At 38.8% G+C, this 261,942-nt stretch overlaps 5 protein-coding genes across 6 annotated transcripts; 4 read left to right on the top strand and 1 right to left on the bottom strand.

Annotated features, from left to right (window-relative positions):
- The first annotated feature begins 3,075 nt into the window (after nucleotides 1-3,075).
- On the top strand, nucleotides 3,076-126,947 carry LOC121949146 (E3 ubiquitin-protein ligase SH3RF3-like). 2 transcript variants are annotated; one of them, XM_042494762.1, is made up of 10 exons: nucleotides 3,076-3,975; nucleotides 80,056-80,331; nucleotides 84,142-84,237; nucleotides 94,292-94,600; nucleotides 95,701-95,816; nucleotides 100,004-100,174; nucleotides 105,830-106,107; nucleotides 110,789-111,114; nucleotides 119,586-119,959; nucleotides 120,964-126,947. In XM_042494762.1, exons 1-10 carry the CDS (start codon nucleotides 3,547-3,549, stop codon nucleotides 121,130-121,132), a joined length of 2,544 nt encoding a protein of 847 aa, XP_042350696.1. In that variant the 5' UTR covers nucleotides 3,076-3,546; the 3' UTR covers nucleotides 121,133-126,947. The 2 variants fall into 2 exon arrangements, with proteins under 2 accessions (XP_042350696.1, XP_042350697.1); XM_042494763.1 differs by having other exon boundaries at nucleotides 119,589-119,959.
- A 30,094-nt stretch (nucleotides 126,948-157,041) lies between these two features.
- sept10 (septin 10) lies at nucleotides 157,042-168,222 on the bottom strand. The gene is made up of 8 exons (XM_042494386.1): nucleotides 168,025-168,222; nucleotides 167,621-167,807; nucleotides 164,256-164,417; nucleotides 163,632-163,728; nucleotides 162,901-163,069; nucleotides 162,675-162,807; nucleotides 160,493-160,671; nucleotides 157,042-158,989 (listed from the first exon to the last, which is right to left on the bottom strand). Exons 1-8 carry the CDS (start codon nucleotides 168,189-168,191, stop codon nucleotides 158,974-158,976), a joined length of 1,110 nt encoding a protein of 369 aa, XP_042350320.1. The 5' UTR covers nucleotides 168,192-168,222; the 3' UTR covers nucleotides 157,042-158,973.
- A 3,443-nt stretch (nucleotides 168,223-171,665) lies between these two features.
- sowahca (sosondowah ankyrin repeat domain family Ca) lies at nucleotides 171,666-177,056 on the top strand. The gene is made up of 4 exons (XM_042494384.1): nucleotides 171,666-172,046; nucleotides 174,162-174,544; nucleotides 175,307-175,696; nucleotides 176,111-177,056. Exons 1-4 carry the CDS (start codon nucleotides 171,701-171,703, stop codon nucleotides 176,573-176,575), a joined length of 1,584 nt encoding a protein of 527 aa, XP_042350318.1. The 5' UTR covers nucleotides 171,666-171,700; the 3' UTR covers nucleotides 176,576-177,056.
- Nucleotides 177,057-182,040: 4,984 nt separating this feature from the next.
- Nucleotides 182,041-188,931, top strand: akap17a (A kinase (PRKA) anchor protein 17A). Its single transcript, XM_042495357.1, has 6 exons — nucleotides 182,041-182,382; nucleotides 182,500-182,718; nucleotides 183,251-183,463; nucleotides 185,004-185,152; nucleotides 185,355-185,595; nucleotides 185,904-188,931. The coding sequence occupies exons 1-6, from the start codon at nucleotides 182,056-182,058 to the stop codon at nucleotides 186,810-186,812; spliced, it is 2,058 nt and encodes a 685-aa protein (XP_042351291.1). The 5' UTR covers nucleotides 182,041-182,055; the 3' UTR covers nucleotides 186,813-188,931.
- A 785-nt stretch (nucleotides 188,932-189,716) lies between these two features.
- On the top strand, nucleotides 189,717-209,490 carry asmt (acetylserotonin O-methyltransferase). The gene is made up of 8 exons (XM_042495270.1): nucleotides 189,717-189,818; nucleotides 191,520-191,694; nucleotides 192,087-192,216; nucleotides 193,741-193,809; nucleotides 197,140-197,258; nucleotides 205,484-205,624; nucleotides 207,039-207,161; nucleotides 209,230-209,490. The coding sequence occupies exons 1-8, from the start codon at nucleotides 189,717-189,719 to the stop codon at nucleotides 209,445-209,447; spliced, it is 1,077 nt and encodes a 358-aa protein (XP_042351204.1). The 3' UTR covers nucleotides 209,448-209,490.
- The last annotated feature ends 52,452 nt before the right edge of the window (nucleotides 209,491-261,942 follow it).

A 261,942-nucleotide genomic window follows, 5' to 3' on the forward strand; every position in this document is an offset into this window, starting at 1 on the left:
ATTTTGTGCAGCCCTCACAAGGACTGCTAAGCATGCCGTTTTAAAGCTGACAATTCCAATACTTAAATGTAAGTGAATAAAATGCATGAAAAAAAATATATATATATATATATATATATATATATATATATATATATAATACTGTGTACAAATCTACAGCATTTCAACACTGAGTCATAACAGCCTTTACATAACAGCAAGTGTGCATGTGTCATTATTGGAAAAATGTCAATTTCAGTGACATTCGATAGAGCTGTTAACCCTCGTATCTCCAAAATGCTAGTTACCATCCCTAATTGACACATTTGCTACTTAAACAGCATCCACCTTTTGTATGTTATTGACAGCACTGCGTCCTACAGGGAGCCCTGGCTATGCCATTTAAACGGATTGAGGGGATTTTCATCCAATAATCATTTTTGTTCGCCTCTCCCTGTAGTTCTCCTCTAATTCTGAATCATTGGCTGTGGAGAATTGTATTAGGCAGATGAAACACACTCGGCATGAGACATGAGTGGCTATGATAAAGAGAGGGAGAGACACCATGAATTTGGGCTTGTTGCCAGCACTTGTGGGCCGCTGCGCTACTGAGGCATTCAAAATCAGGCCTCGACAACAACAACGCACACACACGTTTTTTGGTGGCGTCGTTGCTGTAACATTGCGATGTTCTGTGGCCATGGGGATACAGTCGGACCTATAAGAAATGGCAGGTCTCTGTAGATGAAATGCAAGGGGAGCTTCGTCACACAGCTGAGCTGAAAAGGCACAAAAAGTTCTCAAGTCATTACTGCTGCAAAAGACTTGACCTTGACTTGATTTAAAAAGTTTTTTTTCTTCCAGTTATGAGTAGAAGCTCCTTTGACATCTTGTTTTGCTTTGGATTTTAGGGCCTAGTATGACCTGTCACTTAGCATTTCTAGCCAGTGGAAAAAATTCAGTTTTTGCTGCTTTGATTTGTGTAGCTGTATACCACATATACCATAAACAAGAGCCCCTCTCACACAGAGATCGCACCATAGGGCCACTGCGAAATCCCTTCTTTATGCCTAATTTGCATTTTTTACACAGAACCAAACAAAGACAGCATTATGACGCTCCAGTGTGTGATTACAGAGAACATGCTGGCATCGCAAAATCAAAAGAAGTATGACCAGCATGACTTTTAACACAACAGCATCGGCCTCTAGCGTGACATAAAACATACGCATCAGCAGCACTTTCTAAACAATAACGATGACCTATTGTCATAACAATCATTTACTGTCTATGTTACATGGCGTCTGATCTAATATAAAATATTTGATCAAATATTTATATACAGAATGAGTATTTGTGTCTAAATATAAAACTATTGTCATTTATGAATAAAATAACAAGACCTCTGCAATACGTGTACTCAGGGACTTTGTCATGAAATGAATTTCAGCCTACAACATTTTCAGGATCTGAGTAATCAATGTACATGCTGTAGGCTGCAGACACACACCCGCCCTCTTTCTCATCGTATGCCTAAACAGTCAACCCACTGCTTTTCATCGTGGGTGGTAAATAGTGGGCCCACCCCTCACCCAGGAAGGCGTCACTGTGTGACACACACACACACACACACACACACACACACACACACACACACACACACACACACACACACAAACCCACACAAACATTTGGCTCAATCACTCCCTACGCCTTTAGGGCTGAATGTGAGAGCAGAGCAGGTCTGAACAGGTGGACAGGCAAAGCAAGCCTGCAGTCACGGCTGAGAAACAAAAAAACACACACACACACACACACACACACACACCCTTATCCTTTAAGTGTGTGCATGGTCGTATTTATGCAGAGGTCTTTACCTTTATCTTAGAATAACTAACAGCCCCTTTGGTTAAATTGAAAATTGTCCTGCCTGTCATCTATATATATATTATCTACGCCTACTAATATTGTATGTGTAAACAGGATGTACAGTTTTTTGCAACCCACCACTGAAAGTAATTATCCAATAAAATCCCGAACCCATGTTACACTGTGCCTGATGATACTTTATAATGATACATTTTGTTTAATATGGTCTCACTTGACTCCAGTGATCCTATATAGTAGGGGTGTCCAACATATAGTATGTCCCACGGGAATGTCTTTATTCTTTGATTTTTTGGGGCTGCTGAAAAACAACAAAATCAAAGATAATTCCTGACATAAACTGGTACATTTCAGTTGATGATATCTCTGACTACAAACAGATACAAAAAAAACAAAAAACATTTTTTTGTAAAAATTAAAAAAATATATCCCAAAGTAAAATCCTCACATTTATATCCTGAAATGACCTCATATCTAAAAATTCGAGGCACCATGAAAAAACATTTCTCCATAATTGCTGACAATAACTGAAATATTTGCATTTAGGACATTTCATACTATTTTCAGAATGAAAATCAAGTATTTTACTATATCAAACTATGTTAAACTATAAAATATCTGATGTTTTACTGGTTGGCCCACCTGAATCAAATTGGGCTGTATGTGGCCCCTAAACTACAAGTTTGACATACCTGCGATATAGGAATACTAATTTTGTGCCTTTATGGTTTATATAATAGAAAGAGATAACTTTAATTAAAAATGCAAGACATATTTTTGGAGATTTAAATAGTTCCAAACCAGAAAAACAAAAGGAACAGTTGATGTCCACCAGGCGTCGCCAGAAATCATTTATCCCCCCCCCCCCCCAAGCCTTGTTTTTCAGTTGGATGTAGTTCTTGCGGTAGTGAAAGGGATGCGTAAGCCTGTCAAGTGGGTATCACACGTTAAGACACCACATAAATTCAGTTTAAGACAGTTTTAAGTTTGATATATGTCAATTAAAATCAAGCTACACAACCTTAAACATTTTTGGAAATTATGTCTAAAAATATTAAGCACAATTGTTTCATTTTGTTAAAACTTGGATTACACTGTCAAAAACGGTGTCTTCATATCGTCATATCGTCATTGAAAATACAGCACGCCTTAGCTAAGGATTTCATTAAGTTTATGACTGCAGCTTGTCTTTATGTGCAGGTGAGATGACAGAAAACCCTTCAGTGGCCTCTCAGGATTGTTACAAATGTGCGTTTCTTTTTTAACCAGTTTGTGTAACCTGGCTGGTAACAACCGAGCGGGTGCCTGTCTCTCTCTCCCTCTCGTCCTCTCTCTCTTTCTCCAAGTCTATAGTGCGTGAGCGCGCGCCGCAATTCTGATCGGCGCGCGGATGATGATGATGAGAGCGTGACCTCACCGCTTTCTGCACAGCTGCTGAAGAGAGGGGGAGACACAGGGAGAGGAAGCGAGAAACAGAAACACGTTGAGGGAGACAGAGAGAGGAGGTACGGTGAACAGTCACAACACAGAGGTAACTGTTCGGCACGCGGGGGACTCTGTCGCGGGGCGTCCGTTGGCTGCTTCCCGCCGGTCCGCCTCCCAGAATGTTCTGCGCCCCCGGTTCATTTCTACGGTACACGAACCAGTCGCCGCGGCGTCCCCACGGACACTGAAGCCCAGATGCTCACCCTCTCCGCCGACATGGACGAGTCTTCGTCTCTGCTGGATCTGCTGGAGTGCTCGGTGTGCCTGGAGCGCCTGGACACCACGGCCAAGGTGCTGCCGTGCCAGCACACCTTCTGCCGCCGCTGCCTGGAAAACATTGTCAGCTCCCGGAACGAGCTCCGCTGCCCGGAGTGCCGCATCCTGGTGGACTGCGGGGTGGACGACCTGCCGGCTAACATCCTTCTGGTTCGCCTCCTGGACGGCATTAAGCAGCGGCCCCAGCGAGGGAGCGGAGGTGGAGGAGGAGGAGGAGGAGGAGGAGCAGGCGGCAGGCAGTCCCTACCCGGGGGCTCGCTGCAGGGGTACGCAGCCGGGATATCCGCTTCTCCCCCGGGCAGTGCGATCAGAGAGCTGCCAGTAGCCATCAGGAGCTCCCCTGTTAAGGTTGGTTACTCTCCCACCATCCATATGTGTCTGTCTTTTCAGAAACAAGCAAACAATGTGCAGATGTTTCCACGTTTTATGAATCCTTGTTTATTCACAAAGCACACTTCTTTAAAAAAACGACTTTTGCAAACAGTTAGGATCCCCTTTTTAATTCATCAAACACAACAACTTTAATATTGCTCCCCACTGCACTGCTGCCCTGCTGCCCTGCTGCCCTGCAACCTATTGGCAGCAGATTTTGGTTGAAGAAGATTTTGGGGACAATTTCCAAATTCCCAAATGTTTATCTCTGATGTTTGCTGAAAATTGGGGACAGTGTGTTCAGCATGCTGCCTGCACAGATATTCAGCTGCACAGATATTCAGCTGCTGTACGGTTATATAGATACAAATCCATACACCATATGCTCTGAATATTCACACAGTGAGATTGATTGTTGCATAGATTGTTTGATAATTGGGGAGCAAACTTGAGAGACCATGTTATGGGACATGGAAATAGAGAATGAGAAAAGCTTTTCCCTAACAGCAGTCGCTGAAGCTGATGGCACTGATATCTATTGACATATTTATATTGTTGTCTATGGATTAGGGATGATAACAATTAATCGATGCTCGATTAATTGGTCTTTAAGATTTTAATCTAACATGTGAAATTTGATTGTTTCATGAATAGTGTTTGCAATGCTGCCAAAGTATATTCAGTACGTTGCTGTGAGCTTTGATTGAGCAAAAACACGCATTTGGTATCGTTTGAAATGGAAATAATATTTTTTTCATATGATTAATTGATTAATCTGTTCTTAATTTTACCAACAATCAATTAAGGAAAGCGCTCACATTTTGTAACCCTGCTTTTGTTTGTTTTGCTGAGTTATCACCAGTTGTGCCTGTGATATTCCCTGATATGACAATACGTTGGTATCATAATGAGGGTGTCTCTCCTGTGTTGCCACTGAGGTTAAATTAAACTGAGCGGGAGAGGAAGTGAGACAGCCTGAGAGGGTCACCTGTCTATTATACTGTGGCTGCTGTAGTCCTGGTGAAGCCCAGTTGCCCACAGGCTGCAGCAGTGTGAGGTTTCATAACCAGTGTGAGGTTTCATTGGACGGAGAGCTTTGTTTACTTGCTATGCGGTGCATCCTATGCATTGTCGCGTGGCTGTGATGTGAGACATGTTGAAGAATGTGGCTGGCAATTAGAATGAAAATGTGATAGCATCAGCACTGCACTGCGAGAGATGTTGGTTGTCATCTGCCTCCAATTGGAATCTAAGATCTTGCACACAAATCTTGAGAAACGTCAGGCTGTTGTCTTGAGATGGAAATATTTTATTGCAGATTCATTTCCTAGAAGCTTTGGTATTATGATGTGCAAAATTTAGGGCTGCAGTTAACTTTTATTTTGAAATTCTCAGTAAGATTCATTTTCAAATGTGTTTTTTTCAGTGCAATAACCCTTTTTAAACATGATGTGTAATCACATTTCTTGTGCTGCTTTCAGGTGCCTTTCAGAAGTATTTAAACCTTTGAGCCCTGGGTCCATTCTTTGCGATTTCTTTCAGAAACAAAGGAAAAATGACATTGAGCAACTTGTTAAGAAATGTTCCACAAATTGCAAGAAATTAGTCAATCTACAAAATTATTATTTTTAAAAGCCAGGGAAAAACTATATTATAATTATCATTATTACATAATTAAATTATGTTACACTGCATAGGCCTAGTTTGTCTTGTTTGGTTTTAACTTTCACTTACAAACATTCAGAAAATTTTCTCATACTTTTTGCTAATATTTGGATCTCCTCTTCCGTCGCTCATTGCCTCATTCCAGTGTTTATGTAAGAAATGAAGCCAGTTTGCTCAGGCTGTAATGTTAAACAGGCGTTGCTTATTTTACATCTAGTAGACAGGTGCATAGACAGATGGTTCATAAACATAGAGGGATATTCTGTTAAATGTCAAAATGGTATCTAATAGCAGCTAAGAAATCTCCAAATAATCAATACATAATCACATGAAACAAAAATATAAGCAGCAGTATAGATAAAGAAAAACTGGATTCATATGAAATAGAAAAGAAGAAACATTAGCTATGACTTCACTTCATGGCCTGCTTTTCCTCAAAGAAAGACATTATTTCCAACGTCAGTACTTCATGTTGTAACCTGTTGAAGTGGATATACTTTATTTGTCTAATGTGAGCTTGTGTTGTGTGCCTTCTCATAAACGCAGATCTCTCAGAGTTGGAGTGCACAAGGGTGGTCATAGGCAGGTGTATTCATGCTTGCCCTCAGCAGCTTTTCTCTCTGACTTCAGCGATGTCCCCAACTAGAGGGATGCAATGAACAGTCAGGCTAACAAAGGCTTTGCCGTCAGCTTTCACACACCCCCCTGCTCTGCGCGACAAGAATTATCAGGCAAAGCAAGCCATTGATTGAAGCAGTGGAGCGCTTTGGTGTGATGAAGTGCAGCAGCAGCGAGCAGTCACTCATTCATGGCGATGAACAGGAATCCAAACCCTCAGTGACATTTCCACTAAGACTTAACACTCCATTTCAATTCACTCAATAAACTTTAGCGGTCCCTACAGGGCAGTTTTGATGTCTTGTACATGAAGAAAAGAAGCACACATATGAAAAGGACATGCTGCAATATAGGATTTGTCTTATTTTTAGACAAATGCGTATCATAAACGATAGAACAAGGTACAAAATTAGCACTGTTCACAAGCCAAATGCTCCTAAAATATGTAAGTTGCTGGTAGATTTTCTCACCTTGCATTGATGTAGCGCTTTTCTAGTCTTGCCACCACTTAAAGAGCTTGACACTCCATGCTACATTCACCCTTTCACACACACATTTTTACACTGATAATTGAGGCTGCCTTGCAACGTACCAATCTGCTCATCAGGATCTAATCTAATTCTCATTCAGACACACATTCACACGCCGATGGCACAGCCTTCAGGAACAATTTGGGGTTCAGTGTCTTGTCCAAGGACACTTTGACATGCAAACTAAAAGAGCTGAGGACGAACTATCTAGTTTCTGATTCGTAGACGACTCACTGTACCTCCCTGGCAAGCCATTTGACCAGTGGGCAAAAAAGTAAATTTTGCACCTTGCTATAGAACCTTAAACTGTTTTCCCACCTCTGAGTAGTACCCACCCTAACAACAGCCAACCTTTTGGGCGTCCCCCAAAAAGCTATGCGTTTTTGAAAGCGGCTGCTGCCGCCAGGGTCCACAGCTGCAATGACAGGCAGGTGCACAGGTGAGCAAGTGAAGTGCAAGCTAGCTTCTAGCTGTATGCTGTAGCAAGACAATTTGCTAAAGATTTCCACATAATTAGACAAGTTACCAGTTTAATAGAAACTAGAGCTTTACTGTACTCAGATTATGTCAGTCGAATCAGATTCGTCCATTAAATAGGAATACTCAGCGCTTCATTTGTTTTTTTTCTATATCAAATTTTACAGATTGAATGGAGCAGGATGTTCAGTGTGACAGTGGCATTCATGTAATACAGTTAAAAAGCTAATGGCGCTAATGACGGAATGGCAATATGCAACAATTTATTTTGCTGACACTAGATATCATACAAAAGCCAGAGAGTATATCATATTAAGTTGCTGTGAGCTGTAAATTATTCACTTCTAAGCAGAAGAGAAATGATAATGTTATCCTGGAGCCTTAAAGTGCAGAGTGTGTATTCCATATGTGCTGCTACATCGCTCTGGCTGCAGCCTCTAATAAAGAGTAGTGTGACAGTCAAGGGCACTCACTTCACAGCAAAGTCTGGGGACCAACTCGTCCCCAGAAACACACTGTACAGCACACTGACTAGCAAAAACACAGAGCAAAAATAACGACTACTTGACTTGAAGCTATCTCAGTCTACTGCTGTCTCAGACTGATGATTTGAATCTCTGACTCTCAGGGAGCAGCCCTGATAGAAATGTTATCCCAGGCCCAGTTTTTTGCCCTCATGAGTACCGTAATTGGTATTCAGACACCAACATTATCATCTCCTTCATCTTGTCTTCTTTCTGCTCTGTGGCACGCTATTTTATTGGCCAACAACCACCAGAAGTTTCACATGGTGAACTCAGTGCTGCAGAGCAAAATCTGTGCACTTGTACATTTGCAGCAACAATCTTCTGCCACTGTTGGAAACCACTTCTCCTCTGCAGCCATCCTCTCATTGAAATGACTGGAGGCAACAAGTTACCACGTGCCGGTGTGAAAGCAGTCTAAGAAATGTCTTTATTTCGACAAAGGTTCAAAATCTAAAAGGATTTACTTTACAGTGTCATCATGAAACAGAGAAAAGCAACCAGAACAGTTTTGATATTTGAATTTTATATAGCATAATAAAAAAATGAGACATTTCGGAAGTTGTGCGAACAGTGTGACCTGGGAGTTTTAACCTTACAGAGAGGAAATACGCACGTGACCACATGCGCAGTCACGCACATACACACAAAATTATACACAGTGCACACTCATGTCTTAGTGGTGGCCAGTCTGTGTTTGTTTTAGGACCCAATGGGGAGACCACTTCACTGTGGACCTAGCCTTTATTGCCAGTGAGCACACACACACTCAAACACACTCACTCACTCAGAAACACACACACCTATAACCCATTACCCTCTGCAATCCCCTGCAGTCACTTTGCCCCAAGTTTCCTTGAGGCTCCCGCGGGACCAAGGCTTGGTGATGAAAGTGTGAATTAATCTCCTCTAACAGTGGGGTATTTGAGTGTGTGTGTGTATATGTGTGTGTGTGTGTGTGTGCGCACGCGCCTGTGTGTGTGTGCATTTAGAAGTGCATTCCCCTGCACACAAAGAGAAAAGCAGGGGTCTTGCAAAGGGAGTTAAATCTGACTTTGAGTAAGACACTAATGCAGTACAGCCACACACACACACACACACACACACACACACACAAACACACACACACACACACGCACACAAACGCAGAGTTCTTGAAGGAGCCGCACGGGTCAAACAGATGCTCTTCATCTGGTATTAAGGGTTGTAGATGAGAATGAATGTGTTGCTATGGAAATGAAGGAAGGGGCAGACATGCTGAGTCAGCTTTTATCCTTGCTGTTTGCATTCTTTGAGCTTCTGTTTCCGACTTTTTGCTTCAAACAATAAGAGTTAATCAAGGCTGACGGCTCTCCTTTTTTGTCAAGCATTGTGGGAAAGCAACTTCTCAGTAACAGCCATTTTGCTGGTCAAGCAAACTATCTGTCTAGAATGAATTTAACACTGCTTAATAGCTCGCAGGAATATGTCCCTTTAATAGTAATATTTTCTGTGCTAAAACAGGCTCTAGGTCAAGTGTTCAAGTGCTTAGTGACTTGTATCATATGGCAGATTTTTTACCCCAAAGGAGAAATGTTGAGACTGTTAGCAGCTGATGACTCTGGCAACCCCTTAACTAGTCCCTCAGCTGCAGTCTCGTACGTCAGCTGTTGCAGAGATGACTCGCCACTTGTTCCCCCCTATTCACAGACAGCAGTGTGAGGACACATACAGTATGCAAACAGAAGAGGTGTTTTAACAATGTAACAGTGTCATGTAAACCGAATAATGGGACTGGAATACATTTGTGAGAACCCTAATGGTTTTCCGGAAATTAGGACAAGACGCTCATCAGAAACCAGTCTCAGTTTAGTCTCTCAATTAGTCAACCAAATGGTGCTGCTTGAACTCATGATGAGGCTCTGTCATGGCATATTTTGGTATAATTATACAGTTGTAATAGTATCTGTTATGATTGCACTGCTGCAGATCACTTCTGTTTTTTATCCAGTTCTCACTCTGATTCATTCAAAGAAAATAAAAGCAAAACACAGAGACTTACAACATTCATGCAGAAACTAAAACACTACTAGTCATTTATTGTACAGGAGAATTAATCAGTTTTTCCTAAAATTAGGTCTTTAGTAACATCACAGCTGATACTGCACACCCCCTGTAGCCATGGCTGTTGTTGTTACTGTTGTTGAAGGTTATTTTTTTCAGGTCTTTATCTATTTGTTGTTAGCTCTCCGTTTGCTGTGGTATATCGGTTTCAAGGTATACTGTTCTATGACATTTGACGGTTATCATACAGTGTACTTTTACTTAGCTACTGTATTGAAAAACAAAAAAAAAACAACCAAAAAATGCAACAGGACAGAGAATCTCCATTATTTGAGCTATTTTGAAAAGAGAGACTTTTTACACATACTTACATTTTAAAAAAATGGTTTCAGGTTTCAGTTATAGTAATAACTCATTTGTTCAGCAAAAAAAGCCCTTCTGTTTACGTTAATTTAAGGAGCGTCATAACTTATAATAATGAGCCTGTAATACTGTGATATCAGGAAACCGCCATATTTTGTGAGATGATTATTGTACCATGAAAAACTCATACTGTTGGAACCCTAGTTAACATAATATAAAACGTATTTCTCAACTTTGTATGATACATGGATTCTCTATTTTCTCATCAAGTGATGCACCAACATGAAAGACAGAAATGTGGCACATGTATGCCGTGATTGTTTTTCATTTGGTGTTTTCTTCTGCATCCATCCATCTGTTCGATTTAAAAAAAAAAAAAACATTATTGACTTCACAAATTTGGAGGATAATGCAGCCTTGGTAGAAGTAAGTAAGTGTTCTCCAGTGTGCTTATGAGAATAACAAAAGTGAGTGTTTCTGTTTTAATTGGGGCTCTGTCTTTGTGCCATATGTCATCCTGCACATTTCTTGCCAAATCATGGCCTTAGACAAATGGAGCAATACGTTTGTTTTTCTATAGGGGAGTATTGTTCTTGAGAGTGGGGAGTTGCGTATTATGTCATCTCTCTTTTACACCTCCGTGACTAACCCAGGCTCTTGCTTGGTATTCATAAAATGTGCCAATTTATCTATTCATCCATCTGTCAAGTAAAGATTTTTAGAAGTGTCTTGGAAAGGATTCTTTGCTCTGAACTGAAAGTATTAAACATCATATATTTTAAACTATTTAATGTTCAAATGGGAGCAAGAACCTGGAAAAAAATCCCCAGAATTATGTTCTTGTCAGATACAGACCACAATGATCAGACTCGGTTAGCTCTGACATTTAAATGCCACATCAGAATCCATTCTTGTTAGACACCCAATGTAGTACTAATCAATAATCATAGCAAACTGCAACATATCATATCAGAAACTTGTGCTGTACCCAACTGAGTATTTTGTCTATCAAATCAGATTTGGCTATTCAGTAAAAATATTTGAAGATTTCATTTTTTTTTTGCCAAACAGAGTTTTAAAGTTTGACTCAGATGTTCAGAGTTTAGGGTGGCATTCATGTAATGTAGCAAACAAGCTACTTGAGCTAATGATGTACCGAAAATGTGCAACAACATTTTTTTGCCAACACTAGATATCAAACAAAAGCAAGATACTTTATTGTTTTAAGGTCCCCGTGTTCACCAAAGCTATTTTTCCCAGCTGCAAATGCCAAGCACTCCGCAGGAAACGCCCAGTTGGGAACGTTTGAGAGCACTGTGGAAGTGCAGGGTTTTTGGCTGAGACGATTTGATCACGCCTGGTTGCTACGATACAGAATATCCGCGGAAGTAAACATGTCGGCCCAATGGTAGAATACCTGCTTAGCATAAGGGGAAGGCTGACGCATGCAAAGAGAGAGGACAGACTCGCCGGTCTCTGTGGGTTCATGAGAGGAAACATATATTTTAGAGTAGGCTATATTAACATATTTCTCTACCAGTGATGTTGTTCACAACACTTTTACATGTCAGATGTTATAGTTTGTCTTCAGGGTAGAATGTTTGTCCTTCCTCAACTGTGACTGAATGACTGAAGTTACAGTGACAAGTGCCGTATTTTTATCCAAAACTGAACATTTTTCAACTCTGGGTCCACCGAAAAAATAAAATGCCCAACTGTCAGTGTTTGGCGCATCTACACCCAGTGCCTCATCAGGTTGTGGCATAAATACACTTTATCAGAAGAGAAGATAACGTTATCTTGGAGTAGAGATGCATGATATTAGATATTTGATGATATATAAAAACTAATTTGGCAGATAACCAGTGCCGATATCCATATATTCCACTTTTTCCCCCACCTAATTTCCATTATCAGGCCTTTTCTGTAGTGGAATTAACATCATATTATGCATAATCTTATCGTGATGGCGCACCAGCAGATGGAAACATTAATTACAATGCTTTTCAATGTATATAATATCAATTAATTGTGCTAAATAAAACAAAAATCTTCAACTTAGGGTTGATGTTTTCTACATGTGCACTTTGTAAATAAAAGAAAAAATATGGGTTTTTCATGTCAGCAGAAAAAAGCATGTTGGCCGTTTCAATTTAAAGCCAATATTTGCTGATACAGATGATGTGCCAATATTATCGTGCATCACTATTTCGGAGCCTTATAGTGCAGAGTCTCTCCCCCTCCATGCCACTGCATTGTATTTGCAGCTGTCTCTACCAAAGAGTAGCTTGTAGCTATCTCAGTTGACTGAGGGTTCTCCCACTGATGATTTCAATCTTCGTCTTTCATTGGGCAGCCCTGTGAGAATGCTGTTATAATTTGCTGTTAGACCCCACCTGTCCAGTTCCCATCAAAGCAGTGTGTCATTATGAACACAACCAGTGATCTTCTCCTTTACCTGTATTTACCTGGGGTTGCTGTGATGACACCTGAGGTTACCACGGCAACTCACAGTAGCAATGACGCCACCTGCTTTCATCTCCAGCGTGAATCGTTGCTTTACCCTGTCATTCCCACTTGTGTGTGTAAGGATTAGGAGGAGGGTTGCAAAAAGGAAATAGTCCTGTAGCAATCCATCTCTGTCTCTGTCTATTGGCCTAAGCGTAAGCTAAACCTAATTCTAACCTCAAGCCTAACAGTGCAGTGGATAACCACAATAATTGTGCACTTTTTGAGAAAAGCTTGACATTTTCAACATCTAAAATCATCTTTTTTACAATTGGAAAGTAATCTATCATGATTTACGGTTGGGTAATGTAAAAATAAAGGTATTATCTGCTATTATCCTTATGAGCCTGCATTATATCACCTGCTCTGTGCCTTTTTACCTCCTTTTACCTGTTGAAATACCTTTGAAGAGCCAATACAACACATAAAACCTGTCAAAAAGTGATTGCAGCTCCTTTCTTGTCACTAAAAGTTTTTTTCTGCCTCAAAATGACCTGATTTCATTCATAGTGATATATCTGACAGATTATAACTCACCCAGTTCTTTTTTACCTGTGTAAATACTTCATAGGGCCAATGCAATGCATAAAATGCGATTTTTTACTTGCCAAGAAGTCATTGCAGCTCCTATCATGCCACTGAAAGGCTGTTTCTGCCTCAAAATGACTTCATTTCAGAACATGTGACTTCTGTATGTCTCCTGACCTACACTGTCAGATGGACCACACCATTCGAAAGTGCAGGGGTGGGGTTTCAGATGAAATGTTAAAGTTTAATTTAAAAATCTATATAAATTTATCATGTAAATTCGTAAATTGTATTATCAGTGACATAAATCAGTAAACAAATTGCTGTACTTTAGCCTACTTAATGGTTAACCATAGACCTTTCATGCCCCCCTCAGGCTTTCATGGGCCCCTCCTTGGCCTTGGGGCGGAGTCATCTGTATCCTTTGATCCCCCTAACCGCAAGCCTGATGGTAGCCTCGGCAACCTGTGTATGAATATGTGTGTGAATGGGTGTATATGGCATGTAGTGTAAAGGCTCTTTGAGTGGACAGATGGCTAGAAAGTCCATTAAAAATTATCATCATTATTAATATAGTATTAAAATAGACTAGCACCAGGGGTCTGTTCTGTATTATTATCCCTATAGTGTAAAAATGGAAGCAAAGTTTCACAATACTACCTTTGTCCTATCTGGTCTCCAAACTAAAATCAATGTACTAGCAAAAGAATGCCCAAAATGTGTATTTTTTTTTAACATATTTTGAACTTGAACCTTGACCTAAATGCTTTTTCTTGAATTCTGGTGATCTCAAAAGTGTCACCAAATGAATGGGATTTGACCTCTCACGGTCCTCTGAGGTCAAATCTGACCTCCCTCCACATCTGAAAATAAACATGGTACGCCCTGACTATGTGATAAATTTCATGCACAATTTTCACAATTGTAGGAGCTTATCCGCGGTACTATGAAGTCTTTTAAGAACAGTATCCCATTCTTGCTCTAAATTCATTCATAGTTGATATTGATATCTCCCATACCTTTACAGTAACACAGTGCAAGACAGCCTCGTTTTTCTGTGTTTCTCCTCACCCACAAACACACACACGCTCTCACACAGACGTGCATGCACATTCATTCACATTCATTACTGTTATAAACCGACGATCTATGGCGGTAAACAACAAGCTCTCAGTCATTACCTCCACATTACCCCCTCACTTCATAAATACTGAACGAAGGCCTGACACTGTACATGCACACACACACACATGCAAACACAATTTATCTTCAAGTCTGTGAATATCTTTCTGGACACAATTCTCTCTCTTAGCATCTGTGTGTGTGTGTGTGTGTGTGTGTGTCAATGTGTGTGTAAACACACATGTGGACAAACATCTTTTTCCTCTGTCGCTCTTTACTCATTCTTTCTCATCTTCTGCTCACTTTTTCTCTGATGATCGTGTGGAGAAAACTTAATTTCAGTGTTACCACATAATGAAGCTTCCCTCCACACACACACACACACACACACACACACACGCACGCGCTGCCATTTAAGGAGTAGTTAAAACTAGACGACTATGCTCTGCGCCTTCTGGGGCGTCTTGGGAATTGTGCTGTTTGTGCTCTTAGTGTGTGTGTGTGTGTTTGTGTGTGTGTGGATGAGATTGTGTAAACAGACTTATAGTGTGCATTCATCTATTTTCCATGCTTGTATTTTTGTTTACCAGTTACACATTTTCCCAGTAGACACAAGGCACAATTGGATTTTGAACAGTTTGCAATGAAGCTGCCCACAGCCAGTATTCAACATTTTGTAGTTTAATTCATTTCCATTCCAAAAATTTGCGGTGTTAATGTTTCCTCCAATTTTTTTACTCTTATCTGCCTGAAAAGTCTCTGAAAATGCATTTATTTTCACTCCCCATTGAAATACACGGTGGTGCTGAAAAATTTAATGAATAGGAATAATTAAATAAAATTCTCAATAGATTCACTGGCAGCCGGTGTTTTTTATATAATAAAGAGAGGTAAAAAAAAGTAAAAAAATGTTTTTTCTTTTACTGAGTTAAAAATCTGGTAATCTCTGTAGTGTAAATCTTGGACTAATTGGAATATAAAGACTAAAACAGTGCAGACACTTCCTGTTGCCTCTCTATCAGCTCTGCTAAATTTGTGCTAAATTTAGGCTCTTATGTCAGTTTTGGTGGTGCGTTTTGTGCTTGGACAGTGGTGGCGTGTTGCTGAGGGTCAGTTTCTGGGATAAGAAATCAACTCTGCAGTGTGTAAACTGTCCTCCTGCTACTTCTGCTAGCTAGCAAAGTCGAGGTTTTTAAATGTAAACATTGAGGAAAAGATGGAGAAGATGGGCATCAACTGAAAGCGCATCCATCTAACCATCACAACCATCCGTGTCTCATCAGGATATCACTGCAATATACTTTGATTTACTGAAACTTGGCTAAATCCTGGACAGCAGCATTCAGCTAGTTGACTGTTGACAGTGACTCTGGTGAGAGGAGAAGAGATGTGTGCTTCATGGTGAATAAGAACAGGTGTGATGGTGGCAATGAGAGGTGCTGTCCTGCTCCTGCTGTGGTTCAAAGCCGACTTCAGCGTGATGCTGCCTGGATTTGGGGGAGCAAGCATGCAGCCATCTTTTTGGGGTCAGGATGTGTGATGAGTTTAAATCATTCCATAACCAGAAACCGTGGATTACTAGAACAATACAGAAACATGGGCAATTATAAACCAACAGCCAACAATTTAAGAAGACACAAAAAAGGACTAAATTACACTGCACTAGTTAAAGCTGATGGGATCACATTTCACTGGAACTGCAGCTTGTAAATTTCCCTGTGATAGATAAATGACTGATTGACTGGTTGGCCAAGAAAGTTGCTTGCTAATCCTGCAGATCTTCAATCAGAATCAAAAGACAGCTTTGGCTCTCATGTTGATAATATAATGGATGCAGCAAAGCCAAAATAAGCCAAGAATAGCAGCAGATCAAACCTGTTCACTCATGTCAAAATCATACATTCATGATCGGACCAGCTAGTATGTTGCTTTTATGTACTTTTTAAAATGCTTAATTATAATGTAACAACATCACTCTAACTACTTGTGTCCATGTTGTCTTGAAACCGGGTGATGTCAACTCGCATCAGTCTCATCCTTGGCCCTGCCGTCATCCTGCTCGTACAGATATGGAGATGGAAGGAGGTGGGTCAGATGATGGATTGATGGATGGAGGCAGGGTGGCAGTCGAGGGCAGTTTATAGCTCGAGTGAGGGTGTAATGAGATAGTGTGTGTGTGTTGTTTAGTTTGGGGGGGGTTGATGTGTAATGGGTGTTAAAGCCTAAACAAGCTTTGGAGCTTGACTGCAATTCCCACGGGTGTATGGGTGGAATCCCATCAATCCCATCCCCCAGTTGCACAAATACACACATGGGCACAAACACATTAGGTTAAGGGTTAACCCCCTCAGTCCTGGTGCTATTGTTACTATGGAGATGAGGGTTATATGTCACTTGTCACTGTTAAAGCCAACACATTTCAGACAGAGGAATGGTGGCATATTTTAAGGTTGAAATTGAGATGGCACCATTCAAAACTCAGTTTTGACTTGTGAACTTATTCAGTTAAAATTATAATAACCAAAAACGAACCATATCTTTTGTTATTTTTCTGCAGTAATAGTGGCCCCTCCATTTATGTTCATTTTGTGTTATACATTTTTGTTACTAACATCGGCATCCAGTGTGGAATACAAACAGCACAATAGGTCTTCCCAAATGTCTAATTTATCCAAATGTGTGATGTTGAAAAAGGGGTAAAAACATCTTTTATCCATATCCATAATTTATACAGGGCCATGACGTGCTCCACTCGATAACACACCATGGAGACAGCACGTCTCCTAATAATCATCACACAAACTCTGTTGTAGAAACTGCTCTTCTAGAAGACTTATCTCGATTATTCAGAAAAACAGAGCTCCATGCATTACACTTCTGTACAAAATAGCTGGAGTATCATTACGTGTACATTTGCTCACACTGAAGGAGACAAGAATTTAAATTCAAACAAGGCTTCATGTTAAAGAGATTTTATGTACAGCAGTCCTCGTTTAAAGCGACTAGTTGAGGCTTAACAGAATTAGCTCCATGTTTAAGGTCACCATTGATACCGGCAAACATGAAATGTTTTTGAATTTGAATTTTTAATTTTTAAGTGCGAAGTTTCTCAGACAACAGAGGAAGCATAGTTTCACATTGTGTAAAGCAACAGCTTCATAATTAGTACCCCATCTAGAGTCCTGTCCGACGTGGGTGGGCGCTCATGTGCCACTTCCTGGTGGGAAAGTCACAGCTTCTGCACTGGCATCACATTACATGTTTTCTGGCTAATGAAACCAGCGCCATTCAGACTAAACCGGAGTTACCCCCTGCTGCCATCTGGGACTGTCAATGTGTAAAATTACCCCAAGCAGCTTTAAACAGCCTCCTACAATGCAGGGAAAGTGTTGCGATTCATAGTTTGGGACTCCAGGTAGTTTTACTTTGGTGCTGAGAGTCTGCTGACTCCTCCAGCAGCATGCAACGTAATGTGAATGTCTGTTGTAATAACAGATGAGGTTCCACTGGTGATGTGCTTGAAGAAGTGGAACGGTTCTCTTGGGGGAATAGATTCGTGGAAACACACACTGTGGTTTCTCCAGGTGTCAGCCAGTGCAGGTGTGTGTGTGTGTGTGTGTGTGTGTGTGTGTGTATATGCCTGTGTGTTAATATGTTACAGTTCCTTCCTGTCTTGTTGCAGAAATGCCTCTTCAATCCTCCACCTCCACTCCTCCTCCTCATCTTTCTCTGTAATGGAGAGATGTTGAAATGCACCCACCACCCACTTTAGACTTGGCAGGAAACAGAGTCTTGGCTAGAGTAGAGAAGAGAGATCAGTGTACATACACACACACACACACTCATAGACATATACACAGATACACACACACATCTGAAGAGAATTTGGAAACATGGCAGCAAATACAGGTCTTCCTCTTCATCGACCTGCTGTTCATTCTCACAGCTCTCAGCTTCAATTCATGACCGGCAGTGTTTATGGATCTTTGTGAAATCATTCTTTTCCTCTCTTTTTTACTTTGCCCATAGGACTAGATGAACTTTCTGAGGTAGTTCAGTCCCTCCTAAAGTTATTTTTTTTGTTTTCCCAATAAACTTAACAATAATTTGCTCTTTGATGTGTGTTAATTGCACTTTTCAGCAGTTTGAATGTCTTGGACTTTAACTACATTTATTAATGTGGAAAAGGGCATCAAAGACTCCATAAACAAAGTCCAAAAGCAAAGCTAGCTAATATTTTTTTTCACACAAAGAGGTATTGAATCATTTAAGTCCGAAGAAAAATAAAACAACTCTTTAAAGATGACAGTGTGTTGCCTATCGGTAGCCTGCAGCTTTACTTTTGAAGCAGAGGAGGTTCAGTCCTGATAGTAGTTAGCTTGCCATCCCCTGGCAGCGAGCCAAAAACTCAGTCGTTTGTAGTTTTACCCTCCAACAACTTTATCCTTCACTCTATAAATCCACTAGCAAGCCGCTCAGCTTTCAGGCTGTCCATCACTGGTAAATGACTGAAGCACACCTGCCAGATAATGAAGCTTTGCTCTGTCTATTATACCCCATTTTCCACCAAAATTAGCATGTGTTTGTGGGTTTTTTAAACGTGGGTAAACCTGCTAAATATGTCTTTTCCCATTGTCAGTAGAGCAGAGTTGTGTATATGGCTCAGTAGACTTAAAGCAAAAAGAAGTGTGTGTGTGTGTGTGTGTGTTTTCTTTTTTAGTGTGTCACACTTAACATCACAAACAAGCCGGAAAAAGGTGTTGTGTTTTCATTAATGCCGATCAGAGCCGGACATGAAATATACCTGCGGGTATAGAGTCATTTGTGTGAAGGGCGGTTATGACCTTTCCCATTACATTAAAAGGCCAGATGTTAGCAGGTATTTCCGTTGTTTGTTTGTTTGTTTGTTTTTTTTGTGCTGTGGGAAATGGGCTCAAGTCATAAGAGGCATCCCTCAGTTTTGTTTTTTGTTGGCTGAATTTTGTGTTAAGTCCAAAAATAAGTAATATTGGCCTACTCCTGTAATGGTACTATAAATTTATATACAGTCTCTTCTATAACAGCTGTTAAATACGTTCTTTAAAAAGATGTTACATTTCAGTTCCAGAGTCTAAACATTCTAAATAATTAGAAGTTCATCCCTCTATGAAAAGTATAATTGTATTATTATGCTATCATATTACCATTACATCAGTGGCATAAAATGGTCGCAAAATAACCCTGATATTGTTTATCACCATCATTTCTGATGGTGATAAACCAACAAAAGTAGTAAGCATGACAGACCTAAATGTGACACAACATAAAGATTTCAAAATTATTATATTGCTTCTGCCACAGTCGTTTGCTCAGAGCTGTGTGTATAGCAACAGTCTTTTAATTATAGTGACGTGCTATTCAAAAATAACAGATCTAAGAATGACGTAATTGACCAATCAGAATTCAGTATTCAACAAAGCCATGTAATGAGCATGTATAATATCTATAATACGGGCAGGAGCACGAATATTACAAGAAAGTTGCAGTATTAGCGGACTTCCATGTGGACACCATAAATTCAATAACGAGTATGACTCATAACAAATTGTGACCACAGGAATATTATTGTGGAGTTATAATGTGTTTTTCCTCCCACTGAGGATAAATGTGATATTCTTTTGAAATGTGTGCTGCATGCATGCACATGAATTTTCGGGGGTCAGATAAGAACATTTCAGTTTATTTCGGGACACAGTCTGATCCACAGTGTTCATGGCTGCAGTACAACTGTGAGCAGCTTTCCACTGTGACGTCTGTGTCCAAACATCCACTCCTGGCTCTCTCTCGCTCTCTCTGTGTGTGTGTGTGTGTGTGTCTGTGCGTCTGTGTGTCTGTGTGTATGTATGACTATTTTGCTTATGCATATGTGTGCATATTTTAATTGGCATATAGATGTTAGGGGTGGTTTGTATGTGTGCTTAGTAATGAATGTGCTATGTGTTTCTTATATACCATGTGCATATAAATCATTGTGTGTGTTTTTTGGCTGCTGGATGTTTTAAGCAACAATTCTCAACCTTTATAATTCTGGACTTGAGGTCTGAGAATGAGGTTGCTGTGTGTGTTTAAGGGGTGTGTAGCAGGTCATGGTTGTATGTTTGAAGGAAAGGGAGTGTGCAGAGAAAGTTAGAAGCAAAATGTAAAAGCCTAGAGGCAGTTATGTAGCACATGTTTGGCTTGAGGTCTGGTGTGTGTGTGTGTATGTATGTGTGTATAAGAGGGATCTGGCAGTTTTCTCCCTCCAGGACAGGGATTATGTAAGCAGAGCGAAGTGAGGTCAAATACCACCCTCTGTCCATCTGTGTGCTGTTTAGACTGGGAACAATGGAAACACTGGGACAGTCCTCCACTCTTAAGTGTGAAAAGCTAGACTCTGTCCAGAGACACTAAGCACACTGCTGTTTTCTCAGGTACTTGATATTGTACAACCACTAATCTCTGACCTATGACAATTTTTGTCTTGCTAATAAGAGTCACTTTAGGAAACAAAAAGAGAGAAGCAGTGAGGAAGAAAGTGAGAGAGAAGATGATGAGGCATGTCAACAGAGACCTGTTGTCATGGTAACATATACAGACCTGTCTGGAGCTCATATGTACATCATTACTACATCAATCTACTCCTTTTGTTAAAAAAAAAAAAAAAAAAGAAAAAGAAAAGGATATAGGGGTTGTTTGGCAAAATGTTTCTGTTGTAGTGAAGCCCCCCTAACACCCTGATATTTCAGGTAATACCACCATGGAATTTGTTAAAATAATGCAGAAATTTCTGAAAAAAATGGTATAAATTAGTATGGAAAGTATAGATATGCAGTATATAGTGCGAAGGCTGGTACAGGCTGCCAGTGTCCTTCGCTATGGTCTTGTTTGTTTACAGTTATTGCAGTCAGATATCTCACCTGATGTGGTGATTTGAATGTGCTGCACAACAGAAGATTACAGTAGTTAGCAGAAATAACTGTAATCTTGGAAAATTCAACCACACGAACTAGAAGTAATACAAAGAAGGAGCCAAAAGGCAAAGAGGCTAGACATTAAGGTATACTATATAAACAATTTTTGCTTGAAGAAGGAATTCACTCTTGCTATGTAAGCAGCTAGTTTAGCCTGTTTTTTCTATTAAGTCCAGGGATGTTCAGAGACAGCCTGACACATACCCCCAGGGAGCCTGTAAGTGCCTCTATATACCAGTATGTGGGAGCTTCTTAATGGCGAACTCTGAAAAGAAGCCCAGTGTGTGGAGAGAGTGTGTTTTGATGGCTGTTAGCATAAGGTGCTTATTACATCCACCTGCTAATAGCACTTCATAGTCAACTACGTTAAGTGTAGGCATTGCACGTACCTGTACAGTACAACTTTTTCCAATGGTGGGAAATGGCAGTACTTATGCAAACACAGTTGGCTGCAGGTGACTCAGTTTTCATCAGCATGAAACTCTACTTCCAATATGGACTCAGATATGCCACAGAAAGGGACAAAAATTCAATATTATTCTGTCATGAATTTTAGTGAAATTGTCATATTGCTGTGATCATACCCACTTTGCTACCAACATTATTAGACGTTGATATTTGGTTTAAAAATTCAATGTAAGGACAAAGTTAAATGCCGACAGATGTTGTGTTGTCAAATGCCAACATCACCTTGCAATACTATAACAACATTTAGTTATGATGTATGGAGACCAAACCTAAAGTATTTAAAATAGTGCCAAATTGAATTTCATTTTTACAGAATTTAACGTCTGTCCAACGTGCAAGTCCAATGTCTCTGTGTTGTCCAGTGGCAGACAGAAAATGCAAGATGCAGGATGCAGGATGTCAATACATATTAATTCACATATCAGGACCAAAAACATCAAAAGCAATACAACCACAAAATGAGAATAAATAAAATGTGTCAAATGCAAAAATACCTCATTCACAGTATAAAACAGATAACAGGCAGAGCATTTACAAGAATTTTGGACATTATAAGTGTGCTACCACATGACTAATATCAACAATTTGTTTCTCTTAGGTTGAATTGGTGAGCTGCTGTGGGTGACAAAATAGCCAAACTTTACAATACACTTAGAAAATAACATCTACAGCTTCACAGTTTGTCAGGGTGGGATAATTTGCAGACCCATTTAGTCATTCAACCTGAGGAAATGACTCTAGTAACACTGTTTACACTGCTTAATTATGTACTGTTGGTCAAGTAACTAATTTCAAGTTTGTATAAAGGGTACTGATGGAAATGAAACACAACACACAGCTTCATTAACTAATTTGGGAGCTTTAGTCTGGTAGTGTTTGTTTTTACGGGCTTTTTAGCATGGACTAAGTAGTGACTCATGTTCAGCTTGAGGCAGCTCTGACTAAAATGACCAAAACACATGAAATAACAGTCCTTTCTTATATAATGAGGAATTCTTTTGTTTGGGTTTATCTGTTTATGTGAAAATGTGTGTGTGTGTGTGTTTGGATTTGTGCGTGCAAATGACTCCATCCTGTGTGAGTCATATGCTTTGTACTAGTCTGTGTGTTTGTGCATGCCTACAGGTGTTTGTGGTGAAAGTTTCAGCCCATCATCATCCACTCCACACCTCATTTCCAGGGAGACAGATAGAGATGTCACAGTTATTATTCTATTGTAAATCCCAACTGGAATCAATCTCACATATTCTTCTCCCCTCTGTCATCTATCTTTCAACTTTTTTACTCTGTTGTCTCATAGCCTGACAACGAGAGGGACATGTCGACCAGAAGGCTGTGCTTAGCAATATCCTCAGTATAATGTATATTATATAGAGAGAGAATGTTATAGAATACTTTCCTCACAATAATGCTACAATACACCATACAGGCAAGTGATATTGTGATACACAGTATTGCAAAACAGTGATACATCATGGCAAACGTGCAAGTGGAGAGGAAAGCATGTTCATTATATATATATGTGTGTATATATCCTGATTTTAAAAAAAGCGTATCTTATGAACAGTGTGGAATGAGTGTGAATATTTGACACTGCACAAAAACTAATGTATAAAAATCAATGTTGCGAATCATTGATATATACTAGTCTGTGATAATATTTTTTTTAAAAAAATCTACATAGCATGTAGTGTATTGATAGTAATTATTTTTGTGTATGTGTGTGTGTGCTTTTTGGTTTTTTTTTCATCTAAAAACATAGTAACATCATGACAAAAGCCTTGCATTTAAAGGGTTAAAATTCCAAAAATTAATGAATATTTAGATATTTTTGATTAGGAATGCTGATTAAAAAATAAAAAAAATAAAGTTAAAAAATAATAATGTATAATATATTTTAAAGCTTGATTTTGAAAAGTGTGTTTTTCACAGAGTGTATAAGTGTGTGTAATATTAATGTGGGCCCTGAGGGTTAAGTCACTTTAGCCATTGTTGGCATTAACAGTTGATGACAATGCATTAAGCATAAGAAAACCTGCAACATGCTCACAGATAGAAGTTGGAAAGGACTGTGTCTACAGATGTTTTGTGAGATACAAGTTAGACAGAAATGTTCATGAAAAGTGCATTAAGGTAGTCAGGTAGTGACGTGAATGACTCTTATGCAGATGAGACACTAAGGGAACGATTCAGCAGAAACACCTTGGTTGCACTGTTGTTGATGCGTGGAGCAGCCATATTGGATTTTGAGGTCAGGGTTGGTGAGGTTCCTTCAGCTTTTTGAGTCAGAAATCAAACTTGAGGTTCCAGTTTAAACATCTAACTGGGAACTTGGAACTTATGACTATGACCTGTGCAAATGAAATGCACCATAAGACCTTCCCAGCGAAGTATAAACTCCGGTCTTTCAAATTCCACACCCCCAGTACATAACACAGGCCCTCTACTGCAAGAATGTGATGTCTAAAGCCAATCCAAAATAACCCTGATGTCATCACCATTTTTCAGACTTTAGAAAGATTCTTCAGAACCACATAGATTACTCAACTATTTTTACCGGCTGAATTGTTAATCAAACTGAACTTGATGCATACAGTAAAACCAGTGTAGTGCCCACAGAACAGAAACTGCAAACTAGCACAACACTTTAAAAAATAGCAAATTACAGTGTAAAATCTATAGCTGCCTGTATATTTACAATGAATCAACTTATTGAAGTGGCACAAAAAGTTAGTATTTTTCCTGAATACTAAAGCTCTCAGTGTCTTGCTCTGCTGCTGTGCATCACTGTCATCTCTTTCATGTTTCATTTTCTCCTTTCTCTGCTCCTTCTCTTTCACTACTCTCATCTCTGTCTTTGAGTGATGTTTGTCCTCTTGGAGAGAGACTTCTAGGGAATGATTGTAGCCACTTCTCCACTCTGCTCTCCATTCATTCTCTTCATCTGTGCTCAGACAGCTGGCGGTGGTCCAGACTCATCTCGAGCTTCCTTTGCCCAGTCCTGCCAGCTCTATTAAAACACCATTGGTCATCATGCTGTTGTCTGGCACAAACTGCATATCGCTGCCATCGGGAAACCTCATAGTATGCTCAATATCAGTCTTTTGTCGAAACTGGGAAAAACAGCCTTGTAGCTTGAACATTTTCTATTTCTTAGGTTATGCAGTGGGGTTTGGAAGGTTTTAATATAGGCTTTCACACAGAGACATTGTGTAGTTAGTGATATTATTTTTAGGCCTTGCCATCTGCATCTATGGCAACATTGTTTGCAAACTATTTACTGTCGTCATCATCTTTCATAATGGCAACGTAAGAAGATTTTGTCACAGCAGGATACATAAATTTCCTATTTTGTCACTATCACGATGACCACACTTACAATACATTCTAGTTCTCATTCTCTAAACATGTTCTTTTGACACTCACTCTCCTCACATTCATGTAAAAATTGTTTTTGTTTTCCAGTCTGCCTGTGCGCAGTTTGTCATGTGGTTTAAGTCTTGGAGTTTTTTCAGTGCCGCTTTTAGAGAACTTAGGAGTGCTTTGTTCGAATCTCCTTACTAAAACGAATATGGCAGAATAGTGTTCATATAAAATGTAGTTTATATACATACAGGTTGTTTTCCAGTACAGTCATGATATTATTATAAAGGAAGTTCCTGGTGTCTTTCTCTTGTATGAAACTTTATCCAAGCAGAGGGTATCTGAGACTGATAAGAAAAATCAATTAGCATCAAATCCCTGTACAGGCACAGATAACAACCAGACATAGAGGATCAGAAATAGTGTGTGTATGTGACTTGGTTGTTAAAATTTCTTTCATCTTGCAGTCAGAATTTTCATACAGCGGGAATTAAAATGCAATACTTAAACATCTGGTTTCCAGCCTCATAGCCACATTGTAGTAAGGAAACTTGGGTTGTTAACTTTAAAAAAAAACAAACTGAAATTTGGTTTTTCCAGACTTTGTATCTGTTTGATAGAGGAATGTGACTTTAACTTCACTTTTCAAGGCCATAGATAACCCCTTGAGCATTTTTACTATTGAAAGACATGTTTGAAATAATAATGCATGTGTTTCCAAATTGCAGTCTTTTTCAGAATGGATTCTATTCGAGTTAAGCTGTATATGCACTTTATAATTTTAGCCCCTTTTAGAAATGCTGTTGTTTATGTGTGCTGTTACCTTGTGATTTACATGCTCACACTGTACAGTCCTATAGTTTTTTGCTAGTGTAGGTCTATAATGCTACATCAGCACTGTTCTCAATAATGCAGTATGTTTCTTAACTTATGTTACGATAGGAGGCGGAGGAAACATCAAAAATGCTCACGTGGTTTTGTCACAGCCTGACCATGCTGGCTTCCAATTTGTCCGTCATCATGACACATTGTGTTACCGTTGTGCTTTCAGGTCTTCTGTTTTCCACATTGTGCAAGTGCATTGAAAAAAAGGGCAATGATTTTGTGAAATCGACATGTGTTTAAACTTCAATTGTACAAGCGCCTTATGTAGACCAACCAGAATTTCGGGCATGTCAGAAATTCTGTTAGAAGCCAGTTAGAAGCAGCAGATCAATCTGCCTCATCGCTCTGATACATACTGAGCTGCAACAGAGAAAACTCCCATCAAGACAAATAGAAAAACAAAAAAATTCTTTATATTTGGGAGAAAGTATTATCTGCTCTTAAGAACTAATAAAAAATATATATATTTGACAAAAAATTGATACCTTTGAAAAACATAAAACTTTCATTTTTAAAGAAACCAACATAAAGTGTAGTGACTTCAGCTTTTAAAAAAACAATTTTGTCCAACCATGAAGTGCATTGGTCACAGACCCACCTGAGCAGCAGTGGGCTGTCATGGCCTACTTCCACCATCACGCCATCATGTCCCAGAAATGTTTGTTTCCGGCAATCAAGACTAAAACTAGGCTAAACCTGATTGCAGTGTTGAACAGAAATTTTATATGGATCATCATAGTCCTTTTTTTACCCCCCTAGTCTTCAAAGAAGCTGGCGATGGTTGTGATGGCAGCATTAATCAACTGGGTGGAAATGTGCTGGAGAGCCACAGGAGATACTGGCACGGTAATAAAACTGGGACAGTGTTAGACCCTGCAGCCATGGCTTTCCCTTTTCCTCTCTGAAAACCCATTCTTTCATACATTAACCCCATTTCTCTCTTCATCAACACACTCCGCCTCTCTATCTAGCCCTCCTTCATGCGTCCTCTTTCTCTTTTGTCCCAGTACTCCCAGTACCCCAACTCTGTTCAGTTCTATTGTGCTTCTTGGTAATGCCAAAAAAGTGTGTTGTTAAAGTGTTATATAATATCCAGTAATATTTAAAGCTATCAATCAATCAATACATGACTGTGCCATAACAGGAAAAACAAAGAACTATAACAGCAGAGGGTCATTGTGAAACCAGTTTACACAGTGGAACATAATTAACTATACTAAGTGGATCCTGAAAAAACAGAGTATTTAATAAAACTAAAAGTGTCTTACAAAATACATATTTGAACAAATACTTAACAAAATGTAGGATATAATATGATATAATTGTTACAAGTGAGCTGTTATGCTATTGGGGTCTATATTAGTGCCTGAAGCATTTTTTTGATAATTGTTCTAGAGATACAGTGTACTTGTAGACTGAAAGCAAGAATTACTTAATTAAAGTCCACTATTTTTGTAGCAACTCATGATCAACACAGAGTTGTTTGCATAAGCAGTCATGCAAACATACAAAGAGACTGTTGCTTTTTGTATTTTGGAAATACTGATATAATAATGCATGTAGATGAAGTCGTCATTAATTCTGAATTAATTCAAATAAAAGCTTTTATGTTGTATGACTTATTGTTTCAAATTAAATTGCTAATCATTACTGATGGAAATCATGGCGACCTTTAGTCTGTAAATGTGAGCAAAAAGAGATATCCTTTATCACTGGCAGCACAACTGCACTGCTCTGAGTTTTGCCTTGCAACACTGCACTTCCCGGACAAGTTTCCTCTCAAGAGAAGCTGTTCTCCACTCTCCATTACCAAACTGTCAGTGCATTGTGGTCTAGGAGCACTGCTTTTACAGGGAATGAGATGAGCCAATGTGGTTGTTACCATGATTACTTAACAGCAGCACCATACACACACATTGAGAATGTGTGATAATGCCACTCTGTTCTCACCCTGCACACCTGAACCCTCAATGATACCAGAAGTAGTCATCACCACCTTGCCTTCAGCTGGCATAGTTTCTTACCAAGATGACTGCATCACACCAGCAAACTTCTCAAAGCAATCCTCTGTTTCAGCATACAATAAATTTGACAAAAATAAACCCGGACATGATGCTTGCTTAATTGGCTGTAATGCACTGTTTTGCTTTGAAACTGCAACCCGATTGATGCTGCAAGCTCCTGTAAAAGCATGAAATAGTGTTTGTGAAAACTGTCGGGCCTACACAAACTTCTGGGCAGAAATTCAGCTTTTTTCTGCCTTCTCCAGACACCCCTAATAGATATTCTCAGCAAACACTTTGAAGAGTGACGACTGGGGCAAAGAAAAATGACAGTATTTTAGGGGATTTAACAATAGTACCAGACTCGGGTTCTCGGTACTCTCACACTGTGTTTACATATCTTTGTGAAGCTGGCAAGTTTTTAGTGTCTCACACTCAAGGGAAGAGACACTGCTTTGTCTCTCCGAGGCTTGTTTTTTTTTTTTTTTTTTTTTGAGTGCAGGATGTTGTGCTGTGGTGCTCTATATTTAAGCTGTGATGCATCACTGCAGCAAAGTTTAAAGTATATGTGGAAAATATTCTTACCACCCATAGTGGCCAATAGGTTTAACAGCCTCTCTGCCACTCACAAAATATACCAGTAATAAGGTTGTCAAAAGTTTTGGTACTTCGATACATTAGATACCTCTCGGTCAAAATGATACAGTCTCTTATAACTGTACATTTGATGTTACTGAAAGTGCCAAAGCTATAAAAAAGATAAACAATCCCATTTTCAACCCAAGGCTAATGTATTACAAATGTGTTTTTATGTGTTAAGTTACATTTTCTGTACCAGCACTCTGCAAAGTAAGAATATATATATATATATAAATATATATATTGTGTGCCCAGGACTTTTTTCTTTTTTTGCCATGGTATTGAAAGGGTTATCAAGTATTGCATTTTTATCAAAGTTTTAAATTCTGGTATTGTGTCAATGTTAACCAGTAACTAGCCAGTGGTCCATGCTAATGACCCATTCTGACTTGAAAATGTAAATTCAGCCTAAGGTGTGGATCTTGGTGTCCAGATTTTCCCTCTAGAGCAGGATTTAGACATCTGCGTTGAATTGAGGCCTTACCCATGGCGAAGGCTCTGCATAGACCCGTACCCCATAGCATAGCCTGATTTGCACCAATCCAGAAATGTAACTAGACGTCACAGCAACACAGACTTACCATTTAGTTTGGTAAGCTGAAAACCATTTCCCTCAGTGAAAACTAAGCTTTTATTTATGTCTATTCCACAGATAAAACACACTGAATCGTGAAGACAATCAAGCCCCCACACAATGCCATTTTAAGAGCTTGTGTGTGATTTGTTTTGGCTTTTATGAGTAGAGAAAGACTCGCCACTGGGCTATTTTATGCAACATAATATGTCATAGGCCAAGTAATCATGGTAACAACCACATTTGCTTTTCCCATTCCCTGTAAAAACAGTGCTCTCCCACCACAATGCACAGGTTGGTAATGGAGACTGGAGAATTTCTAATAATGAAGTTCTAATAAAGAATGTTGTTATTATTAGGAACACATGTCTAGTATAAGACTGTTGTTTGGTCAGTTAACCTTGTGAGTTGCATTGAGAACATTTTTGTAGAGTTAAATGTTGCTATTGTTTATGGCTTCATAGAAGAAAACTACAATACAATTTAAAATGCCATAGTATGTGCATGACAAGAAATTGTCCTACAAATAGCACTTGCGGTTGTGTCCCAAACAGGTGTTTTGCCTTGAATAGCTGATGGACAACACCCTTACTTATTGCTTTGACATTGGTGTGCAGTCAGAGGTGCAACATGCTTGAAAGTTTCACTCATTAGAGAGCAGTCCAGCAGTGGTTTTGGTGCTTTTTATGCTTCAGCACTGTGATGCAGGAGTTGAGGCAAACTTCAAGATGACTGCTGGGAGAAAACTAAATAAAAACATACCCCATAAGTGATGAAAAAGTAAACACTCCATACAATAGCAGCTACCCTCTTCAATTGACTAATGTCCACCCTCCAGTTCTGCTGTTGCCCCGTTGTTATATTTCCTCTTTGTTCTCTGCACTCTCTTCCTCCCCTTTTTCTCTCCCTCTGGTTTTGAGTGACACTACAGTGCTTCTTTATATCTGCTGAATTCAGCTGCTGCAGCTTTAGACACACACACACACACACACACACACACACACACACATTCTCACACACTTTTTAAGACATAAAACAATGTCAGCAGGAAGGCTTTTCCTGGCGGCCCGTTCTTCTGTGCATTGTATGATCTTGGCTGTATTAAAGGAAAACCTCTGCAGTCACACCTATTCAGTCACGCTCCCGCTCTCTCTTCTATCGCCACCAGAAAATTGAATTTCTACCGCTGTTGTTCCCTGTGATGTCCCTGTCCCAGATAAGTCACTCATGTCCCTCTGCGCATGCATATAGACACACACTCATTCGCACACATACACACAGCAGTACCCAGCTGATGTGGGATTTTTAAGGCCAACACTATTGTTGTGTTGACAATTGCTAAAGCTGTAGCTGGTGTTTCTGCTCATGTTTAATGACTTCCAGATTGTCTGTTTCCATGCCAAAATGAGAAGTAGTTAGTGTTTTCCCAGATTTGCATTCTTGTCAGGGTTGAAAACCATCTGAATAAAAGAATTAGATTTAGGGCATAAGACACTGAGAGTGAAATCCAGCATAATACTACCGCTACTACAACTTCTACACTTACAGCTAAATACATTCAAATTCTGACATTTATTTGTGCCATTTATGATTTTTTTTTAATGATTGACAGTAGAAACAGAAGGGAAATGAAGGAACAGAGAGGTTTGGGGAATGATATGCAATAACAGTTACTAGCTGCTTTCCAACAGGGGACATTGCCAGTTCATGTCCAACACCTTAAACCCCTCGTTTACACATTCAATTTGACCAATAACAACATATAAAAACCAGCTGATACAAACAGATCGGAATAAACAACAATTTTGAAGATAATTAATGCAATTTTTGATTAGCACAAAGACTCCTTCAGAGCTTCATGACATTTACACCACTTTCTGTAAAAGGAAATCCTTAAACATCACTGAGGACACCAGCCATCCCACTCATGCTTTGCTCTTGCTCCTTACATTGAAAAAATGTTACCGGAGCATCAAATCAAACACTGCCCGTCTCAGTAACAGCTTCTTTCCTCAGGCAGTCAGGTTGCTGAACAGTTAATGCATCCATATGCACAGCTCATTGTTGCTTGTAGACTGTATGTAAAGAATTTTGTGGTTACTGTTTCTTGTTCTTTATTTCTCCTTTTTTTCCATCTTTGGATGTGTGCCCTCTGTGGAGGCAGAGTGCCACTGAGCACAAGCATGTCATTTTATTTTTTTTACACGACAATAAACTTCAACTTGATTTATCGAGTAAAAATCTAACTTTGAAATCATACAATCTCTCTCTATTTCTGAATATCTTTGCATTTTAGAATGTGACACAAAATAAGCAAATTGTAAACCTTGCTTTGGGCTCACAGAAATTGTGATTAATTGATGGTATTTTGAAGACCAGACTTAAGTGATTCATTTGAAAAACAGTTGATGGAGCTGAAACAATTACTCAGTTAATGAATAAGTCAATCAAGATAATCTACTTTCATAATCACTTGATTATTTCAGCCATTTTTCAGGCAAAAATGTCAAATATTCTCTGATTTGTAACTTTTAATATGCAGATTTGATCCTTTCCCAGCAGACAGTGACATTGTGTCCTTGGCTTAAAATAGGCCCAGACAAATGGCAAAAACGGCAATGTGGTTAAGAGGCAGGCTGTCAGATGGTGACGTTGTTTCCAAGTCCATAAATAGTCTATTCAGATCCTCTCTAGCAATCCAAGAAATAATGATTATATTATTACTATGAAAAAAGCAAATGCATGTAAATTATATTCCTGTCTCATTGTTTTAAGCCTGTGGCGTTTGTTAGAGCCAAAAGTCTTTATCCTAGCTGTCTCTAATTGCACAGTTAGCCTTTAGGTCTTCTTGCCAGAAAGTCAGGTGACTTAGTATCATGAATAATAAACTCCCTAAGATAAAAAGTCATGGTGGATGAACAGGTAAAGCACAGGGCTATCACACAGGAGTGTGGTGTTCAAATTCTGTGTAGATCAATGTAACTTTATCATTTCAATGTTGCCTGGACACTTGACGAGGACATCAAGCTGACGACCAAGTAATGTTGCGAATGTCAGCACAACTTTTATGTGGAACTATTTTTTAACAGTTACACAGTGTCTTGATTGGGTGTTTAAACAACGGTCATTTAAGGTCTCAATCTTTGGTGGGTTCCTTTGTCGAATGTAGTGAATCATTGATCAGGTTTAGGTTTTGGACTGCCAGTCAGATAAAATAAGGAATTTTATTGTCAACTTGGGCTCTTGGAAATAATGACAGTGTTTAAGCACTAATATCTGATATATAATGAATAATGAATAAAGTAAACAACAGTGCCACAGCCCTAATTGATAGATTCATCAATAACTTGTGTGTGTTGCAGTCCCAATTCAGTTGTATCAAACAATCTGCATCTGATCTGAATGAGTGGCTGAATGAATCACCTCATGTAACACCATGCTTAAGCCAGCTAAACTGTGAATGATGTAAACGGTAGTACAGTGTGACTTTGCAGTGCCTCTAGCCTTGAGCTCTTAACACTGAGCATAAAGTTATTACATAATCTTGACTAGATGTCATATGTGAAATGTGGCCCGGCAAAAATATGTCATTGGCCATCACATTCATCAAATAGAGAACAATACTGGATACAGTAACAGAATGGTTGAATGAGTGTGTGGGAAGGTAACACCATGAAGAGGGAGAATACAGATCCAATCGCCGCTGGGTTTTTGTGGATAGAGTTTCCATAGGTTGTGCTCTTGTTTAATGAAAAGTGTTACGACACACGTGCATTTTTTCAATTGGCCTTTTAAAACCTGAGCAGATCAGTTTGATTTCTTTCTAAATCGTGGGGTAGGTAACTACCAACTTAACAAGACATGGCTCAAAAATGAGCCAAAAAAAGTATATATAAAATATAAACAAACATAAAAAAAAGTCCTGATCCTAGAAAAAGTGCTGAAAATTGTATTTTATTTTATTTTATTTTATGAAACAACTTTAAATATAACATTGTTGTAATCATAAATACAGGTTTAAGGAGATTTTTTCTTTTTTTAGGATAATTTTCTAATAATCCGTCCCTCTTTTTTAAACTAATCTTTAGGTAATTTACATGTCACCTTTTGTCAATTTTTTTCCAAGTTGGTCACTGCCTTTTTTCCCTGTGTTTTCAAAGGAAATTAAACTTTCAAAGGGTCAAATGTCTTGTCAGAGGGTTAATGAATGACATAGAGATGTGTTGTTGGCATTTTAATACTTTGCTCCAGCTGCTTGTACTGTCAGTTCTGCGTTGCTAAATGAAATTTAGAAAAAAACACATTGATTTATGAGAAAATGACATCCATTATCACTCAGCTCCTTGCAGAGTTGAGATCTTTCCAGGAATCCTCCCATAACTGTCACAGCACATCTATTTTTTAGACAGCCTCTGGTTTAATGTTTCCCTCTTTCTACATACTTTTATATTTCCCCCCCATATGGTGGAGACAGTAATCAGCTTGATTGTGTGTGTTGGTATAGTTCTGCGTCTTCTCACTGTGATAAAGCAAAGAATTTCTGCTGACTGACATTCCTATTCGCAGACAGGCAACATTCCCAGCCACAAGCTGCACATACTCTCAGAAACCACACACTCTCTCTCTCTCTCTCTCACACACACACACACACACACACACACACACACACACACAAACATACACACATTCGGGGGACAATGGTTTATGTCTAACGGGAGGATATGTGGCATTCGCAACACACTCACACACACCGGGCTGACTGAGCAGCCTGTAACAACAGATGGCTCTGAAAGCTGCAGATGTTTGTGTGTGTCGCTGCTGTCAATGGTGAATAAAGATTTCTTGTTTCCCATAATTGAATCCTATGACTGGCGTGTGGCTCATGAGGCACACACACATGCAGATGATTGTTTTTGTTTTGATTGGTTTTCCTAGTGTCTTATTTCGCTTTGGCACACACCAACAGACAATGATTCTTTAGCCACTGATGTTCCGTAAGTGGACAGGTGGGGTAGTGTAGTGGTCAGACATCTCTGTGTGTGTGAGAGAGACATTTGGAGCCAGTCTGGTCTGTGCTCGCAGGGCTGAGGCTTCCCTGTATGTGGCATGTGAGCTGCCAGAGTTTAAGTGTGTGTTTGAGAGTGCTTGTGTCTCTTTGGCCGTGTCTGTTTGACCTGCCATCCAAATGAGGTATTTCACAGCACCATCCCAGAAAGAGCACAGTGAAATATAATGAACCAAACCAATTTAACATCAGATAATGATAAGCTCCTATACTGATCCCCGTAGGGAACTTTTTAGTCTTGTGAAGGTCAGGGACTGAGCAGGGATAAAATGCCCTGCACCAGGACACCTTGGTGTGTGTCTTTTTGAAGTTAGGGTTGGGCCATCGTCCATCACCAATGGCTGTCAGTCATCAACCACTGAGCCCAACACTGTGATTTAAAAGCCCCCGCCCCCACGTCCATACCCACACTGGGGCACAGATTAGTGGTGGAAGTAATGGCTTTGATTGCATGCATCAAAAGTAACAGTACTGATTTGTTTACCAGATGAACTGTAGGCTGCCAGATAGGCTAAGTCGTACCCCTTTGGGCGACCAAGTTTGACGTCAGCATCATGAAGATTTGCCACCGTTAATAATCAATAACAACTACTATTTTTTTTTTTTTATTATTTTTAATTCAGTGTATTGTGATATAAATATCACAAGTTCTGACAGATGGGTCAACAATTGACAGAGCAGCATTTCATATAACTTATTAATACTTACGCCTAAAGAGACATTGCATGCAATAGTTCACCTTACACCCTCTCTCTCTCTCTCTCTCTCTCTCTCTCTCTTTCTCTCTCACTCCTCAGGCCTGAGGTGCTACTGAACTGTATTTTATGGTTCAGGAGTGAGTTGTCACCTGCTAATTTGGTAGACATTGCCCAACCCTAGCAGAGACACTTCAGGGGAGGTGCCACACCTCTGCTCTAAATACAATGTGGGAAACCCAAAAGTCAATTTAAGTATATTTTCTTTCACGTCACTTCACATCTTCACTTGACCTCACTTTACTTCACTACAGTTTAGCAGACTAAATTTGGCTCGAGTAAAAGAGAACAAATTGGAACAGAAAGGACAGATGTATACTTGAGCTGATATGCCTCTCTTATACTAATTTGTTTCAACTCATTAAAATTCAATTACCAGTAGTTCCACTGAAATGCATGCCAGTGCAATAAAACTGGGCTCAATTCAGTCTTATCTCATTCAATCTACTTACATGCACTGCCATCTTTTCCCACTCGCCCCACTATAGTCTTAACATGTCTAGTATAATCCACTGATCAGTTTTAGACCCTCATGATCCACTTCAGTTTCGTGCAGTTCCATTTTAGTCCAGTATAATCTGGTTCAGACCAGATCAGTTCACATAGTGAGGATGTGAATGTGTTTTTGGTCCCAGTGGGGAGACAGATGCTCTCAGTCTCTTTCTTTCTCTGCGTGAACGAGGTTATGATTGACCCGCTAAGTAGACAGATGGAGGAAGGTGTGTGTGTCCCCATGTGTCCGTCTGTAGCAGCAGTAGCTTCCCCTGGCTTTGTGGTTTTGGCCAGGCTACTCTGACACACACACACACACACACACACACACACACACACACCGTTTTCTTAGCTACACTCTTACTAAGATGTCTGGCTACAGTCTCTCCCAGCCGCTCTGTGCACATGTGCATATAGTAAATATACAGCATGTTGTATTATGAGTGTGCGAAAGAAAAAGAGTAAAAAAAAAAGTCACCCTTGTTGGTTGAGTGCACCTCAGACTGACAACCACAATTATGACAACAATCTACTCCCCACGCTGTATTTTTGGCAGCATGTGTGTAAGGCCCAGAGGAAAAAGGCAGCCCTTAACAACTCTACAGGCTTTTTACCTAACTCCAGTTTAAATACTTATAGTATATATATATATATATATATGTAGAGAGAGAGAGAGAGAGAGAGAGAGAGAGGGAGATAGTCCCAGGGGGGGTGGGAGAGAGAGGGGGTTGATGGGTAAAACAAAACTGGACTTAAACAAAACTACACTTTCACCCAAGAAACCACACTTTATTGTCTGTGTGAAACCAGTACTTAGTTGTTTTTTTTTTAACATTTAACGTTACCTAACTTGTGTTCAGTTATCATATGCTAACGTCACTCACGTGGTGTAACAAATATAATTTTAACCCAAAACATGATCTTTTTACAAAACCTAAACCAAGTAGTTCTGTTCTCTAAACCTTATCGCAACTGTTTCGCAATGTGTATTCACTTCCTTGCATGTTTCAAAATATTTCCTTCGCTCAAGTGTATTTTTTTTATATTTAAATGAACTCCTCCTTTCTAACTATAAAAGATCAGGCTTAACTGATTTTTGTTTGAGTCACATATTCACATATTGCAAGGCCTATTTGAGAGTTTTAAAAAAAGTAATTGGAAAGAAGCACCTGTTCGCTTTAAGAATAAACACGCAACTTGTGCAATGTATGTGCAATATTTTGTATGTGTAATTAGGATTATGTGCAATTTATTGGGTGATTTGGCACAGTTTGTTCATGTGTGTGGTTTCTTTTATTGTGACTGTAAAGGCATTTATGGGCACAGAATCTGAGTCAAAGACAAAGTTCCCTACAGGGACAATAAAGTTTATCATATCATATCGCATCGCATCGCATCGCATCGCATCGCATCGCATCGTATCGTATCGTATCGTATCGTATCGTATCGTATCGTATCGGACTGTATCATACCATATCGTACCGTATTGGCCATAATTCCTACTCCAGCAGTTAAAGCACTCAAATACTAGCATATTGTGATAAAAATTATATATATATATATATTTTATATATATAATAATTGTATTTATAATATATTATTATTATAATATAATTATATATATAAAATATATATATATATAATGGGTGTGTGTATGCATGTGTGTATATATATATATATATATATATATATATATATATATATATATATATATATATATATATATATATATATATATATATATATATATATATAGATAGATGATTTTATCAAGTTATTTAAAAAATAACTGTGCTTTTCACTGATGAGTGTGGTGTAACGTATTAAACACAAAGACAGTGAGACACTTCTCTGTAGCCTTATGTTGTCTCAATGGAATTAACAACATGTTTAAGTCTTTTAAAAATAACTTGATAAAATCTAAAACAAAACGAAGAGCCACATTGATGATGTGAATAAAAAAATAATTGAACACACAAGCTAGGAATAAAAGAAAACAAGGCGGTAATTATATAGTGCTCTTAAACACAGTGTCCTAAATAAAAAACATTGCACTCAAGATTACTTTGGCTATTACTGGCTGTTTGTCAACATGATGGTTTATGGTAAGAGTAGGGTGTACTGTTACCCTTTGGCCAGCCTGTAGTGAGGGTATGTGTGTGTGTTTTGATTGTAAGGATTTCTCTGGATTTAGTGTTTGAGGACTCACCCCTATCACCAGGCTGATTGGAAATGCATCCTCCGACCATCTGCCTGCTCCATCTGACATTACTGCCTGCTCCTTCCCTTCCCTTTCCTTTTTATACACTTTATTCCTCACTTGTGTATTTCCCTCCCCACCCTCCCACTCTCTCATCATGAAATCTTTCTCCTCTTTTGCTCCTGCAGAGTTCTCTATAGGATGTCTGCACATTATCCTGCAATTGGAAATACACTATATTAGGGCACTGTGCAATTTTCACTTCATCCCAGAATGAACATATGCTTGGTTTCCCACGGAGGAAAGGAAAAACATTTTCTCATTAGCACATTTTTGACCATTACTGAGGCAATGAAGAATGAAAAAGGTCCTGAACTGCAATGCATTCCCCTGTGTGAAATGGTTCAGTAGATAAACTACATCTACATTACCCACCATTGAAGTTACTGTGGCTCTAATGTGGTTGTTTTGTCTGTTAATATTACATGTTTGTGGAGTTCATTAAGACTCTTTCATAAACCAATGGATTGACTGGTGAATTCAGCATGGAAGTTACCCTCCATAAAGCTCATTACAAAACTTCATCAAAACTGGTGACAACCTCCAAAATCTGTAGTTTGTTTTCAATGTAAAGAAGAGAAAAACTTACACAAAATCCATGTTCATTTGGCCTTAATTAAAATGTTCTTTTGCTTACCAGAAAGGGATGAAACAAAGTTAAGTAAGTGTAGCAGGCAAAATAGATGCAAAAGCTTATTTTGTGTTCACAATATTAATTATTTGAGTTGCAGTATCATAATGAAAATGTGCAAAACTTCACTGAACCCGATTGAGCCATCTCTACTATTTGGTTTAATGTAAAAATCCACAAAATGATGCTTTGTCTTTAAATAATGTCTGCTTACAAAACAAATCACACATGAGAGCCCTGTGTGGTGGGATTTTCATAACTAGCCATGTTTATTTGATATGTTATAGTTTCAGAGGTCTCACTGAACTAAATTAATTTTATGAAATAAAAAGAGGATGAATATTCACTGTTGTTAATACCATATATTTAATGTTGACTCACTATGTTTTTGATGAAAGAAACTATACCTGTATGTTTTCTTTTACCATTTCTGAGATATTTAAGTATATATATATAAGTATTGTACTGGTAAATATCTAAAATATATGTGTTGATATAATACTAGTACTTGCAATGAGACTAATTCCATGGTCACAGTTTGAAATATATTGGCATACTACTAACATATTATAAGCAGTGTAACAGTAAGTTGTTTGTAATTTGGATTATTTATTCTTTTTGACATTAAAATGAATGGCCATTTCAACCTTTATTTTCAAAAATATGGGGCCTGTTATAAAAACAAAACGAAACAAAACAAAAAAAACATAGATTTTTGGTTTTATAGCCCCAGTGGGTAAAAATGCAAAGAAAAAAAAAATCATGTTTTTGTTTTGTTTTTTATTTAGTTTGTTTTGTAGAAAGTACTTTAAAGGGTTAGGCAAACATCGAAAGAAGACAGCAATTCAGAAATGTTTTAACTCCATTCTCCGTAACGTGCACACATTTGCCATTAAACAAAGCAGTATTAAATTTCCAGATGTTTTAGTTTGCTTTGATCTTCACAGATGCCCTGTGTAGCATTCCCAAGTAACCCGTGGATCACAGCATCACCGCTTTAATCCTCTTGTTCTTTTATCATTCATGAATGCCCCTTATCTGGTTCCTTTTAAATTGTGACTCCCATCATTATTTTTTTCTTCTTTATAACTAATCATGTTCCTTTATTACAAACTCTTATCAAGTTTTTTCATTAACCGTGACTCTTATCAAGTTTCCTAGTCTAGTGGAGTGCTTCCAAGAAAATTGAAAGATACAGTACAGCTCAGATCTGCAGCCTTCAGCCCTTAAAGCTTGAGCCTTGCTATAATGTCCCTTCATGTGTGCTTCAGTCACTGTGTTGTGGCTGCCCTGTATAAAAGAGCACAGGCTGCAGTTGACCAGGAAGTATCCACTGCACCGGCAGACACTTTCACCACTGATAGCTGGACCTCCAGGGCTACTGAGAGCTTCTTAACTGTGTCAAATGTGAAAATAGAGTGAGTCTGGGCTGAGTATGGACATGTTGAACTGAATATGAAAAGCTTGAACTGCACTGCTGGGTCTAAATATCAATAGAAATTAATTACAATGTTTAGCCATGCTGGAAATGTCAGACGGTTGGTCAGTCTGCCACTTCTGTTCAGACTGAAACACTTTGACAGCTATTGGATGGATTGCCATGAATTTTGTAACTCACATCCATATTCCCCATGAGATGAATTATAAGAACCTCAGTGATCCTTCAGCTTTCCATCACCATCTAGCGCCATCATCAGGTCAGAAAGTTCAGTTTGTCTGATATTTTGTTTTATGACTGTAATAAACCACTAGATTGACTGAGCTACTGGTGCCCCAAGGGAGCATCATTGAGCATGAACATACTGATTGGCAAACACAGCCATCAATCATAATGTCAAACCCCTTCTAAAGCATCAAAAAACAAATTAAAACCAAACTTATCGGAAAAAAACAAGACCAAACATCAGGGTGATAAGAACAACCTAGAATGATAGACACCATCTTTGCAAAAAAATTACTTGATGCACTTTGAGTTTATTAGTTTGACCGATGTCCCATTCGCTAATGTGAGGGGGCGGGGTTAAGAGCTATACTGTTGGCAGCCGCCAGGGTACAATCAAAACTTTTGGGGAGTGTTATGTCGTCCATCTTTATAATTGTCCATGCATTAAACTAAGATGATGAACACATTGACATTATAGTTGTTAATCAGTTCATGCTAGCATTGTAATTGTGAGCTTGTTAACGTGCTGGCGTTAGTATTAACCTCAAACAGTTTTGTGCTGGAGCGACCTCGAGCTCACCTGGTAGAGCGTGCGCCTGTTTAGGCCGTTAGAGCTTAATTCTGCCCCATGGCCCTCTATATCATGTTCCTCTACAACTGTCCTATCAATATAAAGCCCCCCCTCCCCTGGAAAATACCCCAAAAAACAAAACAATGCTGTGTCTTAAGTATAGCCTTTACAAAGTTGACGGCATGGCTGTAAGGCCTGTTTTTTATTGACCGAATACAGTATCAATGTTTGAGCATCTTATTTTTTTAAATTATATGGGCAATGATCCATAGCTTTTTTAAATAAATGAATAGCTTAAGTTTTTCTTTTTTATTCCTTTTTTCTACCTGCTGCACCGTGAACTTATCAAACCATGAATTTTGTGCACCATTACACCCCTAATATACAGTAGGATTTCTTGTTGATGGAGGGGTTGTGTGTTGCTTAGCTGCCATAGACAGACGGAGGGAGAGCTGCTGACAGCTGCATGCCTGACTGCAAGACTCAGTGGCTCCATGAGAGAGAGAGCTTGACACATACAGACAGACAGAAAGACAGAGAGAGAGAGAGGATCACATTTCTTTCTGTCTCTGTGTCCATCAGTGAAGCCTTATCTGACCCACTGTGGCCTGTTACAACTGTCCTACTTGCTTGCCTCCCTATCTTTCTATCTATGTTCAGTGTCTCCCTTGCTTTCTCTCTCTCTCTCTCTCTCTGTCTTCTTCATTTTCCTCTCTCCTCTACCCAGTAGGCGACTTCCCTCCATCTCTCTCATCTGGCCTGCGTCCCAATCACACAACGATCAGCGCATGTGTGTTGATGCGTGTGTGTGCATGTGTGTGTATGAAAGAAGGATCATTTCTGAGTAAGATGTTTGCCAAAATAAAGGTTTAATCTCCTTTAAAAAGAATTATAACCTATGCGTGCGCGCGCGCGCACACACACACACACGCACACACGCACACACACACACACACACACACACACACACACACACACATGCATACACAGAGTTAATCTTCTTCTTATCGTCACCAAATCCATCTATTTTGGGAGGAATAAATCCGCTATTCATTGGGGCAATTTCAACAGCGGTGGACAAAAAAACATGAACGTGTTATAGAATATTGTGATTATTCACAAAGGTTGTGTGTTTTTTCGGTCTGTTGGATTGGATTGAAATATTGTGTAATACTGTAGGTTCCCATTATTTCGCCCACCCGTCATTCTTGGCTGGAAATCCAGGGAGATCAAACTGATCTTTTTGTCTGACATGAAGTGGGCTTGGATGACAAATGTGTGCATATGTGTGTCTGCGTGTATATAGCAGCTTACAACAGTATAACCCTAGTTGGTAGCTCACTCATCCGCTTTGCACCGGATTTTAATTTGCTGTCAGTCTGCTCAGTGGTTTAAAGCTGTAAAGAGTTAAATATCTCAGGCAATGAACACAAAATGTTTAGCTAAGACTGAATTCAGCGCTTGATATACACACAACCAAACCAACCAACAGTAATTAGTCTAAAAAGAAAGTCCAATGACACAGAATAAATTCATAAAGAAGGGATGTAAATGACGTGCAGGGATGTAAGTTCAAATGAATTAATGGAGAGAAGAGAAAAAAAGATCAAACTCAATCTCTGTTTTTCACCATCTTGTATTGTATCCCTGTGAAACCAAGATCCCATGTTACTTATCCTTTTTTCTTCCTCTCTGTCACATTGAGCCAATCCAGAGAAAACGTACATCTGGAGTTCTTGAAAAACGCAAATACTGTAAATATTTGATGATTGATATATATATAATTCAAATCCCTATGTGATGAATTATGCATAGTCTGGTGGGATTTGATGAATATTTGTCTTTGTTACTGATAGCTCTGTCTCCCATCTCCAGCCACGCAGTGACATCCTGTTAGTGTATATTTGGAGGGGAATGATAAAAAAAAAAACAAAAAAAACCCTCCAAATACAGACAGAATATGTGAGTTTATGTACTTGGTTCAAAAGTAATAGGATTACTTCCCTAGAGCAGAAATGTGTGCACTACATACACACCAAATATAAACAATACGTAGATACACTTCTAATTATAGCAAAGCCATCTGTTTTATCTCCTAAAATCAGGATGTCTGTTTTCTCTCTAGTGGAACATCAGGAAATCAAACAAGTCTGATGTTGTTTTGTCCTTTTACGACAGACAATATTAGCACTGAGAACAAAAGAAAATAACAATGTCAACCGTTTTGCCATTTCTCATCTGTTCTACAGGGATAACAACCTCAGTTTCAGTCGGTTATTTACTGGAGGCGCTGACAAAAGTAATGGCCTCTACAGTGTTTACATCAGATGCTTTGTGCTTTTCCCTCAGAAAAGTGACATGCGATGGGACTGGTTAATTAACAGTTAAATAAAATGCAAGTGACAAAATGCCCTGTGGAGATGTGAAGTGACAGAGGCTCAGATAGAGCTGTGAAGACACTGTAGAGAAGTCAGCGCAGTCAAGCAGCTGAACACTGGGGAGGATTGAATGAGCTGAACAGCTGAGGGTATGAGTGCGCATGCCCACACACACACACACACACACGCACACACACACACACACACACACACACACGTACAGCCTGCTAATGGGTAGGGGTTATAGCCAGGTCAAGATGAGTCAGGAGAAGGTCAGAAAGGAAACCACATTTTTATTATGCAAGATAATCTGAACAGGCAATGTGTGTGTTCATGTCTGGTTGAATGGCTTGCATGTGTGTCGTCCTTCCTCTGTCAGTTGGTATACATTACTATATATCATATATCTGTGAATATTGTCTGTGTCATTTCTGTGTGTGTGGTTGGGTGTGTGAGATCACAGCAGAATAGTGATCCACCCACCCAATGTGCCACCTGATCCAGCCCACCCCTCGGCCCCTAAAGTCATTACATGCTGCTATCCAATCCTTCCACGACTCCCAGTCAGCTCCCTGGGGTCTCAGATACATGTGAAACACCACACACACACACACACACACACATGCACGTCAGGAGTTTCTCTAGCCTAAATTAGCTGAAGTACCAGTAGTCTGTTATTAGTATAAGAGTATTAATAATGCTGTGGAGGTCGTAGTTTTTTATCGTTTTAAGAATAAAATTATTGATTATTACTATAAATATTTATGGTTGATCTATGTTCTGTATAGGGCTGTACCTGACTCAGAACTATGCCAGTCCTGTCAGATTTGGTTGTTTAATATGAATATTCAATGATTTGTTTATTGTACGTAAAAAGTTTTACAATTTGAACAGGGCTCAGCGGGACATTGACAGCAGCTTTCACGTGATATAGTAAACAAGCTAACGGGGCTAACAAGTTGCAAATGCACAACATTTTTTGCTGACATTAGATATCAAACGAAGACAGAAACTGGGTCATATTAAGTTGCTGTGAACTGTAAATTCACCACCTTTAAGCAGAAGAGAGAAGATAATGTCATTTCTGAGCCTTACAGTGCATTGTCGGCTGCAGCCTCTGCCAAAGAGTAGTGTGACAGTCAAGAGCACTCACTCCACAGCAACGTCTGGGGACCAAAGTATCCTCAGATGCACATTGAACAGCACACAAACTAGCAAGAAAAGCAAAAGGAAAAAAAAAAAAAAACGACTGCGTGACTTAAAGCTAACTCAGTCAACTGAGGGGTCTCCGACTGATGACTCGAATCTTCGACTTTCAGTAGGCAGCCCTAATGTTCTGTAGCTGCAAACTTGCTATCTTTCAGGAAAATTAGGTGTTTTAAATGAAAAAAAAAGAGTAATGTAGATCTGAAGAGTTCTGTATTTGGATGAGTCTGCTTGACCTACACTGGACTTCACTGCTGCTTGATGTGTTCTTGACAAACAAAATTCAGTGTATTTTTTTGAGATACTCATTTCGTGTGAGGTGTTTCATCTTTGTAGGTGTTAAATATAATCTGATCAGGGTTTTACTTACCAAAAGATCAAGTACAGACAGCATTTCTCACACTTCACACTTCATTAGCTGCTTGCCATTTTGTGTCTAGTTTCTGAAACAAAGCAAACAAACACAGATTAGCTGAGATGTCTCTTCTGACAGGCTGTAATTATTAGAGTCATTTTTTTGTTTTGATGGAACTATTTAATTGCGCTCATTAAAACATCCCACTTTATTTCGCTACTTCACTGTTGGTGTAACCCATTGTTCATTGCGGCACACATGCTCCTGCCATATCTTTTCAAATTTTGACTGCTACCTTGGAAGTGGTGTACACATTTTTCAAACCTCCCTCTTTGTGCACATGCAGTGTTTTCAAATGAGCTCCCAGATGTATAATGTAGCAATTCTCATTGTTTGGAGCCCACATTTAGACTCATTACTTCAGTGCTGTTGCATTGCATTTCCCAAAGATCACTTGGCAATCAAATTTCATTTTGGCATTCGCACTATTTTTTGCCCCCAAGGACACACATTCTGTAGATAAACCACCATGTTTTCCCAAGTGCTACATCTATCCTTCCTCCCTTCTTTTGCTATTCACTGTCATCTCCTGTAGAGCTCTCCCTTCATCCGGCTGCAAAGAGAGATCCCTAACACACACACATATACACACACCCACACACAGTCTTGAATAGACAAGAAACCAAAAGTATACATAAAAAGTAATCCTGAACATAGTGAAGGAAGAATAGAAGTCACAGTGAGAGACAAAAAAACAGCATACATCTACTGGTAATGGTTTAACCCTTAACAATAATTTAAACATTGAACCCAGAGAATATTGGTGGGATTTCTTCTTAAAACAGGGGCAATGGGCAACTTGGTAATAAATATATTACAAATGCAAGTTATTTTAAAAAAATCTGTCTAAGATTAAAGATTAAAATGTCTAAGGAATAAAGATAGGGAAAAACTAAATTTGTTACTATTCTAATTATATATTTGATTATTTTGCACTTTTTCCAGGTAATTTCCATGTTTTTGTTTTAACTGTGTCATTTGTGGATTGTTTTTACTTATTTTCGGGTAATTTTAAAGTTTCATATAAAATCTGAGCTAAATGCAGTTATTACACCTATCACTGCTTTATATTGCAGGTCCTAACTGGTCCCCCGCTCACTGCCCCGTTGCTTTCCAAAGGTCAATCTCCGCCCCTTGCAAAATGTGAAAGCACCAATCAGAGCAGTTTGTGTCGCATGATTAATGAACCCTACATAGGTCGTGACCTTTTCATAAGTAACTGCAGAGATAAAAGCAGTGTGGGTGTGTATGTGTGAGATGTATAGATGTAATAGCCTGGGAGGCGGCAGAGTGCATGACTTGATATATGAAGAGTAATGGCTAGTAGAGCGCTCGCCTTCCTAGGACATCAAGATAGATATGGAGCATTGCGTGACTCTGTGTTTGTACCTGTGTGTGTGTGTGTGTGTGTGTGTGTCTGTCTGTCTGTGTTAAAGAGAAAGAGAGAGAGAGGCTGTTTCCCAGAGATTATTCTGTGTGTGTGTGTGTGTGTGTGTGTGTGTGTGTGTGTGTGTGTGTGTGTGTGTGTGCATGTGTGTCTGCATGCATGTGTGCGTGTGACAAATGAGAGCAAATGGGACAGATGAGAGCTGAAGATGTCATTCAGTCAAGAGCAAAGCTATACAAACCAGTCAGACTCTACCGCACATGCTCTCTCTCTTTCTCTCTCTCTCTTACACACACACATGTACACACACACACCCAGCAAGCATGAACCACAGCCATCATTAGCATTTCAAAGTAACAAGGTGCAAGGAGGCACAAAATTATGCATTTTGTGCACTTTGAAATGGAGATTTGCTTAAAGACTGGAAAAATACTGTTTACTTTTCCACAAGAGAGAGGATTTGAAATGGCCCCAATCATTCCCACTCTATCATCAATGCTGACAAACTCATGTGCTCACTCACTCACCCTCATTCACTCACTCTCTGTCAACGTCACTGGAGAGTCATATGCTAATACACAATAGTTTTACTTCGTCATACACTAGTGTTTTGACTCTTTAGGCCCAAATTCACCAAACAAACCACTGCGATGAAGGCCAACTGTTGCGTTGTATTTGTCATTAAAAAAGGTACACCGGAAAACTGACAGGACAAATTCAAGACCATAGTCAGCCAGTTAGCAAATTAATAACATAACCTAGTGTTGAAAGAACAAAGCTAATTGACTGTGCACTCGTGAACAGTAATACAACAATTACAAACTGAGTTTCTGCTCAGTCTCGATGGCTAAAAAAATAACATCTAACCTAATGTAACAAGTTTCTTTCTGTTGTTCCTCACTTCCATTTGTTCTCTTTGTGCACTGAGCTGAACTATCAATCAGAGTGATTTCATTCACCGATGGGCTCTGATGGCTCTGATGCAGAGTCAACATGCTGAATCAGCTGACAAAAGCCGTAAAGGACTGACAAGGGCCAGAGATGCAGAGAACATAAAATCTAAGACGACAGACATCCCGACATTGACTGACAGCTGACCATCAGCCTAGTGTGTCAATGCCTTAATACCAAAACTGCCCAAGCTCAATCACCATCTTCCCAGGTTTTATATGAGTCTCGATTATCAAGTGTCTATTAAGTCAAAAAAACTGGAGAAAAAAACCCAGTTTTGGCTGTAAAATGGGGACAGATTCCATGTTGGTGGTGATCCAAGTTTTCTGTTTGATCATTTTTTATTTTTAGCCATAACTCATGTTGCATTAATTATTATTGTTGGAGGAGTACAACACCCAGGACTTCCGAGTCAGCTGGAAAACAGTCTCACACTCACATGCTACTTTGACAGAAATCAGGCCAGGAAAACAAACAAATAAATATAAACCGTTGCTGAGGCTGCAGCTGTTTGATTTGGAGAACTGCTTGTTATTGGTGGAAGTTGTCCTTCTTACAGACTGCTCTGTGAAAGAAGACACACTTCTCTCAGTTGTGTTTAGATGTTTGCAAAAGCTACACCCCCCCCCGACAAAAACTAAGACAACTGCTCACATTTGGCTTACTGGTGCTTTTGAAAGTCTGCATAATTAGCTCTAAGCAGTTCCTGTTTGCAGTGTGTCCATGGATTGACAACTATTTGCCAGATTGCCATATTCTTAACTCTGAGATACCAATAAAAGAGTGCACACACACACACACACACACACACACACACACACACACACACACACACACACAAAAGAAGATTTCAGTGTAAGTTTTGCCATTGAACTTATTTTCCCTTTCTCTGTCGCAGTCTTGTTACATTTGCCCTTCATTCTTTTGCTTTTCAGGAACTATGGGAATATTCAGAGAAAAAATGTTAGAACAGGTTTCATAATCACCTATTATAGAATGAGACTATTATGAAAGCATCACCAAAGCCTGAACAAAACCAGCCTCTTCAAAAGTTCTTTGACGCAAGTAGTGTATTGTAATCTCAGTGACAGTACTTCTCCTTTCTAATATGAAAAAAATATATATAACAAAGAACTATTCTGGTTCTTAAAAGCTAACTTTATGCCGTTCAGTTTTCCATACATGAAGAAAGGTTTTGGCTCTATGGTAAGTTCAAATGACTCATTTGAGCATGATAGCAACAGCTTGTAAGTGGCTTCTCTTCTGTATTGCACAAAAAAAGAATCCACTGTGATCGTAAGAAAGAAAGATTTGTTGAGACATTTTCTCTCAGGTATGACTTTCTGATGCACTCTCTTTCAACTATTTGCCTGGAACTAAAACTTGATTTTTTTTTTCTGTTTTGTTGTGGTTTTCTCTGTTTTTTGTTGTTTTTTTTGTGGATGGCGTCTTGGATTGCAATTTTTATTTTGATGTGGTCATTTAAAAAAATCCGTCTCCTGAATTCATGCTATTAAATGCTCCTGCATAGTATCATTATAGGTGATGTGTGTAAGACTTAGTTGGATTTAATGGCGTTTAGCTGTGAGAATTGCAGATTGCAGCCAGTTAAAATTCCCTTCAGTTAGAATTCCCTCATTGTCTGTTGTTCAGCAGGTTTTCACTGGGAGCTGATTTATCTACAGAGGCCTCTCGATTTTTTTTTTTTTGGGGGGGGGGGCATTTTTTCCTTTATTTATAGGACAGTTTGAAAGAGACAGGAAAGGTAGGAGAGAGAAGGGGGAATGACGTGCAGCAAAGGACAACAGGTCGGACTCGAACCTGGTCTGCTGCAAAAGAGCACACTGTACCCGGTGTGCTCAAGGTCGCCCCTCCCTCACCAAATTAGAATGGACCTGGAGATTTAAACTGGTAAAACCACTGAATAAAGGAGTTTCACATCACAAATTAGTCTTTTTTCCAACGCTGATCATTGAAGATGAGCTACAGTTGCCAATGCAAAAATGTAAATGGCCCTCTCTGGAGCCAGTGTTTGGTTTTCCCACTCTGGGCTGCTGTAGAAACATTGCTGTGCAATATAGGGATCTCCATAAATGAGGCCCCACCGTCTATGGCTCATTCTTTCAGTGATACTCAACTTACAGCCCACTGGTCAAATCTGGCTCCCGATAGGGTACGAGGTGGCCTCTCAACCATTTTCCATTTCACAATAAAAATTAATTGATTAACACTGGAAACTGTTTTTGTACTTTTAGTATACATTAGGTATAGTATACATAACAGCAAAATAGGGCTTGTTAATTAAAAAAAGCAGAGGATCCCCCACACCCCTGACAGAATTCCTAACTAAGCCTCTAATGTCCTCAAACCCCAGAAACATCCTAAAATCTGATAACTGTCCTAAAATTTTAGAAATGTCCTACAATCCTAAAAACCTGTATGGGTCTGCTGTGACTGCCCCCTTGCCTTTTGTCGTTTTTCAAAGGGGTCCCCCAGCAAAGCAATTTCAGTATCCCTTCTGAGTCATTGAAGGCATTACAATTCTTATATTCAAATGATTATATACCAAAGAAGACACACTTGATATATTTTATTACAGTTCTGCCAAAATATTCCCCTAAATCCTACACACTGGACCTTTAAACTCTGCCGCTATACAATAATGTGCAGTGCAATGCAACTAAACATTGTGCAAACAGTTCTATTTTAAAAAATCTCCTGGCATCAGTGCATCCACTTATATGTCAGAGAAAAAAACTTACAAGGAAGCTACAAGGAAGGACTGTATTAATATCAACAAGATGTTCACATTACAAAAGAGATTACCAACAGCACAGATCAGTAGGCCATTGCATTTCAGTGACACCAGCATGCCTAAGTACCTCAGCTAGGAGTCTGTCTCTCTGCTCCATAAATGTTTTTCCACAGACCAATATCAGGGAATCTCTATATTATGTTAAGCTTTGCTTTCTAAAACACTTTACATCTCTGTTTTCATAGAAAAAAAATGGCGATAAAGCATTCCCATTGGCTGCATTAATTACCAGATTCTCTCAGCTGAGAGTTTTTCCCTGTAGTTCTAACGAGCTGTAATGAAGTGTTAAATTAATGACTTCAGGCAACCTATAAAGTACAAGTTATCAATTAATCACATATATAGTACATGGGAGGTGTTTCTCTTTGTGAGATGGAGAGAAATAGACCTTTCATGTGGCAGACATTTTGACTTGCAGGAGCAGCACAACTGCAGTTACATTAATAATGGCTCTGTTCCATGTAGGTGCCCCATATGCCGAGCCAGCGAGCCAGCATGCACGATAACAGGACCCTGCAACAGCTCTTTTTCACAGCAGGGATTTTAACTTGTCATTGTAGGAAAAGCACAGGTTGTACTAATTACATTACCAATGTTATTCTTCTGTTTGCACACCTAAATCAAATGCATTCATTAAACTAATTTCATTAGTTAAGCACGTGTTTGACAAATCAAAATTGTTCATAGAGGGGAAGTGAGGGCCACAAAAATCATGCTTTTGTTCTGATATGTCTTTTGTATGAAAGTGTATAGCAGCAAATAATGAACATGAATAATGTTAATAATAATACTGATTTTTTGTGGAACATTTGTCTGTGCGTTAAACTAAACCTCATAGAATCAGACTCGTTAACTACTTTTAAAGTGTTATATCAGGATTTTTTTTTTTTTTTTTTTTTAACCAGTGGTGGCAACTTGTGGTCACATTCATTTTCGTAATACATATCCCAGAGTTTTCATTACAAATTAAATTTCTTGTTTGGATTTGGGGAGCAGCAATGTGTCTTGCAGCATTTGGGCTGCTGCTACTTTGTTGGAAGAACAAGCCAGCATGGTCTAATCATAGATGTGTAATAGTAACTAGATACCAGATGTCAAGATTGTGTCTATTCAGTCCTATGGAACTGCTTGTCTGGCACATATGCCAAAAAAGTTTATAGCCTCTGGGTTTATTTCCGGGGTATGCTGCCCATGGCCCACTGAACATGCGCAGTGGCATTTATCTTGTTTTTTGTTTTGGCCTGAGGAAGGTTTTACAAATATTAAACCTCCATAAATTAAAAATTCACGATAGAAAGAGTCATAATTTACCTAGTTTGCTGTTCAAGGTGTTTTATCAAGAGATTTTGAGGTGCTTATTAGGAAAATGCTTTTTGGGCTGCAGGGGATTTAGACACATTTTTAGATTTTAGACACATCAAATGTATAAAAACAACTGAAGAGAAAATGCCAAGTGTTATTTTCAAAGGTGGTATTTTTCAGATAAGTGAGATGGAGATGTTCCTGTCAGATTTGGCAGCGGATCATGAGTTGTGGGCTCTGGGAACAGTGGTTAGTTTGTGAGTGTTGCTGAGGATTCTTTCTCATTTCTAGATTTAAGAATGAGCGATGCATGAAATGCAGTTTTGATTGTCAGCTACAATTATCTGTTAGGATTGTTGGATTGGACTGTTGGATTATTCAGTTTAGAATTGTTGTGATATACCAGCACGAACAATAATAGTGATATTTAAAAATGAAATACTGACAGTAATATAGTGCAAATAATCTTGAGCCTCTTAAATCATTTTCCTTTCTTTTCTTTCTCACCTTGTGTCCCTCCCCCAATGCCATTTAGCTGCCTTTTTACTATCCTTTGAGTGTAGCTGCTCTTTCTTTCGAATTTTGTGCAGTTATGGTTACAGACACTCATCTGCAACCATATACACTCTTATCTTGAGTGTTATTTGCCTGAAAAAGAGACAAAACTGACAGTTAAAAAATAAAGTTAAAGGTGACTTTCACTGATTGTTTTTAATACAGGGTTCCTATAGTAATGAAAAATATGGAAACTCATGGAATTTCAAAAACATATTTTTTTTGAGGCCTGGAAAAGTAATGGAATTTTGTTGTATGTAATGACATTGCAACCTTCACTGGATAACCTTCTGCATATGTAACATAACAGCAAATTTATTTTCTGAAACTTCAGATGTAACTTAGCACCACTATGTGTCTTTGTTTGCCATCACATACATTTATTCAGTTTTTCCACACATTCTCTCCCTTCATGGATGTTGAAATCATGTTTGAATATAGTTTTAATCTGATTTATAAAAAAAAAAAAATCCCTGGGCAAGTAGGGCAGGAAAAAATATCATTATTTTGGGTCCTTGGAAAGTTATGGAAGTTTTGAAATTTTGTCCATGAAAATGTGTGGAAACCCTGCTATTATTATTATTATTTTAAATGTTCTATATATTAATGTTATTATTGTGAACTCTTTTGGCCATTATAATCATGTAGTAAAAACCTGACATGCCAGCCCTGATTCAATCCTATGTTGCTCATACCTTTGGGCCGTCCATGTGCGTGTCAATCTAGAGTTGTTTTCCTGAGGCATATGAGTAAGTGCATGGCGCTGAGTGAGGTTACGTTGTGGCACACATTTACATAAATGATCTCTTCCTTAGTGCATTTGACTGTATAACTGGGGTTTTCCCTAACCATAGTGTATTTAACTCACACAGTTACATAAGTTAGTGAGGTAATTACAGGTTTAAAAGTTTAAAGAGGTCTGGAAAACAAATGTGAAGAATCTGAGGTGAAATTACTGTAGAGGAAGAGTGTGTACACTGTACAGTAATGATACCAGGGGAGAAATGAAACAAATTGTTACTCAGTGTCAAGCGTGTTTTAGGTCTCTCTTTTGTGCGCTCTCTCTCTCTCTCCCTCTCTCTTGCTCGCTCGCTTGCTCTCCGTCTCTCTTGCTCTCTTTGCTGTGTTCAAGGTGATGTAAGACTCCCAAGTCTACAGTTAAATCTCAGTAAATGTCTGCCTCTGTGCTGCTGGGGTAAATTTACACCCCCCTGCATGGCCTTTCAGCACTTCACGACAACTAATCAGGCATGTTAGGGAGTTAAGTTTGAAAAAAACAAAAAGCAAAAAAAAAACTTAGTTTAGCTTCACTTTCAGTAATTGGTCATTTATTCTAACACACCTGTTCTCATATGTAATCTGCTGTTAAGAGGAAGCAGACAGCTATTTCAAAAGTAAAAATTTTAGTACTCTATGGACTTGTTTGTACTTTGATCAGAAATTGCAGCCTGAGGGCTTTTCCGTGGCCAGCCAGTGTAGCACCGATTTGTTATAGAGTAACATAAAATGCATCGTATTAAAGGTTTTAATGACAAGCAATATACTGTATCAGTCATTACTGTATGATTATTATTTGAGCCAACATTAGTAGGTGGTGATTCTGGCTATACATTTGTTGCCATCCCAGTGGCCAGAACGACTGTTAGCAATGTACATTTTTGCAAACCAGGGCGAAACAAAAGGATATAAATATTTGTTTGAAAGTATATGTTGAAACATCATGTTTCTTTACATTTCAGTTTTCAATTTTATGTTGTGACAGCACTGTGGTTAACGTGTGGTTAGGTTTTGGCAAAAGAGTTAGGAAAATGTGATGTTTTAACTTAAAATACCTCATTTTTTGTCTTTAAACACAGCTGAAAATGTCTCAAGCCCTCGTTAAAAAAACGTGTTGAATTGTGGTCAGCTGCTGTCTGCTTCTTGGCAGCCGTCTCGCCTCAGTGTCATACCATCCAATCAACTCAGCTCAAATACATGTAATCTGAACTCAGTCACTTTAAAAATGTCGACATAACACGTATGAAACACACAAATGTTACATATTCGTGGTTCTCAGAAACCTGCAATTTCAACTTTTTATTCTGGTGACTGGCAGTTGATACATTTGCTGTCTTCATACATGCCTTTGTTTTGTTTCTGATTAAACAGGATTAAAATGAAGGGAAACTGAAGAAATTGAGAAACAACCAGAGACAAATCAGAAAAAAACACCCCGGAGCAACAGGATGAGACAGAGCAGGAACGAAGGAAGATAGGCAGAGGAAGACAGAGAGAGGGACAGGAAGAGGAAGAGATGTGACTTGTGATACAGAGGGGAACATGCCAGGTGGAGTTGGAAGGAGGTGGTGGATGTAAAGATAGAGACATGCAGGGAGGAGGTGTTGGGGAGAGAAAAGAAGATAGACGAGATAGACACAGCCGTCATCACATGTCACTGTAAGCTGATTGGTCATGGTCAACAGCTTTCCTCCAATCATCTTTGTTGTCAATGTAAGTGTGTGTGTATGTGTGTGTGGGTGTGGGTGTACCACTGGGTGTACTGCAGCACTGACATCATGGTGGAGGAATCTCCTTTTCAACAAGTACTCAGTGGAGAGCCTCGGGGAAGAACCTCAGTTTGTGTTTCCTTTGATAACAGGGCTCATGCATGTGTGCGCATGCTTTTGAGTCTGTGTGTGTGTGCAGTGTGAGCCTCATGTTTAACGTCTTTCTCTCCGCAATACTGATCAGAGTAGAGTGGTGTAGAGGGTTAGAGTTTTACATTGTAGATTTCAGTATTCAGGATCAGGCCGCACTCATCTGTTCTGTCTGTCTGCGCACTTTTATTTTAAACCATCTCTGTCAGATGTCCAGACCGTTCTGCAGACAGAGAGTTCAATCCACTTTAACCTTATCTGAACGGTCGGAAATGTCACTATCACTTATGTCTCACTTTCCCTCCAGCCTAGCTCTGAGTTTTGGGGAAAGATAGTATCAGAAAGAGAGAAATTGCAGACGGGCTGCATACACACCCAATTCATGAGCAGGGTACAATATTCATAACATCCACATTCCAGCGCAGTGTATTTAGTTCACTCTGCATGAGTTAAAAGGTCAGAACATCATGGGTTTTAAGATTGCCTCAAGTCAAGTTGCAGTTACACATTACATCAATTTCTGTTCAGACTCTTATGTAGCAGTGACAGTTAACAGTGCTTCAGATATTGCTGAAAAGCTAGAAATTCTGCTTCACGCATATCTTCAAACTGGTAGCACATAAGATCTATAAACTCTGCAAAGTGGACAAGGTGGACATCCAAGATTAGTGTCACCAATTCAGTTTCTGATCAAATGTCTCCCCTTCTGTTTTGACGCTGAGTAATGGCCCAGAAAGTGTTTTTGCACAGAGAAGTTGAACTTTGACCTTTTGGATATGTTATATCATCACTTCATTTTATCCTATTACACATTTGTCTGAAATGTTGTCATAAATAGCATAGAAATTATTGAGTCATGGCAAAAAACATGTTTTGTGAGGTCATAGTGGCCTTGACCTAATTCTAATCATTTCATCCTTGAGTTCAAGTGGACATTTGTGGCAAGTTTGAAAAAATTCCCTCAAGGTGTTCTTGAAATATTATGCTCACAAGAATGGGACAGACGGGCAGACGGACAACTCGAAAACATAAAGATACCCAGTAACAACTTACATTAATAATCCACAAAAATAATTTTCTAAGCTCATTTGAAGAATTGTAACAGTATCTAATGTACATTTGATGAATACTTCTTAATTTTAACTTGATCATCAGTAAATGTGTTTACTTTCCATTCTTTGAAAACACATTTGTTTATGGTGGATGCCGTCTCTCAGAAGCAAAAGAACCAAATACAAAAAATATTTAAAAGAATATCTCATTCTGTTATTATTTCAAAATACTGAAAAAAAGCAGCAGCTCATGTTGTTGCTGTTTAACGGAGCGCTTGCCTCTCGACAGGAAGAATTAAACAAAAGTGTAATTAGTGCTCAGTTGCTAAATTATTCATTATTTATGCAGATCATGTTTAGGGTTGCAGGGTGCTGGAGCCAACCCAGCATGCACTGAGTAAGAAAGGTTGCACATGAGACAACTTCTTATGAAACGAGTTATTATATGAAACTTGCAAGGGACACAAATACCCTCTAATGAATCCCTTTTGCAGAGCATGTGATTTTTCTTTTTTTAGTTTCTCAAAAGCTGGAGAGTATTATTTAATGTATTTAGGTCCATATTCTAGCCTTAAACTCACTGTTTCTTTTGGTCATGTGTATACTGTAACCCAGGTCAAAGTCACAAATAGTCACTATGTGCCTTTACCATGGATGTATTACAGCGAAATCGGCCTTTACCTGTCTGATCTCGTGCGAAGAATATCGCGAGACTAGGGCGACCAATCAGAGCAGCCGCAGGGTTTAAACCGGCAGTAGCAAAAGCAGACTAGTGGACTTCCTTATAATACATCATGTAGTGGACGCCAGGCTGTGTCCAGATTTGTAATAGATCCATGGTGGACGCACGGACCGACTTTACTATAATACGTGGACGCGAGAGCAGCGAGAGCAGCGCAGTGCGACTGTTACCGGTAAATAGTGAACCGTTTACCGACATTACTCACACTGGGTGCTTTCAAACATGCAATGCATAGGTTGTCTCTGGTTACCGATCTGTAGATGTGTCCCTGAACGTGGTGCCAATGCACAGAGAGAGCGAGAGAAAACCGAATCCTTTAAGCTCTTTATATCTGTGACTGTGATTGACACATTTATTGCTCTTAACAACCGCCGACACGCCTCAGCAACCATCTGTCACTCAAGGCCCCCTGTCGCCACAGTAACAGGGGTCTAAGGAGGGGAGGGGACCAATGGAAAGGGCACATCCATGACAACCTGTCACCCTTAGCAACTTCACCTGCCCCCTGCATCTCTTTCGCTCTCTCTCCTTATAGCTGTTTCTTCTCTATTACTCTTTCACAAGTGCCGAATTCACCTTGTTAGAAATCTAGAGACCTTGAGTCCTGTAGTATAGGCCTTCAGAAACTCATGCCTTTAAAGTTTCTAGCTGTGAATAATTGAGTCAGTTCTCATGCACTGGCAGTATGTGGGCTGCGGTTACTTAAATCGCAGCAAGAGGTTTCAGAAAAGTGAGGCCTCATGAAAGCACAGTTGGAGCCCTCGATGGTAATGACAGAGGAGGCTAACAAGGTTTCCTGCCACACCTCTGACCCTGAGAACTGAACACTGTTGTGTTGAACTGTCAGAGTTTGGCAGCAGCAGAGAGGACAAGGCGACATGTCAGGGACAAGAGGTGGAAGAACAAATAAATGAAATGTGATTGTCTGAGTTTACCACTGCCCCAAGTGTCTTGTTTTAAAGGGACTATCAGGCATAATCAGCAGCTTATTTTTAACCTCCCATCCCCATTTTTGCCTTCACTTTCTCTGAAGCCCCGTTAGATACAATGCGATGCTCCGAGAATGAGTCCTAGAAACCAGAAATGAGTTAGCATTTTTGCACTCCTCCCTTGTCTTAGTCAGTAGTTTTTTTTTTTTTTTTTTTTGGTTAGATGCCTGAAAAAAGTCTATGGTTAACACAAGCTTAAGAGACTGTAGTGTAGTTTGTTTATAGCCTAACATTAGCTTTTTACTTAGAACAGTTGCATATCAGTTTCAGAAATCATGGATGCGTTGTTCCATATTAAGATTATCTTTTTGAACAAAAATTTGTAAGCATCATAAATGTTTTTTTGTTTGTTTGTTTGTTTGTTTGATTGTTTTGTTTTGCCACAGAGCTTATTTTCTGCAATAATAAAATCCAATTCAAAAAACCTTTATGATTCTTGACAACTTCCATGTTGGCCTACAAAAAAAAAAAAAATGTAATTCCTGCAGCACTCTATGACGGGCCACCGCTAAGTACCTTCCATCGCTGTCCAAGCAGTGCTTGATTAATGTTTATAATTTAGTTGGCACCAAGTTTGAGAGAAAGACCTAATAAGTAAATACTAAAAAAAAAAAAAGAAGCATAACAACTGCCATAACATTTTCACTGACGTCCCTCCAAAACAGACAAACAAACAAACAAAACAGATGGGCATACTTGTTGCACATGGATCTGGTCTACTGGCAATGAGAAAGAAGTCTATTGCCTAATTTTTAAGTGTTTTTCGATGCTTGTAAAAAACTGTATTTGATGAAGTGTATTCTGAGCAGTGCTTGTCACAACATGAACATTAGAACAAAGCAGCATTTGGATGTGAGAGGACATCCAAAAGGCATCAAGCTGCAGATTTAAGTTATAAACACAACATTCACACAAGTGCAAGCAAAAGTTTGTAACAGTATGATATCAGCACAAAGATGGAAAATATCAAACATTAAAACAACAAATCTATTCAGCCTCTGAGGTCCCAAAAGCAGGGCTGTAACTGAGTTGGAGACATTATTCAAATATAAACAGTTAGTGTGCTGTGAGCATATACTGTATGAACAGAATGGTTTTTTTTTTTTTGCATTTGTTTATGCTCAATAACTTCTCAAGTAACTGTCACCAAATACACTAACAGCCTGACAGTTACTGTAAATATAAACATTTTTGACGGCGCTGTTGGGGAAATATGTACAATGGAAAATAATTAGATGTTTTTCCAGGATACTATGATACTATTTTGATATATACAATTTGTATATGGTGCAAATTTGGCACTCATTGTTGCAGTAACATTTTTTGACTTATTTGTATTTGACGCTTCCTTCAGTATGTAGGTCGCAATGATGCCATAAGCAATGTGTAATTCTAACATGATTATTTCATCTGTGTCATCATTATGTCACAACTGTCACGCTATCGAATCAGGTAGTCTCTGTTCGGAAGAGACACCTGAGAGCATAAAGATTCATCCAGATTACAATTGTTGTTTCACATAAAATGCAAATGAGTTAATGTAAATCATTACGTGTAACTGCATATCAGATGAAGATAAGCCCGACGATAACCCATCAGGTGGCATGACATGTTTCATGCTGATTATTGCGTCATTTAGTCAGCTGCCGGATTTGTTTAATGATGTAATCGTGTCATTATCAGATATTGAATATTATCTCTCTGTATAATTGTCTACAAGCGTTCTCTAAGTGTGGAACTTAATATTACAAGCAGTTTTTTTTCAGTTCTTGTAATGTATGCAGTTACAGTATTATGTGTTTGATTATGCAGTTGTAAAAACCAGCTCCTTATTACAGTTAATACTTTATACGTCACATTCAATTTTAGGACTTATAAGGGATTAATTTTGTCAGTAAATAGTGATATTAATACTCCTCTTCTGTTCTTCCTCCCTGTCGTCCTTGATGCCTCCTGCTTTGACACCTTGGATACTCAATCAGGTAAGACATCCATCCTTTTCACAACTCCACTGGCACTGAACAGCTTGCATATTTAACAAGCTCTGCTGAATGTGTATTTTTATTTTTTTACATAGCCACGCATCTTCTCACAGCTCAGATGGAAATGAGTCTTATGAATATGCATGCGATCCCTGAGCTTTCTGTACTGAAGCTTGCTGTCGTTACTCCTTCCCATCTTGCACCCTGTTTCTCTCTTTCTGTCATTGTCATTTTCTCCATCGCTCACTCAGTCAAATACCCTCGATGCAGGGAGCCTGACGTGAAGTCATGAAAGTACATCATGAATGATACTCACAAAGAATATTCAATGTGAAGATGAAAGTTTATATGACATTGTACAAACGTCTAAGGGCAGATTAAAGATAGCTGTGTTTGCGTGTGTGCATGTGCATGAACAATTATAATTCAGTTTGACAGGTTGTTTCAGCTCTCTGGGGGTGCCGCAGTTATTCTGTGTTCCTTCATGGTTCTTTTGTAGTATCATATGCGCGTTTTCAAAACTCAAAACTACCCTGTTATGTAATATTTAGGCTATGTGCCAATCTGTAATTTGCTAGACTTGTGTGTATCCATGAAAAGGATTTTTGTAAATTTGAATTAGATGAACACTGCAGTGTATACACAGTATAGGAGCGATAGGCCTGCTGTACGGTATAATGTTGCAAATTACAGTGTAAAGACTGATTTATGGTCAGGCGTGCGACAAATTTAAAGAGTGTTGCTCAGCAAAATTTAAAGATCAGTGCGACATTTTCAATTTATCCTTTGGCGACAGGTTTCAGTTGTCTCCATATGTAACAAGAGGTTATCCTTCGATGGCTTGTGTAGTTACTATTTATCAACCCGATCAGTGTGTATTTTTTCTTTCTGGCAGCTGTTTGTTTTGTATCTACTTATTTGCTACTTGGTGTCCTTTCACATAATGGAGGGCTTTAATACATTTTTAAAATAAAATTATTCCTGTGGGAGCCCAGGGATACAGGAGGTATTAATAGGATTAGTATAGTAATTATTACAGTGTAGTAATGATCATAATAGACTTGCACGTTCCTATGAACGGCGTTGTGAGTGCAGATCTGATTTTGTGTCATGCATTTGAATAAGAGGACTGACCTTCAGTACCCACAAGCTTTAACCCTCTATGGTACCGTGTTGCCTCAAGGTAATACACCAATTTTTGGCTTTATATACTCACACAATACATCCTCAACTATGTTGCAATACTTAGGGCCGGGGCCCTAAAGAAACCAATAGCACAGTTTATATTGTAGCATGACTTTCTGGAGGCCATGTTGAGTCCCTTTTTCAGGGCCTTCCTCGCACAGTTCAACTCCAACTCTCCATAAAAATGGTCTGTAGACATCTTTTTCTGTCATTTCACAATCTGGGGAGGATTTGATTCACAACTGAAGTAACACTGCACATTAAAAGAAGCCGTCCTTAAATAGAAACCTACCCTACCATTTTCTACCATTTTCTATTTTATTTTGTTCTCCTATTTTATTTGGCATTTTCAAAATAAAGATCTCACCAACTAACTTATTCTATTTTAAGAGGACTTACTGGCACCATTATGTGTACCATATGTGTACCATAGAGGGTTAATACTCATTGCTGAGGTTTAGAATTTACAAGAGGAAGTATCATAATACATTTGCATGTTGTTCATGTAATCCAACACTACCGCAGTATATATAACATACACATCATCACATATGAATAAATGAAGCTGGCCCTCACTGAAACTTCCCAACTGTGAGCAAGAGCAACAACACACACATGATCTACTCTGATTTCTGTGTTCAGTGTTCACGCTGCTTCACTAAGCCAGTAATTTCAATGAAACAAACACTGGTACTAAAAAAAGTGTGTGTGTCAAACTGGGTGTGATTTTTAAAGAATAGCAGATATGCTGTTGTTGACTGTGGCTCTGAAGTAGAAAGTAATCCCTGCTTAAGTAACTAAAGTAACTAATTAATGGTGTTTTCCTAAAAACAATGTACACACTTATACAGTTGTAATCCCCATCAATCATCACTTATGACCCAGCAGAAGTGTGGCGATGTATATCTGCAGAGACTCTATCCTCTGATGGTGGGAGTCATCAGGACCTACTTTACAATAAAAAAAGTTGTGATACCATATGATCAGTTTTAAATGTTTTGCGATATGCTGCATGTTGCCATTAAATACACTGCAGTATGTTATGACTTTTTTCTTTTTTTTAAATTCCAAATTATGTTCCCAAAGGGGAACTTCATCAACATCCGTTTTGTCTAAAAAGATAAAGTTTGAAGACTTAACATCTAACTTCATTCATTTTATTGCAGCAAAATGTATCTGGTGGACTGAAAAAGCAATTCTGTTTTTTTTCTAGGAAACTACCAAAAGTATAATTTTATAGTATAACACAGAAATATTGCAATACAGTGCTGTATCGGTTTTTTTTCCCCACATTCCCATGTTTGGGATGTTTCTGGGCAAAGCACGCAGGTGAGTGTGACCTTTTAATATGGTAACAACCTGGTGCTCGACCACCAAGAAGCGCACATCCAAGAGCAATCTAGAACGAAGTGCCAAAAATATGCAAATATAGTGAGACAAAACACCAAGCAAACAAATCTGTCTTTGTCTCTTACCTTCACTGGCAATACTGTTTACAAACAGTAGCTGACAATTCCTGCATAGTATACCTTTTTTTTACAGTAGTAGCCATAACTAAAAGTGCATTTAGGCATTATGTCAAGTTGCTTAACACAGTATTTTGGTCAGACCTTTATTAAATATCTTACTTTTTTTCAGTTTCTTTCCTACTATATTATATTTGATAGTTACTGCTAGAGGAAAAGCTGAAGTTGGTTTACATCTGCCATCTGTTTGCTCCAGAGTTATCTCTGTAACTTATGGGTAAATTGCAAAAAAATTGGTTTTATCTCCAGAGGATGAGTCCGTCTTTAAATATCAACATCTAAAAGTCAGATTTATGTGATATTTTACCGTGCGCCTTCTCAGCAGATGAACCTGTTGTTATTTTGGACACTACAAGAGCTTTCCTTTAGATTAAGAAAAGGAAGGAAGGGTGGGTGGGGGGGGGGGGGGGGGGGGGGGTGGCACCCTACCTAAGTTGGAGTGATGTGCTGAGAGAGTGAAGACAGAGAGGAGACATGGTGGAGGAGGAACGAGGGAGTGATGGAGAGGTGAAGACAAGGTTGAGATGAATGAACTCCTGGTAGCTGCCGGCTAGACTTGTGTATGCGCGTACCAGTGTGTGTGTGTCTAAGTTTATACATGGTGATTGGTGTTGTGTTTCTCGTCTTCCTACTTCTCAGAAACTGTGTCAATGCGCGCACGTGTGTGTGTGCGTGCGTGCGTGCGTGTGTGCGTGCGTGCACGCGTGTCTGTGTGTGTGAGTGTGCATGTGTTTGTGTGTATGTGTCTCCACCTGAGGTGTGTGTTGTATCATGAATTATAGATGGAAAGTGAATCAATAGTGCACTGAATTACTGCCAGACAGTGTTGAGTGTGTGTGCGTGTGTGTGTGTGTGTATGTGTAGACAGGCATGTATGTGGATACGCTGATTTTGCATGAGTACGGCATAATTTGTCGTTTTATATTTTGTATGTTCAGATGAAAAACAGCTTAGTATTATTTACTGACACTACCACAGCAGCTTTGACATGTGCGTGTCTGATCTTTTTTTACATTTTTACTTAAATTATTCAGTAAAATGTCACCACATTATCACCATCCTAACATACAGGTAATACCTTTCTATCTGCATGAATGTGTGTGTGTGTGTGTGTGTGTGTGTGTGAGAGAGAGAGTGAGTGAGTGCGTGTTTGTCTTGTACTTGAGTGTCTGCTCCAATAAAACAGCACAGCAAGATCGAATGCTGCTCTCACAGCAGAGTTGAAAAAGACCTCTGCAGATTTACTATGCTATTACCACACACACATACACAAACTCTCTCACAAACACACGCTCTCCTCGAGGAAAAAAGTTGTAATGGCCCAGTGCCCCTCCAAGGACGGGTGAGCAAGAGAAGAGCAAGCAGAGTAATCACAGTTAAAGAGAGAGAGAGTGTGTGTGTGTGTCTGTGTGGAGGTGAATAGATGGACTACAGGGGACAGAAAATGGTTTGGTGCTGGAAAAATGGATGGGGATATGAGCAGAGTGGAACATCCTGTCCTATCTACCATTCTTCACACACACACACACACAAACACACACACACACACACACACACACACACACACACACACACACACACACACATGCGCGCGCTGGGTTGCCGTGGGAATGTTAGTGTTGCTGAGCAATAGAGTTGACAGATGAGTGAATCCAGGATACAGAACGTGTTCCAGTACTCCAAACAAGACCATTTAGTCTCTTTAATTCCTTCAATTTCCTTCAAACCTCACTTAACCTGAAGCTCCTCTACACCGTATGTAAATGTTGGCTTTGAAGTGAAACCTCAAAACTTGAGTCTCCGTTCTCAACAGAGAGTACACACATTACTGTAATACCCATGTAGTGTATTGGAATTAAAATTTCCCCTGCTGTTTTATGTATTTAAATAGTATTCAACTTTTTTTTAATGCTGTTATTGAAAATAATAAGAATGTCAAGACAATACTCTTCTTAACACCTCTTTACAGGTGTGTGGTGCTGCAGCACTTTCCAATCCCAAATTGTCAAATATTGATGCTTTGTCAGTGGACTTTTGAGTCTACATTTGGCGCAATACGTACTGTCCGTTGTTGACATTCTCAGGACGGCATGTCAACTTTCACTTGTCACATGCACAGTCTCTGCTTTTTCAAAAGACTTTTGACAAAAAGACAGTTTAAACTAATCTGTTCCATTGCAATAAAAGCACATGGTTAGGTTTAAAAAAACGTTCACACGGGAAGCAAACAGCAGGCTCCCAGTTGAAAGTCCGGAGTAAGTTGGGATCATCCACCTTTCATCCCGCCCTAAAGGGACTTTATAGCTCTTTTTATGACATAGTTGCTGGTGGTATTACAAACTGACAGTGCCTGGTTCGTAAAATACCGCCACAAAAGGTGCATTTTTATGTCTGTGGCTGCCGCCAACATCACTGACAATGCAGCAGTATTTGAAGATTCGGGAATGAGAATGAGAATTCTAGATTTATATTAGTTTAGTTGTTTTTTTGTTTGACTTTTGTTAAAAAAAAAAAAAAAAATCTACATACTAATGAACTGCTGTGTTAGTGTGTGATATCTGTGTAGACAGATGATGGAGCCTCGGAGACGTCAGCTCTGTGAAAGTTATATATATATATTGGGCTCCTTTTTGTGTAAAGTATAAAATGGCATTTTCCTGAGAATCACTGAGGTTCTTTGTCCATCTGCTAGTTTAACATTTGAGTAACTTGCCCTGTGCCACACTCCAAACACAAGACCACATATTTTACTCATACTTTCATTTTTATTTATGGCACTACAGTGGTAGTGAAGTTTTTAATGAGATTTTCTTGCCTCTGGTACAGAATCCGGAAGATCCGCTTTCACTTCAGCTCTCTGTAGAATTGATGCCTAAAATTATGTCAGCTTGCAAAACACAAGTGAAACTTAAGCAATTACGTGGTTTGTGTAAGCAGATGGGCTGATTCAATAGAAACCTTTATGTTGGCAAAACAGAGAGATAATCGAAACGTTCTTATAGTAAAGTATCTTCTTGGAATCACATCCAAGGCTTAAAAAAATAGTTGTGTTTTAATTTTCTTATTAGAAAAGCTGTATGGAAACGGCAAGATTGGACTGATGAAATTGCGCTATGCCCTGCTGAGTTTATTCATTTTAAACCAGCTGATGAAAATTTGCTTAATGTGCACTTCTGTTTTTGTGATTTTTCAAAAGTTGGCTTAAAATTCTCCTGACAGTTTTAAGAAAACACAGCAAATGTGTGATTAAGAAGCTATGTAGGAAACAATAAATGCTGTATGTGCAATATGGTGCACGCTTCACACCCAACGGCCATATGTGTGTGTGTGTGTGTGTATGTATGTATGTATGTATGTATGTATTGAAAAAATATTGAAAAAATTGAAAAAGATTCTTGAAGACTTATCTCTTTTTTTTTCTTTCATAGATAACTTAGTTGACTTGTTTTCTTTACATTCTTTCTTTACATAGCTTAAACCAGCTTCTGATGAAATTGCGCTATGCCCTGCTGAGTTTATTCATTTTAAACCAGCTGATGAAAATTTGCTTAATGTGCACTTCTGTTTTTGTGATTTTTCAAAAGTTGGCTTAAAATTCTCCTGACAGTTTTAAGAAAACACAGCAAATGTGTGATTAAGAAGCTATGTAGGAAACAATAAATGCTGTATGTGCAATATGGTGCACGCTTCACACCCAAAGAACAGCCCGTTTTTCTGGTTCACTGCAGCAGTGTCATCCACCATCAGTTCTGTGACTCCTTCCCTCTGAGGAGTGACACCACCGATGATGCAGTTTCCAGTTATGGAAGTGAGACGCTTGTTAAGGGCAGGAAGCTCCAGTGACTCCAGACCCCACCAGAGGAAACCACAGCACAGCCTGCCAATGTAAAGCATCACGCTTCACACTGTCCGTTTTAATTTGAAAACTGCATCATCCAGATTTCCAGAATCTCTCAACTATTCCGTTTTTTTGCAAATTGTTTTTAAGAATATCAAGAGAATATAAATAAATAAAAAATGACTCAGCAGAGATAAAGAGACTAAATACAAAGAGACAGACAAAGGACAAAAGAAAGGGTATGGTCTCTGAGTCATGAGTATTTACTGCGACTGGGATGTGCTGCCACTCAACAAATTTTCTCTTATTGGTCACACCACTGTTATGGCCACCAAGCAATAAAGCCTCAATCTCGTCCAATATAGCCTCAACTTCAACAGCAGCCACCTCCATTTCACACTCCATGAAGTTTCTCCTTTTGATTCACAGTGTTCTCCATTCTTCCACACAAATAAATAGATTTACACATATAAATAGATTTATATACTTATCTGTGTTCACAGCAGCCGTTTTATTAACCATGTATTGTTGTAATAGGTCAGTGTGCAGGCTGTTTATAAAGCAGCTTTAATATAAGCAGATTTCACTTTTTAATGCTCAAACTGCCTGTGAGAATCTGTGAATCTCTGTCTTTTATGACTGTAACCTCGGGTGCTGACACTTGCTGTTGTGACCTTTGGAGGAGTTAGAGTGACACTGCCTGAAGGCAACGGGATGTCAGGTGCTGTGTGGAAATGAGTGGAGGTCAAGGAAAATGCTTGTAGGAGATTCTAGTGGTCATTGTTCATATCTGCTGGTTGTATGTTTGATGGAACGGCTCTCTTATGCGTTACAGTGACCGTGTCAGAGTTCATAGCCTTTCTCTTAAATGACAATAAGCAGAACATGGAATTGACATCATTTAAAAAAAAAAAAACCCAAAAAACCTGCTTGTTCCGATTTCCTTGTTTGTTATTGTTTTTTACTTTCCTTTTTTGTGCTTTCTTCTGTTTTTACTTATATGTTGCAATTTATTTTGGATAAATTCTTCCTTTAAGTTGTCTTCTTTCCATTTTTGAAAGAAACTAAACCAGTTTGCTCAGGTTTCAAAGGGTTAAAATGCTATGACTTGGTCAAACTTTCAGTTATTTTTACTTATTCCATGACTTTTCCAGGCCTGGAAAACATGATTATGAAATGTTTCCAGGTTTTTCATGCCTGTGGGAACCTTGCATAAGTGTTAATTTTTCTGATATGTTTGGCTGCAGTAATACTTTGATGCTATAAAAAGAGGCTGTGACGTCATGATTGACAGCTGTGTGTCAGTTGTGAGCACGATAAATGGTGCTGTTTGCCTTTGCGTCTGGCTTCATTTTTGTGCAATGGGAGGAAGTGCAGACATGTAATCCATCTTAATATCTAAATAAGCTGTCAACCAATCTGGTCTAGAGGGTGAGTTTTAACAAAGAGACTTTTTTTGTTTTCCACTTATGATATGAGCATCATGTGTCCTCATGTCAGCCATGTACAGGTACATACAGTAGTTTTAAGGAGAAATATGTTGATCACTGTTTCCTAAAGCCCAACATGGTGTCCCCAAATGTCTTGTTTTGTCCACAACCCGATGATGTTTACTTTACTATCACAGAGAACTAAAGACACCAGAAAATGTTCACATTTAAGAGGCTGCAATCAGACAATTTTGAAGATATTTACCCAAACTGATAATGTAATTATTGTATAAATTAGTTAATACTTGAATAGTCGAATTGATTCGTCATTGTAGCTCTAGTTGTTATGTACAGTAATTATTTCTTACTGTGGAAGACACGTATTAACATATTATGGAGTATGACTTTGAAATATTGTCTCTAAAGTAATGTAAGTTAAATGCAATCTATGCATCACAGCTTTTGTCTCTAAAGTGGTGTCCACAGGGGAAATGCAGTCGCTGCAAAAAGATTGCGGCTCTCCCGGGTGACATTATTAACTCTCCCCAAAGTGCAGTGCAGCACCAGTAATTGTCTCAGCTGAGGAGGGTGTTGTCAAGTTAACTTAATATCTCTGTTAACCACAAAGCTTTATTATTAAATATACATACACTTATTGAGGTTAATTTATTCAGACGGAGACTTATTATTTGAAAGAATCCTCAAGAGAACCTAAATATGGAGATTAAGTTTTATGCTTCACTCTGCTGAAGATGACATGGCATTTAGCAACAGAAAAAAAATATTTATATATCTTCTGTGGAATTAAAAAAATTAAAATATTGACACAAGAGAGGGTCGGCCGCTGTTCACTGTAAAATGCTGTTTAAAATGTAACTGCTTCATTCAAAAGAAATGAGTCTACTTCATACCCGCTACCTTCTATTAGACAGGAAGTGGCTTATATTAAATAGTATAAAACATTGTTTTGGCTAGTTTTGGAATTTCAGTTTGTTAATTCAGTATCTTAAAGTGGCTTTCATCTGACTGTAGTGGTGATACAAAAACAAACGGACTATAAAGGGGGAGTGTGGGGAACTTTTTGCATCACATTTCACTTTTTTGCACTCATCTGTGTGAGTGTTTTTGACATTTTGACTTTTTATAAAAACAATAATCTGTTTTTCACCTCACCCTTTTCAGCACAGTGTCAATATATCACCCAAACTACTTGAAAAACTGCTTCAGTTTTGAACGGTCAGAGTCTGAACTGTGTGTATTAGAGGCTTTCCTATAAAAAAAATGTAAACCGTTTAGTCTGAAATGGTGTCAGTATTGGCCTCAAGGAACTTATTCTGCACCAGCACTCGTGACATCCGTTTGAATGTCAGCACCAGTAATACAAATGTACTCTTCTTGGTTTTCTTGTTTGCTCTGAAAATATAGAAGATGAATATACAAAGTAAGTGGTGTCACAGTAGATCGACAAGGATAAGAGTGGTGCATGTTTCAGCGTATTGTTCCAGCAGGCTCACGTACACACAGCTGAGGGTGGCTGTTAATTATTGATTTAATAAGCCCAGCGTGAGTGTGAGTGTGTGGCATACAGACTCTAATCCTATTATGAAAGTGTGTGAGTGTGTGTGTTGCATCTCTGAAAAGGGGGAATGATAATTGCGAGAGTGAAAGTGATGTTTTCTCAGCAAGAACCTTACCCTAATCCTTTCACAAAAATACAATTAAACAATTTACAAAAAAAAACAGAGAGCACACACACCCCTTTTCAGTTACAAAATGCACAGTATTTAAATCCTACTTTATCAATAAACAAAATATGCTAAGCTAAACTGCATGAGAACATATTATGCAAATAACAGTGCAAAATATACCACAATATGTGTGTATTTGAGTTCACAGTTGGCAGAAAATGGTGGTGACACTCAGTTTGGCTACGGCTACAAAGCGGGGACGCTCTCACACATGCATTACTAAATTCTACGACATCAAACTCTTATTTCCTCAAATTGTCACATTTTACTCTAACGAAAACTCTGAAAATGTTATATGTTAACTCTATTTTCCAATGACAACATACAAGGAAAATGTGGGGAAAATAGCCATGAGAGTGAAAGTGATTTTTCCGCAGCAAGAATTTTACTCTGGTATGTAGGTGAAGACAGAGACAATTGATGTCAGGATCTTAAGACCACCTTACCTTTTACATATGAAAGTAATAAATGACAAATTAAGTCAAAAATATGATATAAATAATATGAAATCTAATATAAATGGTGTATATATAATATAAACTGTATGTTTTTAACCTTATTACTATATTTAGCATTACAAATCAGTAATGTCTTTTTATAAACAGGCAATGAGGTTTTGTTTTTGTTTTTTTACATTTTCAACTATGCTTATGTGCCTGAACTGTCTTATTTTGATACTTGTTCATAAAAAAAAACATATGAGCTCAGATCTCATTTAGACCTGTATGAACAGTCATACCATAACAGTAAATCAGACTGTGATAGACAGCGACATGGTGGTAAGACACATACTGGCTGACATCCAGAGGAAGATCTTTAGATAAATGTCAGAGTCTCCTCTGGCTCATAGTGGATATTTGATAAGGACATACATGACAACTGATATCTCTACTGCACTTTATCGCACAGCACTTTATAATACTACGTAAGCACTTTATTATCTAGCACTTTGAGTATATGTGTTTGCATTTATGCACTGAAATTTCTGCATTTTAAATCATAATCTTGATAAATTCAATATCTTTGTTTTTTAAGAAGGAAATTCAGATATTGTCAGATATTAAGTCATTGTGGTGTACCGTGTCTTTAACACTTTTGTCTAAGCGTAAGAAAAACACCTGTGCTAAATGCTTCCACCTTAAATGACAGACATCTCACAGTTTGTTAATAACATCTCACACACACTCATTAATTGTACAAAGATAAGTGAGAAACCTTAAAGGTGCTGGTGTTTAAGATAAGGAGAGGATGTTTGGGAGAACAGTGTGGCAATGCAAGTGGCAGTCTTGTAGCTCAAGATATAATAAAAGGTGAGACTATACTGTTAATACTTTTTTATTTCTGCTTCAGTGCTGATACGATTGTAGACAGAGGTCCTTGATAAATGATGGTTGTGCCATCAGTGTGCAAGCATAATGTCAACTTAAAGATATAAAAATAAAGGGCTCCGTTTGTGACCTTCAGACCATTATTGCTGTGAACTATTATTTCATATGTAAACATATAGGGGAGTGATGGCATCCTGAATAGAAAATGAAATCATACCTGTGTGTGAGCTAGAGATAAGCTGGCTAACTCATTGTCGCTGCTTTGCTCTGCACTCATAACTGCTGATGCCGGGACGTCGTCGTCACTGAAGCATAGCTCCTTCTGTCTGGTTTCCCAGATTAACACAGTTCGCTCTGTCAGCATTATTGACGTTGTTAAGTGCCGTTTATGGAGTTAGCACCATTAACTACTAGCCACCAATTCAGACATCTCTGTGTCGAGAACCGTGTCACGACAATTCAAACACTCTGAATTTCATGTTGGACCCATTTAATAATGAATTAATTTAGTGTCAGAAATGAAAAATGTACTTAAGGTTGGTATTGAACGCTTGGTCAGGTGTACAGTGCTTTTTATCTTATCAAAGTTCTTCTGTGGCTTCCCGTAGTTAACATGCAGGATGAAATATATGAAAAAGACAAGATTTGGTAGAAAAACCTCTTCATATTTCTCAGGGTATTCAAAAAGTATCCTTTTTTTGGAATCAGTTCACTCAGGTGTTCACCCAGTCATTCTAAAACGTCCACAGCAACCAGTTCATCGATCCATCAGCCACACATGGTCAACGCTTGGGTGTGTGTGTGTTTGTGTTTGCGCGTGTGTGTGTGTTTGTGTGTGTCATCGGGGCTGTGTTGAATGGAGCAGTCAGTCCCATGTTGGACAAGTCACCTCCCTGTACCTTATGGCTACAGCACACACACACACAACCACACACACACACACACACACACACACACTGAGAAACTTGAACAGATGGGACTCTCAGTAGTGGTTGATGGAGGGACTCGTGTGTTTTAGTTTAGTGGATGATAATATGGTGCCTCTGTAAGGTTCAACACTTCACACATGAAGGATACAATAAGTCTGGCTTGGTTTTTGCCGCTCACACAGTTCCACTAGTTTCACACATGAAATGACTGCTTTGGTTAGATTCATTTGTCTTCTCACTGTGGTGGCAGCATAGTGGGAGGACTTTGGTGAGTTTGAAAGTAATGACACCAACAAAGAAGAGTGTTATCTCACAGCCTGCTTCAGTGATGAACTTAAAACTTGCAGGCAAATGGCTGATTATTGCCTCAGCACCTCAGCTAGATATCAAATCTGTGTCTGCACAATGCAAGGATTAATTGTCTCCTCAATTTCATCATTAATTTACCATAGAATTACGTTGCCTGTTTGACACAGCCTGACAGAGGGCACCACAGATAACATTAAGACATATACTAGATAAGGTTTGGTTTTCATTTTAATGCCGAATAAACTCGCATGCTGTTGATTTCTGTAAAGCATTTTTTCTGGATTGTCATGCAGCACAAAGTGAGATAAAAGCTGAAGACTTTGATTGTGTTGTGTGTGTAGAAGCAATTGTCAATTTCCAAGAAGATTTTGTTTACCCTGCTCTGCAATAGAAAGAAAAATATCAAGGACAAGAAAGTTTAAAAGATATTTTCTTCTACAAGATTGCAGCTGGAATTGGTTTATCAACAGTCTGTCATTTATATAATGGTCTGTTTAAAGGAAATTATTTCCCTGTGTATTAAATTCCTATTAAATATTGAATGCATTACACTGCTGTTTTAAGAAGACTAGGGATACACAATGATATCAGTATGTCACTGGTATCGACCACAGTTGGCTTTAAAATGAAATATTGGTTATTGGCCAACATGCTGATTTTTGCCGACAAGACGATATTTTTGTTGAATTATTTCAGTTGACAAAGTGACCACACACAAAACACAACTCCGTAGTATTTTTCTTATTTTGTACAATGAATTGATATAACAGTGAAAAGTATTGTATTTTTATATCTCCATCTGCTGGTGGGCCATCGTGATAAGAGTATGCATAATATGATATTAAAACCACGGCAGAAGAGACTCCATGAACACTACAATGGGGAAAAAGTGGATATGCCGGTATATCGCATATTAGTTGTTATACATCAGCAAAGGCTGCAATATTGTGCATCCCTAAAGAAGATGGCACAAAATGCATAACTATATTTATACAATATATGATTTTATAAATATATACTCAGATGTTTACATGTGTAGAACATTTCAGCCTTGCTTTTGCAAGAGTTAATATTCAGGGTTCAACTTAAATGTTTTTTTTTATTTTTTTATATTTTTCTTTCAGAAATCTTTTTGGATAAAAAGACAGTTTTTGCCCGAGGCTATACAAATAGTATTTTCTATCAGTGGTTATCAAATAACAGTAAAAACTAGGGCAAAGCCCCAGTAGAGGGGTTTTCAGCAGCCCTTAAGCTGCCATGCAAGCAAAGTGCTGTCAGCTCTTGTTATGGCTCTCCAGTGACATTTTTCGGGAATTTGCTGTGCCTTTAAAAATGACCTTTATACTTGCAGTACTTTTAAACTTGTGGCATACTGTGTAATGCATAGTTGATGTTTTATGCACGTCCTCTCACACCACCAAACTAAATCCTGTTTCCAGTGCCTGATTGGTACTGCGCATGTGTAACGCTATATGAGGATGAGAAGTAAAGATGGCTCACTCCTTAGCTCTTTTTATTATCAGCACTGGAAAAAAAAACATGTTTAATAATTTTTTGCCAATTGCTGGATCAGGCAAGTGAGCTGCTAGATTTACCAGCCCCACGTAGCATTTTACCTGCATTGGGTGATGGGACAATAACTCTTCTTTTTAGGAATAAAAGAAGAGTTACAGAAATCTTACCTGGCAAATTTTGAAAAAAAAAAAAAAAGATTGTATAGGGTTGGTGCTAGAATGGATGGCCCAGATGGCTGGAGTGTAAAATGATGCTCATCCAATTATAGTGAGCAAACATTTAAAGAGCACCGGCACAAAACCGTCGTAATAATGAAAATGTCCTCAGCTTCACATTCAGGGGTGTGTGGATGCAGAGGAAAGACAGCGGGCCCTCGGCTGTTGGTGTGACCTATCGCCCTCCCTCTGGTTGTCTGGCAGAGCAGCAGAGCACAGTCAGGGTCAGTGGGGCTTGTTGAAGGATACTCAGGGGCTACAGAAAAGAGCCAGGTGGCTAAAAGTCAAGCCAGGGCCCGCAGAGCAAGCTGGATGCTTTACCGGGACTTGAGAAGCAGTCAAAGCAGCTGAGAGGAGAGACAGGCTCCTCAAAGCATTTTGGGGAACCAGAGAGAGGGCAGTAGCTTTGCTGGGTCTGTGCCCACGGCCGAATCTGTCGGTTGTCCTCCAGTGTTCATGCACCACTGGATGTGGAGCCTCAAGCATGCTCCCCGGGCCCTGGATTAACTCTCAGCCACCTGGCTCTTTCCCACAGCCCCTAAGCAGTCTCCAGCAGGCCCCACTAACCCAGGCTGTAGTCTGCTCCTCTGCCAGAGAACCAGAGCGAGGGCGGGAGGTCAACGGGGTCCGTGCCACAGCTAAGGGTCCTCTGTCAGCTCTCTTCCAGTGTCCACATACCCCTGGATGTGGAGCTTTGGACTTGTGATAGTGGGAGAAAAGCTTCATGTCTGTGTTTAAAGGCAACACTCCTGCACTGCCTCACATGTTACGTCATCAGCTGCCTCAGCGAAAACAACCGATTACAGCAGCATAGAGCTTGGGATAGTCCCTCTGAACCATCCATTCAAGCATCAACCATTTTACAGTGACTCCGGGTCCTTTTTGAACATGATGTCAACACGTACTGTAAACTTGCCAGAATGTTTATGGAGCAAAGTGCACGTGTTAAAAAGCCTTTTAAAATGCCATAAAGACACCAAGCAAAGCACCAACAGTGCTGCAGTCACTCAAGTAGCTCAGCTGCTTGAATAAAAGAGAACAAATAGAAAAGACTGAGGGTGAAGAGAAAAGAAAGTGGAAGGGTGAATTCTTCAAATCTAACACATCTTTGAAGTCTGAAAAAAGTCTGAAAATTCAAGGTCTAATAGTGTCTTGTTATACTTTATCTAAAAAGCCGACATGCTGCTGAGGTGACAGTGTATCTGATGTAGGAATAATTCACATTTTAACCTGAAAGAAGAATGTTTCCATCTGCAGCTTGAAAGCTGAAGGCATCTAACGATTGTCATGAAGTACTTGTACGTGAATGTTTGAGTGAGGAGAAATACCAGTGGATGTGTTTTTTTCTCCTGTTGTAAAAAGAAATGAGAGTTAGATGAGAACTTGTTTGCAGTGACATTGTGGTGTATTTCAGATGCTTTGAATGACACATCTCTTTGTATCCTCAGGAATAACATCAAACAACAGAATTGCTCCATTGTTTAGATTCAGGTGGGATCCTTTCCTTTTAAAAAATACAGGCCTCGTTCATGCAGCTTGACCCTCCCGCCCCAGGCTCAGTGAGGAGAGAGACAGCAGTCTGCCCCTAGTTTTAGCTGATGCCTCTCGGCAGCGAGAGCTCAGTGACCTCCTCCCCTCGACGTTGAGCGGCAAACCCAGCAGTTACCTGATGAGGCCCTCCAGCAGCCTCGAGGAGGTCACCCCAGTCTGTTGGCTGAGGGGAAGAGCAACAAAGGGTGGGATAAAAGTGAGAGGAAAGACAAGCAGCTATCCGTCCCAAAACCCTCCCATCCACCTCTGTGTGGTACAAAAATGTAGCACTTTCTTCACTCACCAAAAATGGTGCCTGTGAACATAATCCAAGCAGCAGTTACATTTCTCACCACAATGTAACTGGAATAACATATCCAAGTATATAAACATAATTTTTATGACACAGGGATGGACCGCAAGACCATACAGTCACAAACTTACTTCTCTCCTGTCTCACTACCTCTCCTCTGCTCATATTTTCTTATTCTCTACACCACTACCTCTGTTTTTCCTTCTAATTTATTTTTTTTAATGTTGCAGGCTTTCTCTCTCTCTCTCTCTCTCTGACACACACACACACACACACACAGCGTTGCACTCAGTCTCAACTAGCTGCCAAATAAGCCTTTAATATAAATGTGTTAACATTAAAATGTTGTCTTCATGTATATAATGTATAGTTTTATGTAAGAATACAAGAATATATTTATTATACACTGTATACTATATAGCCAAAAGTATCTGGACACACCTGTTTACATATTACTGTGTATTTTTACGTGTCTTCATATTAACATGCTAAGTAGTAAGTTAAAACAGTATGTGAGATTGTTTAGTATGTCCAAAACCTCAGTATGAAAATAATGTAATATGAATTGCATACTTATTCTGTTGAAAGAACACTGTATGCAAACACTGGACACTCTGTACATCAGTAATGCTTTAACGTAAGTGTAAGTATGTAAGAATTGTAAAATTTCACACCTTCGTCATCACTAAAAACATTACTATGCTGCCATTTGCCATGGCAACATTGTAATTGCCAAAGCTGGAGTGAAATGAAGAAGGCAACAAAACTGCTACAAAATGGATTGTTTTATTGTCAATTTTATTTTGTAAGTCAGATTTAATTTTGATGAATAGGTGGAAGAGGATGAGAAGAATATTTTGTGAGCAAATTATCAAACAGATACCCATGATAGTCTGTCGTATTACTGTTTACTGAACATTGAATTAAAGCATGATGATTTCTAAGCTTTACCAATGACAAGAGCACTTTGGTCTTGACCTCATCACACAAATGTGAAGCACACCTCTCATGTAATATTGCTTAATTCTAGCCAGATGTCAAAAAGATTTAAAAAAGAAAAAGTCTCTCTATTTAAGACACATACATAAGCTTGACTTCTCTCAAGTGTGTCAGGAAGTAGTCTGAGGAAAGACCACTGATGAGAGAGCACTGATCTGCTTGTGTGAGGGAGAAGTTAGAGCCGGTAAAGACGATAAAACCTTTGTCCTGCTCATAGTCAATATTTGCGAGTCTTTAATGGGTTTGCGTTAGTTTATGGATAATTGTGAGCTTGTTAGCTTTTATTGTTAACTGTTAATTGTTGTGACATCACTGCTGAAGTGCACCACTTGGCAGCGACTAAACCACAGACTTTTGGTCATGTAGTGGTAATCTGCAGCGTACTTTCAGGTGGCAGTAGCTGTAATAATGGTAGCAGTTGATCGTAGCATTGATAGTAGTCACAGCAGCATTAGTACTGTGTTTTTTTGTTGTTTGTGTGTGTAAGTGTGTGTCTGTTTCCTTACATTGCGTCACCACTGATCTCAGCACAGTCAGGCAGAGGAGCCCGGGGCTGTTCTCTTCAGCTTAGCGTCTGGGGAGAATGTAAGTGAGTCTTTAAAAAAAAAAAAAAAAAGTGTGTGTGTGTGTGTGTGTGTGTGTATAGTGTTATTGTAAACACCTTCTCTGGGAAGAAAAGAAGTTGCTTTTCTTTCATGCATTCTTCTGTTACATGCTGTTGTTTGTTTACCTGGATCGTCTTTAAGATAAACTCCCTTTAAATACCTGTCTCCTTCAAGAACATGTTCAGTATATTAAGTGTGCGCTAAACGCCGCAGTGTTTGTCGTTGTGTGTGTGTGTGTGTGTGTGTGTGTGTGTGCGCGCGCGCACCTGTGGTGGGGAATGTGAATTTAGGTGTGATGATGAATGTCGGTGTGTCAGTTGTTGTATAAAAATGTAGCTTTTGTGTCACCTGCAGGTTTAAAACTATATTAGCTTGCAGCTTTGGACCTTTTATTAGAAAACTCAACATTGCATTACACTTAATAGGATGAACTTGATCCAGTTTAGCTCTTAATTGATGCCCCCTCAGTTACTGTTGCTACGCCTGTCAAGCTTTCATTTTTAGCATGACACACTGCTTGAGTGTAAACTTCCCTAAATCCAATGAAAACCAGGACAGAGCTGCTAACGTCTGCCTAAACTCTGATTCAGGTTTAGGGCTGCACAATGCATTGTTTTTTTATAACCGGGCAAATACAGCTATCATCCTTTTTAGATTGGTGTTTTTTGTGTTCAGTTCTTTCAATAAAAGATTGGAAATAATTTCTTCATTTAAAAAAAGATTCAACAAGCAATTTGTTATATTATTATTGTTGTTATGAAGGTGTTCTGCAACAGAAAGGCATCTGTTTTTTTCCCTTTGGTAATATACAGTGTTTTTCTACAGAATTAGACTCTATTACCCCTTTTCCACCAAAATTAGCATGTGCACACAGATTTTTTAAACACAGCTAAACCCACTTAAAATAGGCCAGAGACTGCTTTGTGTAAAGAGCTCCTGATATAATAGAAACAGGGCAGGCAGTCACATAAAGAATGCCTAGAAACCAGACAAGGGCCCTCACATGAAAAAGCAACAGAAATAAACTTCAAACCCTGAATTTGTATCCTCCTTTTATTCCACAGTCTATGTCCAAAAACTTTCACAAAAAAGCACAAAAGCATATTTGCGACAACAAGACCACAACAAAACGCCCATGGCCTGCCAGTCATATTTTAATTGGTCATCTTACCCCAAAGATGAGCCTGACCCTGACCTTTAAAACCCCTCTGGATACTGACTCTTGATATTTAGTGGGAGGATATTCCATATGTGCTCTGTATTAAAAAAGAGCTCCAGGCTTGGGCTTAATGTTAGGTAGTTTATGTTGTGCCTAGTTATAGTCCCTCAGGTTTTCAGGGAGGAGTTTGATGAAGGTTTAACTGAAAATGTAACATTACTGCACCTTTTGTTGTTAATAGAGCTTTAACATGAATTAAGTTCAGTGCAACTTCATTTTCTACACATCATGCAAAAGTGTTGTGCAGGTTAAATGGGTCAGTGTGTGTCTGTCCTCAACATGTGAGACACCGCAGACCCGATTTTGATGAAACTCCAGAGAGTGATGCATCACGCTGCTCTGGCATTTTCAAAATTACTGTGTTTGGCCCAAGGTGGGAGCAGCAATTACCTGGCAAACATTTTAATAACCAGTCATATCTCACATACTGCTGGGGGGAATAAAATGAAACTTGGAGCACATACCCAACTATCCATGCTCTACAAATTTGTCTCCAGGGCCAACAGTTTGCAACATATTGGATTTTCCGTTGTTTTGAGTTTTCTTCAAAACTGGTTTGCCCCAGGCTTTTTCTTTCTCCCTCTTCTCCAAATTAATTTACCGATCACTGCAGGAGTCACGGCCTCATTTGTACCTTCTCTCTAATCTGAGGCACCACAAACGTGAAAGAATGAAAAATAAAGAGAACAATGCAAATAAACCATTACAACATATTTTTTATTGTGACATAACAGACTTGAAACTGATTTGTTCCAGACATAGCACAAAGGGAACACTTTACAGCTCCTTAATAGGAGGAATATAATGAAACTGCAGTAAATTCAGGGAAATTGTCAACCCCAAGGTTTGCGAGGTGCAGTTATCTGGCAACATTTCAACACAGTGGCACCAATACTTGACAGCAATGCTTTTAATCCTCTGCAGAGGCTTCAAAATGCTCTTAATGCTCCTCTGTGCAAGATTTTTTATGTAGAAATACACCTGTCACCTAACCTTTTATGTTAATCACTATGTGGGGGTGCACAACAGAAGAACATCTTATTCTCACTGAGACTCTGTTTTCTGGTATAGGGTAAGATAACTGGCAGGTATTCTGCTCATCTGCTCTGCCCAGAGGAAACAAGTTGAAGCTTAGGAAAAAAAACATGAGAGTCTGAAACAGCATGGTGTGAGCGTGCTGACTGAGCGGTTCCTAACCTTTTTGGCTTGTTTTGTGACCCCTAATCAAGCTTGTTATGGTGGATTTGAGCCACAGGTTACGGTCTTACTGCAAATATGAAAATGATGTTTTTCATGTCCTTTAAAACCTGAGCAAATTGGTTTTATTTCTATCAAAAACACTGGGCAACAAGCAACTAAACAAGACATGGCCCAAAAATCTGAAAAAAATAAAAAATAAAAAAATAGACATAGTCAAAAAGTTACAAAAAAAGTAATAAAGTGGCCTAGAAAAGGTACATATGAAAATATATTTATTTGATATATTATCAAATTGTCAGAATTATAAATATAGTTTTCTGGACATTTTCCCTAATTTTTTGATAATTTTCGAATAACCCACCCTGCTTTATTATGACATATTTTATGGTAGTTTTCTTTTCACCTTTTTTCATTTCTTGCGGTTTGTATGACATTTGTTGCCCAATTAGTTGATGCCTTTTCGCCCCCATGTTTTCAAAAAAGAAATCAAACAAATTCTCTCCGGTTTCAAGGGGTCACATAGCTTGTGAAAGGCGTCTAAATGAGTACAAGACTGATATTGATTCAGGTTTCAAGGGGTTAAGAGGCCTGAAAAGAAAGACACTTACAGTACATTTTTCTTTTTATTTATTTATTTGTTCTGTAGCGGTAAATTCTGGCAAATGCCAATAGAAGCACTAGACGAGGCAGTTACTTAAAAAAAAAAAAAAACATATTTATATAAAAGTAACAAACTACAGCTTTAAAGACATTACTTCTTGTATTTTAGTTAAATCAGACTAATCTAAATTCAGCCCGAAATCTCACTGTCACTTTAGGTCAGATAAAAAAGAAGTTGCACTATATAATAGAATAGAATATGTCTTTATTTTCATTGCACAAGTACAACAAAATTGAAATGGAACAACTTGTCGCTCCCCACCATCATAAGGAACATAATCACATTTTGACTGTCTTGTTTTGGTTCCTGTTAAATACTTGCTTTGTATGATAAGTGTATGTTTGTAATTTGTTTTTTCAGAATATACCAGCGCTGCCTTGCGGTAAAGCCCTCTACTCCTACGAAGGAAAAGAACCAGGCGATCTCCAGTTTTCCAAGGGTGACATCATCATCCTGCGACGCAAGGTGGATGACAACTGGTACCACGGTGAGCTCAATGGTTGCCATGGTTTCCTGCCCGCCAGTTACATCCAGTTGCTACGTCCCCTGAGCCAAACACCACCCCAGGGCAAAGCGCTGTACGACTTTGAGGTCAAAGATAAAGACCAGGATAAAGACTGTCTGGCCTTCAGCAAGGTAAACACACACACACACATACACACAAACACATGCTGCACACACACACTCACCTGAGGAAATTGTTTTTATATCAGAGCAAATAATGTGTAATACGGACAGGCTGAATGGATGAATCAACGGAGGGAGATTAGAGGGCTGGCTCAGTTTACGACAGCATAAATAACAGAGTAGAGAAAAACACTTATCTGTGTGTTAAACCACGGTGGTTCTTTGTAGGACACAAATAATTTATCAGTGCGTACTCTACGTTTCAGACTGGCTCTCAGAATGAAAACCAAAGCAGCTTCAAACTGGATGAAAAAGTTCATGTCCTGCATGGTGCCTTCCCAAGAGATCTGCCCTTTTTACCTTCTCCTTCATATATTGCTTGTACTCCATTTATTCTACTTTGTAAATAACGCAATAATGTGATCAGCATTTATATCCAAAGCAGTCAAAGTTCCCGGCTAAACCGATCAAATCTGTGAGATGCTGCTGTTAAAAAACTACTTTTGAAGTGCTACCTTTCACTGACATGGCCATTTGTGTGGTTGTTTGACATAATGCATGTGTTATTGACTCCCATTCTCGTGAACACGATATCTCAAAAACACCTTGAGGAAAATTCCTTGAAATTTTGCACAAACATTCGCATTCAATGATGAACTGATCAGATAATGGTGGTAAAAGGTCAAATCTCAAGGTCAGTGACCTGGTCCATCTCATTCTAGTGAATGCAATATCTTAACAACACCTTGAGGGAAGTTCTTCAGATTCGGCACAGATGACTGTGACCTTGCAAAACATGTTTTTGGCTATAACTCATGTCAGTCATGACAGAATTTTACACAAATGTCTGACAGGACAAAATGTAAAATGATGACATTTTATATCCAAAATGGTTAAGGTTGGTCAGATGCTGACTCAGTGACACTTATCTTGGGTGTCCACTTTGAAAGTGTACAGATTGTATAGATCATTTGTACCACTGTGGGGAATTTTGTGAAGCATCCATGTTTCCAAATTTGTAGTGTCTTTGCAGCAACATCCATATTTGAGGCATTTTCTACAGTCATTTTTGTAAATGTGTCTGGACAGACGTTGATGTAAACTGTAAGTCAAACTTAAGTGATTTGCAGAGGCATACAACCATAAGGTGGTAAGTCTAGTTTTGTCGTGCAGTAACATTTCTTCATATGAAATTATCTGGCAATGGGAGAAACTCTAAAAATCTGTTGCATAGTGTTAGGAAGAGGAATTTTTTAATGAGTTTAGTTTTGCCTTTATTGTGATCATTTTAACAACACAGTGTGTGTTGGTAAGACGAGAGGGATTTCAGTGGCTGATATCAGTCGTCAGCTCTGTAAGTCAGTGGGTCTGATTTGAGGTATTTCAAGGGTGGAAACAACATACAGTAGCAGCTGCTTCCTGCAAAGGTTTTCCGATCACTACCAGTGTGCTCTGACCATGAAGATTTGACTGAAGACATTTTTAAAAGCCGACAGTAATATTTTGGGAATGAAGATGCTGGCAGCTAATATTTTGTGCTCGCATCCAAATTCTTTCATATTTTTTGCCAAGGAGCTGGAGGAAAATAACAAGCTTTTTATAGATGCAAAAGTCCCTAAAACGGCATTTATTAACACCACCATGAACCTCAAAAACTTTACAGATCAATGCTATTATCATTTTTAATGTGGAGTGCAGCTCCTAAACACAGGGTGAGAAACCTTTGAGAATATTGATTCCTCACACTGGATTGATACATGCATCTCTTTGCTGTCCATCTAGATGACTATGTATTGTGTCTGTCTATATTTTGTGCTGCAAATTCCACTGACTCTGGTCACCTTTCTGACCTTTCACGAGATCAATGTCAATAGGGTTCCCGCACCCTTCAGTGCTAAAACTCAGAAGTTGTTGTAATGTAATTAGATGTAATTATATTCAGTGTAATTGAGTAGGACGGGGTCTTGTAGGGTTGTGGGTCTCAGACTTGTATGTATATTTGTCAAATACTAGAGGGGATGTGATTGAAGTGTAGTTATTCATCTTCAGCTGGATAGATAGATAGATTTTTTTTGGCAGGAGATGTTAGGTGTGAACTGGGAAGTCCAAGAAAGATAAAATGTTTCTGCTCTTTATGACTGCTTGTTTATTGAAGATTCAAGCTCCAGCCAGTACTGGTGTCTCTTTATTTGGATCTGTTAAAGTCGATGGCATTTAGGATTTTAGCATTTTGGACTAATTATCCTCGAGTCTGGCTGTTGTCAGGTCCCCTCCAGACTGGGTCTCTCTCTGTTATTAAAAATTAATTTATACAAGTGGCATTTGTGAAGGATTTCAATGAGTCATTTCAGGGTGAGTCAAAGTAGAGCAAAAAAGTGATTCTCAGCTGCATTATGAATCTTTCTTGAAAGATTATGTCTTGATGCATAAATGTCAATAAACAAAAATGTATAACCCAATCCTTGAGTTACAATTGTATGTAACATTTTTTTCATTGCATTCTGTTAACGTTCCTTCCATTCCTTCCACGTGTTACTGCTATTGTATCAATGAAAGATCCAAAATCATCCAAGTCCAAAATCATCCCCATTTGTCATAGTGTCACTTAAAATGACACTATGAAAGGGACGGAGACGGAGATACAAGGCTGAGAGAAGACACTCAGACCTTGAGGTTGGATTTGGTGTAAACAGTCATTTGTATTCCGTGTGCTGCTCTGTTCCTCAAAGCTTATCATTTTCTGTTCCTGCTGTTACACAGACTCATTTGTGTGAGGACTGAACGCTCGACATATCCACTCTGTCTCTGCACTCTAATTGTGTGTCTGCGGAGAGAGAAAGATTATTAAATTACAGTGTACTGTACACTTGACTGTAGGTGTTTTCGGACTGATCCCAGCAATGCAAAGCAGAGTCATGATATGGATACCTTTTCTCAAACACAGTGTGCTCTACATCCAGATTAACAGATAATGATGAGTCACTCAGAGTTAACATTATTTAGCGTTGAAGGGCTAAAGAAATCAACAGGTTAATGACTGAAGATTATACAAAGTCACACACTAATGCAGAGGTGCGTGCCCCTGTGGTGAGCCCTATTCGTGTTGTCATGTAGAAACCAGTGTGTGTGATATTGTTCTCTCATGTGAGAGATAATTACTCCGTATGACTAACACACAGCAGTCATCTACCAGCATTATCACTGCCATCCCTAATGGTCTAAGCAAGACCTTCGTATTCATGTGAAGAGAGGAGCAAAAGAGAAGCACTTTAATGATGAAGTCTGTGGGTGTGTGTGTGGGGAACAAGCAACATAATATGTTTCAGTGTGTGTCGGATATAGTATTACTGAGAGTATTGCATAAACAAAATGAAGGCAACGGAAATTATTTGAAACCAGTAGCTGCCCATCAATCTATAAACATGGATATCTTGGAAAAGCACAGTATGCTTGATATTTGCACAAATGCCACTTTTTACTTACATTAAGCATCACTCTCTGCTCTGGCATTCCAACAGAAGCACATAAAAATGATGAGGAAAGTTTAAGCACATTTTTTTAAGGATTAAGTAAACCACTTTAGGAGAGATCTGTAGATTCAGGTACCTCAACAAAGCAGAAAAAAACGTCCTGGATCCCAGTCATCCACTTGTTAAGTGGCTAAGGTGCTTTGTTTTAGACCAAATCCTTGTGGTTTTTATGTTTTCCTTTGTTTTCAAAATCACACAATGATACAAAAATAACTAAAAAGCTATTATTTGACCACAGGAGGTGTACACACACAGTCTGTGGAGTCTCACTCATTTCCTCTCTCCCCAGGATGAGGTACTGACAGTAATCAGGCGAGTGGACGAGAACTGGGCAGAGGGCATGCTGGGAGACAAGATTGGCATCTTCCCCATCCTCTATGTGGAGGTAAACCCACAGACGTTATACACAAAACACTCACGTGTCAAGTTATTACAGAGATAGCTGTAAAAACATCAACGATATTACAGCAGAAAATCTGTACAGTATTTTACTGCTACTTTTCAGAGAAGAGACAGAAGACATTTTCTCTTTTTGACAAGAAATAACGTAAAGGTGGAAACATTCCTAGTACTTTGATGATAGAAAATATGACAAATATTTGGGATATCAGTGCTTTTTCAACGTTCAAAAGTGGGAACTCGGTAATTTTTTTTGTTTGTTTTAGAAAAAGTTGAATGAATCAAAAAAGTTTCATTTTGAATACAATACGGCCAAATAATCAATTATAAACACACTAAATCATATTTTGAACTAATTATTATTACTGCTCCTGTTATAAATCGATGACATTTCTCTTGATGGTAAAAACAGCTCTTGGCAGTGGTAACTAGGAATGTTTTATTAATGTTTGTTGGTAATAGCCTCTATGTCACCTGTGCTTTTAAGAGAAACACAGAGCCTCATTCAGAGTTCAGGATGTTACAGAGGAGGTGGTTTAATGGTCAGATCATTTTAAATCGCAGTGTGTTCAAGTCCTTCAGTGTCAGCAGAAGTATGTCAGACCAGTAAGCTATCAAAGCTGCTTCTTCTCACCTGAGTTGAGTAGAATTTGAACTGACTCTTGTATGAAAGAGTTGACACACAAATAATGTAAGACATTGTAACTGCACTCAAATTGCAGGAATACTTTGTGTCCACCATTCTTTTTCAAACATGGTGCTTGTATGTTCAGGCACATTTATTTTTCCTTTACAGACGAAAACAGATAAGTCAGTTTCAAACTTTGTTACCATCACTGCCCTCATATTTCCAAGTGTCCTCTATGATAGCGTAAATACAGCCAGGGTTCCCACAGTCATTAAACTTGGAAAAGTTAACAAATAAGAAAAACTGAAATCGACAAGTTTTAAATATATATTGTTTTGAATAGGGATGCACAGTGATATTGGTATCGGCAGATATTTGCTTTAAAATGAAATATTGGAATTGTCCAACATTCTGACACTATAAATCATCAATTTATTTAATTCATTTATTTTTCATTATTATTGACAAAGTGATCAGGGACAAAACATCAACCCTAAGTTGAAGTATTTTACCTATTTTGCAAAGTAAATTAATATTACATACATAGACAAGCTTTGCGTTACATGTCTCCATCTGCTGGTGGGCCATCACGTTAAGAATTAGGTTATTGGCCAATGACTTATTATATGTCGACATATTAGATTTCAGCAAAAAATTCAATATGGTGCATCCCTAGTTTTGGCTGTTGTTTAACGAGCGCTTATTAAAATTTCTAAACATGTCCAATAGTACATGGTGGTGGGAATGTAATAACGTAGCAATCGAGTAAGGTTCGCAAGTGCTAGCATTTGCTTATCTACAAATGCCTTGGAAGTGCATGTTAAACAATGTATGGTTTTATTGCTATAAGCCTATGCTTTTTTAAACTACAGGTACTTAACAAAAGTCATGGAAAAGGGGTAAAATATTTTGGAAAAGTTATGGAAGATGTTCTAAAATGAATTGGTAAAAATGTGTGGAAACCCTGTACAACCAATAGAAGGCACTAGAGGGCACTGTCAAACAAGGCAACGGTGGAGGAGGTTGTAATAATTAACCTTTACACGAGGTAGAGTTGTAGATAGTGGTGGTCTTTGAGGCCATTAAAGACCCAAAATGTTGACAAAGAATGTTTTTCAATTTATTACTGATTTGTTCCATTCCCCCAATTTTTAAATGTCTTTGCCATTTCCTGCGGCCGTATCTTGGCAAAATTACCATTTTGTTGGTATGCATGAGCTTTCAAGAAATGTGCACAAATACAGACAAAATGAATTTAGAATAGAGTCAGAAGGGTCAATTCGTGTCCGTAGGCGAATCTATTGCTCAGCATAAATGAGCCCTCGATCTGCAATAAGGTTCTACATGATGTTTCTATATCAGCATTATGGCCTCAATGTTTGACCACTTATCTGCAGGAATGCACAACCAAAACATTTAAATTGCCCCAGAAAAAAAAACTACATTATCAATGCTGTTTGAAACTTTGCAGAGGTGGAGTTTTCTTTAAGGGATTTCCTCTCAGTAAAAGGATAAAACTCCAAACATTTTACCGTCTTTCACAGTGCCATGCCTGTCAGGAGTGAAATATAGTTTACTTTAATCCTTGTGCAACTGAAAAAAAGCATGCACAATTTGCTCTGCATCACATTTAAGGCTTTTAAGCCATGGTGAAAAGCTGCTGCTTGAAAACTGGAAGGATGTGTGTTTCCCTCTTTTTTTTGCTGTTGTTAAGGCCTCTCTTCTCTTTCCATCACCACAAATTTGTGGACACGCTGATTCTCATGCAGCTCTGTCAAAAACAGATGATGAACGTTTCAAAATTGACAGGAGGTTCACCCAAACTGGGAAGTACTGGAAGGGGAGCCACGTATGCATGTTTGATCCAATATGCATGTGTAGTACACTGTGTATTCATGTACATAGCATATAGAAATTCATTAAAGTGGAGATTAGAGGGACTAATAGGGTGACTACTCCTTCATGCTGCTTTTAAACATCTTATGCTGCCTCTTCTCATTTATTAAGTGTTTGGATTGTCCGTCCATATGTCTGTCCTTCCATCCATCTCAGCACAAATGTTCAATTGGACTCGATGATGAGCTTATTAGATTTTGGTGGTCAAAGGTCAATTATACAACCTCACAAAACATGTTTTTGACCATAACTTAAGAGTTCATACGGACATCATGACAAAATTTCAAAACAAATGTTAAATAGGGTGCTATTAAGCTGACGAAGTGATGACATTTTATGTCCAAAAAGTCAAAGGTCAACTTCACTGCAACTTCATGATGTTCTGCAAATACATACCTCTGGCCATTATTCAACGTCATTACTCAGGAACAAACAGGGAGACATATGGTCAAATACTGTATAATATAAGTGGTGACACTAATTTTGGGTGTCCACCTTGAAACTGTGCTGACTGTCCTCTTCTGTGCTGCTGGGTATAAAATATGTGTAAAGCATCCATGTTATTACAGACATGGATGTAAACTTGACTTGTGCTTGGACGCATACAACCGTGATGCCCTCTCAAAACACACTATCTCTCTCTGGGCACAGGCTTGGACTCTGGGCTACCCAATCCTGTCCCTGAAATTAGCTGTTTGACCAAACGACTCTCTTTGGTGATGAAGATTAAGCTGTAGGCCGAGAGAAGCCGGGACATACACACACAGACTCACAGGGGTTGCTATTAGATAGAGATGCATCAATAATTTAGAGCTCTCCATCACTCTGACACAGCGGGGGTACAGGAGCATGTCGAGTGTGTGTGTAGGGTGTGTGTGTCTGCAGTGGGAGCTTAATGAGGATGGCCCAGCTGGACTTCTGCTGATCTGTGTGTGTGTGTGTGTGTGTGTGTGTGTGTGTGTGTGTGTGTGTGTGTGTGTGTGTGTTTTTCTGGAATTAAAGTACCTCAGCTGTTGTCTGTAAAGTGAAGACTGCTTGTGTTAATATTGTGCAGTGTGAATACATAGATTGGTGAGGAGGGGTTTGCAGATGATACGGATGTCACCTGCATGGGAGTTCTGCAAAGTTATTGGCAGTTGCAGTTTAGAATAGGTGCTTCTATGTTTCTCTGCTGACTGAAAAAAATGAGATTCACGAGGCTCTGTTGGTGGGTACATGTTAAAGATAGTGGTGAGAGTATGAAATACAAACCAGGGAGTCCAGTTTGAGTGATGCATCTGTGAGTTTGAAGTCTTATCAGAGCCCAAAACACTGCACAGAGGTTTCTAACACTACAAAGAAGATTTTACACCTCTGAACAGTTATTAACTAACATTACTTACTTACAGAGTCCATTTCTGGATGAGTTATCTTCCAGAAATGTGCATTGACACATATTTGATTGTCCAGCACCATGCAATACTGGGTTGTGGACGTCGGGACACCTTGCTGTCCTGTCACAGTCGTCTCACTGAAGTGAAAGGCTGTGGTGTTTCACACGATGCTGATGTCAGTCTTGTGACACCCCTCCCGCTGTCTTAGAGGCTGTCCTGGCCAACTTCAACAGGGAGTTCGCTGCAAAGAGGATGGTTGTCAGCTGATTAGGCTCACCTGGGTCCTCAGGCCATAAGGACCCTGACACAACAAGCCAATGGTCAGCCGTCAGTCAATGTCTTGCCATCAGAGTGCATCAGTTGCCCTAGTTTTAATGGTGAATCCCATAGTGTTGGCTCTGGTCGGCCTTTGTGGGCTGTTTTTTGGCCTATTCAGCATGCTGAAGCAGCATCAAACTTGGCAGAGCCTGTCGGTGAGTGAAATCACTCTGATTGGCAGTTCAGCTCAGTACACGAGAAGAGAAACAGAAGTGAGGAAAGCAAAAAAGGGCTTAAGTCAAGAGGGCCTGAGATCAAAACAAAGTTGATATATTAAGTGAGATTGTTTGCTTTCACCATTCAACTTTTTTTTTGCAGAAGTGGTTTGTAATTTTTTGTGTATTGTTCACTAGCCCAAAGTAAATCTAATTGTTCTTTCAGCATACGGTTGTGTTGTTAATGTGCTAACAGGCTAACTAGCATTGTGGATCTGTTCTGTCAGTCTTTTGGTTTACCCTTTTTTTGGGCATTTTTTCCCTTTATTGATAGGACAGTAATATAGAGTGGAAAAAAGTGAGACAGAGAGGGACGTCATGCAGCAGAGGGCCATAGATCGGACCTGAACCAAGGCCGCTGCAAAGGCCTCAGTTTATATGTGGCTCACACTCTCACCCCCATCTCTCTTTTATATGAGGAATAAACTACTAATGAGGAATAAACTAATAAGAAACTACTTTACTACTAATAAACTACCTCCGCCTGCTGATATGGAGAGGTATTACCTCGCAGAGCGGTGCAGAACATGCATGGTGGTTGGCCATTAGCTGTAGTCTCTACGGTGTTTATTTATAATAAATGCATTCTGATGGGCTTGCCAAAATAATACATTAATTAGATGAAATCCTTTAATGAATACAAAAAGACATTTCCTTTTTTTTTTGGAATTAGACAAAAAAAAAAAATCAAACACAGTATAAATATCCATACTGTACCCAAATAAATGGCAGTTATTTGGCCAACTGGAGCAAAAGATTTGCATCAGCAAGTCTCTACTTTTGGTGGTTATGTTTACTATCAAAAACATCATTGAACTGTCAGTAATAAATTACAATTGCTAATTGTAAATAGTGTGTATTGAGTGTGAGTTTAGTTCGATTTTACACTCCTGTGTAGATGTAATGGGTGTGGGCGTGCTTGGACTCAGTTTCTTTGGGTTCTGTGGATGTGAGTGTATTTGTATTTTGATGAGAAAAGGTTTGGGTGCTTTGTTGAGTTCACCTGCACCTGGAGTGGATTTATATTGTTATAAATATACTACACCAGACTTCGGGTGGGCGTGCTGAGTGGGTGGGATTGTGTTGTGTAAGAAGCGCTGGTGTGGGTTCAGGTGGATGTGATATCAGCTCAGAGTTTGAATTGAGTGTGGATGGGTTTTGGCAGATCTAAAGTTGCTTCATGCAAATTGCTGAAACAGGTGGACATGATTAAAATGAAGGGGTCAAACAATACAATCCATGTCAAGGACACTTCTGTCTCTTTCTTTCTCCTTGTTTCACTTTATGCAGTAGGAGGGAGTTGGCACACAGCACCTGCCACTGTGTGTGTGTGTTTAAGCGTGTGTGCATGAGCATGCATGTATCTTGCTGGCTTACCCTTTTCGCAGTGCAGATATCAGCTTATCAGCTTGAGTCTCAGTGTTACCTGGAAAGAGCACCCACACTCCAAAAGACACAGAGTACAGAGTGTACCGTTAGCTCGACACATAATAGATGACCTTGGAGATTTCATTCAGCCAAAAGCACGGAGTGAAGAATTGTCTCTATCAACAGCATCTTTCTCTCCCTCTCTCTCTCTCTTACACACACATGCACACTACAGATGTACACATCAGAGGTGGGAGATACACACACACGTGCACACACAATGCCTTATCCCCTTCACTGCAGTATGACTGGGCACTATAGCAGGGGTAATCAAAGAATAACTGATAAGGCAGACGCTCTTGTGCGTGTTACTGGCATCTGTATGTGTAGAGGCACAAACTTGGATGCATGGGTAAAAGTTGAGTGCACAAGTGTGTTGCCTTACTGACCTGTGTGTGTGTGTGTGTGTGTGTGTGTGTGTGTGTGTGTGGGTGTGGGTGTGTGTGTGGGTGTGTGTGTGTGTGTCCTCTAGTCTGCCTCATGAGAGCAAACTGAGTTGTATCTGCAGCATCAATCCATCATGCTTATTAGCATATGATTTAGCTTTGATTAGCATATCTATTAATATGGAAATGCGACATCGCCAACACTGAGCCCAGACGGGTCGGTCCTGTACACACTCTCTCTCCCTCTCTCACACACACACACACACACAAACAGAGAGAGAGAAATGCTCAACTTTGTCTCCAGGGATTGTTCCGGAGTTTGAGGTTACGCTAAGCAGACATGATTGCGATGTAAATTCGTTACAGGGCTGAACGCTGAATATGTTGTCTGTTAATGTTTTTTTGTGTCCCTGTTTTCACACTGGCCTCTATCCGTGCACATGCGTTTGCGTGTGTGTGTGTGCGCGCACGCACGCCTGTTCAGAGGACCTAGTTTTAGAGACCATGTCCTTAATAGGTGCAGTGTGTAGGGGGATATACATGCAGAAATGGAGTCTATGTTCTAAATAGTTTATAATCACCTGAAACTAAGCATCACTGTGTTTTTTCATTACCTGAGAATGAGCCCTTCACATAGAGCGTATCCTTTACCACAGAGCCCACCATGTTCAGTCCGTCAAGGACGTCCCGGACGTCCCGGACTGCTCTTATGATTATTGCTGCCTGAAATGCTTTATATCATTGCAGGTTTTCTAGAAAGTTGCGATGCATTTTGCAATGTTTATAGGCATTTTTTTGCAATGAAATTGTGTGGGCAAGTTGTAATTGCAAAATAGTGTGATACTGTCACGGATAATGAGCTTATTCATTTTGGAGGGCAATTTCGCCGGCTCCACTCTATCAATAAACCTGTTACAACTGGGTGACATCAGTCATGTGTTGCCAGCAGTTAGCCCTGTCACTCTGTGTGTGTATGACTCTCTCTCAGGCATATAGCTGTGGTCTCCCAGTAGCAGTCTCGTGATTAAGAGAGAGAGATTGAGAGGGGATGAGTAAAACACAACACTGCATGTAGCTCTACAACAAAATGAGATTTTACCCATTTAAACAGGAAAATTGGCTGAATTTGCAATAACTGCCATGTTTTGGACTAACTTTGCAGCAATATACTGATTTTAAGGTATACTATGATATGAAAGCTGATGATTATCATACAGTGTACATTTGCTTATCTATGATATTGGGGGAAAATGCAACTGTGTAGAATCTCACTTTTATCTTACGTATGTTTAAAAGGGAGACTTTATACATACATATATGCCAAGTTTCAAGTATAGTAATAAAATGTTTTTTCAACCCAAATTAACCCTTCCTTTTTTATTCCTTTCAGAGTCATTCTGACTGAAAGATTCTGTGATACTGCAATATTTTCTGAGACGGTTATTGTTACAAGAAAATCTAATATTGTTGCAACCCTATTTTGGACATAGCAAATGTTGTTGGCTCTAGAGAGGGCCTGTCACTTTTTAACATTACCTGAAGGCCACTGTAGGTTCACCGTAGGGAGGTTTGAGGGAGGGGGTACTGATATGGTTGCAGTTTGCAACCTCACTGCCTCATCCCACTAAATCCTACACAGTGGTCCTTTAAGTCGAAACACTCATGCCATTTCTTTTACCAGTGCCTATAAATTTGGTGGTGTCTCTCTATTCTGAATCAAATCTGAGCAAGCTTTACATGGACTATTCCTGAGCTCATAAACCCCTCAGCAGAGTCTGAGATACACAGCACAGATGAACATGAGCTCATAAAAGAAAAAAATGAAACCACACCAAATGGCACTGCTTTAAAAGGCAAGGGAGGTGAAGGGAGTTAAATTGCAAGCAGCAGGTAGTTCAGGAACATTGAGAATCAGTGTGAGTGTTGGAGTGAGCAGAATTAATGAGCGCCAGCCTGTTTCTGTGCCTTCCTAAAGTACTGGGAATCTCTATAATTGTCAAACACACCGACTGTTTTCCCATTTACAACCGAGATGTGCTCACAGCCACAGGCCAGAAAACACTTTAATGTTGTGATAGCTCATATATGAACTTTTTTGGCATTTATAAAATATTGCAACATGCTGCCTAACTAAATGCGGATTGAACACTCATCCTCACATTTCCACAACTTCTTTCATGCCTCTCTGTTAAGCCAGTGTCTGCATCAGCGAGCCAATGTGACACATGGAATAAGGCAGCTAGTAACAGTAAACTGACATGGACTACATTAAAAATACATTTTAATTTGATTAGTAAAATGATTAATCTGATGCTGGTGAGCACAAAAAGACACTGACCAAATGTCTGACTAGCGCTCTTTTGTGTGTTTTACTCCTAACTCAAAAATAAAACAAACAGATGCATTTTCTGCTCTACTACCTTTATCAAAAAACTCAAATAATTGTACACTAAAACTCTAAATGGGAAGACATACACTTATATTGCTCAGCAAAGCTTTGTTATAAGGCCTGACAAACTTTGCACTTCTTGTTAAAAACAGCCAAGAAGAAGTAGTAAACAGAGTGAGTAGTGGTACTTAAAACCGGGTGTTTATTCCTCAGCCGTCTCTGGTTAAAAAACAAAGATCCACCACATTATTAAAATCCAGAGCTATAACCAAACCATACAGCTTATTATTTACTCTGTGCTACAAGGAATCTTTGCTTCTCACATTTATTTGGTAAGACTTCAAGTAAAAACAAGACTGCGATCATCCGGTCCTGACATGCAATTAAGATTGTTGAGGATTAAAAAAACAAGGAAGCTTAAAGCGTATTTCTATTGTGGTCCTCATTAGAAAAAGGCAAGGTAGCAGATCTTCATTTCACTTTTCTGTTACTTTTGTCAGATGTGCACAAATCATCATGTTGCTCTCTTCTTAAAGCTGTAGTTTGTATTGTAACCTTTCTAAAAAAAAAAAAAAAAAAAAGATTTTGTCATATTTGATGAAATGGTGACCATCTTGACAGTAGTATGAGATAGATAATCCTCCTCGTAGTGCTCCTAATGGCATTTGCAAGAAAAAAAAACAAAAGAAAAAACAATCAGAACAGAGACGTCTCTAACACAGCTGTCAATTATGTCAGTCACAACTCATGAACTGCTATCAGACTGTCAAAATAGGCAGCGCTGATCAAATCAAAATAAAGTTTCTGTTATTGCATTGCCTATTTCTCACATCAGATGTCTTTCAAAAACATATTTTAAATTGTGGATTTTAAACCGGGGCAATTTAAAGTGTATAAATTACTTCCATCCTCAAATTCCTACGGTTAAACCCATGTATAGTACTATCAAATACTTCTCTGTGTTGATGTATGAAAAAAAAAATGACTTGAGTTATTTCATATCTTAATTAAATAACTGAATCAGAATCAGATTTTACCCAAGAATGACGGGAAAGGAAGCCAGAGTGAGGAGAGAAAGAACAATCCTGGCGAGCCAAAGGGATGCTCACGTTTGAGTTATCTTATGTGTGGGAGTGTGTGTGTATTTGACGAAGACAGAAAATGAGAGTGTGTGTTACACAAAGGCGGTCTCACTGGACCAGCTGTTGTAAGTGATGATAGTTATGCTGCTGGTTTTTGAAAAGCTGCCAACAAGAACAAGTGAAGAAAGGCCACACAAATACACTTCTTGTGTGTGCTGGAGATCTTTTTGTGGATGTGAACCACTGAAGACTGAAATCTAACACTCAAACTCTCCTCTCTCTTGTTCTGTCAAACACCTGCTCCTCCTCCTCTTTCTCCTCTCAGTTAAATGAAACAGCCAAGCAGTTGATGGAGATTGACAAGCCCACGCCAACTAACGCTCCAGGTCCGAGCTCTGAGCCAGCCCCACTGGGGCCCTGCTCTCCTGGCCCCTCCCCCAGCGCCTCACCATCCAATGGAAATGGCTCTGGCCATCGGAGAGGTGAAGGGAAGAAAAACGCCAAGAAGAGGCATTCGTTTTCAGCGCTGTCTGTCAGTCAGAGGGCCGCCCAGCTCAACAACAGACACAGTATGGAGATCTCCCACCCGGTCCTCATCAGCTCCTCTGACCCCAGAGCTGCTGCACGCATCCAGGTACACACACACACACACACATATATATACACACACCGTCATTAGAATGATATGTGGCAGTGGTGGTTTTCAGATCCTTTAGTTGAGTAAAAATAGATACATCAGAGTAAAATTACAGTAAAAGTTCTGCATTCAAACTTTACTTTTACCAAATACAGAAGTATTACGTAGGTAATATGGGTAGGTAAGTATTATGAAGGATGGCTCTTGTAATAACATTATTTGGTTAATGCTGCCAAAAACATTTTAACATTGTTCAGTGGTAATGTCTGAATCTCAGATTCAAATATTTGGTTTCAATCAGCTCATAGCAAGTCGCATATCAAAGATATGCACACATATGAGGTAAAAATATCTCATATGGAAGACATGTAATAAACACAATGTGATGTGATATGATCTGAAAATTTTAAAGTTGCACTGTTAGAGACTTAGACGAATCAGAACACATGTTGAGCCAAAATCTTATGATCCTAAATATACTGTTGTCTTTTGGCACAAGTGAAACTAGATGAGAACAAAAAGTGAATATTTATATCAAATAGAAACATTCGAAACAGGCAGCGAAAGTATTTATATTGATGGAGCTGAAAAAAAACACGATTGCCATCACCCAGAGCCACCGTTATTAGATTCTTAAAATTTACGGGCCTGGAAATGTGCTGAAGTTTCTTGTTACACACCAGCCAACATACTGCTGATACACTTAAACTAAATTCAGCCCAGCTGGTTTCTCGGCAGGGCTCTAAACATACATATATGCAGTACATATGCATGCACATTTCAGAAGCTGTAGTTCACTTCGGTCATGCCTCTCCACTTGAGATTTTATTAACTTATTCCCCAATCACCCACTCTGACACTTCCATGTGACTAACATCATACCTCTTTTTGATAGCTGGAGACTTGAGACACATTGCTTTTACATTTATTGCCTCTGGTTACATTCACACCTGGTTTAAATGTGTTTTTGAATAATACCCAGGACGCGCACTTGAAAAGCTGGAAATGCTGCTGGCACATACTGCATTGAGAGTAATGTTTTATTTTAAATGGAAACCACTCAATGTATATATGCAATTCTTTCTGTGTGTCTGCAGGATGCATCCCACCCAGGTCCCTCTCCTTCCTCGGCAGGGGTACTGGTGCCCCCAAAAGTGGCATCCATAACCTCTGAGCTGCTGGCCCACGCCAAGGTGCAGCTTCCACTCAACATGTGAGTACACATCACGGTGCTGTCAGCTCACCAGGTTTTTTAGTCCCTCCTTCTTGTGTCCGACCATTCTGTCCTCCAACAGAGAGCGGATATGTGCCTGATATTCAAGCAGGATTTCAGATCCCACCTCCTGGCAGCAGTAAAAATATTCCCTCTTTTGTGCCCAGAGTTATTGGCCATGTTCCACCACCTCTGCAACCACATTTACTCCTCCACTGGTCAAGGATCAAATCCCCCTCAGAAAGGAAAAATACAGTCACACACCATTTCCTCAGTCCCTCAGATGCTTACATCAGTGTTTCATAACAAGGCTTTCAACAGCACAGCCATCACTTACCCTATGCATTTATTGTACAGCCTCTTTATGTGCTTCTAGAAAGATGAGCACTGGGAAAACTAAGTTCATCACCTGAACAATAAGGTGCATAGTCTTAACTAACAAACACAGGTGAGATATTTGGATATTTCTTTAGTTTAGAAAATTTCGTGCAGACAGGCTTTCATGTTTCAGCTTTTTAGGGATTTGGGGGGATTTTTGCTTTATTTGATACTGGACAGAGAGTTGACAGGAAATGAGAGATGGGGATGGCATGTAAAAAACTTGTGGATGTTGTGATTACATGGTCGGCATCTTAAACCCCCCGGGCTTCCCAGGAGCTCTGGCAGGAAGCATTTTTTTAACTTATCGGTCCAAACACTACATTCAAATATTACAAGTTGTCACTCAGTATGATTACTGATAAACAAAGTAGGCTTAAGCCTTTTTTAATACATGGTTACTGGTATATAACTGGGATAACCATTCACACATAGCTAATGATTTTCACTCTTCACACATGCACCACATTCAGGAACATATATGTCTGGTACCTTTCACACATGCAGTGGTTACGCTGGAATAAACAGGCCAGCAGATGGTGGTTGTGCAACACTTTTGGATGCCAACCGCTAGTGATGCACGGGTCAGGTGGTTTTTAAAACCCGTACCAACCCAGCTTGTTATAGGGGAGCAAATCTGCTGCCCAACCCATAAACACATGCGTTAATCAATGACCTGAACCTGACCCTCAAATTCAGAAAAAGTAGCTGGAAGTTTCTGGTAGTGACCATTTCCAGTGACAACCTACTTGCTGTTGGCTATATTGTCTGTCATTTCCAGTATATATCACAATATAAAATGTGTGTTTTCTGTTTTGAAACAAACAAACATAGAAAGATATCAAGTGCCCACCCATTTTTATGTGGTTATGTCTTAAGTAAAATTTCAAGCACACAGTGGTTTGTTTACATGACATCACAAAAGTTCATATTTAACAGATTCAGTGTGGACAGAGAGGCACTTCTTTGCTGTTAGGACACTGTGCTAGGCCTACGTATTTGCAGAGGGAAATGTTTTTGCTGGTAATTATGACTGGAATTATTTAAATATGTTGAATTTTTCTTTTAGTGTCTGCAACCAAGAACTTGTATTGCTTGTTGGTTATCAGATCACCGGCAAAAGCACTGGTTTCATGCTAAACGGTGAACAAGTAATGGATTTAACCCTTGGAAACCTGAGCAAAGTGACTTGATTTCTTTTAAAAACGAGGGAAGAAGGTAATGAGCAGTGAAAGAAGAAATTAAATTAGCAAGAAATTTGTAAAAAGTACAAGAAAATAACCTGAAAATGTCTTGAATATAATGTAAACAAAAAAAAAGAATATTATAATTATTAAGAATATAATTATTTATCCTTGCTCCCATTCACACAAAACTCCAGACTCCATGGTTAAAAGGGGCGTCATATAGGCTGCAGTGGGAAGTTTTGCTATTGACTTCAATTAGTTTACAGGTTTATAATTTCATGAGTGGATGAAGAGCGCAAAAACACCTGACACACACTTGCAAACACAATTAAATTCTTGTGGAAATGTAACCTCACTAGTCACATCCAGATGGCTGGTGAGGCGCCAACGCTGAGCAAGACTCTTCTATAATTTTCCTTGTAATTAATCTACCAGGTAACTGCCAGTGAGATACGGGTACCTTCAAGGTGAGTGTGTGTTTATGCTTGTGGACTTCTATTTTTGTGAGGACCGGTTTGAGTTGTAGACCTTGAGAGTGAGGTCATTTTGGATATTTTTGGAAAGAGAGGACAGTGAGGGTCCTCACAATTATAGATGTACAAGTGTGTGTGCATGTGCACGTTCGTGTGTGTGTGTGTGTGTGTGTGTGTGTGTGTGTGTGTGTGTCTGTGTGTGTGTGCTGTTTACTATTAACTGGTGTCCTGGCTGCAGGATGTGAGTCAGATATCACCTTCCAAGTAGCGCTAGGTACACACACACGAACACACGCACACACATACTCTTAACACACACACACACGCATACGTCCGGAGTGGGTTTGCTCTACTGATGAGGTTGGACATTTCCATCTTGACCTGGCAACTAGTCCTGTTGCCATGGGGAGACAGGAGACGGTCCCCACATCTGTTACCATGGCAACGGGGAAGGCGGCGCATATAGGACTTGTTTACTCTGTGGTCTTATCGTTTTCTGTCTGAGTCTGGCACTACATACTACAAATGTCTCCCAGCGACAGGACTAGAAACTTATTTATATGTTAACGCAGATGCAATACGCATGAGTAAATGCATAAACATGGTCACACATAGTAAGAGGCTAAGTACTACATTTATCAGCGTACCTGTTAGTAGGCAGGTAAACAAGCACATATTGATTATCCATTCACAGGAGTAGCATACCATTTGGGAGGGGAAAATCATTCAGTCAGCCTCTGCTGGTCACATTACTACCTCAGAGATAAATGAATGGAATGTTCCTAAAGAATTTAATAAATCCAAAGGTTACACTGCAACATTGAAGCAGTCTTACATTTTGGATTTGATGAGTCAACTTCTTTTGATTCTGATCATCTATTTTTGTAACACTTTATTTGTTCAAGTTCACAATTTATTGCAAGATATCCCCCAAAACCGTTGATTCTGGTTACATGGTAATATGCCAATACAAGTATGTATACTTTTTTTTAAAATATGAATGAAGACTGGTCACAAGAATTGTAGTATTTTAATATCCCCAAAAGACTCATTCTAGTTTATAAATACCAGTCAGTACTGTACACAAGAATGTATTCTTAACTTGCCTGGTAAATAAGGGGGTGGGGGGGTTAAGTAGTTAAGTAGTCTTGCTGAAGAAATCTCATCTCAACTATATCTTAAAATTTACAGTTCACTGTCATCAGCAGTAAAACTCACTGCTGGAATTCAAAAATGATCAAATGCAGGTATTGGAGAAGTTTTGAACTTTGTTATTTGGGTCAATACTTTAAAGATATTAAGTAACAATACCCTGCCCAAGATAAAATAGTTGAGGGCCACTCCTGATTTACTCAAATAAGAAAGAAAAAACAAAACAAAAAAAACCCCATCAAATCAGCATTTTGTTGTTGCTTTGACTATAAGTATTTTGAGATTCTATAAATTACTGATATCTTACAAGCACTCATATTTACAGTTGCTGCCTACAGTTTCTTTGGCACTCCGGGGAAATGGCTTGTATATTGGTGGGAGCACCAACCTCAGTTCCTCTCTTTGAGCTGAAAAAGATCCTATTATAGTTTAAAATGTGGTTTGATGGTCTAATAAAGGAGTTGGTGGAGCATCAACTGTGTGCAGACCGCTATCCTTTTGTCTTCTCTGCACTATACATCTCAGTGAAACAGCTAAAAATAAGATGTGTAAAACATACACGTCTAAAGAGTCTTATTCATTTTGTTAAGAAATAAATGGTGAAAATATTCAAATCCCATAAGATAAGTTCAACTTGTTTCTGACAACTAAAAAGGGAAAGTGTCATGAATATTCTTGAGTAATTTTCTTGATACCAGAGGAGTTATTTACAAAGAGAATTGAAATTTGGTTTTCTCCCCCCCTTCTCAACACACTGACAGAATTTTCTACTTGTTTTTTAAAGGATGGATTTGCTAATGTACAGTCATTTGTTTATTCATTTATTTGTTTGCATTTGTAATAGCTTTGCTTTTACTTTGCATAATACATATTAGGAGTAATCCACATGGGAGATAATTGTTATTTGGTGAACATTTTCGCGAGATTTCCCGCTGACTTGTAATGACTTCACAATTTGACTCACTTTTACATTTTGTCTGTTGCCTTTGTTCCACAGATATCTGGCTTTATACGCCTACAAACCCCAGAAGGCTGATGAGCTGGAGCTTAGGAAAGGGGAGATGTACCGGGTGACGGAGAAGTGTCAAGACGGGTGGTTCAAAGGAACCTCGCTGAGAACTGCTGCCTCCGGTGTCTTCCCGGGAAACTACGTCACCCCCGTGTCCAGGTCAGTGAGCTCAGGCTTGAGCATGGGGAGGGTGGAGGGTGTTGTGGTGATACAGCTTTCCAAGGAACTGTGTCATCCCAGCATCCAGATAAGTTATATTGATGGTGTTCAGTTATAGCACAACATCTCTGCCAACATCTCAACATCTTTGCCAAAGATGGAAAAGGGAACTTCTTCTTTTTTTACATTGAATCCAGGGATATTTTAAGCATCATTTTCACATTACATTTAAACCTTTACTCCGTTTGTCATTCAGTTCCTCTAGTTTGGTCACGTGAACCAGGCAGTCTTCACAACACAATCAGACTAAGGCCCCTAATTTTGTCCTCAAGTAAAGGCAGTGATAGCACAGTTGTCGTAATTTGCATCATAATTTTTTGTGGTAATTTCCTGCTCCGACTGGACCCGAATACAGATAAGGTTTAGCAGTGCAGTTTTGCCACTTGTTACTGCATGTAATTGTACTTGTTGTTCCACATATATAGACTGCCTCTTGTCACAAAGGCACGCCTAAAAAATGATTTTTTTTGGCAGAGGTGCATTTACCAGATACTGTATTCCTTGTACTGGTCATGTATTCTTCCGGCTTCAGCTGCTGCTCCACACTGCACTGTCAGGATTGAGCATTTACCCCTGGCTACCAAATCTACCAAATGATTTGGTCACATCAGCGAAAACATATTCTGAGAAGTACTTACCAGGAAGGGGCTGTAAACTGCTGTGAACAGTGTACTTTTTCAGCAGGAAACAAAACAATATTGTAGAAGATGATAGTGCCTTGCAGAAGAATTCACCCCCTGGATTTTCTTATTCTGTTTTGTTTTGTTACATTACAGCCAGCAATTTAAATTGATTTTTATTGCGTTTTCTTTGTAATGGACCTACATAAATAAGTACACAAAACTGGTGAAATGAAATGATAAATGCCCAATTGCAAGGTGGTGCTACAGAATCCGAGGCTCTTCAGAACAGGTGTATGTAGACTGAGATCATGTGCTACACATGTATTAAACAAAAGTGGACTTTATTTCACAAGATATATAACTTTTTAAGGTAAATGGTTGCAACAAGTATTATTTAGGGGCTTCATAGCAAAGGCGGGGGAATGCATGGACAACTTTTTAATTTATTCAATTGTTTTCCATTTTTAAAAATATTTTTAAATTTTTATTTCACTTTAATTTGACTGTATGGTGTAGGTCCTTTACAAAAAATCCAAATAAAAATCTATTCCACTTCCAGGTTATAATGCATCAAAATAGAAAAAACACCAAGGCGGTGAATAATTTTGAAAGGCACTGTAATCTAGTGGAAAATCATTTGAAAATCTGTTTAAACTACTTGAAGATATAAAGAAAATCAAGTGTTTTTGACTATATATCTCGATACTAATATTGAGACAATATTGTTAGGTTGACTAACACATTTACACCACATTCCCTTCATTCAGCCTTTAAAACCAGGAAAAGACGACACAATATTGCAATATCCAAAATCGAAGACGATTTCAAGTCTAATGTCACGATATTGATATAATATCAATATATTGCCCAGCCCAAATTAACCAGAGCAAATTGGCTTTATTTCGTTCTAAAGCATGGGAAGAAGGCAATGAGCAACAAAAGGAAGAAATGACCATAGAATTAATAAGAAATTAGTAAAAAAAAAAAAATCCAAGAAAGTTAGTAAGGAAATTAGTTAAAAAAAAAAAAAAAATGAATAAAATAAAAAGAATAAAATCAAAACAAAACAACAAGGACATGAATTTTTTAAGTGCTTAAAATAGAAGAATTCTGTAACATCATTTTAAATGATTAATTATGAGAATTTTCACAAGAGATTTTTTAAAATATTTTTCTTAATCAACTAGTTTCTTTCAATTTGTGGAACATTCTTTACGGAGTTTCTCATTGTCTCTCCCCATGTTTTTTAGAGAAATTGCAATAATTAACTTTGAATGAACTTTGGTTTGAAGGTTTAAATAACTTCCTAAAGGCATCTGAAAGAAAACTAGTGTGTTCCTTTGTTGTTGTTGTTTTTGTTTTTTGAAAATCTGTCTTCATTGATTTGATTAGAAATTAGACTTTGGAAAAACAATTGACATTGTAGAACATTGAGATATTTCTTAGTTGATTCAGGCTCTATCTATCTAATGTTTTTCTATGTTATTACATACTCCGTCTGAAACATTTTCATCAATATGACCATCATTATTGTTGTTATTATCATTGTTACATTTGGCATCCTAAACAGTCTTACTCAGAGCTGTTAAAACCAAATAAAACTGAAAAACGAGTATGCCGAGGTCATATTTGCCAATTTAATTACCTTCATTATTCCTATATGCATGAAAACATCCACAGTGGCTGTTCATCTAATCTGTATTCTGCTCCATGATGCAGTCAAAGAAAAGGGAGAGGGGAAGAAAATGAAAGCAAAGGTGAATAAGAATAATAGAAAAAATGAAAAAAAAAAAAAATAGAAAAAAATGAAGCAGAGGAAGATAATGAGAAGATGAAAAGAATGATGTGGTACTGTAGGGTAGACAGAGAGGATGAGCGGAGGGAAGGGCTGAAACACCGAATGGGGCTGGAGACAGGAAAAGGTGAGGACGGTAGAACGAGGGAGGAAAAGAAATTGAAATAGAAGGCAGTTGAAAGCAACAGAGTGAGGAGGAGAAAGAGAAAGAAAGTGAAAATAATATAAAGAGATGAAACGGCTGCAAAAACAGCAGGTGTCCCTCTCCATTGGATATGAATGGCTGCCTCACATTCTGCAGTTATGCAATCTGAGAGAAAGAGAGAGAGAGAGTGAGAGAAAGAGGCAGGACAGGCGAGTAATCAAATGAGAGGCAATTTGTTATTTTTACGCAAGCATACTCTCTCCGTCTCCCTCTTTCCCTCCCTTCCTCCTTACCTCTCCCTGCTCCTTTGTCTGCAGTGCAGCTCAGAAATTTCTCAATATGATAATGAGAGGCTGCCAAAGATGCCCGCACACACACACACACACATATATATTGTCGAGCTAGACCATTACAGCTAACAAAGCAGCTTGTCATTCTCTCTAAAAATGCAGTTTGAATATTTACATATTTGATGCGTAATTTATTATCATGATTGATACAAACATACAGTATTTGATTCCATATAAGATTTCATGAATGTGTTTTGATTATTTTCATCCTGGATTCATTTGAGATGTTTAACGTTGCAAAACGGCATACATGCTGCTTCATTAGGGTTTTCCACTCTTGTAAGAATGCAGTTTTGGGTCTTAAGGATGATTATCTTTGTTTAACCCTTTGAAACCTGGACGGCCATCAGTTTTTCTTGCATTCAGACGGCTTTCACAAGTATTTAAACCTTTGAAACCCAAGGAAAAGGTTTAATTCTCTTTATTAATATGAGGGGAAAAAAGGCAATAAGCAAACTGCAAGAAATTGGTTAAAGATGACAAGAAAACAACCTGGAAATGAATGTTTAAAAAAGGAGGGACGGAGAGAGGCAGAGAGAGTGAGACATTTACGATCTATCTATTTATCTATCCAAAAAATAGGGATAAATGTCAAGAAACTATATTTCTGATAATTAGAATTATGTGTTCAAAATATTTTACAGAATATATAATACTTTTTTCAGGTAATTTTACTTGTTTGTTTTTTATTCTTTTCCCCCCTTTTTTAAATCAATTTACAGGTAATTTCTTGTACCTTTTTACTTTTTTGTTGCCAAATTTTGGGTTATTTCTTATGTAGTTGCCCATTGTGCTTTCCCATGTTTTTGAACAAAATAAAGCCATTTTCTCAGGTTTCAGGTGTTTAAGTCTTCATAGTTACCGATAGCAGCCTCAAAAATATCTGTATGGACCGTTAAACCTAACACACAGAATAAGCAGCGTGTGTTGTCGATGTAGGGTGTCAAAAAATTCTGTAAAATAACTTTGCTGTTTCTGTTGATACATACATGCAGTACACACAAACACATACACACACAGAAAGCCATAAATCTGGATGTGTGTGACGGGAAGTCGATGGGTGGCCGTAAGAGTGTGAATACCGCCGAGTCAATAATATTCAGCTCACTGTTCTGCCATTCAGCACTCTGCAGACAGAAACTTGAGCAATCTGCAGCTCCATATATGTTACAGTGGGACATTAAGTCATGCTGATCCACCGGTCAGATGATAGCAATGAAATCACTCACTTTTACGGAGAATAATAGTCCTGTTTGTACCTCCTGCTGTTCTATGGACACACGACTGGCTATTAACATTTTGTAATAAACAAGAGTCTGCGGGCTTGCTAGTGGCTCTGTGAGACTGTACTCAGGCACAGCTTTGATTTTGATCTTGATGCTAACTTCAGCATGCTAACACCACAAGCAGGTATAATGGATAACATGCTCAGAAACATAACTTGGCTATTAGCGTGCTAATATTTGTTAATAAGAACAAGGTATGTTCATTTGACATATGACATTTAAATGGAAGTTTAAAGTAAGACTGGTCAACTAACAGTAAGAATGCCCTTCAGAAGGCAGTCAAAATTGAGCACAGGTGAAATATTGTCCCAAAAAATATTGTAAATAAGAGCCATTTGAAATTGTTAATCACATTTTTCAGTAACCAAATCATAATATAAATGCATATAAATGAATTTGTGCATTATCCCGCAAAACATGACAACAACACAATAAGTAGTAGATAGCAAAAAAAAAAAAAAAAAAAATATATATATATATATATATACATATATATATATATATATATATATATATATATATATATATATAATCACAACAACATTCCTTAGGAAAATAAATCTTAGGGAATCACACCTGGTTACTAGAACAGCAATTATGGGGTGAATTCAATATCAGAGCAAACAGCCTGTCCTGTAGTTTAAAAAATAGTCATCAGTATGTGTATTTAAATGTAATTTATGTGTGTTCATTATAAAATAATAATATTTTTAATAAGGGCTGTCAAACCATATTTTTTCTAAATCACAAGTAATCACAGTATTTCACTAGTTAATTGTGATTAATCACAAAATACTTAAGTGTTTTGATTACGATTAAAAAAGAAAAAATGCATTATGTTCAGACCTTAATTGCACTGTGATAAATGCTGATTGCCCTCATTTTAAAAGTATGTTTGGTGTTGACTAGAGGAGGTAGCAACGTTTCATTGACTAGTCAACTAATTGCGCACATCCCTAATTAGCACTAAGCACAAAGTGAAGCTGAGGCTGATGAGAATGTCATTAGTGGTCAAAGTATTTACTTGTACACAAAAGTTTGGGAGAAATTCTAAATTTGAACTGATGATGATGCTAGATAAAATTTCAAGGGTTCAACAAAGTTAGTCCAATTTAGCCTGATGGCCACATGAGTGCACCAAATTTGATGGCAATACAGTGAACAGGTTTTGAGATATTTCACTTTGGACCAACAGTGGCACATATTGTGATTCGTAGAGCCACTCCAGTTTTCATTTATATCACAGAAACGCCCTTGTTTCTAAAACACCACACTTTTATTAATGTATGACTAACACTGACAAAAGCAAAAATACCCCCCCCCCCAAAAAAAAAAACATCACTTTAAACAGTTGAAACATACGAACCAATATCTCTCTCCCATCTCTCCTCTTTAGGGCTCCATTTGGAGCTGGTGCTTCTCGAGGCTCGTGTCTGTCCAGTCCAGTCGGTGGAGGAGGAGGAGGAAGTGGGTGTAGTAAAATCTCCGACCCTTCATCACCAGGTTCCCCGGGGCCCTCTTCATCCCGTCCCTCCACCCCACTGGTAAACTCAACCAACTCTGTTAACCCTGCCAGTCCGGCCTCCACTCCGCAAACTGCCGCCGCCCAGCTGAAGAACTGCCTGCGCTCCAGTCAGCACACGGTTAACCAGGCACGCACCTCAATGCAGCTGGGTAAGCAGAAACACACACACACACACACACACACACACAATGTTAGAAATAAACATAATGGGTTTGAATCATTAAGCACTGGATTCATCGAACATTCAGAAGCATCTGTTTTCAGTTTTGATCTCAATCACATGTTGACTGATTATCATGAATTTACATAATGGCACAGCTTCACTATACCACAGTAAATAAACAATTTATAATCTTCTTGTCCAAAGTGGCACTCAAGATAGAAATAATTAAGAACTCAGTGATTCACAACACTTGTGGAAAAACAAACAGACTGCTATTTTGCAAAAGAAGCAGCCACATTAAAGCCTCACAGCAAGACACCATCAGAAAAGAGAGGTGAATCTTGTTGGATCCCTCCAGAGAAATGTTAAGCAAGCGCAAAGAAAGTCTTTAATCACATGGAGAAGTGTCTGTCTCTTGTATTTTCCCAACGTCATGCTCTGCAGCATCACCCCATGCGGTAAGACTGCTCATCAGCCTACGGGCTTACAGGAGCAGAGTGCAGATCATTTGGGTCCTTGCCGCAATTTATCCCTTTAGTCTCTGATTACAGAATAATAGAATATTGATCAGTCATTAATTCAAGTAGCCTCTGCACCGTGTAAAAATTTGCAAGCATATGCTCACAGCAGCCTCTTTAACCTCCAGTTTCGTCAATGCTTTAAGTCATGTGGAAAAAAAAATCAGAGCTGCTGAAAGTTGGTAGAATGCCCAAATTAATGATTCGGATGAGATCCAGTTAGTGCAGCACATGGCCAAAAGTTTGTGGAGATTTGAGCATTAAAATCATACCAGATGAAAAGCATCTAAGTGAAGTCAACACATTCTCAAAACCAAACCCATCAAATACAGAGGCTGGCCCACATGTCAAACTGTGATGATCTACATACGCCTTTAGCATTAGTTTTAGACACTCAGGGAAGTCATGTCAGTTTCTTCTTGTCACGTGCATACAGGTTATTTTCAAAACAAACTTCCAACTTAGTTTTACTTAATTTTTAGTGTTTGTTATTAGGTTTATGCAGCAAAGGTACTTGGTTAAAGCCAGAAAAAAGATAAATTATTTAGGTCTAAATAAGTATGTTTGTTCATAACATACCAAACCATGTGTCGTGAAATATGGACTACATTACGTAATTAAAATGACTTAAAATTGACTTGGTTTTGCACGGGACACAAACAGCAGCCTCCTGGGTGAAAGTCCTGTGTTTTACTGACTCTTCCACCCCAATCTCCCGATGCAGACTTTTATGGCCTCATACTACATCACTTCCTCTCTATTGACAACGTGGCTCATCTGGAACAGTGTGGAGCCCATCAAGCTGCTCAGGTTCCAGTCTGTGCCCCAGCCCTTTGCTGCATGTCATCCACCTTTCTCCCTTTCCTATCTATCTGCAGCTGTCCTATCAATAAAAGCACAAAAATGCCCAAAATAAAATGTTAGAAAAATAAATAAATAATGATGTGGTCCTGTGCATCTAAAGCAGACACTAAAGGGTGTGTCAGTATCAGACCATGAGGACCACTGACTGTATTTGACGAGTCAGGAGTTACAGTTAAAATGAAAAAAAGTGGCCTTCCGTTAATACATGCCTAATAACACTGCAGCTGAATCTATTCTCGCCTGGGCTCCTCCTTGTCTCTCCCAGCACTCTGCTGCTTCTCTCCGCTAGCAGCTCCTTACGTTTCTTGAGGTTGAGCAGCAATATTGTCAGACCTGATAAATTTATTATTTTTATTTATCAGGATAATGCTTGACACCAACACTCATCGCACTGGAGGAAATATACTGGAGGTTTAATGGAGTGTAGGAAGTGCTAAAGTTTATTTTCTTCTTCTCCTTCCATTCTTTGTGAACATAGTCAAGCACTGCGACAGTGCCGGATGGACAACTACAGTCATTGCATTTTTTAAAAAATTGATAAAGATGTTGAGTGATTATATTGCATTAGTTCTTGTCGATAAGAATCTTGGAGGCCTGGAAATCAGCAGCGGTCGCCACCAAAATATGCAGCAAAAACCCTGATCGATATATTCAATACATGTATCTATACTGATGCAGAGTCATATGCACCATATCTCTTTTGATTACAGACATATCTGACTCTTAACCATTTGTCAAGTTTCTACAAATATCGCAAAATTTTACAGGAAATGTTGTGTCCACACTTTACCTAACCTTGTGATGCATTTATTTCAACAAGGCAACTTTGCCTTCATGAGACAGGAGAAACATTACAAAGGTAATATGAAATGAGGGGAAAGAGCTGAGGGGTGACATGCAACTCAAACAGGGGACATCGCAATTATATTGTCAGCATCTAAATCCTTAAAGGCCCCCAGAGTGGACCCACACTGCATGTCTTTTCATTGTTGGAATAGAAGAGAAAATAGAGACGAGCATGTAAACTCTACACAGAGAGAACCTGAGAGGGGAGGGCGGCTGTGAGGTGACAGATTCAACAACAAAAATATCTTACTGGGAACAATTTTGTATATGTGAACCCCTAAGATACTGTAAACAGAGCAAACATCATGCACCGTCCTCACTCTACCTTTCCTCTGCACTGTATGATCGCACTGAATCATCTCTGAACATGAGCCACAACACACAGCTACAAGAACATACTGTAACTCACAATAAAATTATTCAGCACAGTTGCAGTGACACGCACTCAAACTGTGCACATATTCTCTGCACACAGCACAAAGACGTCTGAGAGCTCTGATCATGCAGTGGTACTGTTTGTGCCTGCCGCACACACAAACACGCGTGCACACCTGTGTCTGTACAAGGTCTAGATCATATCAGCCTTGTTCTCCACTCAAAGTCTATTCATCTCCACAGAACCCCTCTTTCTCCTTCCCTTTGTATGTTTTTTTTCTCTCTCTGAGAAAATAATGGTGACCGTTTCTTTTGGGAGTCTGTAGAGTACACACTGTGAGAACACTTCCAAAAATAACACACACACACAGACATGTGCACTCCCACGTACATACACACACAAGTGAACAAACACGCAGACTCTGAAACACACAGCTGAATGACATCACCGTGCTTTTTGTTTTATGGAGGCGTAATGACAGAGCTCCATGCCTCTCTCCGTCCACCTCTTTTCTTTTCTCCCTCTGTTTTTCTCTCACTCTCACATACACACAAACACACTCACATCTGGTCTCCATTACAAAATAAAGTATGTGCATAGTTCTGGCATTTAGTGGCTTTATCACATGACCAGTGCGCCTCTATGGATTTCTGCCTCAGTACTGCAGTGTGGAAGAGCAGGTGGCTTGCAAACACTGTGTGTGTGTGTGTGTGTGTGTGTGTGTGTGTGTGTGTGTGTGTGTGTGTGTGTGTGTGTGTGTGTGTGTGTGTGTGTGTGTGTGTGCGCGTGTGTGTGTGCATGCATCAGTGTTTATGTGGGTGTATATTTTTTGTACTTTTATCCTCATGAGCACCAAATGACCTCATAAATTTAAGGCTGAGAAAAGTGCTCCAAAAGGTCTGTATCCCTAAAAGTTCAGAATAATGGCCTCGGGCTCACCTTAAATTATTCACAGTATGTTACATACATTCTCTTTTAACCCTTTGAAAAATGGATCGATTTCTCTTTTCTTGTTCTTCTCTCACACGCCTTTCTCAAGTATTTAAACCTGTGAACTCAGAGCATGTTGGTTTAATTTCTTTCAGAAACAAGAGAAAGAAGGAAATGAGCAACCCGGACAGAAATGTCCCTCAAATTGCACAAGATTAATGGATTTAGAAAACTATAAAAAAAAGAAGAGAAAATGTCCAACAAAACTATGCTCATAATTATCATAGTTATATCCTGAGAATTACAAAACATAATTATTTTTAAGCACTTTTTTCAAGTTATTTCTTTGTTTTGTTTTGTTTTATTTTCCTTTTCCAATTTCTTTTTCTTTTTTTGTGAAAATTTCAGGTAATCTTCTTGTGCTTTTTACTATTTTCTTGCTGAATTTGGTGTCATTTCTTCTCAAGTTGCTTCTTGCTTTCTTCCCATGTTCTTGAAAGAAATCAAGCAAAAACTGTAGGTTTCGAAGGGTTAAGCAAGGTGTTTTGTGTATTGAACCTCATGCTCTCAGTTTGGCCTTTGCTGTCTGAGTTTGTTCGACCAAAAATGAGCAGCTGAGGTGAATCAAAGACTCTTACAAGACCCCACACTTTTATATAAGTAATTCATAAATAATTGCGTCCATCTCTTGTATCTCAGGTTTCTCTGCTGTCCCAGAGCATATGAGGAAAGACCTCAGCGGCCTTTACCAACTTTTACTGATGTTCTGCTTAAGCCTTTAAGACTTAAGCAGAATAGTGTGTCAAGTAATTGCATTTTGCATTACCCTGCATACCTTACTGTAATCTAAAGTTGACACGAAATCATCCAATAGTGTGGCTGCATCTTGCAGGAAACAGGGATCACTTCTTTGAAAGTGTATTTGTTTTTATTAAATTGCTAAAATTGAACAGTCCTGGACAAACTGTGTGTTCGTGCAGCAGCAGGAGGAGCAGACAGACCTGAATATTTTGATATCATATCTCTCCTCGGATATTGAATGTTCCCAAAACATTGCCACATTTCCTCTCAGGAACTGTGATGACTGTACTTATTAAAAGTTTCCCACAATTGTGTGTTTGTGTCTGTTTTAGTCCACAGTCCTCCCGCTGGAAGCCCAGAGCGCCCCACGGTGGCTCTCTCCCCCCTGCGTCCTCAGAGTTCCTCCCCTTCACGTTGCACCGGCCAGTCGGGTCGTCCCCTCTCCATGGTGTCTCCAGGACCCAGCTTAGGACCGTCACCGCTCTCCTCCCCTGCCTCGAGGCCCCTCCTGCCCCTCTCTTCACCTCTGTCCTGCCTCACACCTCCTAACGTGTCAGCGGTACTCCTCAATGGGGATCCAGCCAGTCCCCTGCAGCCGCCATCGCCAGGCCCCTCCCACGCCTCCACCCAGGGCGTCCTCGCACCCAAAGCAGAGAAGGTGAGCCTCATCCTCACAAATAACTACGAAAGCACATTTTCAATCAGAATTTATTATCACTGGTTTGTTTTAGGAAAGCCATTTTGCACTAATATTAAACAGTTACACTGTGAAAAATCTTCTACGGGAACAGATACTGATGTTGTCTCAATTAACCCGATTTGCATGCAAAAGATTTATTGTGTTTTGAGAAATGAGAGCATTTTTTCTCTAATAGAATAATTGGATGTCTTGCTCTTACAATGCAACTTGTTTTCTCCACATGCATAATCAAGAGCTGAATGTAAGAACTTCACACTTGTTTTCCAGAGGGAATTATAAGCCCGAGTGCATTAGGACAGGACAGATTGTAAGAAAACGCCTCCGCAAGAATGAAAACAACATCATTTGATCAAAAAATAAGTCTTTGAATGATAATTGGTTCAACATATTTTAATTAATGTTAATTTCAGTGAAATGAGAGCACAGCCTCCTGACTGAGGCTGCAATTAAGACTTTTTTTTTGTCATGGGTTAGGGTTAGGGTTTTCTTGAGTTTGTCATTCAGTCTAGTCTAGAATGTAAGAAAATAATGAAAAATGCTCATTACAGTTTTCCAAAACCCAACCTGATGCTGTTATATAGCTTATTTTGTCTGATCAGCGCTTCAAAACCTCAAAAGTATTGATTTTCTACCACAAAACACAACTGAGAGGCTTAAACTATGGAAAGTTTTGTATTTTTGCTTAAAATGTCATTTAAGCAGGTAATCGATTATCACAACTGTTGCAGGCTAATTTTCTCTCAAATGACTGATTGATTAGCCAAATTATTGTTTCAGCTCTAATAAATCCTTTTGTTGAAAAATATCCGGAGTCAGGAAGCTGCTTTGTGAGAGAAGGCAAATCAATATGGCAAAACAAATACTGAGTCTGTGTGAGTTCACACCTCTTTACACAACACTAAGCTATACTGGGTCACATGTAAGTGTTAAAGAAAAACTTCCACTTCCAGTCCAGGTGTTATAGTCATTCTGTAAATAAAACTTGTCACACATATTTTATTTGACTTCAACACCACATCAGGTGATGAAAAGGTGTTTTGTCTTCCAGCTTTCAGATGACTTAATGTATGTGAAACCTGTTTAGTATGTGTGTGTGTGGGTGTGTGTGTGTGTGTGTGTTTGTGTGATATGCCAGTGGTCCTTTCCTACCTCAGTAAGTGTCATTCACGGAGGCAGCTGGCACAAACGCCATCCTATATATTTGTGAGATCTGCGGCGTTAAAGCTGTGGATGTTAAATCGGGCTGCGCTGACAGTGAGGGATGGCACCGAAAGCTCGCATCTGTCTCAGCTCCATTTGTTTCACTGTTGGCTCCACTGTCTGGGACAGCTAATCTATGGCTAGCTGACAAACAGCTCATTGACTATGGAACAGCGGGCAGCGGCCTTGTTTACATCGTCACATATAAAGAAGGCTTGAACCGGATTCAGGATAATTACTCATACACTGAATATATCTCAGAAAAGTTGGAACATGGAAGTCAAAGTGCTGTATACTGTATGCTAAAAGGGTTATTTGTAAAGTTGTCATCATTGTGATGTCAAGGAATTTTTTGAACTTATCCCAAGTTCAAAAAAATGTCTTTCTAAAAAATCCAGTTTGTTTTGGAAAGATGTTTCTCAGCTGTCCATAAATCCTAAATGACGACCGGCCTCACCCAGCCTAAATGAGTTGTTCCTTTACCCCAAACAACCTCTCACTATGCATTTGGCTGTAGCTGTAGCTTCCAATTAAAATCTAAGTGCTGTTTCTGAAGCTTTTAAGGCCTGACAAGATTAAAATGCAGGCAGAATAACAGACTACTTGCCAGTTTTGGGGGGCAGGGATGCTCAATAGATCAAATTTAAAGATATTTTCATAAAATAAACAACTGTTGTCAGCCTCAGTGCCAAAATATTATATCATCATGTATTCCTTTAAAAAATTGTTCAGTCTAACCCTTGTTCACAGCTCTTACCTTTACTGCTTTGAGCTTGGCAGAGCCGAAGCATCAGGTTTGAAATCAGGGCAGCGAAGATGCCGCACAGAGTCAGTCTTTGTTACAGAGGAAATGATGAAGCAGCCATGATAACTGTCTGGCAGACACAGTTAGGATAATCTCTGCTCGACACACTGTCACACTGTCTAGAGCGCAGCCAGCATTACAGACACATATCACGTTGGACACTGAGATGTGTCTGTAGACCGTACCAAGAAGTCTGTGCACGCAGGGCAGCTGCCAACTCAAAGGCTGTCAGAAGTGCCTGCAGGATTTCAGAGGGACCCGAAAAATCGAAAAAGATCTTGAAAAACAATGTTTACTATTTAGACAAGAGAATTTAAAGCCTTAAAATTGGATAACAGTCCTTTAATTTTTACCTTACTGTGTGCTATTTTTGCATTTATTCTTTGCAAATAAAGTCTCACATTTTACTGCTAACTGGCATGAAAGGTCCAGTGTGTAGGATTTAGCCCACATCGTACAAGCTAAACACTGACTCTCGATAGGGCCATTTGCATTTTTGAAAACTGCAGACAATTCAGCTACTGGTAAAAACCTCCTCAACATATGGATCTTAACATTTCAAAGAAAAAAGGTCAGCAAACAGCACATTAACAGGTGCTGGGCGAGCCGTCCGTCTGACATATCAAACAGCATTTAAGAAACACTATTTTGTAATGTGAAACTGCTTTATTCAGTGTTTTTACTGTTTTTTATCTCCTGGACTGTTTGTTTTGGAGAGAAAGAGACCTCTGTGGACGATCAGCTGCCAGTAGAGACATCCTTAGCAATAAACACTGAAGGAATTCTTACCTGGATATGTTTCAGCTGGTTGCATTCCTCAACACTAGATGCCACTAAATACCTCCAACACACTGGACCTTTAAAAATGTTGACACCCTGTCCTCTCAGACATGGAGTTTAATCTCATGCTTCCAACGTGAGACACTCCTTCAGTCAGACCACCAAATTGACAGCTGTGAACAGGAAAAACAAGTACATCAAGTTAAGTATGGAGTTACCATGACAATTTTATTTGTTAAGTGTGGGCGAGGAAATAACTGAATTAGCGGTGGGCAAAAACCGGCATCCAGCGGATCAGTCCTCTCAACCCTCTGAGCGATCTTTACATAGCTGCATGTATTCTGAGCTTAAATTCAACACCTGCATTTGTCCATGAACTTAGCAGCACTGGATTCCCCCTTGATGCAGTTGTTATAATTGACTGTGTGCTATTCTTATCATTGGAATAAAAGAAAGGTGCACACACAAGTATAAAAACTATATATTCATATAGCAGTATGTAAAAGAAACAGAGCGAGTAAGAAAACCCAGTTTCAGCATCCTGCCAGTGTGCTGCAGAGCAAGGCACTCCTCCTCTGCTAAATTACACCTTAAGTGTGTGACAGATTAAATTGTGAGTGTGTGCTGCCATCTGGTGTTTTGCTGTGGTACAACAGCAGCAGTTTGACTCAAGCACACACAGGCGAGCACACACACTCACAGGAGGCAGATTAAGTCTTTAAGCCTGCACATGAAAGAGGAGAGGGAGTAATTATTCACTTTATCTGTCGCTTTTCTGTCCCTCTTTCTGTCCTCCCCTCTACCTGTCCCCTCACTGAGTCCCTCCTTCCCTCTGTATCTCACCACTTTCTACCCTTCTCTTTACCTTTATTTTCCTCTCCATCTTCATCTCTTTTTCCAAAATTAAAATTCAAACAAGCTTTATTTGCATAACATGAAAGAAATCTGTGCGGGCAAAGTGGTGGAACATTACGTGTACAATCAGAGAGAGAGAGAGCGCATTATTAGATTTATGTCAAAGGTATTTATGTTTGGGGGGTGTTAAACATTCATAATCTTGTGAGAAATGATCAAGACTTGGTATTTAGGAAAATGCATATCTGTAAAGCAGAGGTATATGGAGTGCAGGAGCAAAGAATGCTGTTTGTTTTCTATTGAGGGTCTGCTGAGTCAAAGTGTTATTCGGCCTCTCTTGCTTTGTAAGCACTTTTTTTTCTGTGCTGTCCCATCTCCATAGTAAGACTGGTCAAAAGGACTATGAACTGTTATCGTTTTCCTACTAAATTATTGGATTTTGATTAGGTATAGCAGTACAGTTTTTGTCACTTATACCAAATATTTAGTAACTGTGTACTTGTCCGTGTAGATGTATGAGATTAGTTGCAATGATTGAATTTAGGTCTGATATTCAGTGTGATTTGTGGGTCATAATATCTCTACCAAATTGCTTAAAGTCCTGTGAATTCAACATACATCAAAGTTAAAAGCTCTGCTTTTTTGGCCTTATTTCATTTGTTTATTTATTTATTTATTTAAGATTATAAAGTAGGCCCTGGGTTTGCTGCCATAAAAGACATTTCGAATTCCACAGTGGTGCAATCAAGTGATTGTTTGACATTTAACACATAATTCCTTTTAAATATAGAAAAAAAAATGTTGGACCAACTTAATTTTTACTAGTCATCAACTTAAAAACAAATGTTCATAAATATGTACTTCAAATAACCATATTTATGAACACACGTTTCAAGTCAATTACTCATAAAAATAAAGTTTTTCTAGCATTTTTTTTTTTCACACTCACATTAATTTTAAAGCGTCAATAAGGTAAAATGTCATATCTTTGCTGGTTTAAGCCTCAAACATGAGGACATGCTGCTCTTCTCTCTTTTCTACCATTGTTAATGAATTACGTTTAGGCTGTTAGTCCAACAAAACAAGCAATTTTGCAATGATATAGCGTTCATATCATATTTATGATGGCCATTTTCACTAGTTTTTACAATTATTAATTGATCAAAAAATAATAAATGGATTAATACATTGTTAGTTGCAACTTTAGCCAAAGGTATACTGGGTCATTACTTTTTGATTTTTTTTCTTTTTCTTTTTTTTTTTTCTTCTTTTGTTCAGAAGTCAGGTTTGCTTTTCGTAAGCTTGTCTCAGTATGGAGCCAACTGCAAAGACTTGCAAATTTGGTGTGACAGCTGGGCGTAATAAATAACTGATTAAAAAAAACAAAAGCAACGCAGATATATCTGATATATTAACCGTTTGGATGCATCATTTGTAATGTGATTAAAAGTCATGATTATCCCAAGATAAGCTCTCAGTTGTAACAGACTGAAGAGTATTCAGGACATCAAATGCAAGATGCATCAAAAACAAGATGAAAGGAAATGCTTGAGGTGTTTGTGTGTGAAGACAAAAGAAAGAAGTCATGAATCATTAATAATCAAGGTCACAAGGGTTGCACTTACAATGTGAGCCATTGGGATTCACAGGTTCAGGTGTTGGTAGCTGAGAGCACGCATACACATAAACAAATATCAAACACCAAAACCTGACAACACCAAATCTGTGAAGATTCTATTTGCTTCTGAGGTTCCTGATGTTAAAAAGAATTAGAAATATTATGGTTTAGTAATGTGGCACCTGGCACTGATGCATGTGTTGAACTGAAACAGCTAATTATTGAGTTTTTAGATCTTGGTGCCGAGTTTATCATTTGTGTTCCAGACTCTGTAGCACAGGTACACACTAAACTATTTTCATTCTCTGCTTTTGCTTTTGCTGTTGCTGTTTCGGTGATGACGCTTTGGTTCAATGTACTATTCAGTTTCAATTACATGCAAGTTGCCTGAGCAGCTATTCGTGCAGCATATGGACACAGCTGCAGCGTCAGTATTTTGGTTTCTGTCCCACTTATGTTCTCTGAAATGTTTATTCATCAGCTACACACACAGAAAAGAGAACACTCAACACATTTTTAAGAATATTGACAAGATGTGCATTGTGGTAAAGCAATATAAAGTCTGCATATACTGTGGTTGCAGATGCTTTTCATGCTGCAGCAGATCAAATTTATTATGTTTGCTGTAGTTTGGATATCATTAAGTTACACATTTCAGCTATAAATCAGATATTTTTTTGTCCGGTCTCTTGGAAGCAGAGACTCTAATTTCTTTTTCTCTTGCTAAAGAGAAGGAGGCTTGTGTGGTCAACAGGTCACTAGCTCTCTGCATGCTCTGGTTTCTCTCTGTCACTCTTTTGCTCTGTGTTTATTAACAGCCACTTGTTTTAGAAGCATCTTCCTCTCTGCTGCTGTCCTGACTCTATTTTGTCCTGATTTAAACATGAAATCACATGTAAGTTGTTTTTTTTTATTACAAATAAGAACTGCACAGTGGGAATGTTGAGTTTTCCATTTTGTTTTTTTAGCTTTCATGCTTGCAACTCTATGCCGTTGCCATGACAACTGTCGATCATGGCATTGCAAAGACAGTGTTTGACGGAAACTGAATGTTAAAAAAAAGTAAAACGAAAAAGATGCTTGATCCAGCAGCCCATGTATAAAAGAAACAGATGGCTGAGGCAGAGACAGAGCTGATACAAAAAACATGTAATTATGCTCAGGCATGCTCAGTATTGATCCATGCCGTCATGACTGAGACTGTAAAATCAGGCCAAGCAGTAAAAGGCACAAAGCTGTTTTGTCCTCCTGATATCACACAGGGTTTGACTGAATGGACAGTGTTGTGCAGCCTTTCCATAATCAAGCATGAACGAAATACAAATGGAAAAACGTGACTTTGCCTTTGCCCTACCACAGTAGATTCACATGTATTCAACTTGGAAGATCGTTAGCTGATCACCTGTCTGTTCACAATACACATTGTGGCTGAGCAGGTGAAAATTATTACTATTATCTTAATTACAATTCTTTTCAACTCACATCAGCATTGTTACCTTCTCTCTGAGCTGCGAGGGAAGGTCAGAAGATAGAAGAAAAGGAGAATTAGGCTGTCTGATTTCGATGTGATGGTTGATGCTACCTGTTTTGTTCATGAAAAATAGCTCACATTAAATTGCTATGTGAGGAAAGATTTTTTTACATCTTAAAGATGCACCCATAGACTGTAAAAATAATGGACACAGCTACTGTAATGTCACCCATTGGTTTGTGGACATTTGACAAGTTTGTCATTTCGACCATCACCATCTTGGTTTTTAATGTCAGAAGTGAGCATATTTTGGCGAGAGGCTGGAGCTGTGGAGGAGTGAGGGGTGGATCTGACTGAGAAGCCAAGGACACTATTGGCACACAATCAGACAGCAGCCCATATTTAATAATGCTTAACTTTTGGCCTCAATGAAATGTCAGCAAATGACTTATGAAAAAAATTTATCTATGTACAGTTGTCATGAATGTTGAAATTAGCTATAGAGACCGAAACTGTTTTTTTTCGTTGTTTGTTTGTTTGGTTGGTTTTTTTTACCAGCCTGTAAATATGTAACATGGGGGTCAATAGGGACTGACTCTGTTTTGGAGCCAACCAACTCTGTCAGATGCCAAACTGCAGTTTTTGGCACTTGTTAATTTGCTTCATTTTTCTGCCCTGGAGGGCTGGGTTATATATTTAATAATATTTTACAGGATAAATACTATTATTAACCTTTTTTCAGGTTATTCCCTTGTTTGTTTGTCTATTTTCTTTCTTTTTTTCAAATATTCAGGTAATTTTTCACATTCTTCTCACTTTTTTAGGCAGTTTTTTTTGGAGGTAATTTCTTCTTAAATTGCTTATTGCCTTCTCCCCGTGCTTTTAAAAGAAATCAAGCCAATTTGCTCAGATTTCACTGGATTAATATGACGTAGGCTATCTATGCATACACAAACAGAAATATGAAAACGACAATTTGTGGTTTTACAGGAAGTCACTTGGTGTAATAATTTAATACCAAACAATAGGATCATTGATGTAAAAGAATCTTAACAAAGACATATAACATATTTTAAAGACTTAATGCTAAGGTCAGTTAATCATGTTATAGCTCCAGTTCTATGACATGAGATGGGAATAGACCGTCTAACTCTGGGAAAGAAAGTTAATGTTAATTCTTCCCAGAATTTTGAACTATACTGAGAGAGAGCAAAATAAATGAGTTGAACATGTGCAGGGGTGTGTCCCAAGTGTCCTTCTTACATAAACAGTAGTGAAACAGCACAAATAAGACATTTAATGTCATTCAGAGTTCCTGAAACTTTTTATCATATAAATATTGACAGGAGAAAAGCTCACCTCGCTTTGCTGTCTGCCCACTTATAAAACAAATGTGCTTTTATTGCCTGTTAAATTCTTTATGTCTGATGGAGTCAGCAGGAAAACATTTTTTTTATTTGTTTCATAAATGTGCTTTTTGATTAATGTGTAGAGGGTGTGTTTGTGCCCTGTGGTTTCTGGTTTCTCTATGTGGGAGGAAGAAAAAACAAATGTTCTGTAGAGGTATTGTTTACAGAAACAGCATTTCTATTACCATCTTGTCACTTTTCAAGATAGCCTTTATGGAACAAGTATACCAATATATCTCACCAGCACCTCCCTCTCTCTCTACCTTCATCCTCTCTGTCTTCACTCCTCAGAAGGAGAGGAAAGCAGGAGGTTTATTAAAGCTCTTGTCGGGGGCAGCAGCCAAGAAGAAACCTCGCTCACCTCCCTCCTCCCCGCCCACCCATGACCCCTCATTGGCCGGTCAAGGCGCCGTGGCCACCGACCCGGCCCACCATCCTCACCACCATCACCACCATGCCCGCTCAGGTTCCTGTCCCATGGCGTCACAAGGGCGAGCTGGCTCCTGTCCAATTGAAAGTGAGATGGCAGGTGCCATTGGGCTAGAGCCTCTGCACAGGAAGTCCGGATCTCTGGATACCAACTTCCCCTTGTCACCCCCGGCAACACGTGCCAGCAATGCTTTGATGGTGCTCCGGCCTGAACCCAAACCCCTGTCCAGAGAGAGGTACATATATGCACGCACACACACACACACACACACAAACACATTGTAAATGACAGTGTTCAGTGTGAAGCCTGTCGGCTCCCATTCATGTCCTTGTTGTTGCTGCATCATCTGGGATTTAATATCAACACACAATCTGTGAGCAGACATCCCTCAGTGCTGACCAGGAGCAACACCTGATGCTGCTGTGATTGATCAGTAAATCATCATTTTAATCCCAAGACCTAAGCGCTGTTCTCACACATTCACAGCACCATTCCGAGGGGCTCGTCAAGAGGCATTCTGGGAAATTCAGGAACCTACTAGAGCTGTACTAAATAGTTTGAGGCTTCAAAGCTAGTCCATTCAAAAGATTGATATTTCTTCCATGTGTGTTCATTCTTTATTAAATGTCTGCACAATTGCAGATAAAGATAAGGCTACACTAATATTATATTAGTATTATGCTCTTTGTTGAATTAGATTCCAGTTAGGCATAATGGGTTCCTTGACACATATATGCAAAAGGCTCCACCACCAATATATGAGCAGGATACACAGACTTTGTGATCGTTTCATGTCTCTTTGTACTCATGTTTTGTCCCTTTGCAGTTGTGTAGCATTTCTTTGTCATCTTTTTTTGTCTCTTTGTGGTTACTTTGTCTTTACCTTGTTGGTACATGTTATATTCAGTGAAATTTTGCATGTGAGGACCAAGGCCTCATTTGAAAACCTCAGTAGAAGTTTGGAATGTAAAAAAGGGTATATGTTACAACCCTTGAAAATAATAAATAAAGTAAGGGAGGCAGGTCGAGAAAACAGTTGACTCCGAGAATCCATTAAACACATGGATATCAAGGTCTATCTGTTGCCTTTTACCCCAAATTCCACTGCTGTGTGTACCTGGGAACATACTGATACTCTCAACTTTTACCTGTGCTGATTAATTGCTTCAGGTGGGCTATATCAGCATGTGATGTTGCCCGCCGTGTTGTGTGTGTTATAATAGTCTCTGTGTGTGGCAGGTATCGTGTGGTGGTGCCCTACCCACCCCAGAGCGAGGCAGAGATCGAGCTGCGGGAAGGAGACGTGGTGTTTGTCCACAAGAAGAGGGAGGACGGCTGGTACAAAGGCACCCTGCAGAGGACGGGACAGACCGGCCTGTTTCCCAGCAGCTTCGTCGAGAGCTTCTGAGCCAGAGAGAAGTAGGAAAAACAACAAAACACTGTTCCTGTTTCTGAGTCACAAAAATACACACAAGCTTCACAGCTATACATACACGGATGGACCGACATTGGTTTCTAAGAACACTTTTGGATAGAAAAAGCAAATTATTATTCTGGATTTCAATGGAAATGTGTAGTTTTACATAATGGTCAAAATGCAATTCTTTAACACTGAAATAATCACACAAAAAGTTATTAAATACTGGCACAAAAAACATCATCATCATTAATAGTAACTGTCGTCAGAAACCCAAATCGGTCCAGCTAATTCACACACATACACACACACACACACACACACAGAGACACATACTGGAAAGCTCGTCCCAGCTTCAACCAGCCACACAGGAAGCAGGGCAGCTTTTCCCGTCACTCTCCCGGGGACAGTGTTGGGTCAGAGGGCCTCCATCGGACTCTTTGTCCGGACCTGTGATGTTGACTACTGAAGGCACATAGACTCAAAGAGCACAGAAAGACAAACCTGCCTCCCAGTTCTCCTCCTTGGCATCATCCACCAGCAAACATTAGCACAAAAAGCATTAGCTCTGCTTTCCACTGAGACCTCAGAACTTGAATTTGGGTGCTTTCTCTGTTTGAAACATGAAGATATATGGCCAGGCGATGAGGGAAGTGTGTGAGCCTATAGGATCATTGTAAGCACATCTCCGTGTCTAGTTTGTGACAACAAGCACATGTTTCTTACCAACTCTTACCAATATATGTTAATAACAATGCATGTAGCATTATTATGTTTTTTTTATATGTTGAAATAGATGTTTGTGTTGTCCCAAACTAGTCATGCTGTGATGATCTGTCACAAAGCAAAAGGTGCAAAAAGTAAAATAGGTGATTCATTTCTTCTATTTATATATAAACATACATTTTTACAGCCATCTTCTGTCGTTACAACTGGGTTAAACTGATTTAACTGGCTTGCTGAATGTAGGAAGAAACGAGTTACGCCATAACTCTTTCAAAGGTTTAATTTGTACTGATAAAGGTGGGGTTTTTTTATCTTTTATGAGGAATTATAGTGACAAAGAATGCACTTGGTAATATTTCATACGACATGCCAATATATATATATATATATATACATATATATGCATACATATACATATACAGTATTTTACACACTCAGTCATTATTTATTTGACAAACGGGATTTCTGTTGCAACTTGTCACAAACAGTTTTCTTTAAGCAGGCACAAACCTCTTTGGTAGGACTAAAATCTTAAACAGCCTTTTTAGTTTAAAATGTAAAAATTTCTAAACAAACCAACAAAAAGATGAAGTGCGGTTGGTTCAAGGAAATTTAATGCATCATTGCTAACAGTAAAACAGTTAGCCTTTTCTTTATATACTGTTGAGAGTTTTTGGCTGTTTTATTTTGCGTACTAACATACTACGTACTCAATCTGTATGTACTGCCTACTAAATTAATGATTAGGTATGCCATTATTCACAAACCGTTCAAATTGAAGTATACTAAGACAATATGTTGTCTCTGCTTTACATGACTGTGCTGATCTTATCTTGATTTTTTCTCAAACCCTTTGCAAGTACTGTAAGAGGAATCTGCAAAGGGAGAGTAGGGAGGGTCCTGAATTCACCCTCCTAGGAGAAAAAATAAAAAGCTCCCCTCACCCCTCCCTTGTTGCAGAACCTAGAGTGGTCTTCAGGTGCCACCACCAAATACAAGCTGCCACTTCAATGTAAAAATGCTAATGGCCCTATCTAGAGCCAGTTTTTGGTTTGTTTAATCTGGACAGGCAGGCTCTGTGAAAGAGGAACAGCTCCCTATGTAAATATAAAAAACTCATTAAGAGCTCATGAAAACACTACAATTCTTATTTTCAGGTGATTATATTTAGAGGAAAAATAACACAATTATGAATATTGTATCCAATTTCTGCCAATAGATTCCCCTAAAAGAACTACAAATCATCTGAGGGCAGTTGAGTGTGTCAAGTAAGCTCAAATCATACTCAAGAATTTTTATAAATCTAACAAACATTGGGCATTTCTTGCGTACATAAAATCCACAGCTAAGCCATTGGAAAGCACTACATCCTTGTTTTTACATCATACTTAGTATGAATAGTATGTTAGTATGCAATGTCAAACACAGCCTTTTTCTGACTACAGTATTGTGAAACCAAATGTCCATGGATTTTGCTTACAGAAGAATGCGGGGGTCGAGGGTAAAACACCTGTAGGCAGAGACCAAGACTCTTATCACACAACTGCCAACCTTTTACAACAACTTTTCCTCTAGTCTTTTCAAATTGTAACAAGTTTTTTTTTTTGTTTTTTGTTTTTTGTATGGCTTCAGCGAGTGTACAGTCGGTCTGCTTTGTGAATTTCTACGTCCTAAGTGTGCAGGCTTGTCTAGTTTACATCCAGCCACAACCATCTACCTTGTTTTCCTATTTCTGGAGATAGAAGCACAGTGAAACTCAGAGCTTGTCTCGCTAAATCTGTGTGTGTGTGTGTGTGTGTGTGTGTGTGTGTGTGTGTGTGTGAGAGAGAGAGAGAGAGAGAGAGAGAGAGAGAGAGTGCGTGCGTGTGCATGTGTGAGGGTAATACTGGCTATGTATCGTCTAAGACTATAGTTCATGAATGGTTTTCTTCACCTGCAGTTTTTAAAAACTGAGCCAGAATTAAGCACAAACAACTACTGGCAATGTGCACACAGGTGAAGCTCAATCATTGGCCAAGTACATAAATGACTAATTAGGTAATAACCAGAAGAGAGTCTGTCATTTGCTAAGCACACTTGAAGCCCCTTGGTGAACTTGTCATATTGGAAAGATGACAAAATTCTAGGTGGAGAAAACAGTTGACTTGTTGCATCGCCTCAATAAAAAACTTCCCAGAGTCATCAAAATGCTGCTGCGTCAAAAAAGTTTGGAGACTTCTGTTGTTTCTCATTCCTATCCAGACGTATGACTTTGTTACAAGCTCTCGACAGACTCACAGAAAACAAGCACAATGCAGAAATGATACTGCAGACAAAAAAAATGCAGTTCAGTGCCACAGGTTTTCCCTCACCAACCTTTTCCCAGATTAAAAGGAGATTTTTTTTTTTTAAGTAGGGTTGTATGGCGTACATGTCCATGGTCAGTGTATTACAAAAAGTAGATTTGAGTCAGCACGCCCCCAGTTTAGAGAAGCAAGCTGGAGTCTGATACAGAGGCAATGTACTACTGTGAAACAGAACAAACAGAACATATTGTAGCCAATCTAAAAAAAAACCTTTCACCTACAAAATTCAATATCAGCTTAAGTGTATGATCTGCTGTGAGTACTTTCACCATTTTATCTTTCCATCAGACTGCTCCCTCTGTCAATAATGGCTCCAATTTCCCATCTATGTTCTCTTCAAAGCCACCATATTGACAAAAACTATTGACAAAAACATTTTCGCTCGCTGCACGGGACAAATGCTTGGCTACTGCTGCTTTGATCAGTTAGTTTTTTTGTGTTATTTTGTGACTTGGTGAATCCAAACTAATCCTCTTGAGCAGCAAATACATGAAATACCACAAACAAAATAACTGATTGAGGCACTGGTAGGCCAGCAGCTCCTGTGTTCAGCAATGTTAAATCACTGTTTTTCTCAATGGAGTTCGTCTTTAAAGAGAGCGATATAACAGTTTCATTTTCCATTTGGAAATCACTGTCTGACATTAAGGTAAAGCAGAGAAATATAGTTCTAAATATAGAATTAACTTAAATTGTTTTTTTTAGGTGGGCCTTTAATAGGCAGCTAAAATAGGTTGTGTTGCTAACCCAACCACAGCAGCAGATTACTTCGCCTCCATGTCAGACTCCAGCCTGCTTATCCTCACAGGGGGTATGCAAACTGTAATCTATTGTATATAATGTTCTGTCTGTGAATAAGCACCGCATACAACCCAACCTCAAAAAATCTGAACTATCCATTCAGTGGTCTAATAATGTTGTCTAATGATAGAATTGTTTACTACTAAATGAAACTGAAGAGCAGCAAGCGTCTTTGACTTTGTGTTTTTTATGTTTTCGTGTTCTCCTTGAACTTAAAGTAGAGGCAGTGTGTCATTGAGGAGACAAAGCACAAGCATTTTGTACTTGTGTCGTTTTTTTTGTTCTGTTTTTGGGCTTTTTAATCCCCACGGTTACATTTTGGAGAAAATAACTTGACCCAGATCCCTTAAACTGTGAAGGAAAGTGAACAAGACGGGAAATTTACTTTACAAAGTGATTACAGCATGCTCTGCAATCAACTTGTGGTGGCTGACAGTGCATTATGGGTAGTCCTGTGCATCTGAAACAGCAGATGAAGCCAAAAACACTCTCTCAATCTATATCAAGATTTTTCTCAGTCACATACTCACAGTACACACATGCAGTAAGAGACTAGGGTTGCTCTGACAGATATTTCAGTTAGAATCATATGAAAAAGTTTGATTCTTCATATTTAATGTTTAACTGACCAATTTTGTCCATTGATTTTTAATTGTATTTCACATAAGTGTACCAGACTATGATTTTTGTGGGGCTTTTAATTGAGTGTTTCAGTTCAGCCAAGTAAAAATGCCAGTTGATTTGCCATGAAAAGGGTCAAAACTAAATGTCAAATTTCTGCAGAAGACATAGGTTATTGGAAGCTTCAATCCAAAAAAATATCTGCACTGGCCTTCAAAAACTGTCAGTCAAATCCTAGTGCCTACAAATGCCACCACACACACATACACACACGTTAACAAAACACACAAAGCTATTTACATCAGGCAGGCCAGTCCATCTTTTGTCTCTCTCTCTCTAACTTCTTATCAGTACAATAAGCCTGCTGCTTGTTTATTCTCGCAGCTCTGCTTCTGCTTTTGACTCAGAAACCAGCAGGTCCCAGAACAGCTCTGCACAAACCCCCTGAGCAAGGTTTCCCTTATTATGTTTGTACGCCCGCTGATCAGAGGACTCTAATTTCTACTGAGTCAAACTTAAGCACAAGTCCTCATGTGTGTCAACGGACCTCAGCGGTGTTATTTTGTTTTCCCGGGGTTGATGCTGTGAGGAGGAGAAGAGTTTACAACAGTCGAAACATCAGGAATTAAAAACCACAGTGGTCACTTTACACAGACTATTTTGAACTGCTGGTTACGCAAATGTTTTCATGTCGTTTGTGTTTTATTTACGTGACGTAAGCTTGTCCTTGGCCTCAAGCTTCCTGGTTGTAATTACCACTTGGGAACTAGTGGTGATGGCTTGAAAAATTGTGGACAAGCCATCAGCAGTGGTGGTAACTTCCATTGGACATGAACACAAAACATTGCACATAGAAATTTTTATTGGACTTGATGTCAAATTTCTTCATTTTTTTGTCCTTCCAGGAAGCCTGAGCACTCACCCTGCCATCTTGAATTAGATGTCGGCCATATTTGTTCCTATGGATACTTGTGTGTTTGAGTGTATGTGTGGGTGCGTGCATTGGGAGGGGGCCTCTGTATGTAGCTCTTTACATTAAAAAGGAACTTTATGATAAAGTGTGGTGTGGTGCTCACACCTCAACAGTTGGGTTTAAAACAGCGGTACAGTGAGGAAAAAGTATATATATTATTCTATATTGTGCAGAATATTTATAGGCCTTTTGTGCCATCAAAGTCATGCTCTGCGCTGGCCACGCCCAGCGCTCTCTACCATGTGATCATTATACATCGTCTTGTACCGATGACCCGTGGTTGATTTGATTGTTTTTTCATGTCAAGTGCATTTTTCGCAATAAATGCCTTTGTTTTAAATCTGATGTTCAACGTCTTTTCTTCGCATCTGCCTACAGCTTCATAACAGAGAAAACACAGGCAGCAGGAGGAAGCAATACACACTTGTGCATAACAAACACATTACCTGTACAGCCCATTAGGATTTTACAGTTGCCCTTTGGAGGATTCATCCTGAGAATCATATTACATTCTCCTCTAATTGTAATTATCTGCACTCACAATGTGCTCATTATGAAGACGTATGAGCAGCACTCCAGGTACAGCTGTATGACGGGGAGCATTACTGTCTTTATCGTTACAGACATGCCAGTAAAGGATGTTTAGAAATACAGCTGACACTCTTTCTGTCTTTTCGTCGTCTCCCTTCCTTCTCTCCTTCTGTCTGTCTTGTGTTGTCACGCCAACACTGGCATGGACGGGGTGTGTAATTGGTAATTTCAGAGTGTCGCCGGCACACCCCTTAAATGACAACCTCATCTCTCCAGCAGCCGGGCCTGTCTCCAATGATCACCTCCATTTGCATTTAGAGTGACTAGCAAAAGGTGACAAGGGTGTGTGTGTGTGTGAGCGCAGGGGTATGACAGCTATCATGGATGAAAGTGCAAACAGGAAAACTTGACAGAGGCACATATTCAAACTGTTATATTTAAGGCTAGCAGGAGGCAGGCAGCAAATTTCGTTAGATTTCTACAAAGATAGAAGTAGGAGAAGTGGGAATAATCACTTCCCACCCAGAGGGCAGCTATTGGTGTTTGTATACACACTTTCTCCACATTTTGGTGAAATCTCCTCAGGGCATCCTATTCCCAACCTACCAGCGAGGTGCTGCAGGTTCCTGCAGGGAATCGATCAGCATTCCTCTGCTTTACGCCAGACCTGTCTCTCTACCTGTCTGTGTACCAGCGGTGAGTCACATGAAGGGCGGAAGGTAAGACACTGCAGGGAACAAGACCTCTACCAGGCAGTACAGGGCCGTCCCTTTGTGTGTGTTCAGATATAGCCAAGTTGTGGGCAGGGAAGATGTTAAGCTACTGCTGCAAAGGCAGCTTTTGATCATCCTCTATCCTCTTACCTTAAGAAAAAAGGGGAAGAAATGTAACTGTGTCTACAGTAGACTTCTTTTATGATGAATTAGAGGAGTGGAGAGGAATTAATTTAGGAGTCTGTGGGCTTTACATCTGTCTGAAAATGCCTTAAAAGATACACTTGTATTCCTTTGGTTTGCTGCAATATTGGAAATAGAAGGTTAATTTTTCAGAGCTGATTGTGCTAACACTAAAATTGTGCTCCTGTTTGCAGACAGAGCTCCAAAAAGTCTTGTGTTCACAAAACTGGGCCTGGAACTACTTCAAAATTCTCCTGGTCAGACACATGTAAGTATGACTTAGTCATGATATTTGAATTTTTCATCTCCTTAAAGAAAAACAATATCACTCTCAGTGACGAAGACAGTTTTCAGATATTTTAAAATAGAACAAAATTTCTCACACTGTCCAAAACTAATTGGACAACTGTTGTACCTTCATAGACACATGCCGTTTGCACTTCCCAAAATTGCAGCTGCTTTTACATTGTCCTTTGCTTCCATCTTTGGCTAACACCAGGTGACCAACTCCATTTTTTCCTTTTACGTGACCTCATAATGCAGAATCTGTTTTTTGCACTTATGATCTAAATTTTGTCTAACCAAGTTTTTGATATGATTTTGTGAGAGATATTTACTATGTCATGTTAAGAGAACCAGATCAAAACCCAAAAGATGAAAGCTTTGAAGGAATACTTCACAAAATTACTATTTTAATATAATTTTTCCATGCTGTGGTCCCTTGAATTTGGCAGAAATTCATTGACTGGGGACCATGTTTAACAGCAACATCTGTTCCTAAACTCTCACAGTAGTATAATCCAAGTCTCATTTATACAGTCATATACTTAGTACTTCCCTAACACATGGCATTATTGTTAAAACCTTGATATTTAAAACTATCTTGCAAGAATGCATGTGTTTTCAAAGTACTTAGCATTTGACTGGATAAGAAAGACTTGGATTAAACTGCACAAGTTGTGTGAGAGTTTGTTAATGAATGTTTTTAAATAGTTTAGCTTTTATTAAATGTGGCGACCCAACTCCGGATAAGCGGAAGAAAATGGATGGATGGACGGATAAACATAGTCCCCAATTAATCAGTAGATCAATTTGATGGCCATTCTATTGTGGAAGCATACAGGGAAAATCTGGAAAAGGAAAGCCTGTGTGGCAGAATGAGATGCCTCATCTTCTGCGGCCTTATGTGTCTCTTTGGGTTGCCGTAATTCCTGGTCGCCTTGCTTCCTTCTTCCCGCAGGTAATGAAGCAGTAGCTGCATTATTTGACTGAAGAAAATATTATCCAAGTCGCTGTTTTACTAAGACATGTTCGCTTTTTGTAGCTGCTCAGACTGCAGATCCTGTCGCCACATAATCGCTTGTGGGCCGTTCTCTGCGTCAGCGACATGACGTTCTTCCTCTCCTTCAGATGATCGTTGAGACGGCCGGATATCGGTATGTACGCCTTATGCAGTTTGCCCTAGCACTTCTAGTCTTCTAAATTCAGCTCCCGTGACTGGAGCATGGCAGCAGCATGGAGACGGGAGCCACTGCTGCTTTGCTTTGTTGGCCTCTGTTCCTGTCTTTTCGTGCTTTGGTTGTGCCACACACCCACTTAACTGTTGCAGCCTGGCCTGCTGCTTCCCAAGTGCCACTACAGCGCCCGCAGGCTCGGTTTGGTTCGGTTCAGTTCGGCTCTGAGCTTGGCTTATGCATGCTGTGTAATTTTGATTATTTCGAACAATTTGCCATTTTGTTTTCATTAGATTTGGTATTTGATGAATGAAGTATTGTGTTCAGTCCTTTGTTTAATTTCTGTCTGTCATTCTTTTTGACGTAACTTAGGCTGATTTCTCATTGATTTTGGGTAATTATGCATTTGTTCATTCTGTTCTTTTTCTTTTTCTTTTTTTTTTTTGAGCTGAGTGTACCCCACTAACTCTGTTTTACTTTACCCCCTTACAGTTGCTGAGTGCTACGGTGGTGGTCCTGGTGTCACAGGTGGTGGTTTCCCCTTCCTGTGTGCTGTGTGTCCCCCTGGTCTTGGTTTTCCTTCCTCACATGCATGTGCGAGTGTCATGAGTGGCTGGGGTGACCTTATTTTTCTTTCAGACCCCTCACATCCCTTCCCAACACATCTTCCCCACTGGTGAGCCTCAGCACTATTAAGTTCCTCCTCTTCCCTAATCCCGTGTGTGTGTTGTTGTTTTTTTTATTGTGTTTTAAAAGAAAGTTTTGTAATAAAATTTGTTAAAAATGTTTGCTTACCTGGAACCACATCTCCTACCTCTCTCTTAAGTATAACAGACCAGAGTGCATTAGTAATTTTGGTACTGTCATATTTTATATTTCCTGGGGTAAAATTCCCCACAGTGGCATTGTCAGTCATCAACCTTTTCCAAAATTTCCCACCCTCTGTTTTTTTTGCCTATCACCAAACCTGGATTGCCAAAGAACACCTCAGAAGATGTCATACTATAGTACATTGTCCAAAATCACACCAAAAAGTCATAGTGTAATACAGTGTCCAAAAAGTCATACTATAGTATGACGTCCTAAATTGCACCAAAAGGTCATAATATAGTATGTCATCCAAAATCGCACCAAAAAGTCACACTATAGTACATTGTTAAAAAACTCACCAAAAGTCATTATAAAGTACGTCGTCCAAAGTCGCACCAAAAAGTGACGTTTTCGACATTTTTAGCGGTTTTATGAACATGCTATACCATGATGTGTCTTGACAGCTATAATGCGCTTTTTTTTTTTAGCTGTTTTTTGACATTTTTTCTTTGCTATGCCATGTCTTGGCAGGCTATTCTAACCTTTGTTCAACAGTTTTCAGCAGTTTTTGAGATATGTCAAATTTTGACATTTTTGGCCTTACTATAGTCTTACATTTTTGGTCATTTTTTCACCATGCCAAATTTTTGGCCCTTTTTGCAACTTTCTTTGCTATGGCGTTTCTTGGCAGGCTATTCTGAGGTGTTTCCAGCTTTTTTCAGCAGTTTTTTTGGGATGTGTCAAATTTTGACATTTTTGGTCTTACTATAGTCTTGCATTTTTGGAAATTTTTTCGACATGCCAAATTACAATGGCTTTGGCCCTTTTTGCAACTTTCTTTGCTATGCCGTGTCTTGGCAAGCTATTCTAAGCTGTTTTCAACAGTTTTCAGCCATTTTTTTTGATGTGTCAAACTTTGACATCTTTGGACTTACTATAGTCTTGCATTTTTGGTCATTTGGTTGACATGTCAACTTATGAGGTTTTTTAGCCCTTTTTTGCAACTTTCTTTGCTGAAAAATCATTGAAACAGCTTAGAATAGCCTGCCAAGACATGCCATAGCAGTTTTTTGGACATGTCAAATTTTGACATTTTTGGCCTTCTTGCATTTTAAGTGATTTTTTCGGCAACTTTCTCTACTATGGCATGTCTTGGCAGGCTTTTCCTAGCTGTTTCTAAGTGTTTTCAGCCGTTTTTGGGATATGTCAAATTTTTTTTCAACATGCTGTTTTATGATGTTTTTGGCCATTATTTGAACATGCTATACAGTACATTAAGGTGTCAACAAGCTGTAGTAAGTCATTTTCAGCTGTTTTTTAAAATTTTATATTTTTCAACATACGATTACCATGTCATTTCTAGCCATTTTTTCGACATGCTATATAGTTTTGTTTATGGCCTTTTTTGGAACATGCTACACTGTGATGTGTCTCAAGAACCTATAATATGTCATTTTCAGGCATTTTTAGATGTAAAAATTTAACATTTTTCAACATACATATATTGTATATATTATGTTGTTTCCAGCCATCTCTTCAACAAGGCTTTTGGCCTTTTTTTCGACATAGCATAGCTGTATTATGACCTGGCTCGACATGCTATACTGTGTTGTTTGCAGCCATTTTCTAACATCTCAAAATTTTACCTTTTTCAACATACTGTACTATGATGTTTCTAGCCATTTTTCCGACATGCTATTTAATGATGTTTTTGGTCATTTTTTGAACATGTTATACCAAAATGTGTCTCAATGAGCTATGTCATTTTAAGCCGTCTTTTCCACACTACAAAATTTGTTGACAAACTATACCTGTAGTTCCCAGCCAGACATGCTATATTATTTTTTTTTTTGCCTGCAACATGCTATACTGTGATGTGTTGCGAAAAGATATAATATGTCATTTTCAGCATTTTTTTCCACATAACAAAATCTGACAATTTTTGACAAACTATACTTTGTCATTTCCAGCCATATTTTGCAACTTTCTTTGCTAAAGCATGTCTCGACAGACTATTGTTTACTACTGTTTACAAATGTTTTAAGCAGTTTTTGGGACATGTCAAATTTTGACATATTTGGCCTTACTATAGTCTTGCATTTTTGGTCATTTTTTGGACATGCCAAATTCTCATGTTTTTGGCCCTTTTTGCAACTTTCTTTGCTATGCCATGTCTTGGCAGGCTATTCTAACCTTTGTTCAACAGTTTTCAGCAGTTTTTGAGATATGTCAAATTTTGACATTTTTGGCCTTACTATAGTCTTACATTTTTGGTCATTTTTTCACCATGCCAAATTTTTGGCCCTTTTTGCAACTTTCTTTGCTATGGCGTTTCTTGGCAGGCTATTCTGAGGTGTTTCCAGCTTTTTTCAGCAGTTTTTTGGGATGTGTCAAATTTTGACATTTTTGGTCTTACTATAGTCTTGCATTTTTGGAAATTTTTTCGACATGCCAAATTACAATGGCTTTGGCCCTTTTTGCAACTTTCTTTGCTATGCCGTGTCTTGGCAAGCTATTCTAAGCTGTTTTCAACAGTTTTCAGCCATTTTTGGGATGTGTCAAACTTTGACATCTTTGGACTTACTATAGTCTTGCATTTTTGGTCATTTGGTCGACATGTCAACTTATGAGGTTTTTAGCCCTTTTTGCAACTTTCTTTGCTGAAAAATCATTGAAACAGCTTAGAATAGCCTGCCAAGACATGCCATAGCAGTTTTTTGGACATGTCAAATTTTGACATTTTTGGCCTTCTTGCATTTTAAGTGATTTTTTCGGCAACTTTCTCTACTATGGCATGTCTTGGCAGGCTTTTCCTAGCTGTTTCTAAGTGTTTTCAGCCGTTTTTGGGATATGTCAAATTTTGACATTTTTCGTCTTGCATTTTTGGTCATTTCTCCGATATGCCAAATTCTGATATTTTTGGCCCTTTTTGCAACTTTCTTTGCTATGGCGTGTCTTGGCAGGCTATTCTACGATGTTTTCAACAGTTTTAAGCCGTTTTTGGGATGTGTCAAATTTTGACTTTTTTTGGCTTACTATAGTCTTGCATTTTTGGTATTTTTTTTGACATACCAAATTATGATATTCTTGACCCTTTTTGCAACTTTCTTTGTGATGGTGTGTCTTGGCAGTCTATTCTAAGCTGTTTCCAGCTGTTTTCACTGGTTTTTGGGACATGTCAAATTTTAACATTTTGGCCTTTGGTCTTGCATTTTTGGTCATTTTTTTGACATGCCAAATTGTGGCATTTTTGTCCCTTTTTGCAACTTTCTTTGCTATGACATGTATTGGCAGGCTGTTCTCAGGTGTTTTCAACTGTTTTCAGCAGTTTTTGGGATGTGTCAAATTTTGACATTTTTGGCCTTACTATAGTCTTGCATTTTTGGTCATTCTTTTCGACATGCCAAATTCTGATGTTTTTGGCCCTTTTGGCAACTTTCTTTGCTATGGCATGTCTTGACAGGCTATTATAAGCTGTTTACAAATGTTGTAAGCTGTTTTTGGGATGTGTCAAATTTTGATGTTATTGGCCTTACTATAGTCTTGCATTTTTGGTCATTTTTTGGACATGCCAAATTCTGATGTTTTTGGCCCTTTTTGCAACTTTCTTTGCTATGGTGTGTCTTGACAGGCTATTATAAGCTCGTTACAACTGTTTTAAGCCGTTTTTGTGATGTGTCAAATTTTGATGTTATTGGCCTTACTATAGTCTTGCATTTTTGGTCATTTTTTCGACATGCCAAATTCTGATGTTTTTGGCCCTTTTTGCAACTTTCTTTGCTATGGTGTGTCATGGCAGTCTATTCTAAGCTGTTTCCAGCTGTTTTCACTGGTTTTGGGATGTGTCAAATTTTGACATTTTTGGCCTTACTATAGTCTTGCATTTTTGGTCATTTTTTGGACATGCCAAATTCTGATGTTTTTGGCCCCTTTTGCAACTTTCTTTGCTATGGCATGTCTTGACAGGACATTTATACGCTGTTTACAACTGCTTTAAGCCGTTTTTGGGATGTGTCAAATTTTGACATTTTTGGCCTTACTATAGTCTTGCATTTTTGTCATTTTTTGGACATGCCAAATTCTGATATTTTTGGCTCTTTTGGCAACTTTCTTTGCTATGGCATGTCTTGACAGGTTATTCTAATTTGTTTGCAACTGTTTTAAGCCATTTTTTTGTCATTCTCTTCTCCTCTGCTCTCAGGTGACATCAACCTGACTGGCCTGGCTGTGCATGGGTAGTGTGGGCACTCCTAGACTGGCCAGTCACACTCAGGGCTCTTGCCTGCAGTGATAGAGTCTCTGCCTGTTGGACCTGCCACGTGTGGTGTTGAATTCTGCTGCTCAATTCGAGTTTCCTTCGTGAACAAGGTTGGTGGAGTGGAGTGAGGTGTGGATATGGGGTACGTAGGTCACATTGTCTAAAAACACTAGGTTTTAGGGTTGGTGCCACCTCTGTATATTTATTTTTGGTTAAGCTTCTTTTTAGATAAGAGAGTCATTTTTTTTTTAGTTTGTTTTCAAGACCAAATTCAGTTTAGGCCCTGTTTTATTGTAGTTTTTTTTTTTATTTTTTGGCACAACCTCTCATCCCACCCTCTTCCTCCACAATTGTAAATTTTTGTTAGTAGTAGTAGCTTCCAATAAATCATGTTCTTTTAGACACACACATACTCTGACTCCATCTTTTCTTTTGATTCATGTGTTGATGTCTCCTTTCCACCCATCCAATGTAGAAGATGTAACAATAACCTGCCAAGACATGCCATAGCAAAAAAAAGCTACAAAAAGAGCCAAAAACATTATAATTTGGTATGTTGGGAAATGACCAAAAATGCAACACTGTAGTAAGGCCAAAACTATCAAAATTTGACACGTCCCTAAAACATCTTAAAACAGTTGTAAAACAGCTGAGAACAGCCTGCCAAAGAAACGCCATGAAAAGAAAGGCCAAAAATGTCATAATTTGGCATGTCAAAAATTAAACAAAAATGCAAGACTATAGTAAGGCCAAAAATTTCAAAATTTTACACATTCAAAAAAACGCTGAAAACACTCAGAATAGCCTGCCATGACACGCCATAGGAAAAAAAGTTGCAAAAGGGGCCAAAAACATCAGAATTTGGCATGTCCAAAAAATGACCAAAAATGCAAGACTATAGTAAGGCCAAAAATGTCAAAATTTGACACATCCCAAAAACAGCTTAAAACAGTTGTAAAGAGCTTATGATAGCCTGTCAAGACACGCCATAGCAAAGAAAGTTGCCAAAAGAGCCAAAAATATCAGAATTTGGCATGTCCAAAAAAAATGACCAAAAATGCAAGACTATAGTAAGGCTGAAAATGTCAAAATTTTACACATCCAAAAAAACACTGAAAATACTTGGAAACAGCTCAGAATAGCCTGCCATGACACACCATAGGAAAGAAAGTTGCAAAAAGTGCAAAAAACTTCAGAATTTGGCATGTCGAAAAAATGACCAAAAATGCAAGACTATAGTAAGGCCAAAAATGTCAAAATTTTACACATCCCAAAAACGGCTTAAAACAGTTGTACACAGCGTATAATATCCTGTCAAGACATGCCACCATAGCAAAGAAAATTGCAAAAGGGGGCCAAAAAACATCAGAATTTGGCATGTCCAAAAAATGACCAAAAATGCAAGACTATAGTAAGGCCAAAAATGTCAAAATTTGACACATCCCAAAAAAACGGCTTAAAACATTTGTAAACAGCTTATAATAGCCTGTCAAGACACGCCATAGCAAAGAAAGTTGCCAAAAGAGCCAAAAACATCAGAATTTTGGCATGTCCAAAAAATGACCAAAAATGCAAGACTATAGTAAGGCCAAAAATGTCAAAATTTGACACATCCCAAAAAAAACGGCTTACAACAGTTGTAAAGAGTGTATAATATCCTGTCAAGACACGCCATAGCAAAGAAAGTTGCAAAAAGAGCAAAAAACATCAGAATTTGGCATGTCCAAAAAATGACCAAAAATGCAAGACTATAGTAAGGCCAAAAATGTCAAAATTTTACACATCCCAAAAACAGCTTAAAACAGTTGTAAACAGCTTATAATATTCTGTCAAGACACGCCATAGCAAAGAAAGTTGCAAAAAGAGCCAAAAACATCAGAATTTGGCATGTCCAAAAAATGACCAAAAATGCAAGACTATAGTAAGGCTGAAAATGTCAAAATTTTACAAATCCCAAAAACAGCTTAAAACAGTTGTAAACAGCTTATAATAGCCTGTCAAGACATGCCATAGCAAAGAAACTTGCAAAGAGGGCCAAAAACATCAGAATTTTGGCATGTCCAAAAAATGACCAAAAATGCAAGACTATAGTAAGGCCAAAAATGTCAAAATTTTACACATCCCAAAAAACAGCTTAAAAACAGTTGTAAAGAGCGTATAATATCCTGTCAAGACACGCCATAGCAAAGAAAAGTTACAAAAGAGCATAAAAACATCAGAATTTGGCATGTCCAAAAAATGACCAAAAATGCAAGACTATAGTAAGGCCAAAAATGTCAAAATTTTACATATCCCAAAAACAGCTTAAAACATTTGTAAACAGCTTATAATAGCCTGTCAAGACATGCCATAGCAAAGAAAGTTGCAAAAGAGCCAAAAACATCAGAATTTGGCATGTCCAAAAAATGACCAAAAATGCAAGACTATAGTAAGGCCAAAATGTCAAAATTTGACACATCCCAAAAACGGCTTAAAACAGTTGTAAACAGCTTATAATAGCCTGTCAAGACACTGCCATAGCAAAGAAAGTTGCAAAAGGGCCAAAAACATCAGAATTTGGCATGTCCAAAAAATGACCAAAAATGCAAGACTATAGTAAGGCTGAAAATGTCAAAATTTTACACATCCCAAAAACAGCTTAAAACAGTTGTAAACAGCTATAATAGCCTGTCAAGACATGCCATAGCAAAGAAAGTTGCAAAAAGGGCCAAAAACATCAGAATTTGGCATGTCCAAAAAATGACCAAAAATGCAAGACTATAGTAAGGCCAAAAATGTCAAAATTTGACACATCCCAAAAACGGCTTGGCAAAAACATTTGTAAACAGCTTATAATAGCCTGTCAAGACACGCCATAGCAAAGAAAGTTGCAAAAGAGCCAAAAACATCATCGAATTTGGCATGTCAAAAAAATGACCAAAAATGCAAGACTATAGTAAGGCCAAAAATGTCAAAATTTGACACATCCCAAAAACGGCTTACAACAGTTGTAAAGAGCTTATAATATCCTGTCAAGACACGCCATAGCAAAGAAAGTTGCAAAAGAGCATAAAACATCAGAATTTGGCATGTCCAAAAAATGACCAAAAATGCAAGACTATAGTAAGGCCAAAAATGTCAAAATTTGACACATCCCAAAAACTGCTTGAAAACAGTTGTAAAACAGCTTATAATATTCTGTCAAGACACGCCATAGCAAAGAAAGTTGCAAAAAAGAGCATAAAACATCAGAATTTGGCATGTCCAAAAAATGACCAAAAATGCAAGACTATAGTAAGGCCAAAAATGTCAAAATTTTACACATCCCAAAAACAGCTTAAAACAGTGTGTAAACAGCTTATAATAGCCTGTCAAAACATGCCATAGCAAAGAAAGTTGCAAAAGGGCCAAAAACATCAGAATTTTTGGCATGTCCAAAAAATGACCAAAAATGCAAGACTATAGTAAGGCCAAAAATGTCAAAATTTTACATATCCCAAAAACAGCTTAAAACAGTTGTAAAAAGCTTAGAATAGCCTGTCAAGACACGCCATAGCAAAGAAAGTTGCAAAAAGAGCCAAAAACATCAGAATTTGGCATGTCCAAAAAATGACCAAAAATGCAAGACTATAGTAAGGCCAAAAATGTCAAAATTTTACACATCCCAAAAACGGCTTAAAAACAGTTGTAAACAGCTCATAATATCCTGTCAAGACATGCCATAGCAAAGAAAGTTGCAAAAAGAGCCAAAAACATCAGAATTTGGCATGTCCAAAAAATGACCAAAAATGCAAGACTATAGTAAGGCAAAAAATGTCAAAATTTTGACACATCCCAAAAACAGCTTAAAAAAACAGTTGTAAAAGCAGCTTATAATAGCCTGTCAAGACACCATAGCAAAGAAAAAGTGCAAAAAGGGGCCAAAAACATCAGAATTTGGCATGTCCAAAAAATGACCAAAAATGCAAGACTATAGTAAGGCCAAAAATGTCAAAATTTGACACATTCCAAAAAACTGCTGAAAACAGTTGTAAACAGCTCATAATAGCCTGTCAAGACATGCCATAGCAAAGAAAGTTGCAAAAGAGCAGCCAAAAAACATCAGAATTTGGCATGTCCAAAAAATGACCAAAAATGCAAGACTATAGTAAGGCAAAAAATGTCAAAATTTGACACATTCCCAAAAACTGCTGAAAACAGTTGTAAACAGCTTATAATAGCCTGCCAAGACACGCCATAGCAAAGAAAGTTTGCAAAAAGAGCCAAAAAACATTCAGAATTTGGCATGTCGAAAAAATGACCAAAAATGCAAGACTATAGTAAGGCAAAAAATGTCAAAATTTGACATATCCCAAAAAACGGCTTAAAACAGTTGTAAACAGCTTAATAGCCTGTCAAGACACGCCATAGCAAAGAAAGTTGCAAAAAAGGGCCAAAAACATCCATAATTTGGCATGTCCAAAAAATGACCAAAAATGCAAGACTATAGTAAGGCCAAAAATGTCAAAATTTGACACATCCCAAAAACGGCTTAAAACAGTTGTAAAGAGCTTATAATAGCCTGTCAAGACACGCCATAGCAAAGAAAGTTGCAAAAAGAGCATAAAAACATCAGAATTTGGCATGTCCAAAAAAATGACCAAAAATGCAAGACTATAGTAAGGCAAAAATGTCAAAAATTTTACACATCCCAAAAACAGCTTGAAAACAGTTGGAAACAGCTTCATAATATCCTGTCAAGACATGCCATAGCAAAGAAAAAGTGCAAAAAGAGGCCAAAAACATCAGAATTTGGCATGTCCAAAAAATGACCAAAAATGCAAGACTATAGTAAGGCCAAAAATGTCAAAATTTTTACACATCCCAAAAACAGCTTTGAAAACAGTTGTAAAACAGCTTAGAATAGCCTGTCAAGACACGCCATAGCAAAGAAAGTTGCAAAAAGAGCAAAAAACATCAGAATTTGGCATGTCCAAAAAATGACCAAAAATGCAAGACTATAGTAAGGCCAAAAATGTCAAAATTTTACATATCCCAAAAAACAGCTTAAAAAAGCTTTGTAAACAGCTTATATAGCCTGTCAAGACATGCCATAGCAAAGAAAGTTGCCAAAAGAGCCAAAAAAACATCAGAATTTGGCATGTCCAAAAATGACCAAAAATGCAAGACTATAGTAAGGCAAAAAATGTCAAAATTTGACATCCCCAAAAACGCTTTTAAAACAGTTGTAAACAGCTTAGAATAGCCTGTCAAGACATGCCACAGCAAAGAAAGTTGCAAAAAAGAGCCAAAAAACATCAGAATTTGGCATGTCCAAAAAATGACCAAAAATGCAAGACTATAGTAAGGCAAAAATGTCAAAATTTGACACATCCCAAAAAACTGCTTAAAAAACAGTTGTAAACAGCTCAGAAATAGCCTGTCAAGACATGCCATAGCAAAGAAAGTTGCAAAAAGGGCCAAAAACATCATTTTGGCATGTCCAAAAAATGACCAAAAATGCAAAGACTATAGTAAGGCAAAAATGTCAAAATTTGACACATCCCAAAAACGGCTTAAAACATTTGTAAACAGCTTATAATATCCTGTCAAGACACGCCATAGCAAAGAAAGTTGCAAAAAAAGAGGGCCAAAAACATCCGAATTTGGCATGTCCAAAAAATGACCAAAAATGCAAGACTATAGTAAGGCAAAAATGTCAAAATTTGACACATCCCAAAAACGGCTTACAACAGTTGTTGTAAAAGAGCTATAATAGCCTGTCAAGACACGCCATAGCAAAGAAAGTTGCCAAAAAGAGCCAAAAACATCAGAATTTGGCATGTCCAAAAAATGACCAAAAATGCAAGACTATAGTAAGGCCAAAAATGTCAAAATTTGACACATCCCAAAAACTGCTGAAAACAGTTGTAAAACAGCTTATAATATTCTGTCAAGACATGCCATAGCAAAGAAAGTTGCCAAAAGAGCAAAAACATCAGAATTTTGGCATGTCCAAAAAATGACCAAAAATGCAAGACTATAGTAAGGCCAAAAATGTCAAAATTTTACACATCCCAAAAACTAGCTGAAAACAGTTGTAAAACAGCTTAGAATAGCCTGTCAAGACACACCATAGCAAAAAGTTGCAAAAAGGCCAAAAACATCATTATTTGGCATGTCCAAAAAATGACCAAAAATGCAAGACTATAGTAAGGCCAAAAATGTCAAAATTTTACATATCCCAAAAAACAGGCTTAAAACATTTGTAAACAGCTTATAATAGCCTGTCAAGACACGCCATAGCAAAGAAAGTTGCAAAAAGAGCCAAAAACATCAGAATTTTGGCATGTCCAAAAAATGACCAAAAATGCAAGACTATAGTAAGGCCAAAAATGTCAAAAAATTTGACACATCCCAAAAACAGCTTAAAAACAGTTGTAAAGAGCTTATAATATCCTGTCAAGACACGCCATAGCAAAGAAAGTTGCAAAAAGGGGCCAAAAACATCAGAATTTGGCATGTCCAAAAAAAAAATGACCAAAAATGCAAGACTATAGTAAGGCCAAAAATGTCAAAATTTGACACATCCCAAAAACTGCTGAAAACAGTTGTAAACAGCTTATAATATCGTCAAGACACGCCATAGCAAAGAAAGTTGCAAAAAAAGCCAAAAACATCAGAATTTTGGCATGTCCAAAAAATGACCAAAAATGCAAGACTATAGTAAGGCAAAAATGTCAAAATTTGACACATCCAAAAAAAACTGCTGAAAACAGTTGGAAAACAGCTCAAATAGCCTGCCATGACACACCCATAGCAAAGAAAGTTGCAAAAAGTGCCAAAAAACTTCAGAATTTGGCATGTCGAAAAAATGACCAAAAATGCAAGACTATAGTAAGGCAAAAAATGTCAAAATTTTACACATCCCAAAAACGGCTTAAAACAGTTGTAAAACAGCTTAGAATAATATCCTGTCAAGACACACCATAGCAAAGAAAGTTGCAAAAAGGGGCCAAAAACATCCGAATTTGGCATGTCCAAAAAATGACCAAAAATGCAAGACTATAGTAAGGCAAAAATGTCAAAATTTGACACATCCCAAAAAGCTGAAAAACAGTTGTAAAGAGCTTAATATCCTGTCAAGACACGCCATAGCAAAGAAAGTTGCAAAAAGAGCAAAAAACATCAGAATTTGGCATGTCCAAAAAATGACCAAAAATGCAAGACTATAGTAAGGCAAAAATGTCAAAATTTGACACATCCCAAAAACAGCTGAAAAACAGTTGTAAACAGCTTATAATAGCCTGTCAAGACACGCCATAGCAAAGAAAGTTGCAAAAAGAGCCAAAAACATCAGAATTTGGCATGTCCAAAAAATGACCAAAAATGCAAGACTATAGTAAGGCAAAAATGTCAAAATTTGACACACATCCCAAAAAACAGCTGAAAACAGTTGTAAACAGCTTAGAATATATCCTGTCAAGACACGCCATAGCAAAGAAAGTTGCAAAAAGAGCAAAAACATCAGAATTTGGCATGTCCAAAAAATGACCAAAAATGCAAGACTATAGTAAGGCCAAAATGTCAAAATTTTACATATCCCAAAAACAGCTTAAAAAACAGTTTGTAAACAGCTTATAATAGCCTGTCAAGACACGCCATAGCAAAGAAAGTTGCAAAAAGAGCCAAAAACATCAGAATTTGGCATGTCCAAAAAATGACCAAAAATGCAAGACTATAGTAAGGCAAAAATGTCAAAATTTGACACATCCCAAAAACGGCTTAAAACAGTTGTAAACAGCTTATAATAGCCTGTCAAGACATGCCATAGCAAAGAAAGTTGCAAAAAGGGCCAAAAACATCAGAATTTGGCATGTCCAAAAAATGACCAAAAATGCAAGACTATAGTAAGGCAAAAATGTCAAAATTTTACACATCCCAAAAACAGCTTAAAACAGTTGTAAACAGCTTATAATAGCCTGTCAAGACACGCCATAGCAAAGAAAGTTGCAAAAGGGGCCAAAAACATCAGAATTTGGCATGTCCAAAAAATGACCAAAAATGCAAGACTATAGTAAGGCCAAAAATGTCAAAATTTGACACATCCCAAAAACGGCTTAAAACATTTGTAAACAGCTTAGAATAGCCTGTCAAGACACGCCATAGCAAAGAAAGTTGCAAAAAGAGCCAAAAACATCCGAATTTGGCATGTCGAAAAAAATGACCAAAAATGCAAGACTATAGTAAGGCAAAAATGTCAAAATTTGACACATCCCAAAAACGGCTTAAAACAGTTGTAAACAGCGTATAATATCCTGTCAAGACACGCCATAGCAAAGAAAGTTGCAAAAAGAGCATAAAAACATCAGAATTTGGCATGTCCAAAAAATGACCAAAAATGCAAGACTATAGTAAGGCAAAAATGTCAAAATTTGACACATCCCAAAAACTGCTGAAAACAGTTGTAAACAGCTTATAATATTCCTGTCAAGACATGCCATAGCAAAGAAAGTTGCAAAAAGAGCAAAAACATCATTATTTGGCATGTCCAAAAAATGACCAAAAATGCAAGACTATAGTAAGGCAAAAATGTCAAAATTTGACACATCCCAAAAACTGCTGAAAACAGTTGTAAAAACAGCTTAGAATAGCCTGTCAAGACACGCCCATAGCAAAGAAACTTGCAAAAAAGCCAAAAACATCAGAATTTGGCATGTCCAAAAAATGACCAAAAATGCAAGACTATAGTAAGGCCAAAAATGTCAAAATTTGACATATCCCAAAAACGCTTGAAAACAGTTTGTAAACAGCTTATAATAGCCTGTCAAGACACGCCATAGCAAAGAAAGTTGCAAAAAGAGCCAAAAACATCATTTTGGCATGTCCAAAAAATGACCAAAAATGCAAGACTATAGTAAGGCAAAAATGTCAAAATTTTACACATCCCAAAAACTATTGGCTTAAAACAGTTGGAAACAGCTTAGAATAGCCTGTCAAGACACATGCATAGCAAAGAAAGTTGCAAAAAGGGCCAAAAACATCAGAATTTGGCATGTCCAAAAAATGACCAAAAATGCAAGACTATAGTAAGGCCAAAAATGTCAAAATTTGACACATCCCAAAAAACAGCTTAAAACAGTTGTAAAACAGCGTATAATAGCCTGTCAAGACACACCATAGCAAAGAAAGTTGCAAAAAGGGGCCAAAAACATCAGAATTTGGCATGTCCAAAAAATGACCAAAAATGCAAGACTATAGTAAGGCAAAAATGTCAAAATTTGACACATCCCAAAAAAAAACAGCTGAAAACAGTTGTAAACAGCTTATAATATCCTGTCAAGACACTCCATAGCAAAGAAAGTTGCAAAAAGAGCCAAAAAAACACCATCAGAATTTGGCATGTCCAAAAAAATGACCAAAAATGCAAGACTATAGTAAGGCCAAAAATGTCAAAATTTGACACATTCCAAAAACTGCTGAAAACAGTTGTAAACAGCTATAATATCCTGTCAAGACACGCCATAGCAAAGAAAGTTGCAAAAAGAGCCAAAAATATCATAATTTGGCATGTCCAAAAAATGACCAAAAATGCAAGACTATATAGTAAGGCCAAAAAATGTCAAAATTTTACACATCCAAAAAAAACACTGAAAACACTTGGAAACAGCTTAGAATAGCCTGCCAAAACACACCATAGCAAAGAAAGTTGCAAAAAGTGCAAAAAACATTCATAATTTGGCATGTCGAAAAAATGACCAAAAATGCAAGACTATAGTAAGGCCAAAAATGTCAAAATTTTACATATCCCAAAAACGGCTTAAAACAGTTGGAAAACAGCTTATAATATCCTGTCAAGACACGCCATAGCAAAGAAAGTTGCAAAAAGGGGCCAAAAATCCAATTTGGCATGTCCAAAAAATGACCAAAAATGCAAGACTATAGTAAGGCCAAAAATGTCAAAATTTGACACATCCCAAAAACCTTAAAACAGTTGTAAACAGCTTAGAATAGCCTGCCAAAACACCCATAGCAAAGAAAGCAAAGCAAAAAAAAAGAGCAAAAAACATCAGAATTTGGCATGTCCAAAAAAAATGACCAAAAATGCAAGACTATAGTAAGGCCAAAAATGTCAAAATTTGACACATTCCAAAAACTGCTGAAAACAGTTGTAAACAGCTTATAATATTCTGTCAAGACATGCCATAGCAAAGAAGAAAGTTGCAAAAAGCAAAAAGAGCAAAAAACATCAGAATTTGGCATGTCCAAAAAATGACCAAAAATGCAAGACTATAGTAAGGCCAAAAATGTCAAAATTTTACACATCCCAAAAACAGCTTAAAACAGTTGTAAACAGCTCATAAATAGCCTGTCAAGACATGCCATAGCAAAGAAAGTTGCAAAAAGGGCCAAAAACATCCGAATTTTGGCATGTCCAAAAAAATGACCAAAAATGCAAGACTATAGTAAGGCCAAAATGTCAAAATTTTGACATATCCCAAAAACGGCTTAAAACATTTGTAAACAGCTTATAATAGCCTGTCAAGACACGCCATAGCAAAGAAAGTTGCCAAAAGAGCCAAAAAAAATCAGAATTTGGCATGTCCAAAAAATGACCAAAAATGCAAGACTATAGTAAGGCCAAAAATGTCAAAATTTGACACATCCCAAAAACGGCTTTAAAAACAGTTGTAAACAGCTCATAATAGCCTGTCAAGACACGCCACAGCAAAGAAAGTTGCAAAAAGGGCCAAAAACATCAGAATTTGGCATGTCATGTCCAAAAAATGACCAAAAATGCAAGACTATAGTAAGGCAAAAATGTCAAAATTTGACACATCCCAAAAAAGCTTAAAAACAGTTGTAAAACAGCTCATAATAGCCTGTCAAGACACGCCATAGCAAAGAAAGTTGCAAAAAGGGCCAAAAACATCAGAATTTTTGGCATGTCCAAAAAATGACCAAAAATGCAAGACTATAGTAAGGCAAAAATGTCAAAATTTGACACATCCCAAAAACAGCTTAAAACAGTTGTAAACAGCTTAATAATAGCCTGTCAAGACACGCCATAGCAAAGAAAGTTGCAAAAAGGGCCAAAAACATCCGAATTTTGGCATGTCCAAAAAATGACCAAAAATGCAAGACTATAGTAAGGCCAAAAATGTCAAAATTTGACACATCCCAAAAAACAGGCTTAAAACTGTTGTAAACAGCTTATAATATCCTGTCAAGACATGCCATAGCAAAGAAAGTTGCAAAAAAGGGCCAAAAACATCCGAAATTTGGCATGTCCAAAAAAATGACCAAAAATGCAAGACTATAGTAAGGCAAAAATGTCAAAATTTGACACATCCCAAAAACGGCTTACAAAAAAGCATTTGTAAACAGCTTATAATAGCCTGTCAAGACACGCCATAGCAAAGAAAGTTGCAAAAAGAGCCAAAAAAAAAAACATCCGAATTTGGCATGTCCAAAAAATGACCAAAAATGCAAGACTATAGTAAGGCCAAAAATGTCAAAATTTGACACATCCCAAAAACGGCTTACAACAGTTGTAAAAGAGCGTATAATAGCCTGTCAAGACACGCCATAGCAAAGAAAGTTGCAAAAGAGCAAAAAACATCAGAATTTGGCATGTCCAAAAAATGACCAAAAATGCAAGACTATAGTAAGGCCAAAAATGTCAAAATTTGACACATTCCCAAAAACTGCTGAAAACACAGTTGTAAACAGCTTATAATATTCTGTCAAGACACATGCCATAGCAGCAAGAAAGTTGCAAAAAAGAGCAAAAAACATCAGAATTTGGCATGTCCAAAAAAATGACCAAAAATGCAAGACTATAGTAAGGCCAAAAATGTCAAAATTTTACACATCCCCAAAAACAGCTTAAAAAAGTTGTAAACAGCTTATAATAGCCTGTCAAAGACACCACCATAGCAAAGAAAGTTGCAAAAGGGCCAAAAACATCAGAATTTGGCATGTCCAAAAAATGACCAAAAATGCAAGACTATAGTAAGGCAAAAATGTCAAAATTTTACATATCCCAAAAACGGCTTGAAAACATTTGTAAACAGCTTATAATAGCCTGTCAAGACACGCCATAGCAAAGAAAGTTGCAAAAAAGCCAAAAACATCAGAATTTGGCATGTCCAAAAAATGACCAAAAATGCAAGACTATAGTAAGGCCAAAAATGTCAAAATTTTACATATCCCAAAAACGGCTTAAAAACAGTTGTAAACAGCTTATAATATCCTGTCAAGACACGCCATAGCAAAGAAAGTTGCAAAAAGGGCCAAAAACATCATTAATTTGGCATGTCCAAAAAATGACCAAAAATGCAAGACTATAGTAAGGCCAAAAATGTCAAAATTTGACACATCCCAAAAACAGCTTAAAACAGTTGTAAAGAGCGTATAATATCCTGTCAAGACACACCATAGCAAAAAAAGTTGCAAAAAGAGGGGCAAAAAACATCAGAATTTGGCATGTCCAAAAAAATGACCAAAAATGCAAGACTATAGTAAGGCCAAAAATGTCAAAATTTGACACATTCCAAAAACTGCTGAAAACAGTTGTAAAAGCTTAAATAATATCCTGTCAAGACACACCCATAGCAAAGAAAGTTGCAAAAAGAGCCAAAAACATCAGAATTTGGCATGTCCAAAAAATGACCAAAAATGCAAGACTATAGTAAGGCAAAAATGTCAAATTTTACACATCCCAAAAAAAAACACTGAAAACACTTGGAAACAGCTTAGAATAGCCTGCCAAACACACCATAGCATAGCAGAAAGTTGCAAAAAAAAGCAAAAAACTTCAGAATTTGGCATGTCCAAAAAATGACCAAAAATGCAAGACTATAGTAAGGCCAAAAATGTCAAAATTTTACATATCCCAAAAACGGCTTAAAACAGTTGTAAACAGCTTATAATATCCTGTCAAGACACGCCATAGCAAAGAAAGTTGCAAAAAGGGGCCAAAAAACATCATTATTTGGCATGTCCAAAAAATGACCAAAAATGCAAGACTATAGTAAGGCCAAAAATGTCAAAATTTGACACATCCCAAAAACAGCTTAAAACAGTTGTAAACAGCTTAAATCCTGTCAAGACACGCCATAGCAAAGAAAGTTGCAAAAAGGCCAAAAACATCAGAATTTGGCATGTCCAAAAAATGACCAAAAATGCAAGACTATAGTAAGGCAAAAATGTCAAAATTTGACACATTCCCAAAAACTGCTGAAAACAGTTGTAAACAGCTTAAATAGCCTGTCAAGACATGCCATAGCAAAGAAAGTTTGCAAAAAGAGCCAAAAACATCAGAATTTGGCATGTCCAAAAAATGACCAAAAATGCAAGACTATAGTAAGGCAAAAAATGTCAAAATTTAGACAATCCCAAAAAAACAGCTGAAAACACTTGGAAACAGCTCAGAATAGCCTGCCAAGACACGCCATAGCAAAGAAAGTTGCAAAAAAAAGGTGCCAAAAAACACATTAATTTGGCATGTCGAAAAAATGACCAAAAATGCAAGACTATAGTAAGGCAAAAATGTCAAAATTTTACATATCCCAAAAACGGCTTAAAACAGTTGTAAACAGCTTATAATATCCTGTCAAGACACGCCATAGCAAAGAAAGTTGCAAAAAGGGCCAAAAACATCCGAATTTGGCATGTCCAAAAAATGACCAAAAATGCAAGACTATAGTAAGGCCAAAAATGTCAAAATTTGACACATCCCAAAAACGGCTTAAAACAGTTGTAAAGAGCGTATAATATCCTGTCAAGACACGCCATAGCAAGAAAGTTGCAAAAGAGCCAAAAACATCAGAATTTGGCATGTCCAAAAAATGACCAAAAATGCAAGACTATAGTAAGGCAAAAATGTCAAAATTTGACACATTCCAAAAACTGCTGAAAACAGTTGTAAACAGCTTAGAATAATATCCTGTAGCAAGAAAGTTGCAAAAAGAGCCAAGCAAAGAAAGTTGCCAAAAAATGCCAAAAATAGTTTGGCAAAAATGTCCAAAAAATGACCAAAAAAACTGCAAAAACAGCTGACTATAGTAAGCCAAAAAACTCCATAGTCAAAATTGCAAAAATCCAAAAATACCAAAATTTTGCAAAAAAAAAATGAAAAAAATGCAAAGCTTGGCAATGTCAAAATTTGACTGTCAAAAAAAAACACCAAAGCAAAGAAAGTTGCAAAAACGCCATAGCAAAGAAAGTTGCAAAAAAGTGGCAAAAACACCAAATTTTGGCATGTCAAAAAATGACCAAAAATGCAAGACTATAGTAAGGCAAAAAATGTCAAAATTTGACACATCCCAAAAACAGCTTAAAACAGTTGTAAACAGCTTAGAATAGCCTGTCAAGACACGCCATAGCAAAGAAAGTTGCAAAAAGGGCCAAAAACATCCGAATTTGGCATGTCCAAAAAATGACCAAAAATGCAAGACTATAGTAAGGCAAAAATGTCAAAATTTGACACATCCCAAAAACAGCTGGCTTAAAACAGTTGTAAACAGCTTATAATAGCCTGTCAAGACACGCCATAGCAAAGAAAGTTGCAAAAAGGGCCAAAAACATCAGAATTTGGCATGTCCAAAAAAATGACCAAAAATGCAAGACTATAGTAAGGCAAAAATGTCAAAATTTGACACATCCCAAAAACAGCTTAAAACAGTTGTAAACAGCTTAAATAGCCTGTCAAGACACGCACATAGCAAAAAAAGTTGCAAAAAGAGGGCCAAAAACATCAGAATTTGGCATGTCCAAAAAAAATGACCAAAAATGCAAGACTATAGTAAGGCAAAAATGTCAAAATTTTACACATCCCAAAAAAACAGCTTAAAACAGTTGTAAAACAGCTTATAATAGCCTGTCAAAGACATGCCATAGCAAAGAAACTTGCAAAAAAGGGGCCAAAAACTATCAATTTTGGCATGTCCAAAAAATGACCAAAAATGCAAGACTATAGTAAGGCAAAAAAATGTCAAAATTTGACACATCCCAAAAAATGCTTAAAACAGTTGTAAACAGCTTATAATATCCTGTCAAGACACGCCATAGCAAAGAAAATTGCAAAAAAAAGGCCAAAAACATCCAAAATTTGGCATGTCCAAAAAATGACCAAAAATGCAAGACTATAGTAAGGCCAAAAATGTCAAAATTTGACATCCCAAAAACGGCTTAAAAACAGTTGTAAACAGCTTATAATAGCCTGTCAAGACACGCCATAGCAAAGAAAGTTGCAAAAAGAGCCAAAAACATCCATTATTTGGCATGTCCAAAAAATGACCAAAAATGCAAGACTATAGTAAGGCCAAAAATGTCAAAATTTGACACATCCCAAAAACGGCTTAAAACAGTTGTAAAGAGCGTATAATATAGCCTGTCAAGACACGCCATAGCAAAGAAAGTTGCAAAAAGAGCATAAAACATCAGAATTTGGCATGTCCAAAAAATGACCAAAAATGCAAGACTATAGTAAGGCCAAAAATGTCAAAATTTGACACATCCCAAAAAAAAACTGCTGAAAACAGTTGTAAACAGCTTATAAATAGCCTGTCAAGACATGCCATAGCAAAGAAAGTTGCAAAAAGAGCAAAAACATCAGAATTTGGCATGTCCAAAAAATGACCAAAAATGCAAGACTATAGTAAGGCAAAAATGTCAAAATTTTACACATCCCAAAAACAGCTTAAAACAGTTGTAAACAGCTCATAAATAGCCTGTCAAGACATGCCATAGCAAAGAAAGTTGCAAAAAGGGCCAAAAACATCAGAATTTGGCATGTCCAAAAAAATGACCAAAAATGCAAGACTATAGTAAGGCCAAAAATGTCAAAATTTTACATATCCCAAAAACGCTTAAAACATTTGTAAAAACAGCTATATAATAGCCTGTCAAGACACCACGCCATAGCAAAGAAAGTTGCAAAAAGAGCCAAAAACATCAGAATTTGGCATGTCCAAAAAATGACCAAAAATGCAAGACTATAGTAAGGCCAAAAATGTCAAAATTTTACATATCCCAAAAACGGCTTAAAAACAGTTGTAAACAGCTTATAATATCCTGTCAAGACATGCCATAGCAAAGAAAGTTGCAAAAAGGGCCAAAAACATCAGAATTTGGCATGTCCAAAAAATGACCAAAAATGCAAGACTATAGTAAGGCCAAAAATGTCAAGATTTGACATATCTCAAAAAACTTCTGTAAACAGTTGCAAATGTGTAAGAAGATCCTGCAAGGACACGCCATTGCAAAGAAAGTTGCGAAAAGGGCCAAAAACATCAGAATTTGGCATGTCCAAAAAATGACCAAAAATGCAAGACTATAGTAAGGCCAAAAATGTCAAAATTTGACATGTCCAAAAAACGGCTTAAAACCATTGTAAAAGCTTAGAAGAAGCCTGCAAGGACACACCATTGCAATGTAAGTTCCAAAAAGGGCCAAAAACATCATAATTTGGCATGTCCAAAAAAAGACCAAAAATGCAAGACTATAGTAAGGCCAAAAATGTCAAAATTTGACACATCCCAAAAACAGCTTAAAACAGTTGTAAAGAGCTTATAATATCCTGTCAAGACATGCCATAGCAAAGAAAGTTGCCAAAAAGGCTAAAAAAAATTAGAATTTTGGCATGTCCAAAAAATGACCAAAAATGCAAGACTATAGTAAGGCCAAAAATGTCAAAATTTGGCACATTCCAAAAACTGCTGAAAACAGTTGTAAACAGCATATAAATCCTGTCAAGACATGCCATCGCAAAGAAAGTTGCAAAAGGGGCTAAAAATATCAGAATTTGGCATGTCCAAAAAATGACCAAAAATGCAAGACTATAGTAAGGCCAAAAATGTCAAAATTTGGCACATTCCAAAAAACTGCTGAAAAAAACAGTTGTAAACAGCATATAACATCCTGTCAAGACATGCCATCGCAAAGAAAGTTGCAAAAGGGGCTAAAAATATCAGAATTTGGCATGTCCAAAAAATGACCAAAAATGCAAGACTATAGTAAGGCCAAAAATTTCAAAATTTTACACATCCAAAAAAATGCTGAAAACACTTGGAAAACAGCTCAGAATAGCCTGCCATGACATGCCATAGAAAAGAAAGTTGCAAAAAGTGCTAAAAAAAAAACATCAGAATTTGGCATGTCCAAAAAATGACCAAAAATGCAAGACTATAATAAGGCTAAAAATGTCAAAATTTGACACATTCCAAAAACTGCTGAAAACAGTTGTAAACAGCGTATAATATCCTGTCAAGACATGCCATAGCAAAGAAAGTTGCAAAAGGGGCCAAAAAATCAGAATTTGGCATGTCCAAAAAATGACCAAAAATGCAAGACTATAGTAAGGCAAAAATGTCAAAATTTGACACATCCCAAAAACGGCTTACAACATTTGTAAACAGCTTATAATAGCCTGTCAAGACACGCCATAGCAAAGAAAGTTGTCAAAAGAGCCAAAAATATCAGAATTTGGCATGTCCAAAAAATGACCAAAAATGCAAGACTATAGTAAGGCCAAAAATGTCAAAATTTGACATATCCCAAAAACAGCTTAAAACCGTTGTAAACAGCTTATAATAGCCTGTCAAGACACGCCATAGCAAAGAAAGTTGTCAAAAGAGCCAAAAAATATCAGAATTTGGCATGTCCAAAAAATGACCAAAAATGCAAGACTATAGTAAGGCCAAAAATGTCGAAATTTGACATATCCCAAAAACAGCTTAAAACCGTTGTAAACAGCTTATAATATCCTGTCAAGACACGCCATAGCAAAGAAAGTTGCCAAAAGGGCCAAAAACATCAGAATTTGGCATGTCCAAAAAATGACCAAAAATGCAAGACTATAGTAAGGCCGAAAATGTCAAAATTTGACACATCCCAAAAACGGCTTAAAAAACAGTTGTAAACAGCTTATAATAGCCTGTCAAGACACGCCATAGCAAAGAAAGTTGCAAAAGGGCTAAAAACATTAGAATTTGGCATGTCCAAAAAATGACCAAAAATGCAAGACTATAGTAAGGCCAAAAATGTCGAAATTTGACATATCCCAAAAACAGCTTAAAACCGTTGTAAACAGCTTATAATATCCTGTCAAGACACGCCATAGCATAGAAAGTTGCCAAAAGGGCCAAAAACATCAGAATTTGGCATGTCCAAAAAATGACCAAAAATGCAAGACTATAGTAAGGCCGAAAATGTCAAAATTTGACACATCCCAAAAACGGCTTAAAAACAGTTGTAAGCAGCTTAATAATAGCCTGTCAAGACACGCCATAGCAAAGAAAGTTGCCAAAAGGGCTAAAAACATTAGAATTTGGCATGTCGAAAAAAATGACCAAAAATGCAAGACTATAATAAGGCTAAAAATGTCAAAATTTTACACATTCCAAAAACTGCTGAAAACAGTTGTAAACAGCGTATAATATCCTGTCAAGACATGCCATAGTAAAGAAAGTTGCCAAAAGGGCCAAAAACATCAGAATTTGGCATATCCAAAAAATGACCAAAAATGTAAGGCCAAAAATGTCTAAATTTGACACATCCCAAAAATGGCTGAAAACAGTTGGAAACAGCTTAGAATAGCCTACCAAGACACGCCACAGGAAGGAAAGTTGCAGAAAGGGCCAAAGACATCATAATTTGGCATTTCAAAACAATGGTAATAATTTCAATAGTATGGTACGTCAAAAAATGTCAAATTCATCAAAATCGCTAAAAATTACATATTATTGCTTGTAGAGACACGTCATAGTATACAAAGTGGAAAAAAATCCAAAAAAGGTCAAAAACAACTATTATAGGTTGTAGAGATGTAGCTGTCTGTTGAAACGATTTTTTCAACAGATAATGCATCATGAGTATCACTACGGCGTCCTCAACCAAGCATGGTAAATCTAGACTCTCCTCAGACTACACGCAACTCCATTCAAAATCACTTCCTAGTATTGGTATATCTCCATCCACATCCCCGAAACCGCCCTGCTGCACAAAGGTAAGCGATATACTTATCTCCATTTGAAATAAACTCTCCGGACTCGATGCCAGAATTGCACTTGCTTAACACCAAGAATTCTAGTCACTGCGCCATGGCCTCGAATACAACCAAGAACAGAGTCACTCTCCAAGGAAAATAAAACACTAAAACACACCGTCAAGTCCATCACCAGCCTATTTACCTCTGTCTCATCCGAACTCACCTCCATCACCGCCGGAAACAAAACTATGAAAGAGACTATTTTGTACTTAAAAGCTTGAAGTATGAGAGACAACTTAGTTTTCTCCGGCATCCCTGAATGCACCACAGACGACCCCGAAAGAGCACTTAATGATTTCATAAAAAACAACTCAAACTACCCACAGACACCGTCAACAGCATTACTTTTCAGCACGTTCACTGACCCCCTCCAATTAACGCAAAAGTCGGGTACTATAAACAGAAGGAACTGTCTCAATGTCAAGGCAAACAGCTGAAAGGAATGGACTACGGACTAAATGATCAAAACCCAAAAGAAATCATGGACAGACAGAAACAGCTCCTCGCAGTCCAAAAACAAATGATCCAAGAAGGAAAAAAAGGAATAATCTCAGTGGACAAACTTGACATTGATGGACAATTATACCAAAATAGGACATTACCCCACAAAGTCATCACCAACCCTCTTATGGGAAACAGGGAAAGCTGTTTTAAGAGGAATAATCATCTCATACACTGTTCACACAAAAAAGAAAGAAAAGAAAACCATCAAGAATCTGAACCAGAACAAAAAAAAATCAAACACCTTGAAATAATTAACATTAGTTACCCATCAGAGGACACCCAGAATAAATTGAGACAATATAAACTCTGAATAAGAAATGTCAATTTTTGATCAATAAACTCTGTCAAGAAAATTTCCACCACAACAAATCAAGCAAGCACCGGGCAAATCAAATCAAAGGAAACAAGGAAAAATCAACCATCTCCTCCATCAAAGACATAGCAAGAAAGCCAATGAACTCGCCAGATGAATAAATAAAATTTGTTTCATTTCAGTTTATTTCAAAGACTTTTATGCCAACCGATACTCCTCTGAATAGAAAAGATCATTCCATCTATAATCCACCCAGACAACACACGCATGCTGTTTAAGTTAATGCACTACTCAGCCTCACAACACCAAAAATCAACCTTAGCCACCTTAGATGCAGAAAAAGCCTTTGACAGAGTAAACTGGTTATTCCTTATAAACACACTACACAGATTTGGCTTTGGGGAGTCATTTATTAACTGCATCAAAACACTATACACCTCACCTGCAGCCACAGTTATCACCAACGGACTAAACTCACAACCTTTCACACTGCACAGGGGGATTTGGCAAGGATGCCCACTTTTTCCCGCTCTGTTCACCATTTTCACTGAACTCCTAACTGCAGCCATCTGTCAAAACCCCCACAATATAGGGATTCAAACCCCAAACATGCACCATAAAATAAGTCTTTATGCAGATATATCACTCTTTATACAACACCCTCAGTCATCACTTCAAAAAGAAATTGCACTTGATTCACTTTCCTCTATCTCTGACTACTCCCTTAATTGGAACAAATCCTCCATACTCCCACTGTACAGTAATAGCTCGGATGTGGCAGCCCTCACAACACCCATCCCTTTTTTCATAAGTCACGTCACTTATTTAGGTAACAATGTTTCCCCTAGGCTGTCAGAACTAATCATTTTCAACTTCACCCCACTACTCAAAACAATAACTGAGTATCTCCTCCGCAGGATGAACCATCCACTATCCATTTTAGGCAGAATAGCTACCGTTAAAATGACAATGCTCCCCAAGATCAATTGTCTACATGATCTTGACTCACTCATCTCTCACCTGGTTTAAAGACTGGTTTAGACTCCCAAAACGCAAGGTGGACTTGAAGCTCCAAATTTCTACCACTACTCCCTTGCAAATCAGCTACAGTACATGTACAAATGGATACATCCTTATCAGTCAGATGATAGATATAGAACAAGCTTAGTAAAGACATCCTCATCTCAGACTTAACATTTCTCAGCCAGGCAATAAAACATCACCCATTTCCAAAACTTAACAATATCAACAACTCTGACAGCCAAAAATTCCACAAAATCACTAACTCCAATCTGGCACCCTCTTATTTCACCCCAATCTGGCAAAACCCGGGCTTTCTTAGCAAAAGAAAACCACTGTATTAACACACATGGAGCAAAAAAGGCATCACCCATCTCAGACACATCTTCCACAACAACTATTATTTCCCATCCTGGTCCAGAAGTTTGGCATTGGGAGCAAACAATTCCTAGAATACCTGCAAGTTAAATCATCCGTTCAAACAAAACTTAAAATTTAACCTGTTAATCTAGACCCCCCTCCATCAACCTCAGCATTAGTAAATATTGCCTCCTCCAAAAAGCTCTTATTCAGAAGCAAAACAAAATATTATCCCACACTGACAAAACTCTATCCATTCCTTCAGATAATTGGGAAACGGAACTCTCCATTGCTCCCAAAGCCAACCGAAATTTGCAAAAACATCTATTTCCTTCACAGAACTCATCTCACTGGGCATAAAATGTTTAAAATGGGATTCTCATCAGAAATCTGTTCACACTACACACAAAACTGCACAAATAACTACGTAGGGACCTGTAAATTCCACGTTTCCACATGTTTATGCCCTCAGGATCACACGTCGCGTGCAGTCCTGATGCCACGGGGGGATGTAGGGACCTGGGAATTCCACATATGAGTCGTTCATTTGGACACTTGACATGTCACATGTCCTATGAGTTCCTTCTTCAAAATGGCTACTGTTGTCTTCTTTGCTCCTCAAACAAAGAACAGCCATTTGAACTCATCGTCCCACAGTGCCTCATGTTCTGACACCTAAGTGTTAGATTCTCCAACGGATCCATTTTCAGATAATTATTGGTCAACCACAGTGAACCCCTAGGATGTCACACTGCCAAGAAGAGACGCATCTGCTGACCTTCTGGCTCTCCCTCCCAAACCTCCTCCGAGGAAGGTTGCAGGTCTGGGAGACCTGCGCTGCCGTTCCCCCTTCCACACCGAAGCCTCGTCTCAGCTCTACTGTCCCAGCCTCAAGAGACTTTACAGACATTAGAAAGCCACAGCTAACTTCTCAAGCCAAAAGGAGAACAGAAATGAACTTTACCTGTCACTAGGCTTAAAATTTTAATTTTAAATTTTAATTTTGGTTCTTGTACCACCACAGACAACTGGTATTTGTGTGTCTGAATAATTGAGGAATACTGCATTAAAATGTAATTTTCTTGAGCAGTACGGCTGCTTAATATATCAGCTAATGTATAACTATTGTTAGAAAGTAGCATCAGAACCAAAAACCAAAATTATGATCATGGCTAAAATACAAACTGGAACATAAGCTGCTTAAAAATAAATGAAGATTTAGTAGCTAACATAAGCCACGATATTGTAGGATGAAAGCAAACAGACAGACAGAGTGTATCATGACAAAAATACAAATTTTTATTTAGGAAGGAGGAAAAAAGCTTCCAAGTAACACTGTTTATTCCTTAAATACAGGTGTAACACAAATGTGTCTTTGACAAGCTTTACTCCATTAGGCATCACTGTGTTTCCCTGGATGTACAAGTGGCTAGTGTATTTCTAAGTAAGCTTTACACAGATAAAGCACTAGCACATATTAAGCACTTATGTAAATATATAGTGGCAGTGTTTGTGAGTAGATGTTGGTTACACATTGCTGTAAAAAGATTGGAGGTGTGAAACCTTGTCTCGTCCTGATTCCAGACACAGTTGAATAAAGAAATAATTAAAACACAGTCACATTTTCCCTCTCTCCCTGTCCACCCTTCAACAAACACTGGCTTGACATTATGCATTTTTTCTATGAGTCAGCTCTTTTTAGACAGACTGCATTCATTCTGCAAACTTCAACCGTTTGTGTCAGTGAAAAAAATACGGGTGAGTCAATATATACATACATATACATACATACACACATGCACTATATATATATGTATGTATACTGTAACATGCAACCAACTCATCACCAAGGCCCAGCTTCACCCTCCTACAAAACTGAACAAGAGAAGCCCCTTTGGAACAGCAACAGAAGAGCCGATGCTGCTTCTGCAGGTTTTTGTAATGCTGGTGTGGTCATAATTAAAGTTTCTCACATCAAGGAGGTTTCGAGAAAAATCAGACATAACACAGATAAGGGAATTATAATGCCCTCTGACCCTGATTATGAAAACTCTTGATGATGACCGCATTAAATCGACCTTCAGAAAACATCACCTAAGTCTCAGACATGGATTCTGTTACATTGCTGGATCTACAAATCTGTTAAATATCAAAAGGTCTCAGTGGAGTAATTATTCTGTAATGGCTCCTATTAAACATGACAGGTCTGTTTCATAGAGAGCTGCAACGCTATCACTATATTTCCTCTCACTGCAGGGAACAGCTGTGAGCTGAAAAAATAATAAAGTGATTGTTTATCTCTTTATTAATGACATGCTGGCATTTGCTTCTCACTGTGCTACAGAACATAAAAATCTGATAAATGCCAAAATGTGATTTTACAAAAAGCTAGTGGTGCTGCTAATAGTATCCTTAGAAATGAAAATTCAAAATGCTTTTTCTACAGTTGGCATGGTAGAAAGATGAAAATGACTGAGTGTTTACATTATTTTGTGTGTAATTAAACTGATATTTTTATTTTGTAAAGTGAAGACTACCGACGCTTTTACATTAATTTTGCTTTAAGTTCCAACACAGATGGCCATCAAAACTTTTATGAAAAGGAATCTCTATCAGTTATTTAAACATTGCGACTAAAAAAAAAATCAATCTCTTCATGAGGCGAAAGTCTGATATGGGCTTTCTAATAAATAATAAGCAGGATACAGATATTTTCTGATTAGCAAAGTCTTGAAAATGCATTGTAAAAAATTTATAGTGCTCTTATGACACACTAAAGATATGGCAGACAGATAAAATGTAAGTGCAGAAGTCCCATCAGTGTAGTGTTTGTACCTATCCAATTTGTTTGATCAATGTACAGTATCAAGTGAGGGGGCCAAGTGAGGGTCAATTTTAAAAAAAGGAAGAGGGGGATTACATAGAAAATCAAGGTCTTATATAAAAATGAAAGGATAAATATAAAATATTACACAGAGGTATAAAGCCCACAGAGAGGATTAAAACATACCATTTAGAAAAGTGTACACAGGATTCATGGGTACAATCATTAAACTTTGGCAAAACTCACACTGGCACATACCGCTGGTTCGTGTCTTGTTTTCCTGGTTAGTGTTTGAGACTGACCACGAAATGGCTGGAAAGAATGCGGCCAGAATGTCACTGGTTATGCTGGTTATAATGGAGTGTACTTCAGATCCCAATGTCTTCACATGAAGCCAGAACTGGGAGAGAGAGTAAGAGGAATCAATTTCATAGCAAACTTCAAATACTGACATATCTAACAACACATTTAGTCCCTGCTCAAATTTTGAGATGTTGCAATCACAACAATTAATACAAATTTCCCTGTGAATTCTGTGTAATTTTGTCCAATCACTGCAACTTCAACCAAAAATTTGACATATTTAAAAACAGGTTTAACACATTATAGTAGAGCTGCACACAACTATGTCACAAGTGCAGCAGCAGGCTCATGATGAACAGAGTCATACACTTACTGACAGGAATAACTGTTGGTATCACACTACTAATGTTACCCGGCGTATATCTATGGACTTAACACCAGATTCTAACTGTTTCGCTTTCGGTGTTAAACTGTTGGAACTGTTAAACGACTCAGTCTCCAATGTTCGACTGCTGTTGTGCTAGCTCATGCTGGAAAGAATGAGCAGGAGAAAAGTGGCACGCAGAGACGGTCCTTCAATGCTGTTTCAGAACAGCAGTAACAGTTGATCATTGGCTTTCAGCTGTCACATGCTTCATTGCTTTGATTAGTTTTCAGCTTATCCAGTTGTGTTCAGAGGCATTTTGGTCCGTTGATAATACCTCTTGGAAATTGAAAATGAGAGGTTCCAAACTAGCTTTCATTTGCAAATTGGTCTATGGGGGTCAGGATATTCATACAGACAAATCCGAAATGCACTAGATAGTCATCAGAATTGTTGCCCCACATTAATTTTACTAGCAGATGGCAACATTTCCTGTATTATTATTTTGAAATTCTGATCTGACTGATCACCACATTGTCAGCAAGCATTACAAAGCTTCAACTTCACTCACTGCAATGACGACAGCAGCGCATGTAGATGCAGCAGCCTGTAGCTCCTCAAATCCTTGCTAGGTTTTTGCTATATTTTTTATTTTTTCGACACCATGGCCTCTTCTGCTGAAGCACGACTTTTTGACGATAGAGAAGCATTTATTAACCTCGGGGGAAAGTGACTGGAAAGTGGACAGAATGCAGCAGCCCGCGAGAGGATCCCCACCAATGGCATTTGCTGAGCAGCCAGTCAGACCAGACGGGAGTAGCGAAACCGAAAGTGGCGAATGAAGAGAGGGAGCAGAGCCAGCATCAGGGGGAGGCTGACCCGACTTGGGCCAAGAGCTGTTCCTCTACTAATGCTTTCTCTGGTAAAAGTCTGCTTGCAGAAGAATAAAGTGGATGAGATGCGATTGAGACTCACTCATCAACGGGAAATCAGAGACTGCTCTGCGCACATCTTCACAGAGACATGGTTAACCCCTAACATCCCGGATCAAGCTATTGCACTGGATGGGCGGGCCTTGTTGGCCGAAAAGATACAAGACTCTGATGCAAATTCAAAAAATGCACTGCATGAATTGGAATTGGATCTTCCACCTTCTTCTGCATACAGATGCGTGAATCTATGAATCCCGAAATTTTCCATAAAACATCAGCTAAAGCATGACGAGAGGCCACCTACTTCTTACGGTCCTTGTCCTTCTTGCCATTGGCAGTGAGGCTCTGGGCCTGCAGGAGTTGAGCAGCAGCTCGTCTCTTGCCAAACGAACTCTGGTCATCATCCAGGAGCCTCTTCTTCTCCTCCAAAGCTGCCTTCTCATCTGCATGGAGACGCTTCAGCTGCTCAAAACGACTTTGCAGCTGAAACACAGACAGAACAACAGAGGAGAGTTAAGGAGAGATGAACAAGGCAAAACATTAGATATCTGCCTAAATGTAGAAATTTTAAATCATTAAGAAACACATTATTTTCCTCACACTATAAACAAATTAGATGTGAAATTGTAAAAGGTTTGACTTTGGTGGAAGGACAAAAAAAAGCTTGTTCCTTGATTTTAAGAAGAAAGAAGAAATGAAATTAAAGTTGATCCTAAATCCTGCTGCATCTTTTAGCGTCGAAGGAGGAGTTGAGGAGTCTCACAGCCTGAAGAAAGAAGCTGCTCTGTAGTCTGGTGGTTCGGCAGCAGATACCTCTGTATCTTTTTCCAGATGGCAGCAGGGTGAACAAACTGTGGTTGGGGGGGCTGCTGTCTTTCAGTATCCTTTGTGCAGACACCTCACTTCTCTAAGGTCGCTGATGCTCTGTAGATGGGAACCAGTGATGTTCTGGGCAGTTTTAATCACCCACTACAGAGCCTTCCTGTCCTGGGCCGTGCACTGACCATGACAGTTCATGATGTTTCCAGTCAGTATGCTTTCTTTTGCTTCTCTGTAGAAGTTAACCAGGATCTTGCTCTGGAATTTAGCCTTCCTAAGTTTCCATAGGAAGTAGAGCCTTTTTGTGCTTTTTTAAACTGGGTTGTGATATGTGATAACCAAGATAGGCTCTCAGTGACAGTAATTCCAAGGAACCTATAGCTGTTCACCTGCTCCACCTCAGCCCCACTGATGTAGACAAGGGTGTGTGTCTTTGCCTCCTTCTTTCTAAAATCAACAATCAGCTCCTTGCTTTTACTAACGTTGAGCAGTAGGTTGTTCTCTGTGCACCACTCTGCAACACTTGATTTCCTCCGGGTATGAACTCTCATCGTTGTTTGTAATAAGACCGATGATGGTGGTGACGTCCACATACTTCACGAGTTCTCCTGATGTCTGGGAGTGCAGGTATGGGTGTACAGTGTGAACAGGAGGGGGCTAAGCACACAGCCCTGGGGGGCTCTGGTGTTGGGCACTAATGTAGGGGAGGTGGGACTGTGAGGGAATGTGAGGGAGTCCAGTATCCAGTTGCAAAGCGTTGTAATTACGCCCAGAGTGATTAGTTTTAAGTGTTAGTGTTAAGTCAATCAGCTTCATGGGAGAGATTGTGTTGAATGCTGAGCTGAAGTCAACAAACAGCATCCTGATATAGTTGTTCCTATTCTCCAGGTGAGTGAGTACTGAGTGGAGAGCAGTAGATACGGCACCCTCTGTGGATCTGTTGCTTCTGAAAGCATACTGGTGAGGGTCCAGGCTGGCAGGGATGTTATCTTTGATATGTTGGAGAACCAGTTTCTCAAACCACTTCATCAGGATGAAGATAACAAGAATAATCGCTTTGCAGTTGCCTCTGCAAAGCAGTCAAGTTGCAGCTTACATCCATGTAACTGGTTTTAAAAAAGTCATAGTATGGTGTATCATTGAAAAAAGGTTAAAGTCTAAATATTATGTCATAAAAATGTGATTTCAAAAGTTATAGTATAGTATTTAATCAAAATGTAATAAAAAAGTCACTGTATCGTATGTCATCAAAATGTGATTTTAAAAAGTCATATTATAGTATGTCATTGACATGCGATGAAAAAAGTCTTTAAAAAGGCATAAGAAAGTCAGTGTGTCATAACAATATAAAAAGTCATTGTGTGGTATGTCATTTAATGGCATAAAACACTGACAGTGTAGTATGTCATTCAAATGTCATAAAAAAACATAGTATTTCATAAGAAGCCAGAACTGGGAGTATTTCATAAGTCATAGAAGGGTATGTCATAAAAAAGTCACGGTATATATGTCATTAAAATGTCTTGAGAAAGTCGTAAAAAAGTCATAGTATAGTTTGTCATACAAATGTCATTAAAAAAGTCATGGTATAGGATGCCACAATAAAATAAAAATCACTGATGCAGCTATTGAAGAGTTTAGTGTGAATGGATTAGCAGTCTACATACCTCTCTCTCGGCCTCCTTCAGCTCAGACTCCTTCTCCTTCACCCTCTGCACAAACATCTGCCTCATCTCGTCTTCCCTCTTCTGCAGCTCGACCAGGAACTCCTGACGCTTGGCCTCATAAGTCTGCTGCAAGCTGCTCACATGTACATGCACACACACAGTCCGTTTGTCAGTCATGTCAGCTGTACATTTTTCTTTGTGTTCACGCAGGTGTTTATGAGCTCACCTGACAGGTTTGCACTCTGGGTCTGTGTCTTTGAATCCCATTTCCTCAAGTTTGCAGCGTCTGTACAGCTCGTAGTGGCGAGTGTGTGTCTGCTCTCTGAGGTCCTCCATGTTTACGCAGATCAGCATCTCTCTCAGTTTCACAAAGTCACAGTGACTCTCGTTCTCCACTGACACATGCATCAATAGACATGAGACCAACGAAACAGTTAGCCATGAAACCCTTCACTGACAGTATCAATAATATTTCTTTACTGTAAGCTGGCTGGAGGCTAATATTAACTCCACTGAGCAGGGATGTGCTTATTTCAAAATTACTGTAGTCAGCCAAATGTTGAAGCCAAATTTCAACATGGGAGAAGATGGACAATTCCTGTCAAACAAACAACTGCCTCATTTTCACTACATGGTACAGCACTGCCTCAACTAAACAGAAACCATTTTTTCTGGTTTTCCACCACCACGTCATGGTTCAAAGCAAGCTGAGCTGATACTTTAAGGTGGAGTTAAATTCTACAGACCACTGAGTGGTCAGAGAGAAGCGTCACTTGTGCATCACAGGACATCCTGCACAAACCCACCATTGTTAAACAGCCAAGCTACCACCAACAGCAACTGCATTTTTTCTTTGATAAGCTAAGAATCCTGCCAATATTTAGGTGGTGAAAAATCAAAATCGAGAAAAGTATTTTGAAACATAAGCGAGTTGCGTCGGCAAATGATCCATCTTACCTTGTACTACACCCCAGGGATACTGACGAGCCTTCACCATCTTATTGCCGACGCAGACCTCCTCTGTGCTGCCTACTACAGCGAACGGCAAATGACCCTAAAACAGAAACAGTTTATTTTAATATACGTTTAAAATGAACTGAAAGTAAATATATAAAATGGCTGGGATCCACAATACTGCTACTTAAACTGAACTATTTTAAGTTATATGAAATTAAGTTGGGTAAAAAAAAAAGTATATAAAAAGGAAATGTGCATACATATACTTAAGTCTCTGCAGTACACCCACACACACACACACACACACACACACACACACACACACACACAGTATCTGCAAATTTAAGTTATATTTTGAAAAACCTGCTGATGCTACAAAAAATCCATTTCAATTCTTAAAATAAAACAGCCTCAGACCTATGAGAACACACTGTAACTCTGTCAGATTGTGATGACTGACAGGAATCCAGGAATCCAAAGTCCAGGAAAACTACAAAACCTTTAAAAGAGCTTTTGACTCAAAATACCATCACCATATTTTGACCCAGTTCTTTTCTAGCTTAACCTGACTTTAAGCGAGCACTCTAGTCCATGGTGGTGTAACGTGTGTGTAGGTTTCCTTACATTCATTGTAGTGTTGACCTTAGCAACAGTCTCATCATCCAGAGGGAACTGATAGATCTGGACGCCGTTGCTGACGAGCTCGCTCATGATTTTGATCTTGAACTTGTGTAGCTCGCTTTTACTGATGGTGTCAGCTTTGGCAATCACTGGGATGATGTTTACCTGCAGCAAGCAATATAAATGTTATTATCTGCAGACTTGATCTGTAATAATAAAAAAACATACATACATTTATAATAAAGTGAGAAAATAAATAACTACTTGAACAACAAATGAGCAGTGCGAGATAAAAACAGGAAGGTAAAAGCACCCAAAGAGGGCACCAAGATAATCACATTTCAAAATCTATAGGTAGAAGCATTAGCTAGCAGTAGGTCAGTCTAAATTAAAAATATTTTGAACAGCAAGGGGCAAGACAAGGACACAACTGGGTCTCCTCCTCATAAATTAAAGGAAATTTTCAGTTAAATACAACTTAGGTTGGAAAAAAACAAAACGTTTTTGGTCTCTACAGTTCATTTCAAAATTCTTGACAACTGCTGCAAACACATGCTACACATATCTAAGGGCGGGGCTGCTTGAATGACAGGCTGCGCAAGGCGTCACTGCCATCTGAGTCACAACCACCTCTTGCTCCTCCACAACTCCAACCTCTCTACAGATGTCGTTGCTTTTAGCTCCAAAAAACCAAGATGGCGACAGGAGAAATGTAAAATTCAAGGCATCACAACAGCAGTCCACAAACTAGTGGGTGATGTCATGGTAGCTACGTCCATTATTTTATACAGCGTACGTTTAATTCACGTAATTCACGTTCATATAGTGAAGTGAGTCCAATGTGAGTAAGAGTCATAAGAGCGACTACTGTGATCACAGGTTTCACTTCCTCCATGGTTATCTCAACTGTAGTGGACAACTATAGAATTTCTTCCGAATCATATCAAACAACCAAAATCTTTTCAGATGGAGGTCCCTGAAACAAACTCTTTTTAAATGGGCCATATGCATCAATTTAAGGGTCCTTGACAAGTTAAGAGCCAGTGGTTTAGAGCATAATTTCTATTGATTATGATCATTTACATTCACTAATTCATTAACTAACACCAAAAAATAGATAATATAAAGGTTTAATCCACTTTGCCTGAAGCCAGTGTGGTGTGGTGGCAATTACAATTATCTTTCATTTTAATGTAGTCTTGAATTTAAAAAAAAAAAGTCTGTAATTGGAGCAGAGCTGCTCCCCGTGTCATAGACATATAGTAACTAAGCATAAAAAAGCTCATCTCACTGATCAGCAGAGCATGAAACTACATGCAGACACATTAAAAATGGCTCAATTAGTTTGATTCTGTCAAAGTTAAAACAACAGAACAATTTAAGAAAAACTATTCCAGCAGTTTATTTATATTACTTTATCTAAGATACTTTTGAAAACTGATTACAGATAAGCGTTATATAAAGCAGGTTTACTGATGTTATTTCTGGCCCAGCAGCCCTCTCTGCTGTCCAAGTCATCCCACATTCCTCTCCTGCCTGTCTGTCCGTCCGTCCGTCGGCTTGTCGTACCAAAGAGGGGCTTGGAATGAGTTGTTGTCACTAGACAAGCTTCTGGGCCAGACCACACACCCATACACACACACTGATCCCAGCAGAGAAAACAAAACAATGCTAGGAGATCTGTTCCAACAGCTGTCTGAGTGAGTGAGTGACTGTCTTTCTGTCAGTGCTGCAGACTCAACAAATGGCTCTTTCTGCGCGTATCTGTACAGTGGCACAAAAGGACAACTCGAGTGTGTATGTGTGAGGTGATTACAGCATTCCACTGCTTTTTCTCCTCCATTCACACGCAAATCCAGGGTTACTGACACTCCGGAACAGTGAAATCACACAAACGCACAAGAAACACAACGTCAGTACACACAGAGAGCATGGGAAAGTTTCTGACCACTTCAAGAGTAAAGGGAGGGGTTTAGTCATTTGGATAGCAAACCTCTCCCAACAGTAAGACCTAAAAGCACTTGGAGGAAAGTCTAGAAACAACTGCGAGAAGGCCTCGAATACAGTGCTCCTATCACATACACAGTTTGCATCTGATTCTTCAGTAGCTAGACATTATGTTCTTAATGATAAAAAAAATACTAAATAACATCAAGCATATTGACATCTCTTCTACAGAATATGCAAGCCAGGACGCTATGGCAGCCCAAAGAATTGACAGATCCATCTTAAAATATCAATGTCAACAGAAGTCAGTCCAAGTAATGCTAGCATAATTTAGATCAATGCACCACCATCTCTCCAGAGAGAAACACATTTCTGCATTTAACTGAAATTTTTCATGCACCACCAAAATTCTTTTTTTTTCCTTTACCAATTTGCTAAACAATTCTGGTTATGTCATTGTATGGCAAGTTAACTGAGACTTTTTAGAGCTTTGATAAAGTGCTCTTCTCCTAAAAGGGGTTAATAAAATCTGAACCACACTGAGCAAAAAAATCTTTGGAATGCCTTATGCTACACAGTGGAAACCTCTTACAGTAACCTTTTCTGTCCAGATCAAATTGATCCCTTGAAGCAGATGGTTATTTTAAACCTTTTTTTTGTTTTTCATGCAAGAAATTGACATTTTTAAATATATTACACAAATATAAAGCAAATTAACAAACAGCTTCACTAATACTGAATTTTATTCACTGTTTCAAAATACCGTACAGCTGTTTCATTATTTGACAGGGCATTATCAATCCACATGACAGGGGCAGCTTCATCCACTGCTGCTTACCCCAAGCGCATTCTTTTTCTGTCTCAATCACCATACACAGCTGCATCTCAATGGTTTATTTCGGCAGTTTGCCATAAACTTTGAGGATACTACATTTTCAATTAATGAGAAAATTACTTTTCTCTTCTCAAGATTTCAATATTCATGAAGCACTGGCCTCCGCTAGCCAGCTGGAGTTTTGTTCCATATATTGTCAAGTATGAAAAGACCCCAAATAAACACTGTAGGTGGACCACTTAATTACTAAAAATTATTTAAACAACATTTGTCTATGAATGATTCTGACCCAAGCTTTTGATGACTGACTGTGATCACAATGAGCAGTTTCCACTGTAGTTGAAGAACAAGTAAACATCACCATTTAATACAATTACTTTGTGATGCAACTTATATTATTCCAGCAAAATTAACCACTTCTTTTAACTATCTGATATTCCCCTGAAAATTCCAAATACTTCCTGTATATCAAGTACTTTCTAATATTCTATAGTATTTCAGAATTGTCATATCAAACCGAACACACTGAAAAGCCTTATAATGTAATGACACATCACACACAAATACACACTTATTTTTCTCCTACCTTGCTGTCTAGTTTCTTCATAGTGACGAGGTCCAGGGATTTGAGTGAATGACCTGAGGGGGAGATGAAGTAAAGGCAGGCGTGGACTCGTGAGTCGTGGTAGTTGTGAAGAGAGCGCTTGATTTTTAGCTCCTCCTGTAGATAACTCTCAAACTGCCTGTCTATGTAGTCCACCACTGGTTGATAGCTGCAGGAAAGACATTTTAGGTCGATCAGAAATTTGGCTTTTATGACTGGTTAGCACAGATGAGTTCACATAGGCAGTATATATGAAATAGGATACAAACTAAACATTCATTCTTTATCACATGGCTCTCTCGTCATCATAACTCAAACTGTCTTGTTGAAACTGTAACTCTTCTTCTCTGTCGATAACACACTCGCAGACACTCCTTTCCTCCCACCTTTCTTGTTTGTTCATTTGGTCTCCAAAGCCCACTGTGTTGACCACGGTAAGGCGTAGTCGGACGTTACTCTCCTGTAGGTCATAGGTTTGAGCCCGCAATTTCACCTGAGGCTCAAAGTGGGATGACTCAAAATTCTCAAAGTTGGTATTGAACAAAGTGTCCATCAGGGTAGATTTGCCGATACCCTGGTTTCACCTAGAGCCAAACAGAGATGAAATACAATTTTTAGTAACTTTAGTAACTGAACTTCATGGTCGAGACCCATTTTAGTGGTGTGAACATCAGACGCTAGCCCTTTAACACCAAAATAAATTGCTTTAAATGAAATTTTCTGTCTGTCTGTCTGTCAAGGGAGAGGGATCTCTCCTCAGTTACTCTTCCTGAGATTTCTAACATCTTTTACCAGTTTAAGGGATTTTTTTGGGAGGAGGGTATCTTATCCACTGTGAAAGTCCAAGGACTCGCTAAAAAAGAGCAATGATGGAATCAGTGCGTTGCTCAAGAACACAGAAAAGGCAGTTGTCAAGGAAGAAAATATATTGCTCATTCATTACTCATGCTTTAAGGGTGTGCGTGTTGTTTATACGTGCGTGACAACGTACCGATGCAGAGAATATTGAAGCAGAAGCCCTGGCAGATGGACTTGTTGACAAGCTGATCTGGAAGGCTGTCAAAGCCCACATGTCCTGCAAGAGACAGGGGCCGGACTCCTTTATCCTGCAGAAGACATTGCACAGACAGATCATCCTCAATATGCTGCAGCAATTTTCTCCCCAAATAAGAAAAAGGGGTGTTTGTTTCAGAAGGAAATGTAAAATGTCACCCTCTAGGTAATGTTCATACAGAAGCCACAACCCTATAGCTTTATACATTTAAGTTTTGTTGCAGGGATGTGCAATAATGAAGATTGAACATAAGTAATACCTGATGAAGGGGAACACCACCTAAACTAGGAATTCCAATGTTATCTGTATGGCCCAAGAAAGTTCAATCAATATTTGTGAACATGAGCGACTCTCTCAAAGCCAGAAACCAGAAAAGTAAGTCTCAAACTTGTAATGTCATAAAATATAAAGTCTGGAGCTGCTCAATAGAAATGAAAAGGGGAGGACTCTTTTTCTTTTTAATACCCATGTGAGCTTTATTCTATTGCAATGTTCTCATTTCTGACACAGAAAATGTACCCATATACTCAAACATTTCCCTGACTGCTTTCCTGTTGTCCTCCTCTGACCTGCCCCCGTCTGAACTCCAAAATCCAGAGTGTCACTATTTGTTAAGCAAAGGGCTATCATTGACCTAGTTATGGTCTGGAACAAATTGCTGACGTTAAAGACATTCCCCATAATAGACCTCCATTTTTTATGACTGTAAACTGTGTTGTCTGTGTGGGAAACACTACACGTCTACACAAGTTTTGACCGAGTGTTTATGTTTTGGCCAGGTGTAAGTTACTGGTTGAAATTACAACATAGACGCCAAATTTAATTCATAAATGTGGTGATTTAGTACAGCGACATAGCTAGCGTACTCTACATAACTCACCAGTAAAACATGAACTTACACCTTTACAACTTTCTTATTATTAGTACTTTTTGTACAAGGTGTTTAACCGTGCAACACTAAACTCTTTTCATAAACTTTTGATTCCTGGGTGGCTAGCACAGTGTTAGCATATAGCGCCCTCCGCGGTGTATTTTGGTGAAAGATGCCACACGGAATTCCTTTGGAAAAGTTAGAAACTTAAGTTGAAAAGCCTATCATGTTATTCTAGATATATTTCGACAAGAAAGGCCGGTGTGTTTTTACGCTCTACATTGGGTTTCATTTTCTTTGAACCGCCGTGTTTTCAAAAACTTTTACAGAAAGTAGTTATCAGGCTAACAGTAGCTAACTTAATGATAGCTTCGGACACTCCCTGCTCAACTCTCATGAACACGGTCATTTATCAACCAAAAAGAGGAAAAATACTAACCGCTGCCGAGCAAACATCCGAAGAAGCCATAGTTTTAGGCAGAAGCGAATAACACAGATAAATTCAGAAACAATACAGTAAAACTAAATAAAGACCGACTTCTTTTTACAGAGCATTGGTTAGGGACCGCCTCACTGTTTGCCGTCGACAACTAGGCAGACTAGACCACTGAAAGCAACATAGGAATTAGGTTAAATCGACAGTTGTAAATCTGTTTTAAAAACTACACTTCTATAAACTAGGACAAGCTGTCACTGAAATATAAATATCAAAGACTTTTCGGAAATAAAATGGACGATATTTGTAAAAAAAAAAATATGGCCAGACAAAGTTAATTCAGTTAATTCACAGTGAATAATACACCCACACCCCTTTTTTTGTATAATGGTACAGCGCAACTTGATTTTCCCAGTCGCTGCTATGGGTATGTTGCGGACTGTCAGAAAAATCGTAAAGTCGATCCTACCGCAACATTTAAAAGCTACTTTAGTCTGATGTTGATGCTGCCTGATTCAGATGAGCTTTGACCTTGGAGACTTTATAAAAAAACGAAGAGAATTTTGAGTTAATTGGCCTGATTAATTTGTTTTGAAGACCACACTGTCGTTCACTTAGGTTTTAGAGTAAAAGAGATGTAGGCTATTTCAAAAGGCTGATTGGTATCATAAGCAGCCATATAAAAAAAGACCACACAACAGTAAATTTTAACATGCACAAGTAACATAAAAGGAAAATTCACAAATATTTATATATATATATATATATATATATATATATATATATATATATATATATATATATATATATATATGTGTCAGCCCTGCAAAAGCCTGGCGACCTGTCCAGGGTGTATCTCGCCTCTCGCCCAATGACAGCTGGCATAGGCTCCAGTCCCCCTGCGACCCTTATGAGGTCAAGCGGTTATGGACAATGAATGAATCAATGAATGAATAAATCATACTTTTGCTTTTTGTCTCAATAAGCAAAAGTTAATTATTGAAATCTAATGTTTTTTTTAATATATTGCAATCATCCCTGCATCATGTTGCAACTGTCCCAGGGGTTTGCGGTCAGTTGCATCATCTGATGTCTTCCATTCAAATAGAATATTGTCAACAATGTCATTTTTTTTTTCAGTTGTATGGGTAATTAGCAGACAGATGTTAGTTTTACATTTAAAAATTTGGTTGGTTTAGTCGAAATAGTCTCTGAGTAACCGAGAGACATGAAGAAAGTGTTGCAAACATCCCCAGTCTCCCCTAACATGCAATCTAGTTAAAATCACCAGGTTTTAGTCGGCTATTACAGATCTGGACAGCATTAGTCATACAATACAGGCTATAATTATGTTTCCACTTCTTTCTCACACCATCACAACTCAATCAACATAAAATAAAACCGCACTGTTACAAATCCCACTGCCTTCATGGCATGGTCGATTTTTACTAATAATCGGACAAACTCCAGTTTTTCGAGGAGCTACGAACGCAGCATGATGAACTCGTTTGCATGGTTGCTTCAGCTCCGTGCGACCCCTATCTGCAAGAGCTCGACACTCCCAATGGAGGAGAGGAGAATAGGGAGAAGAAGATGCTGTCATCCGTCGTCACCGACCTAATCGAACAAGCGTGACACATGGAGTAATTTTGAAACATCCTTGTGTAACTTATTATTTGCGCTCTGTTCGGGTCGTTCAGGATGATGATGGCGTCCCAGTGCACGGAGCAAGCTGTGCAGGAGTTCCTGATGGAGAGAGGAGGGAGGGTCCAACAGATGGAGCTGATCGATCATTTCCTATCGGGGCAAAATGAGCAGTCGAAGGAAGGGGTGGGTCGAGAGGTGCTACAACGCATCGTGGACAACGTGGGTTTCGTCAAGGTGGAGGACGGCGTGAAATTTGTTTGTTTGAAAAGTGAAGGCAGCACAGAGTCGGTGATGCGTGCGGACACAGGCGACCACGATCACGCGGAGTGCAATGGCAATATCCTGGAGTCACTGGACAACAACTGTGTCAACGGCATCCCTGACAACAGAGACCAAACAGGTGAGGGATACACACACCTTGTGTTGACGTTATTCTTACCTATGGGATTGTTTTCGTCCATTGTTTATTATGCAAAATCATGTTCCTTTAGCTTAGATATATAAGTATTATTGTGTAACCAGTAATGTTATGTCTGCTGATTTATTTATTTATTTGCATAGAAGGAACTGTCTTGCATTGGCCCTCTAAATAACCACAATCAGGGGCGTCGTAGTGGGCGGGGTGGACTGATTACCCAAGGTCCCAATGTGAGAGGGGGCTCTCCAAAAGCCTTGCAAGGAAAGTTTGGAGGTTATTTTTCAGGTTGTTTATTTATTTATTTATAAGTAATTACTACCACAATTAAATTAAATTGAGTGGAACAAGCTCTTGCATTAATTTTTATTTTGGAGAGACTTTATATCAGACTGTAAAAAACACAGATAACCAGTTAAGACTGGGCTATTTTTTGTTGGGGAATAATGCCCTGCAGTGTATGACAAGTTTTAAAATGTTATTTTCAGTAAATTTGTTGTTCTATTTATTGAGTAATAAAAATAATTGTTAGGTGCAGCCCTACAGAATAGTTTAAGTGTGAAGTGGGGGGGGGCAAAGGGCCACAAGTTGGAGTCGAACCAACGGCCACCGTGGCAAGGACATAGCCTCTGTATATGGGATGCCTGTTAAAAAAAAAACAGAGCAAGCTCTCAAAGGCCCCTCTCACCCCTAAAAGGTGAGAAATGGTTGAGACGGCCCCTGCAATAGGATTTGTCTATAAACGTGGCTACAGCCAGGTGAGTCACTGCTTATCCTGCTGTAGCACCTTAATATACTGCCATATCTTTCCTCAAATATGAGAAATTGGAGTTTGAAGAAAGAGAAGAAAGAGAAAGAAGGCAAACTGACTTTTAAAATATAAATGAATAAAAGGTGCGTGAGAGGCAAGAATCAAGAGAGGAAAGGCTGGGGCCTTACAGAGACCACTTCTGCAAAGGGCCCAGAATAGGGCTGGGCGATAAAGCGATCTCGAAATGGGATAATGTAAGTGTGTAAATTCACATATGTTTATGTCCGTGGTAAGAGCATAGGTATGTCTTTGTGAAACGTAATGTTTCTTGAAACTCAATTTTCACGTGTTTGCGATTTATAGTTTGATCAGGCATGCCATTTACACAATTATAGATAATATTGTTGTTCCCATTGTTTGTATGTGTTTAATATGTCTAAAATCTTGTTTATTTGGAAAGTAGTCTGTCATACTTTACGGATGGGCAATTTAAAAATAAAGGTATTATCTGCTATTATCCGCATTATATTACCTGCTGTGTGCCCAACATTCTAACCACTCCAGTCCTTTTTTACCACCCTTTACTTGTTGAAATATCTTTGAATATACAACACATAAAAACCTGCCAAAAAGTGATTGCAGCTCCTATCTTGCCACTAAAAGGGGGTTTCTGTCTCAAAATAACTTGATTTCATTCATAGTGATTATATTTGACAGATTATAGCTCACCCAGTCCCTTTTTACCTGTGTAAATATCTTTAAAAGACCAATGCAACAAATAAAATGCAATTTTCAACTTGCCAAAAAGTGATTAAAGCCGCTATCTTGTTAGTGAAAGGTTGTTTCAGCCTCAAAATGGCTAGATTTAATTCTTGGGGGTTGTATTTGACTAGTTGTAATCACTCCAGTCATTTGTAGCTGTGTAAATACCTTTAAAGGGCCAATGCAATGCATGAAATGCAATTTCTTACTTGCCAAAAAGTGATTGCAGCTCAGTGGGAAGATAGGAGCTGCAATCACTTTTTGGAAAGTTGTAAATAGCATTTTATTTGCTACATTTTTCTTTTAAAGGTATTTAAAAATATAAAAGGGACTGAGTATGCTTTAATCTGTCAAATATGATAACTGAATGAAATCCAGTCATTTTGAGGTAGAAACAGCCTTTCAGTGGCAAGATAGGAGCTGCAATCACCTTTTGGCAAGTAAGAAATTGCATTTATGCATTGCATTTGACTTTTAAAGGTATTTGAACAGGTAAAAGAGGACTGCAAAGATAATGCCTCATGAACTCCATCATTCAGTGTCAGATCTAGTTAACAATAACAAAAACATGTTCAATGTTTCCACAGGACCATGCAGCTTGCCGGCTGTGAGTCTGGACAATGACAAACAGTCAAATGGCAATGGGGAACCTGCAGCCCCCTCCCAGAATGATAAGACCAACACAGGGACTCCTACCTCAGGTGGAGGAGGGGAGGTGAAGCTGAGGGAGAGGAGAAGACGAGAGTCTGCTCCAGTCATTGGGATTGCAGATCTGGACCACTCTGCAGGGTCCCATAGTCAACAGGTGAGAGGTGCGCGCAGGGTGTCCAAAGGATCCCAGCGGGCCATGCTGACAAGCTGCCTATCTGAAGACAGCGCCTTGGAAGGGCTGGAGACTCTCGGAGATATCAACACGCCCAAGGGAAGTCGCAGGAACTTCATAGAGCTGATGATGAGTAGCTCTCCTCAGGTAGGATTCTGTGTTTCTCTGGCATGAAAAAGAATTTCAAAAGAGATTATTATTATAACACATAATTTTATTTGTATGAAAGCTTAACAAAATAGATAGAAAAATGCTGCTTGTTTGCTTTTCATTGTTTCAAACTTTGGTGCATGTTATAAGTTTGGCCACACCTAAAGCAGTTATGTAAGGTGATTCATCTTGGGTGTGCTCCAAAACCTGAATGGCACAAAGCTGTCCATTGATTAAATTAAACTAGTTATTCTTCCTTTGTCGATGTGTAACTACTAGCCAAGAGTGTGGCATTTGGAGTGTTACCAGAGAAATGCAATATGACTCCGCAGCAGCTGTTTTCTGTCTTATGTAACTGAGAAACAAAGTGATGTAATCTAGCTTGCCTTAACTCATTGGCATATGAGACCCATGACTTCCTATTGGGCATCATCACAAAGCAATAGGCAACAAAATGGACTATTCAATATGGATTTGTTTACTGTCAAAAATATCTTTACACAGTAAATATGATAGTCTGTTGTGATGAACAATGGGGCTCACTACCCTAGAATCTGTTTAGCTGGTATTCCACAAATAAAGTGTGCATAAGGTTCCTTAAATATGGAACATTTTTTACAGTGCTGTTAAGCAAAAACAAACTAAAAACCATCTCCCTATAAAACATTCTGCAGTAAGCTAAACAAATGCTGTATTTAAAGGTGACAAGAAGATGTATGTGTATGCACCTCTTTCATTCCTATGCTCATCCCTTTGCAGGTTCGGAGGTCTTTGATCAACCGCGGCTCGCGCCTCCGGGACTCAGTGAGGAGCGATGGGGACTCTGCATCGCTCCTCTCCTCAGCCACCGATGAGGACTGTGCCTCGGTGACCCTGGACCCACTGGAGCATGAGTGGATGCTGTGTGCCTCGGACGGCCTGTGGGAAAGCCTGCAGCCCCTGCTCGCTGTTGAACCCAGCCTAGTGGCCAAGAGAGACTTTGTGACCGGCTTCACCTGCCTCCACTGGGCGGCTAAGCAGGGCAAAGCTGAGCTGCTCTCCCAGCTGCTGGCCTTTGCCAAGGAGAACACTGTACCTGTGAATGTAAACGTGAGATCAAGTGCTGGATACACACCACTACACCTGGCAGCCATGCATGGACACACACAGGTGGGTTGTGTAGATGGTGGTGGGTTGTGTTACACCTGCTCAGTGAGGCAGCAGGCAATTGTGTCTGCTCTCTCTGCCCTTCCTAGATCTTTTATTAATCTCTTGATGTTTATGGAAAACCTTTTTCTAGCACAAAGGGCCTTTAACTCTCTATTAATTTCAAAAACACTGTCTATTGAAAGTGTTTCTAAAGATGACAGGGGCAATCCAACAACTTGAAATTTTTCTCTACCTGCCCAGAAATAGCTTCCTAAATGTTCTTCAAGGAAAATGTGCAGGCTTTGCTCTGGTCAAAGGAAGACAATAGATGTGGCCAAAGATAAAACCTTTTCCTGAAATGTTACAGTATACAAAATCTAAGAGGAGCAAGATTTCTGTTTGTGAATTTTTACCTGTACTTCCATATACTGACAGGTGGTCCGTGTGCTACTGTCCGACTGGGAGGCGGACCCTGAGGCTCGTGACTACAGCGGAAGACGAGCCATCCAGTACCTTTCCCCACCTCTGGCCGCTGACCTGCAGGAGGAGGGCGTGGTCACCTCACCTGGAGCTGAGTCAGACAACGAGAACACCAACAGCAGCAGTGGTGGTGGGCGCAGCTGGCGATTTCCCAGAGTCCTCCAGGGCAATCTAAACCCATTGCGGCTCTTGAACCCACCCGCCGAGGCAGCAGAGGAGGGAGTCGTGACTGGAAGGACCAAGGGGGGAATACAGAGGAAGTCATCTCTGAGCCGGTTGAACGCCCGGCTGCACCGAGGACGACACCGAGCCCAGATCATCCACAGCGCCTCCTTCAGGGACACAGGGGAGGTGGGGAGAGGAGAGGAGCTCCCCAGCAGCCCTCTCCGAACCCGGCCACTGTCCAACCTGTTTGGATGAAGTTACTCTGACATATAAAGCAGTGTGATGTGTGTTGATTTACAAAATACAGTTTACTCACCTTTATAAGCTGACAGGTCAGACAACTACATGACTAAAAGTAACTGCACACAGCCTAATATAGAGCTGATTTTTTAAGTTTTATTATTATAGGATTTGATAACCACAAAAGTACATTTCTCTAAAATCTCACTTATTTTCATTCCTTTTGCAGTTGTTAGGCGTATTTTAATGGCTGAAGACAGGTCACAGTTCATGTAGCATTTTATTTGCCAGAAAAATTCACTGGGTTAAACTAAACCACTGCTCTGTGAATCACTTTGGGCTTTTTTTTAAGTTGTTTTTTATTTACTTTATTGAGCTCTGTTTTAGAGGAGGTTGCTAACATTACACCATTTTTTAAAAATGTAATTCTTTACACTCGTTACATGAATGCAAAAGCACCAGGCAGGATTGTATCAGGTTTTCACTTTAGCTTTGAGTCACAATGGTGAGGGATTTGAGAATAGCACTTAGGTTTAATTCTACACAATTCTTCACAATCTTATTTTTGTTTGCAGAGTAAAGTAATATATTCATACAACAAATTTTCTATATTTCAACCTCCTTTGATTGGATGGTGCTGTTTTTTAAATACATTTCTGTAATGTGAATTATTATTTTAAAGTACCAGATTTAGTATTCAAACCACAGAAGTCTTGTATGTCCAAACAACCATGTACAATTGTTATATTTGCACTTGTCACTTTGAAGATAGTTTGATTATGGGAAGAAACTGCTCCAACTAAAACCATGCCAGCTGTTATTTGTCCCATTAAATACCAACAAGTTAAGTTTCCTCTTACCTGTTGTGCTGTTGAACAGTCTACCCCGTTTTGGTGTGAGTTGCCGATGGGTGAAGATATTGTCTATAGAGGTGTCTACCTTTTCTCCAATATAATGAAATTAGATGGCACTCGGCTTGTGGTGCTCAAAGCACAAAAAAAAAACATTTGAAAAACTCAACAGCAGTGTCTTTTTTCAGAAATCATGAGCCTGAAAGGAGGCATGCATCTACTTATCAGGCACCCAGGAGTATAGCTCAGCCTTGCTGCAAATTTCTTCCAGTGGCCACTTGTGGTATTGCAGTGAAAAAAATCCCCCAATATATAGCACAATAGGTAAAAGGTAAAAATATACATTTTTTATTTTTAGGTTAATACTGTATACACGATGTATGAGGGTGATACATCTTTGGATGTATAATGCAATGTATATATATATACATATGAATGAGGCCATAGGATTTTCCCCTATAACTTTTTCTTCAGTTGCTGAGATAACACCAGAATAAGACTGCCGTGGCTTTAGTTAGATCCAAGTACAATAAAGACACCAATCTATTACACAGTTGGACTGTTTCACAGGGTGGAAGCACAGGGAGAACTGTAGTTTTTCTACTGACTATGATGTACCTCAAATGCTCTGAGTGTAGTTCACTCATTGTGGGCCTCCAATAGTAGATTGCCGTGTTTTGTGCAAATCTTCATTTCCTAAATGTATTGTATTATCATTTGTATCAGATTTTTTTTCTTTCTTAAATATCAGAAAGATTCACGTTTTCTTGCAGATTTGACTCATGTCAAACTGATTCAGATCCACCTTATCACTCTGTACCAGATTTTATATTTAATAATTTGCCTGTATCTGCCTCCTGTATTGCTCTAACCTTGCATGTACACAATCATTTGTTAATCAATCATCTTCATCATCTGTGAATAGTAAAGAGTCTAGACCAAGATAAGCTGTATGTTTAACCGAGAGCACATTGTCTCTGTGACTGTTTTCCCAAATATGTGAACCTTGCTTTTATGTAATTATTGGGTCAAAGACACATCCAAGATTTCGTGAATGTTCCCTTAGTGTTTTGTAGCATTTGTACACAGATCATAGGGCTTCATGTAATTGTACGGTTTACTCTTTCGATGTAGAAATGCATTGTACAAACCTACTTTGATGTCATTTTTTTCAGAAGCATGAATAGGGTAAATGTAAATTTTGTGCACTGTTGATGTTTTTGTCTGTAAGTCAATGTCTGTCCTCTTTGTGAAATACTGTGAAATTATTATGTGATGTGAATGCATTGTTACTGAGCCATTGTAACCCCTGTCTTTATATCTCACCCTTGAAATAAAGCAATAATGGTTTGCATAAAGTCTGTGTTCTGTTACAGTATGCTAACCGATGTTCCAAGCAAACAAATATACTGAATTTATCCAGGAACATAGAATCAGTAAGGAGGATTTGACAAATGATGGTCTGAGTTGTCATATTCAATCATGAATACTCTCATCAGAATAGACCAAAGCTCTGAATTAAGCAGGCTACTTTGTTCGCCAGCCCTGCTGACTCCAAGTTATTGTCCTTGTCTGGTGGTGCTGAATAATTGATGATCTGATGACCCCCTGTGCCACCATTTACAGTACATCCACGGCTTCCTGTCCACAAACTGCCCATGTAACTCTGCACCCAATGTATTCACAGCCAGTTCTCATTCTGCACCTGTTGTGTGTGTATTCATTTGTGTACTTCTATTGTTAGACCTCACAAGATTAATGTCAATTTTAGTGATCTGATCTGACCTCTAGTTTGGGCCTTTTTTTCTTTTTTTTAAATAAATATTAAAAATGCACATTGCAGATGTAGGTTTTTCCTCACTCTATCAGTATATTATACATTAGGGTAGAGTAGCTTTTACTTGTTTTTTGTTAGTCGTGTAGTTGAGCATGTTGTCCCCAGCTTCTCAGTGGAGATAAGAGGCAAGAGTTAAATCATATTCATAAGTCATCGTCATATGTGTGAGAGGGATATGGCACATTTGGGGTCAATGTACTCTGCACCTGGGAATGGACAGATTACCACTGCTCTGACAGCCATCTTCTCACACTAAGCTTCTTCTGGCTCTCATCTCTCCTCGACTTCATGTTGACCAGAATAAATCGGCCGTAGAAAAGCAGGATTGCATTTATACAGTCATTACAATTAAACTTGTGTGAGTGTAAACGCTCTTGATTCAGCTCTTTTGATTTATTTTTTCAGATCTCTGTTACTGCCCTCATTGACTTGTCACACAAGATTTATAGAGGTCACGGAGGGGCTGAGCTTTTCCCTGGGTCAGTAGATGCCAGGGTCTAGTTGCCTTAGGCAGCCTATCTGTTAGATGACTGCTGATCAGGATGGAAGCAGAGAGGCTGTCTGACTGCAGCTACTGACCTACATACAAAGTGAGGGGAGTAATGCCTATTATGTAAATTCCTCTGCCATCTTTTCAGGGAAGCTGTGCCAACTTTTCTGCCCGGGGCCTCTGCTGCTGAACTAATCCATGTCTAATCTATCTCCATCTCTCACTCTCTCCACCAAACAGTCAGCAGAGCGATGATGACGTTCATACAAAGCCTAAATTGTGACTAGCTCACAGTGCCAATCCAGAGTCATCCACTTAGTAACAAATGTGCACTGTCAGCCAGATGTTATGTCGTCTCATGGCATACAGAGCCTATACCCTTTTCCTGCTGTACTGTTTTACTGTACCAACACTGAATTAATGTGGCTTTGTATGGCGCTAATCATTAGAATAGAGAAAAGCCTTGTAACCCACCTGGAAAGACATTATTTTTCTTGTTCTGCATTCAGACGCCTTTTACTTGCATGTAAACCTCTGAAAGCTGGGGAAATTAGTTTGATTTCTTACAAAAACCGTTGGCACGTTGGCAACAAATCTGCAAACTGCAAAAAAAGAAAATAGTAAGAGGTGACACGGTAATGATCTGAAAATTAGCTGGGGGCAATTATCAGATATTATCAAAAAATTGGGGTAAGATGTCAAGAAAACTGTATAAAATGTCCAGAAAACTACATTTATAATTCTCCTAATTAGTGTGTTATCCATTTCTTTATTCTAATTTTACCACTTTTTTTTCTGGCTTGCTACTTCTTCTGCATACTTTCAGTTGTTGAAACCATTCAACTACCATAGCGTTCAGCGTTTTCAGGACATGGGAGCTGTAACTTTTCATGTTTCTACTATTTATACTTTTTATATTATTCAGCTTCTTTCAACTTTTTTCCCCATCTAAACAAATTGAGAAAATCTTCAAATCCTCTTCAACCCACTCCACTTTGAAATGTAACTGCTTTGGCATACTTTCAGCTAGAGACTTCATTTAAATTTTTAACTGGCCACAAGACCTTGAACTCTTCAGCTGTGATTCAGCTTTTTGATATCTTTTGATATATTTCGTAAATTTAGGTTTCATGCAGTTTTCAGACGTTTTCTGCGTCTATAATGTGTTCTCATGGAGACGGAATGTTCAGAAATCACCCAATTTAGATATTTCTGCCTCTGTCCTTTCAAAAAAATCTTACTAAATCCCCTGTGGTGTCTACAATTTTAGGTGGAAATACACATACAGATACACACACACCTACACACACCTACACACACACACGGAGGACACGTCCCTATTTTCCTGTCTTTCCTACACACCTATTCCACATCGTGTCGCTGTTCAAATGTGACGCCACCATGTTGGTGCTACACGTTGTCTCTTCTTGGGGTCAAAGTTTACTGAATACGGAAGTGGCGTGTAGTTAGGGTTTTCTTTCTGTGATATTTTTGTTCCAGTGTTTGGCTCTCCGTAAAACAATAAAATAAGTTAGTGGGGTTTTTTTGCCAGGAGGCTTACTGATGTTAGGTAGGTGGCTGTGAAATATACGTTGATAACGACGATAGTTTATAAAAGCGATCGGACGTTGTTTAAAAGGTAACGTTTTTTAGACGTTTGAACGATATTGTTACAAAACACTTCAAGCTAACTGGCTTATAACTAACGTCAACCAGAAACAACACCAATGTTAGCTGTTTTCATTAACCATTAAAGTTATCACATAACATTAGCTTACGTTTTGTTGAAGACTTACAAGCTAACTTCGGTCATTTGTTTAATGAAACAGCCCTTGAGTTTGTCTCAGATAACGTTACAATAGCTAACAGCTTTACACGTTAGCGTAAAACTAACGTTTGGTAGCTTTTAGTCACATTTGGTTAACATAAACAAACAACAATCTTATCAAATCTTAACCTTATCTTGAAATTTGCTAGCGTTAGCTTTCCTAAATAGCGTTGTTGATAACTAGCCTTTGTAACGCAGCAACGTCAACGCTAGTTAGGTCGAGCTAGCTAGCTGTTTGAGGCTTTACAATTGTTGAGACAAACTATAAACAATAGTCATAAGCAAACCTTGCGATGGCTGTCTTACCTTTTAAAGATGTCGACGTCCATACAAATGCAGATAATCAGTGAGCCAAACGCCACTTCAAAAGGGGGGCAGTGAAAGCTCTACAATAGTTCACTTCTCGGGATTTTTTCCAGAACAGCTAACCTGTGCTAACACTCCTCCCGGTTTCTCCAACCTTTCTGCAGCTTCCGCACGTCCGCCACAATGACCACCATTGTCCATGACACTACAGAGGCAGTGTGCCTCTCCTCTGAGTACAACCTGTACCTCAAGCCCATTGCCAAAATGACCATCAGTGTGGCTCTGCCCCAGCTCAAGCTGCCAGGCAAAAGCATCTCCAACTGGGAGGTAATGGAGAGGGTGAAGGCCATGGTGGCTCCAGAGCAGTTTTCAGCCCTGAGAATCTCAAAGAGCACCATGGACTTCATCCGCTTTGAAGGCGAGGTGGAAAACAAGACAGTGGTAAAGAGCCTGCTGGGCCGTCTGGATGGGAAGAGCATCAAACTTAGTGGATTTACTGATGTCCTGAAGGTAAGAATGGCCTGAGAGTGGACCACAAGTTTGTGGTAAAACAGATTCCACAAAAACAGTACCTAATAAACTGGCAGTTGATTGTATATCAACCCCTCTCTTCCCCTTTTCCCTCAGGTCCGTGCGGTAGAGAACAAAGTGGACTTCCCTACGCGTCATGACTGGGACTCCTTCTTCCGTGATGCTAAGGACATGAATGAGACTCTTCCAGGAGAGAGGCCGGACACCATTCACCTGGAGGGACTTCCTTGCCGCTGGTTCAGCCAGAAGGACAGCCCATACCCAGACCGGCCCTCTGAAGAGGTCCTCATTGCGGTCTTCCAGACATTTGGCAAGGTGGGACAGTGTGTCTGTTTTTATATTTAAAAGGAAATTAACCTTAACACAGAATTCATATTATAATGTTTGTTAGTATGAAATAAGGTTGAAATAATGTTCCACTAGGTTGTAAGATAAAACTATTGTTATGTGGCCTTCACTGCAAACATAAAATACTATGCAGGACCTATTCCTAATTTTGGGGCCTGTTGATATCACATCATACCTGTACTATCTAAATTATTACTATGTTTTATTTGAAGCATTGATCCTTACTGTTAGTTACTTACTAAGAGGGGTGGAAGGGAGCTGCTGTGTAGCACTGTCGTCTCCCCTCAAACTGGTTGATTCTGGCTGCACTGACAATTATGATAAGCTGAAGATTATAAACTGAATTTCACTAATACAATGTAACTCAAAGAGATAGCTGTGATTGCAAAAAATCACCAAAAGTCATGTATAGCCTTTTGTCACATCACTGATATTATGAAAATTAACCCAAAATAATGTTGTATTTAATTTTGTCAATATGCTACCTTTTCTGCTGTAGGTACGAAATGTTGACATCCCCATGCTGGACCCATACAGGGAGGAGATGATGGACAAGAACTTCAACACATTCAGTTTTGGGGGTCATCTGAACTTTGAGGCTTATGTCCAGTACCAGGAGTACTGCGGCTTCACCAAGGCAATGGATACTCTGCGCAGCATGAAACTGATGCTGAAAGGAGACGATGGAAAGGCAGTGGCCTGCAACATCAAGGTACTTCAGGCTGTCATGGCTGTTAAGCACTAGCCTAGTTAGTGGTATGACTCTACTGGAACACAGTAAGGGGTAGTTATTTATTTTCCCAAGTACATATCTAAACCATTGAAATATTTCGTCCTAGAAATCAGGCACTTTGGGGTTAGCTGATATCCGTTTCCTAAAAGCTTTCCAAGCTTATAATCTTCATGACCTGGTGTTTATAATTAAGCTTGCATAAGTCACTTGCATAAGTCATTTCAATTCCTAATTATACACAGATCAAGAAATAAAAATTTATCAGCGCAAAAAATTTTTAAAATGGTATAGAGACTTCTTTTCCCAATAAGGCAAAAAGTGAAAAATACAAGGTCACGTGTTGGCCAGTCAAACCCACAAACATACATGGTAATTCAGGATTAACGTTTTAACATGAACAATGTGTTTCTACTTTTTAAATGACAATTGTGAAGTTCTTTTAACACATTGCTATTTTTGGTCTGATTGACCACAAAGGGCATATCAAAGATCTGCACACCAAAGTTTTGTGTGTGAGGCCACAAGTGAATTGTAGCTGCTGTAGTGATATTGCACAGATTGCAGATTTTAGCAATTAGGTTGTGCTGTTCAGAGACACACTGCAGCTTTAAGACCTTTTAGTGGAATGAGAATTAAAGCTGCGTCATCATTATTTCCAAGGTAACGAGAGTAAGGAGAGCCTGGTCTCTTAATTCACAGAATAAAGCCTCACTGCGAAATCTAAATTAGGAGGGCAAAGGAGGGTCTGTAGAAAAGAAATTACAAACAAAGGAAGGTATAGTAAAGTGGTTCTGCACTTAAAGACAAACTATGCATGGTTTTCCTAAAAAACAGTATATAGACACATACAAAAGTAATCCCTCTCAGTTGTCTCTTAATGATCCACTAGAAGTGTTTAGCAGTGCATTTTTCTAAAGAGACCCTGTTCTCCGCTTTTATTTTCTTATTTTCTGTGCTCATTAGATCAAAAGATACTACTGTTGTCAAAAATATAAATTTATATAAGTATATATATGTGTGTGTGTGTGTGTGTATATATATATTCTAAATATTTTAAACAATTTCAATACTTCTACAGTATGGATACACTGGTACCAGCTTCATTTTCTTGCTCTCTCTTATTCTTAACATTTATTACATTCATTTTGTTGTTTTCTGCTACTAACCAAGAACAGTCATCATTGTCATGTTATAGCCTTATTATTTTTACTTAAAAAACTCAAATTGTATGCCATCAATTTCAAATTTTCATGTGGTATTAAAACTGGCATCGAACCTCAATATTTTTCAAGGTGTTGTATCAACATTAGAAATTTCAATATCGTGACAACACTAAAAGATACTTCAGATTCAGGAAAACTGCACTAAAACATAAATGCTCAAACAATAGACTAGTTTTTGAGAAAAAGATTCTTACAAGAAAGATTTAAAGATTTAGATTGTTGTTGTACTTAATACCATGTATAATACAAAGTCTCTTTTTGAAAGCCTTGTATCTGTATGTATGTGTTATCCTCAGGTAACCTTTGATACCAGCAAGCACCTGAGTGAGCTGGCTCTGAAGAGGAGGAGTATGGAGAGGATGAAGTTACAGGAGCTGGAGAGACAGAGAGAGGAACAGAAACGACGGGAGAAGGAAGAAGAGGAGCGGCGTAAGGAGGAGGAGAGGTATGATGGAAAGCAATAAAGAAATAAAAAGCTAGTTCATGAGAAAAAAGGTATCCAGAAAATTCATTTAACTGTGCATTAGGGCAGGGAACTGAGGCATGTTCTACTGGCTCTACTGTTCTACTGTTCTACTGTTCTACTTTATACCAAAAAGCTACTACTTATAACATATGTTCACAGAGGACAATTAACATTTTTTCAGGAAACAGAAGGAGCAGGAAGAGGAGGAGAAGGAGAGGAGGAAGGAGGAGAGGTTACGAAAGCGAGAGCAGAAGCTGCGGGAGAGGGAAGAGAGGAGGAACCTGAAGAGGGTGAGGAGACAGCAGGAAGAGGAGCAGAAGAAGCTGCAGATGAAGATTGCCATGGAGGAGAGGAGACTGCTGCTGGCTCAGCGCAACCTGGAGTCAATACGGCTCATCGCTGAGCTACTGGCCAGGGCCAAGGTATGGCATGTACATGAAGATACACAGTACACCTCTGAATGTATATACACACATATGATACTTATTATACAAATACTGAGGTTGATATCTACAGATTTGATTTTGTATGGATGTTTGACAAGTGGGGCAAAATATACATATCATGGGTCCTTGAAAAGTCATGGAAGCCACTTGTATGACAGTGTAGTGTTTTCTATTGGCCGGGAGTAGGTTAGAGCTGCGTCTCATCCAGACGTTTTTTATTTGTTTTTATTTTTTTAATTTGTAATTGTTTGTCTTACCTACATTTTCTTCCTCTTCCTCTCCAGGCGCTGAAACAACAGCAGCAGGAGAAAGAGAGGGCCGAACGGGAGGAACAAGAAAGGCAGGAGCAGGCTCGAAAGAAAGAGGAACTAGCTCGTCTTCAGCAGCTGGAGGCTTGCCGACGCAAGCAGGAGGAGGAGCTCCGGCGGGTGGAAGTGGAGAAGGAGCGAGCACTGGAGCTCCAGCGCCGTGAGAAGGAACTAAGGGAGAGACTGCTTTGCAATCTGATGAAGAAGAGCAGTAATAAAACCTCAAGACCTCCAGGCACGCAGGACCAGGTTGGCCCTGTGATGAGTGAGGAGGCCTCTGCTCCTGGTGGCAATGACGTGATGTTGGGGGTCCTGGGCCGGGTGTACGGAGTGAAGGCAAGCGAGAGCAAGGAGAGGCAGGTGTCCAAATCCAGTTTGCATTCCCAAAGTTTGGGCAAAAACAGAGCGGCAGAGGAGCGGAGAGGAGGGGAGGACAGGAAGAAAGACCGGGATGGAAGGAGGGAGGAGATGGTAAGGAGCCGGCACAGCAGGGAGCAAACAAGGGGCCGCTCCCATAGAGAGAGGAGCTCCCACAGCAGGGGGAGGAGAAGGCGCTCACATAGCTACAGCAGGAGGAGAAGGAGTTCCAGCTACCGTAGAAGGAGCTCCAGTCGTCACAGGAGGAGCCTTAGTCACCGTGACAGCAGGAGGCACAGCCACAGCCATTGCAGTAGGAGCACAAGCTCCAGCCGGGACAGGAGCCGGAGCAGCAGTGGGAGGAGTTACAGCAGAGGGAGGAGCCGCAGGCATAGCCACCATAGATACAGTAGAGGCAGCTCCAGGACCAGCAATAAAAGTAGAGACAGGAGGAGTAACAGCCATTACAGTCGAGGATACAGGAGACACAGCTACAGTAGAGACAGGAGCCACTCCAGACGGCGGTAATCTCCTCAAGTTTATCGATCAATATAATCCCCATTTCTGGGCTTACTCCTAAAGTTCAAGCTTCAAAAGAATAGATGTGTTTGGCCCCTAAATAAAGTAATGAGGCAATGTACCAAACAGCCTTCTCCAGAACAGAGCAGCTGGACAAAAACAAGAAAGTAGTTATAGGAAAGACATCCCATTTGAAAGTAAAAGTCAGTTTTACAAAATCAGATGAAACAATATATGTAAGTGTACTGTGTGTGTAAGGCATGCAAATTGTTGCAGTTTCTATTTTCACATATCATGCTGTTATCTTAAAGCTGTTGACAACTGTTAATTCATCAAAATGTTTACATTTAATAGTTTCATGGCATAAAGCACCACATTTAGTATTTTGTTTCCAGGATATTCTTTTCCATGTGTAGAATATGTATGTATCAAAGTTTTGGTTGAAGTACACTTAAACTCTTAACAGGAATTAACATCAGAAGGTTTCAAAATTGGAGTCAAAATTACTTATCCATTATATAATAACTGATATTCATTACTTTGCATGTTAAGAACATTGACTGATGAATCATTGGATTAAAGGCTACTGTAATAGGCTGGCTTTATTTGTAAATTTTTAAAATCCAACTGTGAACCCAAAAGCTTGTTAATGACCTCCATTTTCTGCAAGCAAGTTGTCTTTGTGCATGAATAATGGTGACTTTTTGAAAGTTGCAAATACAGAGAACAATTTTTTTGATGTGGATCAGCCTGTTCTTCCACAGCCTGGCTACAGTAGATAAATCACAAACTCCTGACTGTAATGTGATTAGCATGAAGTTTCACACACGTTCAGACCCTATGGCTGCAAAAGTTGTGGAAGACTTTTAAGTGAACCACTGGCTGCTGCTCCATTACAAATGTGAAATATACACAGACTTATATACACAGACTAGAAAACATACCTCTATGTTTAGGCTGATCTGCAAACTGACTGATTTCACAGTACTGTTTTAGCTGCCTGGAATATTTTTTGGAATACTGCTTCAGTATTGGCTGCCTTGCTGATAAGCAGCTCAGGAAAAAAAATACTCAACTGAATTCTACAACAGTCTTGTTAAGGTCAACCAAGCATAACCACTTTCAAAGATCATAAAGTTTCAGCAGACAAAGACTGATTTAATTTAGTTTAATCTGAATTTCTGAATGTTCGGAAGTTTGTTTGAAAAGGAAATGTGTTTTGTGTGAACTTGATGTTGAAAGTCATGATAGCTTAATGAAACATTGGACTCAACTTTGTAAGCAGCGATCCTCCTTTCCTCTGTAATGTGTGAGCCTTGAAAACAAGCGATGACTTTAAGATCTGTCCAGTTTCTTCAAAAGTGTTTTGACAAGTCTTGCTTTGTAGTGCTTCTAATGGCATTACCACACATGAACGCAAAACAACCAATCAGAGCCAAAGGAGTCTTTAACACAGCTGTCAATCATATAAGTAACTGCTTGTGAACTGTGGTTAAAATAGGCAGCGCTGATTAAATATAAACCAATATTCTGTTACTGAGTTGCCTATTTCTGTCTCAGTAGTTTTCAGAAACTTATTTCAGTGCACTGTTTAGCTGTAACATGAGGATATGGCATGACATTATTGACAACTCTGTAAGAGACTACTTGGCTCTGATTCATTGAAATTAGTGGGTTGTGGTAGATTCTAGCAAATGCCATAAAAGGGATGGGCAGACTATCTTTCTCATGTACTTCTTTCAGAATAATAGTGACAGTTTCAGCAAGTATGTAGTTATTTTCCAAGTTACCAACTGTAGCTGTTGTCATTGTATTATTAAACCTTCTGCAATTCACGTCAAACCAGCATACAAAAAGTAAATATGAGATGTTAGAATGTAACTCCTGCTTTCATGTTCACAATGTGGTGCTGGAGTGCTGGACACATTATTTTAACCTTACTAGTAACTGTACAGACTGTTCTCTGCTGTATTCCAGCTTTTAGGAAGCCTGTCAGGTCCAGTGGTTTTGTCACACTGCTACATCAACATTGTAACTTCTCATGGCAAAGCCCCTTTGTTCTGTGTACTGTATGCTCATGATCTATGAGAGCATGTCTCGCATACACGTTGTTGAAATAAAAACTCAAGCTGAGAACTTTGTTCTGCTACCTCAACTTTCTGCATTAACACTGTCTCATTCTATACTGTGATCAACATTTAAATTCGGTGTCAAAACTACTTATTGTCAGTTTTTGGAAATTTTATCTTCAGTCAAACTAACTTCCTCAAAACCTTGTGTAAGGGAATCAAGGTCACAACATACTCAACTCCAGCTGTTGCATCTGTGTGCTGTCCGCACACCACTGGTTTAATGAACTGTGCCGATGAATAATTAATAGTCTTACTGATTAGTGTCTGTGTAATCTAATCAAGGCATGTGACATGACCGTCGGTGTCATTAGGTCTGATGCTACCATTAGTCTCTCAGTGTAAGTGCAATCAGGCCATATGGAGAGGAGAAAGGGTGCACATCTTTCATAAAACACACTCAGATGTTTGGTATTTCAGGAGCGTAAATCACATTTTGGCGGTCACGAAAACAGTGGAAAACCAGTCTGGTATGAGAATGCACCGAGTGAAAGTCTCCATCCGAGTGTGAGTGATAATGAACAAGGCAGCAGTGTATTTTCAGAGAGTTGTTTCTTTGTCCAAAGCAGACTGAGCCCCTGCTCTAATCTGGGTTATCTGGCTGTAATCAGCTTAGCCCACTGCGACTCTCACTGCTGCTGCTGCTGGGTGGGCACTTTCTGTAGCTTTAGTCAGGTTCTGTCTTCACTGCCATGCACACATACACTTGTTGAATCAGGAGCAGAACAAACTATCAAGGAAGTTCACTTTGTATACATACAGAAGAGCTGTCTTAACTGTGGCCATGGCTGAATGTCGGGAGGTGGCTTCATCTGAGAGGACATCTGCTGCAGATACATACCCCAAAAAGATACTGGAGTATATGGAAGGATTTCTCATCTCGAAGGTAACATGCACACGTACCTTCAGAGGTAAAAAGGGATGCAGCCCATTTTTACTAAGTTATTGACACAATAGTTTCCCCTTCTCAGCTAGGAGGTTCATAGCATTCCTGATAGTTGCTGTTGCAATAGCATGATAATTGAATGATTGTAATTATTCCTGTAAAATTTCCAAGTTTCAGCTTTTTAGTCTTGCTGCAGTAAAAATTATTTGCTGTTAAATATTTGGGGTTTTGGATGATTTAAAAAAAAAAAATGCCTTTTTAGGACATCACCTTGGGCTCTGGAATATTGTGATGTACACTTTTCACATCAGACATCTTATAGATCGATAAAATAAATGAGAGATTATTTACTTAGTACAGCCCAAAGTCACCTCATAGAAAAATACATAAAATACTCATATCATTGTAAGAATAAATAATATTTATGGTTCTATTTGTGGCCCTTGTCACCAACCACAGGTCAGTTTACAGCACTTTTTTTACATATACACCACGAGCATCATCATTATCCACACACTATAGACACTGGATAATGAAGCTTTAATTAATTGCATAAATCCAATAAACAAATCCTTGCAAGAGTAAATGGCAAAAGGTGACAGACAATAAGATTAGGGTGAATAAATTAGAAGGTGGAGAGGGGACATTTAATGTAAGCGATGCAGGATGAGCAGAATATTAGCCTTTTAGTGAATATATTATTATATATACATCCACAAATACACTTAGCACCAAACACTGGGCCCTTTGCTTGTCTCTGTCTGCACCTATTGATTTTTTTTTCTTTCTGTATTTGGTAACTTGAGCCAACAACTGAACCCAGGCATGAGGCATATTCAACTGATGTTAGCATCTTAGCCTGGTTACAACCTATCATACAAAAAACCCAAAAATAAACAAAAACCAAAAAAAAATAGCTATGATGCTTTTGTTATACAATGCATGTATGCTCCAAGTCAAATTCTTGGCTGTCAGGCTGCCTTCAGTCTAAACAACTGCTTGGGGAAAAACATGATATGTATGTTGATGCTCTGCATAAGCAGACAATCGCTCAGCTCTGTCTGTGTCAAAGGACAAATCCTGGTGCAGGGGCGGACCAAAGAATTTGGCACCTTTAGTAAAGGGTGACCTCAGAGGATCTCTGCTATGTTTTCTAATGCAAAGTTCAGCCTCATAACTCTTTTTTGTTCAGTAAACTTTAATTCAGTTATGGCGCTTATTACTTAGAAATTAAAAATTGTAAACAAAACCAAACCTTTCATGACAGGTCCCCCTCTCATTGGGGCCTCAAGTAATCAGTGCCACGTTTCCCCCCACTGCAATGCCCAGGCAAATACAATAACAAAATACCTTAACTATGCTCCACAGGTCCAGCTAATATGACAGTTTGAATGGCTCTTTACAGTTAATTACTGTGCATGATAGTGACCTGCAGGGCAAAGTGTAATGGAGTGTGAAGCACAACAACAAATGAACCACAATGGACACTGATACTTTTGACCTTTCTGTTAAAATAACTTTAAAGCATCATTATACTGCTATCCTAGTGTACTACAATCTTCCTGATAAGATCTTGTAATTCTGCAGACAGAGCACTGCATTCTATTGTACTCTGCTACATGAATGAATCATACTCTACTCTGCTGTATTTCATCTACTCTGTTTCCTCTCTCTCTCTCGCCCTCTCTCTCTCTGATCCAGACTGTTTTCTCTTCCTGTGAGCTGGGTGTGTTTGATGTGTTGCTGGCTGCAGAGCGCCCCCTGTCAGCAGAGGAGATCAGTCAGGCGGTTGGAGCCAGTCTGGATGGCACACAGAGACTGCTGGCTGCCTGCGCCGGCCTGCAGCTCCTCAACACACACCAGGACAATGGACAAGGTCAGCACACACACACACACACGCACACACAATTGAAAGTAATGTAGGGACTCATTAATTGTCTAACTTTTCTAGTATTACTTATGATAATTCTCATTTGTTTATAACTGTCACATTGATACAAAATAATGTGTAGTGTAAAACTAAAATAAAATTTCACAAAAAGCCTTTTTTAATAACCAATATTTCATTTTCATTTTTGTCCATTTTGTCATCTTATCAGACATCCATTACATCCATTTGTGTACCACCTACGGGCAAACCTTCCAGTCTGTCTCTGTCTCCCACGTAGACATAAAAGGTCAAATTTTGTCTAAACACCTGCAGTGATTCATTCACAGTCACCTCCTCCTCTGTCTTTCTTCCTCCACCTCTCCCAACACCTGTTTCAGTGTTTTACAGTAACACAGAGCAGGCCAGTATCTACCTGACCCGCTCCAGTCCTGTTTCCCTCTACCAGTCCATCCAGTACAGCTCCAGAACCATCTACCTCTGCTGGCACTACCTGACTGACGCTGTCAGGTCAGTATACATGTCCCTGTCTGCAGTTTGGACACAGGTCATCATCTTGAGAATCTGTAACAAATGAGGTTTTGTTTTCTTTCTTTCTTTCTTTTTTATGTTCAATGTGTTTGATGCCATCACAATTATGTTGTCCCATTATCTGTTTAGATGATGTCTGATGTTGTTTTTTTCTTCCAAAATATATTAATTTGCAGGTTTCAATTAAAAGTTCAGTTGTGTTGGGGTGACCTGTAACGCAATTGGTTGAGTGTGTGCCCCATATAGGCTTTATATTGCCCTGTGATCGATTACAACCTGTGGCCGTTTGCTGCATGTCATTACACCTCTCTCTCCCAATTTTCCTGCATATCTAGCTGTACTACCAATAAAGGCAAAAATGAAAAAAAAAACGGTACTCTGTCAGACATCACTGCTGTCTGTCATTTAAACCTCAGTTTCCAAGAAGATACACACACACATATATATACACACATATATATATATATATATATATATATATATATATATATATATACCACTTCATAGCAAGAGTATTGTCAAAAGTGTATTCCTTCAAATTTTCTACATATATTACCTTTTGTTAAACTCTGAGTGACTATGTTGTTGCAATTTGATAGATTTTGTTAGTCCCTTGTGTGGTAAATTGATTTTGCTCCCGTCTTGTTATTTGTGCAAGACCACACAGTTTTTGTTCTTTCCTTTTAATATGGCTGTAAGAATTGAAGATATTTTTGCAAAAAAACTTTGTTAATGACCAAAATATAATTTACAAAATGCTACAGGGGGAGTCAAACAAAAAGAGGGAGCAGCAATAAACAAAGACATTGGTGCCATTAGTGCTTAGTACCAAATATTGAAGACAAAGCTATTGCAAATAATGCACAAGTTGGTCATTATTCAATTAAATGAGCAATCTGACACTGAGTCCTAATTGGATGTGACACTCGCCATTAGGACACAGTGTGAGGGTAAAATAATACACAGGTGGGCTATTAGGGCTTATGAAAACGGCAGGTTTGATCTGTAGCGTAAGGATGTGGATTCCAGTCCCCCTTTTCTGTTTAAACAGTGACTCAAGATGGATTTTAGTCTCATTGTTATGTCTGAGGGAGGAGAGCCAGCAGCTCTCAGACAGCGTGACTGGATTCACTGCGGCTGACGAGTGAAGTGAGAAACACTGAGAACAGATAGAAGTGAAGATGATTATCTGAAGGGAAAAGGCACCTTGATCTAAATGACTAATTATTTTGTGTGGGTGTGCGCAACAGAAACATGCAAATTTACCTGAAATAGTCAATAGTCAATAATCATGAGTCCTCATCAACACATTTCATCTACGTAAGCTGTGATGATGAGATGAAGCTGAAGGTATTTTTATGCAGCGATATGATCAATACCTAGATCCCACATTTTGTACATTCACATAGCAAATGTGTATATGAAAATTCATCAAATAATTCAAATACATATGTGGTCATCATATCATCATATGTGAATATTTCTGCCTTTGCCTTGTTCTAGAGAGGGAAGAAACCAGTATGAAAAGGCTTTTGGAGTCAGCTCAAGCGACCTGTTTCAAGCTCTCTACAGGTGAGAAGATGTCATTGTTGAACACACACAGACTATACACACACACAGACACAGACACACACAGAAACAGATGAAACACACGTCCTTGCTCATTTACATTCCACCCCTGTCTCTCATCTTAAGCCTGTCTGTCATCGCCCCCCCCCTCCCCCCAAAGAAACGACTCGTGGGATTTATTAGGAGGCAGGGGATGTGTGAGGGAGAGAGGGGTGTGCGCAGTGATGTGAGCAAGCTTGAAGCAAAAAAGAGAGAATATATCTGCCATTGTCCTTGAGGTCTCGTGTGTTTATGTTATCTGGTGCCCAGAGTTTTAACGCTTGACTGATCTGCTGGTCAGCACTTTTCAGGGGTCACACGCTCAAAGTTTCACACTTTGTTCACTAATAGGTTTTGATCGGCTTGCCTGAGGCGCTGTGCTGTAGAACACCGCCACTCCCACAGCAACAGAGAGCATCAAAACTGAAACACAGTGGAATAACTTGCTAGAACATCCTCCCTTCTTGTACTTATCATTGTAGCATGATTTGCACAACCATTGTGCTTTGATGAAAGGGAAATGTGATGTATCAATGCCAATGTACGGATGTATAAATTACTTACACACCACTTCAGAAGGAGAAAGTACAAACTGTTAAATCTGACATATGTCTTGGCATGTGAATGCATATTTTGTTTTCTTTGTATTTTTATTTATCATGCATTTTGTGTTTTGCATGTTGCTGGTTGTTGGGGTTTGTGCATTAGTTGGATTTTCTCTGTATTTGCCTTTTCAATTTATTTGTTTTTGCACCCTTTTGAAAAGCAGCTGATAATCTGACAAAAACTGCCTCATTAAAAAAGATGCATGCAAAATGAGAATATTCAAAATATGAACCGTGCACACATAATGTAATACACCCTTGTGCAGGCAAATTTGCAATTCAGTTTTAATTGATTGAAAATGAAAATCCCCTACAAGAAAAATTTCAACACCTGCGCACAATTGATTTGATGTGGAGTAGCAGTTGTTTGTCCCCGCTGATTTCCCCTGTGAATACAGTGGGCAAATTAGCAAGGGGAAACAACCACTGAAGTCATTCGCTGTGTTCTTAGAGCGCCGTAGAAGGAGCAGGATGATTCAAAGCTGGCTGGGTGACTCAGACTCCTGTTTACTCATCGTCATTTAACCAGCCATGTACTGCACCTGAATAATTTACAGCCAAGTCTCGTCTCCAGCTTGAGTTCTCCTACTTGAGAAAGCAGAAAAGATTTGGAGTGAAGACTGGCAAGAGGACGTGGAGTTAGAGAGCTTTTGGGATTTCAAAAATATACAAGATATTGCATAGGAAGACGTTTGACACATGAGTACTTACTATTTTGTCCAAACAAGGAAAATGTGTCTGATAGTTTCTGTATTTCAAACATCTACTAAAATAATTCTAAATAGTGCATAAAATAAAAATAGCGACATTGTGAGAAAAATGTAATATGTTGACTGATAAATGGACCAGGTTTATAACCTGATATTAAAGGGACAGTTCACCTCAAAATCAAAAATAGCTACGGAGTATTAGAGATATCGGCCATAGAGATGTCTGCCTTCTCTCCAATATAATGGCAATAGATAGACCACTTTGCTTGTGGTGCTTTAAACATCCAAAAAAAATGAGCGTTTACTGTCCCTTTGAATGTAGTGGGTTTTTTTTATGTATTGTGCAACAACAAGTTTTATTTACAATGTGTGCATTTAGTCATTGTCTTGGATACAGTGAGTATGCACACTTGTTCCCCATTAATGATTGAATTCTTTAGGTTTACATGTTTGAATGCTGGTTACAAACCTGGTTAAACCTTTAAACTGGTCATGAAACCAGGATCATCCAAGTGCTATGAAATGCACACTGTGCACTTATCTTTGTATTATTTTGGTAATTAGTATACCATAAATGACAAATAAAAAATGTGAACCGACAGAAGTGCATCAAACTCCAACTCTGGAAAGCTACTGCCTATTTCAGATACAGAAATTTAAGCCCCAGTGCTTAGAATTTAAAAATGTCCTGCTTTGCCATCCTCTGTGGTATAGTGCCAAAGAAGAAATCCAAGGACACTGAGATGAATAGACAGGAAGAACACATGAGCTGCATCAGTTTTCAACAGGATTGTCGGTTTTTCTTCAACAAATAAATAGCAACAAATAGAAAGCAATTTGTAACCAAGACTTAATACATTACTTTCTGACATATCTGGGGAGCTGTGAGTAGCTTCTGCATTGAATGTTGGTACTATAGCACCCATCAACAACATATTGAAAAATCAAACAAATTAGTCATGTAATGATCTCCATTTTGGTAGAGGTGAAAGCATGTCACTAGTCAAAGTGGATCATACTTTAAATGATACATGCCAGTCTTTCCTTTTATTATCGTTGATGATAATGGAGAAGCTAAACCATCAAGACAGCTATAAAACACACAGCAGTGATCAGACAGCCATGAGCCAGAACTCAGTCAGTACGGATATGACAGAGACCTGCGGGGATGTTGAGGAGCACAAAGCATGTCTCTGCAGAGAGCAGACAGATCAGAAACTATGTTATAATGATGTATGTAAGGACAGAGATGAACCAAGCTGAACTTTTTTTTCCTCAACATGATTGGAGGCAGGATGAGATCGTGTGCATGTAAATGAGCTCAATCAGGGACAAAGAGGGCTGCAGATGTTATCGTTGGGGGGCATTCAATAACGTCCAAAATGTTCTCAAATTAAAGCTGACAGTCTGCTGTTTGGCCTCACAGTCATTTCATCTTTTCACATCCGATGTAATCAGAGTCTGAGGCCGCAACAATGAGTCACTTTCAAAGTTCCTCTGGAGGTCACCGTGTCGTCCAAAGTTGGATCAGATAGCTGATCACATTGCTGTATTGAAGTTTGGACAAGTTAAATTCTAGTGTTACAGAACAGAGGATACTCCGTATGTGTGTGTGTGTGTGTGTGTGCACAGCCCCATGGCAGGGCAGCGTGCTGGTTGATGAGGTGGAGATTCCTCAGAGCAGCAGCAGTCACCACAGGCTCTTCTATTCTGCTGCACCCTGTCTCACTCTCACACACACTGTGTCGCCACAGGGAGGAACTTTGTAGATGAGGAGAGGCACTGTGTGTGTGTGCGTGTGCATGTGTGTGTCTGTGATGGTTTATTGTGGACATGGCGCAAGTAGAACTTTAAGTGACAGCTTACAGAAAATGATAACGTAGGTTTTGCCTCAATTAACAAATGTAAATGATAGAGAGACTGTAGTGAAATGACCAACTGTTGGGTGTGTGTGTGTGTGTGTGTGTGTGTGTGTGTAGGTCTGACGAGGAGATGGTGAAGTTTATGCAGTTAATGAACTCCATTTGGAACATCTGTGGTAAAGACGTGGTCATGGCCTTCGACCTTTCGCCTTTCAAGATCATCTGCGACCTTGGAGGTAAGTTTGTGCTTGTGTGTGCTTGTGTGTGTGTGTGTTTATGGAGTCACCATATCAAATTTCCATAAGGCTGTGGGTTCACAGTCATTAACATTTAAAATGGTTGCCGTCATGTGTTAACTAAGAGACAGCTGGCTCAGCCACACACATATTAATACAGTACAGCATGTGTGTGAGCTCAAAAATGCACAACACATGCACTCAACTGTGACCTTTATTATACCCCCCTCCAGCCTCTCTAAGTTAATGACTCTTAGTAAATCAGTCAACCTTCTCAACACACACACACACACACACACACACACACACACACACACACACACACACACACACCTCAATGTCACCTCCACCTGGAGTTTCCCTTTTCATGTCAGAGATTCATTGTTTCACCATTGCCAAGCAATACATTTTTATTGTGTTTGTCACAAAAATATGTTACAATCATGTTTTTTTCCTCACAGCTGAACAAACAAAACAAAAACCAACAAATGCAGTGTACAAACACATAAATGTTAGACATCACTCAATCAGTGTCAATAACTCCCGATATGTGAATTAAAGGGACAGTATATGCCAAAAAAACAAAACAAAACAAAAAACACATATTTCTTTTTACCTATAGTGGTATTTATCAATCTAGATTGTTTTGGTGTTCAAGAACCAGAGTTAATTCAGTGAAAAAAAAGACAAGAATGGGCAAACTTAACAAAGCCAGCATTGCAAAGCCTGAAATTGACCATCAGCTCTCAGGTTTTGTCACTGACCTATTTTTTCTGTAATTTGATTAACTATAATAATGGCCCATATTGGTTAACATGTAAGATATATGAGTTTTATTAGTATTATATGCCCATGCATTTGTTTCAAAGCTGAAACAAAAACTCTTGATCTGTTGTTCTCTTCTACAGTGAAAACAAAAAAAGTGTTCACAGAGAGTTGGAGGCAACAGAGCAGTCTAACCTGCTGAGAGACAAGTGAAGTATCCAGCCATGTCTGTCACAACAGTCTATTTATTTCACCCCTCTTCTTACCCGGTAATAATTGTAATACATTTTGTAGTCTGACAACCAGAGAATTTTTTTTTTTCTGTTGTTGCAGCATTCAGTTAAATCATTAATTTAACAATCTGAAAAAAGCGTTTTCTTGTAGAGCTGCATTAATGTGGACATGGCCCTCTATGTATTACTAATTAGTTTAGTGTGCTCAGGCACATAGGGATGTTAATACTGTATCACCAGATTTTTGTGAGCATAAAAGAAGTATTCACATGCCAATAAATAAGAAGGGAAAACATATAATTTTAATTTGCTGCAGACACATGTAGCTTCCATCCAGTATTTAACAAAAGACAACTGCTTGAATTGATCAGCTCAGTGTAAAATGTATGAATGTGAAGTAGGATGTTGCAGCCGAGTCAGTTTTCTTTGAATACCTAACGGTAAAAAGGTAGCTTCATTGACTGATGTCCTCTGTGTGTTCTTCTCTGTCCCATCGGATTTATTTATGAAGTGCCTTTGAACAGAAGATGTCTTACAAAATGGTTTACACAGAGAGCAAAGGGCAGAAGGATAAAAAAAGAGAAGATCAAATGTGACTGAACAAACACGACACAAACTCCACAATGTGAGTTCAAAGAAATGCAGAAAAACAAGACAGGATCAAAAAGAAAAATGAATAAAGTAAAAATGAATCTTGCATTGTCGCAGGAGTTTTCATCTCCTGCTGAAAACGTCATGGTATGAATAATAGGGAAAAAAAATTTTTTTGTCAGAGATGTTGCCAGTTTTTTTTTTTTTTCATTTTGTTTCTGAACTGAGAGCTGAACGTTGTCTCCACTCATGCACTTCTCCATCAGTCAAAAATAGCAGATGATGGATAATAATGTTGCAGTGATGGCATAGAAAAAAAGTTGTTTCTTAGAATAAATGTTGAGTCTGTTGCTCTGTCCACATACGAGACTATACTCATGTATGAGTCTCTATAATACAATCCAGAATCCCGACTGAATCACAGAATCTCCTTTAACCAAGTTAGAGGTTAAGATACAAGCATCAGCATAGCTGACAACGTTTTCAATCGTCTCTGTCAGCTCTGCTAAAAAGGAGCTAAATTTGTGCTCTTACAGCTGTTTTGCAAGTGTTGATGTTGGTTATTGTGGCTGGCTTTGGACAGTGGTATTGTGGCCACGGGTCACTCATCAGAACATGAAAATCAACTTCTGCTGACTTCTGCTAGCTAGCCAGGTTGAGGTTTTCAAATGTAAACATCAGTACATATGGAGGAAAAGATGGGCAACAGCTGAACTAGCATCCTTCTCAGCCATTGTGCAGGCTTTGGAAAATAAACTGTATGACCTCTGTGCCACATTAGTGTCCAACGGGATATCAGGAAGTGTAATATTGTTTTATTCACCAAAACTCGGCTAAATCCTTGACAGCGCCATTCAATTAGCTGATCTGACAGAGCAGAGAACTTGGGTGAGAGAAAAGAAAGGAGTGTGCACAGTGAGTCGATGCAAATGTGAGGTGCTGTCCTGTTCCTGCTGTGGATCATGCTGCACAGAGGTGGCTGCAGAACGCCCATGCACCCGCCTTTTTGGGGTAAGGAGGTTTGGACAGTTTAATCATTCCACAACCAGAAACCATAGATTACCAGACCCATTCAGAAACGTAGACAACTATAAAGCAGCAGCCAACAATGTAAGAAGACACAAAAAAGGACTAAATTACAGTGCAAAAGTTAAAGGAGCTGATGGGATCACATTTCTCTGGAGTTGTACCTTGCATCATTCCATTTGACAAATAAATGATTGATTATCCGGACACTCTAGCCCAGACTGAATGTCCATCAGTTCAGCATTAAAATAGAAAAGTGCCTCAACATTAATCAAGAAAAGGTAAGCCATACATTATCAGGTATTTTACATTCACAAGTAACTCTCAATCTTCCTCTATTGTAATGATTTAAAAACTGCAACATTTGGGCTCAGTCAGGGAAAAATAGGGCAAGCGGCTCATCGTACCAACGCAATTTGACAGCTGTGGGTGGCCACCTCCTGTGTGTGACACCTCAGCTGACCACACAGGGGAGCTGTGAAGCCACTAAAAGCACATTCTCATACACACACATGCAAACACACACATTGAGGGCAGTCCTCCTCCTGTCTTTTCTTTGCTCTCCTCCGTGACTTTCTCAGCATGAGGTTTTGTGTGTTCATGTTTATGCATTAAGGTGCATCACCAGAAGGAGTGTGCATGTGGACAGCAGGAGTGTGAAGGGAGTGACTGCAGCGTCCCATTAAGACTTTGTCTCTCACGCAGCATCTGTTGTGTCTGCACGCACCTGCTGCTCAGGTGCCCTGCCTGCCTACCTGTCTGTCTGTCTGTCTGTCTGTCCCACTTTCTGCCAACTTGCTGACTTTGATCCAAATTAGAGTCCACATTCAAAGTCTTTATCATTTACATGGCAACAATAGTTTGTGGCTGTGGGACACGGCTTTATTTTAATCTGACATTTAACAGGAATTTTAATGGTATGTTTTGTCTAAAAATAAATAATCAACTTAAAGGTTACTGCAGCGCTAAGGTAAAAAAAACTATCTGCCTCACATTGCTAAACAGTGATAGAGACAAGTAATCACCACAGCTTCGACAGAAAAATGCATGTTACCACAATGGAAAAATATTCCCAATGTATGCATTCAAACTTTAATCACAGTTAGAGTAAACAAGCATTAGTCAAATGTACTCAAGCGTCGCATTCCCTGATGAGGCTCAGGGGATGAGGGGAGTACCAATAAAAATAAAACTGGGGAAAAAGGCAAGCGGAAATGGGTGTATAAACAGAAGTTGTGATTTAGTAAAAAACAGAGCAATAGGAGTGTACCAAAGAAGGGTCTTCAAAAATGTTCACAAAATCACTAAACAGAGAGTTCACAACGCTCACTTCAAAACAGGAATAAAGATCCCACATTCTGATGCACTACAACAACTTTCTTTAGTCTGCAATCTGACACACAGCACCAACACTGACCCACTGGCCCCAACTGACCCACTGGCCCCAACTTCTTCAGTCCTTATATACTGCATGTTCCTCATCAGCAGATAAAGCACAGGTGTGCTCAACCAGGTAAGGCAGGGTGGCACCTGGGGAAGCACACACTAAAAAGAAAAGGGAATCAGGCACAAAAAAGGACACACCCACATTTCACCCATATTATAGAATATATAATAAGTCAATAAAGAGCACAGCTAAGATAAGATAGTCTCTCTGTAAAAATATTAACACCTTAATAAATGAGAGGCTCAAAGGGTCAGACCATTTCATTACATTGATAGGCAATAATAGCAATTGTCATTATTTGTATTTGCAGGTAAGGTCTTAATTATAAGTTTTAACTATACACTGAAAAAGGAGAATTTTTGACAAACTTAAAATAATGATTTCAATTGGTAACACATACATGAATTGAGTTTCTTCAAATGAAGTTCCCAATTCTGATTAACAAAACTGCTTGGAAATTGAGTTGAAAAAACCTAATTAATTTATATTTTACCATTTGAAGTGCACTGTAAAGTGTGAAGTTGCTAATATTTAGAAAGAAATAGGTGATTTTGCTTTTCATTTTGAAGTTGCAATAATTTCACAAAATTGAGTAAATAAAGCTAAATTAAACAATTAGATAGAAGTTAGATAGATTAAGTTTATTTTCTGACGCTTTTAAAATGTCTTTACATCACTCATGTTTCCAATTATGATACTCTACTCATGAGCATTGTCATTAGACCCCCTCCGTATATGCCCACGTTTTTAAAACTTTCGAGTTTTTGCACATATGACAGACACAAGTAAAGCCACTAGTCCTCCCCTGCGACCCCCTTGTTCCCTCCTCTTCTCACCTCCCTATCCACCAAACCAGTCGTGACTTATACACATACAGACAGGGATGTTAATTGACAGACAGATGGTCCGTCAGGCAGACACATTGGCAGATGGACGGAGAGAAAGCTAGACAGACAGACTAATAATTAGACATACAGATAGACAGGTGAACAGTCAGGCAGATGGAGCAAAAGATGTACAGAGTCAGATATAGAGAAAATTAATGTAGGGAAAATAATTAAATAATAGGAATTGATTAAAAAAAAGTGAAGTCTCTAGCCCAAGGTGGGATAACCCTGATAACATCAGTGGAGTTCCCCCTCTGTCGTTCCTCCACATAGTTGAACGACAGGCGGCAGAAGTCATCACCAGTTAGGGCTGTGCCATATCATACCATCTATGGTGATATTGGTATAGTTTTTAATATGATAGGAAAAATTTAAATCATTATTAACAGCCCCAGACTTTCAAGACTGCTTTTGTGACTTATCGCTCACGGCAAACTGTCAGCGACTCAGGGCATAATTTGTGATTGGTTTTATTTTGTTGTAATATATCTATTTTATACAGCATCTGAGTCTCACTATGAGTTACATATGAGTTTACAAACTAAAGAGGTGAGAGATGATTTTTGCTTTGTTTTTACTGAATATCTGAGGGCGAACTACATTTATATAGACATATACAACTATAACACTTATTTTGTTGCAATTGTATGTTCCTGAGATTAATAATAAAAAACAATAAGTAACAATAAATAAACTAGTGGCGGAGAAGATCAACTGTTGAAATTGAAATGAACATACCATAAAGACAGCCAACAGCCAACTAGCACATACAGTCTGCACCTGCATGTGAGGAAATTACTCTCCATAGTAGTAGGTGGTGGTAGTCTGTATTCATTATTCAACAAGAGAAACCAGAAGACTAACAGGACAGGTTCAACACGCTAGTTACCCAGTTAACACAATAAAAACACAACCTTATGATGAAAGAACAAATGACATTTATCGTGCACCAGTGAACAAATAACACAAACAATTTCAACCATTTCTGCTGAAATACTTAGTGATTAGAAAAATATCTCATAACTTACATACATATACATATAACAAATTTGTTTCAATCCTCTGCCCTCTTCATGATAGCTGTTTCAGCTCAGCTCCGCCAGCAATTCAATATGCAGAAATAGCTGAAAAACAAGCAACGACAGCTGACTAGGGCTGACCACAGACTGTATAAAGATTGATGACATACGTAGCAGCTCCCCAAGGTCGTACACCCCGACCATGTTAGCAGATGGGACATGGGCCAAACTAAAAAAGTACATGCAGAAAAAAAATTTCCCAAAATAATTTCTATCATTTTAAATAGATCTTACCACCCTGATGTATATTTAAGTGTTTTTTTTCTGATAGGTTTTTAATTAGTTTTCTGATGCTTTAAAAGGGGGGTTTGACGACATAATGGACATCTGTGTTTGCCAATCGGTGTGCTCACTTTCAATGATGGTGCTCATGATTAGTCGGCCAGGTGTATGGGCGGGAACTTGATACTTCAGAGATCGCTGTTACTCAGACTCTGGCTCTAAATGACATCACTAGCACAAGACGCCAATGGCCATATCCAGAATATCTGAGTGGTGATTGATGTGTCAAGACTGTATATAAATAACACTAATGACACTCAGAAATACCAGCGCATACTGTGGTGCAGTACACTGTGCTTATTTAATGAAATGGTCATACATATACGCACAAATAAATGTGCTGTATACCAGATAACACGCAGATAAAGTTAACAAACAAGAGAGAGAAAAACACAACAATATCCAGAGAATATAACAGACTATAAAAATCCCAAACGCCCATCAAAGGATTCCATTAATAAACTGAGGCAGCCAGGTTAGCTTGGGGGTCTTGTTCAGCGTGTTGTGTTTGCTTTCCTCCTCTTCGCTGTTCTTTGATTCTTCTCCTCTGCTAACCCCTGTTTGATGTGAGAGCCAAAGAGTATCTGTCTGTCTGTGTTTGTGTGTGTGTCTGTGTGTGTGTGTGTGTGTGTGAAAAAGAAAAAGTCTTGTAAAAATATAGACTGATACAGTAGCAGCAGGTCACATTAGAAGTAAGGCACCACGGGGCTTGACTGTTTACCCTGCACACACACACACACGCGCACACACACACACACACACACACACACACACACACAAAGGTCTGGTTGGCTTTGTAGGTTTGTCAAAGTGAGATCCTTTGATCCTGTATCCCACCTTACTGCCCTTCTATAACTTTGTCCCATTCATACATTCTTCATGTATCTCTCTCCATCTCGTACACTTTCTCACTGTCTCTCTGTTTTAAATTCAGTTTGCTTGGACATTTTCTTGGTAGGGCCAAGTTACAATAGCCCTGGTTCCCGTCACAGAAAGCCAATGGGATTTTCCCATTGGATTTTATTTTATTATAGAAAATAAGGTCTGTGGCGAACAAAAGTTTATGATGCTAACATGTTTTCATCATCAAGATAGTATATAGTATATATATAGTATATACATATAAGCAATCACTAGCAGTAAAAAGCTAATGTTATGCTATAAACTAACTAAACTGCGGTCACATGACTTAAACATCACCACCACAAGGTAAACATCACCACCAAAACATTATAAAAGGCAACATTTGGTGTGATGACCTTTAATAAACTCGTCTACAGCTGCAGTCTCATTAAGCAACTTGCTAGCAACCATCTTTTTAAAGATGCATAAAAGTTTCAGAGATTACAAATTGGGTATTTACTGACTTATTATATATATATATATATATACAATCTAACCAAAAACCCATTTAAAACACCCTTTGACTTCTAGACGAGAGAACACACCAACTCACATCAGGTTTTAGGACTCATGTCATCATGCAGCTACGATGGCTAAAAACACTTTCAAATGCATTCAGATGTAAAGGCTCATATACAAATGCACATGAAATCAGTTTTAGCCAATCAAATCAAGTTGTGTATGTTGCTTTTCCTTAGATTAGATTCCTTAGTAGGATAGCTAGACAGTTTGCTCTGCCCTGTTTCTGTATTAAGCGTCTGCCTCTCAGTCACTCTGTATTCAGTTCAATTCAGTCTGCTTTATTGGCATGAATGTTAGATGAACCATTTCCCAAAGCTGCCACATACATCAGAATAAATGTCGAGCAAATAAATAATGGGTACATACCTGAAAGCATGTGATCTTCTCGTGTGACTCAGTTTGCTGTGTGTGTGAGTGGTGCACTACCATGTTAATGAAGGCTGTTTGTATTCATTCAACTAAATATAACTCTCTATCTTTCTGTCTCCAGGCTGCAGTGGAGCATTAGCCAAGCAGTGCACGTCAACCTACCCAGAATGCTCTGTGACAATCTTTGACCTCCCCAAGGTGGTGCATACATCGAGGGAATATTTTGTCACTGAGGCCGATCAGAGGATAAGCTTCCATGAAGGTAACACCGTCGCAACTGGACAAAACCCGTCAACATTTATAGCCATGTACAGCCAGTCCAAACGCAGTGCTTTACACTCTAAATCATAGAAATAATGCTACGTTCCAGACAACTTGGAAGTCGAGATATTCCGACCTCCTGAGTAAAAAAAGTACAATGGAACACAACTCAAAGTCGGAGTTCTTACTTGTGAGCACAGGAAGTTGGAAATTTCAAGCTCCATCGCAGAGTCTAATACTATATGGCTGTGCCCATTGACTTCCATGCAATTGTTTCAGATTTTCTTATTTTTTAGACTGGTTGTGTGGATTTTAAGCTATGGTTACACCTACACATTGTGCCTGGGGGACGTTTAATAATGATAGGCCTACATGTTAAGGTTGGAAGGAGATAGGCTACGTTCAACATCATATGTTGTTAATACGTTAGCAGTTATGCCAGCCACTGGAGGGAGACTGAATGTATAAACATGCTGCTTTTTCTGTGTGCTAAGACAGACCTACTCAGCTTTACAGGAACAGTGTTGTTCCCACAGTCATTGGTTGGTTACCCATTAATATATATTATATTAGAGATATTTTGGCTTATTTATCTTATGTCTTCCACCAGTCTTTTTTCCTTCTAAGATCATAAAGAAAAGACAGTAAACATCTTTTGAAGATATTTTCTTTGATTTAAGCTATATTATAATGCCAAAGAAACTGAGTTGTTTGAAGTTTCACACTGAAGTGGTTTGAGGGAACAGTGTCAGTGTTTGTAGGTTTGTCAGCCCAGTATTCAGTTAATATACAGTACAGTACATACAAGTACAACTCTGATCTGAAAATAAATGTAGACAAAGACACTGTTTCTGCTGTCACTTGTGTTTCCACGCTCCCGCTGAACTGCTGCTATTGGACTAAAAATATTGTGTCAATATACACCTCACACTTTGTTGTGTCGGCTCTCCAACAAAGAAAGTAGCATGGAAATAAAAAGTTCACAGCAGCCTGTGATCATGAAAACCCAAAGCCAAAATCAATTCCTGCCTCTCCTGCTGCTCTCATAGCGATGATTGTGTTAAACACGACGGGGAGCTGTAACATGGAAAACACCAAAAATGAAATGTACTGATCACGTCTCTGTTTTTCTGCTGTGAGTTTTATTTTAAACTAACTTAAAATATAGTTTTCTATCATTTATAATGTATTCCCAGGTCTTATACTTTTGACATCAACAGACATCATCCCTTTGTATTACTTATATTTGACTATGTAGCATATTAATTTAATCATAGTCTTATTACTGCAAGGGTTGCCGACTGAATCAATAATTACGTGAAATAATTAGCAGTGTCATAGAAAGTCAGTGGATTTGAATTGTGCATATTGATGGGTGTTGTGTGTGTTGTGTGTGCATGTGTGTGTGTGTTTAGGGGACTTCTTCAAAGACCCCCTGCCAGAGGCTGACCTCTACATCCTCGCCAGAATCCTCCATGACTGGACAGACGAACGCTGCATTGAGTTACTCAGTAAAGTCTACAAAGCCTGCAAACCAGGTGTGTGTGCGTGCGTGTGTGTGTGTTTGAGTGTGAAAGGGATGAGTACTTTTTTTTTCCCCAGCTTGAAATGAGATGGCAGATTGTATCCCACAATGCAGCTGATCCCAGAAAAATCTGTCCTTGTGACTTTGATCAAAGACAGACGCGTACACACACAAAGCAGCAGGCGCTATCAAGAGACAGAAAACCCTCTCATGTGTTTTAGGAATGATGTGCATCTCTGTGTGTGTGTGTACATAAGAGAGAGAAAGAAAAACAAAGAAGTAAACAAAGTGGGAAAGCCTAGTTTTGCTGGACAGGGAATACAACCTGTCGCAGTGTGAAGTTTTTCAGACAGTAGTCCTTTTCAGCAGCAGACTTTTGACTTGTTATTGCAGTAAAAGCACCGGTGATACTATTAACATTAATTGCATCTTTGTTTCAGCAATGCAATGCAGCAATAAATTGGTAAGTTTGGTATTTTTCAACTGGGACTCTATGTTATCAGGTTTTTGTGTCTAAGCGACTAATGGGAACAACATTTTTTGAAACTGGTCCAGTACTGAGTGAGAGAGCTGCAGCCAGGCTGCAGTGTAACTGTAACCATAGTTACGGAACACATTATGTGTTTGGGTTATTTGAATTACTGAAGTCAACATACTAGTTTATGTGTTAAAAGATACTGTGGACAGATGTTTATTTTTACAGCAATGATTCCACATTATTTTGGACTTTGAGTAAATTTATATTACTGCATACAGTAATTATTCCTTTATCATTAACAGCACTTGAGCTATTATTTTATTAATATATTTTCATGTGTACCTTTAAATTGCTATTTAATGTCACCTTAGCCTAAAGCAGGATTAACATTAGTTCCTACCTGACACTGATTGTGGGAACAGGTGTGACTGGAGAATGCTAATGAACAAGAAAGAAGGGTTACAGTAACCACTCTTCAATTAATTTATTGTTCCACCTATCTGCCCAGGGACTACAGGCAGAAAATAGCAATTTTGCTAAAAACCTGTTACAATGCATCTCTCCATGTTTTAAATAAGGTTTATGTTTTATTGTGCACTTTCCATCGAAATAAAATTACATTACACTACTCAGGGCATACGCACACTGTCAATTCAAGTCCACTAAAAGTGCTTGTTTTGCTGCTGACAGACTTTACCAGTAACAGCCCCAAAATCGCCATATCCAAGCTTACCTGACTCCATTTAAATAAATGATAATTTTGTCACATTAAGCACACATTATTTAAAGTCGACAGAGTCAAAATAAAATTGTCTTGGTTCGTCTTTTAACAATCACTAACTTTTGTTTGGTTGAAACAAACCTTAATTCACCCACTTAGATGTAAAAACATGCTGGCTATATGCAGGCTTAAATAACTGTTAAATTATTGTTATTAAATGAAGTCTGGTGTGATTTGCGATTTTGACGCTGTTTCTGGTTAAAGAAAAAAGATCTCACTCTTTAACAAAAGGTCTATCTCTATGTAGGGATTCTTTAATAATATAGTCAAACACTTATAACTACAATCTGAGCCTGTCAGTGGCAAAACAAGCGCCTTTAGCGGATGTAAATAACAGTTCACAATTGCCTCCAGTTGTTACATTACATCTGTTTTGTAGCTGCCAGCTGAAGTTCTTTTGCTTGATACTGGTTTCAAATTTAAAAAAAAAATGTTTTCATAAGTCAAATGAAAAAATATGGTGCAGGTTGAAAAATACCAAAGTTTCCTTTGACAATGATATTTGTTGCACACGTGTCTGATAAGTCAAGATGTCTGCAATGATAAAGGTCTATGAAAAACATTATCAATTCTGCTAAACAGTAAAGTCATAAAGGTGAAAAAGTAACAAGGAATATACCTATTTATCGTTAGCTAAATGAGCGATAAAATGTTATTGTTTGTCCTGCTAACTAGTTGATCATTAAAAGTACTAACTGCCATATTTGTACTGTGCATACTCTGTAATCATCAAACAGCTAAGCTTCGCCTGGACACTTGTCGAATCAGTCAGAGAAGGAGAGAAACAAACAAACAAAGGTGACCTTTTGTTCCATCCTGCAGGAGGCGCTGTGTTGCTGGTGGAGGCGTTGCTCCATGAGGACGGCTCTGGACCGGTGACGGTGCAGCTCTACTCCCTGAACATGCTAGTACAGACGGAGGGCAGAGAGAGGACAGCTGCTCAGTACGCTGTCCTGCTGGCTGCTGCCGGCTTCACTGACATCCAGCACCGCCTCACTAGGAAGATCTATGATGCTGTACTGGGACACAAAGAGACATGAGACTGACAGAAAAGCTACTCGTGCCAGGACTGAAAAGTCACACCAACTCTGAAAAAAATAACTACTTCTACCATGATCCTATTTTTTTTTTATGTCTTTTTAAAAATCACCTTAAGTTCCTTCAAGTAAAAACAAAAGTTTCTCACACTGTAGGCATATATGCATTTGTAATACCATGTTATGTATCTGATTTTTTTTTTAAACTGAATCTGAATAAACTATGAAATAATAAGACCCGTTTTTTATGGTATTCTGAATTATTGTGCATCATTTTAAAAACATTTCCTGTGAAGCACATTTGGTATCTTTGGGAACTGAAATAAAATGATCTGACATTGCTTATCCTCAAACCATCAGTTTTATGTTTCGGAAATGGTGGAGATGACTGATGACTAACCAGTTAGTATATTTACTGGCCTATTAGAAACCTTAAATAAATGTGGTCATTAAAATAGACGGTGACACAATGAGAGGAAACCTGCTACATCAGTTAACAATATTTTAGTTTCAGCTAGCAAGGTGAGCAAATTCCAAACTTGTCAAATAGCTCCGCTCTGTCAGTGCTTTTGGCTAAAGTGCACTACACCAAAAGGAACTTTGTACGTGTGTATGGAAAGCTGCCAGACGGTGAGAACGCAGCTGGACACAACCAGTTGTGGTGTTGTTATATACTGGCGAGACAGCGTCAAGTTGAAGCACTGCTGCTTTTCGTGTGCTGCTATTTCCTTAATACAACCATGTGCAGCATCATCCCATCGCGGCAGCAGCATCCTGAAGCACAAACGACAGACACAGAAGGATACTTAACTTGTGATATTAGATGTGGAAGTCCACTGACAAAGCTGCAACATGTGACAAGATGAGATGAGAACGTTTTGCACATTTCAAGGATCAAAAGAATACTCATATGCAGTACACCAGGCAGGCAGGTTTGAAACAACAAAAGGCAAGCTTTAGTGATATACAAAAAAGACAAAAATGAACAGACAGCAAAACTAAGGGATAGGCTGAAGTGAACAAAAACCAAACTAAAAAGAAACAGGGAATTGAGGGACAGGAATGGAATCCAAAAATGAGCACAGAGAACAACACACAGATCAATGCAGATTTGCATATTTAAAAAAAAAAAAAGTTTTAATTGGGGGAATGTTCTGGGACTTTGACCTGCAGGATCACTTTCTGAATGCCAAAAAGCTTGGCGAACATGACATCTGACATGCAGGGCTGTTACTGTTATGTTGCACCTAATGACAACTTGCCTATTGGTTAAATGGTGTTATATTAGACAGAGGAGAAAAGGCTTAAGTTTGCCTTATACTTATACTTAAAAGGCCAATGGCAAAGACAGCTTAGATATGATGCAAAAATATAACATTTCTTTGATAATACAGCAAAATAAAGACAGTGTGGGAGCCTGATGATGATCTGAAGATGGCTGAAAGCTGTTTAGAGCTGCAAAGTGGTGTGCTGATTCTTGTTGGGCTCAGTGCCATTGGGTGGGCCCATTGGCAACCCTTTCACACAGTAGAACAGAAGAATAACCATCATGTGTTCCATGATGTAATGTGCAGCTCCTCTGGGTTAAAAAAAGAAAGAAAAACAATTTATTTTATTTCTAATATATCTAAATCTCTAAATATCTAAATCTGAGTGAGCAGCTTTTGCCTTTCATACTTTGATATACCTTATTATTCCACTGTTGATGCTTAATACATATGTTTTCTCATTGCAGAGTTAAAATCTCTCTCTCACACACACACACACACACACACACACACACACACACACACACACACACATCCTGTAATCACACACATACTAAATTTTCTGCTTTGGAATGAACTCTACTGAAAATGGAACCTGCTGCCTGCTTCTTCTTGCTTGAATGTCATCTAAGTCAACACCAGTGCTTCTTAAAACAATGGGACTCATTCACAAAATGTTAGTAAATCTGTGGGTAAATTTGCACATAAAACACCTTGATATTAAAAACCTACACCAAATTCATGAACGGTACAGGAAACTTAGATTTGATTGTAGGCACATGTGTATGTTCACGAATGCCAATCAAATAAATGAATTAACAGCACGCTCCTGCTAGTAAGCAATAGTATACATCCTTGCCCTTCAATAGCCAGTGACCAACATAAGGAGGTGATAATCACTATGGATAGTTGCATCCTGTCCACCTGTAAACATGGCACAAACAAAGAAAGACAGAGACAAAGAAAAACTTTTTCAATGCTGAGATTTAAGTTATTTGCAGTGAAGTGGAGTTGAAAACATTTTTTTATAATCTTCTGTTAGAACTGGTGTGATGGGTTTGGACTGTAATTTCTCACTATTCTGGAAAGCGATTGAAAGAGGGCTACAAGGCGACTTGGTTGGAAGTCTTTACTTCTGCCTCCCCAGCAGTGGGAGAGATGTGTCTAACATGCAGCAGAGAGCGATAATCATCACCTGCACTGTGCATCGCCATGGATCGCAATGTGTTACAGACGCAGCAAGGGGCACAAGCCTGCTTTGCCGAACCTGTCGTGAACGAGATTACTAACAAAGGAAGAGAACAAGTAGATGTGGTGCAAGGAAACATGCCAGCCCTTGGCTTGTAATAAACGTTTTAATATTGAAAAATATATATAATTTATAGTATATAAAATGTAATATAATATAGGCCTGGTCTTCTGGCCGCAGTTCTGTTTTTAATTTAGCTTAGACTCACAAATGAACATAGCTGAGCACAATATGAATTTAAATTGTAATTTCTAATAATGAGAGGCTGTATTAATGTGCATTCCTTATTTACACAAGCACTACGAGCAGTCAGAGACAGCTGAAGATTTTGTCAGTACCAACCAAAAGATCGGAACTACTAACATATTGATGAATGCTGGAACACGTGCATTTTCTTCAGTGAACAAACAAATTTGTTCTGCTCACATTTCATGAATGAGACCCACGGATGGTGAGCTAACCTTCCAGTCTTCTCCCCTTATGCTGGAGGCTGACTTGGACCCTTATCTGTAGTATGGATGCAACCGTGTGCGTGTTTGTGTGACTGCAGCTGTTTGCAGTTGTTCAGTGTGAAAAGTATGTCCGAGCCTTGATCTTAATAATATAACTTGTGTCAACAAGGTTGGCAGCTGTAGTTGGATTTGTTAAAAATGTCAGATTACAATTTAATGGTACGTCATTCTCTTGAGGTAGTAAATCATTTATGGACACTCTATTGATCTTGAAATGAACATACACATTACCATTCATGTCCCGTATTCTGTCACGCTCCAGTGTTGGGTTTTAAATGCAGATTTTGAAATTGCGATGGTTGCGTGTTAAAGCTACAATAGGTTTCCGTTGCTCTTTAAATGAACACCCTGTATGAGCATACTGACATAAAATACCAAAACCTTCTTAGCTATCATTTTTTATCTGTGCCTGTTCCAAATCTACATAATCAAGTAAGAGACTTATCCCAGCGCAGTCTGATTCTGCTGTAAATGATTAGCCTACACTGCTAAGGTCAGCCTCTATTAGATGGTGGTGCAGTGTGGGTTTCCAGTCTCATCCTTAAGAAGATGAACTTCCTTACATATCTGTTCTCATCACTCAATCCTAAGCCCCGTATCTGAACCCCTCGCCCCTCACTGTTCTCAGCAGCCTAGTAAAGCTGTCTTTGCACCGCGTTCTTCGTAATGATGGACGTGACTTAATAAATCTTCACAATGGCCCGGCCCATATTTTATTTCACCCCCATCCTCTTCTGTGCACAGAAGTACTGAAAATGCAGATATCAGGCTTTTATTAAAGCTTAGGCTGTCATTGTGCTCCTCCTCTGATGTTTGAACTCATCAACACAACACTGGTTGTCAGGGAGAGACTTCCACACAAGTATTTGTGAATACATTTTCTATTCACTAACATCAATAGTAACTGCAATTAATTAAGCATCAAATATGCATGTCAAAAGAAGATTGCACCAAATATCAGTTGTCTGACTCCTCAACTGAAAAAGATCACAATCTGCCTTCAGACACCAATATTGTCTGCTCTGTATTCAGGAGACTGTACCGCCACTGTTCACTTCTCTGTCTCACATCTCTTTCTATACACCCACTGAGTTTCACTGCCTTCTCTATCCTCGTCTTTTTTTTTCTCACAGTAATTGTGAATTAATCAGACTTCAAAGTGCAACAAATTAGAATTGATGTCAAATCCTTGTGGACAGCTTTACAGAGAGTCAGCCTAATGAAGGGAAATGAAGTGCTGAGGCTGAAGACAGCTTGACCTGTGCAGAGACCGTGGAAGTGCCCAGACGCGGTGAAGTTATATTACCAATGTCATGCTGGTGAACTAGTGCTGCATACCTCTCGGTGCTGATGTTTTTGAGAAATGTATCTTTTGTTATGGGTAAAACACTATTTCAGGAGAGACAGGGACTGTCTCTTATTTATATGAGAGGGGCGAGTGGTGAAAAATGGCAGTGCAGATATTAGCACTGGAGAGGGAATTATGTTTTCTGATTTGGCGTAGGGGAGGGACATTTAACTTTAAATGGTCAAGTTTTCTATTTATTTTAAATATTCTGAGAACCCCAAAACCTGCAAGTGGGGTTGAAAGACATGTTCAGTCACTCAAATCTCACCATTTACAAGGCACAAGGTACAAGGTGGATTTTTTTTAACGTGGTTTAAGAAAAAATAAAATTAAAGTTGACCCTAATCATTGCCAGTAACTGTTAAATATGGTATATATATGGTGGAAGGCTCAAGGAAAAATGTTTGTAGCTCCATATATATGTATAAAAATAAAGTTGTTTAAAATTGTAGAAAGAAGACAATGAGCAACAAAAGAAGAAATAACCCCCAGATTAGCAAAAAAATGTGTGAAAAGTATAAGAATGCTACCTGAAAATCAGTTGTTAAAAAAGGAATGGAAAGAAAAAGAGGGTAAAAAAATAAACAAACATACCAAACAATACTTGGCAAAAAGTGCTTAAAAATTCTGTCATTTCATAACATAATTTTAAATACATAATTATGTATATATAATTATATATAATTACAAATATAGTTTTTCTAGCTTTTTTTTCCTTTTTTCCCTCGACATTTTTCCATAGCTTTCTTAAAAATAATTTTCTAAATCTACTTATTTTTTGCAATTTGTGGAACATTTCTCATCAGGTTGTCTTTGTTGCCGTATTTCAGAAAATATTCACAGTAATTTGCTCAGGGTTCAAAGGTTTAAAGACTTGCGTCTTTATTCATATTAATCTAAATCTGCAATCATTCATTTAACCTGATTTAACACTACCTTACTTATTAATCATACCCTCACACTAGCATCGGATTATAAGAGTGAGGTTTGAAAGTTACATCTTTGATGAAAAGGTAAAAAAAAGACAGTTAACTTTCTCTGAATGAAAGTTTCTCACTGCTTTTTATTTAGTAAAAGGAACCACTGGAAATCAACACTGTTGGATTTTACTGATTATTCATATGAAAAGAAAATGTTTTCTCTTTGTGTAAAAGAAAAGCAGCTCAGAACATGAAAGTGAAGAGAATATTGAGAAAAAAAAACAGTGTGAAGATTTACAGCAGGGAGTATCATTTAAAACTCAAGGGGAACTGCTCACCAGTCAGAACATGGGACAACAATTTGGTTGCATTTAAACAAACTTTGCTGATTTTTTTCCCCCAGTAGATTTGAGTATCTCTTCAAGTGCTTTCCCTCTCACTTTTCGTCAATGATTTAGACTGGGGTTAATGTTTTCCACTTCAGCAGAGAAAGGTGCATACATTTCTCCTCTCTGCTTTTCGGTTCCATTTACTGCTCCATCTCATGAGGCTATTATTGTGCCGGCCACAGGTTCAACCTGAGTGGGTTTTATGGATGGTTCTAGAAAGTTGGAGCTATAAAAATAGGGAACTGTGATGGAGAAGAGGGTGGATAGGTGAGCTGAGGACGTCCAGCCACTTCTACTCTCCCTACCATATGACGCAAGTCTGACCAGAGAAAACACAGAATCCCAAAATAAGGGTAAGACAAGGGCATGTACTTGTAGGCCTAGTGGTGTATGATGCATGTCATGTAGCAGTAATGTCCCAGGTTTGATTCCAGCAAGCAACCATGTTTCATATAAAATTAAGGTAAAATAAATAACTATAACTATGCAAAAACAGCATTATATATGGATTGTGTGTGTGTGTGTGTGTGTGTGTGTGTGTATGTGTTATCTGTTTCCTACACATTTATTATCTTGTATGGAAACACACTCTCCTCTGGGAAATAGATGTAAAGTAAGTAATAAAAACAACAAGTCTCCTGAGTATCTCTTAACCATGGCACAGTATAAAAAATGACTTACAGCCATTTGTGTATGTCAGTGTGTGCTTTATGAAGTTTGAGTGCTGGTGCACGTCTCTACCAACGTGTGTGTGAAATTACATATGGGAACTCGTGTGTGTGTTCACCTTTGTGTCTATTGTGTGGTTGTGCTCTGAACTACATTCTTTGGGGACTCTCTAAATTTGCTCCACAAGTCACGCACCCTTCCACCCTCGAGCTCCAGGATGCCACTTTAAGATAACAACTTCAGGGCATTTCAGGAAACACACTCAGTTTACACCCAGAGACTGTGTGTATGTGAGTGTGAGGATGTGTGTATGTGTGTGGTGCTTATTAGGGCTCCTGGCTCTTTTTTTGTGATGTAGTTATGATTTCATTACAAAGTTTTTACAGCAAACTGAAAGTTTAAGACCTGTTTTCCTATTTTGGAGCAGCAGTCGGAGTAGAGAATCACATCACAAACAGGAATCTCCTAGAAAACCTCGGTGTGATCAGACGAACAGGGAAGAGCCATCTTCCACTTTGGGATTTTTTTAATTAAATATAGATCTGAACTGTTTTTCCTTCCTCAAAACTACTCAGCACTGTGGTCTAAAAATGAAGCAATAAATTAATCTGACAACTGTGGGGTTTTTTTACTAAGAAGATGCATGGTGTGTCAAATCATATTTAACGTTTTTTTTATATTGGTACACCACAACACTGGGTTTGGCTTTATGAACATTAGCTATACGCAGTAAAGAGTCTAATGTTAAAAAAGAAAAGTTTATTAATTTCCCAATGAATTACAAAAACATACGTGTGAAAAAATATGCATATCTTAGAACGCCACCAACATTTTTCTAGCCCCAAAGGTAAAATTAATTTTTTCATACAATTAAGAAATGCCTATTTTATTCTTTTGTAATGCAATTCTTAATGATAGAGAAATGTTATGTTTTCATAATTTGTTTTTTTTTGTATCAGGTTATCCATGTTTCCCTCTGAATATTTATGTGCCTGTGTTGCTATAGTAACCCGATATGGCACAATTTCACTGTAGAAAAGAAACAAACTGCCCAAAAAACTGACAGTTTACCTTATGTGACATGACCTACTTATTTAGTATTTCAGTCACGTGGTGTCAAACAGGCAACAGGACCCAGCTATGCACAGCAGAGAAATGTTCAAAACAGGAAAAAATTGTAAAGTAGCAAAGTACAAAACCAGTTTGCCACCAGTTTAGAGGAGAATAAACTGGGCTGAAATGTGGCGGAGATATATATCACCAGGACGACTGTGCCTTGCTCCCCGCTGACAGTGAGGAGACCTTGTTCAAACTACTATTTGTCTTGTTGCAGCTCAGCTGAATGTTGGGAAAAGGGAGAAAAGAAAGAGTTGCGATGTCAGTGTTGCCTTTACAACAAGGATGTCCATTGTCCATTATTAGGGGCTGTTCTAACCTAAAAAAAAAATAAAAAATTATTATTGGTAATGCCAATTACCAATAATTTGGTAACTGGCATTATTACCAATCATTGGTAATTTAACAAGCCCCAAATTATTTTTAGATTGTAAATTGTTTTACAAAGATAAATGAAATTGAAAAATGAAATAATATAAGATAACTTCATGCTGTTAGTTCACGTAAAGATTCAAGTTAGCCCTTCTGTGTTGAGTTTGCATGTTCTCTTGTCAGCAGGGTTTTCTGCAGGTTCTTTGGCTTCCTCCCACAGTCCAAAAGTTAAGTGAAATGGTGACTCAAAAATTAAGCGTATAGGTCTGATTTACCAGTCCATCTGTGTTCAGACCCTCACCTATGGTGTTATGGTCTAGCAGTTTTTAGGACCCACAATGCAGACGCGGGACACAGGTGGTGATATATACTGTTTCATGTTCAGATGGAGAAGATAATAAATAGGTGGCAACAGGGTCTTTTCGTCTGAGTGTGAGAGTCCAGAGAATCCAGGTGGGTGCTCGACGAGGTTGGATTGGGTTGGACGCTGGATGCTAGACAACACTGGACGCTAGATGCTGGATGAGGCTGGACGTTGGATGCTGGATGAGGCTGGTAGGGGGTGGCAGGTTTTGTGAATCTTGAGACAAGGAAAACACAGGTTCAGCAGGATTCCCAAATATAAGGCAAAAATATCTACAATCTTCAAACAGGATGGACTGATCAGGGGCCAAAGTGTTACCACAGAGAGGTTTCACAATGAACTGGTGAAGAATGGTGAGGAGAGCCGAGTTTTTATCAGGCTGCTTGGAATCAGGGTGGATGAGTAGCAGGTGTGTGATGAGCTGCAGGTGAGTGAGGAGTTCAGCTTGAGCAGAACGTAGATCAACCACGCCCAGCCTAAGACACACAGACAAAGGAAACAATGTGGGGACAAACATTCAACTAGAAGGGATGGGAAACACTGGAGAAACAAGGGGAAAAAGGACAAGAGCCACAGATCCCAACATATGGTTATGAGCTTTGGGTAATGACCAATAGAATGAGATTGCATATATAAGCCACCAAAATTAGTTTCCTCCGAAGGGTGGCTGGGCTAATTTTTGGGTCATTTGGTGTCACGACACGGGTCATTTGGCATTCATTTGTGTCAATTCTGTTCTGTTTATGTTTGTTTTTTAAATTTGCTCTAAATTTAACAATTATGGGCTACTCCTATTTCTCTTTAGCAAGTACCCGTGTAGATCTTTGCATCTCTGCTCAACAGACAGAAAAGAGGAAAAGTAGGGATGAGTGGAGACAGAGGTGATCTGTCTTTTCATCCCAACCATGGTAAAAACACACAAAATTACACACAAATACTCACACGCACGCATGCACACACCCATCACATCTCACAACTCAATAAAAATGTCTCTTGGCTGTAAGCCGTGCTTTGTCGCTTCCAAACACTTCCATAATTCATGGGCCGCTGACAGCAGTATTGAACTGAGGACAAAGATGTCTGCCCTGTAGTCGACACACACATACATACGCACACACACATACACAGAGGTGGTCATAGATTTTCATGAGTTACAAATACAGAGAAACAGAGAATGTATGCTGGTGGAGACCTTTGGAGAGGTGATGAGGCTCTACTGTGTGTGTGTGTGTGTGTGTGTGTGTGTGTGTGTGTGTGTTTGTGTGTGGATATTACACTTCTCCACTTGATAATGACTAATCCCTCCATGTTTTGCCCTTCCTCCTCTCTGTCACTTACTGTTGCTTCTGTTTTTTGTATCTTTGTCCTGCCCCTTAGCATGACTAAATACAGTCTGTCTCACACATACACTCACACGCACACACACATTCTGGCAGACATATTTCAGCCACAAGGTTGTCACTTCTGCTCCTGGCAACATGTCACCCCCCCCCCCCCCCCCCCCCCAAAAAAAGGACCAGGGACAGAAATACATCCATATCCCTGTTTTGACGTCATCTGATCCTCATGGCCAAACTGAGGAACACACACACACCTAACCCGCTGTTTGTCTTCATCAAAGTGATTTTTCACAGCATTGATGCTCATCCTGTCAGAGTGGAGAGTGAGAGTGGAAGGCATGACACTTGTCATCGCTGCATTTGTACCAGTGACACTGAAGGTGGCATCTAAATTTGTTTACTAAGAGCCCTGAAATGACTTCTGAAATGGCACCGGGAAAACAAGACATCACACTGCACTCACATCACATAAATAAAAAAAGAAGAAGGTCGACATTTTGTTGTTATAACTTAAGGACCTACAAGGTGACAGCTGAAATGTCATGTGGCATAATTTACATGTTTATTTTTAAACTAATTAATTTGTAGTGGGTGTAAATGTCAACTATGCAGCATGTGGTTGCAAAAAAAGGGTTTCAGGGAGTCTTTGAAGTGGATCCAGGTGATTTTTATGAAAATGAAAAAAACATTAACAATTGAGAAAAAATTGCCCCTACTACAACTCCAGCCAAACTATTTGACCTTTAACTCTCCGTTACAGACCCCGAGGTCCTCAAATACTGCTCTCCCGATGGTTCCTAAATCCAGACTTAAAGACAAAGGTGACAGAGGAATGTTTGCCATCAGGGCTTTGAAAAAACCTTCAAGAGGAGATGGCTAAGTTTATTTCTTCCTTTAAAGCTGTAGTTGGTAAGTGTTATAAAAACAAGTCATTTTTGATGAAACTGTCACAAATATCCAAACAGCAGCACATGAGACAGTCTTTGGAAAAAAATCATGTTCCTCTTTTCCCTTTTAGTGCTCTAATGTAATTATGGCACATGACCAAAACAAACAATAAGAACCGAGGAGTCTCTAATGCATCACGTCAGTAACTGCTTGTGAAGTCATCAAACAGGCACAGCAGATCAAATATAAATCAAGATTATGTTACTGCATTGCCTACTTCTATCATAATAGTTTTCAGAAACATATTTGATGCAGAAAAATCCAGGACAATACAATTCATGAGACTGTGTCGTTTGGATGACAAATGAAGGGTTCTAAAATCTGACATAGGAACAGAGCTGGGTCAGAGAAAAATATTAATAGGAGCGAGCTTAAAGTTCTCCCTTTTACTGCCACTGTTGATACTCCTGACTCTCCTTCACCTGATCTCGAACAGTTTTTGCTAAGCAGAGGAGAATGACCTAGATATACCCGAACATGAAAGCGACACGAGCAGTGTGATAATGTTCAACATGCAGCTCCTAAACTCTGAAAACTTTCAACCACCAGCCACACCTCACAACTTACTACCTGAAAACCAACCAGCTATAATCAGTTACACTGCCTGGCAGACCCACCACACGATGAGCCTTTTATCACCTCCCCTGTTCCTGTGAGACATTCCCAAAGGACTACAGACGGACACCATGCAAACCCTTTTAATCTGCCTCAATCTGTCTACAGGCCAGTTGAAAAGAGCAGAATAAACAATAACATTCCTCAGGCACAAAAGCACTAAGTTTATGCAGTGTTAAGACCTAGAGGTTTGAATATTAAGCAGCTACGTTTTTTTGCAATGAGGACAGCACCTTTTGAAGTGGGGGTAGATGTGAAGGTAACAGGCAATCTAGCGCAAGGACTCAAGCAAGGAGAAGAGTCTATAAAAACGGGTAAGAAGCTCACCTGGTAGGTCAGTCAGTTCTATCTGCCATAATTAAACTACTATTTACCTCCACTGTGCCAGCCTGTACTTGAGAATTTGTAAAATAGCATCGCTTTGTCCATGCTTTTAGTGTAAGTGCACAAGGCCAAAAGGCACATTTCAAGTGTGCATGGTATGCTGCTGGACATCGCCAGCTGATAACGTGGCCAAACAGAACTGGTCATGTTGTTATTATACACTGGCAGACAGCCTAACCAGCCTGCCTATTCCATATGATATGCGGTCTGGTGGCATCACTTAAGAATGAGGCCAGATGAACCTGTCATGTGCATATGAAATTATGGCAGAATGGTGTTAGGTTGAAATGCTGCCACTAACAACGTGATATAAGGAGTGCAGGGTGCATATAAGGCAGGCCAGAGGAGTGGTGGATGGGTTGAACAAGCGCGCACTTTGATGCAGGAGTCCGGGGTTTTCTTACTGTTTGAATGTGATTTTTTTTTTACTCCTTCCCATGTCCTTCCTTGCCCTGAATCTAACCATGTGTGACTTTGTTGCTTAAACTCAGCATCCATGTTAACATGTGCGTTTGTTGACGTGCTGGCATTGGTTACGATGTGCATTTGTTGACATCTCGGTAGCGGTATCCCAGAACATAAACTATAGACACAGAAAGCTACTTAACTCATAATATTTAGATGCTTAAGTCCATTGACAAAGGTACAACATGAGGCAAGTTGGGATGCTTCGTGTTAGTTAGTCGGTTGTCTGTTGATGACACATGCTAGATTACAATGATTCTGATTAAAACTGGTGGAAACACGAGCTGGTGCCCTGAACAGACTCGGTAAGAGAAGCAGAGCTAAGTTGGTGGAAAAAGAGTTTGATTTGATTCTTGCTTGGTGAAGAACAAAATCTTGGATTGTCAAGGTGTACATTTTGTCCAACATATTTAAACATTGTATTTTTTAGCACTCAACTAACCTCACTAAAGATTGAGTGTAGTTTGTATCGTCAGCAGTAATTTCCAACTTAAGTTCAGAGTACAGACAAATTATATAAGCTCAATGCATTTATTACACAATTCTGTCTCAGCCTGGAGAGCTGTTGACCTTGGGTTGCAACTTGGCAAAACATTTTTCCTCCATGTACCTTTCATTCTGTCGTGTTATCTCCCCAGACAACAGAGCATTGTTAAAGGCTTATTGTTTGTCTTCACTTTTGTCTTCACAGAATAGGACTATAAGCCATCTATTGTTTTAGGACAGAGCAAATATAGCAGGCCATGAAGACATATTGCACAAGCAAAGGATGTCAACATCACCCTCGAATAATAGTTGACTGTGTACATACTGTGTAAAGAAAGCAGATGTGATTCGACAGGGTTCAGTGGATGCCAAGATTTACATAGTGATTTCCATTACAGTCTGAAGATAATCATTCATTTGTGGATGTAGAGCTAACGTGCACAGATTTATTCACTTGTTGACATTAGTTTTCTTTTTATCATTTTACAGTATATTTGAATTTTTATCCATTTTTCCCTATGCGGTATATTGCTCACTTTGACTTTATTTCTTTTAAAATTGCTTGCTTCAATAGTTAAGGATCATGCTCTTTAATAACTGTGACAACAAACAGAGTGGGTAGTGTTTTTATTCATTTTCTTTTTTTCCTCATGGGGGGATTAGTTTCATCATTTTCTACAAGCTGTACAAGATTTTAAGCACACAAACATATTTATATTCTAATGCAGATGAGTATGACATCCACATTGCATGCATTCCTGCCATACAGTGCATGTACCTTGCTTTGTATTTTTGTGTAATTAGTCATATTAGATCTGTACCAGCCTGAGTAATTCCTTCCCTCGCAGCCATTATCAGCCCAGTTCCAGAAGCTGTACTGGATACACAGTTCAGCTCATTTCATCATCCGTTCTGGTTTACCAAGATTAGTCCACCGTGTATAAGTGATCATTTTGCATTGTTAAACAGAGTCAATGCCATTTGGTAATGATGTCCTCACTAGCTTTGTGATGACTGATACATTTCCTCCATGGGTGTTACCTGTAAATGTTAGCCTGGCGATTTCTTTTTTTAACAAAACATATTAAATAAATAAATAAATAATAGTAACTGTTACATACAGACCATTTCAAACATGACAACATAAGCAATCTTAATGGGCCACAGCGTATTTCCTGTTGGAATGTTTGTTAATGCAGAAACTGACAGGAGGTAAACACGGACCAAACTGTCGCCATAGCGACAAAATAGCTATAAAATGGTCTAATGAAGAAATTTTACTAAATATATATCACTTTCAATTTATAAGATGTAATTTACCAATAACTAATACATTTAAGTCAGAGGATACATTTGGCCAGCACAGGACACAACAAACAAACAAATACACACATACAGGCACGCATTAGCACATGAGTGTGCATCCATGTGCATACACAAAGACATGAACACATCAGTACATCATACATTATCATACATGATGAGAGACATTGAAAATATTGCGTGCTGTATATGTTATTTAATTTCTCCATATTTCTTTAAAGATACAGATCATTTCTGCTAAAAAAAAAAAAAACAGATATCAATCCCTCTAATGCTGCACAGTGTTAAGTAAAGTAAAGTAAATCACATGCGTGGGTCAAATACTGAGCCATAATGGTTAAATGGATTCAGTTGCCATAGGTGATTTACACACAGGAGCATTTGGCCTTTTTGAAAGAGCACAGTTTGTTTCAGCCTTGCAGATTAACATATTTCTCATGATTGTTTTCATTAGTGTGTAAATGCCAGGGTCGCCCTCGTCCCCGTCCCCGAGGGAATCAGAAAAGGCGAAGCACACTGCTTGTTTGATGGGAGAAAGGTTGGAGGGGGGGGGCTTAGTAATATTCATAAGGCATAGGTATATCTGTAAGCCTAACCCTCACATGCAAAAACACGCACCCACTCTTCTACACGATATCGCTCTACAGAGTGCCACTAATCTGTATTATGCTGTCAAGTTAGAGCATCCACAAGGGGAAATGACTCCCATTCATTTAATTCCACGGATTATTAGCTGCCTCCACTCATGTTGATTCAGTGCGTTGGTTGGAGCAGCGGGTATAGGGGTTAGGCTAGGCTCTGCTGCAGAACTCTTTCAACTCCGTCTCCTTTCATACACTTTCAACAGAAGCAAGGAATGGTTTTCAGGTTTTTGCAGAAATACCGAGCCAGTTTAAACTCAGTAGACTACCAGCTGAGCTCTCACCGGCTGCAGGCATAAGGAATGAGATAGCAGCAAGCTGTACGTCTGACAATGACACAGCAGGGGGAATGACATTGTGGGCTTTTTGCAACTGTTCATCTGAGAGGGAAAAACCTTTCTTGCATGCAATCCCACAAGCGCCTGTCAACACGCTGTGATACTAAAAATTTATTCATAGCTGCCTCAGATGTAAGATGAAATGAAGCTCTGAATGTTGCTTCCTATAGCAGCCTGTTGGTCTTCCTCGAAATGTTGATAGCTATATTTTACTTTCTATTTGAATGCAAAATTGCTTATCCACATATTTAACCCTTACAGTAGCATCAAAATGAAACTTAAACACAAGTTACAGAGAAGAAATTTAGGGTTATATGAATGCCATTTTTCATGAAAAAAAAAGTGCTATGGGACCACCTTCTTTCTGGCACTTTCTATGCAATGTGCAATACTGACTTGGAGTCCTCTAACTTTTTTTTTTTAGTTTGCCTTTGTTCATTTTTATTGCTAAAATTGAAGCAAAATTTGTTTTGAGTAGTTTCTTTGTTGTTTGTAGTTGGTGGAAAATGCTACTCCTGACTGATTTGCTTTAAAATAAGACCTCTGTCAGATTGTCATTAATATATAACTTTGTGGCTAAAAAGACTGAAGGTGAAGCTTCATGTATCAGTAAAGAAGTCCTCACCAGATGATGATACAAATAAAGGAGCAGCACACCGTCCTCATACTGCAGGATAGAGCTAGTGAGCCATATTAACAGCGCAGTAAAATCATTTTATTCTACTGTAATCCCTGTTTGGATGCTTACTATAGAAAAACATAGCCTACTTGGACAAGCATCACTGGTTAGGTTTATGCTTTATTTGTTTGTATTTCAAAACAAATTTTCACTTCACAAGAAATAAGAATAGGATTTACGGATTAAGACTAATCTTTTGGCAAATGTAATGCTATCTTGGGTGAGGAGTTTGGCTGGGGAAGTGTGAACTTCCCCAAATCCAATAAAGAGCAGCACAGAGTTGCAAATGTTACTCAAAAATATGATAGCACGCAGGCTGACTCCCATGTAGTGGGGGAAAACAACTGAGTGGAGGTGTCAGCCCTGAATGGCACTAGTACACCAGTGATCCAAAATATTAGAGTTAGCACTACCTACTATAAAAGACTTGGTCTTGGAAGTAACATTAAGTTATGTAAAAGTTAATATTGTTGGTAGCAGGGCTGCCAACTTTTCAAGTTAGTTGAAAATGAGATACTGAATGTACTTTAGATTTAATATGATTTTAATATTACAGCAAACCTCAGAAAACATTTTTTCTTTTAATTCATGAGACTTTAGTAATCAGGACTGATTCAATGTGTTTTGAACTGACCTAAGTAATGTACAGTAAAACTACTTATTGGCAAAACCGGGGACATTTTGAGCATAAATGTATTGTAATTTTAACAGCCTAAATACATGGAGCACACGTGCAGCGCAACACATCTGCCATGGTATGTCCACAGAAGAGCACATCCATTATAATCAGCTGAAGCTGCAACACTGACCCAAGGACTCTGAGCGTAATATTGCTTTGTATCATTAGGACAGAACACATGCGAAGTAAAATCTGGTCTACGCTTGCCAAAAGGCTCAATAGCTGATGCACTATCAGACAACATGGGCATGATTGATTCGTTTCACTGAAGTGTCTGCAGTCTGCCCAGGGTCAAAATATATTTACAAAGATATGGGTAAGTATTTCAATTCTGCATTTATTGGAAAGATCCTTGATAAAAGACAACAAACAAATGTTTTATATCTGAAAATGTTCTAATGTATATCAGCTGCCATCCATTCGAGCAAACCGAAAAAGTTCTGTCAGGCTAAGCACACTCCAGGAGGCAAAAAAAAAAAGGCATGTCCAACACACCATCCCAAACACCAGCAGACACCATCTCCTTATTTCTAGTGCCATCAATCACAGCTCCAGGTTCACTGTGCATTAGTCATATCCCATTGCTCCCATGGGGTTAAACAGCATGTCCCAGCCACCTCTAAACAGCTTTGCACTGACCACGGAAGCTGCGGACAGCTGTGCAGGCATTGCGTAGCTCTTTTCTAGTTTTAAGCGACTGGTCTATTTATTTTTCTTCCAACAGATAAAAACAAAAAAAACAAAACAGTCTGTTTGAAAATGCTAAAAATGAATATCTCATTCTACCAGAAAAAAAAGTAGCACAGCAGCACATTAAAATCAATCAAAGGAATGCATCCTACAATTAAAGGACTTCGTTAATTCAGCACCAGTTCATACAGCCTATGCTTCCAAACCCCGCATAACGAACTGCATTTTCACTTAGCAAACCTCAGTAGCTAACACCAAGAGAAGCAAGCTGCAACCACATGCTACAAATGTGTAGTCAGTGTAACAGGTGGAAACCTGCTCCGCCAGGTTTATTAAGGTCTTTCTTCATCCTTTTTGGCTGATACAAGTACCAGTGCCATAACAACCCAAATATTTCCATCAAAATCAAGCTGGCTTCTGGTTTTCCAAAACATGGCTAAATTGACCGCAGTGTATTGGTGCTGCTGTTGCACTGTCCCGCTCCAGCGCATTCTCATTCCAAAATTTTAAAATAGTGTCGCTCTGTCAGTGTTTTCAGTGTGAGTAGGCAATGCCAAAGGGCTCCTTTCATGTGTAGATGGAATACTGTTGGACAGCCTCAGCTGAGAGCGAGGCCAGAGAGAACCAGTGATGATGTTGTTATACGCCCACGGATGTCGAAACAGCACCTGGTGTGTCCACATGAAATGCGTACAGGAGGCATGACTTAAGATCAAATTTCGCTTGGAACCTGTCGCATGCACCTAACTGCACGATGTCAGGTTAAAACGCTGCCGCTACGTTGCTGTTAGCAACGTAATCCAAGAAGCATGAGGGCGCGTATAGGGCGGGAGGGAGGGGTGGAGAATGGGTCAAACAAACCCAGACTTTGATAGAGCTCTGTATTTGGTTCCCATTTGAATGTCATTGGTTTTTTTCTATACATTAGCATGTGCATCCTTACCCCTAATCCTAAACCATCAGTGACTCTGTTGCCTAAATCTAACCCTATGTTGCCTAAACATAAGCATGTGCAGCATCATGCCACCATGAGCATTTGTTAAAATCATAGTGGTGGCATCCCAGAATGTGAATAGAGGACGCAGGTTACCACCTAACTCATAATATTTAGACACGGAAGATAACTGACAGATCTCTGTCTCTCTGTTTTCATGCCGCAACGTTATCAGCTATAAATTAGATTTTCATTGCTTGAAAAAAATAGACATTTTGCATGAGAGAATGTAAAAAGTGTCAACTGTGTGAGTCTCACGATCAATGTGTGAAAGTTGGCAGCTCTTATTTGTAGTGAGCTAGTCAACCAGACATGCTAACACTTGAAGACAAGCACATTCTATCCATCCTTTAAACCTTTACTCTTTTGTGTGTGATTTTTGGAAAGGCTACAAGATAAGACACCACCCGCCAAACTTTTACCGGACATTGCTTTAAATAGAGTTCCATGTGTACCTCTTCAGTAGGTGGAGAAATTGTGCGGGGGAGTCACCAACAGTCAGCTCGGGCTTACAAGGACACAGTTTTTCAAGCTTTCTGCAATATGCAAATAATGATGCTGTCACTGACATTAAGGTAATTTGAAGGGGTGACCATCATGATGGACCACTAATGAAAACAAATGGCAGCTGCACGCTGTGGTGCACACATAAAGGCAGAGTTTTACGTGGGCAGCGGGCATGCATGCAGTGTGTCCTCATCAGGATGCAGACAAAGGTCGCAGGGAAATTCCGTCTCCCTCGCCCCCTCTCTACTCTCTGCTTTCATGTTCCCGCTCTTATCATCCATCCATCCATCTTCCTGCAGTTATCCAGAGCAGCAGTTGCATATAGCTGCATCATCCCCTCCCCCCCCGTCTCTAACACTAAAATGACCTTCACCAGCTCAACATGCCGGAAGATGGGAAGGATAGAGGCAGAAAAAGGTTGCAAAGAAGGGGAGGGAGGAGAAGTGGTGAATGAAGAAACGGGTGTAAAGATGGTAAATATGGTGGAGGTGTATTAAGGAGGAGGAGATGGTAGGAGGAGGATGAGAGAGAAAAATTATATGAGAGCGAGAGTGAGAGAACAAAAACAGGAGAGTAAGATGGGAAGGAAAAAGAGGCTCAGGGATGAAGAATGAGGAACAGATGAGTGAGATAGTGTGTGTGGAATGATAGCACACTTAAGAAAATAAATCCTCCTTCTGCACATCTGGTGTCTGGCAGAGCTATCTATCACCCCAATTTTACCCCCATAAAGCATTTTAAGGTAAAACCTCCTCTGACCACATGACCACGGATGTGAACCGGTGATGCAGAAGATACAGTATATTCCATGAACAAAGATAATTGAGCGTCTCTTGGACGAGCACTGTCTCATGTGGCTGGAATGACAGGAGGAAGATTAACTGTGTCCATGTGTATTTGACCTTCCCTTTAACCTTGTTTAGCCCTCTTTCACTGCACTGGAGATGAACACATATGATGAAGAGAGAGAGAGAGAGAAAGAGAAAAAAGGAGAAAAAAGTAAGAGGAGCCTTCTCACAGTGCTGCAGGCTTTACCGTCTAAACTCTGACTCTCTCTTTCTCTCTTCCCCTCTCTGACTCATCGCAAAGTCATGAAATACTAAAGCCGTTAAAGAGAGATTATTTAAAAACTATCTTATACATTCAGATGGGAAACTGTGACTGTCAGCGCCGGCAAAAGACCCAACGAGATACGATGAATCTCTCCGCTCTGTCTTACTGTCTCTGTCTCACTCTTTCTCTATCTTGCTTTTCCACTCTGTGTATAATCGTCATTAGCATTTCAAAAATCATATCTTTATGAGTCATGCATTGCAGGCGCTCTGGTGAGTTTGTCATTACTTGGTTATGAAACCGGGGCAACTCAGCCTCCCCATGCAGGACCCAGTTCAGGGTTGTCGCAAGACATTTTGCATCCCACAAATACAGAAAGCACACTGTCACAGTCATGCAAAGGAATGAATGTAGCAGGAAGGAATGTAGACATCAAAGATGAGATGAAAATTTACTGATCTCTTCGAGAAATTGGGTCATTGCAGCAGAAGACATCAGCACAAAATAATGACATTAATAAAATGAAACAGATGGGGGAGGTTTAAAGTGACAGCGCCGACATGTGAGGAACCAACAGGTATGAATTTAGATGCAAGTGTGCAGAATGTGTTTTTTAAGATTCTTTTTTGAATTTCAAGAAAACAAAAACGTACATTTTATTTGACCTTTTTAAAATCATTGTAAATTCAGGTCCAGTTTGTCTACTATAAACTGCATCCAATAAAACATTTTTCTTTCATATCCTACTTTATAGCCAAATTTAAACTAAAAGTCACATAACACAGCTTCACAATCAAAAGTAAGGAGAAGAGACGGTCGACTGCGGCTGTAATGCATTTTATATATGCTGCTATTTTCTAATGTTGTAGTCACTGCATTTGGCAGAAGACAATGTTAAATCTGTATGTTTCATACCTATAATTAACATTTCTACAGTGAAATTGTTAAAATTACATGTATATGAGTTTGTCATCAGAAGGTGGATGGGGAAGGGGATGATGGATGGCATGAAACCTAGGCAAGACAGCAAAAAGGCATTTCTACATTTAAGCCAAAACATAATCTCTCCCTAACCATAGCAAAATTGTTTATGTACCTAAATAAAACCACATGTTAACCACAGCCCAGTTTACATGTAAAGCAATGTACATTTTTAACATGTCTTATTAATAATTATGAACAAATGTTACATTTCTGTGGTTGGCAGAAATGTACAATGCAAATATTTATTGTGGTGGTTGAGTCTTTTAGTGACAACTAACAACTGATGAAAAGTAAAACCCCAACCAGACTGATACAATCACTATAATCCAACTGATTGGTACCACTTAAGATAAGGTAAGATAAGGAAAGTAAAGTAGATTTATTGGTCATTTTTTAAAGTTTTTACTTTTAAAAAACAAAAAATGGTTTATCATTAAAGTTAATAATGTGCAGAATCACTGAAATTTATTTCTCTGGACTGATCTGAATATTACCAATAAGAGAAACAAGCAATGCAGAATATCTGCCTTTGTTAACGTATACTCCGATGCAGTGATAAATAATGGGATCCTCTGGCTCTGACGTCGTCGCCTGAGATCAGATGCAACATTTGCGAGAGCCACAGATCTGAACACACTGACACGATAAGACAACTCACCATCTGTCTTTTTTCCTGAAATATAAGAATAATCTTGTTGTTTATGAAATTGAAAAGAAAAAAGGGTCAAATGTTTTTTGGAGATAATTAACTCAAGATTTCAACATAATGGGATTTTTTTAAAACAACAAACAAACAAAGTTGTCCATTCACTGTGATTACAGGACAGTACATTTTTTTCGGATCCATATAGATCTGTATTATTTATTGTGTGTTGTATTATGATAATGTGCGTCTTTACATTTGTTTGTCATGTGTTTAATGTTTCTATGGCATGTGTTTTTATTATTTAAGAATGTAGAATGCCTTTTTTACTCTCACAATTAATAAAACTAACAAAGACTCTCCAGTTTTACAGAATACATTTAATATTACATAACCAACCACACACACACACACACACACACACACACAGAGAGAGAGAGAGAGAGAGAGAGAGAGAGAGAGAGACAGTTCAGCACTGTAGAGTACGTGTACATACAGTACATCCATACTCCACAATGATAATGTGCACTGCATGCTACATATAAATACACTAAAGAGGGTGAAGGTGAAAAAGAGTTTATTTCTGTGAAGGACCAAAGTTTATTTTCTCCCCTATCTGTCTTTTGTGAAAACATTTTCATCCCTGACATTTGAAAACAAAAAAAGAACATAGAGGGAGGCATTGCGGCTCATCATCGCAGCAGCCTGAAGAAAACACAGAGAAGAGATCTGTCGCTGCTCGTCTCGTACGCTGAGAGACAGAGAGAAAACAATGAGACAGATAGCAGACTGCATCAGCACAGTGACAGGGAATAGCTTTTGTTTTTTTGCCATAATGCAGTGAGGAGTGGCCTTTGAGAGAAGTACATTTACTTGTTGAGCACAATTTTGGTTTAAGACTCAGGAATGACAACAAATCAGGCAATGTGAGACAAAATGTGACACACTTAAACTGTCAAAAAACAGCATTTTGCATACTCCTCTTATCAATCACAGTTAGAAGATGTGATGTGACCCTGATGCATTTCCAGTGCAGTTTATGTGCAGTTTGATCAAAGACAACTGTTCTGTTGACACCGAAATGTGATATTGGTGTCGCATTTTGTTGTGTAGAGGTTTCTTTCAACACTGCAGTGACTACCTCAGTGAAGCCACTTCTCTGCTGTACTCTTCTGAGTACAGGTGTCAGCTAATGAAAATCATGATGCCGATTAAGTGTATGATAATTACAACCTGTGCTACAGTAATAGCATGTTTGTTGTAAGATGAGAGGACTGAATGTCAGAGTACAGCAAAGCAATACAACTTTTCATCAGTAGAAGTTTGTAGTTTCAGAAAAGAGTTTCAAGAAAAGAAAGGAAAACAAAATGACTGATGAAAAGATACCTTTCCTCAGAAAGGCAGAGTCGCCACAACAAAATGCTGGCTTTGTATATTTTATATTTATATTTCATATTTTTATACAAATCACAAATACATTAAAATTTGCACATTTCGTACATATTATATAAACATTTCTACCACTGTTCAAGACTGTTCTTCCAAAGGCTTTTTTAGGTTACAAACATTGGTGTTTTGTAGCGGTCTGTCAGCGGGGATAGTGCCATGAAAAGCATTTGTTTTTGTGCCAAGACTTCACTGCTTTTTCTGCTAGAATTGTACCCCCAGAACTGTGCATATTCAGCCAAATTATGACCTTTTGCTAACCATAACCATGTTATTTTTGTGCCTAAACCAGAGGCATCATTTTGCCTGGGTGTCCAAGGCTTTAGCACCAAATGTTTTATAAGTAGCCCCAGATCTTAATATATATGCAGTATTCATTTTTCAAAAATAAGAATAGGCCTAATAAGAATAATAAGCTCCAAATCTAATAATAATCTTATTCAGTTCATACTTATACTTGATTACATACATACATACATACATACATTTAACTATTTTTCCAACTCTAGTAAGAACATTTTTAATGATAGCATTTGTAAAAAAAGAATTATGTACTCAATACCAATTACTAACAACTACTAGGCCTGATATTTTTCTCATCACAGTTCATTATGATTTAGAAAAAACTTGTACTCTTGTCGATCTTCATTTTGATGAATAATAAAATGAACTTTATGAGTCAGGGTTGATCTTACAGAAGTTGTCCTTAAGAAATTTTTGGTCTGTCTTTAACCATGTACGTGCTGTGGAAAGAGCTTCCTCAATCTATTATGCGTTTTCATTAAACCTATATACAGTATACATGTAAGATCAACAGTGGCTCATCAAGTTTATTTTATCATTTATCAAAATGAAGATTGAAGAGACAGAAGCGATTGTACAAGTAGAAGTTACAGAAAAACAGTTTGTCAGAGTAAATAAGATGCCAGAGTGCATTAAAAGCATCAAAATAGAGCTTTTGTATCAAAACAATTCCCGGGGAAGGATCCCCCTTGGACCTCTCACCTTCAGGCTAAGCCCCCAAAGTTGTTAAAAAAATAACTTTTAATCTAAGGTTTCACTGTATTTGCTACATAATACCATGTGATGTATTGGTGGTTTGCAGAAACATACCATGCAAACGTTTTTTTTCTGGCAAATATGTTGCTCTGAAAGAATGGACAACAATATGTTTTTAAAGAATGTAAATGTGTGATAATATAATAGAGGTCACCAAAGTGACAAAAAGAGCAGCACAACAACAAAAAAGATTTGATTTAGAGTAGGATGTAGGGCAGAAGATCAACCAAAAACACAGCCTTGTCCCATGTGTCAAAGATATCCCAGGGTATCAGTCCTGCTGTCCAACTCTTTGTTCCTGTACTCATCGGCTGATGCAGAACATGAACAGAGAGGCCAAATAAGCCGTGACAAATGTGAAGTTTAATTAGTGAACACGAACTGAAACAGAACATTTCTGTTGTTGAGGTAAGGTTGCAAATGTGACTGTCAAATTCCATCTGCGCCTGAAAGAATGGCCCATAAGTACTTCAACATGTTCAAACATTACAAGATCATTGTCTACTTCAGGATTAGAAAGCATGCCAAACAGAGTGATCATGGCATAGCACTCTGTACTTGCTAAAGCAATTTATTCAACAAATTCTGTATTTCACTTTGCACTTTATATCAAACCTGAGTAAGATTTAAGCTCCTTTATTGCCTGAAGAGCTGATCTGGTGAGGGCTTTGATCTGAGATTTACAAGACAATCATCTTCTGATGTTCAGTGTGGAAAATCATAATAGCCGTGAAAAAAGCAATGCCTGCCCACTAACTGAAATGTATTTAATGGCCAATATTTCGATCCCAGACAGATCCTAATCAGGCTGATTTATGCTGTCTTTATGCTGTGATATGAGGGACAGTTGTGTGATGAAAGGGCAAACAACAACCATGTTGCCAGGTTACTTCACGCAACTCCCTCTAAGGTCACAAAATCATTCTTTTCTCTTCTTGTTTGTATACTGATTAAACAATACAACATGTTAATGAGTGAGCTTTGGAGGTGTTTGTGTGTGTTTTATGCTAAATTAAGATAATCACCCCCTGGCTTTAGCTTCCTTCTTATCGCACAGACATGTAACGGTGGTATCACTCCCCTCATCTAACTAGTAAATAAGCATATTGAACCAACACTCGACTTTGCACAGCAACTGACTTGTACTGTCATTAGTATGCAAACTCTATCTGGCTCTATCTGGCTATCTAATGCAGCTCATGGCTGTAATGTCACACACTTAATGGGATGAGGGTCAGGTTCTCCATTATGTGGAACAAATATTTGAAACAAACTTTGAGAAAGCTTTGAAAATCCTCTGGATGGGTGTGTTCTCTGTCAAATACACAAATTGTGGGTGATTACAGTGACAATCTCAGTCAAAAGCCCTTGTTAAAACAGTGACTGAAAACCTTTTTTCAGGCCCGATTGTGAGGGACAAACACAATGAATGATGCTCATGTATTGTTTTTAATAGCCACTAAGGTCAGCTTTGCAAGCAGTTTATTACAACCCATACTTGTGTTTATCGTGAGGTGGTGCCCTCTAGTGGCTGGAGTAATTATTAAGGGCCACACAGTTGGTGTAATGTTTGTGTTAAGACTGAAGAAGTCCCTATTTGGAGGGGGGATGGGTCATAAAAAGCACAAAACTTTCACCCAGGAGACTGGTTTTTGTGCCCCAAAGTCAACATTATCTTCTATCAATAACAATATAGTGAGACATGCTAGTATGTGTAACATACTATGCTAGTAATGTGTATGATATACGTCACATTGCACTAATGGCAAAAGCATCCTGCAGCCATTTCATAAAGTCAAGGTTGTGTTTATACTGCACTGCAATCATTAGGAAGGTCGCATAGGCTAGGAAGTTTGGGAAGTTAAAATCAACCTATTCTGTTGCATAGCCATGGGAGAGTGTTGAGTGTGAATGCACAACACTGGTTATATGTTAGTCTTGTGTTTACAGGTTGCTGAGATGCCCTCAAGTGTCCTAAAGCTCAGTCAGTGAAGGTTTGAACATCATTATTATCAATAACTGAGACAGGTTATCTAGCAAGCACTCTCTGGTAATTTCTTTGCTTTCAAAAACCTGATGGAGAACAATGCTGCGGGACAGAGCCATTATTAGTGCAATTTATTGAGATGTCAGTGAAATGGAGGGATTTGCAGAATAAATGATGTGACACTGTCCTTCAAATAATGATTGGAATATGAAAGAAATATTCTTGCTATAATATGGTAGCTGTAATTTACAGATTTCTAAAGGAATGCCTTTCTCTCTGTACACAGTGGAAAGTGGCCCAGCCCTGAACTCTGATCTGTGTTAGTATGCACTGAGATGTAAAGCAGGCATCGTTTTAATCACCACCCAAGTGCTGTGTGTTTATGTTGGGTTGATAATACAGCAGCTTATCATTTAGTTTTTGGCAGAAATATGTGTCTCTGTACAATATAAACGGTCTGGTTATGTCCTCCTCCACAACACCTCACTGATGTTTTCTTGGTACAAAATTAAGGTAATCCAACAGAGCAGCATATCACCCTCCTCCTCATGTACACTACTGCAATCATGACATTCGCCTGAGGCTTCATCGCAAATGATGAAAAAGAAGCAATCGCCTTTGAACTTACATTTCAAACCTGCAGAATCTTGCACGAAAATGTGCAAATTGCATATGCCAAATTGACTTTCAAATGTCTCCGCAGTTAATGTCCTTTAAACACGTCTCCTTGAAATTTACCGTGACATGTTCTTGATGTTTGGAAGTTTGAGAACCTAAGTTCAATTAGAAATACATTTTCTGTATGTAAGAACAAAGCTTTTCTAATGATGGTCATACTGGAGGGAGGGGGGAGAGGTAAAACTAGTTTTTCTGTTCTTCTCAGATTTTTTTTTTTTTAGAGATCATTTGCATAAAACAGTAATGATCAAATGAGAAGTTAAAAAAATATATGACTTTATAAAAAGGAGGACACTTGAATATGTTGACATCAGTCTGCATGACCATACAAACCCTGCTGGTAAGCTTTAGCTCTGTTGGGTAAAGGATTAAACTGTCACTTTTTCTGGTTATCCTTTTTGCTGTCGCTTTCATCATCATTCTTTACACCTACATGTCAAACCCAAAGCTAAATGTGACATGTTCAAAGGCTTTAAAATGAGGGAATAATGCATAGAAATTACTGCTTCTTACTTGCTGATATCACTATGTCTATTCAATAACAAAGACTATGTCAGATGTATGGTATAAAAGTTTTGGTTTTTTTTGGATTACTGGAAGATAAGTGGTGATGGAGAAAGGGTCTAGTTCAATGGGATGATGGGGGTCAAGGGAAGGAGAGGGAAAAAGAGGTTATTTGCCAGGGGGACGAATTGGACATGCAGGTTGGTTGGGATGGGGGTCAAGGAAAGTGATGAAAGGGATTGAGTAAGTGGGGATGGTGGGGGCCAAACTGAGTGATGTTGAGACTCAGTGTGCTTCATCATCCCCGAGGGTTTATATGCAGGACCATCTATGTTGTGAGCCATGTGAGGAGAGGCAAACAGGGGAGGCAGGGTTAGACACACCTATTGAGTTTGCAGCAGGTGATTAAATCAATGAGGCACAGGTGATTGGCAAGGTGCAGCTGATTTGACTTAGTGGAACAGAGAAGCACAGTCTTGTTCCTAAACCTAAAGCCTCCTAGAGACTGTGCAATTTCAGCAATTTTATCGGTTTAGTGCAACCTACACTGTGCAACATGGATCCTAATTAACTTACAACATCAACTTTGATTTTGCAGACTGTGCAATGACAACTACTTAATCGCAATATGCAAAAACAAAATTTTGTCAGCGTGCATCATCCATCTACGCTGCTGTAGTGGTAAGAGAAAAATGAAAACAAACATGAATAGAGCCCTCGCTATAGTCATTTATATGTGTCCAAAAAAATCTGAAGAATATGAGGAGGAGGAGAATGTGGATGTGGTCATGGTTGGGGAAAAGAAGACAACTTGGCTTACCTGTTTTGCAACCATACGCAGCTTGAGATATTTATTACGATCCACTAGCATTTAGCAATGTCGCACTGATCGGTGCATCACTTCATGCTGCATTTCTATCGCTGGGTAAGTAAACATAGGTTGCAACAGCAGTCACACAGTGAGATGGTCATCCCAAATTTATGACACTGTCAGAATTTTATACCAGGCTCTTTGATCACATGACCGCAACAATAACCATCCTTGAACCTCCCTCTCTGTGTGACGTGGGACCGCTGTTTAAAAGCCATGACCAAAGATATCCCCAAATTTTCTTCACTATGGTCATCTTTCATCAGGAACAGCCCAAAACTGCACAGTGTATGCCGAGCTTTAGTTACAATAACTTTATTTATAGTATTTAATGTCTATATGGCTGCTTTATATATATTTTACATTTTAAAAAAAGCTTTTAATGCTCAGTGCATTAGAGATGTTTCACAAATCCTAATATATTGCATGTCTTCCATAATGTATTGTCGATGTTCATATAGCATTTTCATCTTTTTATATCTGTAAAGCACTAGCTCTGAATTAATACCACAGAGAATTGTTTTTTGTCTTTCTTTGTTCCCTGTCTTATGTAAATGTAATGTACCCTACATTCCCATTATGTGTAAATAAACAAAGGTCAGTGAAGCATGTCGGGGTAAAACACTAAATCAGTGCTTTGAACATCACAGCTGTGATTATCTGCATCTTTTTTTAACCATATTCAAAATTGTGTCGAAAATGAATACAATTAAAACAAATGTTTTAGTTTAATAAAACTGACAATAACACAGGAATTAATAATGTAAATCGGCCCATTACACTTGGTGTAAAAAAGAAGCTTTATGAACTTATAATGAAAAGACTGCATCATTTTTGCCTCTGGTGCAGCTGATATCAACCTTCATTATATTGTTGTGAGATGATTGAATTCACTCACTGGAATATTGCTGGATAGCATCACTCAGGCATTTTATCTGCTTTCTACTAAAAATAATTTGGTGGCTACATGGCGGTATTCTGCCTGCAGGTTTTCATGGGTCATGAAGAGCAATGAGTTTGTGAATTTGAGGGTAAACAAAGAGCTTGCTTTGAGAGTTGTTGAAAATGAGCAAAGGTCCTTGAAAGTGATTGACTTCATTAAATATGTCTAGTTTCATCAATAAACCTTTATCCAAGAATCAACATAGCATATCCCAGGGAGAAAACATGAAATGCAGATTAGTTTTGATAAAGCAGCAGATTTTAAATCATCTTTCTCAGGTTTTCAGGTTTATCCTGTTTTTGACAGGATAATATGTAAAAATGATGAGTTTAAGAATGTCATCTTTTTGCTCTTAACAAGACAATTTGGAGGCGTAGAAAGTAAACAAGATGTCCTTGACTGTGTGCATGTGAGAACTGTTTGTACATCACCTACATACCTGTCATCATTATCTTCTGATTGAACTGCATCTTTTGACACCTCCAGTGTGTCTGTCACTGTCAGAAAATGTAATCATAACCATTTTTCTTGCAAGTAGGAGTTGGTGTGTTTTCTGCAATTCCTTTATAATGTGAAAATGAAGTCAAAAGAAGAAATGAGGTAGACTATACACATAATATGAAGAACCCAAAACTTTTTTGGACAGAGACAAGGCAACATTTTGACCCTTTTCTTTAGGTGAACTGCCAAAATAACACTCAAAAAAGTCCTCTAAATTTCTTCTAAAATATCTGACCTTAATTGACTTGTGTTTGTGTAAAGTTTGTCCATAGAGAGATGCTTTCACATTCCTCTACTGAAAGGGGCATATATGTCCCAGCAGTTTCCTGAAATCTGAGATTTGAATGTATGTCAGATAAGCTTGATTAGGTGCGTCACTAATACAAAAGCTAATCGCTGTCTAATATGGGAAAACACTTATGAACTTAGCATAGCTTTTAACATACTTTAAAACAGGAACTTTCATTTTACCATTATATATGTTTAAGGTCCAGTATGTCATATTTAACGAGATATATTGGCAGAAATTAAACATAATATAATAAGTATGTCTTCTGTCACAACCAGCCATAGCTGACTCCTGTGTGTCTGTGTGACTGTGATTTTTGTTTATTTTTTTCAGTCACTTTTTTTGTGTTTGGTGTGCTTTTTTAGTTTTAGTCTCTCCTTTGTTGTCCCCCCCTACCCCTTGCCTGCACTCCTCCACTCTACACACCTGATGGCACTCATCAATCTACACACCTGCCTGCAATCAAGCCTGTTTCTACAAGAGAGCCAGCTTGACAATAATTCCATGCCAGATTGTTGCAGAACACAGTTTGTTGCAAGCCAAGTTTGTGTTTTTTTGCTAAGACCTCTTTGTGATCTCTGCCAGGATTCCCAGCCGGCCATCATGTCCATACCTCCAGCTGAAGATACCACAAGAACAAGAATCACCCCTCATCCAAACCATCATTTCCCTGCAAATGTCACTATTGTAATAAAGAGCACTTTTTTCCTAAATCCATTTTGTCCATCTGCTTTTTGGGTCGTCAGTCCCGAGCGTGACAGTTTTCATAAGTTTATAATCACCTGAAAATAAGATATCTACACAGACCAAAAACTGACTCTAGATGAGGTCATAAGGGCTATTTTGTTTGTTTGTTGTTTAGCATCAGCCACTGTAGTTATCTTTTTAGTGTTTTTACCTCTACTCTCTGTGGGTGAGAATGACAGAGAGGGAGCAGTTTCTGTCAAACAACCAGACTTTTAGAATGACATCTGGATTTACTGAGGAGAGTCAATCTGATGTAATACATCAGACACAGACTCTGAGATTAATGGTTCATTTTCCAATAGCTAAGCAATAAATACTAAATGACACCTGCAACCATGGTAACGCAACAAAGATGGAAACAGCTGTAGCACCACAACATCAAAAATATGAGTGGAGTAGAATAGCAGAAAATGTCTTGAGTATTTAACAAAATTAAATAACTACAATTTGACCGAGACAAAAATTTTCATCAAAAGACTAAAATCAAAGACATGTTTCAAAATCAAAATTACAAAACACGAAGTATAGGCACAAAATTGACTAGATCCTTTTGACGTTATAGACGTTGTCACTGATGAATTGTGTGCTTTTACACAGTACACTTTGTCTTTTGTCATGTGTCCATTTTTTTCTTTTTTCAGTACAATAAGGTTTTTGAGGCTTTAAGCCCGTGTGCACCTCTCCTTGCTTCCTTTTTTGAATCTGTCATCCTGAATCCTGCCTAAATATAGGACAGGATGTTCACATCACAACCTCCCTGCCAGCTCCCAAAATGGACCTGAACTTCAATGTCATCCCTGAGCATTTCCAACACATTTGATGAAACACATTATGTGATGTCGTGAGGCTCACAGGCAACACATGAATCCATCCTGCAAAGTGGCTGCGGAGATGAAACAGGACGAAGACGGAGCAGTGACCTTGGAAACAGGACTGTCATCACATCTCTCTCTTATGTGCACTTCCTGTCACTGACTCCAGCTTCTTTTATAATCCTGATTTATGTCCAGAGTGTTCAATGGATGTTTTTGATGAGCAAAGCCAAGTAGCTTTCCGAGAATTTCCCACCATAAAGGTTTAATACAACCACCGAAGGTGAGACATGAAACTCTGCCCTCTGCTTTCTGCAGCTGGCTGTCCCTCTCTCTCTCTCTTTTCCCACAAACACACATGTGTGGACATGAACACACCCACACACACGGAGTGATGTGTGAGAAATATGAAAAGCTTATTCCAGGGAAACCCATCTGATATCTGTTTCAGTCATTACCATAATAATTGGCACTCCACTGCACAGAGTAAGAGCCGGGCAGACTTGGATTGAATAATAACTAAAGAGAAAGGAGGGGGCACACTGCAAAAAATATCAATCATAACAACTCTTACATTCAGTCAAGCAATCTTATTTTCCCTCAAAACTAGAGAACATTTATGCCCAGTGACTTCTCTTCATTTCAATACAGTTTGATTTGTCTCAAAGTTTCTCAAAAAAAATAAGAGTCATTATTTTAGAACGATGCATGATAAAAGCAAATGAGTTTAGAAATAAATACACTTGATCAAATAAAACTCTTGAAATAAACAATTCAGAAGATTTCTCTTTCTCATTTGAATAAAAATTAGCATTCACAGCTTAAAGGTGGTTTAAGGTGGTTTTCTTTCTATTTTTTGCAGCATGACAGCAAGATAAGCAGGTAATACCAATGAGCATCTGTTGAGCACAGTCCATGACGCTGTGTTTCACGCTATATGTGCTTCTGCTTCTCTGGCTGACAGCCATATGAATGAATCTCAGCTCCTCTGAGATTTGTCAGCCGGCATGTCTTATGAAACATTTCAGTACAGTCAACCATGTGTTCTTTATGTCGCCTCCGCAATGCACAAAAAAAGGCTTTGCTCTGTCTCTTTATTTTTTTGTTTCGCAATTGATTTTGCGCCAAGCTTGCATCTCCCAGTGGTGATAAATGGTTTCATCTTGATGTAAATGCTGCACCATACAGACTGATCTGCATTCAAGACAACTGAGATTCATGTTCTTTTTGAGATTTCTACAGTTGTACAAATCCAAAGGTCAATATAGTGATCACTGAGCTTCAACTTTTAAGAAGGGAACAAGATGTAAATTTAGGGATTAAGAAAGTAACAATGTGGGAACCTCAAAAAAATGTATACTGTAGGTAGTTCTTTAAAGAATAAAGAAACCTCAGAGTATTGTGTGCGTCTCGATATAGAAGTTCAAAAAATGCCTTTAGAACATGAAAAAAGCATCAAAATGGTCGTCTCATGCACTGTTTTGTATGTATTTCTACGGAAAAAAGTGCAGCAGAATTTGTGTACAATCTACGTAATGATCAAGCAGCAATGAAAAATAAAGCCAGAAATGCAGAAGTGCCAGAAACTGTAATTAATCGAATGGCCACTTTAGCCTTGCCCCAAAACAATGTAAATCCCCATAGACCTCCGTGTTAAAATGCCCAACTTTAAAGCAGTAATAAACATGTTTACAGCCTGGTACAAAAAAAACAGTTTTAGTCTAGATAATTTCAGACTTAAAAAGACTTAAAATTGTGTTATAACATCTTTTCATGATGTATTTTTCACAATAACTGGCCATGAAGTCTGGGTCCGAATCTTGGACCTGGAGACGTTGCTGCTGTCTGTTAAGCTGCATAATTATTTTACTTGCCCCCACAGAATCAGCGCCTGACCTCTTTGTTACAGGAACAAAGGTGAACACTCAGCTAGGCCACAGGGAGGTTGGTTTGCATTAATCACATGGATTGCTCTGTTACAACCTCCCTGACAGTGAGTGAAGCACGCTGATTTATCAGTAAGACACCAGGCAGCAGAATGACAGAATCTGCCATGTATTCAGCAGCTGTAAGGAGACTGCTAATGCTGCAAAGGCTGAGTTACAAATCATTTCATCAGGTCTGAAGAAATCCCTCAGATGGAATTCCAGTTGTGCGGCGAGAAAACTTGAGAGGACTTTATCAAGTAACACCATAATTTAACCACACTGAAGGTCAGCTGAACTCTGAGCGTATTTACATCCCGTCGATGATTCATGTAGTTCCACATGATCTTTTAGTTGTGGTCAGTGAAGCAGCTGGAGGGTCAACAGAAAAGTACAGCTGCTGCTGTTCCCCTCTATGACAGATTAAAATGAAGAAAGACAGTAAGATGGGCTGTCGGCTGGATTCACTGGCACACAGTTTCCTTCAAGGTCAGCAATGAGGCGGTGTGTGACTCATTGAATTAGTTCATAAATCATTAAGTAGTTGAAGAAATAAAAAGTCATGATCTGAAAGCAGGTTTGTGACTGTTCAAATGCTACAGCAGCGACCTCCTACAAATACACACAACCAAAATGTGTATATCAATTATTAACGCCCTGTTGCTTTGAATTGGTGAAGAAAACCTTTTTCTTGCATGCGTCAATGGTGAACAAAGAATCCAAAAATGAATACAATTCTTAATGAATTGAAGTCATAGGTGACCGTCTTTAACAACAGCAAAATTATATTAATAAATCAGTTTACACAACTCGTACACTATAATCCAAGTCTCATTTACCCAGTCAGTGCTCTCTTCAAAGCCAGACTCCATTAAAAAATGTGTAATTTTACCTTGCTGAACACAGGAGCTGCTTGTCTACTGTTATTGTATGACTTTGGTGTTTTCAAGGGTTGGTTTGGATTCAACGCAGTCACAAAATAACACAAACAATCTAACTGATCATGGTAGTGGTAGGCCAGCAGCTCCTATATTCAGCAAGAAGCCAGAAGTTTGGCTTTGAAGAGAGCGTAGATAAGTTACACTTTTAGCTCAGTTCCTATTGACTCACTGAATAAATCAGACTTGCGTTATACTGCATAAGTTTTGTGGCATTGTGAATGGATGTTGTGTAAAATGCAATCGCCTGTGACTTTAATTCATCAAAAATGTTCTCTGTTTTTGCATTCGTTGTTTACAAGACACAGTGACAAACACAAAATTTGCTATACGATTCTGATGTAACACAGGCCGAGTAACTGTTATACAAAATGTCAGTTGAGGGGTGAGGTATTCCTTTCAGAAAAAGTTGCAGTTTTGGTTCTTTACCGAATATGTTAACTTATCCCATCAAATGACAATATTTAACCAAGACCACAATATCTCCTTATTCATTAGCAAGTGCAATAACTAAAACATTAATCCAGGAAGACTGAAATGTAATAGCTTTAATATAAACTTTTCTTCTTCATGTGAAAAAGTTATTACATATCTTACAAAACATATGTGCTGAGGCTAATTATTTGTTTCTGAGAAGACGGGGTTGGCAGGAGAAATGTGTCCGGCTGAAGGCTGCTGGTCCAGTCTGTGAGGAATGTTGGCCAGGAAGGCTGGAAAACAGCCAGTATGCCTTTGATTAAGTCATTCAAATGACTCTGACAGCTGTGCACGCTTTGTGTCGTCAGGTTCACGTAACATGATAATAATTAGCTGTGTCTTCTAATGATGCCTCTCCACCTCACATCTCCTGCTAGGCTTTCTCCATCTTTGACTTTTTTCTCCTTATCGGGTCATTACGGGACGATATCTGCCTGCTAATTTAACGCAGGTTTATTCTGATTCGTCATTAGAGGCTCACAGTCGCACAAGTCACGCCTTCCCTTCTTCCTCAGTGCCTCAATTTAGCGTGACCTTCGCAAGGCTCTGTCTAGCCAATATGTCTCATTACTGCACCATGGGGGGCTGAGGGCTGAGACACACACACACACACACACACACACACACACACACACACACAACAGATCACAGATAATTAAAGAAAGCACAAGAATACTGACAGGCACACACAAACCAAATGCATGAAAAGAAGTAATACACAGCTCTGCCACTTCTTCGTTGTCACACACACATACATACACACACACACACGCAAACACACACCCACACACACACGCACACACTGCAGAGAATCAGTGACTGACAGAAAAACTCTCTAGAGAGAAAAAGAAATAGGTCCAAGAAGTGATACAGAATAAAAGCCTGAAAGATTTATGCACACACACGCAAACACTCAGGACAGGCAACCTGCTGAAAAATAAGAGAATAAAGTTGAATAAACAGACGATAGTGGCATAAATAGAGTATTATTTGAATTTATTTTATTTTATTATTATTTAAGGAGAGGAGGGTGTCTGTGTGTGTGAGGCCATAAACCTTCTACATGTTTGCCATCCACAGTCATGAGGCGATGTCACTTTTTCAGCCCAGCTACAAACACTGAGATGATTGGGGTCTTAAAATCAGTTGTTCATTTAAGCAGAAAAAGCAACTTCAGAAAAAACAAGAGCACTGAAATTTGTGTTTGCTATTTAAATAATATTTGTTGCTATGTGTAGATATTGGAAAAAATAATTTGAAAAATTAAAAAAACGAAATACTAAAAACATGATTGCTCTGTTTCTCTCAGAATGTATTTCACTAATAAGAATATATATTTAAAATACTTAAGATGTAATGCACATAACGTTATTTGAAGGTGGCTTTTATATTCAATACAAACGCATTTTGTTGTTGAGCAAAGAATAGTTTGTTTTTTTTACAGTGTTGTTAGAGTTGTATTTGCTGTTGAAAAGGTATTCCATGCAGGATTGTCAGTTACTGTTTTGTAAACATGCTTGCAAGCCAAAGTGAAAGCTAAAGCCAACCCCAGATTCATTCATTTGGCATTTCGCATTGCTACATTTGCATTTTTTTGTCACTGTTTCTCTTGGATGCCTGTTGCCTACGGTCTGGCACCTGGTCGCAACCTTTTTATAAAGCCTTGATCTCACCTGAGTGTTGTGGGTATGTTTACCCATAAACATCCCCAGTTAGAAAATAATAAAATACAGGCAGAGGGCAGAGTCTCTGCAGAAAAAAATCTGCCACAAACTTTTAAATGTGATTAAGAGGTGAGTAAAATCCTGCATATTATAAATTTAAGTCATTGTTAACACAGTGTTCTGCTGCTGCTGCTGCTGCTGCTGCAGGTGAAAAAAAAAAACAAAAGAAATTTCCATCAAGATCTTACCTTCTCCAAAATCTGTGTTAAACAAGAGACAAAACAAGTGATATTTGTTATATATAATTTGGGCAGAATAGTGTTTTTTCTGTCATGCCTCCACATTGAACAAAAACTCCAAAAAGGCAAAAATTCTATATAAATTGATACCATAGTGTTGAAGTGTTAAACAACAGCAACACTACATCAACATATTTGTTTACAAGTTGTAAAGTATAATCCAAGTCTCATTTATCCAATCATATGCTCAGTGCTTCACATGTACTTTCACTGAAACCATAACATTTAAAACACATCCACGTCAACCGTCTCATGCACAGACCAGTAGTACCCCTGTGCTGTTTATGTGGAAGTGCTATAAAAATTTTAGCCATTTGGGGATTTTTCGTTTATTGTGGATTCATGTAAGAAAAACAAAGTTTTCTTTTCAGATTAAATGTAATACAAATGTAATAGACATACAAATAATCATTTGTAGTAAAGTAATCCTTTAAGCCAGAGTTTACCAAACCTATCCTCGAGTACCACTTGTCCTGCATGTTTTAGTTTTCTCCCAGCTCTAAAAAGCTGCTTATTAACAAGCTGATCATTTGAGTCAGCTGTGTTGCAGCAGGGCGAGATCTGTAGTACTTGAGGAGAAGTTTGGGAAATGCTGCTCTAAGCCATGGAGCCCATCACTATTTGTTTTGTTACAAAAAAAGAATTTATTACATTATATACCATTGCTATAAAAATTACAACAGAAATTAATGAAAAGTGGTTGACACAACTAGATATGGACATTTTTTGTGCTTTTTTTATTTCAGGGAGAAATAACATAACCTTATACAACGGCTCATATGATGTCCAATGAAAATGCATGCACAACAGTTAGTATGATGACCTGTGCATTAGTGGCCCATGAATGACGTTACGTCTTTAAAGCAAAGAGTTAAATAAATAACCTAAAGTTGCAGAAGGTAAGGTCTAGGGAACTAAAGTTACTGGGGTAAGGTTTAGGAAAAGAATCATGGTGAGGATGCACCTTAAAATGACTCAGAGTTCACATGGTTCCCTACACTGGCCACCCAGGGGAAACCCATCCACCACCCCAATTTGTCTCCTAACTGGACTGCTCAGGACCACATACTTTTTTAATCCTGTCATTAGTCATATGATCGTAACATTCCAAAATATGTGGGTTATGGATGAATTACAGGCTCATTTTGGTGCATTACTTTTAGGAAAAGGTATGAACAGTGCATGAGAACAGCCTGGGAGTAATGGTACAAGGAGAAACAGCTTCAGGCGACAGGCTTAGACGTCATCAAGGAAGATTTATCGTGCACTCATATAAGCACTCCCGCAATGTGCGTGTATCATAAGGTCTGATATCGGTTACCCAGTGTATGACTCGACATGGGTATCCCAGCCATTCGTCTGTTATCTGGAATCACAGTTAGCTCTGTTTGTTCACTATCCAGCTGGTGGTTCTCTTACAAGATTTGTTCAGATATTTGACTTACATGCTATGTAGTTTCCTTTGTAATCCAACTTCTAGCATAAGAAGACGGCTGTTCATCTGTTCCATCGTGTCAGAGTCCAGACACTTTATAGATGCAGCTTGGGTGCCTGTAAGTGACACAGGGAAGATATGAAAGCACAGGGACAGCTAATCGAATGTTATCCTTATCATGGACATACAGAGCTGAAGATGAAAAATGGCAGAATACAGAATGAAAGAATATATGCTTTGATGTGAGCGTATTGGGAACTGAAGCCCTCGGGGTTTGTGTGTGTGTGTGTGTGTGTGCATATGCGTGTGTGTGTGTGTGTGTGTGTGTGTGTGTAGGTGTGCGTGTGCATGCGTGTGGGTGTGTGTGGGTGTGTGTGTGTGAGTGTGTGTGTGTTCCTGTCAAAGGTAAAGCTCAAGCTCACGATGACAAATTGTCTCTCTAGCAGACTGCCTGTTCATGCTGTGTCACTCATTTGTCTCCTGTACACTGCTCGTGCGCACACACACACACAGACACACCCAGACACACACACACACACACACACACACAGTGAGGTCTCTGGCCAGCCTTGACAATGTTTGTGTGTGCCTGTGCCACTATAATGTAATGGCTTTATTGACCTGAGGCCCAAGGACACCAAAGCACTCCCCACCTTAATGGACGACTCTCCTCTTCCTCTTTGTTTCATCCACAGTTTTCCTTTGTCTCCTTAACTCCTCCCACCCGTGATCTCCTGCCATCGCATAGACTCCTTCTCCTCCTGATCCTGCCTCCTCTTCTTAATCTCCTCAATCTTACTATAATCTCCCACTCTTCTCAAAGTCCTACGTAAGTGAGCAGGAAAGAGGAGAGGAATGAAAGTCGAGGAACTGTGAGGCGTTTTTAACTCCCCAAAGCACACACTCCCAGACATTCACACACACACTTCACACACTCCATTTAAAGTGAAATTGAGTGTCTGGTGAAAGCCGCCCTTCATTTATCTGTCAGATAAAATGAGAGGAAGCTTGGATGTGTGTATGTGTGAACCCTACACTGTATAAGAGCTGTGTTATATGCAAGTATGTGCAGTGGGGGAGGAAGTATTTAGTTCTGTAACCTAAGTAAAAGTACCAATACTACACTGTGAAAATACATTACTTTAAGTTAAAGTTACACTGAGAAAATATTACTTAAAGTAAGTATGCATAATCAGGCCTTACTTTAAGTATGAAGTAAAAGTACTCACTGCAGAAAAATCTAAATACTATTTTTTCAATGCCCAAAATAAAAAATAAAATAAAAAACAGAAACCGAAAATGACTTCAGTGTTGATCAAAAATAGTTGCCAATCGATATTCTGTCCATTGACTAATTTATTAATTGACTTATCATTTCAGAATTTATAACAAAACATCATATTATGCTAACTCTTTAAGCTGTCAGATAAATGTAGTGAAGTAAAAAGTACAAGCCCCTCTCAAAAACAAAGTAAAAGTATAAAGTGGCTTGAAAAGAAAATATTTAAGTAAAGTGCAAGTTCCTAAACTTTGTACTTTAGTACCACTTGGTATATGTAAATGTATGAATATATTTATGTGTTCATATTTATTATTTTATTTAATGAAACCCAAGAGAATCTTGTTTTATACATTACAGCTCTGTTACACATGTAGTCATGGATATGGGCACAGGCGCGTAAAATGCTCCCCAGTATTTTCTCGCAGATCATGGTCCTCTGAGCACCTTGGTCAGTGGGCCCAGCTGTTTCTGTTTGGCTTTATCTCAGACTAAAGGCATCAGTATTCCTCACATGAAGTCATTGCTGAATTGTCAAACAGTGTCTCCCCACACCTTCCAATTTTGGCATCAGGGAACTGCGTCTGACAGTTTTTGTAACTTTATGAAAGTTCAGTTTGATAAGCATGCTCCCTTTATACACCAACAGGTGTGTAAAGGGTTTGATCCAGTTGGGTTTGTAGTTTGTTTAATGTTTTGTTTTATCTCCTTAAGTGTTATTTCTTGTTTTACGTTGCCTTCACGTGCTCTTCGGAAATATCACGTTTACTATATTTACAAATTATGAGCACTTGTGCAGCCCTCCAGTCGTAATTGTCAGTGGGAAATTGGAAAATTTAGTTGACACCCGAGTTGCTGAGTTGTGACTGTGCATTACGTTTTGGGGCAGCAAAAAAAGTGGAAACCTTTGGTGTGTTAGTCTCGTTTGGTCTACCCTCGTGTTTTTACCTGCACTGGCTTCCTCCATTGTAGCCAGCCATTGTGTTTATCTCCTTATTCCAGTGTCCACCTTCTCCAGCTGTGTCTTGATCTTGTGATTAGTTTTATACCTGTGTTTTCCTTTGTTCCTTGTCAGGTCACGGTCAGTGTACCCTGGTGTTGCAGTTCTTGTTTTTGGTTCTCATTTGGGCTCCTCTGGTTTCAAGCTATTCCATTCTGTTTTACCTTTGTCTAACTGTTCCCACAATCTGGTACATATATAATTATTTTCCTCAAGCTCCTGTTGCCCACCTGTTGTGTCTGCATTTGGTCCACCTGCCTGCATAACCATGTCAAGGTAAGAACTGAACAGAGGTGTGAACGTACAATATGCGCGATTTAAACTTTTCTCTCAGTGAAACACAACAACTGCAAGATGCTGTCCAAAAGGTTTTTTTTATCCCCATTTGTATGATTCATTGAATTGCAGTTCAAAACAGCAGAAAACACTTTTGTCTTCAGACATGGTTGAACAACACCCCGTACCAGCAAGTGTGTTTCAATCATACCGACACCTTGAGGGTCAGGTTATGCTTGATCGCAACTGGTTCGTAAGAGTTTCGTTCTTCAAGGTCATCGAAAATCAAGTGTTTGTTGTGTAGTTATTCCCTTGGTTAGTCTCTCCTGGAAGAGAGAGAAAAAGAAAGCTACATAGAGAAGTTCAAGCCCTGGCTTCTCTTTCACTTTGGCATAGCTAACCAATCACAGTGTTAAGTACAACTGAATGTCAGATTTTTTTTTTTTTTTTTTTTTTTTTTTAGTTAGTTACAAAAATACTACAGAAATGTAACCCAACATTAGAAAAGTGCTGGGATAGGAGTTTTATGAAGCAGTATGACATAGAATATGAACAGAATGACAGCTACTGGCCCCTAAAGAGTCTGCAGCAATGCTAGCTGCTTTGTGGGGCTGTACAACAGTGTCATGAGCTTAATGTGAATGTAAACACACGTTTTCAGCAACATTGTTAACATGTTACTTTTTTACAAGTGTAATGTTTGCATGTTCACCATTTTTGTCAGCATGTTAGCTTTACTTGCTAATTATGCTAACCACAAATTAACCTACAGCTGAGGCTCATGATAATTGAATTGGTTTTGCAGGTATTTAGAGTATTGGGAAACATGATATGTGGACCTGATGAATTCATTTGCTGAAAAATCAAATGATTACCAATATGTTAAAAATGTATCCTGAGGGAGGCGCGAACGTCATCATGGCAATCCATTTTTCTATCTGGACCGTAAATATCACATCTTTAAAAAACATTGTGAAGAAAAGACATTTTCTTGTCTACATAAATTACTACTTTAGGTATGTGTGTTGGTGTGTGCGAGGCTATACTGCACATATGCGTGTATATCTGTGTATGCGTGTGTTGCGACCGTACAAATGGGTATACTAATGAGATCGCTTCAGTTTTATCAGTCACCGGCAGGAAATCACTGTAGTCCTCTCAGTGTCTAGATACTGTACCACCAGGGGAAAATGTCATCTGCTGTCTTCACAGGTTGTTAATTAATTTCAGGATGGGGTCTAATCACTTCAGTCTTCTGTGTAAATTCTTTACTCTTTTGCAATTTCAGTCACAGTCACTGTACCTTTTCAATACGCACCAGGACACACACATCACTGAACTATGACAGTTAATCAGGTTTTGTTTTTTTCTGATATGTTCATCTGGACCTTATGATGATTTACAAGATGACAGCCCGAAACAAAAACTGTAGGGTACAAAGTGTTCTGATAAATAACTTTTTCAGACAATAACTTACAAGAAAGCTACAAAATTGTTTTGTCAAAAATCCATCACGGACAAGCAAGAACAGAATTGTTTTTAATGGATTTTATTTAGCAGGCTCCTTCATGAGCAGACTTTAAAGTCGAGTAAGAGGAACAGCTTAAATAGCTCAAGCATAGATTCCTGTCTATCAGTTAAAGAATGGTTAAACCCACCGTGGAGCAGCTGCATCATCTGCTCTTGTTAATTAACGGTGACAAGACTCAAATAAACATGGCTGCACTTACAGGCCGGACAGGTGACAGTTGTGGAAATAAGGAAGTGCCTGTGGTAAACTTGAGCTCCTCGAAAGCAAAAACTGTGTTCACATCAGTGAGCTTTACTTAACTGCTGTTTGTCAGTCAGCTAATGTTTGGCTCATCTTTATTTTAGATGCTTGTGAATCTGTAGTGTGAACTGCAGCTGTCCATTAGATTTAGTCAGAGACCATGTATGCAGTACTGTGTGAGTGGCACTGTGAAAGAAGGATGGAACAACAGGTAGCATCACCACAACTACTAGACTACTTATAGGTATCATATCCCTGATACAGAACAGAGTCAAGTAGCAGTTTAATGTCCCCAAGGGCCAGTTTGTCTCATAAGAGATAATTAATACAAAAACGGTAATGCCACTGTCATGGTCATAACTGCCACTAACACTATATAGAGAAAGCTTTTATAAAAAAGAAACGAGGGAACTGTACTGCACATCCATGGCGGTTAACGGGCCAAATTACATTCAGTTTAAAACGCCAGTAGCTGATGGAATAAATGACTTCATATACCTGTAAGTGTCACTTTTAAGGAGGTATAATCTCCCTCCTAATGAAAGCAAATTAAACTTATTGTGTAGAGCACGCTGGGAGTCAAGTACCTGCACTGTTTGCATGGCTCTCACTTAATATAGGATCTGCAAGTTGCATGCATGCCTTTGCAAACAGTATCTTTGGCTATTCTTTCATTTTATTACATTATATTCATTTAGCTGACACTTTTATCCAAAGTGGCTTACAATAAGTGCATTCAACTGTGTACCAGAGTCTTGAATTGAATTTAAGGAGCCAGTGGAAGCCAGTGCAGGGTGAGGGGTAGCTGGTTAGTGTTCACAACCTGTCGCCTTTATATTTAATTAGGACACCATATTGTGTTTAAATTTTAGATATTGACCAGTGCTTTATTGTAAGAGCCAGTCTTAAACACCAAAAGTGGTTGGGTCCCAAAAACATACTGGTGCCGTGTAGCTAAATAAAAGTGTATTTCCTCTCTATTTATGCACAGCTAAAAGATGTATGGAAAGAGTGCAATCTATGGTCGGCTATCAGTGGGTCTCTTATGTGCTGGACAAAGCTGGAGTGGACTTAAGAGTATATTATGCAAAAGAAGAAAAAAACAAACCTTAAATTCAGCAAAAATGTTCACTTGGACACATCAATGAACTGATCAGATTTTGATGGTCAAAGGTCAAGGTTACTGTCACCTTGCATCCATCTCATGCTCATGAATGCAATTTTTTAAGAGGCTCTTGAGGGAGTTTCCTCAAATTTGGCACAGCCATCCACCTTGACTTAATAATGAAGGGATGAAGATTTGATGGTCAAAGTCCAATGTGACCTCACAAAACATGTTTTAGGCCATAACTCAAGAATTCATACTTAAATTAAAACAAAATTTCACCATTTTTTTTAATATGATAAAATGATGAATTGATGACATTTTATATCCAAAAGGTCAACTCCATTGTGGCTTCATTATGTTCTGAAAAACCACATTTCTGGCCATTATTCAAGGCCATATCTCAGGAACAGAGAGGGAGAGACATTTGATCAGATACTAAATTGGTGAATCTAATCTCAGGTGCCCACCTTAAAACTGTGCTGACTGTATAAATCATCTGCACGGTCAGGGAGGAAGATATCTGAAGCATCCATGTTTTCACAGACATGAATGTAAACTGTAAATGCAACTTTTGTTTTCAACTCTTGTATAGCATTAAGTGGCTACAACTGAATAAACCTTAAATCTTAATTGGTCTTCTTACCAGCGCTCTTAGGGCACATCTGCAAATGATAGGTCTTGCGGATATTAACCATGTAACTGCAACAATAGGAAACAGGATATGTTAATAATTTTTTGTTTTTACTGTTGATGGAGCCACTTTTGTCTGCTTCCAATCATAGTGCTAACATCCTGACCTAATATAGGTTTAATTAATATTGATTCTCATCAGACTGTGGGATTGACATCCAACTGTTTTTCCAAAATGTCACATGCTTGCTTCAAGGACACGTGTCACATACAAATGACTCCAAATGTTGCTGCCCATTAACCCACCGATGACAATTTAGACATTGCACTTACAGGCTTTAAGAAAACTCGCCAAATAGTCACCATTAACAAGGCCATTGTTAAGCATTGCTTCAACACTGTGGTAGCAGATGACTGTGAATTACACCAGGTGAACCTGTATTCAATCTGTGTCACGTTGAGCATTGATTCCACTGTAATAGTTTATCGACTGCGATGACGTGGTATTGGCTTGGCATACAAGCTACGGGAACTCATATTGTCTAAGAAAAGATGGATTGCCAGGTGTGAAATCACACCGGCGCAGCGAGCCCAGTGTATCATGAGTTTCAAGGACATTGTAGGGCAAGCAAAGCAAAGTGTTTTCTTCCAAGAAAAGAAAGAATAGGAAGGAGGGATGAGCCAGCCACCTGAGAGAGGAGAGGAGATTGTCATTCAGCAGGCGTCGGATGGCTGTCAGGCAGTTCTCCTCCACTGCAGATGTGACGCAAACATACACTCCTCTTTCTCTTTTCTCCGCTGTGTCATCCACCTCCCCCCATCCTTTCCACTTTCCTTACCTTCATCTTTCCTTTCCTTGTCTCGCCTGCTGTTTTCTCTCTCTAGCACACTCTCTCTACTTTTTCTCTTTCTTTTTTTTATTACAGCTCTTTGCCCTCCCACCTCTTTATTTTTCCCCCCTCTTTCTTCTTCACTCAATCGTCTCAGCGGAGATGAGTGGGTGGAGTGAAGCATTGTGCCCTGGAGATTGTTGTGCCATCCGCTTTTCAGTCGGCCCAAACCTTGTGTGCGTGCCGTGTCCGTGTATGTGTGTGTGTGTACTGGCAGAGCCCCTAACGCAACAAGAAAAATGGACATTCCCTTTTTACTCTGGCTTAAATAAATGATCTGAGTTATTGGTTCATCGTTATTGTCCTACAAATATATAAATCTCACTTAGAAAATGACAGCTTATTTTCTGTTTCTCCGGCTACCCTTACATTTCTATATTTTGCGTTTGGCCATTTCTCTCCGTTTTTATTTTTCTTTCGGATTTTCCCTTCCTCATTTCTCTCTCCCTTGTGACTTGTCCTCTTCTCCCCTTATTCCTTTCCATGTCAGCTCAGAGAGAAATACATCCCCCTCTTCGCTGGCTACATTTCCACATATCTTCTCACTTACCCTGCCTTCGTCTCCTCCCCTCCTCCTCTTCCTTCTCCTCCTCCTCTTTGGCCATTTTTAGACAGTAAATCCCATCCTTTCCTACAGTATGTCTCTGTGAGTGTCTAAGTGTGTATGAAAGTGTGTGTATGGAAGTGTGTGTGTGTTTTAAGAGATAGTATGGGATGCACACACAGAGACACAAAATCTGAGCAATATGCTACCACTCACCTACTCAGCCCTCATACTGTAAATTCTTAAACACACAGACTGTGTCCAGATATGATACTTTCACCAAGGACCCACTGTTAACCACCAAATGCTATTTTGCAACATATAATCCCATTTGCATTTGCGGAAGAGGGAGAGGGAAGGCAGTGATACCAATTCTCCACTAGAATAATTGGTTTTACACAGTGCTGGGCTGGAATGAAAAAATGATGCATCACTGGACAAATCAAGGCGGTTCCTGAATGATTACTTAACAGCAGTGTGGTGAAAGTCATTTGCTTTGTTTTGGCAACTTTTTAAAACCAAATGAAACGCAGTTGCTGCACTGTTATTCAGGTCATTGGGTTTGTTTATTGGGGTTGAGATAGGAGGTGAGAGTGTTTGTTTCTTTTCTTTTCTTTAACTCTCTGCAAGGTGAGCTGCTGTGTTTGGTTTGAACAACTGTGGGTTACTGAAGGCCAATAACAGTATTATTCGTGCTGAAACTACAAATGATTTTCTTGTCCTTTTTCAGTGTCTTCAAAATTGGAGGTAGTATGTTTGCTCCATTTTTTTCCCCTTGTGAAGGTGAATAACCCTTTTAAAGTGGTATTTCACTGCTAGAAAGATGGTCTTTTCATAAAACTGGGCTGTCTGTGCAGTAGAAAGACACAAATGCTTTTGAAATTGGTGCAACAGAGACCAGTAAAAACAGAGGAAAAGGACAGCAGTGTTTGCTTTTGCTCAAGAGGTAGAAAACTTACAACTACCAGAAATGCTCCCGATGGTGGTTGACATAATGCAGGTTGGTTGTTTTGACACAGGGAACAAAATGGTAGCCAGCTGGTAACAAACAATCATGATTTACAGTAAACAGTGAACAGCTGACGCAGAAGGACACCTAAAACGTCATGAGTAGGTGAGGAGGGTCACTTACAAAGTAGCACTATGTGAGGAGTTGGGGTAAGAACATGTTGGAAACAAAGATGGTTGAAAATCAGTATCCCTTTAAGCATTTGATCATAATTGGTCACTAAAGGATGAAATTTGGGGAAATTATTATATCAAGACATATCATACCTTATTTCTATACATCTGTGGTCAGGTTACTTTGATCAAACAACATGACCTAATATCTGATTTAAAACCCAACAATCAGGCTGGATGAATTTTCAGGTTGACCAAGTTACATTGGCTTTTTATGTATGAAGAGCAACTACCAAAAAAACAGGACATGATGCATTTTATTTTCCATAGTTCTTTGTTATCACTACCGCAATTTCTGCTACTGGGGATAGTAACTTTACACTGAGACCTTACACTGATATTCTTTGGTCAATGATGATAGCAACTGAAAGCTATCACAGAAAACAAAAGCACTACCCTCTCCCTGTTTTGGTTGCACAGTGGTTGGCACACCTACTTCGTGCCATAAATCAAGCCTTGACTTTTGCTGAAGAACATACCCTCAGATGGTGCCATTATCTAAACTCCAATAGTGCCATTATTCTATAGCAATTACATTGTGCAATCAACATCTACCTCATAAAAAGCACAAAACGTTCCACTTTAACCACACTGCTTGTGTTGGTTTGTTCTGAAGCATCGTATAAAATATGTTTGAATAAATCCATGTAAACCAATATTTAATTATACTCAGCACCATGTGGAAATCACAGATTGAGTCATCAAATTAAGACTTTTAATAATTAATGAGAGCCGTGAGTTACAATTGCATAACAAAGAGTTTTGCTTTTTAATTTTAAGCAATTTTACCTGACATGTGCCTCCTGTCAGCTGTTTCATTGTAGTGAGATGAAAAAATGGTGGTATTCTGTCAGTCAGTTTAACTTACAGCACAAGAGGAAACCTACTGATGTATAATTGGCATTACCGTCATCTGAAATAAGCTTTGGAGTGATGAGCATTAAAGCTACGGGCTCTTTGCAGTTTCAGCATGTTAATAGAAAAGCTAAAAGTTAATAGATTTGATGATGAACAATGAATATTTTTCAATAAAGCAAAAACACATGAACAGTGCGAATATATTGACCGGATTTCTGCTTCCTCTTTGCAAAGAACCCCACTTAATACCTTTACCTCCACCAGGCACAGATGCAGAACAGAGTCGCTACAGTGGTTTTCAAAGTGGAGCCCAGCAGGTAAGAGAGACTTGTGTCATATATGAGTAATTATCCTCCTAAAATATTGCATGGGTAGCATTATTTCAGCTTTTAGTGCTACTAATGGTATAAGGCATTGTACATTTATATTCATCAGGGAGAAATATTGTTTCATTACACCAAAAATACTTAAGAGAATCATACAATTTATAGCAAAAATATGTATAATACACAACACACCAGTGATGCACAAAAACAGTATTTTAATTGAAATATAGAGATCTCCATCTGTACCACTGCTGGGCTGACTCCAACTGCTGCCTACCATAAACCAGAGCCCAAACCAATCTGGCCACACAATTAGAGAGCACAGAATGGTCCCTAATTAGAAAGAGATTAACTGAGATGCATCGCAAACAAACTAGGATTTCGCAGAATGACAAACTGTGCAATGAGAGCTCTGATAACTATGTGTTTTTATTGGCACTGGACTCTGTATGGAAACCTGTTCCAGATTCTGAGGCAGAGCTTGACCTCTGTGTCAAGAACAAGCAGCAGGTGACTGAAGATGTTTATTACTGTAGTTGTTAGACAGAAAAGGTTATTTCTTTGAGGAAGCATCACTATCTAAATGTTTGTTGCTGTATGTCACAGTCCTGGAATTTTGTTTGTTGGCTGTCTGTTATCTTGGGGGATTTTTCTGGGTTTTTAGTTTTCTGCTGTGTTTTTCCTCTGTTTAATTTTAGTCATTCATGTTTAGTCTGTTTCCTGTTTTATATTGTAGGTTCGGTTGTAAGGTTTGTCATGTGTTTTACTTCCTGCCCTTGTGGGTTTTCCTACCTCAGTGATTGCCTGTCCCACCCTGATTTGTTTCACCTTTTCCCTATCAACCTTGCTGTCACCTGTCCCTCGTTATCTCCCTGCTCTCCATGTGTATTTATTCTGTGCTCCTCTTTGGTCTTTGGTCAGTCTCTCTGCGTTGGTCCTTGCATTGGTCTCTGTGCTCCTTGTTGTTGGGGTTCTTTTTCTTTGTGCTTTGTTTTACTTGCTGCCTGTTTCTTATTGTTCTTTTGCTATGAGCTTTATCCCATTAAAGCTGACTTTTTTGTTGTTTCTAATGTTACATGCCTGCCTGATGTTCTGCATTTAAGTCCTCTTTATCTGTGAAATGTCATACTGTATACCATACCAAACAAACAAAAGCACCATTATCAGTTTCAGGATTCTTATCATGAAAGAATGAATACATTTTTGACAGTCACCAGTTTTGCAAAAAGACATCCAAGACATATATTTCTGCTTTCACATGCTTATAAAGACACATACACCAGCAGAAATTTCAGGGGGGTCCCAGAGGACATGTCCTCCTCAATATTTAGACCAGTGGTTCCCAACTGGTAAAGCCATGGGGTCCAGATTTCTCCTTAGTCGGTTTAAGGTCCACACATTAGGTAAAGTACCACACATTAAATTTCTTTTCACAAAATGTAAACAAGTTGGCTTAAAACATAAAAAGACATTAAACATTTTTTTTGCAAGAATAAATCAAAATAGGGCGGCAAAGTGGCTTCGTGATTAGCACTGAGCAAGAGGTGTGGAGTTTGCATGTTCTCCCCGTGTCTGTGTGGGCTCTCTCCGGGGTCTCCGGCTTCCTCCCACAGTCCAAAGACATGCAGGTCAGGTTTATTGGTGACTCTAAATTGCCCTTAGTTGTCTGTCTATATGTGTCATTCCTGCGACAGTCTGGCGACCTGTCCAGTGTGTACTCTGCCTTCTGCCTGATGACAACTGGGATTGGCTCCAGCCCCCCCGCGACCCTTATAAGGACAACCGGTGATGGAAAATGAATGAATGAATAAATCAAAATGGCACTTCAAAATAACAGCTCTGTGCCTGAAATTCATTGTATCTCAAAATATTTCTTTTTGTTTCTTTTTTGCCCCCAAGTCTCTGCAGTCTTTTCAGAATGGACCTGCCACCTACCTTTGGACCATAACCCACCAGTTAGGAACCACTGATTTAGATGCATCCTCCCCAATGTTGAATGAAACCTACACTCTTGCTGAGATAATTCTTTGAGCCGAGTGGTTACAGTGTATTCAATATAAATGCAACATCTGGGATATGATTCCAGCCTTGGGACTTTAGTTGCACATCATACACATATATCTGTTTCGCTCTTCCATTTCTTGTCAAATAAAATGTTAAAAAATAATCATTTGAAAAAAGATAATGGGAATTCCTAATATTCCTAATATCAGTGGTTTTCATTCATAGGCATGGTGGATTCAGCAAAGAACATTTTACGTTAGATTTATTTTAATTTATTTGAATGCAACACTGAAGGACAATATCATAGAATAGGAAGTAAGAATTATTTTCCCCACTGCTTTGTAGATGTTTATAAAGTAACATTAAAAGTCCAACTGTTTCTGCAGGAATCTCAGCACTGATTTATACCAAGTCTCACCTCTCTTACCTTTCAGGCCAGGTGCGGTGGATGTGTATGTGTATCCATCCCTCCTGATGGAGGGATGGATTGCTGGACACCAATCCATCCCTCCATCAGGAGTCTTGACAAGGTACATGTATCACTTAGACCTGGGCTGTCTGGCCTTTCCCACAAGCCACTACTGCCTGGAAGATTAATGACCGTCTTAATCTCACACTTAGAGACTGTTAATAGGTGGACCTGCAGATACACAGACCTGTCTTGCAAGCTGCAGGAAAAGAGATTTTCATTTGTTTTGATCTGTTTTGTTTTGCCATTTTTTCATCTACCTTCATAAAATGCAGCATGTTTTAGGTTTCCTTTCAAGCCATCACATCAGATTTACTTCCTTCTCTTACATGCAGGCAGGTATTTTTGTCATGGTATTTTCAGCCTCAGGTGTTTTGCACACTTTTATAACCCTGTTGCTCAGTAGTTTTGAGTTCAGTTCCTCTAAGTTTTCTGTTGTAAGGTCAAAGAAAAGGTCAGTCTGTTATTAGACATCTGTTGGACACATCTGTTTAGCAGACTGACCTCAGATCAGGAGGAAAAAATGAATTAAATTGTGTTTAATAAATTATAAGCAAAACTAGTGAACATGTTGGCTTGCAATTAGAGGCTCACTGGTTTCAATCATTGAATTGCATTTAGGAAATAAGTGAACATGTTAGAAGTAACATAGAAAGATAATGTTACTGTATTTTTTTAAAAAATACATCAAAAATGATATTTATCAACAAAAAAACAAGCTTCTACCCTTGTTTTTTAGCTCTGATATAGAGTGCTTTATGTTAACATGTACACACAATGGTTAACTGACAATCTTGAACCTTTCTTTAATGTCCATACAGTGGAGAGATTAGGAGAGGAGAGAGCGTAGTAAAACTCATGGTCAGCACCTTATCCCTTTGGCCACCAGGGTGCCCCACCTTATTGTTACCCTTATTAGTACACAGAGTTTGGTAACATCACTTAGTCTCCAGCATAACTCCACTCAATTTGCTACTTGACTTTATGACCACAGGTCTAATCAAACAAGATAATTGAAAAAACCTGTGTGGGTGTGCAAGGCATCTTCCTTGCAAAGTAACTACACTAGTGAAATAAATGTAGCAAAGTCAAAAGTGCAATATTTCTCTCTGAAATGTAGTTAAGTCTAAGTATTAAGTTGCTTAAGGACATCTTCAGGTAAAAAAGAACAAGTGCGTAAAAATGTAAAGTACAGTAATGTACAAGTACAGTACTAGAATAACTGGTCATAAACCTCCTAAATGAGGCTAGTTTCGATGATAAATAAATTAAAAGCAAACTTTTTCATGAGTTTAGGAACTCTGTTTGCTTTTTTGATCATTTACAGAGACACATACCAACTCTCTGAGATTTGCCCTTCTGAAACCTCAAGCTCAGCATTTGGCTGACACAATCTTGTTTGTTGTTGGTTTTGGTTTTGTTTGGGATTTTTTGAGCCATATTTGGACAAGATGCTGGCACTGTGGAGTAGCGAAGGGTGGATCTGACTCGCAAAATCCCCTTTCCAACTACACAAAACACGCAATTAACACTTGCCAAGGCCTGACTTTTATATGTAATAGGAGAGGTAACAATCAGTATTCACACCCAAGTCAAATGACTCTGCAGTAGTCACTATTTATTGGCTCTAGCTTTGATTGGCAGTGATGGAAATACATCATAAAGCCATATAGCCATTTTACTGGCCAGATGCAATAACAAGCCAGCACAAAATACCAACCCTCTCTGCCCACACAGCACTCAAACATTGTTCAGATATTCTGCACTCTGTTTAAAAAAGAGACTCAATAAGTCAGAGATATTTTTTTTTTTTTTTAAAAAAAAAGCAAAAGTAACCACCGTAACATTTTCACTGGCCTCCATGCTGCTTTCAACTGTTTACTGTTTTCGAGCCTGTCTGTGACTTTGAACATGTAGCGTCAGTAAAAAACACAGAAGGGAATGCTCATCTGATGCAGAGCTGTGTACACAGTTTTAATCCACTGGCAATGGGAAGAAGGTCTATAGCCTGTTTTTAGCAGGTTTTTGCATGTTTAAAAAACCTGAGCACACACGCTAATTTCGGTGGGGAAGGGGTAAAACTGTAGTGACACCTTGCAGACAGCCTGTCACTTTAGTGGCCACGTTCTTAAATATACATGATACTCTGGGCTTTAATAAAAAGTAACTGGTGAGTTATAAAATATTCACCCCACTGTGGTCAGTTGTCATGAATGTTGAAATTTGCTATAGAGACCAAAATTGTTTTTTGTACCAGGCAGTAATGATGTTTATTTCTGCTGAAAAGTTGGGCGTTTTAACATGAGGGCTAGTGGTGATTTTCTCAGCCTCAAAGTGGCCATTCAAAGAACTGCAGTTTCTTGCACTTCAACATTGGTTTCATATTTCAGTCTCGGAGGTTACCGCTCTGTGAAGCATTACATAAGACCTCACTTGCTCACAGAATTATGGAAAAAGGCTTATTGTTGTCTGACATCTTTATTAAAGTGGCAAGAAGTGTTTTTTCTACCTCAGAACTCTTGTGACCTGTATTATTAAACCACATTTGCTGTTATCACCAGTAACTTTTGGTGTCACCAAATCCACAAGAACTGAAATCTTCAAGACTGC

This window comes from Plectropomus leopardus, chromosome 10 (genome assembly GCF_008729295.1).
Source record: "Plectropomus leopardus isolate mb chromosome 10, YSFRI_Pleo_2.0, whole genome shotgun sequence".
Classification (NCBI taxonomy): Eukaryota; Metazoa; Chordata; class Actinopteri; order Perciformes; family Serranidae; genus Plectropomus; species Plectropomus leopardus.

Excerpts from the sequence above, each read along its gene's own strand:
- LOC121949146 (XM_042494762.1), top strand. The coding sequence starts at position 3,547 with ATGCTCACCCTCTCCGCCGACATGGACGAGTCTTCGTCTCTGCTGGAT. Across the intron at positions 94,601-95,700 it reads GAGCTGCTGCACGCATCCAG|GATGCATCCCACCCAGGTCC; the intron begins GTACACACACAC and ends GTGTGTCTGCAG. Across the intron at positions 95,817-100,003 it reads GTGCAGCTTCCACTCAACAT|ATATCTGGCTTTATACGCCT; the intron begins GTGAGTACACAT and ends TTTGTTCCACAG.
- sept10 (XM_042494386.1), bottom strand. The coding sequence starts at position 168,191 with ATGGACACTTTGTTCAATACCAACTTTGAGAATTTTGAGTCATCCCAC. Across the intron at positions 163,070-163,631 it reads TCCCTGGGGTGTAGTACAAG|TGGAGAACGAGAGTCACTGT; the intron begins GTAAGATGGATC and ends TGCATGTGTCAG. Across the intron at positions 162,808-162,900 it reads CCAGAGTGCAAACCTGTCAG|CTTGCAGCAGACTTATGAGG; the intron begins GTGAGCTCATAA and ends ACATGTGAGCAG.
- sowahca (XM_042494384.1), top strand. The coding sequence starts at position 171,701 with ATGATGATGGCGTCCCAGTGCACGGAGCAAGCTGTGCAGGAGTTCCTG. Across the intron at positions 172,047-174,161 it reads TGACAACAGAGACCAAACAG|GACCATGCAGCTTGCCGGCT; the intron begins GTGAGGGATACA and ends ATGTTTCCACAG. Across the intron at positions 174,545-175,306 it reads TGATGAGTAGCTCTCCTCAG|GTTCGGAGGTCTTTGATCAA; the intron begins GTAGGATTCTGT and ends ATCCCTTTGCAG.
- akap17a (XM_042495357.1), top strand. The coding sequence starts at position 182,056 with ATGACCACCATTGTCCATGACACTACAGAGGCAGTGTGCCTCTCCTCT. Across the intron at positions 183,464-185,003 it reads CAGTGGCCTGCAACATCAAG|GTAACCTTTGATACCAGCAA; the intron begins GTACTTCAGGCT and ends TGTTATCCTCAG. Across the intron at positions 185,596-185,903 it reads AGCTACTGGCCAGGGCCAAG|GCGCTGAAACAACAGCAGCA; the intron begins GTATGGCATGTA and ends CTTCCTCTCCAG.
- asmt (XM_042495270.1), top strand. The coding sequence starts at position 189,717 with ATGGCTGAATGTCGGGAGGTGGCTTCATCTGAGAGGACATCTGCTGCA. Across the intron at positions 193,810-197,139 it reads CTGTTTCAAGCTCTCTACAG|GTCTGACGAGGAGATGGTGA; the intron begins GTGAGAAGATGT and ends GTGTGTGTGTAG. Across the intron at positions 207,162-209,229 it reads CTACAAAGCCTGCAAACCAG|GAGGCGCTGTGTTGCTGGTG; the intron begins GTGTGTGTGCGT and ends TCCATCCTGCAG.